Source organism: Pristis pectinata, chromosome 6 (genome assembly GCF_009764475.1).
Source record: "Pristis pectinata isolate sPriPec2 chromosome 6, sPriPec2.1.pri, whole genome shotgun sequence".
Taxonomy (NCBI): Eukaryota; Metazoa; Chordata; class Chondrichthyes; order Rhinopristiformes; family Pristidae; genus Pristis; species Pristis pectinata.
The window spans coordinates 59,095,461-59,383,818 of NC_067410.1; the positions used below are offsets into that span (position 1 = coordinate 59,095,461).

At 42.7% G+C, this 288,358-nt stretch overlaps 6 protein-coding genes across 8 annotated transcripts in view; 5 read left to right on the forward strand and 1 right to left on the reverse strand.

The window, feature by feature from the left end:
- Positions 1-24,974: 24,974 nt before the first annotated feature.
- On the forward strand, positions 24,975-48,440 carry rnf168 (ring finger protein 168). Its single transcript, XM_052018856.1, has 6 exons — positions 24,975-25,464; positions 27,415-27,491; positions 30,738-30,908; positions 35,925-36,058; positions 40,934-41,006; positions 46,921-48,440. The coding sequence occupies exons 1-6, from the start codon at positions 25,146-25,148 to the stop codon at positions 48,043-48,045; spliced, it is 1,899 nt and encodes a 632-aa protein (XP_051874816.1). The 5' UTR covers positions 24,975-25,145; the 3' UTR covers positions 48,046-48,440.
- An 11,345-nt stretch (positions 48,441-59,785) lies between these two features.
- ubxn7 (UBX domain protein 7) lies at positions 59,786-124,147 on the forward strand. The gene is made up of 11 exons (XM_052017945.1): positions 59,786-59,882; positions 69,838-69,982; positions 76,239-76,306; positions 76,914-76,979; positions 80,139-80,251; positions 86,202-86,348; positions 91,446-91,536; positions 102,671-102,798; positions 103,053-103,455; positions 113,432-113,511; positions 122,354-124,147. The coding sequence occupies exons 1-11, from the start codon at positions 59,804-59,806 to the stop codon at positions 122,513-122,515; spliced, it is 1,482 nt and encodes a 493-aa protein (XP_051873905.1). The 5' UTR covers positions 59,786-59,803; the 3' UTR covers positions 122,516-124,147.
- An 18,164-nt stretch (positions 124,148-142,311) lies between these two features.
- Positions 142,312-145,925, forward strand: neu4 (sialidase 4). The gene is made up of 2 exons (XM_052018179.1): positions 142,312-142,625; positions 144,716-145,925. Exons 1-2 carry the CDS (start codon positions 142,425-142,427, stop codon positions 145,841-145,843), a joined length of 1,329 nt encoding a protein of 442 aa, XP_051874139.1. The 5' UTR covers positions 142,312-142,424; the 3' UTR covers positions 145,844-145,925.
- Positions 145,926-155,950: 10,025 nt separating this feature from the next.
- stk25b (serine/threonine kinase 25b) lies at positions 155,951-204,076 on the reverse strand. Of its 2 annotated transcripts, XM_052018475.1 has the most exons (11): positions 203,807-204,076; positions 185,391-185,621; positions 179,197-179,253; positions 175,972-176,080; positions 175,154-175,311; positions 171,858-172,043; positions 167,022-167,167; positions 166,207-166,318; positions 164,548-164,619; positions 162,803-162,939; positions 155,951-158,858 (listed from the first exon to the last, which is right to left on the reverse strand). In XM_052018475.1, the coding sequence occupies exons 1-11, from the start codon at positions 203,840-203,842 to the stop codon at positions 158,819-158,821; spliced, it is 1,284 nt and encodes a 427-aa protein (XP_051874435.1). In that variant the 5' UTR covers positions 203,843-204,076; the 3' UTR covers positions 155,951-158,818. The 2 variants fall into 2 exon arrangements, with proteins under 2 accessions (XP_051874435.1, XP_051874436.1); XM_052018476.1 differs by lacking the exon at positions 155,951-158,858 and having other exon boundaries at positions 162,799-162,939; positions 203,807-203,991.
- A 48,093-nt stretch (positions 204,077-252,169) lies between these two features.
- Positions 252,170-288,358, forward strand: part of LOC127571475 (cilium assembly protein DZIP1L-like) — a 183,021-nt gene continuing 146,832 nt past the window's right edge. Inside the window, exon 1 of one of the 2 annotated variants that reach the window (XM_052017870.1) lies at positions 252,170-252,263. The gene's annotated coding sequence lies outside the window, so the exon portion shown is untranslated. Of the gene's footprint in view, positions 252,264-257,310; positions 257,407-288,358 lie in introns of those variants that run through there. The other variant, XM_052017872.1, reaches the window with a different exon arrangement.
- Positions 262,835-277,633, forward strand: LOC127571831 (cilium assembly protein DZIP1L-like). Its single transcript, XM_052018578.1, is given in 7 exon segments — positions 262,835-262,849; positions 265,034-265,556; positions 265,559-265,617; positions 269,837-269,921; positions 271,500-271,624; positions 273,819-273,960; positions 277,523-277,633. Coding segments are annotated over 6 exon segments (837 nt in total). The 3' UTR covers positions 273,849-273,960; positions 277,523-277,633.

The window sequence follows — 288,358 nt, forward strand, 5'->3', positions numbered from 1 at the left end:
CTGTTACTTAGTTCCACCAATACTTGAATGTACTTGATTGCTTGAACTAAGATCCTTTTTCTCCGTTACCTTTTTCCTGCCTTTTTCATTGGAGTTTGGCCTCCAAATGTAAATCAATGATTCACACTGGGGATGGTTGAGGATCTTGGTTCCCAAGTGGAGATGACAAAGATCTTCCATTCATGATGTGGATTAACTCCACTCCAATGGGGTACCTGTGGGAGGTGAGGTGCAGTTTTTCAGTGAACAAGATTGAGAAGAGGGTGTGTGCAGTAACAGAGTATTGTTGGGTCCATGGTGGACCCACTGGTTAGAATCATGGCTTGCACATCATCGTACAGCAGATGCGGAATGGCGATGAACTTTTCAAGAAAGCCAAGGCTGTGTGTGAGCAGTTCTTAGTCAACAGGCATACCTTTGTTCCCCAAGGCTGTGTGATGTGTGTCAGTCTACCTGACTCAACCTCACCAAAAATCCCTGTCCTCTCAGTCCAGACAAGACAAAGATTTCGACCAGTTAAGGGGAACTGAAGGAGTGGAGAGCTTGGAAATACTTCCACTGGTTTGGATGTCTAACACAAGAGGATATTATCTAAAATTAGAGCCAGACTTCAGAAATGGTTAGGGAACACCTCTACTTGCAAATAGTGATGGGAATTTGGAACTCCCTTCAGCAAATGGGAAGTGATGCCTGTCCATGTGTTAACCTGTACTAGATACATTTTTGTCAATCAAGAGCAGTAAGGGATTTGTGACGAAGGCATATATATGTGGAGATAGTTCCCAGATCAATCACAATGTCCTGAATGGTGCTAAGGGAGAATGAGCTCCTCCAGTTCATTACTCCCCCATTTGGAAACAAAGTCTGGGATCATGAATCCAGAAGGAGGAGAAACTGGGACAACTGTATAGGAATGTGCAGTAAGAAGGAAGGAGAGGTTATGCAGAGAGCCACAGACAAGTAAATTCATAGGTCAATAAGGAGAGGGGAAATGGGATTAAATGACTGCTCTTAGAGCTAGAACAGACTCAATGGGCTGAAAGTCTTCCTTCCATGCTACAAGTATTCTGTGATGGAAAAAGGAGCAAATACCAAGGTATGGAGGAGGAAGAAGGAACTCAAGGAAAAAATTCAAATGATGAATAAGAAATCTAAGATATTTGGTAAATTGGTTTATTATTGTCACATGTACCGAGGTACAGTGAAAAACTTTGTTTTGCATGCCATCCATACAGATCATTTTATTACAACAGTGCATTGAGGTAGTACAAGGTAAAACAATAACAGAATGCAGAATAAAGTGTTACTGTTACGGAGGAAGTGCAGTGCAGGCAGACAATAAAGTGCAAGGCCATGACAAGGTAGATTGTGAGGTCAAGAGTCCATCTTACCTTGGACCATACAATAGTCTTATAACGGTGGGATAGAAGCTGTCCTTGAGCCTGGTGGTACGTGCTTTCAGGCTTTTGTATCTTCTGCCTGATGGGAAGTGGGAGATGAGAAAATGTCTGGACAATCTCCAAAGAGGGTAAAATTTCAGAAAGAGATTGAGAGAGTCACCCAAGCTATAGTGCAACAAACACTGCTATGGGAAAAGATTCTGTGAAAACCTACTTGAAAAAATGCAAGATCCTCACTGAGCCCTGGGAACCTTCCCACGGCCACTCTCAAAATGGAGAAGGACAATTGGGGCAATACTGAGAACCTCAAGACCATGCTTCGGGAGCGCCCGCAGACCCTGTGTAAGTGGTGGAAGGAGCGCCCCACCTCACAGGCTACTCACCCACCCTCCCTTCCAAAAATATTCCCTGTAGGAATTTTAACTCCACCTGAGAGCATGGATGTAGAAGTGTCAGAGTCTGTGACTCCTATTTTGATCTCATTAGCAACCTCAGAACCCACAATACAGGAGTGGGGATGAGTTATCTTCAATTCCAAGGGACTGCCTCAGAAGAAGCAGCAACAAGTAGGATTACGTCCTACTTGTGGTAAAAGTATCAAAAGTAGTTAACCAGGTGAGCCTAATTTACCCTTGCAATGTGAGGCTGCTCCCTGCTGTACTCATTGCAATCAATCCCAAGGTCCCTCAGTGGGTTTCCAAAGGAGTGAGGCACATATCCTTAAGGAGAATTCCATTGGGAAGTCAATTATCAAGCTGAGCCCTGTTGGATCTGGAGATGATATTATCCAGAAGGTTCTTCGGAGGTCAAGAAGAAGCGTAAATCTTGTGATCACAGCTGTTTATTAGATGTTCATAACAAGGAAATAGCAGTAAAGAACTGCAAGCAAACAATAATAACTCTAACAAAGAAGTAACTCACACTAACGGTAACTGAACAAAGGACTAACTGACACTAACAGTAACTAACAAAAGACTAACTAACACTAACTGAACAAAGGACACGGGGTCCTTCGTTATACTGAAAACTAGTTCAAGCTGGATAGATAAGGAAGTCTTCCCCAATAAGAACAGCCTGTGAGACAACAAGGACAGTCTCGATTTATGCTGCCATGACATCTCAGGCTTACAGACAAAGAAACTACAGAAGTACAGAACCAACTATACTGCAAATTACTGAAAATCCACTGAACGTTTACAGACAAACAGGTGATTATATAGATATATAAGCAAGCATAAAGAAAAGTTAAACTACAAGAAAAGTAACAATTTAAATAATAATCCAACAGCCCTTAACATCATGAGACCCCTCTGGCTCTTCTGGAGACCTCTGGGATGGTTTAATAGTATGACATGTGTTAGGGACTCAGTGAATGTCCCTTTAAGATAGAGTGTGTGTGTGTGTGTGTGTGTGTGTGTGTGTGTGTGTGTGTGTGTGTGTGTGTGTGTGTGTGTGTGTGTGTGTGTGTGTGTGTGTGTGCAGCGTGCTTACGTCAACAGAAGATAAAGGACGTAATGACGTTGTTGAAGAAGTCAGTTGAAGTCAGTCAGAAGGGAGAGAGAGAGAAAAGGGAGAGAGACACCAGCCTGCTAGTTTCTCTATCGATGGATGAGAAACAATAACTGTGTCTGTCACTGAAATCCATGTATGGAAATTGGAAGTAATCCGGTGGAGTTCACTTTGTTGCTGACCTGTAGAAGGAAACAGGTATTTGTGTGGACGACCACGATTCGGATGCTTTTTGGGGTGAGGAAGTCACTATCGAGTCAACACTGAAGTGTCGTTTGGGTTCCATTGTGGAACATTTGGATTTCGTATGTACTCTCCCTATGTTCTCTACGTCTACGTCTTATCTTCAGACAACAGTGGTTGTTGAAGAAGCCTTTGCTCATGTTTCACCTTATGGCTTGCGGAAATGAACTTTAAGAACCATTCCTGAACTTGGAGTTTGGGACTTTGCCACACACACACACGAAGAGTTTAGTTTTTGGGGTTAATGTTCAAGGTTTAACATTTTTGAATTCTAACATACTAACATTTTTACTTTTATTTTTCGTATTATCATAAGTAGTGATTAATGAAATAGTTTTTAACACTGAATCATGACTCAGTGTGTTTCTTTTGTTGCTGGTTCGTGACACATGCATCTGCCAATCTCTGTATTTCTGTTTGTAACCATGCTGAGTGTGATTGGTAAATATCTAATCAACATTAAATTCACATTTTAAAAAGTGAATTAGCACATCTTTATATTAACATTGCAGCTTGGCAAATAAGGAGTTAATTTTGTCTTGCTGTGATGAGACCTTTGGAAGCAGAACTACTCACTACAATGGTGATATCATCAAATTAAATATTAAAAAAGAACATACTTAAAATGATCAAATATCCTGCAACTGTAGTTTGATTCTCCACAATTCCCTGTACTGTTGGAACTCCTAAGCTTAAAAAGAAGAAAAATTAAGAAAAGAGGTTTGGATTTAGAGTCACAGCATGGAAGTAGGTCCTTTGGCCCACTGAGTCTGCATCGACCATCAACCACCCATTTACGCTAATCCTACACCATTCACAATTAACTCTCCCCACGTTCTCATCAACTCTCCCCAACTTCTACCACTCAGCTACACACCCCTCCTCTAACTCTCCATCCTCCACATCCTTCTCTCTGGTGAATACCGATGAGAAGTATTCATTTAGGGCCCCACTCATATCCCACATATAGATGTCGCCATTGGTCCCTGAGGGGACCTACTCTTTCCCAAGTTACCTCTTGCTTCTAATATACCTATAAAAGGTTTCGCAATTCTCCTTCATCTTGTTTGCCAAGGCCAGCTCATGTCCTCTTTTTGCCCTCCTAATTTCTTTCATAAGTTCTCTCCTACATCCCCTGTAAGCCTCAAAGGACTCACTCAGGACCAAATACCCATACCTGACATATGATTCCTTCTTATTTCTCATCAAACCATCAATTTCCTTTTTACGCTGGGGTTCCCTAAACTTACCATTACTGTCTCTTCCACTTACAGGGACTTGCTGACTCTGAGCTCTTACTATCTCACTTTTAAATGCCTCCCACTTATCAGATGTTGTTTGTCCCTCTGGCAGTTGCTCCCAATCGACTTTCATGAGGTCCTTCTTATATTGTGGAAATCAGCCCTCCCCCAATTTATGACTCTGTCCAGGACCAATCTTAACTTTTTCCATGACTACCTTGAAACTTACCGAACCATGGTCTCTTGTTCCCAAAGGGTTCCTGCACCGACACTTCCACCACTTGCCCATCCTCATTCCCTAAGATGAGGTTGAGTACAGCCCCCGCCTCTCTACATACTTGCTTTAAAAATGCCTCTTGAATGCATTTTACATATTTCACTCCATCTAAGGCCCTTGAACAAAGGCAATCCCAAAAAAATATTGGGAAAGTTAAAACCCACTCTCTAATACAATCCTACTTACACCTCCTGCGATCTGTCTACTTATCTCTTCTTTTAGTTCCCTCTGACTTTTGGAAGGCCTACAGTATAACCCCATCATAGTGACCACCCCTTTCTTGTTGCTAAGTTCTACGCATAAAGCTTCGTTGGTGATCTGTCCAGGACACCCTCCCTGAGTACTGTCATATTTCTCTCCCTGATCAACAAGAGTACTTCCCTCTCAAGCTAGAAACTTCTATATGCTGGAAGATTGAGCTGCCAGTCCTTCCCTTCCTTAAACCATGTTTCCGTGATTGCAACAATATTGTAACCCCATGTGCTGACTGCTCAGTACCAGCAGTCAAGCCCTAAGCACTCGGATGCAGTGTGCATTAAGTTCAGTCAGGGCAAACAGGCAGCAATGTCAGTTTAGTGCATCTTCATATGGCTTATACCACCCATTGCACCATCAAAATCTTATGGAGCAACACACACAAATGCTGGAGGAACTCAGCAGGTCGGGCAGTATCTATGGAGAGAAATAAACAGTCAATGTTTCAGATCGAGGCACTTCATCAGAACTCAAGGTGAAATATTTTCTTTCAGTGGGTTGCGAGTCTTTGAAACTCTCTTCAAAGGGCAGTGGAAGCAGAGTCTTTGAATGGTTTTAAGGCAGAGATAGACAGATCGTTGAAAAGGAAGGGAGTAAAAGGTTACTACATGTAGACAAGAATACTAAAGTGAGGTTACAATCTGATCAGCCATGATCTTACTAAAGGGGAAAGCAGACTCCAGGGGCTGAATGTTCTCCTCATATCCCTGATTTGTATGTTCATATGTAAAAATTGTTTCATAATTTATTGTTGTCTCATGTCATCAATTGTGACCAGATACAATGAGCCAAAGGACATTTAGATTTGAAGCCCCATCCACATTCCTTATCTGACATATTATATCATGACATTTACATCCCATTTGAATACAGCTGGGTGAAAATGTTACCCACCTGATGCCACAGACAAAGGGTAATCCCAGAAATGGCATCAGTTGAATTCCATTTTCATTCTCCTTCCAGCAAGGATGCTTGTAGATAAAGTCATAGGATTATACAGCATGGAAACAGGACCTTTGACCCAACAAGTCCCTGCTAACCAAGGTGCCTACCTGAGCTAGTTCCATTTGCCTGCATTTGGCGCATATCCTCTAAACCTTTCCTATCCTTGATATTGTCAGGAGAAGTCACAAAATTATACACTAATAGCTCACATACGCACATGCTCTGCATTCTCACATGCACGTGACACGTAACACACAGTAACATGTGCGAACGCACACTCACATCACGTACCACAAGATAAAAACAGAAAATGCCAGAAATTTTCAAAAGGTTAGTCTGAGTGACCCTGTTTCTCGTTCCACTGATGTTGCCTGACCTGCTTAGTATTTCTTGAATTTTCTATCTTTAATTTTAGAATTATAGCACTTGCAGATTTTCTTTTTCACATACAGTCAAAGGCATGTTTGTTGCTGTTTGGTAATTGGTTTATTATTGTCATATGTACTGAGATACAGTGAAAAGCTTTGTTTTGCGTGCCATCCATACACATCAGTCCATACATAAGTATATCAAGGTAGTACAAAGGGAGAACAATAATAGGATGAGGAATTTGGTGTTACAGGTACAGAGAAAGTGCAGTGCAGGGAGACAATTAAAGTGCAAGAGCCATGACGAGGTAAGTTGAGAGAGAGAAAGAGCGGTTCATCTTTTTTGTACAAGAGGTCTATTCAAGATTCTTATTACAGCAGGATAGAAGCCATCCTTGAGCCTGGTGGTACATGTTCTCAAGCTTTTGTATCTTCTGCCTGATGGAAGGGAGGAGAAGAGAGAATGACCAGTGTGGGGGAGGGGGTCTTTAATTATGTTGGCTGCTTTCCCAAGGCAGTGGGAAGTGTAGACAGAATCAGTGGAGGGGTGGCTGGTTTTCATGATGGATTGGGCTGTGTTCACAACTCTCTGCAATTTCTTTTCGTCTTGGGCAGAGCTGTGGTACATCCAGATAGGATGCTTTCTATGGTGCATCTATAAAAACTGGTGAGGGTTAATGGGGACATGCTGAATTTCCTTAGTCTTCTGAGGAAGTAGAGGCACTGATGTAATTTTATTTGTCCATAGCATCTACGCGGTTGGACCAGGACAAGCCATTGGTGATATTTACATCTAGGAACTTGAAGTTCTCAACCATCTCCACCTCAGAACCATTGATACAGATAGAGGCATGTATTCCACCCCACTTCCTGAAGTCAATGACCAGCTCCTTTGCTGATGTTGAAGGAAAGGTTGTTGTCTTGACACCATGTCACTAGGTCTCCATTTCCTTCCTGTACTCTGTCTCATCGTTGCTTGAGATCCAGCCCACTAAAGTGGTGTCATCAACAAACTTGTAGATGGAGTTAGATCAGAATCTGCCACGCAGTCGTGAGTGTGTAGGGAGTAGAGTAGGGGGCTGAGGACACAGCCTTGTGGGGCACCTGTTTTGAGGATAATCGTGGCGGAGGTGTTGCTGCCTATCCTCACTGATTGCGGTCTGTTGGTCAGGAAGTCAAGGATCCAGTTGCAGAGGGAGGTGCTGAGTCCTAGGTCTAGGAGTTTGGCGATGAGTCTTTTTGGAATTATGGTATTGAAGGCGGAGCTATAGTCAATAGTAGGAGCCTGACTTAGGTGTCTTTGTTATCCAAATGTTCCAGTGATGTGTAGGGCCAGGGAGATGGCATCTGCCGTGGACCTGTTTCAATAGTTGGCGAATTGCAGTGGGTCAAGGTTGTCGGGGAGGCTGGAGTTGATGTGTTCCACGACCAGCGTCTCAGAGCACTTCCTGATGATGGGTGACAGAGTCACCGGGCAGTAGTCATTAAGGCATGTTACCTTGCTTTCAGAACCGGTTCATGGACAAGTACATGGATAGGATAGGTTTAGATGGATATGGGCCAAATGTAGGCATATGGGACTAGCTTGGGAAGGCACTGTGGTCGGCATGGGTTAATTGGGCTGAAGGGCCTTTTTCCGTGACTCTATAAATAGCAATGCAAGATCTCCCCTGAACAAATTACAAGACCAAGGTACTAGTCTGCATTTGTGCCCCTCTGTTTCTCAGGTCGGAGACAAATGCCTCCCTCTTTCCTCCCCCAGACAAACATTTCCAATGAAGCCCTTGCCAACCGTTACTCCCCTGGCAGCTCTCTATCAGAATTGCTGCTAGCAATGATTGAATTAGAGTGCAGAGGTAGGCCATTCATTACACTATGTCTGTATCATGGCAATTTCATTTGAACTTATCTGGAGATGGAAGGAGTTGCCTACAGACCGCCTACATGTTACACTTAATAAGCTGACTCTAAGGTAGGCCATTTAACAACTAAAGAGGGACCAGGTCTGAAGTCTGCATGAACTAAAGAGGGACCAGGTCTCAATTCTCTCCAGTGCGAACCGGACTGAGCTTTTAATCACTTCATTTTGTAAAGAAAATATTGTGTTTTGGAAATTGTGTCCTAGCTGTCCATTCAGAATCATAAATCTACAAATATTTATCACATTTCCTGCAGTTTCAGTATGCATACTCTACTTTGAACTTATGATCACACTGTCAAAAGCAAGATATTACAGATGCTGGAAATCTGAAATCTGATTTTCTAGTTTTATTTCACAATCACACTGTTCCCAGTGTTATAAGCGGGCCATACATTGCTACAAATAATCTTGCAAGTATCCTTAACCAATTTATAAACAGGACACATTCTATAATCGATCACGCTGTTGCCAGTCACTTGAATAGCGTTGCAGACTGTCTTCCTGTTCCTGCTAAGCTCACTATTCCCTTCAGTTGGAACAGCATTCTGAACAAATCGTACATTGCTGATAAAAATACTGCCCCGAGTTGTTGGAATAACACTATCAGCTGCCCTCGTGTTACTCAGGATCGCCCGACAGCCTGGTATCTCAGAACCATTATAAACACAGAATATGTTCTTGAAAATCATTCCAATTCTAGTTTTGTAATATAACACAAGCTTCAACTATCACAGTAATGTTATACACAGAATGAGGATCAGCACTAGTCCCAGTCACTGCTTGATATTCCAAACAGTTGTGTGGCATATAGTTGATCACACAGTCTCCTAGTCACTCTATTCACAGACGGTGCGTTGGTATATAGTTGATCACACTGCCTCCTGTCACTGTATTCACAGATGGTACGTTGGCGTATAGTTGATCACACTGCCTCCCGTCACTGTATTCACAGACTGTATGTTGGTATATAGTTGATCACACTGCCTCCCGTCACTGTATTCACAGACGGTGCGTTGGCGTATAGTTGATCACACTGCCTCCTGTCACTGTATTCACAGACGGTGCGTTGGCGTATAGTTGATCACACTGCCTCCTGTCACTGTATTCACAGACGGTGCGTTGGCGTATAGTTGATCACACTGCCTCCTGTCACTGTATTCACAGACGGTGCGTTGGCGTATAGTTGATCACACTGCCTCCTGTCACTGTATTCACAGATGGTACGTTGGCGTATAGTTGACCACACTGCCTCCTGTCACTGTATTCACAGACGGTACGTTGGCGTATAGTTGACCACACTGCCTCCTGTCACTGTAATCACAGACGGTGCGTTGATATATAGTTGATCACACTGCCTCCTGTCACTGTGCGAGTTGATAAATAGATTCTAGGACAGTGTGGAATCAATCTTCCTGCTCCCGGTCATTGTAATAAACAGACAGTACGATGGTGCATAGTTGATCACACTTGTCCTTATGACCGCAAGATGTTATAACCAGGCTATAAGTTGATATAGAAAAGCTAACACTGCTTCCAGTGACTGTGTGACACACGCAGCAGCTCAAAATCAGATGTAATCACTTTTATTTTTAGAATCATTTAAACTTGATAAACAACAGGCTCAGATTTCAAAGGTGGCCATCTTACTTAACAAGCCAACTTTAAAATTGCCTTCATTAATTACTTATTGGCAATTCATGAAATTATGCTCTCTAAATAAACCACCTCCAGCTCAAGGCTTTAATACGGAAGATGGTACATCGCAAGTCACTGATCATTATGCCCAATCTAAACTTTCTATTTTTTGCCGTGGTTTAAAATAGGTGCCACTGAGAGGCTGTCTTGGGACATGGCCAGCTTGTTCCCTGCACAGCTGTTTCACCTAGTCTGCTCACTCAACTGCCCGTGCATTGCATGGCCGCAGTTCGCTAGCAGACCTGCTTGAGGATGAGGAGATGGGCCATGAAGACAGAGATGAGGGGATTGAAGATGCAGAAGCAGGAGGGTGCAACCAAGAGCCAAGAGCCAAAGGCTTCCTCCGAGAGGGTGTCCATGGACCTTCTCCGCCACAGGATTGGCAGGTAAGGTACAAGTTGTAAAAGCTTTGTGAGGTAGATGCGATGAGTAGCTCATGGTTATGGTTCATTTCTTCTGAACCTACAGACCTTCTAGGCAATGAAGAGCCTTGTGAGTCAAAGCCCTGTGATTTAGCCAGAAGTCAATGCTGTCTTAACTAGGGGATGGGGAGGGGGGGAGGTGAAAATTGCACCAAATTAAAAGAAGCAGAAGGTCAGAGTCAGCAATCTGCAAGATTTTTAAGAAATCAGGACTCTTGAACACTTAAATCAGGGGTACCTGTATGACATACACCTGGGGGAGTTGATTGACAAGTAACTTTAGAAATTGTTTACTTGTAGTACTTACTCCCCAGAATTAGGAGAGGAATGAATTCTGACATAAGAAATAGAAGGAGGAGTAAACCATTCAGCCCAAACTGCTGCAAAAAAAAACTGCTGGAGGAACTCAGTAGGTTGAGCTGCTGAGTTCCTCTAGCAGTTTGTTTGTTGGTCCAGATTCCAGCATCTGCAGTCTCTGGGTTTCTAGCCCAGAATGCTTCACCTCTCACACTACAGAGCCACCAGGCCAGGAATCAATCTGGCTGACCTTAACAGGATGGTAAGTATGTCCTTTTTTGGGTAGGGAGATGAGTACACAATGTCCCAGATGCAGTCACATTAGGGCTATTTATAATTGCATTAAAACATCTCTGCTCTCAAATCCTCCTGCACTTCAAGGGCAATATCCATTTTCCTTCTTACGAGCTTGTTGCAGCTCTGATGATTTGTGCTCTGTGCTGTCCTGCCTCCAGTACCAGGCACAGACACTTCCAAATTACCATTATTCCCACCCAAATTGGACTGTCGGTGTTGGTGATGGGAGGAATAATAACATGTGATGGTGTTCCCTTTGGAGGGATATCCTCCTCCAAATTCTTCAGGAGCTTTTGTAGGAGTTTGTTGCTACTGAGAATGGCCTGGAGAAAAGGAAGAAGTATTGGGGTGGTTAAATGTTTGTACATGAAAAGCTTCACCACGCTGACTGAGGATTTGAAGATCTAAAACAAAACAGACAATGCAAACAACAGACAAAATACTCAGCAAATCAGGCCACATCTGTGGGAAAAGGAACAGAGTTAACATTTCCCAATTCTGACCCTTCGTCAGAATTGGGAAGGAGACCAAAGAAGCTTGTTAAACTGCAGGGAGAGTGGGAGAGGGGGGGATGTCCCTGATAGGGTAAAACTGGGGTTAGCCATGAGGATAAGCTGCAAGCAAGGTTATCTGGTCAATGAGTGAATGGGAGCAGTTAGAGAGTGAGAACGTAGACAAAAGAACAGAGACAAAAGCGTGTAGGAGTCGTGAAAGACAGAGCAGGAGGATGTGCCCGGCAGGTCGGTCTGGGCGTGTCCTCCACTCCCAGAAGGAAATCAAAAACAAGCTGAGCTAATATTACAAACTGAGAAATCAGGTTACTTTAAGTTGTAAATTGTTTGTGGTGTAAGAAGGGAAGTGATTAAAGAACATTCACCCTGTGGATGTCTCTGTCAGTTGTTCCATCTCCTACTTGAGGAGCATGATGTGAACTATTCTCCCCCTACTTACTGCTATTCTTCAGGTTGTGCACTGCTGCAGAAGCTTATAAGGTGTTTAATGAGAAGGCAAATGTATGAATCTTCTGCATGTATGTATTCCTTATTACTTATTTATTCACAGGTTGTGAACATTACTGGCATTTATTTGTCTATCCCCATCTGCCCCTGAACAGAAGAAGAAGTTATGAGCCAACTACATTGGTGGGTCTGGAGTCACATATAGGCCAGACGGGATAAGGAAGACAGATTATCTTCCCTGAAGGGCATTGTAAACCAGGTGGGATTTATGACAATCCAGTAGTTTCATGGTGACCATTATTGAGACCTGCATTTTTATTTTAATTCCAAGCTCTTACTTATTTGAATTTAAACTCACCAGCTGCCCATGTGGGGGAATCAAACTCATGTTTTTGGTTCATTGGTCCAGACTTTGACTGCTACTTGACCATAGTCCCTTACATAAGATCTAATCAAAATAGATTTGACTTTATTGAGCAATATGTAGACACAAGAGGGTGCAGATGCTGGAATCTGAAGCAACAGATGCTGCATCCTGATGTAACACTCTGCATTCATCAGAAAATGTCCCTACTTCAGACTTTATGAAAAAGAAGCTACTGACAAAACAGTCGAAGATGATTGGCCCTAGGACATTGCCCCGAGAACCTTCTGTATTATTCATTGTTCTGGCTGAGGTGATTGGTCTTCAACAGCCATAACCATCTTCCTTTGTACCTGGTATGACTTCAGCACTGCAGAGACTTACTAGGCTGCATGGTGCCGCATTATTGAATGCTCCCTTATTGTCACTTTCATCTCATTTCTAGTATTCACCTCTTTTGTTCACACTTGAACCAAAGCTGTAATTAGGTTTGCAAACTGTCCTCTGAGACCCAAAAACTGAGTATGGTCAGGTTGTTAATGAGATAATAATAACTAAACACTCTACAAATAACCTCTCCCATCACTTTTACTGTTGATTGAGAATAGGCCGATAAACTGGTATTCGGCTGAGTCCTTCACTTGCTGTGGTCCCACTTATGCCCCAGAGTCTGAAGTGCATGGTTTTAATAAGCTTGTCCAATTCTACCTCCTCTCTGTATACAGGTCTCCCTCATGCTACAATATAATTGGCACCTCGTGGGCTGACAAAATAGCAAGGCCCTCCAGTTCCATAAAATACAGTATGAGGGTCTCTCCCTTAAGTAGTCCTTTTAATAGTGATTGGCTTGTTGTACATAATAATTACACCAAGGTGTTAATAATTACCGCATTAATCCCTATCATTTGTTCCACAAATGTAACCAACAATGAACTCCTAATATCTGTTTAGTGCATTGAACTCCATCATCTTCCCCAAAGGACATTGGAAAGATCAAGAAATGAACAACTAGTGTGCATTAGATCACTGGATTGCTTCCACCGTACAAGACCATGCAATTTCTGTGTCTGAATCACTAACTAAAAATGAACACACCTTCTCAGTTTCTTGATTTCTGTAGTGACACTGTCACCATGATTGTCAATGGTGAAAATAATCTTCCTATCCAAGATCTTGGCCATATTAACCTTTAGTTGCTGAGGTTTCAGTTCAGTGTAGTATCGACCACTCCTAGCTTTTCAGTAAATTAGAGAATCTGTGTGGCAGGGCTTACAAATTGTAACATTTTAAATTAACCTCAATAAATTGTCACATCTTTAATGTTCTTCATGTGTGAAATAAGTCAAAGTACTTTCAAATACAGATCTAGATTAAACATAAAATGTCTGTGTAAACACAAACTGCAGGGTGGTTGATATCACACAAAAAAACTTATACAAGAGATCAACCCTCTTTATATCTTTATTCCAGATGAAAACCCACCAATCTTACTATGCCTATCACTAGCAATTAAAGGTGGGCAATTATCTGTTAGGAAGGACAGCACATGCCAGTGTCTTTGCCAGCTCTAGTTCTGAAACCATGGCTTCCTTTACAAGTTATTTTGACTGCTCAAACTATTTATCAGGGCAATTGTACACAAATCTGGGAGTGTGTTGTTAAGCCAAGTAAGTGATGTATTCCTCTCGATCAACAATTCTTAGCAGGGACCCATTATCTACTCTGAGGAGAGATAGCCACATTTTCTGTTTATGACATTCTGATCAGATTAAGCTAAACTTTAAATATAACCAGCACTTTTCACAATCTTTGTCTGTTTGTGGATGTGTGGATCTCGTCTGCTAATTTCCACAAGTTGACTTTCCACAGCTCAGCTAATTCTTCACATGGACAACTATCGACTACTAAAGACTTCACCTAAAGCAGCCCAGCACACTCACTGCTCACGTTCCAACAACAATTCATTGCCCGTCACTCGTGCTGCCTCTACACCCCTCATCAGGCTAATCATATGAGGAGGAGTATTGGGACGCTGGACGCTAAGGTTAAAGATTGTGGTGGAATACAGATGTGGCTGAAGGTCCATAGTGCCTTCAGTTTTGTGTTTCTATATATTTTCTTAATCTATTTTATCAATGTGATGGGAGTGCTTCACAGCATGACGGGAACATCCCTTGTGTGAATGTAGAACTCAGTCCCCGCAAAAACTGTGTCACCACTGATAGAGAGGTACAGCACAGGAACGGACCCTTTGGCCCACTGAATGTGCTAATCATGAACCCTATCCCTAACCCATTTACACTAATCCTACACTGATCCCATTTTTTATTCCCTCCACATTCCCATGAACTCCCCAGAATTCTACCACTCACCTACACATCAGGAGCAATTTACAGCGGCCAATTAACGTACCAACCATCATGTCTTTGGGATGTGGGTGGAAACCAGAGCATCCGGGGGAAGCCCATGTGGTTACAGAAAAAGTGTGCAAACTCCATATGGACAGGGCCCAAAATCAGGATCGAACCCGGGTCTCTGAGGCTGAGAGACAGTGGCTCTACTAGCTGCGCCACTGTGCCACCCTAGCTCTTACCAAAGCTGTTATGAATAGTTACATCTATAACAGGCATATTTGCATGGATAAGATCAAGAAGATTTTACCTATATGTTGGTCCTTACGTCACCAGTTCAGTCTGGCAACTGCTGACATCAAAAACCACACAAATCAGTCAGTGGCAGTATTGCAGAGCCACTCACTGTGGTGGTTCAGCCACTCAGAATTCACTCAGCACTTCTTCCATTACCAATGGCACTGAAATTCATTCAGTGATTGAACTTAGACCTGGTTCGTCCCACATTTCAATGCTACGTATACTTATTTAATAAATGAAGTTACAGCCAGTTACTACCCCAGCTTCCTGAAAAGGTAGATCTAGTTATTCCCCACCTGATGGGATTGCATCTATTGAGTGTCATACCCAAGGTCTGTGTGGTAAATAATGTCAGGTTGCTGAGGAGATGTCACAATCATTGAGTGATGTAATAGCTAAGTGAAATGTATACATTTCTAGCTAAAGGCTACTTTGTTGTGGCCAAACAGAGCATGCGGGATTGTTTGAAAGCTCCAACCACTGTTATGAGACTGTTTATTCCCATCAAGTCACACACAGATAAGATTCAGAACTCAGCACAGGTGGATGAAAATTACATAAACCATAAAGCTGTTAGCTTCATTTCGGCATTAGGACAGAGAGGTGGCAAACAATAGGTAAACCAGGATAACAACTGTAGTAGATGTATTATTGCAGTAACCAGCTAGAGCAAATGGTATACGATTGGTTAGATCAACATAGTAATGGGCTAGATCTATTGAGATACTTTTGGATTAGTTGGCTGAATCGGCTAGATCTACAGAGTTGTTTTACAATAACTGGGGTGCATCAGTGCGGTGGTTATGGTGCTACAGAGAATATGGTGCACAAATTCTCCCTCAATCCTTTGGGTTTACGGCACTCTGCATTGTTCTCTGTTGCTGAAGTTCAGTTTCATTGAGCTTTTGGAAGCAGGAGTGGAATAGAGTGCAACGTGCAGCCAGCAGTGTATTCCCTGCTTAGCACAAGCCACCAGGGATGTACCTCTAGCTGTGAGGTAATAATCCTTCCATGGCAGTAGGAGAAAGAGATATCTATTGCTCAGTAAATGTAAGTCTGTAAGATTGTTTTAAAAACCCATATGATTCACTAATGCCCTTGGGGAAGGAAAACCTCCTGCCCTCATTTGCTCTGGCTGATATATGACTCTTGTTCCCATCCACTTAGATAGACAGGTATTGCTCTCTTAAGTAAGTTATATATTTCTACCAAACCACTCCTCATAGCACAGGAAATAAAAGCAACACGTTCTCATCCAAGAGAATGAAATAGATAGAGGGCTTTTTCAAAACATGTTATGAAGATATTGTCTCACCGCTGGGAATCAGTTGAGTTATTGAGTGAGATCACTGAAGGTGAATGCCTGGGAACGTACCACTGAGAATGTGTCACTGAAATTTTGCAGAAGGTAAATTACGCAATTTTCACAATCAGCTGGGATATCAAGGCAGTAATGGGCTAGACAGTAGAATCCTTGGGATTATAAGCAACTTATTCTCATGGACTGTGATTACTGGGTCTCCTTGATCATAGAATATAGAACAGTACAGCAGGGGAACAGGCCTTTCAACCCACTTTGTCTGTGCCGACCATGATGCCAAATTAAACTAATCTGATCTGCCTGCACATGATATCTTTCCCTCCATTCCCTTCCTATTCATGTGTCTGTCTAAATGCCTCTTAAAAGCCACTATCGTGTCTGCTTCCACCACCATGCCTGGCGGTGCTTTCCATGCACCTACCACTTTCTGTATAAAAAGAGAGCTTGCCCCGCACATCTCACTTAAACTTTCTCCCTCTAACCTTAAAGCGAGAGCCTCTAGTATTTGACATTTCTACCCTGGGAAACAGACTCTGACTATCCACCCTATCTATGCCTCTCATGATTTTATAAACTTCTATTTGGTCTCCCGAATAGGCACGGTAGCATAGTGGTTAGCATAATGCTTTACAGCGCCAGCGACCCGGGTTCAAATCCGGCCACTATCTGTAAGGAGTTTGTACGTTCTCCCCGTGTCCGTGCGGGTTTCCTCCGGGTGCTCCAGTTTCCTCCCACATTCCAAAGATGTACAGGTTAGGAAGTTGTGGGCATGCTATGTTGGCGCCGGAAGCGTGGCAACACTTGCGGGCTGCCCCCCAAAAATCACTATGCAAAAGATGTATTTCACTGTGTGTTTCGATGTACATGTGACTAATAAAGATCTTGTCTTATCCTCTCCAAAGCCTCTACAACCTTCCTGTAATGGGGAGACCAGACCTGCACACAATACTCCAAATGTGAACTAATCAAAGTTTTCTACAGCTGCAACATGACTTCTTGATTCTTATACTCAATGCCCCAACTGATTAAGGCAAGCACGCCATAAGCCTTCTTTACCACCCTATCCATTTGTGTTGCCACTTTCAGGGAGCTATGGACTTAGACCCCACGATCAATTTGCCCATTGTGGACCCTGACAGATTTTATGGGAGGAATTTTCACTCCCTGTCACCTTGTAAACGGCAGATGTTAACTGGGCAAATTATGAACTGGGGAACTTGGAAGAAGCTGAGTCAGCAGGACCTTTGCCCATTTTCTACCTTCACTTGTTTCTGATGGAGCCAGAGCAGCTGGAAGGAAAAGATGTGTCTTCAATATAATATCTTAGTCATACAGTACTGGCCTATTGACATTCTTTTTTCTTAGCCTTGATGATTGGTTACAGCAATTTAACTCTTATCCAAAATGCATCCCCTATTGTCAGGCACTTAAGGTCTCAGTGAGAGGACTCGTTCGATGAGTTTTATCCTTTCTTCAATTCATTTTATTTAACTGCTGCCCCTTAGATTCTCATATCTATGTGGCAATTCCTGTATTTCTTTTTTGTCTCAGTGAAATTGTTGGGGATCAATAGCAGTCAGGTGTGTGTGCAGTAATTGTTCTGCTCCCACCCTTGATGTACCTGCACCATAAAATTTGCAGACAGAGGTGGACATGTCTCCCTTTGATAGATACCTGAGTTGAGAAGGGTTCAGCTTTCAAGGAAGATGACAGTATGTGTAACGGGAAAGGCATGTGTGAGGCATTGTGCTGTTATTCTGCTGGGTAGATCTTGGATGCATCCCAAGCACATCATGTCAATCTTTGTATGAAAGAAGGTGCAATACGATTATTACCATCCTGAAAAGCCAAACCAACAAAATATGGAAAGAGATCACCGATCTTGTTTACTTAGCAATTCTGTAGGAACTATCTTCAATGGTTTTGCAGAGGATGAGGATGTAAACCTGTTACAGCTGCTGTAAAGCAACTTCTGTTTACGTGCATTGGAGAGCTGCTGTCTCCTCTATCAGAACTGAGCAGTTATAGCCTCAATCTTCACTTCCAACTTCTTTCAAAGATGCTGCTATATTAACTGAGGTGATATCCTGGAGTGTCACAGATGATGACCTTCCTTGCAATAACCTTTTAAGGACCCACTGTTGCTTAAGCAGGGGTCAAATAAGAGTCAACACTGGTTTTCCATAGCTTGCCTTGCACATATATGCCTACCCTTTTGGGTTTCTTTCCAATTTTGTTTGCCATATCTTAAATATTCTAGTCCTTGGCAAAAGCTGCCAATATGTTGAAATGACTTGTTCTTCTCTGAAGGCTTTTAATTTAGATTTTTCACAATGATTAGTGTGATTTCAACAATCATCCAAATCCACAAAAATTATGCAGATGGATTGAATAATGACAGCCAGCATGGACCGGCAGTAGTTCATAATTAGGGGTTTTCACTAGTTTAATGGTGAATATGCGACCCAAAAATTGTGCACTTTTAAAATCACATTTCTTTTGTTTCAATTTCTAGGCTAGAGAAGAAAATAGAGGAACTGACAGCTCGGTACCAGGAACTGGACCAGAATGCAAAGAATCTCATGCAGTCCTTTGACCCCCACTGTGCAAACATTGCAGAACAAGCAGGACAGGATGAGATGTGGTCATTGCTCCTGGAAGACAGGTGATGCGAGAATAGTCAAAACTCATAAGAACTATGTGATCTTGGAGATCGGAAGATTTAAGAAGGAGCTTTGGATTTTGAGTGATTGTGAAGAAAGATTATTTTTAAAAATTGGCCAATGGATGTCAGAACATTAGGGAAAAAAATTATTTTATTACTAGTTCTTCAACTTGTTGGCTTGGTTCAACTGATGCCACATGAGAGTTTCATTCTAGCCTCTAGAGACATTAAATTTCAAGATTATTGAACTCATGCATACTTCCAAATAAGACACAGCATCTGTTATATTCTCAGGAAGAATACCCATCAAAAATCAAGAGCTTTGCCAATCTGGGATCAATTTTTGATAGGAAGTGTTCTCCTCAGACACATTGTATTCTATATTTATACTTTAGCTTTAATACATTTAATTTTGTCATGGGGTGTGACATTAGGACTTTAACTAACCCACCACATGTTATCCCTTTGCTTGTATCTAGTTTAAGCCCAGAGCAACTCACAAAACACTGGAGGAGCTCAACAGGTAAGGCAGCATCTATGGAGGGAAATGGACAGTCAACGTTTTGGGTCAAGACCTTTCATCTGGATTAGTCTAAACCCATCCTGCCTTGACATACAGTACATTAGATGTCTGATCTTTGGTATGAAACTGTTAGCAATTATATTAATCTCTTTCCTTGCCTTTAGCAGGTAATTCTCTCTATCTCTTTCTCTCTTTCTCTCTCTCTCTCTCCCCCCTATCCTTTGTAACTTATTATACTAGGTAGCTCACCTGTGCTAAATTTTTATTTATTACATCACACACCATCCAGCAATTGCTGGATGCTAGTCCAGTGATTTCTTGCAATAGGTGCAATTTAACTTACTCTCTTAATCTTTATCAAAGTCATAGAGAGGTACAGCACCGAAACAGGCCCTTCGACTCATTGAGTCCGCACCGACCATCGGGCACCCATTTACACTATTCCCATTTTATTCTCTCCATATTCCCATTAACCCCTCTAGTTTCTACCACTCACCTACACCAGCAGGGGCAATTTACAGGAGCAAAAGGCCCCAGCTCTACTACATGTGATGACCTATTCTGGGCTATCTCTCCAGTTGACCTGCTGCTGAACCCTACCATGTTGATGCTACCTGAGCCAGTAAAAAGATTTACGGCAGAATGAAGTATTCCTAGATTGGGGTTAAATTTGGGATTAGGGTTCAAATTGCATTTAATGTCAGAATTGGAATATTTGGATTGGACTGAAAATAAGGAGTAAGGATTAAGTTAAAGTCCATTAGGATTAGAGTTACCAGGCTTCCCTAGAGACCTTGGAACATTCATGAGAAATAAAAGATTGTACTTAATTGAAAATTCAAAAATATTCTCTTCATAATTATAAACATTTTGGAGCAAAAAAGCTGTTTTACTACCAGCCAATCAAGTAATGAGGAATTAACTAATTTTCCAATGACTAGGTGCACCCGAAGATGAGTATGTTGGGCACATTGTGGCAGGAGTGTGAGATGGGCATGTTGGAAGTGGAGGTTATTTGATGACACATCCAGGAATATGCCCAGCCTAAGATGGCAACCCTAGTTAACATTTAGGATTGGGATAAAATCAGAATAAAGAAATCAGCAAACACCAAACCTCAAAAGTCAAAATCGAGTTTATTGTCAGCTGTACAAGTACGCACAGGTGCAATGAAAAACTTACTTGCAGAGCCATCACAGGCACGTAGCACCTGATAAGCAGCATTCATAGAAAAACATAAAAATAAATTTTATAGAATTTTTACAAGAAAGAACACAATTAGAACAAAAAAAGACAAAGTCCATTGCAGTGCAAAGTGATCAAAGTGGTCATAGTGTTACTCTTCTGGGGTAGTGATTAGGATTGTGCAGGTTGGTTCAAGAAGCAAATGGTAAGAGAAGTAGCTGTTCTTGAACCTGATGGTGTGGGACCTCAGGCTTCTGTACCTCCTGCCCGATGGTAGCTGTGAAAAGATGGCATGGCCCTGTAGATACTACCGATGGTGGGGAGGGATGTGTCAGTGATGCATTGGCAGACTCCATTACTCTCTGCAGCATCTTATGTTCCTGCACATTGGAATTGCCCTACCAGACTATGACGCAACCAGTCAGGATACTTTCAACAGTACATCTGTAGAAGTTTGTTAGACTGTTCCATGACATGCCAAACCTCCTTAACCTTCTAAGAAAGTAAAGACATTGGCGTACCTTCCTTGTGATTGCATCTAGGTGCTGGGCCCAGGACAGGTCATCCAATATGTTAATACCCAGGAATTTAAAGTTGCTGACCCTCACCACCATCGATCCCCCAATGATGACTGGCATATGTTTACCTTCCTTCCCCTTCCTGAAGTCAACAATCAGCTCTTTTGTTTTACTGATGTTGAGCGAGATGTCGTTGTTGAGGCACTATTCAACCAGGTGTCCAATCTTGCTCCTGTACACTGACTCATCACCACCTGTGATTTGTCCAACAACAGTAGTGTTGTCAGCGAATTTGTATATGGCATTGGAGCTGTGCTTAACCACACAGTCATGTGTGTATAGAGAGTAGAGCAGGGGACTAAGCAGGCAGCCTTGAGGTGCACCTGTGTTGATGGTCAGCGAGGAGGAGATGTGGTTACCAATCCTCACCGATTGGATGGGATGATTGTGTTGAATGCTGAGCCGTAGTCAATGAACAGCAGTCTGACGTATGAGTTCTTGTCGTCCAGATGGTCCATAGCAGAGTGAAGAGCCAGAGGAATCGCATCTGCTGTTGACCTGTTGTGGCTGTAGGCAAATTGGAGTGGATCCAGTTCATCTCTAAGGCAGGAGTTGATTTGCGCCAAAACCAACCTCTCAAAACACTTCATTACGGTTGATGTAAGCGTCACCTGATGGTCATCATTGAGGCAGGTCACCATGCTCTTCTTGACCACCGGTACAATGGATGCCTTTTTGAAGCAGGTGGGAACCTCAGACCGCAGAAGCGAGAGGTTGTACATGTCAGTAAATATTCCAGCCAGTTGTTCCGCACAGATGTTTGGTACTCAGCCAGGTACACCATCTGGACTAGAGGCCTTTCGTGGGTTCACCCTCTTGAAGGATGTCTGGATGTCAGCCTCAGAGACTGAGATTACAGGGTCATTTGGAGGTGCCAGAGGAAGTGGTAGAGGCAGGTACAATAGTATCATTTAAGAAGCACATGGATAGGTACATGCAGGGGTGGGCCTTGGAGGGATATGGGCCGAATGCAGGAAATTGGGACTAGATGGGTGGGCACCATGGTCAGCATGGACTCGTTGGGCCAAAGGGCCCGTATCCATGCTGTATTGCTCTGTGACTCTATGACTATGTGGGGGCTCATGTGGGTGTGTCATAGTTCTCTCTATCAAAGCATGCATAAAAGGCATTGAGCTCATCTGGAAGTGATGGGTCATTGCCACTTATGCTAACCGATCTTGCCTAGTAGGAAGTAACATTGTGCAAGCCCTGCCACAGCTGTTGAGCATCCATCTGTGATACCAGTTTAGCCCCCAAAAAAACAAATATCATGTAATTAAAATTCTTAACTCATGAGCTAAGTTTGAACCTGGATGGCTGAAGATGTGGACTGATACTTTCAAACTAGTTTTTACGGCTGATTCAACAGTGCTCATTCCTGATATGCACCAATAGAGAACTCAACCTGTTCTTTGTTTTATACTTAATAGGTTCACACGTGTGGAAGTCAACCTGTTCTTCAGTTATGTTGTTGACATGCTTCAGTCTTTGCATTCTCGTGTGTTGGAGAAACTGCCAGGGTCTGCCAGCATTCTGCCCACTTTGTCTTCTGTCTTGAAGAGGAAGGTTTGGGATAGGGAACTCGAGGCCACCTGGACAAGTGTGCTTTCAGAACTTGGTCTCAATGACTCTGATGAAAAGGCTCTGTGCACTTTCTTTGTGACTTACTACAATGAGGCTGAGTATTACCCACCTCCTGCAAGAAAGAAGTACAATCAAAACATCCAAGGGGTGCTAAAGAAAGCTGTGTCAAGCCATATTCTACACCACTGTCTCCTCCATCTCGTGCAGTTGGCAGAAAAGGGAAACGATATGGTGGTAACTGAGAATCATCAAGCCACTAAGGCATATGCATCAAAGTGAGGAGCAGGGTACATGTACAACTCGAAACTACCTGTCACGGGAATGGGTTCATTGTTCACAGTGTAATGTCTACACTTTACATTAATAAAGTCAATTCATCGATCCTTTGCAAAACTGACAAGCTAGGAGAGTATAAAATAAGGAGTAGTGAAACTGCTGCTGGAAGCTCATAATGAGGATTGGGAAGCTAAATAAGTTATTTTGTTTGATTTGTACTGTAGATCAGCTGAAGGATTCTTTTAGTTTAATGAATCAAGTTTATGAAGCAGTAAACCTCTGGAAGTTCATCCCTCTCCATTGAGGTCTCTGCACGTTTCTCTCCTTTTTTCCTAACCATAGTCGTCCACTGTGACTCATTTGGTAGCATTCTTGAGTTAGAAGGTATTGGGTATTCCACTGGTTCCATGCCATACGTCCCCTTTTGACAACACCTTATTCCATGATGCTTTGATTTTATGCAAGTTTCCTCCCTCCAAATTATTATCATGTTTAATATATTGTGTATTGTACATGCATTCATTATGTGAACAGTTTAGACCATTTTTGGACTGCTCATGTCTCTTCTCTTTGAAACAGAATCCTTCCTTGCATACTTGCTCTTCCTGTGGCTCTGTGGAAATCAGTCACAAAGCTTTCCTGCCTCCCAAATGTGATGGAAGGTATTATGTTGAATTAAAGTTCAGAAATAAGCAAGCCCGACCAAAGTATCAAAGTGACTTCCTATAAGTGTGGTTATCCCAGGCAAATGCAGCATTCAAAATCTCTCACACTGTAGTGACACTGAACCATGGAAGATCCTGTTAGTTTCTCTTAAATTGGTAAATTGGTTTACTATTGTCACATGTGACAATAATAAACCGATTGTTGGTACAGTGAAAACTTTGTTTTGCATGCCATCCATACAGATCATTTCATCACATCAGTACATTGAGGTAGTACAAGGGAAAAGCAATAACAGAATTCAGAATATAGTTCCAGAGAAAGTGCAGTTCAGGTAGACAATAAGATGCAAGGCCATGATGAAGTAGATTGTGAGGTCAAGAGTCCATCTTATTGTACAAGGGGACCGTTCAGTAGTCTTATAACAGCCGGATAGAAGCTGTCCTTGAACCTGGTGGTACGTGCTTTCAGGCTTTTGTATCTTCCACTGGGAGGGGGGGAGAAGAGAGAATGTCCAGCATGGGTGGGGTCCTTGATTATGTCGGCTGCTTTACGGAGGGAGCGAGACATGCAGGCAGAGGGGAGGCTGGTTTTCGTGAAGTGCTGAGCTGTGTCCACAACTCTCCGCAGATAACTCGTAATTATGTAGTGCCTTTCATGAATTCAGAATCCCCAAAAGCACATCACAGAAAACGAACTATCTTCTCCTCTCAGATAGGTAATACTGTATAATACAGGTGCCACTTTGTCCAAGGAAGCTCATACAGCCATGAAATTAATGATTATAGTATCTGTTTTTGGATGTTAGGTGAGACCATTGGATAAACCCCTTGTTTTTCTTTAAAACAGTGCCAAGAGACTTTTTACATCCACTGGGAGGGCTGATGGTCTTTCAGTTAACGTCAGACCCAACAGTCCACACTTCTAATGGTGCTGCAATTCATCGGTGCAGTATTGGAGTGTAAGCTCGAATCCCTGGGCTGGGATCTGAACCCGTGCACTTTGGAAAACTTTGTTTGGAAACTTTTAAATGTAGAAATATATTTTGGCGAAACTTGATAGCGCGCAGCCTCAATGGGAATAGCTAAGGTGGGGCGTGGACTTCCAGTGCGCAGCCGCACTGCGAGGGGCTGTCGGAGGGGGAGGGGGGGGAGAGAGGGCGGACCGAGTGCGCAGCCGCAGTGCCGCCGAGTCGGGGCGCGGGTATCGGCAGTGCTGCGCAGCCGTCGTTGCGCACAGTAGAAGCGGGCTGCGGGCGGACGGTTTTTTAAAAAAAGTTGCGCGCGTGCGCAGAGCGCGGGGGGGGGGGGGCCGGGAGTCCTGCGCAGTCGCAGTGCCAAGTGGCGCTCGCAAGCGGGGTATTTCAAAGGGATGTGGGCGGCCACTGCCCGCCGTCCACCGTCGCCGTCCGGGGAAAAGAATCGCCTCACGGCCTCCAATAGACTCTGGCGTAACAGTCGCGGCGTGAATCTCACACCGGACTAAGCCGAAGCCCGACCGGACGCAATGAGGCACAATAAGCAGGGCGGCCTTGCGAAAGCTGGGTCCCGGGGCCCGCCACCGGCGCTCAGCCTGGCCGAGTGCATCTGCCCGATCTGTCAGGAGCTGCTGGCGGAGCCGGTCACGCCGCCGTGCGGGCACTCCTTGTGCCGGGGCTGCTTTCAGCAGACGGTAGAAATCAGCAACCTCAACTGCCCGCTGTGCCGCCGCCGCCTCTCCAACTGGGTGCGGGCCCAGGCCCGGTGCGGCGGCCTGGTCAACACCGAGCTGGAGCAGCGTATCCGCCAGCAGTTCCCGCGGGACGGCGTCCTGGAGCCGGCAGAAGGTGAGCCGCTGTCGAAAAGCTAAAACAACGGGGATGTGGGCGGCATAAACACGCTCCCCTCCCCCTCCTTCCTTCCCGCCACTTCATTGCTAATGATGCCGTCTGCGCTCCTAATAATAATTCTAGCCCTGTGCATCTGCTAAGAGTACAATGGTTGTTGGGGTTAACAATTATTTTAGACTTCTAGTGAAGTAAGTGAGCTGAAATCCTTAAATAGTTTCCTTTATCTACGGTCCTTTACCCTTTGTAGGCCTATAAGAACATTTTTTCTCGCTTTCCCAGTTCTGATGAAAGGCCTTCGACCTGAAACGCTATTTCTCTTTCCACGTACACTGCCCGACCTGTTTAATGTTTCCAACATTTACTGAATTCTGTTTCATTTCTTTATTTTTGACTGCTTCTAAATCACTGTAGCACTTGCCGTTTTGGTGAAAACAAAATTGGGCGTGGTGTACCATATTTGGGTTAGTGTGTGCCAAATTATGTCCTCATTTTGGTCTCCTTTCTCCTTCCTGGTTGCATCCATCTCTCGTCTCCCAGTCGGACCTCGTTGTGGCCCTTGCACCTGTTTACCTGCAATGTCGTTTCTCTGTAGCTGCAACAATTTTTTTACGACCTCGGTGTACCTGTGCGTGGCATGGAATGCAATTTTTCACTGTATTTTGGTACCTGTGACAATGACATATTCTCTGGATCCCCTCCACCTGGTTCCATCTGCCTACCTCTCCCCTAATGGTTCCCATTATCATCTTGTTAGATTACAGTTCTGGTAGCCTCTGTTCCCACTTATCACCTTCTAGCAGCTGTCTCCACCTTTGCCCTCCCCTGGCCCCATCTACCTTTTTCCTGCCTCTGTCTCCCAATTCTTGTGTTCTTTGAATTTAATATTGGATGGTTTTAAATGCAGCCCAATATACTCCTAGTTTCCCCAACTAGGATTGAACCTTTGTCTTGTGAACAATTACACCTAGAACTTGTGCACAAAACATTTCAGTACTTTTTTTAATGAAGAGCTTTTGAGGGCTATCCACCTCTTCCAAAAAACACATTGCAGTGTCTGCTGCAGGAAACAAAATGCTGGAGAAAGTCAGCAGGTTGGGCAGCATCTATGGAGGGAAATGAACAGTTGATATTTTAGGCAGAGACCCTTCAATGGTTCTTGATGCTGCCTGACCTGCTGAGTTCCTCCAGCATTTTTTGTTCCAGATTTCCAGCATCTGCAGTCTCTCGTCTTGCAGTATATTGACAATTTTGTATGAAGCATAAGTTATTTCTTATTTTAGTTGTCCTGATATGCAGTGAGGACAACCTGTATTTGTAAGTGAATTAATTTAAAGGCACATATGGGGTTGCCTACCACCCCCCCCCCCAAATGTTTTGCACTCTGACCTAATAAGAACAAAATAAACCAAGTAAAAAAAAAAGTGAAAAATGGTTTCTAATGATCCAAGTTATTTAGAATACTAAAAGGGTAACTTAGAACATTAAAAGGGTAACAGACTTTGTGTATGAAGGATAATACCTTTTAAAACAGTCTTAAATATTCTCTAGATAAAATAACAGTGGCACTCATCTGTTATAAAGTGACAAAATAATACTGGACATTGTTGAAATGAGCAAATTGTATGCACAGATATGCACACTACAAACTGTGACTGCGAAGCTGTTGATGTATCAAATAATGTGGCTTCATTGCATATTGCACCAAAGCTGAACAATATATTAAGTCAGGTCTGGTCTTAAGCTGGTGCTTGGACACTGGATAAGTAAGTTACTGATTTTTTTTTAGACAGGTTCTTGGATGATGCTGCTTGTTCATCTTTCAAACTTAAATGCCCAATAGCTCTTAAAGTATTCCTGTTCACCTCTGTAGTAAGGAATAAGAATTGTAGGCTGAAGTGAAATTGTTTGCATCAAAGTAGACAATTGACCTACCTGTTTTATTTTAAGTTGACAGATTCTGCCCACCACCTCAACTATGTAAACCTGGTGAGCTGAGGCAAGAATATGAAGAGCAGATCAGTAAGGTGAGAAGTAGATCATAGTAAGTTTCTATTCCATATAGCCTAAATCTAATTTTGTAGTTCTATGCCTGTGTAGCTGGAGGAAGTTCTGTTTCAAGACTAGAATGCTTCTCTGTAACCTGGCCACGCATCTTACTGTCCACTAGTGAATTAAAAACCTCAAACTTTGTGTCTGGGAACAGGAATAGATGTAAACTGGCAAATTGCTTCACTTTCCTTTGGTTGCATTCCAGATAAGTTCTATAATTAAAAAAGGATCATATTTAATTGTCTAATGTTAATCGTGAATATTTTCCTTCAGTGTCCTTTCCCAAATTTGAGGAAAGAAATCCTTTCTAGAAAGCTTCTAAATAATTGAGATGTCTTTTCAAAAAAAAATCCCCACCATCTTTTACCAGATTGCATCTGTCTGATTTTTGAATTGAACAAGTTATTTTTGTGATAGGCCAAGCTTCCTCCCCATAACTGTATCATGGTTGCACAGTTTCATATTTTTGCTTTGTTTACATGTGAGAGCTCCCTGAATTTTTCTGTTTAGTGATTCACCAGTAGACCTACAATTTGGCTACTTTGTCCTATCTACATCTTTTCTGTGGATGTCTTTAAAGTAACAATCTTCTGCTCTCAAACTGTAACCATCTAATTTGAGTCTATTAAATTTTATTCTCGGTTTGAAATGCACTGACCTATATTATTTTTATGTTAGCTTGTATAGGTTCAATGAAAATTAACAAATGTTCTTGTGCTATTAAACATATTTATTGAAATATCTTAAACTCTATGATAAATTTCACATAATTGGATGTAGAACAGTTGCTTTCCTACAGACTCATGATTTTGGGTACAGGAGTAGTTAAAATTTGGGGTTGCATTGTCAGAGCTGTGTGTAATCATTTTTTAATAATGCTGCATATTAGTAACAAAATTATTGGCTAGAGAAGGGATGATTGGGTAAATCCCCCTTATCAATCAAGTGATTTAATGGGTGTGTCACTTGGCACTGGGAATGCTGATGGAATTAGTACAGTTGCCAACAGATAAATAAACAATGTGGCCATCACTAGTAAGGAAGCAGTTATTGTTCACCCTCACTGCCTTTGACAAGATGATGACACCTACTTGAACTAATAATTTGGTGATAATACTTCAACAAAGCTGTTGTATAGGTACTTAAGGATTTTGACACAGCACTGACAATAGAACAGCAATATATTTGCAAGTTAGGATGACATTTTGTATGTAGATGAACCTGCAAGTGCTAGTGTTCCGATGTACTGGCTGTCCTTTTTAATGGAAGAAGTTTGGAAGGTGCTGTCAGTTTAGGCGAGTGATGTACACACAGCAGCTACAACATGGAGCAAATGAACATCTAGAGAAGCAAATGCAGTGTTTGTCATGTAGCTGTTTTGACCTTGACATTGTCAAGTTGCTGTATTATTAGAGCTATGAATAGAGAAAATTGCATTGTGGCCCTATGTGCCTTGTAGAATGTGGAAAGAACTTGGGATGTTAGGGCACGAAACCTCTAACCATCTCTTGTAGTCCCTTTATATGGCTGGTTAATTGTGATCCCCATGGTCAATGGGATGTTGATTATTTGGAGACTTGGAGAAGATAATGTTGCTGAATTGCAATCCTAACAAATGGAGTCTTTAAACATTTATTGCTGGAAGACTACCCTGAGGAACATTCAGCAATGCGCTGAGGAACATTCAGCAATATCCTGAGGTCAGCTTAGTTTCCCCTCTTGCTATCATTGCCAACTTTTGTGCAAAGTATGACCAGCTTTTGCAGTGTATTTCTCTTTTCTGCCCCTTCCCTTTTTTCTGGGACTTTTAAGCCACTTTTGGTAAAATTTTGCTTTGATGTCAAGGGCATTTGTTCTATTTGTGCCTCTGGAATTCTGTTTTTTTTCCCTTTGTATAATGATCAGTGCTGTGTGGTCTGGGCAAAACCTAATCTGAGCATAGGTGAGAATGTTCTATCACTTTAAAGATTTATACTTTCATAAAACAGTTCTATTTGGTCTTTTCCATCCAGTACCATGTTTCAAAGTATTTAAACACTGACATTTTGTGGATGGAAACAAAAATATCAAGCAAAGAAAGTGTTGCTGGCTTGGTTGCATGCTTGTGGTGAGAGGTGGCCATGTCCCCAAAGATGATCTGTATGAGGCAATGGTTGGAGTCAGACGACCAGTAGTGTCCACAAACTGCTCTTCAAAGGATGATGTAAAAGGAATACAAAAGCCTTTAATGTTGATTATGAAAAGTGGAGACCAGGTAATGAGAGAAGTGAATAACAATATTGGCTGTGGGAGGGATTGCTTTCAACAGGTCTATAAGCAAGTTTGTAGAATGTATGTCCTAGATCATTGTCCAGTGATGTTGAGAGAAAAACACAGTTGACACTTCAGTTAAATGAAGTTTACAAGCTGTTATATTGCAAGGAAGCATTAGTTCTATTCTGTGGCATAAGTATATAATATACTTAACTGCTTGGTTTGGTTCATTACTAGTGGCTTTTCACCATGCAAGATTGCACTATTTGGAATTTTGCACTTCTTTTGCTTGTGCACAAGTTCCTTAATTACAGAAGGTATGACCAAGGTTCGGCAAGCATTTTGGGTTAATTGCCTGTAAATTTAGCACCACTATAAAGAGGTACAATTACCCATCTGAATTTTCTGGCAATGTCAATATTTTATAAAGGGTTATTTTACCTACAGTAGGTACTAAATAAATTTTCACTTAACAGTTTTGGTCCTGCTTTAGTATGAAGCAGCACAATTTAAAAGACAAAAATGGATTATTTGTACCTACCTTAATCTTGGTGCTGTGTCTGTATCCTAACTGCTTCAATTGCTGTGTTTTTCCCAATATTGTTTCATTTTTTTTCACCTGTGTAAAAAGCTGCTCACTGAGTACATTGTACATTCAACACCAACAACTAATTCAGCCATGGAGAATCTCTGCCAGTGACTTCCTCACCTTTCCAATATTTCTTTGGGGATTCTTGAGCCCTATGGAGAATTCCTTTAGGAACACCTGTGGTATGTGTATGTGCCTTTTTAGTCTATGTAAAATTCATCAGGTGAATGAATTGGTGCAGGTGCATTGCAAGAAGAGTGTTAGGACTTTTTTGCTGACAGTGATGTGAAATGTATGCCAGTGTTCATAATTGATTGTGATTTGGTTTATAGTCTGTAGGCTTTCTTTATTGGTAAATGAGATAATTAAATGCTTACAGTTGAAGGAAGAGCGTCGTGCTCGTGAAGAAGAGGAACACAAAGCAAGTGAGGATTTTATTCAGAAGCTTTTGGCTGAGGAACAGCAAATGTATGTGGAACAGAAGAAGAAAGAAATGGATGAACAACTAAAGAGGGATGAACAACTAGCCAAGATGTTGAGTGAGGAAGTGGTAAGTAACTATCAGTGGAGAAGCCTGTATGTTTTTGTGGTTTGAACTGCTTGGTCTCTAAGTTTATTGCTTTTAAGGAAATGCAAACCTGCTTAAGAAGAGGCATCAATTTAATGCATGTGGTGTACTTGACTTTTCCAGCAGCCATTAATCTTGGAACAAATTGCTGGTTGCATGTATTTGGAAGAGAACTTGAGTTTGTGGTTATGGCAAATAATGGCGTCTATGAAGATTTTGGTAGACTTTTAAGTTGGAGAGACTGGTCCCAAAATATTTACCCTTATTGGGCCTAGATCCTCTGCTGTACTTGAACTGGGAGCTTAAACAATGTGTCTTTGGAACCAGGAGATGTTGATCATGGGCACACAGGATTGAATGGAACAGGTTTTTTGGGCTGGTCTTGCCAAGTTTGTAGGTGAGGCACTTGTTAAAATTGGGGAGGGGGGGGGGGGGGGGAACCAGAGGAAACTCTGTCCCAACATTGAGTTAGAATTAATTTGTGTGAATTTGGTATTGACCTTGATTAGTAAGATTCTGATTGAAATTATGCTTCAATGCCCACTTTGAGTTTTGATCTGGGTATTTTGACATTCATTCTTAGTTTTTCTTCATCTCTAATTTTTATCTCTGCAATTACTTTTCCTTTCACAGCAAAATGGCTCTATCTAAAGTCAAAAATTCTGGAAGGGTAGCTGTGTTACATATATTCAGCTCTTAACACCTAATTCAAGTATACCAGGTGATATTTGCCCATGACTTCCTTGCCTTTTTTGTTATCCTTTAGGAATTTTATGATGTTAAAATGTGACCCTGTTCTTGTCTGTGCTTTTGCTTGGTGGCATGGAGCCTATTTCCACACACCCTCCAACATCAAGCTTTGTCAACTTGCCATGTTTCTGGCACCCCTCCACTGTTTCTGTACTGTCAGATTGCTTGCCTAGTGTGGGAACACTGGGGTAATTGGTTATGACTGGACTTTTGGAGTCGTAGATTAATAATCTCTATGGATTGCTTAAGATTAGTCACTTTGCAAATTGTTTCTGCAAAATGAGTTTTTTAATCTGCATCTCCAACCAAAACCAGCATCTCTCATTTCTGCTGTAAACTTGGCACCTGTGCTTTGTCAGATTTCACAATAAACTGACTATCTGCCTTTGTATCCTCCCCACTGTTCCATACTAATGCATTGTAAACCACAATTCATTTTAAATTCTGTTGCCCATGTCCTAGGCTCTACTGAGCTCTATTCATATCACCTCTATTTGCACTTTTTATTTCACACTTGCCTTTGTCTTATGGCTTCTAGTTGCCACTTTTCACACTCATAATTATAAATCCTGTAGTGCAACTAACCTCCATAGACTTGTCCACTTTTATAATCCTCAGCTTCTGTTCTAGGTTTGTGTGTACTTGCCACTGGTTATTTCCTTCAGCTAGCTAAGCCTTTTTTTCCCCCATTTGAACTCTATCTCCTCGGGCAAGTTTTTGATTTCAACTCCTAATATTTGGTTTGCGGTAGTGTCTATTTATTCCTTGCTTCTGTTACACGTTGTTGGATACCATCCAAATTGGTGTATAAATGCACCATTGTCATCTTGCATAATTAGTTGTAAACTAAGCTGTAGAACTTCCCACTTGCTAGAATTGTTAGCATTGCTTCACTCCACCATATAAGAAATAACATTTTAAGAACATTCCCTCAGGAGCTTTATCTTAAATGGTGTTTCAGGGCTGGGGAAGTCACTGGCAAAGATTTTCCATGTAGCTAGAATAGAGATTAGGTAATTACTCTAATGGTAAAGATTGGTGACCACACTAATGGGTTGACTTTTTTTTAAATATAGTTTTTAAAGTCTTTGGTCTGCCAGGTAATTGAGTAACAGTTTAACTGAATCCTGATTTATAGTACTATTACCTGAGTATAAGCGGCCATGCCTAAAGAGTGCAATGTCTTGTGCACCATTGACTATGGACTTTTCAGTAAGGGACATGGTGAGAAGGGTGATAGTGACAGGATTGAATAAATATTTCAAGACTATTTTACAGATGTATTGCTGTTGTAATGTGTGGGAGCTGATGTAAACCTTTGGGATCCATATTTACCACAATTGCAGTAAATGTTTGCTCTTTATCTGAATACATGTAGTCATTGAAACAAGGTCAGTGAATTAATGGCACAAAGAGTGATAAATATGGTCTAATTGCCATTAGATGTGGTTTCAAAGTGACCAAGGTTAGAAATTGAACATTGCAGGATGCAAACTTTTACCATTATATTAAAGAATGAATAGGATCTTAGTCTGGAAATAACAGGATTACAGTAAGTAAGTTAGCAAACTGAAATGGTAGATTGGCAAAGTAGATTAAAGGAAAATGGGTAATATTTAAAGAATGAATACATAGTGTGCCACTGATACATATCCTTTTTTTTGTAATGGGAATATGTAGTCCAGCTGCAACTATTGAGGGAAGTTGGATGGTATTGAATGAAATGGCTTAAAGCTTGAGTTTGGGGGAAATTTCTGAATATGGCAAGAGGACAAAGGCACTGACTTTTTTTCTTAAAGCAGAATATGAAGATAGTCATGTAAGGAAATGTGAAAGCTTCTATAGATGTGAGAAAAGGATTATCTGAAGTTGATGTGGGTCCCTTGCAGATTAAGAATGAAGTTAATATTAGCAAATGAGGAAATGGTGGGGAAGTTTCATTTGGTTGCATAGAAGAAGGCACAACTCCCTGGAAATGGTGGAAGGTTGCAACCTGAATAAACAAGGAGCTCTAGAAATTGGCATGACTAACAAAACTATGGATAAATTGAAGGGACTGAATGTTGATAAATCCCCTGGACCCAGTAAAAATGATTGTGGAGATGGTGGATGACTTGGTTATCATTTTTCAAAATGCCATACATTCTTGAGTGGTTCTTGCAGATTGGAAAGTAGCAAATTTAACCCCCATTACTTAAAAGGGTGAGAAGTAGATAACTTGACCATTAAGCATGATAAAAGATACCATTATTCTCCCTACTAATATTAAGGAAGTGGTAATGGGGCATTTAGAAAAATAGTTTCAACATGGATTTATAAAAGGAAAATTTGTTTTGAGGATGTAACTAGCAAAATGAGGGTGAGCCTGTTGATGTGGTCTTTCAAAATGGTGGTGCACAAGGGTTTATTAAATGAGTCCATATTGTTATTTGTAATATACTGGTGTGACTTGAGTATTGATTAGTGGGGTCCCAGCTGTTCACAATTCCCTTCTTACAATTCATTGATACAGATTAAGTATGATGTATCCAGGTTTATACAAAGCTGAGTGTAGTGTGAGTGCTGAGGAGGTAGAGAACATTCAAGGAGAAATGGGGCAAGGGTATGACAGAATACAGGCAATACCCCCTCCAGTTTTACAGCAGTTCAGAAACTTGAAATTCCATTGAGGAATTCACAAATAACTACCCAAAAATCTGGTATCTGCAATGGAATTTGTGTCCATGTACACCATCAAAAGTTAACTTGCAGGTATAGTAAGAAATTAAGATAAAAGCTTTATTGGCAGAGGATTTGAGGCTCCAATTATGTAGGTCTCCGTGAGACAACATCTTGAATAGTGAGTACAGATGTAATGTCCCTACTGAAGTACAGGCCCTCTCCAGGTTAAGAATGCCTGACTTCTACTCTGACTCTATACAATGATGTATGAAGGTCCAGTGTACATGTGTTCATTCCCAGTGATACCAGAACTAGTTTCCTATCTTTCCTCCCTCCCTTTAATTGTTCTTTCTCATCAGCCTTTCTAGAAAGCCTTTAGATTCTGACAGTGCAGTGAAATACAAATTCATTTTTCTCCTATCCCAGCAGATTTGTCATGTCAACTATTGGTAATTTGGTGTAATTCGGGTGGAAATGTCAGGGTGCCTTGGACAAAAACCTCATTTTTGACTTTTTGCATACCGCCATTATGCATGCCTCCACATTGGTTTCCTAATTCATGTGAAGTAGGAGAAGCCTGTGTAATATGCAGTCAGCAATTAATATTGGCTTATCTGATGACCCCGGCATTCTTTGCTAAGGTTTATGTCACACTACCTTTTTTAAAATAAGGTTTGGTAAACCTTAAATAGAATTTTCTCATAAGAAGCTCCTTTATTCTGATCTATAGATTAAAATTGCAATTTGCAGTGATTAGAGGGTAAATTTGATGGCTTGTAAGGAAGCTGCTAGTGCACTCCCCTGACCACTGGTCATCTGCATATGGCCCTGAGATATGCAAAGTAGTTTTTAAGAATGTTGTTTTGCATTTGTCGATTTAATTTCTCCAAATACTCAAACCATCATGGTGTCCTCTGTTAGCTTGGGTTCTTCATCAGTTTGTTAGATTCCAAACATGCTTTGGTATTGTTTCATTGCCACTAAATGCTCTAAGAGCAGAAAAAATACAATTGCAAAATTATGCAGGGGTCCTAAAGCTTAAAAATTGCTTGAGATGGGAGCTGTGACTCTTGCACTATTAATATTGAAATAGCTTTTCTTTGGTATCTCTATGTATCTACTACAGTAAAACTCAATCAGTTGTTTAGCAGTCTTGCTAATTTGGCATCTGGTGCAACAGATGTTTGCCATGCTCTACATCCACCCATATGGTTCCCTGAGAAAATTTATTATTCTGTTGTGTAATATCTTTTAAAGTGAATTCAGAGTGAAGTATTCATTAAAACATCTGGTCAGCAAGATCTAGTTTAGCACCACCAAAGTTCCAGGCATGCTGGATTACTGGAATTTTGCTGTGCCAATTGTAGTTTGCATTGGCATATTGAATTTGTAAATTTCAGCAGAACAGCCCACATTGATTTATTTTCATGGTGAAATATTTTTAAATCTTTATGCAATGTCAGTAGCTCCATTGTTCATTCTACTTCTGTAACAGGACAATTCTTTATGGGCAGAAGTGCTATAATAAAAAATAATTGCCTTCAATTAATGTTCTTTGTTCTTTTATCTTCTAAACTTCCTCTGCAGAATTGGATACACAGGACATCTTCTGAAAGCTTGGGTGGGTGCTCAAAATCGATTTCTTCAAAGTTGAATTCATCCATCACCAAAGGAACTAAATTGACAGCACGTAGCCCAAATAATATGGAAAATATAGAAAGGCAAGTAGAGGTGCAATGGGATTCTTAACCCAATCACATGAATCATTTTTGTATCTTCCATTTTTAAATCAAGAGGAACATTGGGTTCTGAATTGGGCAGCTTGCTTGCTGTTGCCCATGTTGTGGATGCTTATTTTATTTTTAAATCTTCCTCAAGAGTTTACAGTAAGTTTAAATCTGTTGTACAAAATAGTAAAGGCAGATGCAGTGTGATGTTTTGCTTATCCTTTCTAATGGTCTTTTTAAATCTGACATGTCTTACAACAATTGTGACCAGAAGATGCATTGAATGGGAAGTCAATGTATACTATGGGATTATTTGTGAATAAGATGGGTAATGAATGCACAAAAATGTAATTATTTGGGTGCTATTTTATTTCAAAGTAGGCATTGGTTAACCTTGAGATTTACTGGTAGTTCTACAGTAATGCAATAGTTACATTCCTAAGAAAACGTCACATTATAGGAAGTTGTGTTAAAGTGGAACAGGTTGTAGTTGCCTTCAGAGCACCAATTTAAACAGATTTTTCTGATCATACCATAATTAGTGGTCCTTAATCCATCAATTGTGTTATAACCAATTTGCATTATGGAAATGTGTTTATATTAGAAATCTGTATTATTGAATGTAGAATCAACAGTGCTGATATTATGCTGTCAACATAGCAATTGCTATCTTACATTATTACAGTTTTTACTGGATATGCTCTGGACTATAGAAGGACCAATTGGGTAATACATTTTGGATGTGGATGGGTTTTTAATGAGAGTCTTAATATTTTAAGGGTGAATCCTAGATCTAGTCATCTACTGGACCAAGATACTGTTACTAGTAATACCTTAAAGTTGTACAAGAGGCCAAATTTGAAAGAAAGCAGATCTGTACAGCTGGTGAAGATTACTTCAAAAGGAATGTTTGAAGGTATCTAAACAAAAGGGTTGAGAATTCTAAAGTAAGCTCTGCCCTGTATCCATCTGCAGTGTGGATTCATTGAACAAAGGTCTCCTCAGAAGAGGATTCATGCTGCAGAGTTTTTGATGAATCAAAGCTTGTGTAGAATAGAAGGCTGACCAAGTGAATCATGGAAATTATGTATGGAGTTAACAAAAATATGGGCAGGGGTTTGGCAACATTTGTACTGAGATGGTCAGTGTTTTTGAGATGCTAGTGAGTAGTCTGAAGGTTTGAAGTCTTTGGAATCAAAGAAGACATTTATTTAAAATAGATTTCAATTAAAATCTAATGCCCTTGCCCTTACTAAGAACACCCCTCTCCTGTCACTTGTCCTTGCTGACCTAAGTTGGCTCTCAAGCCCCTCAAATACCAAACTTGTGATTATCATTGTATTTGTGTTCATTTCTCTTGCTGCTTTAATTACCACCTCAACAATTTTTGCATCTTTCAGTTCTAGTTTCTTGAGCAACCCAGAGTTTAATCACTACATTGTTAGTGCTAATGCCTCGGGTTGCCTACAATTAAGCTTGGGCATTCTCTCTTCAAATTTTGTCCTATTGCCTCGGCTAAAATGGTGATTGCCCTGCCAGGTTATTTCTTGTGTTCTTTGTGCCAAATCTTATGAATGCTCTTAAATCCTAGGTAGCTTCATGAATGCAAATTGAGCATCTACCAATCCCTTTTTATAAATCATTGTCTTCAGCTGTGGTCCTTGACTATGGAGTCTTTCCCTAAAAGTAATTCTCATTTCTGTCATTTGCAGATTGTGTTTTTTATAAACTGCTCTTATGATCTCTTTCCAGTATCTCATTCAGTTGTCATTGGTTTTTGACTCTGAATACTTCCCTGAATTGTCTTTATTTCTTGCATAAATGCTAAATGATTAGAAAATGCTTAATGAGACCTGGTGTACCTGTGCTGGATCCTTGTCAGCTATTCAATCTTGTACATGTGCTTTCTCCAGCCTATCTACTGATCCTTCTACAAATGGAATCAGTTTTCCATTTGCTGTTGTCAACTCTATTCATGTTTTGGGTTTTTTTGGTCTTGTTCTCAACAGAATAACAATCCCAGCTTCTCCCTCAAATGGTTCTACTAAAATATTTTCCTTGCTAGTTCTAAAGGCTTAAAACCTGTCTGTAATATCTAGAACTGAACATTGACTCCAGATAGTTTCAGGTCTGTTTTCTGCAACCCCTTGTAATGTGAATTGTAAATGTGGGTTGCTTGCATTTCATTTTTGTATAGAAGTAACATTTATAACTACATTTTGTATGAATTTGGTAAACTGTTTACAATATTGGGTTTATTTAATCATGGATCTTGTGTTGGAAGCAGTTTGGAGAGGGTTTACTAGACTGGTACCTGGGATGGGCAGGGCTTGTAATGAGGAAGGGTTGGTCAGTTGAGGCTTGTACTCACCAGAGCTCAGAATGAGAGGGGAATTGATTGAGACAAGATCCTGAGGGGTCTTGAGGGACAGTGAGAGGAGGTTTGCTGCAGTGGGAGAATCTAGAGCTGGCAACTTAAATGCCTACTACAGAACTTAAGAATCAAAATATTGGAGGAAGTGGATTGAAACTAGTTATCAGAGGAATAAATGGGTTGTTTTTAGGCTGGAAGAATGTAACTAATGGAGTGCCCCAAGGATTAGTCCTTGACTCAATTATAGTCACAATGTTAATGACTTGCACACTGAACCTGCCACAGGTTTGTCAATACCATGGAAAATAGGTGAGAGAGCATGCTGTGAAAAGCATATTTGTACTCTGCAGCAGGACATGGGTAGGTTGGGTGAATGGGAGAAAATATGGCAAATGGAGTTGAATATGGGAATTAAAAGGAAGATCTAAATGGAGGAGCTGCAAATGAGTGAAGTACAGAGGGTTCTGGTCTTTGTGCATGAATCACATTCTTGACGAGGAGGTGCAGCAAGCAGTTATTGAGTTGTGCAGCAGAGAAAAAGGCCCTTTGGCTCATACTTGTCCATGCTGACCAAGATGTATATTCAAGCTAATAGCATTTCCCAGCACTTGGCCCATATTCCTGTCCACATACTTAAGTGTATCTAATGTACCTGCCTCAACTACTTCCTCTGGTACCCGATTCCATATATCTACCACCTGCTATGTTTCAAAAAAAAATTTGCCCCTCAGGTTCTTATCACTTTACCTCTAACCTTTCACCTCTAGCCTTAAAGCTGTCTTCTAGATTTGATTTCCTCAACCCTGGAAAAAAGACTGCTCACCTTATCTATGTCCCTCAGGATTTTGTATACCTACGCTCCAAGGAGTAAAGGCCCAGCCTGTCTAAGTTGGGAATGTCATTCACCTTTATTGTAAAGGGGTTGGTGTTTATAAGTGGGGAATTATTGTAACCATTGCTGAGGCCACACCTGCAATAAATACTGTGTACAAATTTCCTCATTTAAGGAAAGATATATTAGCATTAGCTTACTGTGCCTCAGACTGCCTCTAATTTCCTGCAGTGAGGCTTGTCCTATCATGAACAGTTAAAGAAATTGGATCTGGTCATTTAAAAATAAAATGTATAAGAATTTCTTGCAGAGGGTGTTAGAAGTCTGGAATTCTCTACTCCGTAGTACTGTGGAGGTTAGATCACTGGTGATATTTGAAGGAGAGTTAGATAACTTTTTGAAATATTGTGAGCTATGGAGAACTAGTACTGGCAATTGAGGCCTGAAGCAAATCTGCTATGCTGAGAGCTTCAGGTTCCTAGGGGTGAGCATCACCAATAGCCTGTCTGATCCAGTCATGTAGAGTGCCAAGAAAGTGTACCAGTGCCTATACTTCCCGAGGAGCTGAGAAAATTTAGCACAATCCCCTTTGACCCCCACCAATTTTTATAAATGTGCCATAGAAAGCATCCTATCTGGATGCATCATGGCTTGGTATGGCAATTGCTCTGCCCAACACCACAAGGAACTAGAGTTGTGGACACAGCTTGGCACCTCCCAGAAACCAGCCTCCCCTCCATGGACTGTCTACACTTGCTGCTTCAGTAAAGCAGCCCAACATAGTCAAAGATCCCTGCACCTTAGACATTCTCTTTTCTCCCCCTCCTGTTGGGCAGAAGACACAAGCCTGAAAGCATGTACCACCAGGCTCATGGACAGCTTCTTTCTTGCTGTTATAAGACTATTGAATGGTCCCCAGTACAATAAGATGGACTCTTGACCTCACAGTCCACCTTGTTATGGCCTTGCACATTATCTGCCTGCACTGCACTTCCTCTGTAGTTATAACACTTGTGCATTCTGTTATTGTTTTCCCTTTGTACTACTTCAATGCACCAATGTAATGAAATGATCTCTATGGCTGGCATGCAAAAGTTTTTAAACTGTATCTCAGTACATAATACACCAATTTACCATGTCATGTTGAATCATGGGATGGGCTTGAGCAACCAGGTGGCCTCCTGTTCCTGTTTTCTTGCTCTAGTGGTCACTATGTTTTAAAATTAGGGGACACTAATTTAAGACAGATGAGGAAAAACCTTTTTCTGAATATTGTTTCTTTGGAATTCTCCCTCAAAGGATAGTGGAAGTGGGGGTTTTTGAATGTTTTATGATGGAGGTAGAATCAGTTTTGATAAGCATGTGGGTAAATGGTTATATGGGCAGTCAAGAATGCAAATTTGTGTTTATAATCAGATCAGGTTGATCTTATTAAATAGCAGAGCAAGCTTGAGTGCTGAGTGACCTAGTCCTAATTTATATGGCAATTTATATTGGTTTCATATTTAGCCCTGATTTATCTGTAACTGCATTAATTGGTCTTGATTCTGATGCAAATTAGTTTGCTTCCACTAGACTGACTAGCATCAGATAAGGTTGTAGAACAGTTATCTTTAACTCTCCCTCTTTCTCCTCTCCCCCCCCCCCCCCCCCCCCCCCAAAGGTATTTATCACCTACATTGCCAAAGTATCAAACAGCTGAGATGAGTCGACTGAGAAGCAATTTCTCTGGTCCAGTAAGTGTATGAAAATTGATTACTTAAGTTTTATATTGCATATGCCTTGTGTATATAATCTAATTTGATATTAAGTGGCCCCAAAATTGCATTAATTACTGAAATACATATTGGATCTGCTGCAAATGACCTCCCTTGTAGTCTGAAGGTAGTTGATGAGAATATGGGGGGGGGGAATTAATATAGGGTTAGTGAAAATGGGTGGTTGATGGTCAGTGTGGATTTTGTGGACTGAAGGGCCTGTTTCTATGCTGTAGCTCTGGCTCTGACAACCTCTTCCTTCCTGCAGTGTAATGCTCCAGTCATTTAAAGTGTTTTCTCCTTGCCATTAATTTTACCAGCACACTGATGCCACCCTTGGTCAAATGCTGCTTTGATGTTATAGCAAGTTGCTCTTGCCTTGTCTCTGGAATTTGGTTCTTTGGTCCTTGTTTGATACAGACTGTGGTGAGATGAGGCCAAATGGTCCCGGTGAAGACCAAACTGAACATCAGTTAGCAGATTTTGACACACTGTCAATGACCCCTTCATCACTTTGCTGGTAATTGAGTAGAAATGTTTGGATATTTACTGACTTAATTGGATTAGTCTTTTGTGAACAGGACATACCTGGGTGACTTCCCTTCCCCTGACATTATTGGGCAAGTGTCACTATTGTAATTATCTGCTTAGCAAGGGGTGCAGCTAGATCTGGCATGCAGGTCTTTGGTACCACTGTTGTCTGGCTCCATTTCCATTTCTTTGTGTCCTTGTCATTGTGTACAGTTTGAAAACAATTGGGTATGGATTGAATTGGCTGGAGATTCACTTCTGTGATAGTAGAGTTCTTGCGAAGAAGCTGATGTGGATCATCTATTCAGCACTTCTGGCTGAATTTGGTTGTAAATGCTTCATCCTCTTCCTTGGCATTCACATGCCATTGCTGTGAATGAGCGTATTCTTGGAGCTGCCTCTCCCCTTTTTAGCTGTTTAACTGAACTCTTTCAACTAAAGTGGAAGAGAAGCTGTCAAGGAAGATGGCTCTAGGGCAGGGGTTTAGAAAGTTTTTAATGAACATGTACAACAGAATGAGAGAAACTGAAATGGAGTCCCTGAAAATTGGTTAGAAGCAGTATAGTCAGGGTAGTAGAGATCTGTGGAGGTAATGGATATTGGATGCTGTAACTTATCCCCTGGTTTGACGATGTAAAAGTCAAGAAGGAAAGACTCTAGGATGGATCATGAAGTTTATTAGCAAGGTGATGAAGCTTTCAAATTCTACTTGAATGGCTGATGCAGCACTGATCAGTAATTAGTGAACTGAGTAGTTGGTGGGGAGGCTGAATTTAATTGAAGTAGGGGCTGTTTTTTATGTACCCCAAAAAATGGGCTTTGTTTGGACCCATGTGAATTCCCATTGGCTATACCTTTTCTGATTTGTAGAAATTGAGTGGTGTTCAGAGAAACTGTTCAAAGTAAGAATGATTTCACCTGGGTGGTGGCAGAAGGAGCTTGTGGGATACAGGTATAGAAGGATTGAATGTTCATTGGTATTACTTTTGAGGCGGGGGGAAGTTTTGTATCCAAGTTCAATCTAGTGAAGTGAGGGAAACAAAACCAACAGCTGATTTCACACTCCTTTCTCCCTGTGTAACTAACTAGCTGTTAAGCTGCATTCAGGTTAAGGCTTTTAGTTTCTCTCAAATCAGCCTGGAAAGTATCCTCTAAATTTTCTTTTTTGTAATTAATTAACTCTATAGCCCAGTAAAATTGGCCCCAAGTTATTTAAAGGTGCCACAAGTTGATTTTCTTGAAGGGGGGGGGGGTGTGGAGAGGAAGGGGGAGACATTTTTATAGACAATAGGAGCAGAAGTAGACCATTTGGCCCTTCGAGTCTGCACCGCCATTTTGAGATCATGGCTGATCCTCAATAATCAATATCCCGTTCCTGCCTTGTCCCCATATCCCTTGATTCCCCTATCTATAAGAAACCTATCTAGCTCCTTCTTGAAAGTGCCCAGAGAATTGGCCTCCACTGCCCTCTGAGGCAGTGCATTCCACAAATTCACAACCCTCTGGGAGAAGAAGTTTTTCCTCACCTCTGTCCTAAATGGCCTAGCCCTTATTCTTAAATCATGCCCCCTGGTTCTGGACTTCCCCAACATCTGGAACATATCTCCTGTCTCTATCTTGTCCAATCCCTTAATAATCCTGTATGTTTCAATCAGATCCCCTCTCAATCTTCTCAATTCCAGCGTGTACAATCCCAGTCTCTCCACTCTCTCAGCATAAGACAGTCCCGACATCCCCAGAATTAACCTCGTAAACCTATGCTGCATGCCCTCTATAGCCAGGATATCCTTTCTTAACCCTGGAGACCAAAACTGTACACAATACTCCAGGAGTGGTCTCACCAGGGCCCTGTACAAATGCAAAAGAATCTCTTTGCTTTTGTACTCAATTCCTCTTGTAATACAGGCCAACATTCCATTAGCCTTCATCACTGCCTGCTGCACTTGCTCATTCACTTTCAGTGACTGATGAACAAGGACTCCTAGATCCCTTTGTATTTCCCCCTTACCTAACTCCACACCATTCAGATAATAATCCGCCTTCCTGTTCCTGCTCCCAAAGTGGATAACCTCACACTTATCCACATTAAACTTCATCTGCCAAGTATCTGCCCACTTACCCAACCTATCCAAATCACCTTGAATTCTCCTAACTTCCTCTACACATGTCGCACTGCCACCCAACTTTGTATCCTCAGCAAACTTGCTAATGTTATTCACAATGCCTTCATCTAAATCATCAATATAGATCGTAAACAGCTGCAGTCCCAGCACCGAGCCCTGTGGCACCCCACTAGTCACGGCCTGCCAGTCTGAGAAACATCCATTCACCCCTACCCTTTGTTTCCTATCTGCCAACCAGTTTTCTATCCATGTTAATACCCACCCCCCAATTCCATGAGCCCTAATTTTACCTACCAACCTCCTGTGCGGCACTTTATCAAATGCCTTCTGAAAGTCAAGGTATACAACATCCACTGAATCTCCCTCGTCTATTTTCCTGGTTACATCCTCAAAAAAAAAACTCCAGTAGATTAGTCAAGCATGATTTGCCCTTGGTAAATCCATGTTGACTCGACCCAATCCTATCATTGCTATCCAAATATGCCGCTATTTCATCCTTAATGGACTCTAGCATCTTCCCCACCACAGATGTTAGGCTAACTGGATGATAGTTCCCCGTTTTCTCCCTCCCTCCTTTCTTAAAAAGTAGGATAACATTAGCCATTCTCCAATCCTCAGGAACTGTCCCCGAATCTAAGGAACATCAGAAAATGATCACCAATGCATCCACAATTTCTAGAGCCACCTCCTTTAGTACCCTGGGATGCAGACCATCTGGACCTGGGGATTTGTCAGTCTTCAGCCCCATTAGTCTACCCATCACCATTTCTTTCCTAATGTCAATCCACTTCAGTTCCTCTGTCACCCTCTGCCTTTTGTCCATCCTTACTTCTGGGAGATTTCTTACATCTTCCCCTGTGAAGACAGATCCAAAGTACTTATTAAATTCAACTGCCATCTCCCTGTTTCCCGTAATAATTTCACCCGATTTGGTCTTCAAGGGCCCAACATTGTTCCTAACTAACTTCTTTCCCTTCACATACCTAAAAACAGCTTTTGCTATCCTCAATATTCCTGGCTAGCTTGCCTTCGTACCTCATTTTTTCTTCCTGAATTACCTTTTTAGTTAAATTCTGCTGCACCTTAAAAAATTTCCCAATCTTCTATCTTCCCACTCAGCTTGGCTCTGCCATACTTCCTTTTTAACACAATGCTATCTCTGACTGCCTTTGTCAGCCACGGTGGCCCCTTACCCCTCTTTGAGTCTTCCCTTCTCTAGGAATAAACTGATCCTGCACCTTGTGCATTATTCCCAAGAATACCTGCCATTGCTTTTCCACTGACAATTCTGCTAGGATGCCCACCCAGTCAACTTTAGCCAGCTCCACCCTCATGGCTCCATAGTCTCCTTTGTTCAACTGCAAAATTGACCTTTTCCCTCTCCAATTGCAGATAAAAACTTGTTATGGTCACTACCTCCCAATAGCTCCTTTACTTTGAGTTCTCTTATCAAATCCTGCTCATTACACAGCACTAAATCCAGAATAGCCCTCTCCCTGGTCGGCTCTCGTACCAGCTGCTCCAAGAATGCATCCCGGAGGCACTCTATAAACTCCCTTTCCTGGGGTCCAGTACCAGCCTGATTTTCCCAGTCCACTTGCATATTGAAATCCCCCATAACTACTGTGACATTACCCTTGCCACATGCCAACATTAACTCACTATTCAGCTTGCACCCAATATCCATGCCACTGTTCAGAGGCCTGTAGATAACACCCATTAAGGTCTTTTTGCCCTTACAGTTCCTCAGTTCTATCCACACTGACTCTACTTCTCCTGATTCAATGTCCCCCCCCCCCCCCCCCTTTGCAAGGGACTGAATCTCATTCCTCACCAACAGGGCCACCCCACCCCCTCTGCCCACCTTCCTGTCCTTACGATAGCATGTATACCCTTGAAAATTCATTTCCCAGGTCTGATCTCCCTGCAGCCATGTCTCAGTTATCCCAACAACATCATACTTACCCATTCGTATCTGAGCTTCAAGCTCACCTACCTTATTCCTGACACTCCGTGCATTCAGATATAGGATTTTTAACCCATTTCTCCTCTCTCCATTTGTATTAATGTTCTGAAATTGTGTAGTTCCTACCTGTCCTCTACCCTCCATCTCACTGTCCTCTCTCTCATTCTGGATCCCCTCCCCCTGCAAATTTAGTTTAAACACACCCCCCCCCCCCCCCCCCCCCCCCCGAGCAGCATTAGCAAACCTTCTTGCAAGAATATCAGTACCCCTCCAGTTCAGGTGTAAACCATCCCATTGGAACAGATCCCATCTTCCCTGGAACAAATCCCAATTATCCATAAACCTGAAGCCCTCCCTCTCGCACCATCCCCTCAGCCACGTATTAATCTGCCTAATCTTCCTATTCCTCTCCTCACTCGCATGTGGCACAGGTAGCAATCCTGAGATTGTTACCCTGGATGTCCTGCCCCTCAACTTAGCACCTAACTCCCTGAACTCCTTACGCAGGACCTCCTCTCTTTTCCTGCCCATGTTGTTAGTCCCTACATGGAACACAACATCTGGGTTCACGCCCTCCCTCCTGAGAATAACCTGAACCCGATCTGAGATATCCCGGACTCTGGCACCAGGGAGGCAACAGACCATCCGGAATTCCCAATCATCCCCACAGAATATCCCATCTATCCCCCTGACTATAGAATCCCCTATCACTACCGCTCTCCTCTCTTCCTTCTTCCCCTTCTGAGTTGAGGGTCCACTCTTGGTGCCAGAGACCAGACCTCCGCAACTAGTTCCTGGTAGGTCATCCCCACCAACAGTATCCAAAGCGGTATACCTATTATTGATGGGGACAGCCACAGGGGTGCTCTGCTCTCTCTGCCTGCTCCCCTTCCCTCTCCTGACAGTTACCCAGTTACTCTCCTCCTGTTTTATCGGTGTGTCTATCTCCTGATAACTCTTATCTATCTCTGCCTCCCGAATGATCTGTAGTTCGTCCAGCTGCTGCTCCAATTCCTAACTTGGTCTGCTAGGAGCTGCAGCTGGACGCACCTTTTGCAGGTGTGATCATCAGGGAAAACTGTGCTGACCCTGACCTCCCACATACCGCATACGGAGTTCCCATTAACTCTAATCCCAGCAGCTACTAAGGATCACTGCTTTCATTTCCAAATTTTCTGTTTTATGGCGAATTTGAAGTCAGACATGAGATGGTAAACTCTTGTATGCAGTTGCTTTTTTTTAAGTTGTCATCCTTTTTTCCTTTTTGTTTCAGGAGAGCACATGTGAGGCAGATGAATCAATCTCAAGCAGTAGCTCAATTGCAAGTAATCATCTTTTTCTTTGTGATAAAGAAGAGGAGCCAGTCTCTAGTTCAAACCAATCGGAATCAATCCATTTTATTGAAGGAACTCCTAATGAAACAATCACAGATGGGCAAATAGAGTGTACCAGTGAAAACAGTCCAGAGCACAATGAAAACAAGGTGCTAAGAGCTTGCAGCAGTACAGAGAATGGTGGTGAAAAGTCAATGGAAGATGTACCACTTAAAGAATTGAAGATGAATTCAGTTAATTGTAATGATGATCTACTAGATTCCACATTTGTGCCAGTTTTCAATCATGAACTTGAGCATGCCTGCACTAGTGCAGGCTGTTGTAGTTCAGATAATATAGACTATGCAACTGTCCAAAATTTGACAGAAGGTGAAGTTGCAGAACATGAAATTTTGAGCCAAAGTCCCTGTAAAACAACAGTTATGAAAAGAAAAGCATGCAGTTCCTCAGATGATTCTACACCTACTTGTGTCAAAGTTAAAAAGAGAAGAATTTGTCCCAATGTCCATAACAAACCCAGTGAGAACAGTGAATCTTTCCATGAGGTATTCCATCATGAGCATCTTGCAGACTGGGAGAAACAACTTTTTGAAAAGCACAAAATGGAAGAGCAGGATCGATTGTTAGCCTTAAAAATACAGAAGGAACTTGATAAAGAGATGCGGATTGTTAATAGAACAAGGGGAACACCTGATGAATATTTGCTTCGGACCAAGAAATTGCCTACAAGTTGTGATAAAAAAGTGCTTGCAAAAAATAAAACTCCACTAGCAACACTAAAGGGCCATCAAACTTCCAGAAGCTCAGCTAGATCACAGTCTAGCACCTCAGAATGTGGTAATAAGCAAGCCATGCTCAAGAATATTTCCTCTAAAACATGCAGGCAGAGAAGTAGAATCTTGCAGGATCCAACAGGGCACCATGGTAATCAAAGGGCCCGATGCCAGAGGCCACTTGCCTCCATGGATGCTAACTCTGCTGCATTGATGCCCATCAGTGAACTGAGAAATGGTAAAAAACAACAGACTATTGATGATATGTTCCAGAAACACAATGCAAAATAATAGGCTTGTGCAAAGAATTCAACCACCATTTTGACTTGCAAACCCTTCATTGTTTTTTAATGTTGACTTCATATTTGCTATGCCCAGTTTAGAATTAACATTGATTTCTTGTTGATCAGCTGCTTGTCTGAATTCATTTTCCTGATGGTCTGCAGAATACATGCAGCACTTCAAATCCCCTATTTAAATTTATTGGAGCAGTTTTTAAAACTATTACAAATTTCTACAGTTCCATTCACTTTTATTACATTAGTTTCTCAACATGTGAGTAATTGTAAAAATCCTATTTCCTTCATGCTACAATTGCAAAAAAAACATGCAGTTTAACAGATGGCTTGGTTCTTGTAATAAATAAATTCTCATGTTTTTCATTAAACATAAACAGCATACATCAATATCATTTTTGCAGTACTTATTTTTAAACAGCTGAAATTTAACAGCTTTATCTCTGTAGACTACAGAAAAGGAATTAATGTTATTTAAAGAAACTGCAGGAAACATTTAACTTGGTGTTTGAAAGGGGAGTAATGGTATTCTGGAAATCTTAGATTGCTGTAATTGCATAGTAGCTTTAGTGAAGCAGACAATAACACTTCCAATATAGATTCTTATCTGAACTGTAAGATGCTGGAACTAAAAATGGAGGGGAAGGAGAAAAAGCTGCATACATTATTCAAGCAGTTTTCTTTTTCATTCTTGGGAAAACTGAAGATGAGTAGAAGAACTTTTTGCTTCAGTCAGGAAGTTGATTCTACTACCATTCCAGAGTCTTGAGCAGACAATTTCTGTACTGTTATTTCAGTGTTGAAAGATGGCATGTTAAGAATTCAAAAGTCTAGGCTCTGCTGTGTTCTAGTGACCAGGGTACATGAGGTAGGGAATGGTCTTATTGAGGGATAATTGAAGTTTGAATGCTTGGAGGCAGTTGGCAGCCAGGAGAATGAAAGGGCAAGGTGAGAGGCATGGGTGCTTAGAATCAAAATAGAATGCAAATGGTGAGGGATGCGAAGGATTGGGTACAGAGGGTAGGGAATTGAGAGCATCAGTTTGCTTTTGTAGGGGACCAATAGTTCAAATAGTTGGAAAATTTGGGAAAATGGTTACCAGTATTAGGAGCCTACTTTTTTTTTTAAAGTCGGTCAGTATGGGAGACCTTGAATCATGTTTTGGACAAATTGTATTACTATTACTTCATCCATTGAATTGTGGGGGAGAGGGGAGGAAACTTGCAGGATCTTGTTTTCAACCTTCTATTTGGGAATGTTTCCTGAATAGTGATGGATCTCTGCATTAAGAACTTCAGATATTTTGAGTTTGAAAGAGTGTTTTGCTTGTTATAATCTTTTGCATTACTCTGTATTGTTTCCTGTCACCCTTTGAAAGGCGCCTATAATTGCAGTAGGCAGCCAACTGGCACACTTTTGTTTGGAGAACTAGCAATATGATAAAGACCAGATAATCAATTTATTGTTGGGGGATTAATATTAATCAGTTGGGGCACTAGGGGAAAGGTATCACTGTACTGTTGGTGCTAAGAGTAGTTGGTCACAAAATAAAGCACAGAAACAGGCTCTTTCACCAGTGAGTCTGTGTGGACCATCAACAATGCACTTGCACTAATCCCACATTAATCCTTACAATTCTCCCTTCTTTCCTATCAACTGCCCTAGATTCTAACCCCCCCCCCCCCCCCCCCCCCTTACATTCTGGGGCAACTTGCATGGTCAGTAACTTGCCCATCCACGTGTCTTAGGGATGTTGGAGGAAACTGGAACATTTGTAGGAAACTCTCATGGTCAAAGGGTAAATATACAAACTCTATGCACAGACAGCAGCCAAGGTCAATTTGAACCTTGGTCACTGGTGCTCTGAAGCACCAGTGGCTCGACAATCTATGCCACTGTGCTGTATGAGTAGATCTTTGCTGGGTCCAAATCTTGACACTCCTTCCCCAAAATCACTGTGGGAGCACCTTCACCAGTAGGATGGAAGTGATTCAAGAAGGCAGCTCACCACCTTCTCAGGGGTAGTTAGGGATGGACAACAAGTGATGGTCTTGCCTATAGAAGAATTTGGAAAACTGGTTTAGAAATGTCAAATGGGAAAAAATGAGTGTTTTAATTAAACTCTTGGTATCAAAACATTGAGGAAATGTTTGTAAAGCCTCTGTCCTTGTTACTCAAATTACTACTGTTATTTACACACCAGGGTTTCTAACAACAATTCATTGAATAGATGTGGCGACCTACCTTCGCAAGTGAACTGGCTCTGAAGTCGGCGTGCGCGTCAACAGACAGGCCAGCCACAAAATGGTGCTGGGCTCTCTTCAACAGCGAGGGGAGAAAGCCCGCATGCGGGAAGAGGTTCGGTTGACGCACCTCTGACATCATCACTGCATGTCAAGCGCGGGAACTTAACTGCTTAAAAGCCAGCACGGCAAGATTTGAAATAAACCAGTCTCGAGTTCAACCCACAGACTACGTGTCATTATTCCTAGCTCAGCGCGTAGCCCATCGCTACATTGGTGACTCCGGTCCAAATGGGATTTGGACCGAAGATGATAAACTCTTCATCCTTTCACGCAATTTCACTGAAACTGCCACCCTTCTGGACGCTGTGACCATGCCTGTGGTTTGACCAAGCGGAGGCCCAGTTCCAGATTCAGCAGATATCTTCTGATTCCAAGCGTTACTATTACGTGGTGAGCTCCCTTGACCAGGAGACAGCTGCCCCCGGAGGAAGGCAAGTAAGCAGCATTCAAAGCACTGCTCATGCGGACCTTTGGCCTCTCACGACAGGAGCGTGATGCCTGCCTGCTGCACCTGGACGGTTTGGGGGACTGGCTGCTGTCAGCATTAATGAACGCGATGCTGGCCCTGGCTGACGGACACAAGCCCTGCCTCATGTTCGAGTAGGTGTTCCTAGAGCAACTGCTGGAGGACGTACATCTGCTACTGGCCGACGCAGATTTCAGTGACCCCTGGAAGGTAGCGGCCCAGGCAGATGTGCTGTGGAAGGCCAAGAAGGAAAGCGGGGTGTCTGTCGGCCAGATTACCAAGCTATGTGCCCAACGCCAGGACAGACCAGGCCTGGCAACAGAGCGCACACAACCCAGAGGCAGGAGTGAGGAGGCCACTGTACAGTGGTGTTTCTACCACCAGCGGTGGGGTGCAGAAGCCCGTTGGTGTTGCCCACCCTGAGTTCTTGGGAAACGCTAAGGCCAGCTGCGGCTAATGGCTATGGTGGCTGGCCACCAGGACAGCTTCTTGTATGTCTGGGACAAACAGTCAGGATGCTGCTTCTTGGTTGACACGGAAATCAGTGTCTTACCCACGATGGGGTACGACACCTGCAACAGGGAGCTGGGACCCACCCTGAGGGCTGCAAATGGCAGCACGATACGCACCTACGGCACCCGCACAGTGCAACTGTAGTTCGATGCCAGCTGGTTCATGTGGGACTTCACACTGGCTGCTGTGGCCCAACCACTCCTGGGAGCAGACTTCTTGCGAGATCACAGCCTACTGGTCGACTTGCACAGGAGAAGGCTGGTCCATGCCAAGACTTTCCAGACATTCTCTTTGGGTGAAGCCAAGCTGCTAGCCCCACACCTGGACTCCGCCATGCTGTTGGACAACAAATTCACCAGAATCCTGGCAGACTTCCCATCGGTTCTGGCACTGCAGTTCACGGCAGCCATACCCAGACACTGAGTACAGCACCACATTCCAACCAAGGGACCACCCCTCCATGCCCTCGCACAACAGCTTCCCCCAGACAAGCTCTGCCTAGCAAAGGAGTTCATGAGGATGGAGGAATTGGGGATCATACAGAGGTCAGACAGCCCCTGGGCTTCCCCCCGACACATGGTGCCCAAAGCAGTCGGGGGTTAGAGACCATGCAGCAACTACTGTTGACTGAATGAGGCTACAACCCCAGACCGCTACCCCATGCTGCATATACATGACCTTGCAGCAAACCTGCATGGGGCAAGCATCTTTTCCAAGGTGGACCTCATCCAGGGATACCATCGAATCCCAGTACACCCTGAAGACATCCCCAAGACAGCACTCATTACCCCATTCAGCCTGTTTGAGTTCCTCCAAATGCCATTCGGCCTGAAGAATGCCACACAGACGTTCCAGCAGCTAATGGATGCAGTGAGATGCAACCTGGACTTCACGTTCATCTATTTGGACAACATCCTCATAGCCAGCAGAAATCGTCAGGAGCATCTGTCTCACCTCCGCCAGCTCTACTCCCGCCTGAGTGATTTTGGCCTCACAATCAACCCAGCCAAATACCAGTTCGGACTAGACACCATTGACTTCCTGGGCCACAGGATTACCAAAGATGGGGCAACACCCCTGCCTGCCAAGGTAGATGCAATCTGCCATTTCGCCTGGCCCAACACAGTCAAAGGCTTGCAGGAGTTCATGGGTATAGTCAACTTCTACCGCCGTTTCCTCCCCTCAGTAGCCCATGTCGTGCACCTTTTGTACACCCTGATTGTCGGCTAAAGGCAAGCACATTACTTGGGATGAAGAGGCCGCGGCTGCTTTCGTCAAAGCCAAGGAAGCCTTGGCAGATGCCGCGATGCTGGTGCACCCCAGAACGGATGTTCCAACTGCCCTCACAGTGGAGGTGTCCAACACGGCAGTCGGTGGGGTGCTGGAGCAACTCATTGAGGGGTGCTGGCAACCCCTGGCATTCTTCAGCAGGCACCTGCAGCAATCCGAACTAGAGTACAGTGTTTTCGACTGGGAGCTGTTGGCACTATATCTGGCCATCTGACGTTTCAGGTACTAAGTGGGCAGGCCGTTCACCGCGTTCACGGACCACAAACTGTTGACCTTCACATTCACGAAGGTGTCAGATCCCTGGTCGGCCTGCCAGCAGCGACATCTGTCATACATCTCCGAGTACACAACAGACATCCAGCATGTCTTGAAAGGACAACATGGCGGATGCACTCTCCAGACCAGCTGTCCAGGCCCTCTCCCAGGGGGTGGACTATGCAGCATTCGCAGAGGTGCAGCAGGCAGACGACGAGTTGCCCAGCTATAGGACTGCAGTCTTGGGTTTGCAGCTGCAGGACTTCCTAGTAGGCCCAGGTGGGAGGACCCTCCTGTGTGATGTGGCTACCAGCCAGCCTTGCCCCATCATCCCGGCAGCCTGGCGGCAGCGAGTTTTCAACTCCATACACGGTTTGACGCACGCATCCATCAGGACAACCATCTGGATGGTCTCCAGCAGGTTCATGTGGCACGGCCTTTGCAGACAAGTCAGTGAATGGGCCAAAACGTGTGCAGTGTCGAGCAGCCAAGGTGCAGCGGCACACCAAAGCCCCGTCGCAGCAGTTCGAAGCCACCCACCAGAGGTTCAACCACATTCATGTGGATATCGTGGGGCTTCTGCCAGTGTCGAGAGGAGTGCAGTACCTCCTAACTGGTAGACTGGTTCACGAAATGGCCAGAGGCGGCCCCACTCACTGACACCTCCACCGATTCCTGTGCCTGAGTGCTGATTGCAACCTGGGTAGCATGCTTTGGGGTACCAGCCCACATTTACCTCCGACAGAGGCGCCCAGTTCACCTCCAGCCTGCGGTCGGCTGCAGCCAGCCTGTTGGGAGCACAGTTACACCACACTACTGCCTACCACCCCCAGTTGAATGGACTAGTAGAAACATTCCACTAGTCCATCATCACTTGAAATTGCCTCATGGCCTGCCTGAAAGGGCCTAACTGGGTGGACGAGTACCCCTGGGTCCTGCTTGGAATCCACACAGCACCCAAAGAGGACCTGCACACCTCGTCGGCCAAGCTAGTGTACGGTGCGCTCCTGGTCATCCCAGGAGAGTTCATACCTGCCCCAAGGGGGCAAGAGGAAGAACCTGCAGCAGTCCTAGACAGACTTCGTGAGAGGCTCGGCAACCTGGCCCCCGTACTGACTTCATGGCATGGCCAGACCGCCACCTGCATACCCAAAGACCTGCAGGACTGTAGGTTTGTATTTGTACAGAGGGGTGCATACTGGACACCACTACAGCGGCAGTACAAGGGGCTGTTCAAGGTGCTCAGGAACAACGGGTCCACGTATGTTCTAGACATTGAGGGGTGAAAGAGGAGGTTTTCATGGTGGACCAGCTCAAACTGGCCTATGTGGACTTGGTGCAGCTGGTTGAGGTTTAGCCTCTGCGGCGCAGAGGCAGACTGCCCAACCAGCGACTGATCCAGGCTGCGGACTTTGGGGTGGGTTTATCGCCGGTTCTGGGGGCAGTGGGGGGATTATGTGGCGACCCACCTTCGACGCAAGCGAACTGGCTCCGAAGTTGGCGTGCGGGTTGGCAGACAGGCTAGCCACAAAATGGTGCTGGGCTGCCTTCTTCAACAGCGAGGGGAGAAAGGCTGTGCGCGGGGAGAGGTTCGGTTGACGCACCTCTGATGTCATCACCGCGCATCGAGCACGGGAACCTAACTGCTTAAAAGCCAGTGCGGCAAGATTCGAAATAAACCAGTCTCGAGTTCAACCCACTGACTATGTGTCATTATTCCTAGCTCAGTGCGTAGTCCATTGCTACATCGACTTGTATTTACAAAGTACTTTCTGCAGACTTTAGAAGGGAGCACCTCTGGCACTGCAGAACTCACTCACTCTCCCAACTACTGAGAGAATCTACCAAAATTTTGTACTAGTGTTGATGTGGTCAAATTTGAACCTACACCATCAATCTCCCCTCATGACAGATCCAACATTTCAGGAACCAGTCTGCTGAATCTTCACTATATTTCCAGCAAGCATATCCCTTCTGTAGGTAGGATGGTTCTGAAATACCTTTTCCTGTGCCTGCAGTGAAAATTGATTCCTCAATATTCTAACTTGTGCAGGTATAACCAGCCAAACCATGCTAATGCTTCAGGACTTCATGTTCTCATTCTGTAAATTAATATTCAAGATTTGCTATTTCTATATGCCTCTCAAGTGCCTCCTTTAAAGCCTAAGTAACAGCATCAGATGGAAATGCCAGGATTGGTGGCTCCATAATGGGCATTACCTAGTGCCATTATAGTAGTTTAATCTTAAGACAGTGAGAATAGTTAATATTTTTTGTATTTATGTAGTTGACATGGGTTTTAAGAAGGCTTTTAACAAAGCCCCATATGGCAAACTAGTCAAAAGGTAGAACTCAGTGAGATCCAGATCCAAGGTGTAGTAGCAACTTGGATACAAAAGTGGTTGTGACTTGAAGCCAACTGATAAGGAGTGGGTGCTTCAGTGACCTGGAAGGCTGTCTGCGATGGCATTCTGCAGAGATGATAAAATTCCTAGCTTTTTGTTTTCCCCCTCCAAGCTTTTGATTTAAGTGTATCGACCACAATGAAATATATATTTTTAAAAAAAATTGGCTGCATGATTATTAATGAAGAAATTTCGTAGCATGCAGGGAAATGGGTGGATAGAGTAGAATTCAAGTGGTGGTAATCCATTCAGGGAGTGCAAACTAGCTAATAATAAATTCCAGGATATTGATGAAGCTTGGAATAGAAGTTCATAGAGACCTAAAGATAGGAGCATGGATAGGTAAAGAAGGCACCTGGATAGTTTCATTGATTGAATTACACAAGTTTGACCACATCAGGAGTGCTGCATGCAATTTTGGTCATATTACAGGTTATGGTAACGTTAAAATATATAGAACATTTGTGTGGTTATTTTTCAGGGCTAGAGAATTTTAAATATTAGAAAGGGCTGATTTTCCTGTTTAATATTTATTCTCATATTTGTATTCTCATATTTCCTGATGACAGGAGGACATTCAACTTCTCAAGTTTATGTTGGCTCTCTATGCAATTCCATTTAATTCCTATTCTCTCTCACATGCCCATTAACACCCTCACTTCCACCACCCATTTCTCCCTCCTCCCATCTAAAGTCAGGGCAATTTACAGTGGCTAATTCACCTAGTAACCAGAGTTTATTAGGTGGGAGGAAAGTGGGGCACCAGAGGAAACCTTTGCAGTCACGGGGAGAACATACAAACTCCATTAAGATGGCATCAAAGATAATCAAGCAGCATCACAAGTCATGTGACAGCTGTATTACCTGCAGTACCATTCTGCCTTTGTTTTATTTTAATAAAGGAATTAAGGCCCACGGGGGGAGGGAAATATCTTTAAACTGATGAAGCACTACTGGAAGTAAACATCGATCATGCAGATTTATTTTGCCCTCAATGCTGCATGTAACTTTCAAATGGTGCACCCTTCGGTTTGTGGAACTGTCTTGACGGTGGGATGATGATGGTGAAAATAAACATGGGTGAAGATATGGATGGAAAGTAAGGTGTGAATGATAATAAAGAATTATTTTGTGGAAGACATAATTAAAGGACAGCTTGAACTATTTTGTAACCATTTTGGAGTTGTAACCCAGCTATTGATTTCAGATCATGTATAGGTGCTTTGTAGTTAATATTAAAAAGGCCAGTCTCAATCTAAGGATAAGGCTGTCACTCATGAATTTGTTTGGGCAATAGTACTGGCAGGGAGCATGTTGACCTAAGAGCACAAATCCATTGATGAGCTGATTCACAAAAGAGCCCCTGCAGTGAGAATTCTGCTAAATGTGGGTTGACTTTACAGAGTATATGTCTGGTATTTGTAAATGATCCGTCACTCACTGCAACCAGGATGAGTAATAAAAACATAGCCATTATTCTTGATGAAAGCCCAGAGATACATGGCATGCAACTGTTTTTATCTGGAATGTGCTTTTTGTTATTTCCATTTGCTTTTGTTTATAAACCAAAAAAATTAAGTTTGTGATATCCTACTAAAAAAAAACTAAACCCCGCTCCCCACCGCGCGTGCCCCCCCCCCCCAAACGGAACTAAAACTAAATATGGCAGGTAATGGGAAGGTTGGGATCACTCTTGCAGTCATAATGCCCGTGCTTTGAATCACCTTGTGGCCCACCTGCATTCAGTCAACAGGAATGACCCAGAACTTAATTCTCCATCCCACTCACTCTGACCTATTTGTCTGTAGCCTCCTGCACTGTTACGATGATGCCTAATGCAAACTTGAACATCTCATCTTCCATTTGGACATGTTGCAGCTTTCAAACTCAATGTCAAATATTCCAACCTTAGGTAACTCGCTCTTCCTTTGTGTCTGTATTGGAAGTGGTTATTTCTGCCGATCATCCATCTGTGATGTTGACTTTTTTTTTACTGTATTGGAAGTGGTTATTTCTGCCGATCATCCATCTGTGATGTTGACTTTTTTTTTACTGTTAGACTTGCCTTTCATGAATTACAGCCCTGCTATTAGCAACACGTAAAAGAAAGAAGCCTCTCACCCTATAAGAGCTATTCCATTTGCCATATCTTGGAAGTCACCTCTCCTCCAATGTCGACCTTAATGATGAGATCCAACATCATCTTAAATGCGCTGGAACAGCTTTTGGCCATCTCCGAACAAGAGTCTTTCATGATCGTGACATCCCAACAGACACTAAAATGTTAGTGTACAAAGCAGTGGTGATCCCAAAACTTGGACAACATACTGACGACATCTGAAGGCACTTGAAAAGTTCTATCAACGCTGTCTTCGAAATATCTTAAATATCAGCTGGGAAGATAGAAGAACCAACGTCAGTGTGCTAAATGAGGCAAAAACAACAAGCATTGAAGCCTATGTTATCAAGAACCAACTAAGATGGAGTGGTCATGTTTGGATGAAAGACTAATGTCTGCCAAAACAAATCTTCTTCTCCCAGCTTAAAGTAGGCAAACGTAAAAGAGGCGGACAACAGAAGAGATTCAAAGATGTCTTAAAAGCCAACATGAAGAAACGTAACATCGACATCAACAATTGGGAAACCAATGCCAAGGATAGGAAATTCTGGCAAACCATCATCCGAGAAGGAACAGCAACTTTTGAAACCAACAGATGTGCAGAATTAGAGAAAAAGAGAAGAAGATGGAAAGAGAGGCGGCAGCAACCAAAGCCTGATCTGCCATCTGGAACTACCTGCCCTGAATGCGGAAGAACTTTCAGAGCCAAGATTGGACTCATAAGCCACTTGAGAGCCCATAAATAGATCAATGGAACGAAGACCATCATCCTTGACCTCGAGGGATAGCCATGACGACGACCCCCATCTTCTCTACAACTTAAAACTAATTTATTTTCTCTCCCAGTTCTGATGAGGGTTTAGGGACCTGAAACTTATTCTTTCTGCAGACGCTTCCTGACCTGTTGAAAGTTTCCAGCACTTTCTGTTTTATTGGCACCCTTTTGTTTTATTTATCAACCATCCTAAACATTTATTTCCTCTGCTGAAGGTGTACAATGGCAGTGTTGTGCACCATCTTGCCCAGGTGACTTCAAAAGCATCTCCCAAGTCTATGAAATTGACTGCCAAGAAGGGCAGTACACCATTACCATGCAGATTCCTAGCAGAGTCACAAACCATCCTGACTTTGAAAAACATCTTAGATGCTTTATGGTTATTTGGACTAAATCCTGGAACTCTCCACCCAACACCAGAAAGACTGCAGTGGTTCAAGTTGGCTGCTCATCACCATCTTCTCAAGGGCAATTATGGACAATGAGTGCTAGTCTTGTCAATGACACCAGACCTAAAATTATGATTTTTTTATTGTTAGGATTAGAAGAGAGTTAGGGAAATGGTTTTTGAACCCAGAGGCTAATGGAACTCAATGCGTGAAAAGATGCAGAGGCAAAACTCTCATCGTATTTAAATTGTACGTGGATGAGTACGCTACAGAATTACAGACCAAGAGCTGGGAAGTGGAACCACATTGGACAGAAGTTTTTTGGCTGGCATGGACTCAACGGGATAAACAATCTCTTGTGCTGTAAATTTATTAATCATTAAGTTATCACTGAATCCAATTTGCAATGCCACTCATTGCCAATAAAGAGTAAAATAACAGCAGGTCTGAGAAATAGCTCACAGATTTTTCATTGGATCAGACGTAAATGTTAAAATGGATCTAAATCGACCTATATATATTTAAATACTTGTAGTTTCTCTGAGGCCTTGGCTTTGGTGTTCTAACTTATCTGATTTTAACTTTTAGAAGTTGCAGCGTTTTATTTCACGAGTGAACTATATTCAATATACTTGTTTAGTGGACCAAACTTGGTCATGAAGACAGCATATACAGGACTTCCATCATGAAATCTTTAATAAAACCCAATATTTAAAATCCCAAATGTTTTTTTAAAAATGCCCAGTTATCGAGGATTTTAAATTATTTCTAACAGCAGCTGGGTGGGGAACCAAAGGGTCCAGCTTCTCCCTTGTCCAAAAGTGCTAACATTGACATGTGCACTGGGCTCGCCCTTTTCGCCTGATCCAACCTCTGTATTTGCATAGAGCATCCTGATTGGCTGTTAGTGTAAGGACGCTTAATATTAATTCTTACGTCGGGCTGAGAGCTGGTGCGTGTGATGTCATCGCGTCCACGCAGAGCCTCCAGGCGCCCGTCAATCTTTCCTGCCTTGAAGAAATATGTCGGCGGGACCAGCTCCAACCGGTGGCAGTTCCGTGTGCGCAGGCGCCGGACGATGGTTTCCCCCGAGGTGCAGTGCGCCCAGCTCACTCGCGCTCGACGGCGGCTGCCGCTCGCCGTTGTCCAATCGGATGCGAGCAACTGATGTCAAGGCGGAGGTGAGAGGTTGTGTTTGTTGGAGGGAGTGCGCCTGCGTGGGCGCTCGGTGTAAGATGGCGGCGGTTGGTGATGGAACGGGGTCAACTGGGTCGGCGCTGCAGGGGTTAATTCGGCAGTTTACAGCCATTACAGGTAAAGGGCTGAAGGGCCGCCCGTACCTGCGGGGACGGGGAGTGCGGCCACGTCCTGAGTGCCGCTGCCAGGGTAATCGAGCCTGGAGAGATTGGGGGCGGGGGGGGTTGGCGCCTGGGCCAGGGAGCGGGCCAGGTCGCTGATGCCGCAGCTCCGGGTGTTGCTGGTGCATGGGCGACGGTGTGGCAGCGCGGCATCCGAGCCCTCCAATGCATGCTCTCCATTGCACGTCGTCCCTTCACGGTTTGGTGCCCAAGACCTCTCCTCTCCCATCTCTTGGCCCTGTTTGTGTATGTGGGGGTGGGATTTGGTGACCACGCCCACACTGTCCAAACCCTGAGCCTGGTGTTGTGTTTGGCACCCCTGCCATGTAAGTCTAGTGGCTAGTGGATATCCCTATTAACTTCTATCCTTGTACCTCCATCACCCCAGCCCACGGACCCATTGCTTCTCGCACCATCCTGACCCCACTTTGTGGTCAATGCCAACCCTCTATTTCTCAGGAAGTAAAAGATGCTGCAGACCTGAAATAAAAACAGAAAATGCTTAAGTTACTGTGCTGCAGTTTGTGATGGTCTGCTGAATAACTTTGAACTTTGTTTGGACTTTGAACAAGTGGCCTTGCCCCTCCTCTTCCATTGATGGATGGATGCCCTCCTTTCTAGCCATGTGCAGAGTTAGCATTCACTCTCACCCTTGTGCCTTGATCCTGTGCAGAATTGATGTCCTCTTTACTTTCACTGGGCTCTACAAGCTTGGCCCCTGTTTCCTCTTTTATACCCCAAGGCCAGTGTTGGAATTGCCAACCACTGCCTACTTCTTGACCCGGTGCATGGTTGGTATGACAGTCCTTGCCTTCTCTGAGCTTTGTGTTGAGTTGGGATACTGCCATCTTCCAATTCCCTACCCCAGTGTGGTGAGGATGTCTCCCTCTATGGCTCATTTCTCCTGAAAGTCCATTGTGCCATTTTGTGCTGCTTCCCTTTCACTTTTTCCAGGTTCTTTACTTTTGTTCTTTCCCATTCTGTGTCCAGTGCAGAGTTGTGGATTGGCTCTCCCCACGTGCTTATTAAAGGGGCTTACGCCCTCTTATCTGTGTCTCAATCACCTCTTTCGATCAGTGTGGTGTTGGTTTCCCCACTTCCTGGTCCATTATGGAAGAGGTACTCCACTGTTCACCCACTACTCTACCCTAAGCACTGTTTGCTTGCTCCCAGCCCCTAGAGCCCTGAATGTGATCAAGCATAAATGTGATCTTAATTTAGCCTTCTGTCAGTGCCCATGACGTGTTAGCTTAGTTCTGCGTCTTTCTAGCTCAGACACCCAAGTTATTGCTTCTGTAAATCTCCTGCTTGTCACTGTAAATGTTTCATTTTGGGGTGCAGCAGACTTGTACTGTGTACAAGAGCTTGTCTTTTAACTCTCCACATATTATGGTCATGGTATTTCCTATACTACTGCAGTGTTAACATCTTGGGAGAGGCAAGCACCCAATTCCAATGAAGGTTGGGTGTTAGGGAAGGAAGTTTTAAGTACCAACGTTCTTATTAGATCACTCAGATGTAATATTATATTTAAAAGCACTTCTCTCTCAGCTAAGAATCAGTCCAGCTCCTTTTGGACTTACGGTTCATATTGGTTTTTTTCTATACAGAAGATTGTGCTCTTCTGTGGTTTTAAAAACAATGCTCATCTTAATATTGCCAGCATACCCTTCAAGTATTGCCTAAAGGCACTCCCTAGATGACTAATTTAAAAAGTGGAAGGATATTGGGTTTAATAATCTTCAGGAGACACTACTAGTAAATCTCTTTCCAAGGTGATGCATATTTCTTAGCTGTAACTTTGTGCCATCTAGATTAGCATCAAATCATAATCTAGTCTTATCAATTTACCATTGATAGCATAAGATTTTGGCTTTTGAATTGATGTCAAGATACTTTGTTTAAAGCTTTCTGAAAATCCAGCTAGACATTGTCAACAATTTACTCTTATCCATCAACATGGTAACAAGAAAATTCAAATCAAGGTTAAGAGACTGAGGCTTTCTATCTCTCATGAATTGCTGTGTCAGATTTATCATGTGTGAATGCAGGTCACTAGAACCACCACATTTCTCAGTTCTCAAGTTCAAGTTTATTTTCATGGGCATACATACCCTTAGTATAAATGCTATGAAAATTACCTTTTTTTCAGCAGCAGCACAGTACATTGCAAACGTGAACAAACATAAATTAACAAATTATGCATAACTTACACAACACAAATAAAACAAAATGTAACTATTTTAGTGCAAGTTGAGGGAAATATAGTCGGAGGTGGAATTAGGGTTTTTCAGGACTGTTTGGTAACCTGATTGCGGTGGGGATAAGAACTGTTGTTGAACTTTGAGGCGTGGGTCTTCCCTTCAGCTGTTTAAGTGGTAATAAGGCCTGGACTTTGCCTGTGCTGTCAAACTCAGAAGCATAGGAATTGCTCTTGGATTTGGTATTTTTCAGATTGCTTTATAGCTAGGCTCTGCAGTAGTCTAACAGTAGAGTCTGATCGCTGTCATTGTATGTGCAAATTAATTGACTAAAATCTTGCAGATCCATGGATTCAAAGCAAGATCCTAAAGGCCCAAGGTTTGTCCAAATTATCATGAGGAAAGGCAGAAGAACTATTTCGAGATTCTCATTCAATTTTTTTGTAGAACAGAGTTGAGTGAGAATCCTTGGTCCTGTGTTAAAATAACCAATGCAGATTATTGGTTGTGTATTATTGATTATATGCAGGTCTCTTTTTATAGGGAGATTCTTAACATAAAGGGGAGCTTTATGTTAAGCATCTCCCTATAGAGGTCAGCCAACCCTTTTGAAGCAGTGTCTATTTACCAGCAATAAATATTGATTTTTGTTTCTCGCATCCTATGAAGAAGACTGACATCCATCATACAAAAACATTTTAAAATGTATCATATTTAAATGAGTCTTTGTTTTGAAATGTAATATGTACTCAGTGTGCCTCTATACCTCAGTGTTTATATCTTGATACTTGTATGTAATGTGATTGTTAAATACATCAGTTGCATCATCTGTGTATGACTGGAGTAACTTGCACAGACTAGGTCGTATCCTTTGACAATCAACTGCAGACTGGTAAATTGGTAGAGTGCAGTGGTCATTTACTGAAATTTATGCTTTTGTCATTTGGTGAAGTACTTGTTTATGCTAGCTATATAGAATGCAACTTCTTTTGTGTGCTGTTTATGTGCACTGCACTGGACATGTTTGTGGCCTTTCTTCATAAAGTGTGTTTGAAATGAATATCATAGCTGGTGTGGGTGTAGTCCAACGTGTGGAGATTGACTGGTCTGGACTCATCCCTTTAGGGCAGGTTTGCTAGTCATGACAATGGCAATTTTTTAAAAGATGTTAGGTGATTCTCCACAATGCTGTGGAGGTGGGGGGAACCTTTGGCTGAATCTATGTAGCTAATTTCATGTCATATTTGACAGGAGTAAATGACATTTGATTTGAGATATGCTAGGAGACCATGGGTTGTAGAAGAAAGGACATGTGTTTTATTGAACAGTATAGTGGTGCCATTAGTGAATTTCTGGTTTATCAATAACAATGAAGTGGAAAGCATTTCTGTGTGTCACAGCTATAATGTGGGGAGATTTCTTCACAAAACTTAGCTCAAGTACATCTCTGAGGCTGTTTGTCACTTCTACAATAAAGTGCCCATATTCCTAAACTAATCTTATTAATGTGCTGCTTTTCTGCTAAACTTTAATGTCAGTCTCCTGCTATTTTTTTGACCTTGTGTTAGAGTAAGACCAAGAGAAGTAACAGTTGATTTCACAGTGCTGTGTAGTTTGTGAATTTAGACTCTCCAACACCATATAAAAAAATACTATTCGCAATTTTGCTCCATTGGTAGATTTAATGTGTTATGTAATTAGTTGTGTTGCAAAATGCATCATCGGAAGGACACTGTGTAATCTGCATTCCAATCTTGCATTGTGGCGTTTAAAAAGCTAACATTTGGTGTGGAGTCAGTAGAGTAGGAAGTGATTGCAACATTGTTGAGCCAGATTTTTGAATGCATCCATTTGTGTTCTACCTTCACCAAAAGTAAATAGCCAGGTGTACTATAATGTGGGTAAATGTGAAATTGTCCATTATGGCAGGAAAAATAATATAATATTCTTTTATTCTAGACGGTGAGACTGCAGAGTTGCGGGATACAGAAATCTGAGTGTCTTAGTGTATGATTTGCAACAGGCTGGTGTACAGGTATAGCAAGTATTTGGGAAAGCTAACTGTGTTATTATGTTTAGGGGTATAAAAACAGGTTATGATTCAGTTTTATAAAGCATTAGTGAGAGCACATCTGGAGTACTGTGCAGTATTTGGCCTCCTTATGTTAATCAAAGGATATTAATCTGTTGGAAGTGGTGCAGAGAAGTTTTACTGGACTGGCTACTGGAATAGGTGAATTGCCTGATAGGGAGTGGTAGAAGAATGAGAGGTGGCTTGATTAAAACATTGAGGAGTCTTGATGGGGTGGATGCAGAGAGGTTGGTTCCTGAGGGAGAATCTACAGCTAGTGGTTGCTCTTTTAAAATAAGGAGTTATCCATTTAAGATAGAGATGAAGTGAAAATTTTTTTTTTAACACATTCTTTTTGAAAGTAGAAGCAAACTCTGAATATCTTAAGGTAGAGGTAGATAGAATCTTGATAGGCAAGGGGGTGAAACACTACTGAGGGCAAGTGGGAACGTGTCATTGAGGTTACAGTCAAAGCGCTGTCCAAGTGGCTATCTCTCGCTCCTAATTAATTTGTTCGTTTGCATTGTATGATACAGAAATCGCATTATTGATCCAGAGTGGTGCATTTCACAGTTTCAGTAGACTCCAGAACCAGCTGATGTTTTTCCCCTCATACTTGTAGTTATAAAACACGTTTCTGGCTGAAAGAAACAGAATATCAGCAAAAAGTTCCAAGGCAAGGAAAAATGGTTTAAAAAGTCAAAATTAAAGATAATTTATATTAATGCAGTAAACATTTTTAACTTGTGTAAATTACTAATAAGAAATGCATTGAAATTAATAGCCGTTACAGACATTTCCTTTTCACCATCCTTCTACCTTCTCTAACTTAAAATGTGTTTAAGTTCAAATATTTCCCAATTCCGATGATGGCCCATTGACCTGAAGCATTAGCTCTGTTTCCCTCTCCACAGATGTTGGAATGGCTTACTGAGTATTTCCAACACCTTTGGTTTCAATTCGCTCTCTACTATTAGCTTTTTTTCGCTTTGCAACCACATCTCTGATAACAAAGAGGCCAAGATTGAGAACTAAATATTTCAAGGTATGGGCTGTTTTGAAAAGCTGGGAAGAATAGAAAAGTGGTGTGAGTGTTTTTCCCCAAAAGGCAATGGCATAAGGAAAGTAGTTAGGAATGTTTTAGGCTGAGTTTCGGAGAGTAGAGTAATTATGGGTAGAGATTTAAAAAAACTAGACACAAATAAGTTAAATAGTTTATAGGCCACCTTACATTGGTGATAGCATATTAATCCAGAAATACACAGGTTGCAATGATAATAACGTAGTAATTATGGAACTTCAATTTTTGTGGGGTTTTTTTTGGGCAGGAGGAAGGGAAGTTATCTAGGAGATGTTCAAAGAAAGTATTCAAGACAACTTTCAAAAGCAAGACATTGTGGAACTAACCAGAGGAAAAAAAAGGCTTTTTTGCATCTTGAGTTGTGTTTCAAAAGTGGCCAGTTAGTAATCTCATAGTAAACGATCACTTACAGAAGAGAAACTATAACAGAATTTCCTACTTAAGTTCAATAGTGTCATTGTGTTTGAAACTGAAGTCTTAAACTTGAAGCCAGTAGCCTCAGTATGAGGGACAAGCTGGTTAAACCAGACTGGAGAAGTTAAAGGTCATGCCAGTGGCTAACTAAAGTTATGTGGTATTATAGCAAAAGAAGGGATAATGCAGTTGTGAAGAAATGTGGCTAACTTGAGGTTTGGGAGGATCTTTATAAAAAGCAAAAAATTGATCAATAAACATAGTTATTAACTAGGGAACATAAAAAGTTTGACAATATGCAATATAAAAGGTGGTTACACAGGTTAAGTACTCGTGTAAGTATCAGGGGATTACTAGACCAATAAAACAGAATAAATGAATACAGCATGTTCAGAGAGATTTGTGTATTCTTGTCCATGAATTTACTATACAAGTCCAGGAAGCAATTTGAAGAAGTTGAAGTGCAAGAACAATCTTGTGACAACTTTATAGGGCTCTGGTGAGACCTGGTGGAGTATTGTGTGCAGTTTTAGTCATCTTATGTGAGGAAGGATGTATCTAGTTAGGAGGGAGTGGGGAGAGAAAAGTCTCGTAGGTTTATTTCTGATATGAAAGTCATCCTGTGAGGAAAGCGTGACTAACACGGGTGTATATTTGCAGGAATTTTGTTATTTATTTTTTGGATCTAGTCATAACTGTCTAGGTCAGCATTCATTACTTAACTGTAGTTTCCCATCAGAGGGCAGCAATGAGCTGCCACCTTGAACTGCTGTTGTCACTCCTAGTGAAGGAGCTGCCTCAATATTGTTGGATAATGACTTTCAGGATTTAGACCAGATTCATTGTACCTGCTGCCCTTGTCCTTGATGGTAGACATTTACTGTTTTAGTGCAAACTTTTTAGGCTACTTTTTAGTGCAAGATAAGTGCAATGTGGGCAGGCACGGTAGTGTAGCGGTTAGCGTAACGCTTTACAGTGCCAGCGACCCGGGCTCAATTCCCGCCACTGTCTGTAAGGAGTTTGTACGTTCTCCCCGTGTCTGTGTGGGTTTCCTCCGGGTGCTCCGGTTTCCTCCCACATTCCAAAGGTGTACAGGTTAGGAAGTTGTGGCGCCGGAAGCGTGGCGACACTTGAGGGCTGCCCCCCCCCCGAACACTAGCAAAATATGCATTTCACTGTGTGTTTCGATGTACATGTGACTAATAAGATCTCATCATCATCATCATCTTATGTGCTCATGGCAATGAAAATGTTTGGATGGTGGATGGGTTGTCGATCAAGCAAGCTTACTTTTTTCTGAATAATGTTGAGCCTTTTGTGTTGTTGGAGCTGTATTCATCCAGGCAAATGAAGAGTATTCCATCAAACTCCTGACTTATGCCATTTGGATGGTGGAAAGGTTTTATGGTATCAAGAAGCGAGTCACTTGTTCTGGGATACCAAGATTCTTTAGCTATAGCATTTACGTGGCTAGTCCTATTGAGTTTCTGGTCATTGCCAGGCACTTTTGTGGTGTGAATGTACTTCTTGAGGATCTTCAAATGGACTTGAAAAATGTGTGACCATCTTCACTTCTGACCTTTCTGTCATTGATGAAACTGCTGAAGATGTTTGTAGCTTGTACATTGCCCTGAAGAACTTCTGGAGCAAAGTACTTGGGCTGGTGTGTTTGACCTCCAGTACCCACAGCCATCTTCCTTTGTGTGAAATGCTCCAACCTTGGGACGTTTTCCTTTTTGTGCCTTTTGATTTTTGGTTTCAACACACTGCCTTGATGTCAAAGGCAGTCACTCTGAAACTTGGCTCTTTGGTTCATGTTTGGACCAAGGTTGTGATAAGATCTTCTGAATGGGCGTGGTAGGCATTGGTGAGCAGGTGCTGCTTGATAGCATTTTTGAAGACGACTTGCTGATGATTTGGAGTAGAGAGGGCAATAATTAGCTGGTTTGCATTTGTCCTGCATTTTGTGAACAGGACATACTTGAACATTCTTCCACTTTGTTTCCAGTATTGTTGCTGCTGGAACAATTTGGCAGCTAGTTAAGAAGCACAACAGGATATTGTTTGATTCCATTGCCTTTGCCATACTTATTACATTCAACTGTTTCTAAATGTAGTGTGCTGTAACTCCAGATCAAATTAACTTTTATGAGGGTGTCTAGGGAAAGCTCAGGTGGATCATCCATTTGCTGTTTTTGGCTGAATATGGTAACAAATACTCTCATGAATACAGGTTAGACCCCAGCATTGTTAGGGAGCAGGGTGTTTTTGGAGCTCAGTTGTGTAATTGTCCACTGTTCACAACACAATGTTGTTCAACTGTAGAGCTTGGATCTTTATCTGTTGATTATTTCCTGTTTTAACATGGAATAAGAACTCTAATGTCCTTCAGGGGAGGAAATCTAGTGAGCCAAATAGGTCTTTATGTGAATCTATTAGTTTCGTAGGCATCATACATAAAACCTGACAATTTCTTTCCTCCCACAGGTGCTGCTCGATCCACTGAGTTCCTCCAGCGGATTGTTTGTTGCTCCAGATTCCAGCATCTTCGGATAGAGAGGGCGGGGGAGGTCACCCATCTCTTTCCTTTTATTCCATAGTCCACTGTCTTCTCCTATCAGATTCCATTTTCTTCAACCCTTTGTCACTTCCACCTATCACCTCCCTTTCTTCTTGCGTCATTCCCACTCCTCCCACCCCCCCCCCCCCAAAACCTGGATTCACCTATCACCTGCCAGCTCTCGCTCCACCCCCTCCCCCTACCCTTTTATACTGGCTATCTCCCCCCTTTCCAGTCGTGAAGAAGGGTCTTGGCTTGAAATGTCAACTGTCCATTTCCCTCCGTAGCTGCTGCCTGACCTGCTGAGTTCCTCCAGCATTTTGTGTGTTGCTCCAGACTTCCAGTCTCTCTTGTGTGACAAAACAGACCTGTCCTGAACTGTGCATTAAGTGGCAGGGATATGCCTTTATCAATGTGTTAATACAGGAGAACGGCCACTTAATACCTTCCCTACTCTCATCCTGAGGTTTTCAATCACCACCAGTTAACATGAACATTCATCTATTGTCTTCCCTTGTGCAGTTTCAATGGGACAGAATCAGAATGTCCCACACCCAATGATTGGTTTCAATAGCCTTAAAGTATTAGCTGAAGTTAAATTATGAACAGGTTTATAAGATTGGTGAAGACTGGTTCTTATTATAACTTCTGCTATCCATAATTTCATAACTCCAGAATAATACCTAACAAGATGATGTACTTTGGTAATAAAACAAAATCATATGCACTTTGGCAAATAAAACAAAAACTGAGAGGGTTCTAGAGATAGGGGTGAACAAATCATTAAAGTTGCAGCACAGATCAGCAAAACAATTTAAAAATGGCTATAAAGGGATGGATTTCGTTTCTAGAGGTAAAGTATTCAAAAAATCAGTTATGTTAAACTTGTATATAGGATCCTGGTCAGGCCACGTATATAGGATTGTATGTTTGATCTTCCTAAGTATAAAAAGGAGAGTGAGCACTGAGGACGTTAAAAAACGTTACAAGAATGATATCTTAGTTGAGAGATTACTGCTATCTGGTTGAACAAGTTGGGCTTCATATAAAATGGAATAGCTGGAGGTCAACTGAGGCTTTTATATAATGAATAGTTTAGGCAGGCTAAATATGTGGGACTGTAAATACAAGATGGTTTATAATAAATCCAAAATGCAAATAGAAATATCTTAATCAGACAGTTGGAGTAGATATAACCTACAACAGAGTGACCGAGGCAAATGGCTCAAATACTTTCAAAATGCTGGACAAGTAGTTGAAAAAGAGAAGACTAGAAAGATGCTGAGATGACGTGGAATGGGAGGAGACGAGTGTAGAGTACAAACACCTGCAAGTTGTCCTGTGTATTCCATGCTGAGCTAAGTGCTTCAGGTCCCCACGTGGTAATTCCAGATGTGAAACTCTTAATATCACAGGAATGATATTTTGTACTTTTCCCATTTATTAGTGATAATTATGTCTTGGATGTACTGAATATTACTGTGGCTTATATTTGTATGGGGTAAATAGAAGGTTTGCATACTTTAAAAAGTTCAGTAGTATGTATTTCTTTTCATTTTGAATTGTCAATGTTTTGTGATTTAGGTGCCAGTGAAAGTGTGGGGAAACACATATTAGAAGCATGCAGCAACAATCTGGAGATGGCTGTCACAATGTACTTGGATGGAGGTGGAATAGCTGAAGAACCCAGTACCAGTACAGCAGGAACGTCGAGTAGACCGCCTCCACAGTATGTTCTGGTATTTTTTCATATGGTAAATCTGTTTAGTTGAATTATTTAGATCCTGGGTATCTGTTTTATGATATTACTTTAACCCCCTCACATGTCACATACACAACTGAGGCCTTAAAGAGAGAATAACATTCCACTTGTATAATGCTTTATCATATCCTTATGATTTGCTACAAATTACTTTTTTTTTTGCAGTGTAAGTTCAGTTGTGTGGGCAAATGTGACAGCCAACTTATGGTCAAAAATCCTATGAGCCATACGTTCAATTGTTTTTTTGTGGGTTTGGCTAAGAGGGGATTGTTGCCTGGGATATAGGAACTCCAAGGCTCTCAGCATACTGTTGGATTTTTTAATGTTGAGGTAACTTTTGGTATTGGTTTATTATTGTCACCTGTACCGAGGTACAGTGAAAAACTTGTCTTGCATACCGATTATACAGGTCAATTCATTACACAGTGCAGTTACATTGAGTTAGTACAAAGTGCATTAATGTAGTACAGGTAAAAACAATAACAGTACAGAGTAAAGTGTCACAGCTACAGAGAAAGTGCAGTGCAATAAGGTGCAAGGTAGATCATGAGGTCATAGTCCATCTCATTGTATAAGGGAACCGTTCAATCGTCTTATCACAGTGGGGTAGAAGCTGTCCTTAAGTCTGGTGGTATGTGCCTTCAGGCACCTGTATCTCCTACCTGATGGAAGAAGAGAGAATGTCCCGGGTGGGTAGGGTCTTTGATTATGCTGGCTGCTTCACCAAGACAATGAGAGGTAAAGACAGAGTCCAAGGAGGGGTGCGGTGGGCTGTGTCCACAACTCTCTGCAGCTTCTTGCGGTCCTGGGCAGAGCAGCTGCCGTACCAAGCCGTGATACATCCAGATAGGATGCTTTCTATGGTGCATGGGTAAAAGTTGGTGAGAGTCAAAGGGGACAAACCAAATTTCTTCAGCCTCCTGAGGGAGTCGAGGCGCTGGTGAGCTTTCTTGGCCGTGGCATCTACTGGGTCTCAATGTAATTCTTGAAAGACTGCACCTCCAACAATGGAGTAAAACACGTCAGCAGAGTATGACAGTTAATCTGTCATTACCCTGTGTACTGAAATATTTATTTATATACTTTATTGTGTAGTCAGTTTAAATGTATTTTAATTTATCTCATGCTTCAATATTCTAGCATTAGGGAGCTGTCTGTAGCTGTCATATTTAAATAATTATAAAAGGCGTTTAATCAGCTGTCCTCTTTTTTTTCTAGGGATGGTGGGCTTTCTTGCAGCTTAACTGAATCTGAAATGATGTGTAAAGCTAGGATTGTAAGGGATTTAACCTTTCCTAGAGTTCACTTGTATAGGAATCTCTCCCCACCCCTGTGCCAAAAAAAAACAAAGTTATTGGTACTTTTGTGAGGTATGTTAGAGGAAGACTTTGGTGCAAATGGAAGTTCTGGCCTATTCTGTCTTTTAAATTTAGTGGAAAGGATGGCAATACAGTGAACCCTTTTAATATGTATATAGAATATATGTGGATCATTACAGATTTTTGATGCGTTTTAAGGAAGTCCATTTGTTACTAGGTCATAACATCAGAGCAGTATTTCATTATGCTAGGGGAACAATTGTTCTTATTCTGCAGTATCAGAGAGGTCAGTTAGTGGTAATACTAAACAGTTCAGGACAAAGTGATAATATTGGGAAGAGAAGTGGTTGGACATTTATACCCATTATTAATGTCTCCCATTGGATATGGAACTGTTTTTAAATTCATATTGGTTTGTCCGAAGCCACATTATCGCATTTTGAAGTAATTAATCACCCAAAGCTTAGCAGGTTATACTAGTGGAATAGGAAAGGGATTGAATTGGGCCCTTAGCAGGATATTTTCTACTGTGGCGACTCACCGTCTAGTCGGGCGAACCGGCTCGGCAGTCGGGTCGCGCGGCGTCGGAGTGACGAGGCCCAAGATAGCGGCGGGCCTCGTCTTTCCGAGCGACGGGGAGAACCCGCGCGCGGGAAAGTCCTGATGACGTAGGACTTGCGTCATTGCCGGTTTTTTTGGGCGGGAGTTTTTCTCCCTTAAAGGGCCCGCACAAGGCGGGAAAATAAACCAGTTCTGTTTGGCAATCCTCCGAGTAGAGTCTTGTTTTATTCTGCGGTAGCAACCGCTACATTGGTGACCCCGACGGTCCAAACGGCTTTTGGACCCGCGAAATGGACGACAGCGCAGCAGCCAACGCAGTGGCCCTCAAGCTGCCCACCTTTTGGACACTTCGGCCCAGCGTCTGGTTTGACCAGGCCGAAGCGCAATTCCACCTTCGGCAGATCACCTCCGACTCCACGAAGTACTACCATGTGGTTAGCTCTCTGGACCAGGAGACAGCTGCCCAGGTTGGAGACTTCATCCAGTTGCCTCCGGAGGAAGATAAGTACCCGGCTTTCAAAGATCTTTTGATCCGGACCTTCGGCCTCTCCCGTCGTGAGCGTGCCGCCCGCCTGCTTCATCTGGATGGCCTGGGGGACAGATCCCCATCCGCCCTAATGAATGAGATGCTGGCATTGGCCGAGGGACACAAGCCATGCCTGATGTTCGAACAGGCCTTCCTCGAACAGCTCCCCGATGACATCCACTTGTTGTTAGCTGATGCCAACTTCAGCAACCCCCGTGAGGTGGCTGCCCGGGCAGATGTCCTGTGGAGGGCCAAGCGCGAGAGCGGTTCGTCCGTCAGTCAAATCACCAGGCCGCGAGCCCAACGCCTGCCTCGCCCGGCCCCAGCAACCGAGCAGCCACGCCCCAGGAACGCAGATGACGACACGGGTGACCAGCTGTGCTTCTACCATCAGAGGTGGGGTGCGGAGGCCCGTTGATGCCGCCCACCCTGCAAGTTTCAGGGAAACGCCAGGGCCAGCCGCCGCTGATGGCTACGGTGGCTGGCCGCCGACAGAGCCTCCTCTTCGTTCAGGACAAGAAATCTGGACGGCATTTCCTCGTTGATACTGGAGCAGAGGTCAGTATTTTGCCCCCGACAGGCCGCGACACTTGTGACAGGCCACCAGGTCCTCTACTCAATGCCGCCAACGGTACAACGATACGGTCTTTCGGCACCCGTATGCTTCAATTACACTTTGGCGGCAGCCGTTTTACCTGGACCTTTACCCTTGCCACCGTCGCCCGACCACTCCTAGGCGCCGATTTCCTTCGGGCCCGCAACCTGTTAGTCGACCTGCGAAGGAAGCGGTTAGTCCACTCTAGCACTCTCCGGACCTATCCCCTGGGAGAAATCAGCCCACTAGCCCCGCGCCTGGACTCCCATTACCCTTTCTGGCGACGATTTCGCCAAGCTCCTAGCCGAATTCCCATCGATTTTGGCACCTTCGTTTACAAATTCTCGGCCCACACATGGGGTACGACACCACATCATTACCACAGGGCCACCCCTTCGTGCCCGAGCACAACGATTACCTCCAGACAAGCTCCGCCTGGCAAAGGAAGAGTTCCGTCACATGGAGGAGCTGGGGATTGTTCGCAGGTCAGACAGCCCCTGGGCCTCCCCCCTGCACATGGTCCCCAAAGCCACCGGAGGGTGGAGGCCCTGCGGCGACTACCGCAGGCTGAATGACGCCACCACCCCGGACCGCTATCCCATCCCTCACATCCAGGACTTCGCAGCGAACTTACACGGGGCCCGCATCTTTTCCAAAGTGGACCTCGTTAGGGGATACCACCAAATCCCGGTCCATCCGGATGACGTCCCCAAAACTGCGATTATCACCCCATTCGGCCTGTTGGAATTCCTTCGGATGCCATTCGGCCTTAAGAACGCCGCGCAGACCTTCCAGCGGCTGATGGACGCGGTAGGCCGAGACCTGGACTTCGTGTTCATTTACTTGGACGACATACTGATCGCCAGCCGTAACCGCCAGGAACACCTTTCCCACCTCCGCCAGCTGTATTCCCGCCTCCGCGATTTCGGCCTCACGATTAACCCGTCGAAGTGCCAATTCGGACTTGACTCTATCGATTTCCTCGGCCACAAAATCACCAGCGACGGGGCAACACCCCTACCCGCCAAGGTGGATGCTATCCGCCATTTTGCCCGCCCCGACACAGTCAAAGGCCTACAGGAATTCCTTGGGATGGTCAACTTTTACCATCGTTTCATCCCTGCAGCAGCCCGTATCATGCGCCCTCTGTTCTCGCTGCTGGCTGGTAAGGGCAAGGACATCACCTGGACTGACGAGGCTGCGGCTGCTTTCGTTAAGGCCAAAGACGCCCTGGCAGACGCCACGATGCTGGTACACCCTAGGACTGACGTCCCGACTGCCCTCACGGTAGACGCGTCCAACACCGCGGTGGGTGGGGTACTGGAACAGCTACTCGAAGGCCGCTGGCAACCCTTGGCATTTTTCAGCAAACACCTTAGACCGCCCGAACTGAAGTACAGCGCTTTTGATCGGGAACTTCTAGCGCTGTATCTGGCGGTCCGGCATTTCCGATACTTTCTAGAAGGCAGGCCTTTCACCGCTTTCACCGATCATAAGCCTCTGTCCTTTGCCTTCTCCAAAGTCTCCGATCCCTGGTCAGCTCGTCAGCAGAGACATTTATCCTACATTTCCGAGTTCACAACTGACATCCAACATGTCTCCGGAAAGGATAATGTTGTTGCTGATGCACTTTCCAGACCAACCATCCACAACCTATCCTTGGGTGTCGACTACACGGCCCTGGCTGACGCACAGCAAGCCGATGACGAACTGCCCAGCTACAGAACCGCAGTCTCGGGTCTGCAGCTCCGAGATTTCTTGGTTGGTCCAGGTCAGCGGACCCTACTTTGCGACGTTGCGACTGGTCAGCCCCACCCTATAGTCCCTGCAGCCTGGCGGAGACGCGTTTTTGACTTGGTACATGGGTTGGCGCACCCGTCCATCAGATCTACTGTCCGACTGGTCGCCAGCAAGTTTGTCTGGCATGGCCTGCGCAAACAGGTCAGTGAGTGGGCCAGGACTTGTCTGCACTGCCAGACGTCAAAAATCCAGCGACACACCAAGGTCCCACCACAGCAGTTCGAGCCTACCCGTAGGAGGTTCGACCACATACACGTCGACCTCGTGGGCGGAGGAGGAGTAGGATGTGGTTATAGTTAAAAATATTTGGGATAAGAAACTTCACGATCATGCGCACTCGGTGCCCTGATAATTGTGGTAACTATGTAATAGACCATGATTTATTTGAATGTTTCTCTACTTTGAATGGAGATGCAGTTGGGAGTTCCATGAATGACATCTACCAGTGTTTGTTTTATACTGTGGATCCTCATTTGTTGAAAACACACGTTCTACTGTATTGTCCAAGCCCAGATAATTTGTGTTTACTTATATGCCTTTGTCGCTGGTGCTGGCACCCAGCTTTCTGTTTTACCTGTTTAGAAGGGACAGGATATACACTAAAATGCTTTGTTCCCATCACTGGTCACCATGATTCTGAACTATTAACTCTGTTCCTCTTTCAAAGTTGCTGCTTGACGTGTGTATTTCCAGCAATTTTTGTTTTCAGATTTCCAACATGCCGTATTTTGTTGTAGTAATCATTTTTCTCGAGGCTGTTTGATTGAATCCTTTTATCATGGGCCTGTAATCCATCTTATTATGAATGCTTCATGAAGTGTGATAAAACATCTTTATTTTTATCAATATTTTTTCCATACTTTTATGCTTGCTGTCACCTCCTTTACAGTCATAACTTTTCTCTTTAAATTTAAACTTCACATTTGAATCCACTTCAACCCCTTTTCAGTGGAATTTACATTAGGATCTGCCAGAAATCTTCCCCAATGGACCATGTGCCACTTGCTCCACTTAATTCCCCCAAACTAGCACTCCATCATTCCTGGTCAGGTGGAAAATTGCTGATCAAGGCAGTATTGCAGGAAAATTTGTTCCTTCTAGTGCTTAAAATGAGATCAGGCAGATATCAAAATATCATTGCTGTGCTGTGTCAAAAAAAACAGAACTGCAGTATAATAGAACTTGATGCTGCACAATTCACTCTGCATCTACTATTGATGCTATATATGCTTCTAAGATCTGGTCTAGAAACCCATACAGTACAACAGCTAGCACATTTTGATGGTCAGTAACTATTTAATAGCATTACAGTTGCAATCTTTAGCTAAGTATACCAGTACTGAGCACTTAAGCTTGTGTCTTGAGAGATGACAATGCAATTTCATTCTCAGGCTAAGGTCCATTCACTTTGTATAATTTCAGGGATGAAGTACGAGCTCCAATTCCACAAAAGCAAGAAATCCTGGTGGAACCTGAACCATTATTTGGTGGTATGGTGTCTCAAATGAACACTTTTGTTAAAATTGTTTATATGTTTAATAGTTGTAGTCATGTGTTGCAGGCTTCCTGGTTTTTTGAGGGATTGAGGAAGGTTTGATGATGCAGGACAGGGTATATGTCTCTGTCCTAAGTCCTGCTGAATCCTGATATTTGGCCACATTGGAACTTGTCCAAAAGCATTACATGCATTCTCTTGTATTAGATAAAATTTGTATTTATCTCATGATTTATTAACTCCTAGATGCCTAAATCCCAATCTCAAGCAGCCAAGGGATATCCACCATTCTTTCTCCTAGCCCTCGCCACTTGTTGGATGCCAAACCTACCACCCATGCCCCTGCCCTTATCCTTGGTATCCTCCTCCACCTGCTTCCTTCCTCCTCCTTGCCCTATGCACCCACTCCCCTTGTGCTTCTGTTAGAAGTAACTTCCATGTTAATTTAAGCATGTGTTGTTCATAGTAAGTTATGCACATTACGAAGGCAAAGTTGACCCAATTTACTGCAATAGCTTTAAACTCCATAATTTTATTAAAATTGATTTGCTATTTGCGAACTGGTTTTTAATCTATTTTGATCATATTTATGCTTTTCACAGCTCCCAAACGGCGGAGGCCTGCGCGCTCCATATTTGATGGGTTCAGAGACTTTCAGACTGAAACGAGTGAGTTCAGTGTATCTTATTTTTGAGTTTGGAGAACTGTAAAAGTGGGAAGTATCTTTAGCTCTTCCATGCATTATTGATGTCTGGGAGTTTGCAAGGGAGAAATGTGTGATGATCTCAGGTAAACTTTAAAAGATGCACTTCAGAAATTTAAATGCCTATTGCTCATTACTATTTGTTTTTTGAGTCAATTAACTTAAAGGCAAGCATATTTAAAGCTGAAACATTGCGTGCTGTGCATTTTGTGTAGTGTCCTTAATTTGGAACTTTTTCTTTAAATTGGCTGTTCAGTACAGTCCGGAGGCCACACAGGTCCTTTACTCTGGTGTGCTGTTGCTCCAAATGCTTCTGCATAATCTTAGTTTATGGGGTCAAAATCTATTGTCCAGTGCCCCAAACAATTGTTCCTAAATTCATGCAGAGATTGTGATCTCCCTAGCATTTTTATCACTTGAGATTTGGTTGATGAGTTGCTGACCAGACCACTGTGTGTAGTTTGGATTCAGACTTCTATTTAATTTTTCATGATAGTACTTGATTTGTTAGTTTGACATTTATCCACCAACTAAGGGAAATGCTGGTCTCAGCACCAGACTGGACTGCTTGTACAGGAAATTTGATGGCTAAACCAATCAGTGAAAATAATCTCTAATGTGACACAGATGCCTGGACCTTTTGACCTGATTGCCATGGATGGGACCTGTATTAAAGTAATATAACCTTGAACAAAATCCAGATGATTCTTCCCATTCTGTCCACTAGCTCTATGATCTTGCAATGTGTCAATACTACGGATCAGCAAGAGATAAATAACTGATAAATTCACTGGTAAATAACCCCTAAATCTGGTGGATTTGGCTTAGGTGGGATATTAATTTGCAGATAGATCACAGCCCACCCAATTGGATTCCAATTCAAGAAGACAGTTTGGCAATGTTATAATGAGGTTTCATCCTCGTATTACCTACTATTGCACACTAAAACTTGGGCAGCTGAGTTTGGAGGCTTGGGGAACCAAATTGCAAAAGCGAGCCTGTATGCCTTTCTACATAGCTAATCTGGATCCAACAGTTTTGCCCAACAACCAGGGATGTGACATCCTTCTCTTTCCCACCACCAACACCCTGGTTTTCCAACCTTCCATCTGCCCCAGCTTTTCTTCCTTCCTACCAATTCCCAAACAAAACTCTGCTCTTCCAATCCTAAATTCTAGCTTGATGTCTAAGACCCACCAGCCTGGCAAGTAATAATTGCTACCTGCTGAATCTAGGAAATGGAGACAAAAACAGCTTGATAAGAAACCTCCTCTGGCTCCCTGCCTCTGAATTAACATCCAGCCTCTACATCATGTTAGTGCACAGATTTGCTGTGTTTGAATCTGGGAGTACTGCCAAATGTTCCTGTGTTTTCTTTATTGCCATTTTGAACCTGAAATTTGGTGACCAGATGAGAAGGCAAACTTGCTTTCACTTGCTGTAATCGGCCTTAGAAGATTAACTCTTGTCTCTTTTAGCACTGCAAATTTATTAACCATATCATGGTAAAATCATGGTAGACCTTCTAGCTGAGCTTTGATATCTCTGGGCTTGCCTGTTCTTGCTATCTGTAAGCTCATTCTCATTGTTCACGAGTCCTGCAGTCATTTCTCTTTACACTGAGACATGCTGCTAGATTCTTTTTTTGAACAGAAAATTGCTCTTCCAAATTTTTAGCAGAATCAAGCTGTGATTTGTGATTTGGATTTGACTTCACAATTGCTGAAATGCCTGAATTCTATAATAGGGATAAGGTAGAATTTATTGGCCCTTTCTGCTGTTTAAAAATTAAACTAGATACCATTTGTATGTGTGTAATTGAACACTGACATCAAGTTGTTGCTGTTGGAGTCACTGGTCCAATGTCAAAAGATTCAAATACATGCAGTGGTGTGGTTTTGTATTTATCCAATAGGTCCTCACTAAATGCGCCAGAAAAAGTTAGAACATTCAAGTTTTTCTATATTGATCTAAATATTCTAAAGCACTGGCTGTGCTAGTCCCACTGGGGTTGATAATTAGCCTTGGTCACATGCTCCAAGTGTATGTGTTAAATTCTACTTCCAGAATTTGCTTCATTAAATTTAAATGAACAGAATTTCATCAAATAAGTTTAACACACGGACTCTGCTATATAGCATGTGAGCATTGATGAATTTCTGCTCGTGTCTCAATGAGGATTCTTCAGTCTGGTTGCAGAATTGGTATTGCTTGGTTTGCACAGGAGCCAGATTGCCTATAGATGGCGACAGGCTGCTTCCCCCATTTTGCAAGCTGCAGTGTACCTACTGAACTTAGTACGCAAGTGTAAAGGCGGTATACAGCAATCTGCGAGATCAAAATCCAGGCCATAGTTTACCATACAGAAATTAGCCAAGTAAGTAAATGGCCTCTAATCTAAACATCTGCAGGAACACCCTTACAATCTTCTTTTCCCCTTCATTCCCTGCACTGTATTGTGCTTCAACGTTCCCATTTTCCTACAGCCATTTACCCTTCTGTCCATAACTCTGCCTAGTTAAATATAGATTGGGGGTTTTCTTCTTCAATTGCTATTTTCTGAAATTGACTCATCAGTAACAAGGAAGGCCTTCTGTTGTATGATCTGACAGCAGGAAAGTTGAATTAATGGTTTGTATTTCAATGCAGAAAGAGAGGCATTTCCTGATAAGCCGACAGAAAGTGGTGGCTTAGTTTAATGGGATAAGAAATTAGCTAATGTGTAAAGCTAATACGCATGTGTATTCTATATTCTCACTGCAAAGTACTGGAGTAATGATCTGGTTTTAAGTCATTGACCTCTTTGCACACCCTAATTTTTAAAAAAAATTTAACTATAAAGTAACTTGTTATGATGAAATGGCAAGAAGAAACTAGAAGTGATTCTTTAATGGGCTTAACTCCAAAGTTTAGTAAAATTCTGGAAAATTATACCTCATGGAAAAAGTGTTCACAGCTTTTAGAAACAAAAGGGTGTGACTATGTCGAACTGTAATATTGAACCCTTTGTGGCAAAACAAAATCTCTTTTTGTTACAGCTTTATGACATCAAGGTAACCATTCTGGATGTCAAAAGACAGTCCATTAATGTGTGTACTAACGCTGTGTGGTGATATGTTTACAGTCAGACAGGAGCAAGAGCTGCGGAATGGTGGTCCGGTGGACAAGAAGCTGACCACTCTGGCAGACCTCTTCAGGCCACCTATAGACCTAATGCACAAAGGCAGCTTTGAAACGGTGAGGGTTAGCATGAAATTGTAATCATGAGCAAGAATGGAATAGTGTTATTAGAGAGTTGCAGACATAATATTGGCCCAAACTTTGTAGTGGCAAATTATGATGTGGCTATCAATGCTCATTCTATAAAGGAAGAAACCTGTCAGCAATTTCTTGAGTACACGACATGTAGAAGTCAAAGTTGCTGTCAGTTAATTCCTCCTTCTCCCAGAATGTGGTTTTGAATCGTCTCCATTGGAATCTGCCAAAGTAAGTAGTTTAGTGAGCATTTCAAGTATTTATGAACTATTTTTAACCATATATTTAAAAAAAACTTACTAAAAATGTTGCATAAGCTGTATATAAACCAAAATTGCTGTTTGTAAAAGGATGTATATGTTGCTTGAAATTCCCCTAAATATTTCGAAACTTCACTTTAATTTTTTTTATTTTTTAAGCATCTGCCTTCATTTTGTACATATTCCAATATCTTTTGCACTCAGTAAAATACTTAAAATGATTTAAAAATTATGCTTTTTGTTTGGCTTGTTCTCTTTGTGTTGGGGGGGGGGGGGGGGGGGAGGAAAGCTTCAAGCTGATTGATAGCGCAGTTGACGGATGTTTGAGATCCTGCTAGATTTGATGTCTATCTGGAGCCAACATTGGGAAAGATCATATCCTTGCCATGATGATCAGTAAATTTATGGCATCTTTCTTCAGAATGCTGCTTCTTATCTGATTGCAAACTCAGGACAATTATTTTCGTTTGTAGAGTTTTCTTTTCCAATGTAGTCACAAAACTAATCATCCAAATGCTAAATGTTTGCTTAAATTGGGTGTAGTAGTCTTGAATTTTTGACTCTTGGGGGGCCTCCATTATGCACTGTTTTAAATGCAAAAGTATATGTTGGTAACTTATTCCTATTGCTTTGAAGAAATTGTCCATTTCTGGCTGGGGGTGATTTATGTGGCCTCAACAAATGTCTAAAATATGAAACCTTTCTGCTTTTTAACAGGGATAAGATGGTACTAACATTGTTGTATTTGAGTGATGGAATACTGCATAATGGAACGTTTTAATTTTTGTAGTCAATATAGTCTGTGTGTAATTATTTTCCTACATTTCAGGGACATAAGTAAAAGCAGTTGATTTTGGTAACAATTGTGGCAATGTATAGGAACATATAGAATCGGATGTTAAAATTTGAAAAATACTATGTGTTTTGTCTCTCTTGATTCCAATGCCTCGTCTGTCCACAGTTTTTATTGTCCACATTATTCTAAATATGCATTGAACTCCATAAAGTGGTTTAATGGGTAAATTCCTTTGCATATTCTGGCTTCTGAATTTGAATCTATTCCTTCTTTTAATCAAATCCATCAAATTTGCAGTTTTCAATTTTAATTTAATTCTTTCACATATTGTCAATTACATTAACTATATTTAATTGAAAATTATAGTTCAATGACTGCATAATGAAATGTGTAGTTGTTGAAAATTAGTTCAATGACTGCAAATTTCATTATGCAGTCATTGAACTATAATTTTCAATGACTACACATTTCATTATGAAGTATTTGTATGCCATTGTTTAACTGCATCACAATCTTGGTATCGCTCAGGATGCATCACCAGGAAGAGAATACTAAAGGAATTGGTGCTAAAAGGGGTCCATACAGCTTTATATATAGCATTTACGTATATATATAGTGAGATGCATTACTGATAGAACTGCTGAACTGGGAACCTGGTGCAAATAAATGGTTGTGTGGGGAGGCTGCCTGTGAGGACCAATGTTGGATGGGCTGATGCCAGTAGTGTGGCTGCTTAGTGGTTATATGCGTGGCTCGGGGCTGCACCTCAGCCAGCACGGTGAGCAGAGGTCATAACTGGGGACTGGAAGTGGTTGCTCCGTGTGTTGATAGGCCACCTGGATCCTCCGGCCTTTCATATTACCTGCTGTTGGACATGATGGAAGCTGCTGTCTACCCCTTGTTTAGCTACACAGATTTCCTCAGCCCAGAGATTTCTCTATGATAACAAACTCAATGGCCTGTCTGTCAACACATGGACCATGTGCTGCCAAGCCCCAGCAATGGCTTGCACTATCTGTGCATGCCGGGATGTAGCCCTGAGGCCCACATCTCGACTGAATGGCCCAGTGTCGACAGCCTTTCCATGCCAAGCCATGGGGCGACTCATTGCTGGGAGGGCATAGCAGAAGGCAGGGAATTGCATCAGGTTCCCAGCATGGCAGAGTACAGCAGCAGGAAGCATGAGTTTGTGCCTCGTTCTCAGTGCAGAACACACAGATGTCTTTTTTTAAAATATAACGTTCTAAGTATCTGTGAGTGCTCTAATAAATCGGCTGTCTGTGGGGTAGTGCTAAGCAGGGTACCAGTGTACTGGCGAACCTCATCCAGTTTCTTGATCTACCTTACTCAAGCCTGCATAGTTGGCTTTACTTATGTTCACACCTAGTTTCTGACTTGATGGTGTGGCTCTTGAATCAAATGTAGAATTCCATCATACTTTAGTAATTTTTCATCAGAGATTCCCTAACTATGAGATTATTAAGAAATCTATTTCATTACCCAATATTAGTTACAAACTAGTGTGCATTTCATTTGGTTCAATGACATCTAGCTGGAACTTGGAACAACTGTATGGATGGAATTGTATTTGCATGTTGATAAGACCTAGTCATTATCTACACACTTTTTCTCCCAAAATCATTCAGCCATGTCCCCAATCTCTGAAACACCCTTGAGAAACTATTTGCTGCTTACCTCTTAAGTGTGGTCCCAACTGGTTACTCAAGTTTGCAGAATTTTGCTGAAACTGGATGTTCTTCAACTAGTGTAGAAGGACCTTATGCTTCTCCCTGAGATGGGTTTCAATTCAGTTCCTCATCCAAGAGACAGCTGAGCAATCCTTCAGCAGCTGCACTGGAATGTCAGCTTCAAATTCGCATTCAAGCCTCTAGAGTGGAACTTCTACATTGTAATCCACAGATGAGAATACGTTGGGTCATAATTTGAGATTGGAATCGATTCAAAAATGCTAAAATCTACAAAGGGAATGAAATGTCTGGTAACAAAAATGTACCAGTATTTGTGGATTTAGAGGAATTAGACTTGTGATGGCATGACAACTACCATTTATGTATCTTCAGAGTCCTGACGACAAAAGAAAACTCAAGACTTGATGGATTTTTTTTGTTACCTTTGAGATGAGACTAGATAATCTTGCAATGTACAAAATTTCAGAGCTAGGTTCAAATGAGGTACACAAACACCATTGGAAATTCAGAGAAACTTCTTCAAAAGGTGGAACAATGGCCTGTACAATTAATTTGGAAGGAAGCTAAAGTCTTATGAAGGAAACAGACAAGGTGTCTGGTACTGGAAGAAATGATTGCATATAAAGGTGTGTAGTGATACCTACTAGAAGAGGGGAGATGACAGACTAGACAGACTGTCTCCAGAAATGAATTGCTCTGCTCGTAATGCTGAAGGGGAGCCATTTGGATGTTAGAGGTAACATGAAAAGTTGGGGTGTTAAAATTATTTTGTATGTTTAGTGGTTTCAGTGTTTTCTCCTAATTTGATGTTGAAAGTGGGGGACTGCATGTAATTTTTTAAAAATTACATTTGGTACAGTCTCCTTTCTATTTGCTGGATGTTGCAACAGGTTCTTTTGTGCCATTATGTGACTGAAAGGAGATTGTTATGCGTTTTAAATCTATGTCTCCTGGCTTGAACCATCCACAAGTAGGTATGCCTTCCTTCTATTTAAACCAGTCATGACCTTGTACATGTCTTATCACATTTCCACTCAACCTCCTTTGCTTAAAGGAAAACACCATCTCCAATCTCCAATCCAACCTCGTAGATGAATCAAGATTTTACTCTGTTTAATTTCTTCTTTGTTTTTTGTCTGTATCATCTTGAATGCTATTGCATTGTCCATATCAAAGATTCCTTCCAAGATGCTTTTGGGTGTCCCAACAATCTGAAAGCATTAGTATTTATTATATAGGTCATCCTCTCAACTTGTTTCCTTTTTTCTTCTGTTTTCTCCTTGCTACATCCTCTTACATTGATTTGAAGGAGAAAACATTGTTTTACAGACTCAGACCTTTTGTACATCCTTGCATCGCACAGTTTTTTTTCCATCCAGTCTTCCGTAACCCAGATTTGTTAATGCCCTATCTCCATTTCTTTAATGCTATCCACTAGTTTCAAACCACAATTGCTTTGCATCCTGTACTTCGGTCCCTCCAGTTTCTCTTTTTTTAAAAGAAAAACACAAGGTATAGGACCAATGTAATTCTTGCTAGATTGATAAAATTATTAATATACAGGGTATAATTTGCAATGCATGCTTGAGTACTAAAATGGATAAATAAATTATCCATTGAAAGCATGCAGTCATTTTGTGCGCATTTACTTGTTAGCAAAAAGGGAAGAAAACACATTGAGGGTGGATATTCCCTGATGTCGAGATTTTCCAAAGCAGATGCTGACCATGTGACTAGAAACTGCAGATTTGTTTTCTGCAAAAGGATAAAGACTCCACTGCATGAAAATGATACAACACATCATCAAATAAAGTTACAATAAGGGTCCTGGTTTTGGATTCTAAATGTCAGCTAACATGTAATGTTAACCTGATTAAGTAATTTAAGGAAGGCACCATTTTGTAAGTCGGTACATGAGAGAAGTCTGGACAAAGGAACTTAAGGGTGTTCTGTCCTTGTGCAAATTCCAACAGTTACTCACTCCTCTGCAGAACATGAAGAGACATTTCAGTGGGACGATATGGCATTCAAAGAAAACGTTAGTTTTATTTTATCTCTGCGATTTACTGTGCAAATCCATTGAGGAGCAGGTTCCAAGTGACATACACAAATACAGGCAGCATCTATGGAGAGAAATAAACAGTGGGTGTTTTGCGTTGAGACCCTTCAGGACAGGAAAGGAAGAGGGCAAAAGCCAGAACAAGTGACATACCTTGTGGGTAAGGGTAGCTTTATTTTACTGAACAGTGTTGGCAATTGCCAAAGGGTGAGCAATGAAGAGTAGTGCCTTGGCAGCAGCAAGACTTTGTGTAGCAATACAGTTATAGCTACAGCCAAAGCTGGCACTTGTTTATTGGGTTCTTTTGTCTAAGGTTTGTTCTAATTAGAGCTTTATAAACACTTGGGTCAACGAGATTGCCTCCCACAGGTTTGCTTGTATTTCCAATGAACTGAAGTTAAATACTTATCCAAATTAATTGATATTTTCTGGTTTCCACATAAAATTATCAGAAGTCCAGGTTATTTCAGAGGATCATTTATATGTCATGTTTGTAGGAGTCTAGTTTGTCCATGAATAAACCTCATTTGGTAGTTGTTTATGGAAGGAAGCAGCAATTAGAAGACACTTGACCCAATAATATTTGGATTACATTTACAATGTTGGAATGTGCACAACCAAAAGGGAAGAAGTTCAAGTGGTTGCTAGAATAGTTTAGGAGTACTTTTTGCCAAATTTGCATTGAATGTATCATTGACTATTGCACAGTATTTAACTAATTTGTGTAAGCTTTACAAAATATTTAGTGGCATGCTCTCGTGCATGTGGGTTTTTTTTCCCTAGTGTGTGTGCTCACACTTTTGCTCATTGGTCTGTCTCAGCTTAGAGGGATTGTGACAGTACAGCCTCTGTTGTTCCCCTATCAGGATATCACAACAATTCTGGGCTGGTTTTTTTCTCTTAGTGGGTATGGATCAGTGATCATTGAAAGGTACCAGAGGCAGATGTACTGGAGATTCTGTGGGTGTCTGTTTCTTTACCAGCTTGTGTAATAATTCTATAGATTGCATTTGTTTGAGCGTGAGTTCCAATGCAATTTATGACGGTGCTTAATATTTATTATGAAATTACAACATTCCAATATATTCTCCCTTTCCTCTTTGGACAGGCGAAAGAGTCAGGACAGCTGCAGAACAAGTGGTTGATGGTAAATATTCAGAACGTACAAGACTTTGCCTGTCAGTGCTTGAACCGTGATGTTTGGAGCAATGAGGCAGTGAAAACCATCATTCGAGAACACTTCATCTTTTGGCAGGTACAGGGAAGTGGGGCTAAGGGGTGGGGGAGTGAAGGTATTACAAGCTTCAGTGAATACATACAGTACATTCTATTGAAATGAAAATAACTGTTCTATCATGGTACTTCAAAATTTGTTCCAGTGAAATGAATGCACAGTTAATTTTTGTTTTCTATTGCTGTTACTGCCATGGCAGATTTTGCTGATATTACACTTGCCTGCATGCAGAACTAGAGTAGGTTGTGAAAGCTTACCTTCCATCTGTTACAGTTAGAAAATTAGGCATGCTCTGTTTCTTCACTTGTGCTCCTCATTGCCCAGTTCTTCTATATGCAGCTCACCCGGCTAAGTCTTTACATGCAAAATCAGTTATGAATCCTAAATTTAAAAGTAAATGTTACTATAAAGTTACATCTTCAGAAGAAGAGTTGAAAGAGCATCTGATTAAGAACAGTTCCAAGCAGGATCCCTTGGATAATTAAATCTGAAAATCAACTTTGTAGGACCTTTTTGAGGCATAACGGCACTTCAGAACACACCACTTTGAAATTCAATATGTTTCCTTAACATTAAGATACTTTTGAGATGTATTTTGATACATAATTAGTCATGCATTTTTAACTTCAATTTATTTTAAGTGCAGTTAGTAATCTGCCCAAATTTTCATAGCTTTTCCATTTTTGACAAGCTATAAACAATTGACAGCCTTTTGTCACATTTAATGTACAGAATCTTACATTAAAATCCAGTTTTCTGTGAAATTGAATTAAATTACTTTGAGTTATCTTCTACTCATTACCTGCCAATGTAAGGGAATTCCTTGAATGCATGCAAGAAAGAATAATACAAGGGAAAAAAGAAGGGTAATGGGATTCCGCTGAGAACTATTATGGACTTGTTAGGCTGAATGGCCTCCTTCTCTATTACAAGTAAATAAACAAAAGAACAAGCATACTGTGTCATTCATAACATCAGGATTCCCCCAAACACTTTACAGCCATGAAATACTTTGTGGTGTAGTCACTGTAGGAAGCAAGCAACCAATTTTTCCTGCAAACATTGATGTCATATGACCAGATTATCAACTTTAATGATTGGGTGATAAATAGTAGTGAGGATTCAAGGGATAAGAACTGTGCACTTCAGAATAACTTCAGGAGATCCATTAAGCTCACTTGAGAGCAGTTGGCATCTCCAAACAATGCAGCGCTTCCTTTGCCATACTGGAACGTCAGCCTATGTTTCTGTGCTTGGATCTCTGGAGTGGAATTTGAACCCAAAGTTTTCTAACTGCGCACCAAGGATCTTCTGAGTTGAGTGTTGCCTTCTGTTGATTTTGTGAATTCTTCCTTGGACATTTTTGTTGGTTGATTGATCATTTCCACCTGCACTTTATTGCCAAGTACTTTATAGCTCATTGAAACAATGATAAATTAGCTAAATGGTCTTCAAGTCTTTGTTAAAATGATTGTCCGTAAGAAATAGGAGCAGGAGTAGGCCATCTGGCCTGTCGAGTCTGCTCCGCCATTCAATAATATCATGGCTGATCTGGCCGTGGACTCAGCTCCACCTACCTGCCTTTTCCCCGTAATCCTTAATTCCCCTACTATGCAAAAATCTATCTAACTGTGTCTTAAATACATTTTATGAGGTAGCCCCTACTGTTTCCCTGGGCAGAGAATTCCACAGATTCACTACTCTCTGGGTAAAACAGTTTCTTCTAATCTCCGTCCTAAATCTATTCCCCCAAATATAGTCCCAGGCGACTCAATCCCTCCTCATAGGCTGACCCCCACATCTCCAGAATCAACCTGGTGAACCCCCTCTGCGTGGCCTGCAAAGTCAGTATATCTTTCCTCAAGTAAGGAGACCAGAACTGCACGCAGTACTCCAGGTGCGGCCTCACCGGTACCCTGTACCATTGCAGCATAACCTTCCTGCTCTTAAGTTCAATCGCTCCAGCAATGAAGACCAACATTCCATTTGCCTTCTTGATAACCTGTTGCACCTGCAAACCAACCTTTTGCGATTCATACACAAGCATTCCCAAGTCCCTCTGCACAACAGCATGCTGCAATCTTTCACCATTTAAATCATAATCTGAAATGCTATTTTCCTTCCAAAGTGGATGACCTCACATTTACCAACGTTGTACTCCATCTGTCAGATCCTTGCCCACTCATTTAACCTATCTATATATCTCTCTGCAGACTCTCTGCATCCTCTCCACAATTTGCTTTTCCACTCAATTTAGTGCCATCAGCAGACTTAGATACACTATACTCGGTCCCCTCTTCCAAATCATTAATGTACATCATGAACAGTTGCGGGCTCAGCACCAACCCCTGCTTCACTCTGCTCTCCACTGATTGCCAACAAGAGAAACACCCATTTATCCCAACTCTCTGCCTTCTATTGGTTATCCAATCCTCTATCCATACTAATACATAACCCCCAACTCCATGCATCCGTATCTTATGCATTAGTCTTTTATGTGGCACCTTATCGAACACCTTCTGGAAATCCAAGTACACAACATCCACCTGTTTCCCTCTATCCACTGTGCTCACTATATCCTCAAAGAACTCCAGTAAGTTTTTCAAACAGGACCTGTCCTTCCTGAATCCATGCTGTGTCTGCCTGATGGAACCATTCCTATCCAGATGTCTCACTATTTCTTCCTTAATGGTAGCTTCAAGCATTTTCCTGACTACAGACGTTAAGCTAACTGGCCTATAGTTACCTGCCTTTTGCCTACATCCTTTTTCAAATAGGGGTGTGACATTCGCTGTCTTCCAATCTGCTGGGACCTGCCCAGAGTCCAGAGAATTTTAGTAAATTATCACAGATGCCTCTACTATAACTTCTGCCATTTATTTCAGTACCCTGGGATGCATCCCATCAGGACCAGGGGACTTGTCAACCTTTAGACCCACTAGATTGCTCATCACTACCTCTTTAGTGACATTGATTATCTTGAGGTCCTCACTTCCCATCACATCCATAACATATCTCTTTGGCACGTTAGACATGTCCTCCACAGCGAAGACAGACACAAAGTAGTCATTCAAGGCCTCGGCCATGTCTGCATTACCCAATATTAATTCCCCCTTCTCATCTTCCAAGGGACCTACGTTCACTTTAGCCACCCTTTTCTGTTTTATATAATTATAAAATCTTTTATTATCTTTTTTTATATTTTGTGCTAGTTTACTTTCATACTCTATCTTCCCTTTCCTTATTGCTTGCTTACGGGTTCTTTGTTGCTTTTTAAAGTTTTTGCAATCTTCCAGTTTCCCACTACTCTTGGTGACATTGTATGCATGAGCTTTTAGCTTGATGCCTTCTTTTATTTCCTTAGTTATCCAAGACTGGCTCTTCTCACCCTTACTGTCCTTGCTTTTAACTGGAATATACTTTTGTTGAGCACCATGAAAAATGTCTTTGAAAGTTTTCCACTGTTCCTCAACTCCCACCATCTAGCCTGTGTTCCCAGTCTACGCTAGCCAGCTCCTCCTCCATCCTGTTGTAGTCTCCCTTGTTTAGGCATAATACACTGGTTTTAGATTGAACTATTGACCCTCCATTTGTATGAGAAATTCAATTGTACTGTGATCACTCTTTCCAAGAGGGCCCCTAACTACAAGATCATTAATTTTACCTGTCTCATTGCACAGGACCAGATCTAAGATAGCATTTTCCCTGGTAGGTTCACTGGCATGCTGTTCAAGAAAGCTATCACTGATACATTCTCTGAAGCCCTCCTCAAGATTGTGTCAACCACATAGATTAGGCGAATCAAGTTGGAAGTTAAAGTCCCCCATGACAACTGCTGTTCCATTTTTACATGCATCAAATATTTCTTGGTTTACTGTCTATGCCACTGTAATGTTATTATTTGGTGGCTTATAGACAACACTCACCAGTGATTTTTTTTTCCCCTTTACTATTCCTAATCTCTATCCAGATGGACTCAACATTCGTATCCTTAGATCATATATCGTCTCTCACTGTTGCCCTGATCTCATTAAGAGCACTACCCCACCTCCCTTAACTTCCTGCCTATCCTTCCATATTACCTGATACCCTTGGATATTTAATTCCGAATCATCTCAACCCTGCAAGCACGTTTCTGTAATGGCCACTAAATCATACCCCATTGCACTGATTTGTGCCACAAGTTCACTGACCTTGTTTTGAATACCACTGACATTCATATAAAGTGCCCTTACACTCATTGTCCTTGTAGAATCTAGTAACCTTTGTGTCCTTTGCATTTGACTTTTCTGTACTCCACTCTTACTTTTCTCTTTTCTAACTTTTGCTTTGGTCTCTGCATTGCTTCCCTTCGTCTTTCTGCATGGATTCCCATCCCCCTGCTGTATTAGATTAAACCCTCCCCAACAGCACTAGCAAACAATCCCCCAAGGTCATTGATCCAAGTCCTGTCCAGGTGTAGACTGTCCAGTTTGTCTAGAGCTTAAGCAAATGCCTGCTGAAAACCAAGTTCTTAAAGCTTTGCATTTGCGATGGCTTAATACTTTCCATGTATTTTTACTCTTGAAACGAAATACCAAGTGTGTGGTATTGTTTAAAGGGGAACTGAGGACAAGGTTCAAGTTTTAAATTGAGAGAACTTCTCTTTTAGAGGTATCTCAAAGCTTCAAATTGTTTTGAAAGGATAGATTTCAAGTGCACCATGAAGGTTCATACTTCCACTTGAAGCAATCTACGAATGTTGCAATTCTCATTCATCAACAAAAGATCAGCATTCAGCTGGATTTTAATTTCACATTTCATTCTTGGCAAAGGAGTGAAAGTGGAAAAATTTAATCACCAATTTTGATATTTAAACACATGGTTATTTTCAAGGTGAAGTTGTCCTTTTACACTGAAACTCCTTGAGAGATTTCATTAACACAGGCTGCTGTGAGCACATCACAAAGAGGTGAAATGGAAGCCAGCAGGTGCTCAAATTTTCCGTGCTTGATTATTATCTGGGTGCTTTTCAGTTTGACAACATATTCATTTACCATTTGTTTTCATTAATAGTATCTTTGCATATATTTCAAGAGTGCAATCTACAAGAAGGCCATGTTTTCCTCTTCTTCCCAGGTATACCATGACAGTGAAGAAGGACAGCGATATGTTCAATTTTATCAACTCTCAGATTTCCCTTATGTGTCCATACTAGACCCCCGCACTGGTAAGCATCTTTTCAGATTTAATATTCTAAAACTCTCTTTAAAAGAGAAATTAGTTTTCTGTTTGGTAACCCAGACTGCTTACAGTTGTGCTTGCTTCATGAATGGAAGCACTTTGCTATTTACGAAGAAAAAGATGGTTTTTGTATCTTTTGCAAGATTTCAATCATGTCTGTGTTGCGCTGTTCGATTGCTTGATACATTGAGTGAACTGTTTAAAAGGGAATCTCTTCGACAGAGCTCCTTTAAAAGCTCATGTTGTAGCCTCTTATTTTAACTAACTATTCTTTAAATTCAGTCACAGCTGTCATTTCAACCTGATCCCCTTGATGCAGGGATGATATTTTGTATTAAAATGGATCAATGCTGCTGAATAGAAATAAATAGGCGATTTAGCAGAATTGTTAGCTACTTAGAACGAAGGTTCCCATGGATCAAAATCTCGAGATGGGCTTTCAATATACCTGGCTGATTGTGTGTCTGAATTCAGCACGTGCTTTGGAAGCTGATTTTGGAATCCAATAATTTTGGAAATGTGTGCTTACACCACTTGTCCATTGATGTAGCACTGCTTCAAAATTGTTTAAGATATATCTGGCTGGTTCACAGCACTAAAACAGAAAAGATTAAAAGTGGCGAATCAGGCATAATATCTTTAGTCAGTCTTTAGCACAATGTTAAACCAAGCCTGTGAATGAAAATTAGTGTTGAACATGTTTAATGACTGTGGAGCTCTGGTCTTCAGGTTAGGAGATGTATTGATATTTTTACTTCTCATTGACCATTTGGTTTGGAAACCACTTTCTCATCAGTAACTGTTACTAGCTCATTTTGCCACCAAGCATTGCTCTTCAGTGTTTTTTCCAGACACCAATGAAAGGTCACTAAGATTTGACAGTTGGACTTCTTTAAGGTGCCTTTAGATCAGAAGAGAGCTTCAGTGGTAGATCTAAATGTATGTTATTTTTACAGGGAACCAAACTTTGGGTATGATGGCAGTGGGAATGTGAAGGTAACATTAATAGAAAAGTCTGCTTTGAACCTAAAATTATTGGATGTGCCAAAAAGCTCTTTTTAATAAATTTTATCTAAAGGACCTTGGAAGTGCTCCATTCTAGGTTTTGAACATATGTTGCTATTCTGACCAACAGTTGTCATTACTGTGACATGGTTCTATTGAAAGATGATACTTGGTGATGGATTTCCTTACTCCATATTTTTGGGCTGTGTGTTGCTGGTGACTTGTGTATTTATTGCTTGTATGTAATTACCTTGACAAAGGTGATAGTGACCCAGCTTCTTGAAGCACTGCAGGTCTTGGGTGCTCCTACAAGGTGTTAGGTAGGGAGTTCCAGGACTGACCCAGCTATGATAAATGACTGATACCAATATATTTGCTCTTAAGGATGGCTTGTGAACGGGAGAGTATCTGCTGATATTGTCTTTTCCATACCCTTGTCGAGCTGTGTTTGTCCTGGATGACATCAAGGTTCTTGAATCTGCACTCATTATATAAGTGAAGTCTATTCCATAACACTCCTGATGTGTGTCTTGTGGATGGTGGAAAGACTTGGGGAGTCATTTGGCAGGATGTCCAGTATCTGACCTGCTTTTGTAGACAGTATTTCTGTGGATGTTCCAGGTACGATTTAGTCAGTGTTGAACAACCCTTGCCTTCCTCAAACCAGATACTGATGTAGGGATCTGAGATGCTTATACCATTGAATGTCTTGCTGTCCTGTCCTCTTTTGGAAAAATATTGGAAAGATATTCTTAACATTATTTCAAATGTATTGAAGACTGATTTACAACCTCATCCTATCACTGCAATTTTTGGATTACCAAGGATAGAGTCTGGCCATCTATCTGCCTCCGCTAACCGTATGATTGCCTTTGTTACATTAATGGCCAAACGATCTATTTTGCTTAAATGGAAGGATCCAATACCCTCTACTACTTTTCAATGGTTCTCTCAAACTATATCATGTTTAAACTTGGAAAAAATTAGGAGTGGTACTATTGATCCTTCGCTTAAATTTGAGGAAGTTTGGAGTCCATTTATTCAATATTTTCACATGATATAGATCCCCTTGTAATAACCTTTCAACTTCGAGGAATGGAGTCAATGACATAATATTGCTCTGTTTCTACTGAGAAATTTTAGTCCATTTTTTTTGTTTAGCTTAGTTTGGTTTGATATTGCTTTTATTCTTATTGTTTTTCTTATTGTTTTGGGGATTTTTTTTGCTTTCTTTTATATCTATATAATAAATCTTTTTCTTTCCTTTCTTTTATATTATATTTATTCACTAAGAGATCGTTGGATTTACAGATTTTTTTAATACTTTATTGTTCTTTATGATTATCCATGCCATGATTGTTCTCCTGACCTCTTTGTATTACATGTACAAATATTGATGTTATATATTAATCTGTATTAATTTGAAAACTAATAAAAAAGATTGAAAAAGAAAAAATAATGTCTTGCTGAGGATGGTCATTGTCCAGTATTTGTGTGATGTGACTTCCTATTTCAGTCTCTGCCTGAATGCTGAATATTAGGTGTGGACTTCTTCATTTTGTTAGATGCTGCAAATGAAATTAAACGTAATGGAGTCATTACTGAATAGCCCTAACTCTGACCATAAGAAGATCATTGATGAAGCAGGTGAAGATGGTTGAGCCTGGAACATAGACCTGAGGAACTCCTGCTGCAGGGTACTGGGTCTTTAACAATCACAGGCATCTGAGTATTTTCCCCTTGATGCCATTGACTTCAGTTTTACCAGGGTTCCTTGATTGCCTGGATATCAAGGGCAGTCTTTGCCACCTCACCTCTGGAATTCAGCTTTAGATCAAGGCAGTGATGAGGCTTGGAGGTTGTGGCCCTGGCAAATCCCAAACTTGGCATGGTGATCTCGAACATGCTATGGTACTTAAGTGTCAATAACATTGTTCCCTGACTTTCATGATTAAGGTTAGACTGGCAGGTGGTAAGTAACTGAATTGGATTTGGGAGCTCGGGAATTGGAATTGATTTATAATTGTCACATGTACTGAGGTACAGTGGAAAAACTTGTCTTGCAATATGGTTCATATGGTCCATTCATTACACAGTGCATCAGGGTAGTACAAGGTAAACCAATAACAGAATGTAGAATAAAGTGTAACAACTACAGAGAAAGTGCAGTGCAGGTAGACAATAAGGTCCAAGGTCACAACGAGGTAGATTGAGAGGTCAAGAGTCCATTTTTGTCATACTAGGTAACCGTTCAATAGTCTTATAACAGTGGGATAGTTGTCCTTGAGCCTGGTGGTGCGTGCTTTCAGGCTTTTGTATCTTCTGCCCATTGGGAGAGGGAAGAAAAGAGAATATCTGGGGTGGGTGGGGTCTTTGATTATGCTGGCTGCTTCACCGAGGCAGCAAGAGGAAAAGACAGAGACCCTGGAGGGGAGGCTGGTTTCCATAATGTGCTGAGCTATGTCCACAACTCTTCACAGTTTCTTCCGGTTCTGGGCAGAGCAGTTGCCATACCAAGCGGTGATGCATCTGGATAAAATGCTTTCTATGGTGTATAAATTAAAAATGGGTGGGGCTCGACGGGGGCATGCCAAATTTCTTTAGCCTCCTGAGGAATCAGAGGTGCTGGTGAGCTTTCTTGGCCATGGTGTCTACCTGATTAGACCAGGGCATACTATTGGTGATGTTCACTCCTAGGAGCTTGAATCTCTCAACCCTCTCGACCTCAGTAGCATTGATGTAGATAGGAGCATGTGCGCTGCCCTGCATTCCTGAAGTCAATGACCAGCTCTTTATTTTGCTGACATTGAGGGAAAGGTTGTTGTCATGACACATGTCACTAAGTGGAATCAGTGCTAAAAGTGGTCATTGTAGCACTGTATAAATGAGATGCATTACCAACATTACTGGGAAGCTGGTTGGGGGCCTCGACTGTCTGTTGGCACTCTGGCAGCAATGAAATTAAAGTGATCTCATTGCCACATGGCTTGGTGTGGAATAAGCCATTGAGGCAGTATATAGTGCCTGTCAGTTTGGGCTGGTGTTGGATGCACTGGAGAAAGTGTTATGGCTGCTTGGTGCTGAGATGTGGGGGCCAAGGATACACTCTGGCTGACATGGTGAGTGTGGGTCATTGCTGAGGAACAGCAGCATCTGCTCCATGTGTTTGATTGTCTAGACCCAACAGTCTGTCACATCGCCTCCTGTTGAATGTGATGGAAGCTGTAGTCTCCCCCTCTCTGTTTGGCTGCACTATTGCCATAGATTTTTCTATGATGAATCCCGCATCTCAGCAGTGAGCGGGCACACCCTTCACCCCATGTCATCCAACACTAGCCTTCACAGGCAGCCCCTGCACATTGCCTCAGTGGTTGACTCCATGAGGCAGTGTAAGATTGTTTCATTGCTGTGGGAACACTAGTCTGTGGCAGGGGTTTGTGCCGGGTTCCTTTGCAAGCACAAAGAGGAATTGGTGTTCAGTGGTGTAGTGTTAATGGGGCACTGGTATACTGGGACAGCTTGGCTTTTTCTGGGATGCGAGTCTTCAGAGGTGCTTTTGGTTCATTAGCCTTTGCTGTATCCATTGCTATCGGTCATTTCTTGCTTATCACGTGGTGAATCAACTCTGCTGACAGTGGGCATCTGTGATGATGGAAGTATGTGGCAAGTGCTTCAGATATTTTGTTGGACTTGTATGTTGGGCCTCATCTTTGTATGTTCTTACAGCTGCCTTCCAATAGCTGTTTCTTCCCTCCATTTTTGACTAGATGTGGCAAACTACAGATCTTTCTGTATGATCTGTTTGTGGGACTGCTTAGTTCTGGTTTTTGTAGGCTGTTGAACACTCATACTTCATCTGGTCACAACTTCATCTGGTTAGCACTTCATTTGTAGGTCCAGTTGATGTAGTTTCTGCACTCATTGAACCAAGGTTGATCCTCTGCGTCGAGCTTAACTGTGAAGCGAGGATAATGCAGGCCCATGAGATTACTGATTGTGGTGGAGTATATTTCTGTGGCTGATATCCTACAGGAACTCATGGTTGTCCAGTTATCAGCTGCTAGATCTGCTCTATTCCAGTGCTAATGCCACACAACACTATGGAGGGTGTCCTCAGTTTGGACAAGTCTCCACAAAAACTGTGGGATTACTCAGAGTGTTCCTGCCATGGCTGAAGGTGTCTGCAATAAGTAAATTGAGGGCAAGATCAAATCGGTTTACCTCTTCCTCAGATTTGCTCAGCACTAGTTGTAGACCCAGTGTGTGGCTGGCTGTCCTTTAGGATGCCACCAGCTTTGTGTAATCTGCAAAGCCCACCATGGTGATGGACATTTGAAGCCCCCCATTCAACCCAAGGATATTATGTATTTGTTCTGTGACTCTTTCAAAGGTTGTTTTCAGAGGTTAATTGAGAGTCAACCACAGGCTGTCATACATAGGGGCAAGTTAGCAGATTTCTTCCCCGATGGACATTGGTGAACCAAATGTTTTCCTCCAATCTGATAATTTCATGGTCACCATTCCATAACCTTACTCTTTTACTTATTTCCAGGTTACTCAGTTAACTGAAATTAGAATCCACCATTGCTTTGGTGGGATTTGAGCTAATATCTCTAGATTACTGGTTCAGTAATTTAAACCCAACACCACAGTTCCCCCATTCTGCTGTGAATGCATTTATTATTAAATCGTGAGTGATTCTTGAAAATTAACATGTCAGGATTATCAAGTGTTACATTGCTGATATTAAGCAGCCATTGTTCATGCGCAAGCCTGAACAGTGAATATTATGACCATACCAGATTAACTTTCCCAATAAAAATATTCCAAGGAAATCAGACAAAGTCCTTCACCACATCATTGGGGAAATTTGCATCCCTCTGTCAAGTTTAGGAGTAAAAGTTGCTCAAGTAAGAATTACTGAATCTCCTTGTAATTGCATGGAATTTGAGAGGTATTTGAGTTATGGAAACATCAAGGTCATGCAGTATGAACTACTGGTTGTACAATTTTGATTTGGATATACAAGCACAATAGTTTTGAATAGATATTATCATGGATATGCACCAGTTTGCACAGCATATAATTAATGGGTGGAGTTATTTAACAAAAGTGTAGCAGAGGTTGCACAGGCAATTCAAAGTGTATTGCTAAATCAATGCTAATTTGTAATACGTATTAATTATAGTAACCATCAGCGTTTGGAATTACAATTATTGAGATCTTAGTTAAATTCCTAAATGATGTTGATTTGATTAGAGTTTTTCTGTTGAATACTTTAGATTCTGTGTGAGTGCAGCAATGTTACAGAATTTTTTATCAATAGCTAAGAATAATTTTCCTTCACTGGGGCATGGGGTAAATTCCTAGAACATCAAGAATATCCCTCTCAGTGGCAACATTAGTCTTCTGATTGGATGATGGAGTATGTCAGGTGTTTTGAGACATATGACGTACTCCAGTGAATAACTTGGATCTTTGATTTCTAGATTATGAATGAGTAATGAAATGCTTGTTGGCTCCCTAAATCTCAGATATTTATACAGACAAGCACACTCATTACCTGTTATGGTTTGTGCACAATTACAAAATAGCAATACAAGGACTGTCATCGATAAAGATTTCTTTCATATCTTACTTGTAATGGTTACTTACAGAAAAATAAAATAAGTACCTTAACTATGAAGTATATTTGGTTTGCATGCAATTCACCATTCTCAATATTTACTCACTTCACTCCTGCCCCACAACTAAAGTATGTAGCATCTACAAAAGTCAATGAAGTGACATGCAAAAGCTTTGTCTGTAAAACCCGCTCCCCCCACCAAAACCTGTAACCTCACCAAGGATGATAAACACATGGGAATGCAAGTTCCCTCCAAGTTGCATGTGATCGTACCTTGCTGTTATAATGCTGTTTCTTCATGGTAGCTAGTCTGACTACTGGAGCTCCCTCTCCAAGAGAGAGCTATGGAAGTGTTTTCCCCATGTGACAACAGCAGTCAAGGAATGTGGCTCAGAAGAGCAATTAGAGATGACCAATAAATACCATCTTGCCAGCATTGCCTACATCCTGTAAATGAAATTTTTTTAAAAAAAGCAGTGAATCTAACAGAGAAGCTACATTTGCTGTTGTGTTGTCTTTGGACTGCTATAACCTAAAATTGTTGCCCAGTGTCAAAGATGAGTGGCTTGCATTCACTTGACCAATCTCAGTGCATATCAAAGGGATTTCCTCATCTATTAAGTACCCTGAAAGACTTTTGAGTTGTAGAAGAATCCATTTCTCGTCAGGCTGCTGAATTTGTAACCTTAATCTTGCTTTCCACTTCCTCTCGCCTCAACCCTCCAATTTAACCTATCCAATCGTGAACCTGAACAAAGAACCCCATGCAGAGCTGTGAAATGTTTGTCACCTCCAAGTGGCTCTTGTGATTTGAGTCTCCCCACCAGGTTTAAACATTACTTTAAGGGTAATTAGTTCAATAACTTAGGCCATCTTACAGGTTTAAATTGACCAGCCACCACCCTCCATGTAGTTCAGCATATGAGCTTATTACATGGATGACTTTCAAGTGGATGACTTTCAAGCTGATGCCATTTACAATATATTTTGTGAATTTGTAGGGCATTTTCCCCTACAATCTCTTGAGTGACTTTGCAATTTAAGAGGCACTATTTCTAAGTGTAGGCAAACAGTGCAACTGAAGGTTGTATCTTGATTCTGTCTTCATAGAATTGCTCATATGTTCTCACTAAATTAATAACTGAAAGCCCAGCTAATTCCTCACACCAAGCCTTGGGATATGGATGCCAGTAATGATCCCTGACACTGCTGAATGCAGGTAACACAATATATAATTGTTCATTATTTATTTCTGGTGTATCTGCATTAGTTTGTTTATTGATGGATTATAAGCTGCACAAGATCCACACAATCATCACATTTAATTAAATGGCCTTGACTTGTAAGACCACTTGATGTTCTCTGGCGGGTGTCAATATGCAGTCTCTCCCTTGCATTTGGTTGGCAATTGCTGGTGTATGTAAAACCGTCAATATTATTTCTGCTTTGGGAAGTTCTCTTTCAGTTCTCACTTTGGGCTTGATGTCCAAAATAAACAACCCTGTGGGCTAACTTTAGCTGCATTTTGCCACTCCTGGTAATCAGGGCTTAGTCTTAAGATGTATAACATTTGCCTTCATCTAACAATGAGGGCTCATTGGCTGAAGTTCTATTATCTAACATAGAGGGTCAAACTGCATCTCCAGAATACTGTGGCACTGATACTCGCCAGGATTGCTGCACAACTGCAGAAGTGTGCTGACCCAATACTCAAAAACAAGCAGTTTCAGAAATTAAAAGCAACTTCTTTGTTGCTTAGTTCTCGTTGTGAGCTGCTTCCTTGTTGCTTGCCCATAATTATTAGCTTTGTTTTATTTATTTATTTTTTGGATTGTGGATGTTCCGGGAAGTTCAGACTTTTAATATCTACCTTAATTGCCCCTGAGAAGCTGATGGTGAGCTGCCATCTTCAACTGCTACTGTTCTTGTGGAAGTACTTGCACAATTCTGGTGGATAGGGAGTTTCAGGATTTGGACCCGGTGGTCGTGAAGAAGCAGCACTATATATTCTGTTTCTGAATTTGCAGCTTTAGGTGATTGTCATGGTTTATCCTTTATTTTGTTTTATCATAGCCCTTATGATGCAACTGGCTTGCAAGGCCAGTGAGTCTGGAGTCTCTCAGAAACTGGGCAGATTTCTTCCCTTGAAGAACCAGATGGGCTTTTGCAATAATCCAGTGGTTTCATTGTCTCCATTACACAAGCTGTCTTCTTTTAATTTAGTTCTAGGTTATTTATTATCTGAGTTTAGAATCCACATCTGCTCTGGTGGGACTTGAGCTAATGTCCCTGGATTGATAGTCTGCTAATGTAACACACTTAGTTTGTGCCATCATCTCAAGCTGTTTGCTTCGTGTTAATGTTCCTGGCACAGGCACTTCAAGAGTCTTGATAGTTGACATGCTGTTCAAAAGAAACAACATAATTTCCATTAATTCATTACTCATTGTATACAAGGGGAATGAGTTATTTGCAATAAAGAGAACACAATGGCTGCTAAATTTAGACGGAAGCGGGAAGCTAATTTGGGTTAGGGAAGGCACAATGAAAGTTTTTAAAGGGAGGCAAGTGGTAAGGCAGATAAAGAACTGCAGTGTACAGAAATGTATTGACACGTGAGGATCTGCTGAAAGTGAGAGGAAAGAAGAATCTGGCAATGTGGGTGAGGATATAAGATAGAAGGTTGCAAACATGGGAAGCAATCCATGCATAAAATTGAGCTGAACTTCAAATCTTTTCATCTGTTGTTTAGATATTGATTAATGCAATCAAAAGAACTGCCAGGAAAATGAGTGGTGGGGTGAGGGATGCAACAGGAATCAATGCTAGGACTGCAGCTATTCACAATTTGCATCAATGATTTGGGTGAGGGGACCAAGTGTTATATATCCAAGTTTGTAATAACATAGAACAGTACAGCACTGCAACAGGCCCTTCGGCCCACTATGTCTGTGCTGAACCCATTGCCAAGTTCGTTGATGATTCAAACTTTACGTCAGTGTAGGGGTTGTGAGGAATTTGGGGATAGACAGGCTAAATGAATGGGCAAGATCATGACAGATGGGAAAATGAAGTTTTAAAAAAACCCACAAAGCTGGTGTATTTTTAAAAGGGGAGAGGTTGGAAAGGCATTGGTGCTCAGGGGGACCTGTTGTTTTTTTATATATGAATCACTGAAGTTAATGTTCAAGTACAGCAAGCAATTGGTATGTTGACTATTGTAATTATTTGTATGTTGACTATTACTGAATTATATAATTAAGTTCAGGTCTAGTCTCCCTACCCAAGGAAGGATATGCTGGCTGTACGAGTGCATTGAAGGTTCAGCAGAATAATTTATGCAATGGCTGATTTGTTGCATGAGGAGAGATTGAGCAGGTTAGGCCTGTACCTGAGTTTAGAAAAGTGAGAAGTGATTTCATTGAGATGCGTAAAATTCTTAAGTTGTTTGACAGGAAAGGTTAAGGCATGGTGATTCCGCAGCTGGGCTGTATAGAACCCAGGGTCACTGCCTCAAAATAAGGGGTCAGCTATTGTGAGAGATGAGATGATATTTCTTCAGCAGACGATAGTGAACCTTTGGAACTTTAGCCTCATGAGCTGTGAAAGTTCAATCACAGAGTATATTCAAAAAAGAAATCAATTGATACTTGGATGTAAAGGGAACCGACTGACATGGTGTTATTGCAGGGAAATAGTGCTGAGGTACGAGATCAGCTGTGATTCTGTTCCATGGCTGAGCAGGTGTGAGGGGCTGAATGGCCTTCTGCTTCTATTTTATGTTCTTAAATGCTGCTTAATATTTATTAAGCAATAAAGTATCCCTCTTAAAGGGTAATTTAAGTGGGTGCCTAAAATTTGAGAGGCTGGTCTGTTAAATTTATGGACAACTTTTGTCTGCAGGAGGTATGTGAAGAATGAAGAGTACCCTAACTATAAGTATATTCATTGTGAAAATTTAGCATTTTCAATCATTGACAGGATACATATTTTAAAAACATAAGTTTCTATTGCCCAGCAACGAACCACCCTGCCCCCCCATTCCCAATCTATGGTTTAATATTATTGGAGTCCAAGAGAGATACAGCACCAAAACAGGCCCTTTGGTGCACTTGGCCTGTGCCTGACCATCAACCACCCGTTTCCTATTTTATTCTCCCTGTATTTCCATCAACTTCCCCCAGATTCTACCACTCATCTGTGCACTAGGGGCAATTTACAGCAGCCAATTAATCTACCAACATACATGTCTTCAGGATGTGGGAGGAAACCAGAGCAACTGGGGAAACCCACGTGGTCGCAGGGAGAATGTGCAAACTCCACACATAAGGCAACCGAGGTCAGGATTGAACCTGAGTCTCTGGCACTGTGAGGCAGTAGCTCGACCAACTGCGCCACTGTTTGTAAAGTTTGGGAAATAAAACTTTGTGACTCTTTGAATTTGCTTTTCACCAATTTCTTTCCCCTCCCCACCCTAAATCCTCTTTAGGTCAAAAATTAGTTGAATGGCGTAACTTGGACGTGAATTCATTCCTGGAGCAGGTGACGGGATTTTTAACGGAGCACGGGCTACTAGATGGACTCTCCTGTAGCCCACCAAAGAAACGTCTGCGATCGGTAAGTGTGAAAAAGTGCAGGTATTAGCTGGGTATCTGTGTACCAAAGGCAATGCATTCAATGAGCATCCTGATGTTGGACTTGTGGGGCATGGAAGAGCCAATAGAGACATCTTTCAAAGAGAATGAGAAAGCCAACATGTGTGGGATGGGAAAAGAAACACAGTGTCAGAACTTTGGGGAGATGATATCCTTAAACATTTTTTGATCCTTTAGGTGATAGTCATCTTCCTTTTCCTGTGTCCCATCTTTTAGGAGAGCTTAATTGATGCCAGCGAAGATAGCCAGCTAGAAGCAGCAATTAAGGCTTCTTTACAAGAAACGCACTATGAGTCGTCAAGTCCTGAGAATGAGGATCAGTCGGATGAGGAGTCAGAGGCAGAAGCTTTCTCAGACAGTGAAGGATTCATCTCCATCAATGGATCAGATGAAGAAAGGGAAGAGGAAAGTACCACAAAAAAGAAACAAACTCCACGCAAGGATCTAAGCAGTAAACAAACACGTGTAGAATTAACTGAAAGAACTGAGGCAGGGAAAGACACTAGTTTGGAATTTTCCTGCAAAGACAGATCTGAGAAAAATCGGTCAGGGGCAGATGCAGAAACCTCAACAAAGCAGCAAGAAATAGAAGATCCAGCAGTCTATTTTGATAATAGTGGTAAGAAACATTTTCTGATTTCCTTTAAGTTTATGCATAAATACTAAGGAGCAGTTTAGACCAACAATTTATTTTATGCCATTGAATATTATTGTAGAATTTATTACTGAGCTGTCTCCTTGAACTACTGCAGTTCTTCTGAAGATGGTATTCTCTGCATTCTTGGGTAGAGAATTCTCCTCCCCTCTCCTCCCCCCCACTCCTCCTCCTCCTCCCAAGACCAATGGGAAGAGGTGACAATGAGCATGCATGAATGTTAAGTAAATATTTGAAGAGAAAAGGTCCATTGAAATGAATAAATACATTGCAGTTGGAACAAAATAGGTTGGTGCTGATGAGTATTCCTACTTGGATAGATACATATATATATATTACCAAGAGAAATGTAGTTGGCACAATCAGAATTGCTGAAAAGCACATTTCATAGACAATAGCTAGACTTGTCTAACAGATAGTGATGGAAGTGCAAATGCAGGTATTGAAGGGGAGATCAGTCTTCACAGAAAGATGGGCTGAGTAGCCTCCATTTATGTATTGTTCACTTTGATGCCGAATTACAGATTGGCCATCCTGCCTGCTAAATTTTGTTGGTGCCCACATCCAGAGGTACATGAATGCATCTGAAATACTGACCAAATGTGTAAAATTGTTATTTCTGGCTTCACCAGTCTATGTTGGCTCTTGTAGCTCTTTTTTTTTGAAGAAGAGAGGGAAGTTATTTACTGTGTTCTTGACAACATGTATCCCTTGAAATTTATGTTAAAGCAGATTATTTGGTCATTTAATATTACTGTTTATGGGAGCTTAGTCAAAAATTGGTCGTCACATTTCCTGCGATGGTTGATTGTCAAAGTATCACAACATTAGCTATAAAGTGCTCTGGAACAGCCTGAAGCTATTAAAGCACCATATAAATGGCAACTTCAGTTTTTAATATGGGTAAGGATGGTACAGAAAATGGCAGAACAGAGTGTTTATCATCAATATAAAATGCCCTTCTTCCCCTGTATTCCTGTGAATGTTTCTGTAACATGTCTTCTTCAGGCAACCTCTGGCATTATTTTTCAATTGCAAGATATGTGACTCTGCAAAAAGTTATGCATTTCACTTAAAATTCAAAGCCAAGTTTTTTAAAATGAAAATGGAAACATTTTAAGTCTGTGATACTTGGCTATCAGTTTATCTGTTAGTTGTTGATGTTTTTGAACTTGTGATGTATTGCATCCACTTGGTGTATGATGTACAGATGTGGGTGACATTGCTTCATGATGTGACGAATGTGGCTGACTCTACCAATTCTCCGGTTATTTTTAATAGCTCAGTTTTGCATAAGACTTGTCTTTCCTTTGCCCATAATTGGAAATGCACAGACCATGCCTTTGAGAATGCAGTTTTGCTCATTCACATTCTTGAAGCACATGACTTGTAATGATCTGCAAACCACCTGCAAAATAGATACTGGCGCAATAACTTGTGATGAGGAGAAGACTCCATTTAATGAGCAATGGCCAGCCATTAGAACACCTCACTTTAAAATAGACTATCTTAATCTCTTGAAAAATAGCTGTTTAAAAAGTCTCATGGAAAACATAGCTTTCACTTGTTTCTTCTTCATGTTATTGGTAAACTTGTGTTCTGATTCCAAGAAAGAAGGCCTTGTTCATTATAAGACTTTAAAAAAAATGCCAAATACAGTTATGCTGTTGAGTATGTCACTGCAGAGTTCAAAATATTTTATTTGTAAAATAAATCTGACCAGGTAGTTTATATTAATCTGGAACATTTCCTGCTTCTAGGAGATCAGTTCCATCAGTGCTCCAGAGTTAAGAGTCAATTGTATATTTTGACACTCAAACCCATCTGTGAGAATCTAGGTTAGAGTTGCTTGAAGACAATCTCTTGCATTTGGAAATTAATGATAGTTATGAATATAGGACAGAAGAACTTGGAGAGGGCTAGAGGTGGTGGAGGTCACCCCTGAACCCATAATGAGATGTTCCAATTTTCCACTGGATTATTTTGTTTAGTAAACTGACATTGAAGGAACTCTTCGGGCATTTTGTGTCTGATGTAGTCTTCATTGCATTGTTTCAAAATAAGGTGGTCAGACAAACTTTTTGATCTGCAATTTGATTGTGGTTTTCAGAAGCCTATTGCTCTTTGAGTTGTATTTGCCACAATAAAACTAGCTGAGACATTAAGCAATACATTCCATTTGGTGTTGGTTCTTGTCATCCTGCAAATTGCACTCTTTTAGGTACAATTCTCGACTCTCAAAACAGTGGAAGTGAGGTTTGTTCTGCTTAATACCTTGTATAAAGTTTGTAGCTATATGAATAATATGTCTAAATAAAATTGAGAGTAGATTGGTTGCAGCAAAACCACAACTTATGTTATAGACTAATTCTAGCATCAACAATTTTTCATCTCCATCCCACTAAATTTATGTTTTAACTACATTTTAGGAAGTCCTTAAACCAAGGGTGAATATTGGCAAGTTTCCTCTTTCAAATGATGATGAATCATGCATGTTTTAGCAACAGTTCAATAGTAGCATCCATTTTTGACCTAAAAAGGAAAGAATTATATGTTTTATTTTACTTAAATTCTGGATTTGTTTAATTAATTGGATGAAAATTTCAGGCCTCTGGGTTGCTGTTGCACCCCCTAATCTGTCCTGGTATACTGAAGGTCTTTGTTTCATAAACTGTCCCATGGCACAAACCTGTCAGCAGTTGGATAAAATATTTTGCATTTTGACAGTTAGCTTCTAACTTTATCACTATTTTATTGGTAAGACTAATAATGAACTCAAGAATTCTTGAACGAAAACAGAAAATACTGGGGAAAAGCTCAACAAGTCGGGCAGCGTCTGTGGAAAGAGATCAATGTTTTGGGTCTGACATCTTTCAGAATTGGGCAAAGAATTCTTAACCTGCTAATGTTTAATGAGGTTGTGCCTTTCTATGATCTTACGTATATATATATATATATATATATATCTTTATCCCTAATTGCAAAATATTGCCAGAACTGTTCTCAGTACTCCAGATGTGGTCTAACCAGAACTTTATATAGCTGTAGCTTGACTTTTATCATTTTTTACTCTAATCCTCCAGATATAAAAAGCCTCTTTGACAGTCTATGTACTTGGACTCCCATCCTTCTATGGCCCTCCACTATGTCTGGCTTTTCACCATTTAGAACGTAGTTCTATCCATTTTAAGTCTAACGTTTGTTTGCCTACATTGAAATCTATATGCCACAGCTTAGTCCCATTCACATAATGTATTTTAAGGTGTAATCTATGATGATTACATTATGGCCCACCATTGTGTTAGTAGCAAGCTTTGCTATGTGGCTTTTTAGTTCTTCAAATCCATGATGTGTCCATGCTATTTGTCTGTCATTTAGAGAGACCAGCTTTTACCTGATATCCCAAGTTTGGAATTGGTTTATTATTGTCACATGTAGTGAGGTACAGTGAAAAGCTTGTCTTGCATACTGTTCATACAGATCAATTCATTACACATTGCATTGTGGTAGTACAAGGTAAAACAATAACAAAGTGCAGAATAAAGTGTAACAGCTCCAGAGAAAGTGAGTGCAGGTAGACTATAAGGTGCAAGGTCATAATGAGGTAGATTGTGAGATCAAGACTCCTTCTTATCGTACTGTTCAATAGTCTTTATCACAGCAGGATAGAAACTGTCCTTGAGTCTGGTAGTACGTGTTTTCAGGCTTTTGTATCTTCTGCCCGATGGGAGAAGGAAGAAGAGAAAATGTCTGGGGTGGGTGGGATCTTTGATTATTGCTGGCCGCTTTACTTAGGCAGCGAGAAGTATAGGCAGAGTCCATGGAGGGGAGGCTGGTTTCTGTGATGCGCTGAACTGTGTCCACAACTCTACAGTTTCTTGCGGTCACGGGCAAAGCAGTTGCCATACCAAACTGTGATGCATCCAGATAGGATGCTTCCTATGGTGCATCAATAAAAATTGGTGAGGTTCGACGGGGATATGCCAAATTTCTTTAGCCTCCTGAGGAAGTAGAGGTGCTGGTGAGCTTCCTTGGCTGTTGCGCCTATGTGATTGGACCAGGACAGGCTATTGGCAATGTTCACTCCTAGGAACTTGAAGCTCTCAACCTTCTCGACCTCAGCACCGTTGATGCAGAGATGAGCATGTGCACTGCCTGTCTTCCTGAAGTCAATGACCAGCTCTTTTGTTTTGCTTACATTGAGGAAAAGGTGGTTGTCATAACACCATGTCGCTAAGCTCTCTATCTTCTTCCTGTACTCCGACTCATTGTTATTTGAGATACAGCCCACTACGGTGGTATCTTCTGCAAACTTGTAGATGGCGTTTAAAGCAAAATCTGGTCACAGAGTCATGAGTGTACAGGGAGTAGAGTAATGGTCTGAGAATGCAGCCTTGTGGGTCACAGTGTTGAGAATAGTCATGGTGGGGTGTTGCTGCTGTCCTTACTGATTGCGGTCTGTTGGTCAGGAAGTCAAGGATCCAGTTGCAAAAGGAGATGTTGAGTCCCAGGTCTCCCATGAGTTTGGTGCTGAGCTTGTTTGGAATTATAATATTTAAGGCAGAGCTGTAGTCAATAAACAATAGTCTAACGTAGGTGTTCCTCAGTGCATTGGGACTGGTGTTACGGTTCTTGCATATCAGCAGCTGGTCAGGCTGTTGGGCATGAGAAAATACTTTGTGACCATGAATCACAAAGAATATATTTGACTTATCCCATGTGTTTCCGAGTAACTCTTGATAAACCTAGCTTCCTTTTTAAAGTTGTTTTTCTTCTGAATCTACTTCCATTTCTTGTAATCTTCTGCCACACTTTTTCGGACATATCCCTACTTGTAATAGCAGAAGCCAAAAGTGTTGAAACACCAATGTTTTACGACCCTATTTAGCAATCCTAATTGGTTCATTTATAGCCCAGCTATTCCTAGTGCCATGTCGCCAATTGGGCAATGCATTTGGAAGGTACTCCACAACATTGCAATTAATTATTAGGTAGAAGGGAAAGAACTTCTTTATGTGTCATCTTTCACGTCCTTAGGACTTGTTTAAAAGCCAATGATTTTATTGTCAAACTACAGGTGCTGCTTTGTGCCAATCATAGTGAAATACTGAGAAGGGAAATGACCCATTAATCTGTAGCAGTGGTGCTGGAACATGGATAAAATATCCTTGCAGGCAGGTTTGCTAGTGTGGTTCAGGAGGGTTTAAACTAGTTTGCGAGGGGGATGGGAACCAGAGGGGTAGGTCAGTGGAAGAAGTAAAGTCAGATCTAACATATAGAGAGGCTTTGAGGAAGGAGAAGCAGAGTACAGGGTATAAAAATAGAAAGGCGGATGGGCTAAAGTGCATTTACTTAAATGCAAGAAGTATCAGGAATAAGGGTGATGAACCAAGAGCTTGGATAAATAATGTGGGACTATGATATTGTGGCTATTGCAGAGACTTGGCTGTCACCAGGGCAGGAATGGATACTGAATATTCCTGGATTTCAGTGTTTTAAAAGGGATGGGTGGGGGGGTGGGGGAGAAGAGGAGGAGGGGTGGCGATACTGGTCAGGGATACTATTACAGCTGCAGAAAGGGTGGATAATGTAGAAAGATCCTCTTTAGAGTCAGTATGGGTGGAAGTTAGGAACAAGAAAGGAGCAGTTACTCTACTGGGAGTATTCTATAGACCCCCCCTGGTAGCAGCAAGGATACTGAGGAGCAGACTGGGAGGCAGATTTTGGAAAGGTGCAAGAATAACAGGGTTGTTATCATGGGAGGCTTCAATTTCCCAAATATTGATTGGCACCTGCTTAGTACCAAAGGTTTAGATGGGGCAGAGTTTGTGAAATGTGTTCAGGACAGATTCCTGTCACAGTATGTTGACAGGCCGACTTGAGGGAATGCCATATTATTCTAGTATTAGGTAATGAACCGGGTTAGGTGACAGATCTCTCAGTGGGTGAGCATTTGGGAGACAGTGACCACCACTCCCTAACCTTTAGCATTGTCATGGACAAGGACAGGAACAAAGAGGACAGGAAGATATTTAATTGGGGAAGGGCAAATTACCAGGCTATAAGGCTATAACTTGCGAGTGTGAATTGAGATGACATTTTTGAAGGGAGATGTACTATGGAGATGTGGTCATTGTTCAGGGATCTCTTGGAGGATGTTAGGGATAAATTTGTCCAGGTGAGGGAGAGAAGGAATGGCAGGGTGAAGGAACCATGGGTGACGAGAAGTGGAACAACTAGTTAAGAGGAAGAAGGGAGCATACATAAGCTTTAGGAAGCAAGGATCAGATAGGTCTCTTGAGGAATATAGGGTAGCAAGGAAGGAAGGAACTTAAGATGAGGCTGAGGAGAGCAAGAAGGGGACATGAAAAGGCCTTGGCGAGTAGGGTTAAGGAAAATCCCAAGGCTTTTCTCACTTATGTGAAGAGCAGAAGGATGACGGGAGTAAAGGTAGGACTGATTAGAGACAAAGGTGGGAGGATGTGCCTGGAAGCTGTGGAAGTGGGTGAGGTCCTCAATGAATACTTCTCCTCAATATTCACTAAGGAGAGGGGCCTCGATGACGCTGAGGACAGTGTTGGTAAGGGTAATGTTCTAGAGTATGTAGATATCAAGAGAGAGGATGTGTTGGAGCTGTTAGAAAATATTAGGACAGGTAAGTCCCCGGGGCCTGACGGAATATTCCCCAGGCTGCTCCGCAAGGAGGAGATTGCTGAACCGTTGGCTAGGATCTTTGAGTCCTCGTTGTCCACAGGAATGGTACCGGATGATTGGAGAGTGGCCAGTGTTGGTCCCCTTATTCAAAAAAGGAAGTAGGGAGAGTCCAGGGAATTATAGACCAGTGAGCCTTACGTCTGTGGTGGGCAAGCTGTTGGAAAAGATTCTTAGAGATAGGATCTATGATCATTTAGAGAATCATGGTCTGATCAGGGACAGCCAGCATGGCTTTGTGAAGGGCAGATCATGTCTCACAAGCCTGATAGTGTTCTTTGAGGACGTGATCAGGCAGATTGATGAGGGTAGTGTAGTAGATGTAGTCTACGTGGATTTTAGTAAGGCGTTTGACAAGGTTCCACATGGTAGGCTTCTTTAGAAGGTCAGAGGGCATGGGATCCAGGGAAGCTTGGCCATGTGAATTCAGAATTGGCTTGCCTGTAAAAAGCAGAGGGTTGTGGTGGAGGGAGTGCATTCAGATTGGAGGGCTGTGACTAGTGGTGTCCCACAAGGATCGGTTCTGGGACCTCTACTTTTTGTGATTTTTATTAATGACTTGGATGAGGAGGTAGAAGGGTGGGTTGGCAAGTTTGCAGATGACACAAAGGTTGGTGGTGGTGTGGATGGTGTGGAAGACTGTCAAAGGTTGCAGAGGGACATTGATAGGACGCGGAGCTGGGCTGAGAATTGGCAAGATGGAGTTCAATCCAGAGAAGTGTGAGGTGGTACACTTTGGAAGGACAAACTCCACCTTGGTGGAGTACAAAGTTAATGGCAGGATTCTGGGTAGTGTGGAGGAGCAGAGGGATCTCTGTGCCAAAGTGGGCCAAAGGGCCTGTATTGTGTTGTACTGTTCTATGATTCTATGAAATGTTGCTCAAAGTATCCTCCTCTTATTCCATGAATAAACAGATACAGCCTGGGCTAAACCTCTGAAACTGAGCTTCTCAACAGTAATCGTCAGATCTATTTTGTTGAGTACGATTCATTCATGACGTGAATCGCATGTATTTTTTTATTAAATCTGAATATCATGGGTCTTAAGAAGGTTAAACAATCCAATGTACTTTTTGAAATATGACATGGCAAGAGTGTATTTATTGACATAACTTACCAGTTAAGTTTAGGCATAAGTGGTTCTACGATGCTGATCTGTTTCTTGGGTTAGATAATCGAACCGTAGAATGATAGAATACGACATAGGAGGAGGCCATTTGACCCAGGAAGCATGTTCTGACTCGATGGAAAAAGCTATCCAAAGGAAGGAAGTGATCTTGTAAGAAGGTCATCGTGTTAGGCAAGTTGTAGTGTCTTTTGGAATGATTTGCAGGATTCCTTCCCCACAACCCCCACCATTTCAAGCAACACCTGCTAACTTGAATATATGTATTGGTTGTAATGTGTGATTCTTGATAAAAGATTGAACTACGTGCTGTGATTTTATTCAGTCTTTGTTTCTATCATAGGTAAAGAGGAACCCAGGAGATCATCAACTCTATCTCAACTAGTCCAGATTAACTGGACCTGTGCTAGCCTCCTAACAGCATCATGTTGACCCCAGTTGTGATGATCTATATTAACTATTCTGCTACATGAATTAATCCTTATGCCAGAGGAGTTTAAGTGTCTTAAATTCTGCTACAGTTTCACTGACTTAAGATCTTCATTTTCTGCAAGGTTACAGAGGTCTTGAAGGATTCACCAGATTTGGAAGGAAAGGGTCAACAGGTCATCATTGATGACAAGGTTGCATGTTATGTTGTATGTGTTCCCCAAGTTCATTTTGTCAAAGTTGAGTTTATTGCCATATGCACAAGTACGTGTATGCACAGGTGCAATGAAAAACTTACCTTGCAGCAGCATCACAGGCACATAGCATCATATAAGCAGCATTCACAAGAAAAAGATAAGTTATACACATTTTTTACAAGAAAGGAAACACAATTAGAACAAAAAAACAGTCCATTTTAATGCAAAGTGATCAGAGTGGTCAATGTTGCTGAAATGTAGTGGTAATTAGGATTTTGCCAGTTGGTTCTGTCAAAGTCGACCCGCGCTCTGTAATAAATCAGACAACAGCAAAACCAAAGAACTTATGATTAATGCTTTATTAGGTTTATGCTAGTGGGAGTGAGGGATACAGAGAAAGAGTAAACTGTGTAACTTGAGCTCTGAATTAGGCTCACTCAAAAAAGCCTGGGTTACTGTGTATCTTTATATCCACTTTCATGGGAAACTAAGGCAGTTGTTTACATAAAGCTTTTAGCACAACAAGGTATGTCCAAAAAAACTAATTGCTTTCCCACTCACACCTTGCCTTAAATCTAGTCAAAGCTATATCACCCCATGGCTGAGGTAATTCTTTTACTCTGGGAAGCTGCTGACAATGAGAAGCATACCATTACCCCTTACATTGCCAGTCATTAACCCTTGCAGGTCAAGAACCAAATGGTTGAAGGGAAGTAGCTTTTCTTGAAACTGGTGGTGTGGGACTTCAGACTTCTGTACCTCCTGCCCGTTGATAGTTGTGAAAAGATGGCATGGCCTGGATGGTGGGGATCTTTGATGGATGTTGCCGCCTTGATACTACTGATGGTGGGAGGGATGTGCCCATGTAGCTGCTTGAGTTCCTGCACATTCGAATTGCCGTACCAGACCATGATGCAACCAGTCAGGATACCTTCAACCGTACATCTGTAGAAGTTTATTAGAGTGTTTGGTGACAAGCTTAACCTCCTAAGAAAGCAAAGACACTGGCGTACTTTTCTTATGATTGCATCTATGTGCTGGGCCCAGGACAGGACATCTGATATGTTAATGCCCAGGAATTTAAAGCTGCTGACTCTCCATAGTCAATCCCCCAATGTGGACTGGCCATGTTCACCCTCCTTCCGCTTCCTGAAGCCAACAATCAGCTCTTTAGTTTTACTGACATTAAACGAGAGGTTGTTTTTGCTGCACCACTTAACTAGGTGACCTATCTTACTCCAGTAAGTGGACTCATCGCCACCTGTGATTAGTCCAACAATAGTAGTGTTGTCGGCGAATTTGAAGCTGGCATTGGAGCTGTGCTTAGCCACACAGTCGTATGTGTATAGAGAGTAGAAAGTGGCTAACGTAACTTGACACTGGCCAAGTGAATCACAGTGTGGACTGAGGAGCAATGTACTGACTGGCATGGAGTAATGAATATAATGTTGTCTTGTATGTTATTATCTTCAAATAGGACCAAAAGCAAGTCTGATGCTGCGATATCCGAATGGACAAAGGGAACAGATTGCACTTCCAGCTCAAGCAAAACTACTGGTCTGTATTTTATTTTATCTAGTTGTTACAGTTGAAGAGAAGTAGAAGCACAATGTAGAATATTTATACTAGCTGAACTCTAAGACATTTTAAAATGATTTTGGTCCCTGCTCTGATGATTTGGGGAGATGCAATGTCTGGGTTTGAAAGTGGCTTGCTCTGATCAGAAGGGCACCCTGCCATCTCGTTCACAGACATGAATATGCAAAGCAACTATTGCTTTCAGCTTTAACCTCATCCATTTGGACCTGTCTGCTGCTGAGGGGTTACATTGGATTTAAACTGCCAAAATTATAGCCTAAATTAGGACCAGCAGACTGATTGAGAGGAGCAATAAATTTTGAGAATGCGCTCACAAGGAACAAAGGTGGACTATAAAAGCTTCTACAAATATGTAAAAAGAACGAAATTAATGAAGCTAAACATGGGTTACTTAGTCAAAAATGGCAGAATTTACAATGGGGAACAAGGAAATGGCAGAGCATTTAAATTAATATTTTGTTCTGTTTTCGAGGAAGAGGTTGCAACATTTTATTGAGATATTAAGAAACTGAGATTCTAATGAAAAAGTAAAGTTAAAGGAAATTAGTTTTTTTAAAAAGTGCTCAAGAAATTTATGGAACTAAAAGCTGATAATTGCCTTGAGCCTGATGATCTGCATCTTAGATTAAAGCAGGTACCCATGGAAATAATGGATGCATTGGTTGTCATTATCCAAGATTCTCTAGCTTGTGGGACAGTTCCTGCAGATTGGAGCGTGACAAAAGTAACCCCATTGTTTACGAATGGAGAGAGAAAAAGACTGGGGAACCACAGACCAGTTAGGCTAATGTCACTAGTGGGGAAAATACTCCTTTATAGTAAAGGATATGATAGCAGGACACTTGGAAGATATCAACAGAATTAGAAAAAGTCAATATGGATTTAAAGAAGAGACAAACCTATTGGGAGATTTTTGAGGATATAATTGGTTGAAGAGAGAGCCAAGGGATGTGTTGTATTTGGATTTTTAGAACACTTTTGAAGTTCCATTTAAGTGCACAAAATTAAAGCAGTTGGAATTGGGGGTAAAATATTTAGATAGGAATAATTGGGACTCTCTTGGGCTAATAGGGTATCATAGAGATCAGTGCTTGTGCCTCAGCAATTCAGAGTGTACATGAATGATTTGGTTGAGTGAATAAAATGTAATGTTTCTAAGTTTTCTGACAGCACCAATGGCTGGAGTTATGAGAAGGATACAGGTGGGTTCCAAGGTGAATTGGACATTGAGTGGGCAAGTACACGGCAGATACAATTTAATGTGGATAAGTGTGAGTTATCCACTTCAGTAGGAAAAACAAAGGCAGTGTTAATTAAATGGTAATGAATTTGGAAATTATTGACATACAGAGTGTCCCAAATGTCCTTGTGCATCAGGCTTTGAAAACAAACATGTAGGTGAAACAGGCAGGTAAGAAGGCAAATAGTATGTTAGCCTTCATTGCATTGAGGTTTTGAGTACAGGAGCAAGGATGTCTTACTAAAATTATACAGGGCCTTGGTGAGAAAGCACCTGCAAATTTTGGTCTCCATGCACAAGGATGTACATTAAAATTCCAATAATCTGTTATCCTGTTGTTTGGAAATCTCAATTCATCATCTGGCTCACTGGATAATGTTTCCAACACTCCTTTCAAACTCACCAGCATGGAGTTTCCCCACACTCCCTTAAGACTTGCCTGGTTTGCTGAAAAACTTGTAACATCATTAAAAAAAAAATTAAAAGTGATTCGGGTAATAATAGGAGTAACAACCAATGGTCCCTGATTCCTGGGATATTGGACTGTCGTACAAGGAGAGAGTGGGTTGATTAGACCTATCCTCAATGGAGTTTAGAAGAATGACAGGATCTCATTGGAATGTACAAAATTCTGACAGACTGGATGTGGGGAGGATGTTTCACCCCAGCTGGGGTGTCTACAAAGATGGTTCACAATCTCAGCCTGTGGAGTGGGACATTTACAACTGTGCTTCCTCTCAATGAAGCAGTTTCTCATCTGTTAAATTCTCTAGCATAGAATGTATGAATGCCAAGTCATTGAATATGTTGAAGGAGTTGGATATCTAGACACAGAAGGCATCAAAGAAAGTGTGGGGATATGGAAGTGAGGTAGATCAGCCATGATCCAATGATTGGCCAAGCAGGCCTGAAGAACAGAATGGCCATCTTCTACTTTCTATGTTTATGAGCAGTTACTTGTTTTTCTTCAATCCTACATATAAAATGAATGGGCCAATGTTTAAACCCGGAAAACCACTTCAGCACTGATACTAAGATTTCAGTATAGAATGATGAGCACATACAATATTCATGACATGCCCAATTCAAGCCTGGAAGAACACCCAGCAGTACAATGACAGAAATTTGGTTATGTTTGAAGAGACCATTTGGAGATGCATAAGACTTGACCTTCATCAGTTAAAGTTCTGTTACTGGAAGTAGAATAGTTTGTGTTGAGCTAAGATTACTGAATAAAATCAAACTGACAAAACATTGAGTATTGACAGAAGCATAAAGTTTTCATACATTGGCTTGAGAGGTTAGGTGGAGTTTGTTTTATGTGCAGTCAATGATTCAGCAAATTGTGTGAAGTTAATACTATTTTATCAAATGATTTTCCTTCCCCCTCCACGCCCTAGTTTCTACTCCAACTCACTTGCATAATGTTGCACGGAAATTCTATCATGGGGCAGTGCATTTGCTTTAAATGTAAGCTTTTATTGGGAATATATTCAAAAGGATTTCCTTGAGAAATTTGTGTGATAATGATGTAAAGTTTGATTTCTGCAGTGAAAATGGAGGTCACAACAAAGTAAGAATTTTAAATCTCAAAGTCATTCCACCAGCTGAATAATTATTAAATTACTTTCAAAAAATAAAGAAACCATCTTCTCGTTTTGTAGTGCATTTGTTGCAAATATGAAATTATTCCAACTTTTTTGATGATTAGCAGGGTGACCCTTGCATTCAAATATCCAGCTTAATTTTGAAGCCTCAAAGGCCTATGAGCAACCATTTCGGTATTTTCTCGTGAGGCTGGCTTTTGTGGTGTATTTAAAACAGAAGCAGAAAGTCATAGAAACTAGAGTTGCACTGAATCCAGTTTACTTAAAATTCTGCAGTGTTTTGCACTGGTTACAGTATTGGACAACAAATGTCAGAATAAAAAGCAATTTGAGTAGAAATCCTGGCCAGGGTGCTGGTATCACTGTCTCTACTGATCACATTGTAGAAGGACATGATCCCTGAGGCTGTTTATGGAAACGTACCTCCAACATGTTGGAAGAAGTCTCCTCATAACAAATGGGCAGTTTTACATCATTAGCCCATGATCTATCAGAATTAGTTGAACTTCCTTGCTCTTTGATATCTTGGACTTTTGCGACCAGCAGAAAGGAATAATGTCCTTCCTCACACAAACTGGAATAAAGATCTACAAACATATGCTTTGAGCTTTGTATTTTTATGTGGTCTTTGAAAGTCTGTCCAGTTCTGGGAACTGGATAACTAATTGAATGTAGCACAGACTCCATGCTTAAATAAAAGCTAGTCGTGTAGTTGTCAACTTGATGAAGTATATCCTAAGTGCACTTCAATTCCTTTTGTCAATTCTGCAGTATTTTTTTGAAGTGGGGAAATGAGATTTGTGGGGGTTGGCATAAACTCGATGGGCTGAATGGCCTCGTACATCATTGAGGAAACATGAAATCTCCAGCAGCCGTGTAGAAGGAATAGAACATGTGATCAGTATGACTGTTTACACAGCGTCAATTTGAAAGTATGTCATTTCCTCACTTAGTTTAGACATATCATTTTCAAAAGAATGATAGTCTATCTGTAAGAGCACAAGGAACAGCAGTACTTCGGCCTGCTTTGTCATTTCACAGCATTGTGGCCATCTTCCATCCAACCCTTTTTTCCCCACCTGGTCTCCAAATCCTTGGAATCCAAAAGCTATCATTCCCAGGCTTGAACATACAAATTAGGAATTCATGCCTGTTTTGCCATTTAATAAGACTATAGGTGATCTGAATATAATCTCAACTCTGCACTTTGTTTACCTGTGGTACTTCCCCCCCCACCCCCATCCCCCACGTCAAGAATGTGTCTACCTCTGCCTTAAAAATATTCAAAGATTCACAATCGTCTGAGGGAATTTTGCCTCATCTCTCTTAAAAGAGCAACCAATTATTTTTAAACAATGCCTTCTCATTCTTGATTCACCCACATCCACCCTGTCAAAATTCCTGTAATCTTGGTTACTTCAATCAAGTCCACTTACTCTTCTAACCTTCAGGGGATACAAGCTTTATAAAGCAGCCTGCCCAGTGTAGTAAACAGTCTCTATCTAATGTACCAGCATATTTTGTTAAATGATCAGTACTGTACTCTGGACTTCAGGTGTGATCTCACTGGTAAGCTATATAACTAAAACATAACCACATTCTATTAGCTTTCCTAACTGCCTAAGCTGCCAGAGGACATGGTCGAGGAAGGTACAATAATAACATTTAAAAGACATTTGGACAGGTACTTGGATAGGAATGGTTTAGAAGGAAATGGGCCAAAAGTGGGCAAATGGGACTAGCTTAGATGGGCATCTTGGTTGGCATTGACGAGTTGGGCCAAAGGGCCTGTTTCCGTGCTGTATTGCTCTGACTCTGTAACAACTTGAAGTACCTCCCATACTAACTTCTTGCAAGTTGTACACTAGGACACCCAGATCCCTCTGCATCTCACAACTCTACAGCTGGGTGCCCTACTACATAATTAGATAATATGCTTTTTTACTGCCAAAATGGACAATTCCACATTTTCCCAGATCTTTGTCCAATCATATAACCTATCTATATTCCTTTGCATAACTAACTTTCCTATCTATCCTTGTGTCATCAGCAAATTTAGCAACCATAGCTTTGATGCTTTCATCCTTTCATCCAAATCGTTTATGATTTTAAATCAAAATATGGTAGAAGTTGAGGCCCCAGCACTGATCCTTCTGCCCATACCACTCATTACATCTTAATAAGCAGAAAAAGATGAATTTATACCTACTCCAATTTCTGTTAGCCAGCCATTCTTCCATCCAATATGTTAATTCCTATATAGTGAGCTTCTATTTTTCATCATCATGCTTGACTCGAGACCTTGTTAAGTGCTCTCTAGAAATCGATTGGTTCTCCACTATATGTTACATCTTCAAAGGACTCCAACTATTTGTCATCTATGATTTCCCTCTTACAAAACCATGTTGCCTTTATTACATTGAATATTTCTAAGTGCCCTGCTAAAAGGTCTTTGAATAATAGTTTTGAACATTCTCCTCATGATTGATGTTAAGCTGACTGCTTTCTGTCACACCTTTTTGAATAAGGGAGCTATATTGCTGTTTTCCAATTTAATGGAACTTTCCCCAAATATAGGAAATTTTGGAAAATTAAAACCATCCTATTGACTATCTCGCAATCCACTTTTAAGACCTGAGAATGAAGACCTTCAGGACACAGACTTGTCAGCCTGCAGATGCAACAATTTGTTCAAGACTGATTTGCTAGTGGTTGTATTTTTCCCGAGGTCCTTCCTACCTTCCAATTCCTAATTTACAGGTATATCTGGGATGTGGTGAAAATTCGGTCAGAATACCTGTTTAATTCATCGGCATCTCCCTGTTCTCCTTTATTAATTCTCCAGACTCACTCGGACCAATGCTTTCTTTGTTGACTTTGTGCTTTTTTTTTAATATCATTTTAGACCAAGGGTTCATAAACCTATAAGTGTGGAAATTCCTCACTGATGTGCCCTTAAAACCAACCCTTTTTCCTGAGATTATTACCCCTAGTCCTAGACTCTCCATGTCACTGAAACAGCATCTCAGCATCAACCCTATGAAGCCCCTTTAGGATCTTCCACATTTCAATGTGATCGCCTCTCATACTTCTAAACTTCAGCAAATATAGAACCATTCTACTTGATCTAATCATAGGATAGCCCACTCATCTCAGGAATCCTAGTAAACTGTGATTGCACGACCATCAGAGCACAACTATGTTTTGTGAGATAGACCAAAATTTTAGGAAGTATTTGGAGGTAGCAACATTTCCTTACTCATGTATCCGATCCTATTCCAATGAAGGCCAGTGTGCCCCGGTCTTCCTAATTGTTTGCTAACTTTCTATGTGTCACATGTGAGGACACCTCTCTGAACATCATTCAATAGTTTTCCCCTATTTAAAAAAAATTGCATTGAAATTGAACACACTACAGATCTGCAAACCACTTTTATTTCCTTCCTCTTTCCACCTTTGTGGATGTAAGTAGGGTATGACAGCAAATATTTCCTGGGGGAATCACACCATTCTAATATTCCACTGGCATTTCCAATCATGAGTCACACACTTCCACATTCGCAGCATTGTGAGGGGAAATTAGTATGCATTGTTCTGAAGAGTGTCCTTCAATGCCACGTTGTTCCAAGGAGTACTCTTCATTGGGAACAACTGGATTTCAGAAGCATTTGTCCAAGCTGGGATCCCACTCCAGAATATCCAGTTACTCCCTTCCAGTCTTCTAAACTTCCTGATTTTAGGTCCTAATTCCTTTTTACCTCCCCAACTCACCAATGCCTTAATTGAGCCCAGTCCTCACCTCAGATGCTAAATGCACCTTGGGCCTACGGTGCTCCTTTTAGGGCACACATCCCATTTTTTTCCCTACCTCACAATTGCTCATATCATTACTCCAGCTGCCACCTTGCCCATTCACAATCTGTTTGTGGTCCTTTGCAAACCTCTCTGTGGTATCCTTGTAACTTACCTACCCACTCAGATTTGTCAGCACACATGGAGAAGCTGTACTGGCTTTTAGTCTATGTCATAGAATGTATCTTAAGCCTTGATCCTTGCCATATTCCCAATAGTTATAGCCTGCTAATCTGAATATAGTGTCTTTACTTCCACTGTTTTCTGTTCATTAAACGACCTTCAAATCCATCCTAATGTATTATCCCTGTCCTCATCTCCTGTGAGTAACATCCTATCGTGTAGTTTCAAAATCTAAACTTATTTCTTCTAGTTCCTCTATCCCCTGTTAGTCAAATCCTTCAGAAAATACAAATGAATTTGTCAAACTACATTCTTTTTTAAAACCATGCCGACTCTGATCCATCATGCTATGATTTTCTTATTTTCCAGTTATTACCTTGTCAATAATGAACTCCACTGTTATCTAGGAAGAGCTAACGTCGGGCTAAATGGGAGATAGTTTCCATTTTACCCTCTCGCACCTGGCTTGAACTTTCTGTTTCTCAGTCTGCTGTGAACGTTCCAGTATAAAGGGTACATTGGCAGATCACAGCCAATGTGTCCATAATGTCTGCAGTCATATATTTTAGAATCCCAGAATATAGGCCACCAGGTCCATGTCCTCTATAATTTTTCTTTATTCTTGGTTACTGTTAAGTTCCTTATTCTTACTATTTGGTTGCCTGCTACTCTTAGAATGCTTCCTGTCTTGTACAGAGCGACAGACTAAAATTCTAGTTTAATATTTCAGCTTATAACAACCTTTGTTTATGTTTCATGCACTCTAAGTCAAAGTCAAGCAGAAGAATAATATTAGATCGCCTTCCATAGTAATCTGATGGTAGAGTACCTTCTGGGGAAAGTGATCATAAAGCAATAGATGTTCTTGTTGAATTCAGCAGTGACTTTCTCATCCAACACCAAGTCTGCAACAATACAAACTTAACTTTATCCTTATTTCTTTTATTAACCATTGTTGGATCACTTTTCCCATAGAGCTTTTATTTCTCAAAGGGATGTAACTTTTGAGAATTTGAATACTTCTTGATCCTTTACCATCACATCTTTTATTATAATGTCCACAGTCATGTTGTCTGGTTCACCCTTATGTTGATGTAATTGGCCTTATTTTAGTTTATGACTATTTACAGACTTAAGATTATTGCTGTGTACTGATAAAAGAAAAATCTTCCACAGATTGACAATTATCTAATGTTACATAATATCACTCTTCATGCATACATAAAATTCTTAAGGAATTTGTAAAGTTATATTCTGGCAGAATATGTCCTCTGGTTAGGAAATCTACACACTCAAGGAACACAATCTTGCCATTGGGACATAGCTATTCAGGACACTGAATAAGAGACATTTCTTTGCTCAAAGAGCTATAATTTCTTTTTGTGAAGCTTTGACCTAATGGCAGTAAATAGTCAGTTGTGTAAATTCCTGTTGGAAAAAGGGATTGGAGGAACTGGGCATAGTGCAGGACAGTTGAGTTATGTGGCCAATGAACACTGATCACATGGAACGATAGGCATGAAGACTGCTGCTACTCCTTGTCATTGAAAACTTGGGATTGAGTTGGAATGAGAATTAGAGGCCTGTGGGTCAACATTTTCCCAAGCAATAAATATGATTGTAGCTGCAATCAAAGGTTGCACCATTATCTTTTCATTAAAAAAGTTGAAGGTTGCAAAGTTGCCATGTCGATTGCAGAGTTCATACAGCGACAAGTACATTGGTTGTTCAGTTGGTGAACAGTAGACACGAGTACATGTATCCTCCACTGACATGGAGGAGGAGATATACTAGATGTCCAACTACTATGAATTTTGGTTTGCTCTGGAGTAGAAATCGGGGTTAACCTTGGCCCAAAGCTGTTTTGAATGAGATTTAAATGCACATCATCGAACTGCATAATGGAGATAGCTATAGCTCTGAGCAAACTTCTCTCCTGTCCCACTGTTTAATCCCTTTTGCCTTGTGTTTCTCTCAGGCACTGGTGAAGCACATCCAGTCAAAGGGATATCCAAATGAGCGGTTTGAGCTGGTCACCAACTTTCCACGCAGGAAGCTTTCCCACTTGGACTATGAAATTACGCTGCAGGAAGCTGGACTGTGCCCTCAGGAAACTGTCTTTGTTCAGGAGCGAAATTAACTTGGGAGAGTGCAAAAAGATTTTATACAAATGTTGCAAGATCTGGTTGGTTGGTGATAACCTGGCTTCAGCCTGAACAAAGAGGACTATGTATTTTCATCTTTTTACTGGACCTACTGAGGCCACTGACGTGAAGAAATTTTGAGATCTACACTCAATTCTTAATACTTTTTGATTCCCAAAAGAAGAACCCTTTTTACTGGACCAGAGAACACTGGATGTGTTTTTTTTGTTTGTTTGTCATTACGTATCCATCATTCTATGCTTGACCCATTACATTTGGGCAGTGCCGGGCATCAGTATCGTTTGCATTTTTCTCTCCCTACAACTGCTGGTCTTGGCAATGCTCCAAGTTGCCCTAACCAAAATCTACAAGAGCCTCATTTTTTGACTACTAGGAGGAAGCTTTCCCTCGCCAAGACCAGTTGACAAAAGGAAATGCTGGGGAATCAGGATGGGAAATGACGGATTGGCATCTGAAAAGATTTGACTTTGTCTCTTGGTAGTGTTACTTATTTAGGCAAGTGCGTGTTAGGAATTTGATGTTGTTCACTATGATGCATCTTCAGTTGCCCTGATGTCTTCAAACAACCCAACTCAAGCCTGTGCTGGAATTCATGACCTTGTATTATGGGCGGAGAGATTTGCAGCATAGCCTGGTAATAATCTGATGGATCTGGCATGCCAGGTCTAAAGTCACCAACTTTACTTCAGTCTGCACTTTTGAGGCATGAGTTGCTGTGGAATAATTATTTTAACGGGTTCAGTGCACCATTCCAAGAAGGTCAACATAGTTCCTGAACCTCTATAGGGACCCAAGGCAATCTAGACCACGTGGCTAAAGCAGTGAGTCCTGTGAATACACGTTGGATCCCTGACATTAAACTATAAGAGTGAGATTTCTTAAGTTCTGTGAAGCAAGGTTAATTCTGAGGGATTCTACACAGTTCATTATTCCACGTAGAGTCGAGAATTGAGTGATTGTGTTCATTTCTGCCATCATCAAACTTCAAGGTTTGTACCCTGTTCCTGACATGAATTTCTTGGCGATCCTGCTTATGGTTCAGGTGTCTGTGATGTTACAAACTTGAAGGATTATACGAAGCATCCCATGATGAGTTTCAGGCACTAAGATCCAATGAGGGGTTTGACTGGCAGATCCAGGATCCTTCATGGGAAACTTTGGAGATGAGCGGCCTGCCCATTGAGAAAGGTTTGAGATGTAGTCAAGCCCCAGACTGTAATGGGCATGGGTTGGGTTAGGGATGTGGTGATGATGGTAATGTGTGACTGATGCACAGGTTTTGGGAAGAACAACAAAGAAGAACAACAAAGAACTATGTATATCTCTACCACAGAGCTGGTACCACAGAAGGAGTGAGCAATGTTAATGTATCCTGCTGGGAATAATCAGTGTTTTGTGGCTGTTTTCAGGCCTGGTCCTTGATACTTGGAGGAGGGGAGGAGTTTGAGAGAGTAGACTGATAATAGTGTCTTTGGCAAACTTGTACGAACACCGTGAGCAGATCTTATATGGTTCTGCAGGTATGTACACAGTAAGGGCATGAAGCACATTGGAAACTTGTGTGTGCTGGGGGTGGGGTGGTTGGTGTTGGATTATTGTTTGGAGCAGTTGGTACCCATTGGGCGGGAGGGCGAGGGTGGGCAGAGGAGGAGACCAAACCCAACAGGGCATAGGGGTGGGGAGGGGTGGGGGTCATTTAAGGGAAGGTGGACACCAATGAGAACAGTTGAGTGTGTCTTGGGTCAGGTAACTGTAAAATAAGAGTGTGTGTGACTGACCAAGAAAAAATAACTGGGAGGAGCTCTACGTCTCTTTGGGAAAGAGCCATATTGGAAATGGACTGTTACCATGTGTGATTGAGTATGGTGAGCATTGTTTCATAGCAGAATAAGTCCCTTATCCATTTTTTCTGACAATTAAGGTGATCCCTGTAATTATCAACCAATAATTTTTGCCAGCAGAGGCTATGGACATTCCATGTTCTGTGAAAGAAGTAATTGTTGGCAATTAAACAAGATATTAATTGATGAAGTAACATTCAAAAATACCCACTTTCAAGTCCACAGATAAGGAAATTGTTGGGCTACATTATAAACATGCTGGTGACATGGTGAGTGGACAAGAGAGATCAGAAATTTGTTTAGTTGAAAAAAAGTTGATCAATAATATTTGGATTTTGCCCACTGACTCTGCATTTAATTTATATCAGTTATATGATCTGATCCATGATCTCCATCCTGATCAATCCTGTGGGAATGTGGGGATAAAGGGTTAGAATGGGGAAATTAGTGTGGAATGGGATTGCTCTGTGAGCTGGCATGGACTTGATGGGCCGAAATGGCCCACTCCTGGATTCTAAGGGAGTGTGGTAAATGGCTTAACAATGTAGATCAATGAATGCTATGAAACATTGCAGCACCCAGGTTCTGCAATCAATTCTTCAACCAAATCTCCATGAACTATTAAATCATGTCAGATTACTACTTGTTTTTAATACTACTTCAGTTATTCAGTTTTTGAAACGTGAGTTTATACTTCCAAATGGATTCTGTAGACTGCCTGGATAAGATCTCTGAAGATTAGGCAGTTCCCACACATCTGACCAAGTGAATCAGTAAACTGAATAATTTGAACATTGCAGGATTGCGTCAACCAGTGTCACATTTTGTAAACCTCAATCAATAAAATTTATAGTTTGCTTTTTAAGAGCTGCATAGGTGTACTTTTTTACCGCTGTTTTCAAAGGTCATCTGGTCCTTGGGTTAATGGGGGCAGTTAAAGCGCGACAAAAGAAATAGGAACAAAAGCTTTGAGATGAGGACAACTAAAGAGTAAGAATACAAACAAAGGAATATGGAAAGGTGTGAAGTGTGGGGCTGTGGGACACGCACTGCAGGTCAGGCTGTGCTAACGAAGAGAGAATAACCGAGGCAATGTTCCCGATACGTAGATAATTTGTAGCAGAACTTTGTCCTATCCGTCTGTCCCCCACCTTCACTGCAGCTCAAAGCGAATTTGTTCTCTTTTTTTCTCAGTTCCTTCAGAGGGTCTTCAGCTTGAAACATTAACCGTTTCTCTCTCCGCAGCAGCTCCTGGGTGTTTCCAACATTTTCGTTATTTATTTCAGACTCCGATTATTATCTGCAGTTTTTCAAAATTTTCAGGTAAGGAGAAATTGGGACAGATAACCAAAAGCTTAATCAAAATGTTTTTATGGAACGCCTTGGAAGAGGAGGGCGGGAGGTTGAGGGGATTTGGAAGGAAATATCATAATTTTCTTATCAGCTGATGACATGATTACTATTGCCGTAGAAATTACAATGAGGGATCCTCAAGAGGTCAGATCTTGAGGGTTGTGCGTCTGGAAGAGATTACAGAAATAACTTGCAGAAATACAGGAATAGGCCATGGAAGGTTTGGGAAATAAAGAATATTAAAATAAAAATTTTAACTTGGGTGAGCACAGACAATAGGTGTTCAAGAAAGTGCAAGTTATGACACAGAACAGTTCGGCTGACACCTCTCTGGACAGTTGGACACCGCAAACTAGCTAGGAATATATTGGACTAAAGTCTAGATGTAGCAAAGGCACAGACAGCGTTCCAGCAACGGCTGGGATGAGCAAGTGTGATGTAGGTAGAAATAAATAATTTTAGTTGTGATAAGGATGTGTGCAAACTCACTTTTACGCATCGAACAGATTGCAAGCAGTTGGTTTCGGCTGCAGGTGAAGTCGGTGGCCAGTGAATAGTTTGTGGCAGGGATCAATGGCTTCAGCCTTCCCAGTATGTAGTGGAAGGTTTCTGTACTGGCTATCAGAAATTAATTCAGCATCCTAAGTGCGTCGAAGAGATTGAGAGGGCTAGAGTTGGGTATCATGAGCACAGGCATGGAGGGTGATTTTTCTTTTGTATGCTTTTGCTGAGGGATAGCATGTAGAAGACAATAGAAAGCACAGGAACCTTTGTAGCTGATTCTCGAGGACAACTGGATAGATTAAATTGGATTTGGGTAAATGCGTTCCCACCCAGTCAGACACGGATGAGAAAGAGGATATAGTGTCAACGGCTGCAGGCAGGTTGAGGTGGATGAAGGGTGAGGGGATAAATGACTTCTTTCAGTATCTTAATTAGCCAATAAAAGTTGTACCAGTGTTGTGGACAGTTGGAAACCTTAGGGAGGAACACGTGCATAGAGTTCCAAGAATGATAGAATGAAATTGTAGTGAATTTGAGAAACTTTGAGGGTTGGGGAGAATGCGATAAGGGTGTTTTGCATTATTAAAGTTCCGATTAACCAACATCTGGATTGGTTAACATACAAATGTATCCCGATGCAAGAAAATCTGATAAGGATGGATTTAACCAAGGAGGAGCTAGGGAGAAATGACCTTAAGTTAAGAGAGATATCTTAAGAGAACTGGAGGTAGTGAACAGCTGGTGTGCCCGATTATTCCGTGCGAGGTTTTCACCGTGAATTATAGGAACGTAGTTAATTTGAAAGAGAGACATGATTTTGCTGCCTTGTGTCAAGAATTAGTCTTGATACATTTGAAAGTGATAGCCCCAGTCGTGACGTCATACCCTTTCGTTCTGAATGCTTCGTGCCTCGGATTAAACAAAAGGTAGTTCCCTCTACCAATTAATTGTAAATACCTAATTGGTGAATCATCCATTGCAGAGAATACAAAGTGAATCTTTTAGAACCTGTCCCCATTGAAAATTGTGCCCAGTTTCTGCCAGTTGATAACATTCCTGTTTTCCCCCACTAACGTCCTTCTATATGAACTTTATGAAGTCCATAGCATACTGACGCGCGTCTATCACTTGAGTGACCCCCTGAAAAATCTACAAAACGTAGCTTAACTCTTAAATCCATGCCGGTTTTCCTTCTCGGTGACCCTGTCCCGAGTGATACCACAGGTACCCTGGGTTGTACTCCAATCCTGTTTGAAATGGGAAGGCATGGATTATCTTCCAGACCAAGAATAGAATACAATCAGATTTATTATCACTGATTTAGGGACAGTTTCTGAATTTTTGAAGGATGGTCGTCAGTCTCGGAAATGTCATCATCTGTTTAATACCTTGGAGTGGAGTTTGTGAGATTTGTTAATCTTCAATCATAGTTTTCTTCAACGTTCTTTTTTTAATTACTGAGTCAAAAGCTCTTCAGTTTGATTTATTTTGGTATTTAGATTTATTAACCACTGGATCCATTTTGCTTAGATCTAGTGGTTAATCTCCTTCCTGTACTAGGAAGACGAATCATGAAGCCGCTATCTCATTTCTCACCTACAGTATTACATCTGGTTAATAACAAAACCGCATTTGCTTAGGACACGGTGTCAGATTCTGCTAAACGTCACTGATGACATGGTCCCAGTAGGTTGTTGCTGTCAGCTGATTAACTTGTTGTTGATTGGCAAGTCTCAAAGGCGGCAGATGAGTGTTCGGTTCAGAGAGGAGAATCACCAGTGGTTCAGTCACTGTCCCGTCCCTGGACTGCCAGCAGTGAATCCAGCAGAAGGTATAGAGGGGTGTTTGGAGCAGGAGAACTTCCCGGCGACATCTCCTATCGAACAAGAGATACCTTTGGCCTGGGACTGACGGACGGGATGGTTGCTGGCAGCTGCGCTCGGTGTATCGCCCTATCCCTCATTCCCCTGGCTCTCGTCTCCATGGTGGCCAGTCTCGCTTTGCTCTTCCCAAATGGAGAAACGAGCTACTTAATGGACAAGCACATCACCCTGCAAGCCATGGTTCAAGCCGGACTATGGGGGAGCGGATTGCTGGTAAGACCATCGCCCCGCTTTAATTAGACAGTGGGGTCAAGTTCAAGGAATGGAGGGAGATGATACGCGGCCTTAAACGTGTAGCGAAGAGTTCGTGCCCGCGGTAGGGAACCAATGTACGCACTGATATGCTCGATCAGGACCCAGTAATGTTACTTTGGAAAGTTACTTTTATGACAGTGTAACCCAGAAACAGGGACATAGAATCCTCCTAATACTTGATTAAATCAACCCATTTGTTGAGATAATCTGCATAGGCGACTCTACGCTTCAAACAGTGTAAAGATATTAAGGGACACTATCCCAGCCCAGAGGGAACTTGGATGCAAGCAAATGGACTTCTAACAATTTCTGTCATTTCTATGAAATCTAAGTTCTCACAAACTTATTTGTAAACAAACCTTCCGATTTCCGAAGGCTTTTTTCTGTCTTGTTCCCTTCCACTGTTCTGATTTGGAAAGTTACAACATTTTGTTTTGTGTTCAATCCTGTCATCCGGTGCTGAAAACCCAGCAACGTTTCAAAGCATTAATGTTGGTGTTAGCAAAACACACACACAATGCCGGAGGAACTCGGCAGGTCAGGCAGCATATTTCTCTGTGGTAATAAGCTCGGCGGCACAAGTGCTGTAGTTACTGCTGGTCTCTGGCCATGACCCACACTCCATGCCGACCAGGGTGCGGCCTCGAGTCCCAAATCTCAGCAGTGAGCGGGCACACCCTTCACCCCAGGCCATCCAACACCAGCCTCACGGGCAGCCCCCGCACATTGCCTCAGTGGTTGACTCCACATTGAGCCATGTGGCAGTGAGATTGTTTCATGGCTGTGGGAAAACTAGTCTGTGGCAGGGGTTTGTGCCGGGTTCCTTTGCAAGCACAAAGAGGAATTGGTGTTCAGTGGCGTAGTGTTAATGGGGCACTGGTATACTGGAACAGCTTGGCGAGAGCTGTGCTTTTTTTGGGATGCGAGTCTTCAGTACACCTGAGGTGTTGTTTGATCCAATGGCCTTTGCTGAGTCCAATTCACTCTACGGGATTTGGTGACACCAGTAAAGAAACAGTGATCTGTACAGCATATGGGGAGCAGAACATTTAGGAAGGTGGGACCGGAGACACATTGAAGGATATTTTGTGCCCATTTCTGTACCTTACCTTGGGCGTTGGCCCATGGTTATACCGTGATAACTGCACCTGTTCTAGCCAAGTGAACCCACCTAAGTCCATCTGTCTGACTTCGTTGGATGAGCACTCTAGTTAGGTGCTGGAACGGGCAACAGATCCAAGTCACTGACCAGCTGGCGAACAAAAAAAAAATCCCATGCCAACCGCACAGGTACAGGAGAAGAGGGTTGGGTCTCACCGCTATATAGAGACAATGGAGGGATGAGGGAGAGAGCTAGGTCAAAGAGCAGGAGAACTGGGGGGAGATGAGTCTGCAAAGTGGAAATGCAACAGTGGGGAGAGAGAAAAGCATTTTGGAAAAGAGTATAGTCCCAAGACTAGAGGGATACAGCAGGGGTGGGAAAGATTAGAGAACAGTGCTGTGGGCGATCAGAGAAGAAGGGAGCGGGAGGACATCAGGTGGGGACCAACAGAGAACGTGAGTTTAACTCAGGAAATCTGGACAAACTCAGCAGGTCAGGCAGCATCTGTGGGGAAAGAAATAGCGTTCTGAGCCCCTTCGTCAGAACTGGGAGAGAACAAACAAGTTAGTTTGTCCTCCCCACCCTTCCCCCAATTTAAAAATAAACTACATCTTTCCCAAATTTGATGTAGGTTCTCTGATCTGAAACGAAAGCGTTTCTCGCTCCGCAGATATACCGGAACCGCGGAGTACCTCTGGCATTTCTCATGTTCATTTCAAATTCCCTGCAGTTTCGTAAGTGATTTGGGTGAATATTTCCTCCACAAGACGTTGTTTTTCATGTCGCCTATACAGTACGGAAACTCTAAATAAAATTACTGATCACGACTGTTTTGCAATTGTTCACCACCAGAACCAACAACTGATGACACTGTGCAGGACAAGGCAAGGGTATCCCCGCCACTGGTCTGGGGCAGTGTATACTGGTGTTTCCAATCCATGTTGGAACGCATTTTATGCTTTACATTGTACTGATAGGTCTGGCTGATGTGGGCCGGTTGATTTTTCATAAATATAATCTCGCAACAACTACACGACCTTATTATATTTCCTGAAATTAACGCTGCTTCTATTTCGTCTGATGACATGAGTATATCCAGTAATTAACGAGGCTCAAAGGTTGTGATGATACACAGTTGTGAAGCTGGGTTTGACGTTGAATGAGTTGGATGAAAAACAATGGTTTGTCTAGGGAATGTTCTCTTTAATCGCCGAATCCAGAGTGGTAGAGTTGAAAGGCATAGAACATGGTACAGTACAACACAGGACAGGCCCTTCGGCCCACCATGTCTGTGCTGACCATGATGCCAAATTAAACTAATCCCACCTGCCTGCACATATCCCTCCATTCCCTGCATGTTCATCTGCCTGTCTCAATGCCTCTCCAACGGTACCATCGTATCTGCTTCCACCGTTCCTGGCACCCACCACTCTCTGTGTAAAACGAAAACTTACCCCGCACGTCTCTTTTAAACTTTCCCCCTCTCACCTGTAGTCTTACCCTCTAGTATTTGACATCTTCACCATGGGAAACGGACTCTGATTATCTCCCCTATCTATGTATGCCTTTTCATAACGTTATAAACTTCTGTCAGGTCGCCCCTCAAGCCTCCGACGCTCCACAGAAACATTGTCCAACCTCTCTCCTGGTGGGCCCTTGATCCTACCACGTCTACGTCAATCTTTTTGCCCACAATTATACTTATACCTAACATTTATACGGGTAATGCAGGCAATATTAGGCATTGCCAGGGGGCTGTGTGTGGACACGGGTTTACCCACCTATCCACCGATGGCAGTTTGTGGAGGCGCCGGTTAAATACACTTTGGACCTTCGTGTTGATGGTCCTGTGTAGCGAACGGCCGGCTGGTTACGGTGCGTGTGTCAAATGCGTTGCGAGTCTTTGCGTTGCAAGTGGAGGTCCGCCATGTACCGCGGGTCTGGTAGCAACTCTTTTGCCCTGTGAGAGCCTCTATTTATTATTTTTAAACGTCACAATTCCGAATGTGCAAACGGGACGAAACCAGGAACTACGTTGTATGTAGAATAAACAAGAGACCGCAGATGCTGGAATCTGGAGCGTGAAACTAACTGCTGGAGGAACTCGGCGGTTCAGGCAGTCTACGTGGAGGGAGATGGACAGTCGACGTTTCGTTGTTGAATACTCTGGGAATTTGGAATGCAGATGTGGGGAAAAAATAAAAATTTCGGTTTAATAATCGGAAATGTGCAACTCTCTCCCTGGGTGTGACGCTGCGCTGTTGATGTCCGCAGCCCAAGTGTGCAAGAGAAAGGTAAGTTTACTCAAAGACTGAGCGTGGAGAAAGGAATCTCAAAGTCACAACACCCTTGTCCCGGGATATCGGGGAACGGTAATCTTTGGAAGGTAGAAACAGAACAGCTAAAACATAATCCTGACGCTGGCATGTTGCATTGGTCTGATTGTGGGAGCAAGGCGAGTGGTTGCCAGAAATGTTCTGGAGGAAACGTTCCCTCGCCACACAGTAAGTCCCGGACCTACTGAGCGAGCCCCACGTCTGTCATTCCGCTGAATGCCGGGACACTTCCAAACGGAGTCCGGGGGCAGAGCGCAGACTTACTGGGATCCCCGCAGCGTTAATTGAAGCACCAGCCTCTTCCCGTGCCGGGAGAGGACTCGCCTGAGACTGGACACACATTCACTTCAATCTCGGCCTGGAGAATGGGAAGGCTTTGTTTATATAAAAAATATGTTACCATGGTGTAAAACGTGCGTGTAGTTGTTCCAAAGGGGCAGAGGGATCTGGATAATGGATGCACAAATTATTCAGTGTTTCATAAGGCATACACAGTACAATTGTCAGCTTTATTGATAAAGGCACAGAGTCTAAAAGCAGGGAAGTCATGCTAAACCTTTATAAAACACTGGTCCAGCGTCAACTGTGTTGTGTTGAATTCTGGTCGCCGCATTATTGAAAGGATATGAGGGCGTTCGAGAGAGTCCAGGAAAGATTTACGAGAACGGTTCCTGAGATAAGGGACTACAGTTACAGGGATGGATTAGCAGAGTTTGGCCTGTCCCCAACTCCTCTGCCTCGGTAATCACCCGGGACGTCTTCCAGTTTGTCTGGGGATCCAAGATGGAATGAGTTCGAAGGGTCATGATGCACAAGTCCCCAGAGAATGGGGGCAAGAGTGTACCCAATGTTGCCCTCATCCTGATGACCACCTTTGTGTGTGTGGCTGCATTGGGTGGTGTGTGGATCCAATGTATGTGGGCACCAAGTGTCACTATGTGCTGAAGTTCTACCTGTCCCCGGTGTTGCAGAAGATGGGTCTGGCCCTATTGCCCAGCAACATCCCAGTCAGTTGACCCACTACCTGTCCTTTGTGGAAGAGCTCTTCCAGGTAAATACCTTTGAGCATAAGTCCATCAGGCAATGGTCAGCGTGGAATGTGCTGCAGACACTGTGGGACAGAAACTCGGTGGATAACATGGGGTGGTTCCCTGAGCAAACTATCTAAACAATCTGGCAGAATGCCTCATTGCCATACCTCACCAACAAGCACCAAGACCTTGCTTGGCTGGCAGTGAGAGGGGCCCTCCCAGTTGGATCCTTCCTGTACAGACAACATATCCCCAACGCATGCCGCCCTTAGGACGGCTTCAGTGGGGAAGAAATGGTCACCCACATCTCTGCAGACTGTGGATTTGCTCAGAGGGTGTGGAGACAGATGCAAGGGTCTGTGTCCCGGTTCATCCACAGCAGAGGACTCCCTGATCTACAGGCTGCTCCCAGGGACGCACACCTAGACAGACATCAAATGCTGCTGGTAGGTCATCAACTCGGTGAAGGACGTCATTGGGTCTTCCTGAAACTTCCAGCACAGTGAGATGTTTGTAAAGGAACGGTGCTGACTGGCACGGCCCAAGCTGCGGGAGTACGTGCTGAGGGACCCACTGAAGCTCGGTGCAGCCATGGGAAAGCCTCTGTGGGGAAGGACCACAGAGTAGGCTCCTTCCGTTACCGCACATGGAGGGGCAGAGTTGGGTTGGGGAAGCCCCTTAAACAATGAAAGGGTGTATCACCCCAGGTGGCCACATAAGTGGTTATGTTGCTATGGTTTTTTTGCTTTTAAAGTTTACACTACTGAATGTAACGACCATGAATGTAAAAGTTTTGCACAGTTTCTTCCTTTTTATATATTTTCATTATGACAGTCAGTCATAGTAATGTCATGTCAGTCTATTTTTGAAATTAAAAGAAGATAAGTTAGAGGGCTGGGACTGTATGGAGAAGAAAAGGTTGAGGGGTGATTTGATGGGGGTATATACAATGCCGAGGGGTCTGGACAGAGTTGACAGCCGGAGGCTGTGCCTTTTGCTGGAGGGATTGAGGACGTGGTAACGGGGGAGGGAATCCATGAGGACAAACTTTACACAGAGTGTGGTTGCAATCTGGAATGCACTCCTATACTGGGAACAGGTTCCAGTCCGGCCGTTAGGGAGGAACTGGATAAATAAATGGTGAAAAAAAAAACTCTGCAAAGCTGTGGTGAAAGGGCTGGGGTGGAGCGGGAGAGGAGCTCCAGCGGCAAGCCGCTCAGGCACACCAAGTTCAATCGTTGATAATTTGAAATTTACATCCTCATTTAAAATCTCCACATCACTTTCAATAGATTTTGGACATCAGAAATGTCTCAGGACCACAGAAAAAGTCCCGATGCAGAGTCTTCACCAGAGGCCTTCACCATCCCTTTGCTTGACCCGCTGCAGATTCCAGCGTCCGCTGTCTCTTGTGTCTCCACATAAAGACTGCTCCCCGGCCTTTAAGGGACGTGAGCCTCCCTCCCCAGCTTTGCTCAGACTCGTCTGGGTCTGGCGAGGAGGGGGGGGGGGGGGGGGACCTTGCTCGGACTCACTGCTCAGCTGGAGGGTATGGCGGTTGTCGGGCTCGGGGACTGGTGTGTAGCCAGCGGGTACGGAGCGGATCAGCCATCCGATTCAATACTAAATGCATCCCTTGTGTTCATTGCCTTTTGTATTCGCAGGTCATTGTCGCTGCTCTTTCCATCAACGCCGCGGCTGTCAGCAGCGGCTCCTGCTGTTTCTGCAGAAGCTCCAGGCTTAAGGTAAGTCTGCCCTGACAATGTCAGAATGAATTACCTTTCTTTTGGCTCCTTTCGAAATGAACCACTGACCCGACACAGGTTGCAGTTCTGTGGAAAGTTTCAAACATTTGCTTCCATGTTCTCCACAGTAAAAACTGATGAGAAATATCATCAAAAATCTCAACCATCTCCTGTGGCTCCACAAATAGACAGCCATGCTGGTCTTTAAGGAGACCTAATCTCTCCCTAGGCACCCTTTTACTGTAGATACCTGCAGAAGTTTCCTTGACCTTGTCTGTGAGACCCATCTCATGCCCTCTTTTTGCTCTCCTGCTTTCCCTCATAAATGTACTCCTACACATACTCATGGAGGGACTCGCTTGATCTCGCCTGCCCAAACCTGATGTGTGCCTCCTTTTCCCTGACCAGAGCCTCAATATTGCTCATCAAGCAAGGTTCCCTTGCCAGCCTTACCCTTCACCCTAACAGGAACATGCTATCCCTGAAGTCTTGACGTCACACTTTTAAAAGCCTCCCACTTGCTAGATGTCCTTTTACCTGCAGTCTCATCCAATCGACCTCTGCAAGTTCCTGCCTAGTGCCTCAAAAATTGGTCATTCCCCAACTCATGGACCAGTCCTATCATTCTCCATAACCATTTTAAAACTAATAGAATTATGGTCACTAGTCCCAAAGTGCTCCCCCACTGACACCTCAGTCACTTGCCCTACCTCGTTCCCTAAGAAGAGGTACAGTATTGCACCCTCTCTAGTACGATCCTCTATATATTGATCAAGAACATCGAACTCTACAGTACAGTACAAGCCCTTCGGCCCACAATATTGTGCCAACATTTTATCCTGCTCTAAGATCTATCTAACCCTTCCCTCCCACATCGCCCCCCATTTCTCTGTCATTCATCTGTCTATCTAAGAGTCCCTTAAATGTCCCTAATGTATCTGCCCCCACAACCTCTGCTGGCAGTGCATTCCACGCACCCACTGCTCTCTGTGTAAAAAAAACTTAGCCCTGACATCCCCCTTATACCTTCCTTCAATCACCTTAAAATTATGTCCCCTCATGTTAGCCATTGTCACACTGGGAAAAAGTCTCTGACTGTCCACTTGATCTATGCCTCTTATCATCTTGTACACCTTCTTAGACACATTTAACAAATTTCACCCCATCCAAGCCTGTTGAATTATGGGTGACCCAGTCAATATTAGGGAAGTTGAAATCTCCCACTAAATCTACCTTATTTTATTTACAGCTATCTGTGATCTCTTAATACATCTGCTCCTCTAATTCCTGCTGACTATTGGGGGACCTATAATAAAGTCCCACAGAGTGACCACCTCTTCTTGTTTCTAAGTTCTACCCACATAGCCTCACTGGACAATCCCCCAATATGCTCTCTAAGCACTGTTGTTATGTCCTCCCTCATCAAAAAGGCAAATCCCCCCTCTCTTACCTGTACCTCTATCACACCTGTAGCAACTGTACCCTGGAACATTGAGCTGCCAGTCCTGCTCTTCTCTCAGCCATGTAGTTATGGCTATAATGCCTCAGTCACCTGATCCAATCCATACCCTGAGTTCGTCCGCATTACCTGTTAACCTTTTTGAAATAAATGCAGTTTAAATCAGCGTTCTTTCCTCTCTCTTTGCCATGCTTCTGGTTACATTGTCTACTAAACTTGCTGTCGTTAACTACAGTTTTTGCCCCCAATTTCTAAACTGCCTAATTTCTGCTCAGGGACCACCCCTGCCACTCTAGTTTAAACCTTCCTGAGTAGAACTAGCAAATTTTCCACCCAAGATATTGGTCCCCCTCAAGTTCAGGTCCAATGATCCGAGAACATGAACCCCTGCCCCCTGCACCAGCTTCTCAGCCACGAATTACTAAAGGTGAAGTATTGGCGGTCCTAAAACACATTAAAGTGGACAAATCCCCTGACCAAATGCATTTTTGGTCCTTGTCTCCTGTGTATGTATGCCTCTGACAACAATAAACTTGAATTTGAAACCTTTCTCAATGGAGTAAAACTCCAGTAATCCGTTATCTGACCATTTGGGAATCCTGATGGTTCAGCACCTAGCTCACTGGGTGTTGATCCTTGTGCTCCCTTTAACACACTCCCCACATTCCCTTTAAACTTATCGGGTTCTCTGGAAAATTTATTATTCTACCGTGTAACATATATTAAAAAAACTTGAAATAAAAGTTTGTTGGAGTATTAATAGACAACATTCAATAATCTGGCAAATCTGCTAATCTCACACCACCAAAGCCCTGAGCATGCTGGATTATTGGCGTTCTGTATCTATCCTTAGAGTTTGCCTGAACATCTTGAAAACTTCAACCAAATTAAGGTCCTAAGTTCTACAAAGCACAATCCTAAGCTCTATAATAAAAACAGAAAATGTTGGAAACACAGCAGGTCAGGAGAAGTCAGAAAACAAGTTGGTTGTAAATTTTCTCACTTTTCTGATAAAGGATGATGGACCAAATGTTAATTCAGTTTCTCTCTCCACAGATTCTGCCTGACCTGATGAGTGTTTCCAACATTTTCTGTTTTTTTTCAGATTTCCAGCATCTGCACTTTTTTTCCTAGATTGTGTAATCTTTCCTCATAATTTGACCCTTGGAAACCAAATATGATTCTTTGCTGCATTCCCTCCAATATGTTACTCCCAAGATGCACTGCCTGGAACTGCTCACAGTAGGGTCTACGTAGGACTCACTTTTATTTGTGGGGTTCACTGAAGTGACCACACTGGTTGTGAATGTGGAAGGCACTACGTTCGTCACGCGATGAGCCATTCTTCTCCAAAACTGCGACCATTTATCTTCAACTTGTTTGTGTCTTCTTACCCCCTTGAACTCAACGCTTTGCTGATTCCTTCCAGACAGTGATCTGAGATTCTATTTAGGGAGCATCAACCCCTGAAAAAGCATCAGCAGACCATTCAAATTTAGGTGTATCACAACCCACCCCATCTGGTCCTGCTTCCATCTGCCCGTCACCTCTCCCCTAATGGTTCCCATTATCACCTTCCCTACTTATCAGATTCCAGCGCCGTCATAAATCAGATTCCTTTCTGTTGCAGTTTATCACCGTCCAACAGCCGTTTCCACCTTCACCCTTCCCTCATCCCTCCTGGCTCCATCTTCTTCTTCTCTTTTGTTCTGCCTCCATCTATCATCCACCTGCTTCTGTCTCCCAACTTCACCCCTTCCCCTCCCTTACCTGCCTATCATCCAACCCCACCAGCCCTCAGTCCACTGGCCCCTGTCTCACCCCTCCTCTATACTGGCCACCTCCCCTCTTCATTGTCAGCCCTGATGCAGGGTTTCAACCTGAAATGTCGACAATTCCTTGCCTCCCACAGATGCTGCTCAACCCACTGATTTCCTCCAGCCGATTGTTTGCTGCTCCAGATTCCAGCATCTGCAGTCTCTTGTGTCTTCACAACCCACCCTCATACAATATCTTCACAAACGAGCAAGACTATGCAAAGCAGATAAAGATACCACATCTTCCTCTGCGTGATCTAAGGGTTCTTAGGCCAACTTTAGCCCTCCAAATATTGTCACAGCCTGGATAGTCACCTCAATGCAGGTTGGCATTAGAGCCATGGGCTTAGGGTTTAAAGTGACTGAGTCTCCAGGTAAACCATTCCGGTTATGTTTAGGCACCCAGCAGATTAGGAGGCAATGGAGCAAATTAAAACAGACCTTAAGGACAACCTTAAGGGAAGTGGAAGGCATATTATGGGTTGAGTAACTGTCTTTGTTTTCTGTCTACAGATGCTTGTCTCCATCTTTTACTCCTTATTAGCGATTAGTGGCACAGTGGTCTGTTTCTGTATATCTGCTCTTGGACTTGCAAGTGGACCTCTTTGCTTATTTAATGCCACCGATTCCAACAAGAGCCATGTTCAGCTGTGGGATTACCCGTTCCAGAAAGGGAATATCAGGTAACAATTGGTATTTTAGCTATAAATACGTCTGCCTCCAATCAGTGAGACTTCTCCGTAATGCATAGTTCAAAGAAAACTTTATTTTCTTTTACTGAAAATTTATTCCAAAAGTGTTGAAACATCTCCCTTCTGGTCAACGCAAAGGATTAGTGCTGGGGTTAGACCGCTCTCAATCAGAGAGTTCAGAACTGACTATGTTCTAATCTCCCCTGATGAGTTTCTGATCTCCTATGTGTGTGACATGAGATCTAACTGTGTGGTGTGCTTTGTCTCTTTTACCTGCAGTACTGTACATTACCTACATGACTGTTCACGCTGGGAAACTTGTGAGGAACCCAAGAACATTGTGCTCTGGAACACAATATTCTTCTCCACCCTCCTTGCAATCAGTGGCCTGGAAGCTCTTCTATGTACCTTTCAGATCATAAATGGATTTTTGGGTTGTATTTTTGGCAGATAGCAGCTTGTCGATGACATACTGACCACCTGAGTATCACAGGCTTGTTTCATGGATGGAATTGTCATACAATTGAAACTGATCAGGAGAAGTTTGTCTCACAAGCCCACAGATTAACGTAGCCTCTTCAACCCTCCACTAGACCAATTTAACCCTACATTAGACCCAGAAACTATGCTCTTTCTCTAAAAGTTAATGTTCTTCTAATGTTTCAATCTTGTGCTGACCCCACAACTAACAACGCCTTTATCGGAACCCAAAGTATGAATGCTAATACTGGTAAATTGTTTAAAAAAAGCTAGTCTCCCTAGTTGACCTGTAACTTTGGTAATCTCTTTCATTGAATACAAGTATTCCATCATTGCACAGAGTACAATGAAACTCAGAAGCTGGATCACTATTGTCAGCAGTACTGTTTACAGATGAACCTGATGCTGCAATGTTACACTGTGCTTCACCTAATCCATCACCACAATAAACGTCCTTTCAGTTCTCTGGGGGAAACCCAGACCGACCATAACATTTCCAAGCTTTGAAAATGTGGGAAGGATGGTGCAATATTGGATTGTTTAATTACTACCTTGATGTACTGATGTGATGAAATGATCTGTATGGATGGCATGCAAAACAAAACTTTTCACTGTACTTCGGCACATGTGACACTAATAAACCAATTAGCAATTTTCCAATGTTGTCATAACACTGTCAACTCAGATGATTTTTGCATCTTAATTAATTCCTGGGGCATGGGTGATGGTTGCAAGGCTGGCATTTTGTGCCTATCCCTTTCCGCTCTCGGTGGTGAGATAACTTTTCCAATAGGAGTGGTCTGTGCACAGCTTTGGACAGCACAGTGGCCCAGCTGGTAAATCCGCTGCCTCGCTGCTCCAGAGAACCGGGTTCGATCTTGACCTCTGGCGCCATCTGTGTGAACTTTGCACTTCCTTCATGTGACCAGGTGTGTTTTCCCCCAGGTGCTCCTGCTTCCTCCCACATCCCAAAGATGTGTGGGTTGGTAGGTTAGTTGACTGCTGTAAGTTACTCCTTAGCGTAGGCGGGTGGATGGAGAATGGGAGAGGGGTTAGAACTTAATGGGCATATGTGAGAGAATAGGTTAGGGGAAAATAGTGAGGGAATGGGATTGATGGGATTGCTTTGACATAACCTCAATGGGCTGAATGGCCTTCTATTCATAATCCAACATGAAAAACAATTGAAGTGAATAGTCTGCTGGGCAGTCCTGGGAAGGAAGGGTGAAGGGCGAAGGGGGAAAGGATAATATGTAGCTGGGTTTATTGTAGAGCCCTTCGTGGCCGATTAATTATCTGGAAAATAATTTTTGATCTGGATCTCCATTCCCCAGTACTTCATCATCTCAGCCCTCCCTACCAATTCGACACCTCCCCATTTCTGGCCATTTGTTCAACCCTATTTAAACTCACTTTGTCACCGGTGATCAGCTGTTCAGGCCCTGAATTCCAGAATCCCTAACTATTTCTGTCCTCCATTAAAACTCTTTAAAAGATTTTGCTATCTGTCCCAATATTAGCTCATGTTCTATTTTAAATGTTAACTAGCAAATAGTCGTAGCTCTTTGATCTTTTGACCACTGCCTATTGGACATTTCCTGTACCATTGATCCTACTGTAAGCAATAGAAGTGTTTATGTTACAAAGGCTGGTGTGTTGTCATTGAGGATTCTCAACCAAACGTTTGGCCCAGGAATTGAGTTGCACCAGAATCCCGGACCTGGTTCAGGAAGGTAAACTGCTGACCCCTGTCTAATTGCCCGACGTCAGGATAGTTCTTCCGAGTATTCAGGGCGTAGCTTGCATGATCCCAGTGGGTCTGGCAGCTGAGCAATCTCAAGACCTTTACACAGTGTGATCACTCAGGACCCAGGGTTGTCACTCGCAGACCAGTGTGGTCACTGATGGGCTAATATAATCACTCAGGACCCAGTGTAGTCACCCAGGACCCAGTTTTGTCACTCACAGACCAGTGTGGTCACTGACGGACCGGTGTGGTCACTCAGGACCCAGTTTTGTCACTCACAGACCAGTGTGGTCACTGACGGACCGGTGTGGTCACTCAGGACCCAGTGTCGTCACTCACAGACCAGTGTGGTCACTGATGGACCAGTGTGGTCACTCATGGACTAGTTTCACAATGAGCCTCAAAGAGTACCAGAAGTTTGATTTTCACATGCAGGGGGTCTAACTCCTGCTTCAGACAAGTACCCAGGACACCTATAAAGGGGACCCATCGATGATACACCTCCAGCTTAGTCTGACTCATCTTCTGGCCATTGGTACCAACCTGGTTCCAAAATCAATGTGGAACTACAGGACACCATTTGGCCCATTGGGTTTCTGCTAGCTCCCTGGGAAGGAGTCTCATTAGTGCCATTCCCCATTTCCCAGTCTCCCTTCAACTCATACTCTTTCACATGTGCCCACCATCTTCCCTGCTCACCCAAACACGAGGGGCAACTTACAGCGGCCAATTAACATACAAAACCCACATATCTTCGAGATGTGGGAGGAAACCGGAGCACGCGGAGGAAACCCACGCGGTCACAGGGGAACGAGTGACACAGAAGCTCTGTCACTGTATCACAATAAGACATTTGGTTTGTCTTCTGTAGCACAGGAAGAGTGCCAGTAGTTCCAAACATATGGGAGCCTTTTCACTTCCCTTCCTTCCCCATCACCCTCCCATCCCTCTCTCCCTTCTCAACCCTTCCCTTGCTCTCCCCCTCCCCTGCCCCACCCTCTTCACTTCCCCTCCCTCTTCACCTCCTCTCCCCTTCCCCCACCCTCCCCTACCCTTCCTTCCCCTCCCCATCCCCTTCCTCTCCCCTCCCGTCTCCTCTCCCCTCCCCCCCTCATCCTCCCCCTCCCCTCTCCCCCTCCCTTTCCCCCTCATCCTCCCCCTCCCCTTCATCCTCCCCCCCTCCCCTTCATCCTCCCCCCTGCCCCTCATCCTCCCCCTCCCCTTCCCCCATCCCTTCCCTCATCCTCCCACTCCTCCCCCACACCCTCTCCCCTTCCCCCTCTCCCTTTCCCCCTTCCCCCTCTCCCTTTCCCCCTTCCCCCGTCATCCTCCCCCACCCCCATCCCCTCTCCCCCTCCTCCCCGCAGTTAGTAACGCGGAGGAGGGACACGGAGGGTTAAACACCGCCCCTCTCCGAGTGGACACCCCATGATGTGGTGAAACCTTGCGCTGGAAGCCTGCGGTGAGGAGGGGGTTAAACCGGTGGGAGCGGAGGTTTGCTCCGTCCCGTGACTGACCTCCGCCTCCTACATAAGCGCCCCGCCCCGTCCCAGAGCGATTCCCGGTCACTTTCCACTCCTGCGGACACCTCTCTCTTCCCCCCCGCACCCCGGCTGTTCCCACCCCGGGCTCGCTGACAATGAGCTCCCGCTACCTCCCGGCCAGGACCATCCTGTTCGAGCAGAAGGCGGGCGGGGCGACCTACCGGATCCCGGCTCTGCTCCACCTGCCCGCCTCTGGGACCCTCCTCGCCTTCGCCGAGAAAAGGCGCAGTCAAGCCGATGTGGACGCCGACGTGTTGGTGGTGCGGCGGGGGGAGGTGTCCAGGAACAGCGTGGAGGTGAGTGGGTGTAGGTGGCTCCCCTCTCCCCTCTCCCCTCCCTCCTCTCCCCTCTCCCCTCTCCCCTCCCTCCTCTCCCCTCACCCCTCCCTCCTCTCCCCTCATGGGTTAAAAGGGGGCGTTAAAATTCTGACTGTAACGCAGGGTGGGAGTGGGGTGGGAGGCGCTCGGTGCTCAGGTTTGCGGTGCTAAAGGATGAAGGTTTATCGAGGGTGGTGAGGAATGTTCTTGTGCACGCATAACGAAAAGTTAGCAGCCAGGTCCAGCTGTGGTAAATAAAGGTAAACGACATGTTGGCATTCATTGCAAAGGGTTTGGAGTTTAGAAATGGGGAGGTTTTGTTACAATTGTACAAGGTATTGGTGAGGCTACATCTGGAGTAATGTGCACAGGTTTAGTCCCTTACTTAAGAAAGGACAGTAAAACAACAATAACTTGCTGTTGGACGTCGAAAAAGCCTGATGGTTCACCAAGTAATGTTGAGTGGGAGTACAGTAAACTCGCCTGACTGCAGTTCCTGTGGTCTTTCAACTTGCTGGGTTTACTAGGAAACTTTTATAATGCTGTGTAATACTCTGGGGCATCAGTAATATGATAACACCATCCAGTAGTTGGAGAATTTGCTGATCTGGCATCACGGAAGTCCTGAATGTGCCCATGTATTGGAATTTACAGTAGTGGCATCGGAGGTAGTCCAACAGTCATTGGCTCATGCTTGGGGTGGGAGGGCTGTCCTAGCACAAGTAGCTAATGAAGTTTGGAGCTCAGAAGGATGAGGGGTGATCTTGTGTTGTGGAGACATGACAGGCTAGATGTTGGGATGTTTATACTAGTGGCATAATCTTGACAAAGGCACTTGGATACAAAACTGGGGGATAGTTATTGAAACCTGAGGTGTGTAGGAACTTCTCATAGGGGAGGTGGGCAGTGAACCTCTGGTATTCTCTACTGCAAAGGGTTGTGGGGGTTGGATCATTGGTGGTATTTAAAGAGAAGGTAGATGCATTTTATTTGAAACATCAGGGAATTGAGGGTATGAGGATCTGAAAGAGATGATGCCTGGGGTTGATCAGCCATATTCATATAGAATGGAGAGGCAGATGAGGGGCAGAGTGGCCTACTCCTTTAATGTTCTTGTGTTCAGTTCACTTTGCCTTGTTGCAAGATAAGTGTGAGGTATTGCGTTATGGAAAGTCAAATCAGGGTAGGACTTTCACAGTAAATGGTAGGGCCCTGAGGAGTGCTATAGAACAGAGGGACCTTGGAGTTCAGGTACATGGTTTCCTGAAAGTGGCATCAAAAGTAGACAAGGTGGTGAAGAAGGCTTTTGGCACACTGGCCCTCATCAGTCAGGGCACTGAGTATAGAAGTTGGGAGGTTATGTTGCAAGATGCTGGTGGGGTCACACTTGAAGTGCTGTGTTCAGTTTTGGTCACACTGCTGTAGGAAAAATGTTATTAGACTGGAAAGGGTACAGAAATGATTTTGCCAGGACTTGAGGGGCTGAGTTATAGGGAGAGGCTGGACAGGCTTGGACTTTGTTCCTTGGAGCATAGGAGACTGAGAGGTGATCTTATAGAAGTATAATCACGAGGGGCATAGATAGACTGAGTGCATTCACCCTTTTTCCCAGGTTTGGAGAATAGAGAACTAGAGGGTCTAGGTTTAAGGTGAGAGGGGAAAGATTTAATAGGAACCTGAAGGGCAACTTTTTACACAGGGTGGTACATGTATGGAATGAGCTACCAGAGGAAATAGTTGAGGCAGGTACAATAACAACTCCTAAAGATGTTAGGACAGGTACATGGATAGGAAAGGTTTAGAGGGATATGGGCCAAATGTGGGCAAATGGGACTAGCTTAGATGGACATCTTGGTCAGTATGCACAAGTTGAGCCAAAGGGTCTGTCTCCATGCTGCATAATTCTATTGAGTTTCCCTAAAACTTGGAGGTGGTGTTTCTGCGAGGTAGATGTTTGTTCTGTCAGTCCCGGTGGGGAATTATTAACACTCCGGGTTTGCAGTGGTTGGTGATGTCGTTGGGGTCACTGTCATTCCAATCATGCTAACCTGTGCTTGTCTTTGTTCTAGTGGTGGGACATGGAGGTGCTGTCCTTAGCCCAGCTACGGGACCACAGATCCATGAACCCATGCCCCGTGTACGACAGCACCAGCCACACCCTCTTTCTCTTCTTCATTGCCATCCCCGGCAGGACCTCAGAGGTGCACCAGCTGTACACCGGAGTCAATGTGACCCGCCTCTGCTACGTGAGTAGTTCCGACCAGGGTCGCAGTTGGAGGGGCCCCACTGACCTCACTGATTCCACCCTGGGCTGCTCCGTCAGGGACTGGGCCACTTTTGGACTGGGTCCTGGTCATGGCATCCAATTGCAGTGCGGGCGCCTCCTCATCCCGGCCTATGCCTACCGCATCGACTCCATGGAGTGCTTTGGAAGGTGGTGCAAGAGCAGCCCACACTCCTTCGCCTTCTACAGTGACGATCAGGGCAAACACTGGAGCTTTGGAGAGTTCATCAGCGACCTGGAGACAGTTGAGTGCCAGCTGGTGGCACTGGATGAGGGTCAGGGGCATGGTGCCCTGTATTGCAACGCCAGGACCCCCGGTGACTGCCGGGCTCAGGCGCTGAGCTTGGACCGAGGGGCTGCCTTCCAGGAGGGGACCCTCGTCCCCAAGCTGGTGGAACCAGGCAACGGGTGCCACGGCAGTGTGGTTGGCTTCCCGGCTCCTGTTCTGGGATTGGCTGAGGACTCCGGGGCCAGTGATGGGTCCTCTTCCCCAGACCTCCCCTCCACACCTCAGCACAAGTGCTGGAAAATTGCCACTGACCTGCCTCCACCTACCTGGGTGGTTTACTGCCACCCCACCAGCCCCACGTCCCGGCTGCACCTGGGGGTCTACCTCAACACCTCTCCACGGGACCCACACAGCTGGTCAGAGCCCTGGGTGATCTACCGGGGTCCCAGCGCTTACTCGGACCTGGCCTTTGTCCAGCTGAGCTCCGCGAAACACCAGGAGACCCACCCCACCACCCCTGCGTTTGGCTGCCTCTACGAATGTGGATCCAGGACGCCATATGAGACTATAGCCTTCAGCCTGTTCACAGTGCGGGAGCTGCTGCACAATGTCCCCCACTTCCCTGGGGAGACCCAGGAGGAACTCAGTGTCACAACTGGAGGTGTCTGTTGCTGCATCACCTGAACTGTGTGTGTGAATTTCATGGGAGTAATGTCAGTAGCAAATTGGTGATGTACAGTTGGCTAAATAGTTTGTATAACCTGCAAAATAAACACTTTATTGCAAACCTGGTGACTTTACTACCTGAAGGTCTGTGTGGATAAGGGAAGTCTTCAATATCCACTGAATCTTGTTAAGTAGTTTGTAATGAATTTGGGCAAACAGATGAAATGCAAAATGTTTGAAATACTTGAGTCAGCCAGTGTCTGAAGGGAGAGTTCCCATTTGAGGTCAAAGATTTCTTATACTAAAGTAGGAACTAGCTCAGATGAGATGTCTTCAACCTGAAATGTTAATAGTTTTTCCCCTCTATAGATCCTGTGTTTCCAATATTCTTGTTTTTGTTTCAGATTTCCAGCAACTGTGGGGTTTTCTGTCATCACTGGATCATTGATCATGGTCTATCGTCTACCTGTCTTCAGCCACTGTTCCTGGAATAGTCATGACATCTTGGGTCATTGAACTGGAACATTAACCCTGTTTCTTTTGTTTTGATTTCCTATTTTCAGCATCAGTGATCTTTTTGATTCTGATGAGATGTTTTGACATTGTGCACATCATGCAGAGATAAATTGGAATCTCCTTAAAATTTGGCCTGAATTTGGAAAAACCCTGAGCAAATAGCCAGTGCCAGTATTCTCTGTGGACAGGGTGGAGTAGTTGCAGAGGGGAGAGCAGGGTCCAGTTTGCAATAGATTTGTGATTGAGGACAGTGCCTTTGGGTGTAGCTGCCTTTAAGGGTTAATAAAGAAACACCTGTGGTTGAGCTCATGGCCAACATTTACCATTCCCTTTAGTTCTAATGCAGAGAGATTGCGTAGTTCTAACAATTTTAGCAGTCATGAAACCATCCAGTAAACTGTCTTCCCTCAGCATTTACATTGCACATGCTCTCGCCCTCTAAATGCCCTCATTGACCAAATGACCTAATTTACAACTTATCCCCAGGGCAGCCCTGGTCTTGCCCTATCAGAGATATTTCCCCCTTCCCCTCCATGCATCCCCCAACCCTCTGTGCAACTTGGTTTCTCTTTTCAAGTGTTTGACCTGAAATGTTGACTGTTCCCCTCTTCACAGGCCTGAGCCTTTCCAGCACTTCCAGTTTTTGTTTGCTTTCTAGCATGTGACATTTTCATTCTTGTAATGCATGTTTCCTTGTGATCTGCCTGTGGTGGCAGTGACCATGAGGTTCTCTAGATTGGAAGCTTTGTCTGGAGAATCAAAACTTTTCTACTATCAGGAAGTATTTTGTAGGGTAGTATTTTAATTGCCTCAGAAATCCTTAACTTTTATGCAGCTTCCTCTAATGTTCTTGGCACCAGCGTCCATTGCCTGCAGTTGGGCACTTCAGGCATGAGGAGAATTGCCTTTAACAGAAGTTGCAGCATCTAAGATGTGAAAAAATGATTTTATAAATGCCCCTGAGTAGTTCAATGAAAATCAAAAGGTGAGACTGGATTTGTGATTGAGTCAAATTGGATAGCAATCAGTCTTGATGCCTTTCAATATCCACTTGAATCGTTAGATATTGTTAAACAACATTTGTCACTTCAAAGAAATTCTTACGAGCTGAAAATAGTATGAAAATATCTTTGAGGAAAAAATTCTTCTAGCAAACAGCTAAACTACCTGGATGAAGAGTAAGGTAAGATTTCTTTATTAGTCACATGTACATCGAAACACAGTGAAATGCATCTTTTGCATAGAATGTTCTGGGGGCAGCCCGCAAGTGTCGCCACACTTCTGGCACCAACATAGCACGCCCACAACTTCCTAACCCGTACATCTTTGGAATGTGGGAGGAAACCGGAGCACCCAGAGGAAACCCAATTTGTAGGTAAGCGGGAAGGAACTGATCACTCGGCTTCATGTCATGAAGCACAGGAAGTAACAATGGCTCCTGGTTCTAGACACTCCAGCTCGGGGAAACATCCTTTCCACTTTGTCTAATTACAATCAGATCCCCTTGTTTTCTAAGCTCTAGTGAATGTGAACCTGGTTGACTTGAGCTCTCCTTGTATGGCAGTCCCACCATCACAGCTGTACTTCTTTGGCAAGCATGTTCTTTTCAGGCAAGGAAACCAAAAACTGCAGTGCTCCAGGTGTGGCCTCACCAAGGCTCTCTATAATTATAGCAAGACATCCTTGCTCCTGTATTCAAGGCCAATGTGCCATCAGCTGGCTTACTGTTAACAGCACCTGTATGTTTGCTTTCAGTGTACAGGTCTTTGTAGATTTCCACGTTTTACACCATATAAATAATGTACCATCTTTGCTTTTCCTACTGAAGTGGCTGTTTATCCACATTAAACTGCAACTGCCATGTCTTTGCCCACTCACTCAATCTGTTCAAGTTGCCTTGAAGCCTCTTTGCATCTACCCAATTTAGTGCTGTTGGCGAACTTAGAAATATTTCATCTGATTTCCCACACCCATCTAGATCATTGATGTATATTGTAACTAGCTGGGGCCCCAAGCACTGATCCTGCCATCCTAAAAAAGGCCATTGATTTCTCCTCTATTCCCTGCTGCTGATCAGTTTTCAATACATCCATCCCAATATCATGCACTGTAAGTTTACACACAAATATTTTATGTAGGACTTTATTTTAAAAATTCTGAAAATCCAGGTTCACCACACCTACTGGTTTTACCTTGTCTATTCTACCAATTTTGGGGGAAAAAAAAGCTTTGTGCAACACTTTCCCTTTCAGAAATCTATATTGACTTTGTCTAACTCCTCCCCCCCCATGTGTCCTGTTTTCTCATGCTTCCTGATGGCCTTTAGCATTTTCCGTCATTGTTGTTGGACTTAACCAGTCTGTGGTTTCTGGTTTCTCACCCCATTATGAAATAGCAAGTTTACATTTACTACCTCCCAATTTGCAAGAACTGTTATTTTGACATCTGTAGAATTTAAAATGGCAACCAATGCATTCACTATTCTCACAGCTACCTCCTTCACTTTTCTGGGAAGCAAATAATCAGGTCTAGTGGATTTCAGAGCCATTAATTTCTTTAGGACAATTTTCTTACTAACATTAACTTCCTTTTAGTTCCTCGCCTTCAGTAGGTGACTTTCCAGTTGGTACCAGAACTGGCTGGTTCTGGCGAACAGTCATCAACTTGTAACATCAAGTGTTTCCCACTCCCCAGATTCTTACTAATGTGCTGTGTACCTGCATGTTTTGTATCTCTGTTCTGGTGTTTTGTTCTCTCCTGTCCTTAGTCATCTATTTGACCTATCACCTCTTTCCAATATGTCAGCTGGGATTAACCAGCCTTCCCCACACTCTGTCAGCCAGCACCACCACCACTCAGGGTCTCATGGCCCCCACCCTATCACAGACACTCCCCTTGTTTCCTCCTCCATCCTTTTTCTGTGCAACTTAAAAGTTTGATCCCCACCTTTTCTCAGTTCTTAGAGGCTGAGGTCTAACAAGATGCTTCTGACTTGGAGGCTTTGTAACAAGGGGAGACTGGGATTGCTTTCCCTGGTGGATGAGGGGTGACCTTGGAGAGGTTTATAAAATTGAGGTGAATTGTCAGTATTTTTCCTAGGGTAGTGGAGTCTGAAACTAAAAGGCATAGGTTTAAGGTGAGAGGGGAAAGATTTAAAGTGAACCTGAGGGGTGACTTTTCGCACAGTGGTGGGTGTATGGAACAAGCTGCCAGAGGAAATGGTAGCACTGGCTACAATTACAATGCTTAGAAGATGTATAGACATACATGGGTAGGAAAGGTTTGGCAGGATATAGGCCAAATGCAGGCAAATGGGACCAGCTCAAGTAGACAACTTTCTTGGCATGGACAAGTTGGGCTGAAGTTCCTGTTACCATGCTGTATAACTGACTCTAACCTACAATGGTAACCAATTCATCCTATGTTCCCACAGCATCATCCTGTATTCTGGGATGCAAATCATTTCCTGGGGATTTATTGGCTTTTGGTGCTATTAATCTCTTCAGCACCTTTTCCTCATTAATGAAGGCAATGAACTAAAAGTTAGATGACTTTGCAGTTTGTATCTGAACTAGTCAGTTCTGGGGAAAGTTGATCAACTTTTAACATCTACTCTTTCTAACCACCAGAGAGTTGAAGGGATCCATAAAATGTTGGGATTCTTTGAGATTGTTAACAATCCAACCAGTGAAGAACATTGGTGCTTTGAGGCAGCAGCTGTGCCAAACTGCTGCCCAGAGACCTGGGTTCAATCCTGACCTCTGGTGCTGTCTGTCTGGAGTTTGCACATTCTCCCTGTGACTCCATGGGTTTCCTCTGGGTGCTCCCTGTTTCCTCCCACATTGCGAGGATGTACTGGCTGGTAGGTTAATTGGCTGTTGTAATCTGCCCCTAGTGTGTAGGTGAGTGGTAGAATCTGGCGGAGGTGGGAATTGATGGGAATTTGGGGAGAATTAAAATACAATGGGATTGATGTAGGATTAGTGTAAGTGGGTAGTTAATAGTTGGTGGGCTGAAGGGCCTGTTTCCATTGCTATATCTCTGGATGTCTCTAACCTGTGGTAAGAGCCAAGAACAATGAGTTATCAAGTACATTGAGGTGATCACTTATCAGATGATCTCAAGCCAAGTCTGCTGTTTGATTCATGTCCTTGACTCCATCCTGCTGCACACCATCAGGTACAACCCTGGTGCCACCTCAGCCTGGCCAGAGGTTGAACAGACCAACTAACAGCTGTAGACCGACCTGGTCTTTGAAGTAGAGAAAATCCTTGGCTCATACTTGCCATCTGATCCCCTTCTGGGAAAGGGAGTAAGTGCCAGGGATTTAGAGATGCTGCAGTTGTGAAAGGTGACTGGTCTGATTTGTGGTGATTATAGCAGGATCTGCCTGAGGTTGGCCAGAGGGAAAGTTATTGTGAGAATCCTCTTCAACCACCCCCTGTTAGACCTTCCCCAGATTTGCAATGAAGATTCCACACAACATGAGGTACAATGGGCACAATCTTTGTCATGTTGCAAATCCAAGATAAATACAGAGAAGAGCAACAACCAATTTCTCAATGCTACTAAAGCCTTGGGCACTCAACTTTGGCTAAACTTGGATTCATTACTATTCTACATCTGCTGCATAATGACAAGTGGGCTGAGGTTGAGGGAGTGTGTGTCATTGCACCAGCCCTCTTCCTGATCTTTCTCACTCGATCAAGTGTCCTGTAGGAGTGGAGTTAATCTAGAAGACAGATTGTTCAAGGAAAGGAAAATCAAACACTGTGGATGCTGGATGTCCGAAATAAAAACAGAAAATGCCTAGCAGGTCAGGCAGCAGCTGTGGGGAGAGAACCTGTTGATGTTTCAGACTGGAGATGTTTTGTTGGACTGCTCAATTCTAGTTTCTACATACAACCAAGTTCACCACGATAGTCCAATTTGCGGCATGCGGCTGATACTCGTACATGTGCAGACTTGGGATGGAGCTTCAAGTCATTGTTGATTCCTTCACTAAAGGATAGACCTTATAATCAATACCCAGAAGTTAAAGGCCATACACTAATAGAATGAACTCATCCCAAATTGCTCATTCACCAAGCATGATCTGAGCTGGACTCTGGAGATCCTGCTGAGAACTCTGGACTAACCTGGAACCCTCAAATCCCCCTCACCCCCCCCCCCCCAAGAAGAATACAATAATATAAAAGTGCCATCGAGTAGTGTACCCATGGGTTGCCCACCTTTTCAGCCCAGTCCTATATAGAGGTGCCATCTAGCAGTTGTACTACATACCATACGAATTTTCTGCCTGAAATTGTTGAATGCATTTTATTTTTTGTTGTGTGTGGCCAAAAGCACTGGCGATTAGAGTCATAGCGAGAGAGACAGCATAGAAACAGTCTTCAGTCCACTGAGTCCACCCTAACCATCAACCACCCATTTACACTAATCCAACATTAATTCCATATTTTTTATTCTCCCCACCTTCTCATCAACACATCACCTACACATCAGGGGTAATTTACAGCTAGTTGACCTACCAATCCTCACGTCTTTGCTTTTTGGGAGGGAACTGGAGCACTGGGAGGGGGCGGGGGGGGAACCCATGCAGTGGGAACGCCACACTGGAAGCACCAGAGGTCAAGATTGAACCTGGGTCCCTGGAGCTGTGAGGCAGCAGCTCTACCTAATGCGCCGCTGTGTTATCCTATAATGCAACCATTACAAGTGGTATTCAGCCATTTGAATTGAAATTGGCTCCAGGGCTGCTTGTGTGGGTAAAAGGGATACAGAAACCACAATGTGACATTTCACTGCAGATCTCGGAGTACAGCAGTCTTACACTGTGGGCTTTGGTGGAGTGAACGGCTAGTGAGCAGCAATGAGTTTCTTTACTGCTTTAATTCTCCGAGTAGAAGTAAAGAAGGTTGGAACTTCAGATTGTTGTAGGTTGTACTTAGAGGGAATAAACTCCCCAGTGCAGTTAGCTATTCCCTTAATGGAGAGCACTAAGGTAATTCAAGGGTCTTCCATGGAGGAGAACGCCGGTGAAATGCTTCTCCTGAAATAGGAAGGAGATCAGGGAGTGTGTGGGATTTATTCAGCTGCAGCTCCTGACTGACTGTGTTGCACAGCTGGGAGTGGGGGAATGGATTCATGTGGAGGACGTTGTGGATGGCACATGAATGCTCATCCCACAGATTTTGGCTACAGGTGGTAAAACAGTCGATGAACACCAGGTGGAGCAGTGGGTACAGGCAGGTAGAGTAGGAAGCCCGTGTCTGTCTCCCTCTCAGACACGTTTAATATTGTGGGTGGGTTAGGTGGATGGGATGTGGGTGTGGCCTCTCAGAGGAAAGCAGCAATAGCCGAGTTTGTGGCACCACAACTGGGAGGAAACACACCAGGAGAGTGACAGTGATGGTAAGGGGAGCAGACAGATGTTCCTGTGGCTGTGAACAAGGCTCCCAAATGGTAAGTTACCTTCCTGGTGCCAGAGACAAGGTTGTCTCAGAGTGACTAATTCTCAACAATTAGTCTTGAGAATTTTGCTAATTATTTACAATCATGGTAAATTGTTACTTTTCCAGTTGTAAGAAGTTATATATAACTCCTTACACATCCTTGCCTGGGATGGAGCGTTTCAGTTACGAGGAGACTGGGTTTGTTTTCCTTGAAGAGGAGGCTGAGGGATGATCTGATGGAGGTACACAGAATTATGAGGGGCATAGATAGGGAGGACAGTGAGAAACTTTTCCCCATGATGGAGATGTCTAAAACCAGAGCAAATAGATTTAAGCTGAGGATTTAGAAGTTCTGAGGGGAATTTTTTTTATCCAGAGGGTGGTTGCAATCTGGAATACACTTCCTGAGAAGGTGGTGAAGACAGGCAGTCTCATATTTAAGAAGTATCTGGACGAGCACTTGAAGTGCCAAAGGTGTGGTCAGCTAGGGACCAAGTGCTGGTAAGTGGGATTAGTATTGATTGGTACTTGATGGTTGGTATGGGTCTGTTCTGTACTGTATGACTCCATGCCTCACTGATGGACTTGTGGACAGCTGATGGACTCCACACAAAAGTCCAATGGTGGGACCTAGTCTTATATTGGGGAAAATAAGCACAGACTCTACATCCATCAGAATTAACAGTGTCCTGAAATCCTGTTGATTTCAATGGGGAAGGCATGATCACAGATAAGGTTAGAAGCAAAAAATGCAGGCAAGTTAGTTTTCATGTTTTTAAATTACTCCCATGTTTTAATTATTTTTTTAGTTGCCTGCTTCAAAGTCTTTCTCCCTGCCTGCATTTTGCTGGCCATAGTAGACATACTGGAGGCAGGACCTCTGCACCACAATGCCCAAAACTTTTGACTTTATTCTGTCATGATCTTGAAGCCACAACACAGGCACTCTCTCACTTACCATCACTCAGGTCCAATATTACAGAAGAGCACATCAGGTGCAGGACTGGATGTGCTAAAACAAAAGTGATGTCTTAGGTCAAGCTACATGGCAATGTCCTACAGCTGAGGCTTGGTGCTCCCACTGACAACAGATCAAATCCCTGCCCTGCTGTTCCACTTCTTAACCCAGATGTGGATGGTGGTGGAAAGTTAAACAGCAGGAAGGTAATGGTCACAGCCACATAGGATACCATCATGCTTAAGCTTTCATCCTCAAATTTACACTGACATAGGAGGCTGCTCAGCCCATTGGGATCATGCTATCCAGGGTGCCAATCTCATTCGTCCTATTTAGCTTCTCCTTTGTTCCTTGTCTCCCTCATACACATCTATCAACTCATTTTTGCCATTAACCTGCACTTGTTAGAGCAAACAAGTGACCCACCAACACATCTTTGGGATGTGGGAGGAAACCAGGGCATCCAGAGGAAACCCATGCAGTCATGGGGAGAGCGTGCAAACTCTGCACCAACAGCATCTGGGCTCAGGTTGAAACCCAGGCTGCTGGAACCATGAGACAGCTGCACTGTGCCATAGGTTAAAATCCTAAAATTCTATGGTTCCAAAAGGCGACTCAACAAGGGATGCAATTTGCTAGATTTAATGCATTAAAAATGCTAATGGTGAAGTAAAGATATTGAAGATTGGCAAATCCCTATCATTTGATGGTTTCCACCCAAGAGTGTCAGAAGATCAGGATGTTGTACATGCTGCAGTCACATTGCCAAAGGACTTGGACTCAAGAAATGTCCACTCAGTTTAGCCTAAACAGTCTGTTCCAACTTTCAGTTACTCTGATCACACTTTGTCATGGGTCCTGTAACAATGCCATCCAGTAGCACTTCCCATTTAAAATATCCAACAACCTTTTGGAATAAGTGACACCCAGAGTTGGGGAAAGTAGTTTGAGTATTTCCTCTTGCAGATCTTAAAGTCCATGTGTAAGGGTAGTCTATACACACTATGACTGAGTGGATAGATTTGAGCTTTGTTAGTGCGTGGAATGGATGGACAAAATGACCACCTCTTATCAAATGAAAAGGACTGCAATGGGCAGAATATCAATGTAAGAGTTGTTGCATCTTTTAACAAAAAACTTTTGTCTTGTAGTTTTGGAAGTACAATCAGGTAGAAGCAAACAGCTGTGCAGCCCAGCACCACTGGATTTCATTGCTTACCTAGGGTCAGAGTGAAACCACCAATTCCATGCCATCAAACACCCATTTACACTAATCCCATTTTATTCCCCCCACATTCCCATCAACTGCCCCCCAAAACCCCAAGATTCTACCACTCACCTGCTCATGTGGGACAATTTACAGCAGCCAATTAACCCATCAACCTTTCCACACCCCCCACCCCTAAAATTGAACACTTCTGCTCAACAATTTCCTCATTTCCAACTCCCCTCCAGTGAAAACCTCCCCCCACACCCAGGATTTCAATGATTACAGACCTGAACAATTATGGCAGATAACAAACAGAGCTGTTTATTGCCAGACTGAGCTGGAACACATCAAATTGTGTCCTCCAAGCCAAAGGCAAAACTTTGCCGATGATACTGGAGCAGTAACCACAGGAGGAGCATCAAATACCAAGAAGATCATTCCGAATGGCTAAAATAAACTTAGGTGCCTCTGACGCATCAAAATAAAGTACATCCTAGCTCAGTTGGTAGTTGTGGTTAAAAGGCTTGAAGATACTTCCAGTTTCGTTCTGATGCCTTCCTTTGAATACAGCTCCTCCCCCAGTTACAAACACCTGATTTACTTACAGCCCATACATACGAATGAATGCTTGGGAGACCAGCAGGATGGATTTACCAGCTGATGCATCTTCTGCCAGGTGGGAACTTGGTTCACGACATTTCTGAGTTGCGTACTGTTTTGGTGACGAACAGTTCACAGAATGAAACCCAGCTGTAACTTGGGGAGGACCTGGAAAATGTTAAGGCCCTCCCTGCTGTCTCTCAGCTGATGTTGAAGGCGGCACAGCCTTCTTCGTGTTGTAGCAAGCTCTCTGGGTAGACATAATTCCTACTCACCAAAAACAAGTTAGCTGACCAGTCATGTCAAATTTTCTTTCTCAAAGATGCATGGGAGGAAACAGACCCACCTTGAAAGTGTTGCTGTAAATAAAGCCAGAAACAGCAGGTGGCCCATTCTTGTATTTTATTGTCCATTACACTGTATATAAAACACAATCCACTGCTCCGAGAGCATGGATATGCTCCTTCACCATAAATAACTACAACCAAACCTAAACTGGATTTTAAGATAGGTAACAATTGGGTTTGCAGACCTAGTGTGCACTTGTACACTGTTAATGCACGCAGTATACAAATACAAGACAGACAGGAACACAATCCCGAGCTTCACTGACAAGGTTGCAGAGTTACTGCTCGTCTTCCTCAATGGGATGCAGGTATCTGGAGCTTGGAACTGATTACAGCTGTGTGTCAGACCTGGAATCACCATGGGAATAGGCCCTTGATGAAAAGCAGAGTCAGTAATTTGAAAAGAAAAGTCAGATTACGTGTAGGCGCCAGCAAACCATGATCCAGCGAAACATTCAGGGTGGGTTTCTCCAGATCTCCAGCCACAACACTGGGTAAACCCAACAAAATGAATCAACCAGTCCCCCCTGGGTATCTTGCAAAAGTCACAGCTGAAACTCCTGGCAGATTGCTACCCTCACACATTTTGAGACTGATCAGTCCTTTGCCTGGATGTTACCAACAGTATTTTTAGAACAACCTCTTTTGCACATCTCATTTCCCTTTATGTCATGCTGCAGTTTCTTTGCGACTTCCCAGTCTTACTACCAACTGTCCATTCTTAAGTCATACTATTTGAAGTCTTTCAGGTCAGGAACACTGCAGTCCTAAACACACGCTTCCACTCCCACAGAAATCTTATTTGGTTCACTTTGCTCTTTCACTCTCCCCTAATTATATCATGGCATTTCTACCAGATTTGGGTCAAATGTTTTTATTGTAGGAGCAGGACAATGTGGCTGGGCACATTTTATAGCAGTATTGTCACTCATTTTGTTCATCTTCCTAATGCATAGAGTAAAAGCAAAATAATCCAATCAGCCTGCCATCCCCTTTAAGGCCATACAGAGGATCCATTCAAAATTATCACTGATTCCAACTTACATAATAGAACCTAGAAGGAATGTGATCGTACTTACACAATGGAACATTTATGTACTTACAGAAGAAAACACAAACTTAATTTGGACACGATATTATGGTAATTTTTTTTTGTGCTACATCAAGTGAGATAAAGAAACTTCCTTTGAAAGTAGATGAAATAAAAACTGCATCGCAAAACTCATTTGTTACATGTCCTGCTAACACCAGGGTTTCCCCAGTTTGTTCAGTAGGAAAGTCCATGTCAATGCCATTAAAGACATTGGCCAGCAGCGTTTCAGTTCAAGGACTGAACACAGTTCCACAGATCTCCAATGACCTGGTGATCCTTTGGCAACAGCAACTCAATTGCTGTACAATGGTAACAGTAATACTTCTTCGATGTGCCTACAAATTTTTGTTCTCTGGAATACTAACAGTGCAAAATCAGTGTTGGGGGTGAGGGCGCAGTCATGGTTAAAACATTTGAGTCATCTACCTTTTGAATCTGTCCTTAAAACAAGAGAGAATGTTCTTTTCCAGCTGCCCACAGATCACTCATTGTCACCCATTTAGATATGAAAAGTTTGGAGTGTTAACCTGAAGAAAGACTGTTCCAGATGTGGCCAGCCTTCGATTTAAGACATGCAGTCTTAAATTTCTCCACCATCTGATCCAAGTAACATTCTGCTTTGCTTGTTTCATGCTCGTGTCGCAACCCAGGCTGGAGCGCTTACAGAAATTGAGATCCCACCTGGGAAGGCAGTATGTTTCTCTCTCTCCTCCATCAAGATGTTTGCAGGGAAACAAGGTGGTGTGATTCCCAACAGGTGTGACTTGCACCCTTTCAATCAACCCCACGATTCAGCACTGTGGAACTGTCCTACAAAGAGACAGAATCACTTTTGCAGGTCGTGGTAAAAATAAAAATATGGGGTTATGTCACTGTAATTTGCGGTGTTTGGAGGGGTGGGAGAAAAGGGAGCTTTGTGCTGTCTAAGATGAGGGATTATAATATACTCAGGAGTAACATTCATGTCTCTACAACTTCACGTTTAAGTGTTTTTTTTAAATAAAACTGTTTTCACTCCTTAATCTTATCCTTCACAAATTCTCCCTTCCAGTTGCTGAGCTGGTCTTTTCAATGGCCAACCTCGATCTCCCCCTGCAACATGCAGGGGTCCATCTTGAAGGCTGTTAAGAAGACTCCCTTGATCAGACCAGCAGATTGGACTGACTGAAAACGCAGCCTTCGCAGTCGAGAGACACTTTGCCTATGCCATCGGACTACTCCAAGAGTAGTCTGGAATGATTTGACTGATCCAAGGTCTGGATAAGCACCACCAACTCCCACATCCAACTAACATCTTTTGTAAGCAGCAGAATGTAGCCCCCTCTTAAAAGAGTTCAGTGAAAGTTGTACACCATCTTGGAGTCTCTACCCCGAATGTATATAATCCATGCTTGCGCACCCTTATAAATGGCATTATTTAATTTTAAAACCATTTTAAAAAATTGAAATCTGAAACAGAACCTAGACAGGCAAGCAAGAGATGCTGTCTCTCACACAGTACATTTCTACTAATACAGATTGATATACACCATCAATTAACCTTCTCTGCATAAAAAGAAACTGTAAAAATATTGTAACTTCTAATTAAAACAACAAAAAAAAATCAACCCCTCATATTTGGTGCCACCCCTCATGGCATCAGTGTTAAAAGTAAAACATCTTCAGTTCTGATCCAACAGTGTGATCGAGTCTCAGCGGCTTGGCCATGAAGCAGTGGCATCAGCAGTCACAGACTTTCCTAACTGCAGCAGGAAGGGTGTTGTTGGGTGCTGGGTCACGGGGCACATAGGAAGCCCCTGAAGGTGCCGAGATCCTCACCGCGCAGAGTTCTTGCTAGAACCGCTTAATGAAAACCTGCAGGAGGGGTAGAGAAAAGACAAACAAATCAAAAGCAGCAGCTTTAACCCACTGGTTCTACTGCACCCACTCAATTCAGCCCTGTCCTGCCACACACACATTAGGTGTCTTGCTGTATATCAACTGCCTCAAGAGCACTTAACTTGGGAACTGATTTGGGCATTGACTGCAGGAGAAAGGTCTCATTTGTTCTTTGAAGATATTAAGTGAGCAACAGCACAGATTAACAGGCTTTTGAGGCAGACTCTCTAACTGAGATCTGCAAGGAAGGAGCATTTCTGCTGAACGTTGAGACTGAAGGATATGTTTCAAAGGTAGATAACTCAGATGGAGATTTATTAAAAGGGAGGCTTCTGGTTCTATGAATGATCTCAGTTTCTAACATTTTTTCCATAAAGCACCAGAGCAGAGATTGTTAGCTGCCACTGGAAATGCTGGATGTCAGCAGGATGGTTTTCATTCAGTGGGCTATTGGCTATGGAAAGAATCAGGATCATTCAAAAGTTAGATGAATTATAAAGAAAATTTTTTGCACGTACAAGGAGACAAGAAGCAAATGCAATTATTGTAGGCAACCTCAGATGAACAGTCTGCAGAGAACATTTGTCTAAATGGGTTCCTTTAGTCGAGACTTAGTATATTCTGAAAAGTGATTCCACATTTAATGATTTATTGTCAAGAAGGCAGGGCATCTAAATTAATCTAAGCTTCCATCAATACAACTCTTCACCACCACAGACAATGGGGACCGAAACTAAAAAAAGTCCAAGGTACCCAGTACCACCATTTACATAATGCAGTTATGCAAAAGCAGGACTGTTTGATATAATTCTTATTGCCAAAGGTCAATGAGTTAGTGCAATTTCCTATACATGAACTATAAGAGTAGAGTAAACGTGTCCCTGGGTCACATAGCCTCATGAGAATGAGCGAGGGGACAATCACGGGTTTGTGAACTGCTACCATTCACAAGCCTTATGGTCAGTGGACCACAGTGAGGGTACCCTGCATTTTGGAGAACACCCATTTAGAGAAGCAATAAAGAAAAAGTCATTTGGCAGGATTTCAGGATTAGAGGTGCAGCTAAACCGAGCCCTAATAATATCTGACAAGATAGCATGGACTGAAACAACAAACTATTCACCTTTATTCTAATAGCTTTCAGCAAGCATTGGTACAAATTGGCCAAGGTATGAACAGTCAAAGTTCAAGGAGGAACTAGGTAGATTTTTTTTTGGTGGAAGAGGTGTAAATATCTACTTTTTACACAGAAAATATACTGCAGAAGCAGATCATTAGACATAATTAGGTGGTTACTTTGACTCTGCCTTTCAGCATCTCTTTCTATTCCTTTCTTACTCAGGTATCCACTCATTTCTTGGAACATAGAACAATACAACACAGGAACAGGCCCTTCTGCCCACCATGATGCCAAACTAACTAATCATCTGCCTGCACGTGGTCCATATCCCTCTATTCCCTGCCTGTTAATATATCTGTCCAAATGCCTCTTAAACGTTGCTGCTTCGACCACCTCCCCTGGCAGCATATTCCAGGCACCTACTGTGTAAACAGAAACTTGCCTTGCACACCTCCTTTACACTTTCCCCCTCTCACCTTAAACCTATGCCCTCTAGGATTTGACTGTTCCACCCTGATCTGATTCTGGTCCTGGCAAAAAGACTAACTATCTACCCTACCTATGCTTCTCTCAATTTTATACACTTCTATCAGGCCCGTCAGCCTGACCCTCCAGAGAAGACAATCCAAGTTTGTCCAATCTCCAATCCAGGCAATACGCCGGTAAACCACTTCTTCACCCTCCCCAAAGCCTCCACATCTTGTAGTGTGGGCACTAGAACTGCACACAACTTTAGAAGGTATCAATGAAATTTGCCTCACCCACACCCTTCGGCTACAACATGCATATCCTAACCTTAGAGTAATTTTTTTCCCTTATTTCTCTATTGAATAATTAGTACCAATCATGTATTAGGTTTTCTCACAACCTATTAATAATAATTTTAAAGACTGCTTTCAGGTCTCTTCTAATTTTCTTTTCTTTTCTAAAAAGTAACCCAACCTGTTCAAATCTTCTTGCAACAGTGCAAGATCCCATTTTAAGAGGTTATTTGCACAAATTATAATTAATGTTTTTTCCAAAATTTCTAAGTACCTTCTTTTTGCATGAAGACCAGAACTGTATAGTGTAGTTTAATTAGGACCCAAACCCTTAGAGTTTAAAGAAACCACAACTTTTGAATTCAACAACTGTAAAAATGAACCACAGTGTTTTGTTATTATTTTAATTGCTTTTCTGACCTATGGTGGTACTTTTAATATTTGGCTCACCAGTATGAGACTTGATGCATTATCAGATGAGATGTTAAATCAAGTCTCTGTTAATTCCAAAGTAGATGTAATAGATAAATTTAAATGGCAGATGAGTTTTAGCTATTCCTTGGCCAATATTAATCCCTCAATTTGTGTGACCGGGACAGATTCTCACAGTAGCTTTTGTGAGAGCTTCCCATGTATAAATTGGTTGCTATGTTCCTTAAATTGCATCTATGATTCCAAGACTATTAATTCATCTGCACAACACTTTGGGACATCTGGATGTTCTAAAAGTTGATACACAGATTTCTTCCATTCTTTTACTCATTTTCCATGGTGTAGATAGTATTTGTTAAAACTTCAATTTCCTCTTTTCCCACTTATCAATTTAAAATTTGAGCTTAGGTTTGGGATGAATGGGCCAAAACAATCCTTTCAAAACATTCTCATTTTATCATATTTTTAAAAATCTTTCACTATATACGAAGTGTGCAATACCATCAATAGGAGCCAAACATCAGTTTTAATTTTGGAAAAGAAGAGAGATCCTATATGCGACTAATCAACATTTTAACAATTAAGGATGGCACAGTAGTGCAGCTGGAGCCACTGGTACACAGCGCCAGAGACCGGGTTCAATCCTGACCTTTGCTGCTGTGTGGAGTTTGTATGTTCTCTGTGACCAGGTGGGTTTTCTCCAGGTGCTGTGGCTCCCTCTCACATCCCAAAGGCATGCAGGTTGGTAGGTTAATTGGCCCTGGTGTGGTAATGTGGGGAGAATAAACAATGGGATTAATGTAGGGTTAGTGTAAATGGGTGGTTGACGGTGGGCCAAAGGGCCTGCTTCTGAGCTGTATCCCTCTGTGACTAATTGAAACTTTTCAATATGCAAGAAAGGAAACTAGAGGAAGGTGGGTGTGACAAAGGGAAGGAACATGTTGTACAGGGATACAGTAAACACAGCAAGCAAGAAAGAGGATCAGCGTGGAGTGTAATGCACTGCCTGATGTTCTGCAACTACGAGGAATGTAACTATAAGGAATATAACTATAAGGAATATAAAGGAAGATAAAATAGGGACTCAACGTGCATGCATGACTGCTCAAATATTCAAAGACATTTAATAAGGATTCCTCTGTATGTGTGGAACTGCTCAGTTGAACACAGAATACATCAGAAGTTTGATTTAATTTCTACTGCAATGCAAATAAAAGCAGTTTGTTTTTAAAAAGTAAATTTGGTTCACAGAAACAGCACCTTTGGCAATTCAGCACTCTTTCAGTATGGTGCTAGCCTAGTTAGTGTATTTCTTAATATTATCCAAATACTACCATAGTATTTCTTAATCAAGAGCCAAGGTCGTTATCAACTGAGCCAAAGCAACATTTAGGATTTATCAGGAATCTGTTCCTGCTTGAATGACCTGGAAGTTGAAATTGCATTTGAAAGTTTCATGGACAGATCAGCCCTCAGGTTTAATGTCTGCTTAATCTAAAGGTATTACCATGTTCCAAAGTATAAAAGGTAATGAAGATACACTAGGAAACCCACTAAATTCTGTGACTACATTGCTGCACAATGCTTCATTTCAGTGGTTCACTCACCTTTGTACCCGCTCCACCATGTGTGCTACCAGTTTATCTGAAATGCCCGGACAGGATTCCTCTGCCAGATTAAAAGCATTCTCCAGCTCTTCAATGGCACCCAGATTCCCACCACTGACTTTGTGCTTCTCTTGTAGCTTCACCAAAACAAAACATTTTGAACAACATGCCAACATCAGACAAAAGCAACTAACTTCAAGTAGGTAAAGGATGGGACTTCCGCCAAGGATCAAAACTAAAACAGGTGATCAGGGCAGGGAAAATAAAACTTCTTGCTATTTCTATGGAGCGTATTACCTTGATATAAAAAAATTTACTATACCACTAAGCTGACTTGACAAATCTAGTTTAACACAAGTTTCATTATAACTGAAGTTATCAACAGGTATCTTACAATGTTAACGGCACCTCAAAAAAATACACCAGTATTTTAACAAATGCAGATAGTTAGAATAAAACGTTTCAAATAATGAAGGAAAATATATGTCAGATCTATGACATCTGAAAAACAGAAGAGAATTGGGGTGATATTCTGGGTGCTATGTCAATAGACTAGATTTATGAGGGTGCTGCCAGGACTTGAGGATCTGAGTTACAGGAAGAGGTTGGGCAGGTAAGGACTTTATTCCTTGGAGTGTAGGAGATTGAGGGGTGACCTTATCGGGGTGCATAAAATTAGGAGGGGTATTGATAGTGTGAATGCACATAGTCTTTCTCCCCAGGGAAGGGGAACTAAAAACTAGACAGAAGAGGTTTAAAGTGAGAGGTGAAAGATCTAAAAAGGGACCCAAGGGGCAACTTCTTCACACACAGGTGGCGTGTGTATATGGAATAAGCTGCCAGAGAAAATCAATAAGGCAGGTATAACAACAACATTTAAAAGACATTTGGATAAGTACATGGATAGGAGGGGTTTGGAGGGATAAGGGACAAATCCAGGCAACTGGGACTAGCTTGGTGGGCACCATGGGTGGCATGGATGAGTTGGGCTGAAGGCCCCATTTCCATGCTGTATTACTCTATGACTAATGGCCTTCCACTTGTGTAAGGAGTCCGTACAATTCCCTTCCCAATCAGCTTCATTCGGGTATCTCACCCAATCGATAGTCTCCATTTATAAATGAGCTTAATACAAGAAGTCAGACGTCCCAGTCCAGACAAGGCTATGGAATTGGTTTTCTGATCTATGTGCCTCAGCACCTTCTATGTAGTGTTTTTACGCAGATAGAGCATTCTTTGAATGCAGTGAGGATTAATACACTAGTGTTTCTCCTCAGACATCTGGGTATATACCTAGACCATGGACGGAACCAAGAGGATATGGTTGGTTAAATTTTTATTTATTCAGCTTGGGTATGAATGCAGCTTGCTTTGTGGAGAGAGGAGTGAAAGCAAGTTGTCTCTCTGCTGAGTGCAACAGTCCTTGATAAAATGAGTTCTTTGATCTCAGCTCTACGTAACACATACATAACTTGCATAAGAATACAAGCCGGCTTTTGAATGATTAGATTTGCTCTAGTAACTCTGAAGGTTCTCCATGTATAAATATCTGCAATGGAAGCTGGGGGATATCACAGACTTAGTGAAGACAGGAAAGTTGGGCATTTTACCAACTCATTCTTGCACTTACCTTCTGTTGGTATTAATCAATGGTGAAAGAACTTGTGATCTAAAGCTAGTGGTGTAAGCACTAGTGTATCCAAAAGCACCACATAAACACATTGTCACATACAGTACTACATTACCTCTCTGAACATGGGATTGACCAGGGTCGTCAAGCACTTTGACTTTGGCAGTCGCTTCATAGGTTCCGAGGGCTTTATTTAAAAATAACACAAAAGAACAGTGAGCAAACTGAAAGGCAAAATTCCTCACAACTGATCTCAGCCACACTAGTCTCTACTTTGTGCCATGGTCAATGCTTTTGAACTTTCCTCAGAGCTCTAATCTTCCCTCCCTTACCAATGGAACCCAATAAAATTTCCTACCTCTGGTTTGTTCCTTGTACAATATACAGGCTGAGAACCCCAGTTGATGCCACATACTGCTGTGACTTTCAGACCTCATACCCTTGACACCTGTAAATCCATGTTTCCATCTTGGTAACATCACCATACTCTGCCTTGCCTTGGCTGATTGGTTGTTGCAACCCTTTTCTCTCACTAGATGAACTTTCCTCAGATACAGCTGGCTTACCTCCACCCTCAACCTACAATTCAAAACACTACTGCCTGTGTCCTAACTTGCACTGACTTTCATTCACACACGTGCTCACTGATCTATGCTTTCACCTAGTTAAAACAAGCCTTTTTGCATTTTCAAATCCCTTCATGGCCTTAGCTTTCTGCTGTGTGTCTAACTGTCTACAGCTCCACACCAATATATTTCTTGCTCCAATCTAGCCTGGTTTTAATTGCCTGCCACTGGTGTCTGTGCCTTCTGCTATTGAAGCCCTAACCTATTGTTTTCCTTTCCTAAACTTGTCCAATTTGCCACCTCAGATGCTGTACATGTCTTCATTTATAACTGTGCTTAATGGAAGTCAGTCATGCCAATGTAGACAAGGCTATGGAATTGGCTTTCTGATCTGTGTGTCTCAGTACCTTCTACGTAGTGTTTTTATGCAGATGGAGCATTCTTTGAATGCAATGAAGATTCAGTACACAAAGCATTAAAACACTAGTATTTCTCCTCAGACATACTTAGCAGGTCAGGCAGCACTTGTGTTAAGAGAAACAGTTAACATTTCAGGTTCAGGATCCTTTGTCAAAACTTTGAATACAAATATGATGAAGGGTCCCAGACCTGAAACATTAACTACTTCACTTTCCACAGGTGCTGCCTGACCTGCTGAGTGTTTCAAGCAGTTTCTGTTTTTATTTCATATTTCTAGCAAATGCAGTTTTTTTGATTTTCAGCAGAAAAAGTTAGTTTCCAGTAGCCAGCTTCGCTGCTATTGAAAACAAACTTGTTTACTTTCTCAATTCTGTCAAAGGGTCTTGGACCAATAACATTAATGATGTTTCTTTCCACAGAGGCTGCCTGACCTGCTGAATGGTTCCAGCAATTTCTTTTTTGTTTTTAGTTCAATTACGCATTTTGGTGCACATATAGGGATAGAATTTTGATAATCCCACTTGAGTACAAAGCATGGCTTGGAAAGGCATGGGAAGAGAAGTAGGAAGGCCATAACAGTCTCTCCAACTAAAACTCCCTGCTTTGCCTAGGGACGAGAAAAATAAATCCATATCTTTCCAGCAACAGAGTTAAAGGAGTGCTCTAAGTTTAAAAAAAATATCCATTAGATTCTACCATGCAAGTTCTCAGAGTATTACTGTGGATACTGCCTAACTCACTTATTGCTGTAATGCTAGTGAGAAGGTGCTAGATGTATACAGACCTACCTTCTGAGAACTCTGTACAGGCATTCCGTTTTGCAACTTGCTTAAGGTGCTGGGACGTACGGTGGGGAAAGTCCAAACTGGACACTGATCTCTTTCCTCTGCATCAGCTTCACTGTAGACAGATAGCAAGTTCCTGTGAAAATGCTTGTCCTCAAACCCACACAGAGATCTTTGGTTCATCTTTATTAAATAACTTCAATATTTCTAGTCATTCACACACCAGAGGCATGCAGGTTTATGACAGCACCAACAGGGACTTGAGGTATTACATCACCTCACCAACCACAAATACCAGCAAACTTCCAGATTCAACTGCAGGTCTTCCTTCTGTACTCTTCCTCATGAAATGAATCCCAGTGTTTTGCTTTCATTTTCATGTTAACCTACATTGCTACTTATGACGATTTCTGTATCTGCTCTTTTCCTCTGTCAAAAGGTGCCATCTCACACTTACCTATATTTAAATTCATTTCACATTTACACATCCATTCCATAACTTTATAAACTGTGCTCACATTAACAGGAATACACTTGAGATCAAATATACAGAAATAATTGAAGAGAAAAGAACCAGATATTTAACAATTCTAAACCAATAGTGAAACAGAGGAAACTGATTATTTGATTGCGCAGAATATTTCTGACAAACTAATGAACAGAAAGGGGCATTAAGCTTAAGCAAAGTGCACCTTGAAATAACATGGTGTTTCTTTAAATCTACCACACCTTCAGGTTAGACTGAATGCAGGAACACCATTCAGTTGTAGTGTACCCCTCCTTCCCCACCCATCATGCCCAAATATGGGGATACTTACAGATCGGAGTCTTCGGAACTGGACTCCTCACCGTGACCTTCCGATTTCCAGCGCTTGTAGCGGTCGATTAGTTCTGTTAGGTAGGAGGTTTTCTTTGTGTATCGCTGGATGTACTTGTGTTTCAGAAGCTCTTTTGCTGTTGGTCTCTAGGATTTGAAACCAGACGTTTATAGTCCTAGGACTTCATCTCCAGCACCACTTGCAATGTTTTTTGTTTCTCACTTTCCAGTCACATGGTTTTTAGCCTCCCTCTCAGTTTAGTGCTCAGAGCATTCTTTTGGCTTAATCTCTTCAATTAACCTTCACACTCCAACTCAATGCTACTGATGATCTATGACTCCCTTAAAACCTTGTATTATATTCTCAAATATTCCTGTTGATAACACTATGACTAAAATTATTCCATACATCCAATTAAGGTTAATAGATACAGTCAGACAAAACACAAAAAACACACTTCCTAACTTTATGCAAAGTTACCAAAGCTAGCCTGAATCTTCAACAAATAAGGTGAAGCCACTTTTAGTATGGCTTGCCACTTTAACAGATATCATTCTGCAGAGCAAGGATAACTTACATTTACATAACACCTTTAATGTAGCAAGATATCCCACAATACCTCCCAGGAGCATTATCAAAAACTAATAATAAGCCACAGAAGGAAATATTAATCAGATGACTGAAAGTTTGGTCAAATATGTTTTAAAAAGCATCTATAGAGGAAAGAGAAGCAGATGCCCATGGAAGTTTCGGGAGGTAATTCCAGCTTGGTAAATTTTTCTTTAAGTGCGTTACTGACACGGCCAACATTTGGGCAGCCCTAATTGCCCCTGAGAAGGTGCTGAGAACTATTGTCTTGAACTACAGTAGTCAATGTGACATTCCCACAGTGCTGTTAGAGGAGTTCCAGAATAGTATACACTAGTCACTTTGTGCCTCAAGGAAGTGATCAAGTTTTTGAGGGGTAGATGGTGTATTAGTCAAGAAGATTGATTTGGCTTGATTGGTGTCAAGCTTCACTAGCTGTTCTTGGAACAGCACACCTAGAAAGTATTCCATCACACTCCTGAATTGTGCTGGGAAAGGCTTTGAAGAGACATTTCCCGACTCCGATTTTTGTTTCTTCCAACCCCCAGCACCCCCATGCACTGTATTTGTCTGGCTAGTTCCATTATGTTTCTGGTCATTGGTGACTCCCAGGATATTGATGATGGGGATTTGATATTTGTAATTAAGGGGAGGTGGTTGTGTGGCTTGGATGAAGCTCACCACTTTTGAGCTCAAGCCTGAAGGATGTCCAGGTCTTGCTGCATGTGAGCATCAGTACCTGAGGAGTTCTGAATATTACTTAATCATCAGCTAACATTTTAAACGCTTATCTTAAAATGGTGGGGGGGGGGGGGGGGGTCACTGATGAAGCAGCTTAATTGGGTGGACCTCAAACACTCTCCCTTGGGACAGATGTAGCAACGTCTTGGGGCCAAGGTGATTTGCCTCCTCAAATCCCTAAGTAGCTTCTATTCTGCAACACATTAACCTAGACAATGGAAAATTTCCCTGGTTCCCGTTTACTTCCATTTTACTTGGGTTTCTTGTTGCTACACAATTATATTCTGCCTTGATGTCAAAAGCCATCAGTCTCTGCCCTTTTCTACATGCTTCGGGCAAGGATGTGCTGAGGTATGCAGTTATCTGATCCTCGCAAAACCTAATATCAGAAGACATGAGGTTAATGGTGAGTAAATGCATCCAACACCTTGAGAGCAGATTAATGGAGTGGTTAAGTGGCTAGGTAAGACTTATCTTTTACATCTTCCCCTAGACATAACCATACAATTTCTCTCCACATTGGATAGATGCCAACGTTACAGGTGTATTGAAACAGCTTGACTAGAGACACAGCTTATTCTAAAGGATAGATCTTCTGCACTACTGTCAAAATATTGTTGAAGTCCATAAGCTTCATTGTACTTAGTGTGCTCAATACTTGATGTCATTTGCAAATTGGCTGAAAATTGGGTTTGTGAAGGAGATAATAAGAGGGATAGTCTATATGGCACCTCTGGCTGAAAATGGTAGCCAACAATTTAAACAGTCTTTAGCACTTTTGATTATTTTGGCTAAGTACACAAGGCTTTTAACCGAACATCAAAAACCTTTTGCTCTTCCAGATCTGAAAATATTCTGGTTTGATTCAGCCAAATTTGACGTTTTCATACATTCTCATATTGACTGTTTGAGACTCCTTGTCTTTCTAGCTTTATAATTTTTGCAGAAACACAAACACAACTTACTTCACCTCCGAACTTAGTGTCATCTGTAAAGAGACACACAACTGTCCTTATGCAAGTAGTGAAAAGCTGAAAAGTACTTCACGTTGCCTCTGTACATGAATGCTCTGAAGGGTCCAGCCATTCACTGTACACTTTCATTTACAGTTGACATCCCAAAGTGCAACACCTCACACTCATCTGGATTAAACTCCATCTGCCATTTCTCTGCCCATATTTCCACTTGTTCTATATCCTGCTGTATCCTCTGACAACCTTTCTCACTCTCCACAACTCCACCATTTTTGTGTCTTCTGAGAACTTACTAATCAGTCCACCTAAATTTTCATCCAAATCATTTGTGTATATATACACATATACACATACCTCTCTCTCTCTCTCACACACACACAATCAGAGGTCCCAGCACTGATCCCTGTAGAACACCAGTGGTCACAGATCTCCAGTCAGAATAATACCTGTCTACCACTACCCTGTTTTCTATGGTCAAGCCAATTTTGAATTCAATCTACCAAGTCTCTGTGGATCCTAGGTGCCTCAATCTTCTGGATCAGCCTCCATGAGTTACCTTGTTGAATGCTTCATTTAAAGCCCCGGTATACAATGTCCACTGCCCTATCCTCATTGATCATCTTCGTCATCTCCTCAAAAAACTCAATCAAGTTTGTAAAACTATGACCTCCCCCACACAAAGCCATGCTGAATATCCCTAATAAAACCATGCACTTCCAGATATGAGAAAATCCTAACCCAAAAATCCTTTCCAATAATTTCCCTACCACTGATATAAGGCTCATGGCCCTATAATTTCCTGGCTTGTCCCAACTGCCTTTCTTAAACAAGGGAACACTGGTTATTGTCCAGTCCTCCAGAATGTCACCCGTGGTCCTGAAGGTCTGTTTATCCATTTTTCTTTTTGCATTTTCATTACTTTAAAATTTACTGCCTCTATTTAGTTCCTCCACTTGACATTTTTAAGTTCCTTCTACTAGTGGTATATCATTCTCTTCCTCCATTTAAAAATACATAAAACACTTAACTATTTTTCCATTTCCTTATTACCAATTATGGTTATGCCTATATTTCTGTTTAATGGGCCCTCATTCTTCTATCACTCAATTCATTTAATTTACATTCTGATAGCTTTAAAGGTTCTTGCAATATTTTCTTCATACGGCTTCTTGTACATTTTTTTGTTTCCTTTGATGCTTATTACAGCTTTCCATGTGTCCTCTTTTTCTTTTACCTCTAAAGCTTTTCTTAGCGTTATACTGCTTTCTACTTCATTTTATGGATCACTATTGTCCAACTACACAAATTCAGCTATGTAAAAATATTGGCGCAGACTAGCTTACTGTCATTAGCTGAAGGAAGTTGTTCACAATAAGAAATTGGATAATAAACCATTTAGTCAAAGGGACCCAAATAGATAGAATATCTATTCCACTATTCTGTCCCTGCATCACACACTACCTTCACAATCTCCATATGAACCCTCGGAGGTCCAACATATGAAGACAATACTTGGTGCACTACAAGCAAAACTGGCTGAAACAACTGGTGCATTAGAACATTTTATGTGATAGGAAGGGGGAGGGTGGGACACAGATGGATTTCTGCTCCCCACTGCCATCCAGTAACATCTGTTGGAAAGTACTGTATATGGGCACATGAAGAAACTAGAATCATCATACTCGATCTGTGATAATTTCCTGGAAAGGAAATGGGAAGCAGGCAGTACATACAGAACCAAAGTGGAGAAATTCTGAACACCAAGCATATGTATAATTACTTTTGAACTATTGCCCCACCCCAATTTTTCTAATACAATGCACATCAACTTTAACATTATTTGTTCGTTTAACAAACTGGTTTTTCTACATTCATGTACTGGACTGCACAACCTCACACTTATAATCTTTACACTATTGCAGATCTTAGATCTTTATTTCATCATTCTCTCATCTTGGTAACAACAGAGCAACAGCTCAAGCACTTCTCTATTTAAGGCCTTTGCTTAACACGTCTTGGCTTGATGGTAGACCTGATGCCTCAAAGTAAAAAGACTGTAAATTCAAACCTCACTCACCACACATAACTTCAGCCTTTATTTAATGCAGTGTTTGGGCTACACATTCAGATGCACCGTCCTCAGATAAGAAGTAAACTTTGTTTCTGCTCAGGTGAATAAAGGATTTCACAGCACAACCTGAAGTGGATTGGTCTCCATGTCCTAGCCAACATTTATCAATGAATTCTGCCAAAACATGTTATCTGGCATCTACCACACTACATCAGAGCTTGGAATGTATAAACTGGCTGCTATATTTCTTTACAATATTGACCACACTTCAAAGTAATTTGTGGGATATAAAGTGCTCGATGTCCTTTGAAAACATCAGATGCTTTGTAATTACAAACTTTTTTCCATTTAATTTTTCATAAACACAGTCATTGGACACACACCTCTGCACGTGACAGCATAAACTACACAAATTCTGGACCATTCAGATTACTTCCTTCAAAACAAACCAGCCCTACTTACAAATTTGGGGTCCTTGTTGAGGCAAGCCTCTACAAATTCTTTGAAGGGCTTGCTGTAATTCCCTTCCAGAGTTGGGGGGTTGTTCTTTGGAATGAGGAATAGAACTCGCATAGGATGTAAATCCGAGTTCGGCGGCTCCCCCTTCGCTAATTCAATTGCAGTTATTCCAAGGGACCAGATGTCTGCCTGAAAATTAACGTCAGAGAATGAGAAACTCTATTAAAAAAAAGACTAGTTTCCTACATCAGTTTACATTTGGCAACTTTTCTACTTACAAGGATAGATACTGGAGGAACAGACTAAAAAACTGCACACGAAAATATTGTTATTTTAAAAACTGGTACTGTCTCAGCTTTTAAATGAGACATTGCCGTGGAAGTCATTCAGTAGAGCTTACCAAAGCATGGATTTCAAAATTAACTAATCTTGCACACTGCCCTGGCTTGCCTCTGTGGTCACTACATCTCTCAGTTGGGTGTAGATTTGCCAGGTGTCAATCTCTAAACCACAGAACCATTCCTAATTCACCTGCTATTTCTAGTCTAGCAGAGCAGAGACGGGACTTCGTTCATTGTTGAATCTGTTAATTCTAAAGAACACTCTGGGTTCATTAGACGGCAATGTATGAAAGAGAGCCAAACTCTGCCAGAAATGTTCACAAATTGGGAGCTCATTTTGCTCAAGTCTCATCCTTCGGTTTACTTCATTTACAAGAATAATCAAGTTTAATCTGTTTACTCGTGAGGTGGGAAGTTTTGCTTTGTATATTTTCCCCCTTCAGGTTTCCCTGCTCCTATGATCTTTGTGGCATGAAGTTATCTTGATACTTATCAGTTATTAAAACTTATGTTAATTGGGCCTTCAACCAACTTGATAGCAAGGCAGAATGAAGTAACTTCTAGAGTGATCCAGTTATCTAACTGCGACACTGATGAATAACAGATTCAATTAAAAAAAGGGAAACAAAGAAACAAAAAAAAAGGTACAAGAATGTAAGCCAGATACAGAAAGTGATGCGGGAGAGAGAAAAGGAACGTCCACTCAAAAGGGAACCACATGCACAAATGGGAGGAAAGGACAAAAAAGAAATGTGCATTAACAGCACATGCATTTTTTAATGATGGTAGGTGTGTCCTGTAAATAAATGTAGTTCACTGAATAATAAGATGAACTGATTTTGCTTCAGACCACAAGGATTTTATCTAGCTGAACTGGTTTAAAATCCATGAATTATGGCTGAAAGACCCAAGATCTACTAAGATTTTCCCAAAGCCATACTTCATTGCAGTTACATCTTTCATTTGTTGCTGCTTAAATAACCTCTGAATTTACTTTTCAAGGATTGACTGCTGAATGAGCAAAATCAAGAACACAAATATCAAACACATACAGGAAGGAATAAAAAGGAAATGCTGGAAATAGCAGACAGGCAGCATCTCTGGAGACAATAGAGTAGTTCTGTAATGTCAGGTTAGAGCACGTGCTCGTTAGCTGACAGTTTCACGATAAAAACAAAAACTCTATGCAGCTTTTTCAGGTAAGATTCAGAGTTGATGTTTCCCTGACTGGGGTGTCAAGAAAGAGAAGTCAGAGTCTGAAAGCAAGGGATGGGATATTCAGGACAGAAATGAGGAGATATCTTCACTCAGAGAATGGTGAATCCTTGGAACTCAACACGAAAGGGCTGTGAAGGTTCAGTTGTTGAGTTTGTTCAAGTAAATGTAATTGATTTGCTTAAATAACCATTTATAAACTGTTTAGCTTTTAAGGGAATCAAGGTTATCGGTTAGTGCAGGAAAGGTCAGCCATGATCTTACTGAATGGCATGACATGATGGGCCAAGTGGCTACTCCTGTTACTATTTCTTATAAGATTTGCTAGGTAGCTGCAGTTTTCTGACTTCTGTGCCTACACCTTGCAAAGCAGAAGTCAGGAATGAGCTGGATAATGGCACACCTCATCTTCTGTTCTGCAGATGACCTGAGCCAAGGAGTTAGACGCACATCTAACCCTTCAGTTCTTCGTCAGAGATGACTGGCTCATGTATTGTGGGACTCAGACTTTGTATGAAAAGATCCGTGCAGTAAATTGTAATGTTTTTATTAATTTCTCTCTCATTTTAAGTAAATTTATGATAAAAAAATTAAATCCTTTTGAACAGATTTAAGTATCTCTGATCCATTACCCAAGGCCTAGTCAACACTCAATAACCACTCCACATCATGGTAGCGAGGCCAGGAGCTCAACTGGACCACAAAAGTAGCAGCTGTGGAATGTAATAGGGAATCAGTAATAGGTAGCAGGCTAAATCTGAACTGTTTTTCTCTCTCCATGGATGCTGACTGACTTGCTGAATATTTCTAGCATTTTCCGCTTTATTGTACTTTTCCAGTAACATCTGGGGAATAGACGTTTGCCTTGACGTGGGGGAGAGAGAGAGAGATGCACATACACTCGAAGAGAGAGTGTACTTAAGTACTTTTGTGAGATTGGGGAAGCAACTTAAATAGCAGAAATGTAAATGTTCAGCAGTGATACAAGGCATAACACATGAAAATGGGAACATTGGAAGAGAATACTGAAACCATAAACAACAGTAAAGAAACCAGAAGATGATTTTTGAGCTGTAGTCAAAGGGATAGGATGTACTCCTTAAGTGGCTTTGAAATTTTTGCTAAATGAAAAGTATTATTGAAATGTTGCTAATGGATACATGTTATAAAGGGACATCACAGTGCAAAAGAAAACAAAGTTTAGATTTGAATTCATTACATTCTGTATAATGCAACAGTATAATGAACTACTCTTAAGGCACAAGAGGTAATAGCTGACAAGGATTTCTAAAGCAATACTCAGTATGGAATGGCTCTCATGGATAAAATTTAAACTGAGTTTCTGTAAACTGGATCTGATGACCAATCTTACCTTTTCAAGCAGGTACTGCCTTAGATGCAAATTTCTCATTTCCACATAAGACTAATCAAGTAAAATCACTTAAGCAAGTTGGAGTAATTGGTCACAGCTCGAAACTTGGAATGGATGAGCCTAATATAATCCTTTTCCCCTCCTTCCCATTACAATTTAGCTGCGGGAAGTCACTCTCCCAGACAACTTGAGCAATGGAAGCACACTCACTACTAGTCAAATGTTGCTCCTGGAATGGTACTTAGTCTTAATCAGAATTTTCTTCCCTGTTCCACCTGTGCTAAAGGTGTTTGTTGACAGCAACAGGAACAAATCTGGAGGAGATATAGAACACAAACCCACAGACCAAACTCATGCACTTGCTTACTCACTTTGAAGTCGTATGCAGACTGTTTGATGACTTCTGGTGCCATCCAGAAGGGCGTGCCCACAAAAGTGTTCCTCTTTATTTGGGTATCTGTTAGTTGGCCTGCAACCCCAAAGTCTGCGAGCTTGACGTCACCTTGTTCTGACAGTAACACATTAGCAGCTGTGGAGAGGTGATAAAACAGAACATTAAAACTAATTGTGGGTCTGCCTTGGTTCATTAAGTCCCCAGAATCTGAAGGCTGTGGGTTCAAATCCAACTCTAGAGACCTGAGCACCAACATTTAAGCTGACACTCAAATATAAAATTGGATTAGAGCTGTGCATGACAACCTGGAAATGGGAATGGGGAGGCAAAGTCAGCTAATCCCAAACAGGTGTCTTTCTCCTCGTGTCATTCCCCAATGGCCAGGTCTCCCCCTTATTCCCAACTCCATTTATACAATTGCATTCTCTTTCTCCTAGCTCAATTGCACTGCTGTCATTGCAGTTCAGCGGCTCGAGTTCACACCTAGTTTCAGAACTAGAACACGTTTGAGGTCAACATTGATGTGCAGTGCTCGTGGAGTACTGTGACACACTAAGATCCCATCTCCAATGGGCTTTTGAGGTGTGTCATGGCACTAATTCAGCATGCATCATATAGTGTTTCTCGATGGCAGAAATTCCCTGCTTTCAGAAGGGTCCTGGTGGTCCTCCTTGCTTTTTCCTCCTCACCAGCTTTTGAGTCAGGAAATAGAAATCAAAGGATAGCAATTATAATTATTTTAAAGCAGTCGCTGCTTTTGTTTACTGCATAATACCATCCATCAGATACTCTTACCTTTAATATCCCGATGAATTTTCCGTTCCGAGTGCAGATAGTCTAATCCTTTAAGGATTTCCCGAAGAATTGTGGCAATGTACGTCTCCTCCAGAGGGCCTGGTTTCAGCTGCAAAGACCATAGCAGTGCATTAGCCATGCTGATGGACCAGGAAGCACATTTGATGAATAAGTGAACTACACTGTGGAAAGACCACTAGTTCAATTGCCAACCTGCAATGATTTAAACAATTTTAACTGGCCATAGGTTACAGAAGTTAAGAATTAGCTTGGGTACCTTGGTCATCTGAGATTACAGACCAGTAACCTTCCCATGAGAACATGTAGATAGTATTGCTAGGGGAAGCCTCCACTGAGTGAATACTACAAAGAAACAAAGCATTCCAATCTTGTTCCTCGAGCTTATGCTGGGCTCTGTAGGGACAGTACAAAAGTCAAAGACAGAGGTCAGCTGGGAGTGGAATGGAAATTAAAGTGATCGGCAACTTGAAGCCCAGGATTGCCCTTGCAAATTGAACAGTGATCCGCAAAGCATCCACCCAATCTGCCTTTTGTGGTTGCCAATGTAGAGGAGTGCACACTGTAAGCTAAACACTAAATCTACAAGTGAATCACTGCATCACCTGGAGTGAGTGTTTGGGTCCCTGGATGATGGGAAGGTAAAGAGGTTAAAGGGCAGGTGTTGCATCCCCAGCAATTGCATGAGAAAGCACTGTGAAAACTGATGTGAGTGTTCATAGAGATGAAAGCATGAACCAGGGAATCACTGAGAGAACAGTTCTTTTGGAACACTGGGGGGCGTGGTGGGGGGGTGGGTGTAGAGGGGTGATGAGAAATTACGTCGAATTGAAGACGGCAGAAATTATAGAAAATGATGCATGAATGTGGAGGTTGGTGGAAGACTAGGACAAGGGTAGCCTTTCCTTGTTCTAGGTGGGAGGACTGTGGATGAGTGCAGGAACTGGGACAGGTCAGAGCCCTGCTGGAAATACCAAGTAGGTCAGGCAGCATCTGTGGAGGGAAAAACAATGGCAGTGGGGAAACCACTGTTAGGAAGGAAAGCATCACATAAACACTGGTGTGGGAAGTGTCATCATTAGAACAGACGCAAGAGTCAGAAAAACTAGGAGAATCGAAGGGAATCCTTAGAGGAAGCAGGTTGGGAGGAGGTATTGCCAAAATAGCTATGGGAGCCTGCAGGCTTATAATAGATTAAAATAGAAAATACTGGAAATACTCAGCCAGTCAAGCAGCATCTCTGGAAACAGAAACAGAGTTAACGTTTCAGGTCAAATACCCTTCTTCAGAACCAAAGGGCTCGTAATGGACATCAGTTGCTAACCCATACCCTGAGATAGAGATGGTGAAATTGAGAAAGGGAAGAGTCAAAGGTGGACCATGAATGCAGGGTGGAAATTGACAGAAAAAAGATAATCAAATTGTACTGGAGCAGGCCATGTTTTCTGTCTTTTTTAAAATCATCAGTGCTATTTATTCTTTGGATGGCTTATGAATATTTCTTGAATCTTATTATATCAGGAGACTTCCCCTCCAAAGCCTCCAATCTTATAGTCCCCAACCCCACACCATCCACTTCTATCTCTTACCCAAGATCCACAATCAGGACTGCCCTGGTAGACCCATTGTTTCTGACTGCTCTTGCTCCACCGAACTTCTCCCTTCATACCTTGACTCCAACTTGAATTCTCTCATTCAGTCCCTTCCCACCTACACCTAGGACACATCTCATGCCCCCCCACCATTTTGACAACTTTCAATTCCCTGACCCCAACTGCCTCATCTTTACAATGAACGTCTCTATACACCCCCATCAGGAACGTCTTAAGGCCCTCCATTTCTTTCTTTAACAAAGACCCAACCCGTTCCCCTTCACTAACACTCATCTGCCTGGCGGAACTTGTTCTTGCCCTTAACAACTTCTCTTTCAATTCCCCCCACTTTCTCGAAAATCAAAGGCACTTGCATAGGCCCCAGCTATGCTTGTCTTTTCGGTGGTTATATGGAATAGTCCTAGTTCCAAATGTACTCTGACACATTCCCCAACTCTTTCTCCTCTACATGAATAACTGCATTGGTGCTACTTCCTGCAGTTGTGTGGAACTTGTCAATTTTGTCACCTTTGCCACCAACTTTCACCCTGCCCTTAAATTCACCTGGACTATCTTTGACTCTTCCTTTTCTGAATCTCTCTTGATCTCAGGAAACAAGCTATCCACCAATATCTACTATAAACCTATGGACTCGCATGGCTACCATACCACACCTTCTCCCATCCCGTCTCCTGCATGGACGGCACACCTTTCTCTGTCTCGCGTCTCCACCACATCTGCTCTCACGATGAGGCTTTCCGCTTCAGGACTTCTGAAATGTCCTCCTTCTGAAGGAAACGTAGATTCCCCTTTGTCATAGTTGATGAAGCTTTCACAACTATTCATTTCCTGCATGTCTGCTCTCACCCTCCCTTCTCCCCTAGTAGAATAGAGACCCAATTACCCTCCTCTACACTGGTTCCATCTGCCCATCACCCACGTACCTATCTATCAGAGTTTTTTCTCTCTTGGCTCACCTTTCCTATTCCTTCCCCCACCTGGGTCCATCTGCCTATTTTGTTTTCCTTATCTGTTTCCATCCATCACCTACCAGGCACTGTCTCACCCGTCCCTCACTTCTACATACTGGCCATCTTCCCTCTATACTCTCAGTCCTGATGTGGGTCTCGACCTGAAACATTGATCATCCTTCGCCTCCACAGACGCTGCTTGACCCGGAGTTCTTCCTGAAGTTTGCATTTTGCTCCTGATTCCAGCATCTGCACTGTCATGTCTCTTTCCTTGAATCTGTTTTATTGTGTCCTCCAAATTCAACCTAATAGCTCAAAACCATTGCCACAGAGCATAAACTATTTCTTAACCAGGCCCAAAAATACTTGAAATTAATAACTAGCATCAGTATGGGCTTGGATAGTGTGTATAAAAATTGTCACAAAAACAGAAATATTAAAACATGCATCGCGGAGGTTAATCTAATTTAGGATTGGAGTTTAAACACATTTTTTCAATGAAACTCCAGCATCACTGAAGCATCATTTCAAAACCATCCTGAAACTGGGATTGAACTCGTTATCCTTCTATAGTGATACTCATTTCCCGAATTAGGCCATACTTAGACAAAGTGCAGTGGCATCACATTTGAAACTGTACTCACCAAGTCTAATGCAGAGCCTCCACCCAGATACTCCATGATTATCCATAATTTTGTGCCCTAGGGATCAAACAATTTCTAAGATCAGCAACAAGTAGTTTCCTATATACAACTCAAGACTTTCCCCAAAATGCAAAACATAGATAAACTGCAATGATAATCAGTTTAAAGATAAACAACTTCATCTTTTTAATTCAATGCAGCACAAATTGACAGAATCTTGTTTATGACCAATGTTATTTTTTAGTTTCTGCTTCCTAAAATGCTCATTTTCCATTCAAATTCTTCTCGTCATTTTTTGTTTTTTTTTAAAAAGGAAACCACCATCCATTTTTCTCTGGATGGCTTACAAACATTTTTTCATCATTACTCACTTGCACTCATTCGGTCACCTCTTCCTTTGTTCTCTTTTCTCCCATTTATTTTCAATGCTTCTTTGTATTTAATTTGGAAGGAGCGCATGCAGTATTTTTCAATATCCTACCATTTATTTTGTATATATGTTGACATCCTAAATGCATTACACCTTACACTGCTCAGGACTTAATTCTTCTTCTGCTAATCTGACCAGTCCACTGATTTCGATCCTTTCTGCCAACTATAGAGGCAAATTTATTATCTCCAAACTTTTAAATTATGCCCCATACAGTCATTTAAATTTTTGATATTTCTAAGGGATCTGGCCGGTGCTGAGCCCTCTAGAACCACTCTAAATAGCATTCTAGTATCTAAAAACACCTGTAAGCATTACCCTTTGTTTCTTGCCAGAGTCAATGTTGAATCCAACTTGCCACTGGACATTGGATCTCATGGACTTCTTTTTAAATCAGTTTTCTATGTAGAACTTTATCAAAGGCCTTGCTAGACCTCATTGTCTGCATAATTTGTCACTGAAGGTGACACATTCAATATTACTTCAAAAAAAAATGCAGTATCATCAGTCTTACATGACCCCCTCTTAACAAATCCACACTGACTATCCTTGATTAATCTGTGATTTATAAATGACTTATTGCTTTCATTTTTTTTCCTGATTTCTTCCCCACCACTGATGTTAGACTGATTGAGCTTCAGTTACTTGGTCCATCCTTTTGTACCATTTTTGTTTTAAAACAACAGTACTTCACTGGCAGCTTTCCAATCCCTGCCACACACACCTGTAATCGGAGTGGATAGAAAATACAGAACAGAGGGTCCATTATTTCCTCCCTTGCTCTCTTAGCAGCCTTATCCTTATCCATACCAGGCAACGTATCTAACTTAAGGATGTTTAGCTCTTTAATATTTTGTCCGACCTCCTGTAGGCGAACTAATTGAAAACTCAGGACTGAATTCCATTTGCTACTTTTCCCAAATACACTGGTTCTCCCTTTCTATTAATTCTATACTGCTAATCATATTCTTTTTGCCCTCAAGTTTTCCTTTATTTCATTTGCCAATTTTTTTTTATACACCCACTTAATTTCTGAGGTTCATCCTGAATTATGCCCTTGTATTCTGTCCAGCAGCTTTTAGTATTTTTAAAAGTGCGTAAGAAACTCTTAACCGTGCAACATGACTAAATACAATTATTGTTATTCAGCCAATTTCTTTGAAAAATGACAAGGTGGAAAGGCTGCAGAATAACATTTTCTTTTCCATATGGAATCAACTACGTAAAATTTCAGGTGCCACAAAAATGTCAAAGCACCTTGGCCAAAATAAATACAAACCACACCAAATCCCACTCACCCATCTTTGTTGGCCTACATTGGTTTCTGAACCCATATCTCAAATTTAAAATAGTGTTTAAATTACCATGTGCTGTCCCTGTAACATCTCCGGTCTTACTTATTCCCTCCCTATTTCTTCATTCCTTTGACTAACATGTATTTGTTTTCCTCATCCCTTCACTGTTTAATCCCCATCAATCCCCACCTGCTTCAGGACTCTCCATTTGATTGACGTAGGTACATTCAGGTAAAGCAGCTTTAAACCTTAACATTCTACTGACAATTCTTTCCAAGTTTCCTTGTTAAAGTGATATATTCAAAATACTCCAGTTTATAAATTGCATTCAAGTTTGTAAATATTTTCTAGAGGGCGACCAGAGTTCTGGATATAACAGATAGATTTAGCTTGTAAATCTTAAACTTAAGAATGTCAGTGAAAATATAAATCAAAGGTTACTTTTCTTTGGCAATAATTCACATAACTAAAATTTGGCTAGCTAATCAAAATTCAGAATCTTCAATAATTATGAATACTTCCTGCTAAATTTTTTTTTAAAGATAATTAAATCACTTCCCATCTATTATTCGCGCTTTAAAAAGGCAAATTTCTGAGTTAAAATTATAAGTGTAACACAATCTAGATTTCTTTCAATTGATTAGCTTATGTGTTTGTTATTATTATTCAAATATATTAGTTCAGTCATACAAACATTCCTTAGGAAGGAAAAAATGTTTTCAAGGACCTTGTTGAAACTGACATCATTTTGTGCATCAGTCGGGTAAGTATGGGTTAATTGCAAGGCATCCGAGATAATGAGAGCTGTGAAGCCAAAAGATACTTCAGAATTAATACAAACCAAGTTTGTGTTTAAGCACTATAACCAATGTTGATGCTTCAAGGCCTCTCTCTCGAGCTTGGATTTAGCCTTGAATCTCCACTTCACCCAAGGTATTCAAATTTAAAAATCAGCTGAATATTTTATTAAAAGATATTAAATCAGGGTGAAATTTAATGGTTTAATGTGATTAGTAATACAGACTGGATAATCTATGAATGTTTGGGACCTTTAGAAATATATGTTGAAAATCAATATTAGCTGAATGGTTGGCTAATATGATAAGAGTTGCTTTTTGCAAATCCCATCCTTCATAGTCAACCAGAAAAATGGCTCAAAATGCTTGCAGCTAACATTTGCTTTTGTGAGTATTATGGTTTAAATGGAAAATCCTTTCCAATTGTTATAAAAATAAATATCTTTAAGTTGCATAATGTCACAACTTACAAAGACAACAAATCTCAGGAACAAGTAGAAAAAGTTATTTCAGTGCATTCAAAAGATCTCCGATATCAGACCCTGTCCCTCCTCTCCAATGTTACCACCTCAAAAGCTACTCAGCTTACCCACTCATGCCTCACCTGGGTAAGGCGGTCACTGGTAGCACACATTTAGAAAGGGCTTTAATCACCCAAAAAAAATCTCTCACAGCAAAAAAAGACCAACTTTGGTACAGATTTCTTCATTGCAGAGGTGAACTACTACTGCTTTGGCTGACCCTTGGGATCAAGGATGACTTCCAGATCAGCTTTATGTGACTGATGGTGCCAATGTTGAAACCATAGGCCCTTCCACCAATGTGGCAGACAGGCAAGTAGCTTGCGAGGTGGCGCACAGAGCTTTTGTATAGTTCCAATGCATGGATTCAAAGTTCTTAATACCATCCTGAGTGCTCCTTCTGCACTGTGGTCAGGGACACGTTTCCCAGAGAACTTTTAACTTGAGGATGTTGAGCACAAGGCCCATCCTCTCCTATGCTTCAGTGAATGAGTCACCAAGGCTTGCAGTTCTGCCTCAAAGCATTCGCAAATGCAAGTGTTATTAACATACTGCAGCTGGATTAATGAAGTTCAGGTGACCTTCGTTCTGGAATTTAGTCACTGCAGGTTGAACAGTTTTTCATTAGTTCTCAAGATTAGCTTCACTCCCACAAGAAATTTGTGAGAGGCAAGATGCAGTATTGTGAGAAACATTGAAAGTGTCAGGGCAATGGTGCAACCTTTTCTGACACCAGTTTTTCGCTCATATTGACTCTGTTGCTGATCCATTATTCAGGATCATGGCTTGCACTGCCTCATAAAATTAAACACAAGATGGAAAAAAATTCCTGTGGTGCCGCTGGATCCGAATAGGCTGCTCGACATTTCATCCAAGTTGAAGGAGTCAAAGGCTTTAGATAAGTCAAAAAGGTCCGTATGTAATAATTAGTGCTGCTCCCTGCATATCTCTATGCTGTTGTTGCACAGTGGAGGTCATATACACTTTCAGCTTTCTGGCCACTGGACAACCACACTAGCGATGACTTTCCCTGTGGCTGACAGCATGCAGACTCAGTGTAGTTATCACAGTCACAATTGCATCTTTTCTTGAAAATGGCCACAACTCCAGCAACTCTCCCCTGGGATATTCTCCCATTTCCAGATGTGAGACTCAAACTTATCATTGAAGCTTTTCATCGCCAGTTTTAGAACTATAGCAGGGATATCTTCTTGGGAGATGGCCCTTTCAACTTCTATAGGTCAGAAGTGATAACATGGGGCTGTGTCAAACAGTATGCTGTGGGATGGAATCAAGAGTGATCATGTCAAAGGCAATCACGGTTGAGTTAATAGTTAAGAGGTCCTTTCAACTGCCTCTGTCCTTGATAAGTTCACCTCTGTTCTTGGCCGCCAGCTGAGTGGGGCCTTGGGTGTGACCTTGAGTGTTTGGGCCATAGATAGTCTCAACAGCACTGAAGAATGTCTGCATGACATAGGGGTCAGTGAATTGCTGAGCCTCCTGCACTCTTTCCATCCACCATCACTCCAGACTTCTGCCTTGGTGGATGTAGAGCTATTTCATTTCATTTCATTAAGGAATAATGGAGCTTCCAAACCAGGAACACCTTACTTTTGTAGTTGATTAGTTCTTTGATCTCCTGGTAATTCTCATCAAATAAGTCCTGGTTCTTCTTGGTAGGGAAGTCAAGAATCGCTTCACAAATGTCAATTATGCCAGACTTCAGAAAAGCCATCTGCTGTGGACACTCTGTAGCTCCTGGTCAGTCAATGGGTTGACTGTGAGGCACTGACTGAGCACAGCTACCATGATAGGGTCCTTGAGTTTTCATAGTGATATTCTTGTGTCAAGGTTTCCGTTGAAGCTGATGATCTGGAAGGTTAACCCAGCAGTCACTGGCATTGCCAAGGTATAGGTGATGTGGAAATCTTCGCAGTTCACAGCTTCAACCAACTACCCAAAATACCCACCAACTTATAGAACATAGAACTGTACAACACAGGGACAGGACTGTCAGCCCATGGTGGCTACAGTGAAAACGATGCAAATTAAACTAAATCTCTTCTGCCTGTAAATGATCCATATCCCTCCATTCCCTGCATATTCACATATCTAACAGCCTCTTAAACGCCACGATCATAGCTGCTTACATTAACATTCTCCCTTCTCTGGGTCAAGATAACTTTCTTGAAAAAAAAGGAAAATTGGGAGGATTATATGGAGCAGACTGAACTGATATGCATCATAGGCAATCAAAAAACTTAAATGTGAGTCTTAGTTTCAGCCCTCTGAACAATTGACGAATTCTACATAGCTTTATATACTCTGATCTTGTTATATCAAAAATACATGCTAAAGATAAGATTTTGTGACACAAGGTCCTGATTCCTCTGGTAAGTAAATTTATATAGTTGATTACTTCAAACATTTTTTTAACATCCCAGAAAAGAGTTAACTTGCAATAATTGTGTGCCAACTTTGGTCCAGATGTAGAACTCTTGCTCAAATCAAAAACTATAGACCTTCTCCAGAAATCTGAGCACAAAATGCAGACTGATGTTTCAGTACTGAGGGAATACAGTACTGTCAGAGGTGCCATATTCTGGGGAGGTCAAAATGAGGCCCCTTCTAAGAGTCAAAGTATTAGATTTATTTTGAAGAGAATTCTTCCACTGTCTTACAGCATTATTCCTCAACTAACACCAATTTTGCTGTTCCTCTCATTGCTGTTTATAGGTTTTTGTGGAGCAGGATGTGATTGCCATGTTCCCCTAGAACTGAACAATGACATTTACAAATGTACTTTTTAGTGTTGTGCAAGAGATTTTATGGGTCCACGGAAAAAATGCTTCAAATCTTGGGCGATCATTAGGCATTTCCTATTTTTCATATTATTTTCCTGTTAATATAGGTCTGTTGGTCTAGTTTCCCAGAGTTCAGCAAGTTTATGCTGATACCAGATTCTTCATGTTAACACACATATGACTGCATTTGTCAGGAAGAGAATAGCGGATCAGTTAAAACTGCTTTTAAACCAAAAACAAATAGTGGCAATAAATTAAGAAGCTCTACTTTGGAAACTATGAATACAGATGTACAAGTTTAAATGGCATGTGTCTGCTTTAATGATTACTTCAATTCCCTTACTTACCTTTAAGTAAGAGCCATAGTACTTGGTGACATATGGGCTATCACATTGGCTGAGCACTGTAATCTCCTGTTGGATGTCTTCTATCTCGTCCTCTGCCTCCTCTAGGTCAATGATTTTGATTGCCACAACTTCCTTACTGCGGTTCTCTATTCCTTTGTATACTTCACCAAAAGAGCCTTTCCCAATCCGTTCCTGCTTCGTAAAGAGCTCCTCAGGGTCCATGCGTGCATTCTATGGGAAAACCACATTACAGTTATTAAATCTAAAGAGAATATAAAGTGTTGTTATGGTATGATACATCATTGGCATTCAATTCCATAATTGTTTTTGTTCTAAATTCAGAATGTTATACAGGATGCAAAGTGGAGTTAAAAAAAAAATATCAGGTATTATTTCACAAAGAACTCCTGATGCAGGACAAGAGATTGAATGGCACCCCTTAAGTGCAATATAATCTTCTAGGCTCTATGAAACACAAAAACCGAGGACATTCAACCTCGAGACTGTTCCAGCATTCAAGAACATTATTAAACTGTAACATAATCAACTTCCAGATCCCTTGCTACTCTTACTTAACAGAAAGCTGAAAATTTGATCCAGCATCCACAATCTTTTGGGGGAACAAATTCCAGACTTGCCCTACATAAATGAGGTACAAACCAAAAGCATAGATTCCTGCAGAAAGCCATCTGTCATACCCTGTAAGAAATTAAACTGCTTATCCTTTATCTGTCTTACCTTCTGAACCATGTCACAATCTTGTATCCCATTTAATGCTTTTTCCTAACAATCTCTTACAAGACATGAAAAATATCATTGCAGGAGGCCTATCGAGTCTACTCACCAGTTCAATGTGAACCTGACTGTACTTCTACATCAAATTACTTTCCTGTCTTAAACCCACATCCCTTGCCCCTGAAGCAATTGTGCCACATGGCATAACATCAATTTGTATTAACCTATTAGAGTCTAATTCTGAAACCCAACTGGTTAAGCTATAGTGGTTTTAGAATCCATACAAGAAAGAAAAGTAAATGGTGAGGAAGATCAGTGTAGTGATATGATGCATTGTGTTATGTACCAGCAACAAAAGAAACACACTGAGTCATGTATAAGTGTTAGAAACTATTAATAACTACTTATGATAATAAGAAAAATAAAAGTAAAAATGTTAGATATTAAACATTAACCCCCAAAACTGAACCCAAAGTGTGTGTGTGGCAAATTCCCAAACTCCAAGTCCAGGAATAGTTCTCAAAGTTCAGTTCAGCAAGCCATAAGGTGAAACGTGAGCAAAGGCTTTTGCAAAACCACCGTTGACTGAAGAGAAAATGTAGAGAGAGAATAGAGAGAAATTACAAAATCCAAATGTTCCACGATGGAACCCATACGACACCTCAGTCACTGATGATCTCCACCGCTTTGTTCCAAAGTATCTGCCACCCCGACAGGCCTTCGAGACATGGCCGTCCACAGAAATACCTGCTTCCCTCTACAGGTTAACGACAAAGTGGACTCCACTGGATTATTCCAAAAATCCATATGTGGATTGTAGTGACAGACTCAGTTATTGTTTTTCATCCATCGATACAGAGACCAGCAGGCAGTGTCTCTCTTTTCTGACTGAACCAAAACGTCAGCACGTCGTTACCTTGCTGTTGTCGTAATGACGCCCCCCACACACACAACTGTACTATGTCTTAAAGGGACATTCACCAAATAGCAACCTAATCCGTAACAATTGGTCCCTATTTGGAAAGGAAATGCAAGTTCAGATACCTAAAAATAAAAAGTTAATAACGAGAGTTTGTTGAAGCTCAAGAACACACAAAATAGATTTCTAGCAGGTACTTATAAGGCTTATCTCTACTTATTTCATAGCTCTTATTCTCTTTCATTGGTTGAATTCATCTACTTTGAGTTTTATGTATTTTCAGTAATCAATATCCTCTGTTAACGCCAAATTTACTTTGAAATTCACAGGTAGGAAAGGGTTTCCAATATCATCACTTCTGCTTCCTGAAATACAATATTTAGATACGGCATTACAATTCATAGGGAAATGGAGAAGCCTATAGAAGTGATTTGGAGTCACCCAACTAGGATCAGATACCAGAGAAATGGCTCACATGTGCTAGATGTGTGACAAATGTCATCACTGGTCAAGATGGTCAGGTCAAACAGAATCATGCATATGTACAGATAGGTTCACAGAATCTCATTCAATAAGACATACTAAATGCCAGACCAGTAGATATTCTCTGACTGTGACAATTATACAACAACTGTAGCACAGGATTCTATTAGAATCAGCAAATATTCATTTGGTGCCGAGGAGATGGGAAATACTGTCCACTGCACCACAAGGAATTCAGGCAAGCATGATAATGTACTTAATGGTACTTAATGTTACCGTGAATAGTTATTTGTGCACCTCCAACTATAACTGCTGATGATAATATGATAATCAAATTTTGGTATCATAATTCAGCCCTAATGGGGACTTGCATAAAGCACCACCCATTTCACATAGTACCAACATATTCTCCAGCACAACAGATGATGACGATTAAACGTTCTAACAAGAAATTTCTTACTATGGTGTAATACTGTTAACACAAGTACATAATACTGCCTTTTACATACTTTACCACAGGAACATACACAGAGTGGGGCCAGCATCCCCCAGCATAGTTATCGAAACCAAAATGTATAGTTATGATGTGGAAACGTGTGACTCATAACATTAATGGTTTACTGTGTCACACTTCCCTACCCCATCAAAAAAGCCTGCAAATTTAAATTCCTCCACCAGTTCCTGCTTTACCAGTAAGTTGACCATTCTGACCTGGGTTACTCACAACAAATACTGGCCATTACAGACTACACTACCTTGAAGGCAGTGCATTCTGGCTATTGTACACTGCAATTCTGGACTTCTCCATAAACCAATACACTGAAAATGTAGTTGGTGCAGGGTGAAGGGGAGGGTCTGGGTGAGATCAAAAATTTTAACTGTATATACAAGTAATTTATATATCCAACAGAAGACTCAAGAGAAATTTGTTTACCCAATGAGTATTTACAAGGTGGAATAGCTTAGATATATTTAAGGCAAAACTATATAAAAATGCATAGAGGAAACAGATAGATTACAGTGATACAATTAAATGGTGAAGGAACAAATCTGGAACAAATTCTGGCCTAGGGTCACTTGGGACAAATTGTCAATTTCTGTGCTGCTAATTTAATGTACTACAAAAGTCAGATAACTGGTAACCACGCAGGTGTCCTCTCCACTTTGTTCACAAGTACACGTTCAGCACTTTGTCATTGATGTCAAACGCTGCAATGACTAAACCTCCAAGGCAGAACAATATGCCAAGCTCAACTACTTGCTGACACATGTTCATAAAGTGCATTCCACCAATGCAACTGACAAGAGCATAGCAACAATTGAAATTAATTTTGCTAGATTCAAAATAATTTCAGGATTATTGCTTATCCAACTGTATTTGTACCAGTGGTTCTAAAGCTGTTCAAAATCATGCATTCAGTTCACTCATAAACCTTTGCTGGAAAAACAGCGAATTATTATGAACCTCATCCAATGGCTCCAACTAATGTAATGATACAGATTTACTGAGTTCGTCTACTACACTAGTTCAAGTTTTTACATTCCTCATACTTTTGCAGTTCAGATTTTAAGAGAATCAAATGTTCCAAGTAATACTTGGAAAATTTATTCAGAAGCAAGGTTTCACAGATAGAAGTTTAATTTGAATTATTCTTAAAACGATTTGCTGATAGGCCAGAAAGTGTCTGGGAATTGAAGTCGAATGTTCAGTATCACCAAGTACACATTTTATATTGTACTGTGTGAGCAAAATCAAATTGAACCTGGATTATGCTACGGGTGGACTGTAATGCTTTCGGACATGAAAGGTAACAGAATTTTAAAGACTATGCAAGTTGTAATTGATCAAAGAAGACAATGAGGTTAAAGGTCTGAAGACAAAGCTTGAGGTTGGAAGTCTAGTTCAAGGAATAAAAATCTAGGGAATGAGAAGCTGGCAAGAAGGTGAATGGAGAATGTGGTTTAGCGAGATGGAATGATTATGTTTGAGATAGTTTCCCCAATCTTCTCATAATTGTTCAGATTTCATACATTCCATTAGGTTTATAAACCTGGAGGGAGGAGAGGGAATTTTGAGAATTTGTATAACCTATAACACTCTCCATCAATGCTCAGACATGACAAATGGCCATTTGGGTACAGGTCAGGAAGGTTGGAAGGTTGCCAGGGACCTGTGGAATAGTTATCTTAGAGTCAATACCTATAGGAGAGAAAGACGATTGCTACATACAACAAAACAACAATACTTGAAGAACAGGCTGCAGAAAGTACAAGGGAGCTTTCAATTTATGTAGTTTATATTTTGGGGATGAGGATGCTAAAAAATGTATGAGAATAGAAGCACTTGTCACTCAGAAAAGATAAAAGGAAGAGATATTAATAACCAAGCTGCATTTTTTATGACAGCTTTCTTGTTGTCAGCCCTTATAATGGCAGTTTTTTTTAAATTCCACTGACTTTTTGACTTCTCATGACTTCGAGGTTGCTAATCCAGAACCATTACTAGCATCTGAGATTAGGTATTTAACCACAATGAGGGGATTTGGTTAAGTAGTTTAAGACATGGGCATTTGGTGCTTTGACCACTGTTTATCATTTACACAAGTAAGTTGCAGTCAGGCTTTAAATGACCAGTAACAAACTTTTATGAGAAACGGTGGTAGGGTGAAGTTCATGTGAGGGTATTGTACATATCAAAGACTGAGAAAATATGAACTTGCGGAATGTGCCTGTAAATGGTACATTAATTTGAACAGACATATAAGATAATGCATTTTGCTATGATAATTAAGAGCATGTATTTCTAGGATAATAACTGTATAAATGGTGTAGAGGTACAAAGTGATCTAGAGTACAGAAAGCAATTCATTAAAAATAGCAAAGCATGTTAACTCAGAAAATGTAAATTATCAACTGGATAATATTGCACTTAGATTTACATTTATGTGAATCACATTCAGAACAAATCAGTACAGAAGGTAAAATGTTTTATCAGTGAGATTAATAATTAAATTGTCAGAGGAACTAGGTACTGCAGCACTGCCTGTAAAGAAATATTCACCATGAGGCTTAATTATCAGACCAAACTCTAATCCAGACCAAATCGGTGCAGATATTAAGGAATGTTCCAGTTTGTTAGGGCTGCAGTCTACTTACAGAAATTGCTGCCCAGTCATTTCATAGTAACTGCCCCTCTTTCCACTTATCTTTGATTGTTCCACCGATACCTCTGGTTACATGCACCCCTAAGTAACCTTCCATCCCTATTTCTCTTTCCATCAGTTCCTCATGTTCAGTTCCTGATACAACAAATCTAATGGGTATGCCTCTACCTGAATTTTAATTTTGTGGAAATTGTGGATTCCACAACATTAAGCTCCTACCCTAATTTTGTTGTTCTGGGACACTGGAGCCAAATGCCATATCATTCACTTCCTCACACAGTGGCACTCTCTCCCCCTCTCACATAATCTCTCCTGATGTGTGATCCAGAAAATGGAGAGACAGCTGAGGGCGGCTTTGGCACATGAGATTTACAACTCCGGCCCAATGGAGGGTGCAATTGACCACCTGCAAAGATTTCAGGGAGTTGGGACCTGCTCCTAGGATTGGATCTGGTGATGTTGGGTCTGCACTCCCCATCTTGTGTGATAGGAGAAGCAGCATCCCTCATCATCCTCCAGTCCATCAGTGCTGAGTGCTGCCTGCCATATTTTCTGATCCTGACAGCAACTGATTCTTAACAGCAGCCACAAGTCAATATTATTAGCAGGTATAAAAGGTCATTTCTCCACCACCCACCCCCCCCCACCCCCAAAAAAAGTATTTTTGTAACTCTTGTTCTGCTATTGATTACAATTTAGTTATTACTTTTCTATAATTTTGTCTTGTTCACAATTTCAGATGCAATTTTTTTTTTGAAGTTCATCCAGCAATTTAGGTTATGCCTTAAGATTTATTTTTTAATATACTGTTACTACCAATCACAGCAACATAATTGCATTTAAAATTTTAAGGACTAACTGGACAAACATGTTCAAAGACATCCACATCGCTACAGTACTCATGCCGAGTGAAATACTGCCTTAAATCCAGTCAATTTTAAGCTGTTTTTGTCTACATGTAGTAATCCCTCAAGATTAAGCGGATTGCTCCATTCTACATGATGTCAGATTTTTGAATATTATTGCAATGCAACATTTGAACCTAGAAAAATTGTTGAGATGGACCAGCATGCTCAACTATTCAAAACTATATTTTCCACCAATAGTCAAATACCTAAAATTTCAATTTGTTTTAGAAATACTCAATGTTGAATAAAAACATTTCATTGATAGTTCAGTGAGATTATACACAACCTTGTATGGAAGCCATACAGAGGCTAGTGACTTCCAATTTCATCTCCTGATAAAACAGGGAAGATTGTCTTATGACAGTTGTTTGGAGTGGAGAAAAGGATTCAGGGGTTAACTCTGCATTACATGATAATACAGAAAAATGTACAGCTACAGCTGACAGTAGTGACAAGATGGATTAGTGCTTTATGCAGTCAAGCCAGACACAGCAAGGAATAACCAAACTAGTTGTCCACCATATTGGTTGGCATGGACTTGGTAGGCCAAAGGGCTTGTTTCCATGCTGTATGACATGTTTCTAACTATACTATCTAGTCTGCTCTCTCTACAGTTTTTCTCCCTTTCCCATGTCTACCAAACCAGCCTTCCAAGTTCATGCTATGCTCCAGCCCTGTACTTTCTGTCCACAATTTATCTTGCATTTCCAATGGCCTCTCCAAGTTCACTTGCTCCATGAGACCCACCTCCTATTCCTTTGGTTCTATTCCCATGAACCAACTGACCACCTAATCTCACTCTTGGCTCCCATGGAGTCTGATATAGTTAATTGTTCTTAGTATTCATATATTGTCCCCTTTTTGAACTTATCATCACGAGTCTCTCAAAAGCACTACCCTTCATCTCTCTTATCCTTGCAAACTACAGGCCCCAACTGTAACCTACTTTTCCTTTCCCAAGTGCTGGGATCTTCCAAGTTTGTACTCAACTTTCCCCAAAACTCCTTGGTTAAATCCATCAAATCAGATTTCTTCTCCTGTCACATTACCAAGATAACTCTCAAGGTCATTAATGGCATCCAAAGTTAACTTTTTCCTCATTGTTTGAGTTGAAGTATCTATAGCCTTTGACACCGTTGACTACACTATCTCCTCCATCATTGCCCAGCTGGGTGGGACTGCACTCATTTTCTTCTGGTCTATTGGATGATTACAATGGAATTAGCAGCAATATCTCCTTTCCCACACCATTACATCTTGCCTCTACCAAAAGCTCCTACTTGGTGACAACATATTTCTAGTTTTAACAGGTATCTACCTCATTAACTCCTTTCTTGACCCCTCCACGTCTTGAAATTAACTTTGATGGACTGGAGGAATAAAATTTTCTTCCAACTAAATATTGGGAAGACCAAAATCATAGCCTTCACTTCCTGCCTCAAAGCCGCACTCTAACAACCAGCTTCATTCTCTTGCGTGGCAGATGTCTGAATCTGAACTAGATAGCTAGCAGCAAAAACAAACCACTGGAGGAACTCAGTGGGTCAGGCAGCATCTATGGAGGCAGATGGATAGTCAATGTTTTAGGTCAAGACTCTGCATAAGTCCTGATGCAGGGTCTCGACCCGAAACGTTAATTATCCCATTGCCTCCACAGATGCCACCTGACTTACTGTTCCTCCAGCAGCTTGTTTTTTTTTCAGATTCCAGCATCTGCAGTCTCATGTCTCTTTTAAACAGTTAGCACCCTTACTGACACATCCAACTCCAGACAAGTTTCAGATCACATTATGGTTGCTCTTGCTGGCCATCTATTTCCACCTCCATCATCCAACTCTGACACCACCTCAAGCTCCTGCTGAAGCTTTTAATATGCCTTTGTTGCTTTGACAATTCCTACACACTTTGCCAGCCATCTCAGTAATCTAGAGATCATCTTAAACTCTGGTACCCATTTCCTACCTTGTACCACCTGTTCATCCACCAATGGTAATCCTTAAGACTTTACTTAGCCAGTGCAAGCCAATTTTCAATTCTTTGCTTTCTGTGGTTTTCCCATCTCTATAATCCCTCCAGCCCTAAAAGCCTTTGAAATAGTCACTCCAGAATTCTGGCCTCAAGATTATCCACAAATGTTTATCTTGCACTACTGAGGGCCATGTTTTTGACAGCCATGGCCCTAAGGTTTGGAATTCCCTTCCCACATTTCTCCCCTACTTCTCCTTCCTCCTTTTGGATGCACTTTCAAACTTAATCCTTTGACCAAGCTTTTGGTTATCTTCCCCAATATTACTTACATGGCTCAGTATCAAATTTTATCTGACAATGCTCACCTAAAGCTTCTTCAGGGTGTTTTGATACCTTAAAGGATTAATGCAAATCATAGACGCAGAATGACCACTTGAGTCACTATGAGACTGCCACTGCCAGTGGAACTGCACCCCAGCACACAGTTACCTTGACGGTGACAGAACAGAATATTTTACCAAAAATGGGCAGCTTGTTATTTTCAATGGGCACTGGACTACTGACAAAATGAAATCAGATTCTCAAACAATTAACCCTCACAAAAGTTTCCAAATCTCCCTACTACGGAATGATTTAAAACAGCTGAAAATACGACATCAGCTAGCCCAAGAACAGTTGATTTTCAAGTTTAACATGTGAAAATCAAAGCATTTCATGCCAGCCTGAAGCTGTGCTGCTCTTGATAAAATCAATGCTGCACTCCTCTTGATCCATAGCTTTTTATAAACATACATAATAAAAAATGTCAATGACAGGTGGAGCTGATTACAAACCAAAAAGATATCTTGAGGACACAGAGCATAGATATGGTAATAATTAGTACCTTGCATCTAACTTCAACAGGGAAGAGGATGTTGCCAATCCAGCTGTAAAGGAGGAGATGGCTACATCATAGAGAATAAAAATTTAGGAGAACGTACATAAGCCATCCAAGTAGAAATGCCATACAGTCCAGATGAAGCTGCTGAGGAAGCAAGGACAAAAATTGTGGATGTCCTGGCCACAATATTCCAATTCTCCTTCAAATTAATAGATAACACAAAAGAACTGGAGGATATTAAACCCACTAAAAAAAACAGTAGAGAATTGAGCCCAACAATTAAAGGACGCCTAAATTAGTGGCGGAGAAACCATTAGAAACAATAATTTTGGGTCAAATCTAACTGACATTTGGAAAATTAAATGAAAGTTAAAGACAAATAGTGTTTGACCAACTTGAGCAAGTTCTTTGACGGAGGCACTAGAAAGCATTAAAGGTTGTATGATTACTAACTTTCAAAAGGCATGTGATATGCTACAATATACAGAACTTTATTGAAAAAAGGGTGACTGCATGAATGAAAAATTGACTAAAGAACAAAATTGGCTGAGAACTCTAGATAATAAAATAGTTAAGAAAGCCTTGCATTTCTAATTGTGCATATTATGTTTTCAGATCATTCTGAAGCATTTTATAACCAACAAGGTTCTTTATATATTTTCTAATTTATGGAACATGAACTTTATTAGCAAGGCTAGCACTTACTGACCACCCCTGAACTACCGTCATCCTTCTGATATCTCAGTGCTGTTAGGTAAGGAGCTTTGGGATTCGAGCAGAGAGAGAGTAAAGAAACGGTGATATATTTCATGTCCAGATGGTATGTGGGAGTGGAACATGGTAATGTGCTTCCATACACCTGCTGCCCCAGTTCAGGATACTTGAAAACACTGTCCATGACACCTTTGATCATTTTGCGGATGACAGTAAAAGGATAGAGAGACAGAGCATAGAAATAGGCCCTTTACCTCACTGAACAACATCAACCACCCATTTATACTAATTCTAAATTAATCCCAATTGTTTTAAATTCTCCCCATATTCTTATTAGCAGCCCCAGATTCCACTACAGGAAGTCCCTGGGTTACGAACAGGTTCCGTTTTTGAGACTGTTCGTAACCCGATTTTGTATGTAACTTGGAACAGTGTCCGCGCATGTGCACTTGGCCCGGGGATCGAGGCCGTGCATGGCCCCAACTGCACATACGCACTTGGCCGGGGGGGCCGAAAAGGCTTACCACCACCGTGGTAGGATCGGGGGCCAGGCCCGCTTACAAACCGACCACAAAGGTCGGTTTGTAAGTACGGGCGTTCGTAAGTCGGGGACTTCCTGTACTCACCTACAGGGGCAATTTACAGTGGCCAATTAACCCACCAATCTGCACATCTTTGGCACGTGGGAGGAAACTGGAGCACCCAGACACTAGAATGAACCAGGGTCACTGGTGATGTGAGGCAGCGGTTCTACTAGTTATTTCATGAGAGTGTGGCAGCTAAGTAGACTGGATTTGTCCTGCTTTATGAGGGATACTTTCCACATTGTTGTTTGGCTGCTTGGGTAGTAACAGTCCTGCAACAGCTTGGCTAATAGTATGTATTGTTCTGGAGCAAGTCTTCAACATTACAACCAAGATGTTGTTTTGCTTGAAGTGTATTCACTGTTGTAATGCAAGAGAGTGTTGTTCAAAATCATGAATGACTTGGAGTAAATATGGAAAAACTGGTTTCCAGAGGAAGTATTAACCACAGCACAAGTTTGAATGTTTACCAACAGAACCAGAGGCAATATTAGGAAACATTTTTAAAAACAAGGCAAATTGCTGTGACTTGGAAGGCATACCTGAAGGGGTAATGAAGTAGATTTGACAGTTTGGAACTGGATAAATACTTCAAGAAGAAAAACAAATTACAGAGTTAATAGGAAATGTGGTTGAATTGGATTAGTTGTCTGCCTCAGCTCATCTGTCCTGCTGTAGCTTCGTGTCAAATATCTTGAAATATTTTACATTTTAAAAGTGCTATATAAATGAAGTGGTTGTTACGATCAGTCACAAGCTCCCTCTCAAGTTTGAAGTTGATCATACTCAACCTTCACTACAAAAGTGACCATTCTTCTAAAATACTTAACTGGATTTAGGCATTGAGGTTGAGAAGTGTGCTATAGAAATACAAGTCTTGCGACTTATTTCCTGAACTGAACTTACACACACTTTGTCTCTAGAGATCAAGGATAGCAAGTAGGTTATAATACCCAGGGGTTGTGGGAACAGCAATTATTTTGCATAAAGAGGGGATCACTGACTTCCTACAGGGAATAGTGTCAGCAACAAAATGAACAATGCACAATATTGTCATGTCCAGTAGGAAATAGTGTACTTCATGGAGTAGGGACAATTATGAGCTGTTACTGCCCTTCTGAGTCCATCAATGTATTAAAGAAATGAAATTAACCCTCAGTTAACAGTTTTACTGCATAATAGTATTAAGATTTCAAGGCTTGCAGGAGAAAGAATCACACCAATCTCACAGGAATTAACAAAAGAACAAATGTACTAAGAAACCACAGCAACCATGACATCAAAACAACAAATAACTTTGCAAATCTGAGGAAGCTGCTTTGTATAGTCTAGGAAGGCAATGACTTAACCAAATGAACAGTGTAATGCATCCAAAATGTACTGAGAAACAGCCGAAATTGTATTCGTGTGTGCACAGAATAATACATATTTTATATCTACAAGACTGAATTTACTAATTTTACCTTGATTCTCTGTCAGACTTCATATCCTAGTAACATTTTCTATAACAGTCAACCACGTTATCTACATTGGCAAACCTGTTCAGTTGGTTACTTTTGAAATTATTAATATTCTGGTGACTACAATTAAAAACATAACTTGCTTTTATACTGGGTTGGGAGGAATGTTAGTAAAGCTGAAGGTTTCCTTGACATTGGGAGCCGGTAGCAATTTATTGCTTCTAAACCCAAATAGTTTTGTGAATAATTTCTTATTAACCTGCTGAATCACATCAAGCTCCCTTAGAAGAACATAATCTACTTAGAAAACTAGTTAATTGTAAAACAGGTCAGGTCAGTAATTCTAACTCCGCATACTTCCCCTAGGTAAAATGGGTCACTTACAAGAACATAGCTGGGATTGAGCTTTTCCTTTTAAGCAGAACATTTTCTGGGCTTGAATTTTTTTTGGGTTGAACTGATTAAAAACTGATTCTTTCAAGCAAGACAAAGGGAATTATTTTTGCTGATGTAACTCCTTGCTAGCAATAAATATCAACCACCTCCTAAACAAAAACTAGCCCCCTTTCCATCATCTTTGCCTTAATAATTCCTCCAATTTAACATTTTGACCATAACTTTCTGCAATGGATTCAGTGCCTATGACCACAACTATCCACTGCTGTTGCTCAATAAAAATGAAATTTCTCAAGATCACGCCATTGAACAGAGGCAGCTTCCAATACACTTTGGCTTACTGGAATTTGTCACAAACACTCCAATAATCCTTTTCTCTTTAGCAGGTGAAAATAATACAGTTTGCCAGATGAGGTTTGGGGTATAAACCAAAAAGTGCAATTTAAGTCAATGGCAGATATATGTGCAGAACTGGAAAAAGTAAACATATGGAGTAAAAGGAACATATTGAAATAACTGCAAGTGCAAATTTAACTTGGATGGTATGACATTATTTTTCTACTGAGACATGGAAACTTGGTCAATATTGGAAACTAAATAAACTAAGCCTACAGAAAAGATTGAGATGATGGCAGAAGTGGAGGAACCTTTATGATTGAGAATGAAGACATTTGAATAACAGGAGGTAAGCAGGCAGTGGAAGTTTTGTGAGTAGAAAATAAAAAACATGTAACGTTGTGCTGGTAGAATACACAAATTAGACAAAGATGTGGCAAAGGCAGATTTGTTTTAATGGGGTTTTTAATTTTCCATACTGGTTGAAATCAACAGACTAGCTCGTGCTTGAAATGTAGGAAATTTCTTGTATGCGTAAAAAATAGGCTTCTGCAACATTATGTCCCACAATCAACAAGTTGGCGGAGTGGAAGGCTACAATTGATTTAGTTGATTCCAGACATAGTTAATAACCTAACAATTCATTAGCATTTATCTAATAATGACTACAGCACGACCAAATTCAACATGGTGTTTGAAATCAAGGAAATCAATTATGAAGATAGTTTTAGGCGAGGCTGACTTCAATGGAATGAAACAGACATTGCCTGTATTAAACTGGAGAAAGGTGTAAATGGGTAAAACAACAGAATATCAAAGGAAGGTATTCAGAAAGGAAATTGATGTAATCTCTTTATTTTCCTGAGGAAGACAAAACACTAAAATAATAATGATGCATCACTAAAACACAAAAAGGGATAACAAAACTAAAACAAAAACCATATGAAAATGCAAAATTTCATACAGATCTCTGCTTCTGGGACAGAGACAAATGGGTCAAGGTAGATAGCAAGAGCTACAGGAGTAGGGAAAGAAATTTCCAATGGATATCAAAATCAATATACTGGAAGTAAAACTAGAAACAATTGGAAATACTCTGCAGGTCAGGCAACATCTGTGTAAAGACAAACAGAATATTTCATCAGAATTGGGAAAACTTAGTAGTATGATTTTACAGTTTGAAAAATGTCAAGGAGAGGCAGAGAGAACAAAAAGATAAGGTCTGTGATAGAGTGGAGTACAAGAGAATTGTAGAAATGTTACAACACAGCAGTCCATTCAGCCATCACGGCTGTGTCAGTCTAAACAGAGCTGGCCAACCTATTCTCAATTTCCATCACAAGTCTTCAGTAATGCAGGTCACTATTTTTCAAATACCATTTTAATGCCCTGAGAATTTCTACCCTTCCACGTAGTAGGTTTCAGCCTGTACTTCTTTTTGGGCGTTTTTTTTTTCACCCTTCAGAATCTCTCTAATCAATCTTTCAATTAACATAAATCAATGCCTTCTCATTTTTAACCCACTACTATTTAAACTGGAATCAGGCAGCTCCTACTTACTCCATCTAAGCCCTCCTAATTTTATACACCCAAGTCTTTTCTCAGCCTTCTCTGTTCCAAACAAAACAAACGCAGCCAATGCAACCTGCAAATCTGTTCCACATCTTGTCCAGTGCATGCATTTATTTCCCATAGCTTGGTGACCAGATCTATAAATGGGCCTGATGTAGCATTTCTAGTGTTGCATACAGAGAGATTGAATAACCCAAGTGGTGGAGATGCCAGCTGAAAGAGGGTGGTAAAAGTGTGACTGGAAGAGGTGCAGGTAGATAATAAATGAAATCTAAAATACCAGAAAGGGAGAGGATAAAGAAGAGACATGATGGAAATGCAACAAGAGTGATCATCTGAAATTGCCAAATCCAATATTTAGCCCCGAAAGCTGTATTGTGCCAAATAATACACCTATAGGTGGTGCTATTCCTTGGGACTGAACTTCATTGCACCAGTGTTGGACCCCAAACAAAGTGGCAGCCACTTGGAAGCTTATCCTTGCAGACTGAAAAGAGGTGTTCTGTGAAATCTGTGTGATTTTTATCCATTTGGGCGGCCAGGAGCAATGAACATATACCTGTGATACTATAAACAAAAATAGAGAAATGGCAGACATGTTGAATAATTACTTTACATCAGTAGGTTATATTGAGGAATAGGATCAGCATGCCTGAAATCTCAAAATTAACATTAGCAACAATGAAGAAAATAGTGACATTGGAGAGTGTCAAATTCCAGGACCCATCTCAAAAGTTTGAAAGAAACTAAGTGAGAACATTGGACAATTATAGTTAAGCCATCTATAATATGCTCTCAATTGAGCAAGCATTCCCTCAGATTACAAAACTGACTGGATATCCATGTCACATTTGGACAATCATGTCATACTATCCAAGTTGAATTTGCACTTGTGTTATTTCAATTTATTCCATATGCGCAAATGTTTGTCTTTTTCTCATTCTACTTGTCACTAGACTATTTTAAAACAGCGAGGAAGAAACCAGGGAATTAGAGATCAATTATCCCAACTTCAATTATAATAAAATTACTAGAGTCTATAATTAAGGATAAAGTGACTGAATAACATGACATTTTTCGGCTAATCAAACAGAGAAAACATGGATTTACAGGGTTTATCATTCCTTTATAGTTCAGTGATTAACATAATGGCAGGAAAATCATTTATTTGGATGTCTAAAAATTATTCCATTTATTAATAAAGAAACCATTAGCTAAAGTTGAAGCTCATGCAATTGAGGGCAAATTATTGACCTGATTAAGGAAGTGGCTGATTGGAGGAGACAGAGCAGGAATAATGGCCAGATACTCTAATAGGCTGGATGTGAACAGTGGCATTCTTCAGAAATGTGTTAGCACCATATATGTTCACAACATGTACACATGGCTTTCTAGTCCAGTTTACTTTTGTGAATGGCAGAAGGTTCAGTGGAATGGTAAGGGGTATGGATGAAAGTACTTAATTTACAAAGACACATAAATAGATAAAACAAATGGACAAAGTTTCAATATAAGCAAATGTGAGAACTAAAAAGAGAGAATGGATAGCTTTCTAAATGGCAAAAAAAGCTAAGGAACCAAAGAGGCATATTATTAAAACAATCAAAAAGTCACATGGAATCCTGGCAATTCTATCTGAAGAACTGCAGCAACATAAAGTGCTAGTTCAACTGCACCTGATATAATGCAAGCAGTTCTGATCCCAAATCGTTGGAAGGATACACTGCCTGGAAACCAAAAATTAAATTCCAAGGATATTACAAATCAAGGTTAAGGATAAAGGCAATAGAGAGAAACTATTTCTGTTAGTTAAGAAGCTTGTACTAAAGAGCATAACTATTTGTTAGTTAAGGAGTATTGGACTCCTTAACTAACAAATAGTTATGCTCTTTAGTACAAGCTTTTTAACAGAGCATTATCCGAACTAAAAATGGAGGATTGGATCTTTCAAGATTGAAGTTAGGAGTCACATATACACGCAATGAGTGGTAAAAGTTTTGAATTGCAAATGATAAATGATGCTGAGTCAATGGTTCATTTTAAATCAATTGATCAATCTTTGTTAAGCAACATTCACTTTGTTGAATTTAACATATTGAATGAAATCGCTGGACTAAAACCTGGAAGTTACATTAATTTATGGCATCTGATAAATGCATAACAGAATTTCAAACTCTGATGAAAACCTGAGGTTTTGCACTGAAGGATTTTAAGAATATATACATTTACTTAAATTACATGCAAGACATTTTTTTGCATTGACTACAATGATATTGCCATGGCCACACTCATGGTTAGTCAACAATTTTAACTGGACAATAATGTTCTAAAGAAAACAACAATAATTAATAGAAAATTTTCACTGATGGATCTTCCTAATTAAATACCTATTATATCTTGTAAAAACAATTTCTAGGATTAATCATCTGTAACAGTCAAAGACTCTTTCCACGTATCTGTAAAACAAAACAGGCAGTTTGCGCCAATAGAAAAAACAGATAATTTTGGAAATACAGAGCAGCATCTGTAGAGAGAGACAAATAAAGTTAACAATTTGAAATGTTAACCTTGGCTTGTTTCCCTCTCCATGGATGCTGCTTGATCTGTTGATTATTCCCAACAATTTGCTTTTATTTCAGATTTCCAGCAACTGTATTTTTTTGAACCAAGTCTGCTGACTCAGCTTCAACTTTTCCTTCCCCATTCACCCACTAGGGTAGCAGATACGGTTAACATAGAAGAGGCTGCAGATATATTCAATGACTATTGTAATCATTTTTGCCAGTTAATGTATGATGTGGTAATGCAGGGAGAATAAAATGGGATCAGTGTCGGATGAGTGTAAATGGTTTCTTGATGATTGGTGTGTACTAGGTAGGTCAAAGGGCGTGTTTCCATGCCATGTGGCCCTGAAAGTTCCAGAAGACCCATCTTGCACACGTTCTCAGACCCGCTTCCACAAAACCCAGCCGTTTTAACTCCAGGATTTAGTTATACCAATTACATCACTAATTGCTGTTTCTTGACTGATTGCATCTCTTAATCTTGATGATTCCTCACCATCATTAATAAGGACTAAAAGACTCAGTAGTATTGGTTACAGTGGAGCCAACACTGATGGGATCTGAGATGACTTACATGTCTACACTCAGACTGATTAGGGTAATTCTCGGTAATTCACTCACACTCTTGCTATCTTTCAGCCACATGAACACTTTAAGTCCCTTCAGCAGATCACATGGAATGACAAATTTTTTTTTAAAAGCAAATTTCTTCTAAGTGAATGCTGCTGCTCTTCATAGTGGCATCCTTGGTATCTTTGACATATTTGAAACAAGCTTTCAAATGGCGCAAAAACAACCACAGGCATACATCTTCAACCAATCTAATTAAATGTCCATCCTGATTGGACTTCCACGATTGTGGTTTCCATTTTATGTTTAAGTCCTGGACAGAATTTCTGTAATCAACACTGCTTCTTACCAGCCGATTTATGGGATCAAACAGAAAGTGCTTGAAGTTCACAGACTGCAATAAACTGTCTTGTATAATGACTCCTTATCAAATAATGAGGAAATTTAGACAGCACAAGTACAGAACTGATCATATTCAAACTAGTGTGGAAGAAACTGCCATCATAGATCCTGTACACAAGCATGAGAAAAATTGTTACCAGCTGCTGATACATTTTCACAATTCAATTGGTTGCACACCCATCCAGTGAACTTCTCCACTCGAATGATTCAACACAGTGGTCAGCTGAAATCATTAGAACTCAAGCAAACATGGGTAGGCAGGTGAAACAGGGGTGCAGGTATGTTAAAGTTGATACAGTGCCAATATTTGTAAAACATATCACAAAGAAGAATCTACAGGGTGGATACCTCAAGTACTAGAATGGATTTTCAACTATTTATCAAATTAGGGTGCTAATTAAAAAAAATTCTCAGTTCTTGACACTCTAAAGACACAAAGGAAAGCTTCAATCAGTAAATAAAAAGTTTTTCGACACACTACTGGGGGCTTTTACTATAAGGTGCGAGGGGGGTCCATCTGGGCACTGCCAACTCACATCAGGGTCCCCCCTGGTGGGCGCCAATCGGCCGGTTCACGCCGGGAGCCCCTGCCCACACGTGGCAGCCGGCTCGGGACGTGTCGCCGGCTTGACTTGAACTTGACCAAAATGGGAGCTCCAAGCCCTCTACTTGCGAGGCAGGAGGGCAGGGAACGGGAGAGGAAAAAAATACCCAGGAGCAGCCACAGCCAATAAAACGCCAGCAGCTGTCTCTGCTCCTACCTGTAAACTGAAGTCTCGAATGTGAGCCATTTCCATGAGGGCCAACACTGGTGGTCTCGGAGGGCGAGGGCTGCAGCACAACCTCCACGCACAGGCTCAGGGAGACATCACCACCTCCGAAGGCCGCCTCCAGCCTCCGCAAAGCCCGTCAGCTCCTCAGTGTTTGGGTCTCCAGCCCTCCTGCTGCCCACCGACTGCGCAGGCGCAGGCGCGCATGCCGCAGAGCAGGCCGGGAGTCGGAGTTCTCCGACGGGCCGGCCACCGCTCCCCACTCGCCGATGACGAAAGGAGGAGGACTACATCTTCCGGCATGCACCGCAGTGGCGCGGAGGTTCCGGTCTGGGTAGGCCGCCTCGGCTGGCGTCACCACCCTCCTTCCCTCCCCGGATCTCCCCGGAGCGGCCTCTCATCACACCGACAGTGATGCCGCGGGGTGTCGGCAGCTGGCAACGACCTTTGACGTTCCTTCAACGTCGTGAATGGCTTCGTCAAAGGAAATTTGACGCCTAAACCCAACCCCAGCGAGGAACCCAGCGGGGATTTACAACACCAACTGTGACGGCCAACCGAGAGGGATTCCAGAGCCAAGGAATGCCACAGGCTGCCCAAACCCTCTAGGGAGAAGAAACCCAGCAGGGATAAAGTTTCCAGCTGAGATTTTTGGAGGGGAAAGTGTGTGGCGTTTGGAACCAATTAGGAAACCCAATCTAGTAGCCCGGCTGGGATAAGAAACAAAGTAGGATCCCAGAATCCATGGGACGATGCTGGAATAACTACCTGGGAGGAAGTTGAAGCCTAGCTTGGATAAGACAGTCAGCAAAAATACAAAACCCACTTAACATAGAGTTCCTGCTGGGGATATAAAAGAAGCCAGAGATTCAAATCCACATGAGAAGGGTGTGTGAGTGCCAGTGGTAATACCAAATCCAGCATTGGCACAGTCACGTAAGCAACAAGTAAGTGTGCTGGGATAAGTAAACCAGCAACAATAAGGATTCCAAAAGAAAGGAACAGTGAGAGCTCAACATAGATGGGTAAATGGCAGCTCTGTAAGGGTGTAGAACCTAGAAAAAAAAATATAATTGAGGAAATTTTCCATGAAAAATCAGCAGGAATCCAAAACTCAAGAGGGGTATGGAACCCAGCCAAATTAGTGTATGTGAATCCTACAGGGATAATGAAGTCAGGAAATGAACCAGGTGGATATATGAGAACCAAACAGGGACAAGGCCAGGAGGATGGACTGAGAATCCTGCAGTTCCTATGTGAGAACGTAAGATCAGGCTCTATGTGAGAAACCAGGGAACAAGAGATTCTGTGCGAAGCACTGTGTAAGAATCCAGCAGTTAGGAACTGTTGAAATCCAATAGCAACAGGCTCCTTTTGAGAAAACAATAAAGACAAAAGAGTATATTAGACAATTTGTCTACTGTCTGGTAGGTAGTTTAGTGAATTGTCCATTACCTGGCCAAATACACCTCTCATTAAAGATACTGGTTCAGATATTGCTGGAATGGGATTTGCACATACATTGTTCAGTTTTATATACAAAATTTCTGGAAATGTGAGACGATGGTGTAGTTAAGACAAGTGGGAAATATCGAGAAGAAGGGTGATTTGGAATAATTGAATTGAATCCCAATTTAACTGCAGAGAATGTAATAAAGGGAATGAAAGATTGGATGGAGAGAGAGAAATAGCAGAAAGAAAAGGAAGAAAAAAAAGTTCTGTTTGACTTTTAAGATCTAAAATGATTCACAACTTGATGGAATGGGATTACACTTTTAAATGTTCACTTTCTGGCCAGGTATGCTGATTGGGAGTCACTAACAATTACTGCATCTTTGCAAGGGAACTTGTGCTATTAATTTCTTGGCAGTTTTCATGCAGCACAGAAAGTGGCCCTTTGACCCACAGGGTCCATGCCAACTACCAGTCACACATTTACACTGATCTCATTTTCTTCTTCCCACATTTTCACTAACTTCCCTCAGGATGTAAGGTCAGTCTTCCGGATAGTGAACTCATGGAAAGCATCTGGGCCAGATGCTGTCCCTGGCCGTGTCTTCAGATCCTGTGCAGATCAGCTGGCGGGGGTATTTGCAGACATTTTTAACCTCTCCCTGCTTCAATCTCGTCCTGGTACCTAAGAAAAACAAGGTAACGTGCCTTTATGACTTCTGCCCGGTGGCTCTGACATCCACTATTATGAAGTGCTTGGAGAGGCTGGTCATGACACACATCGACTCCAGCCTCCCATAAAACCTCGACCCACTGCAATTTACCTACCGTCGAGACAGATCCATGGCAAGGCTGTGTCCTCAGCCCCCTTCTGTACTCCCTATACATTCATGACTCTGTGGCCAGATTCTGTTCTAACTCCATCTACAAGTTTGCAGATGATACCACAGTAGTGGGCTGTTTCTCAAATAACAATGAGTTGGAATATAGGAAGGAGATAGCTTAGTGACATGGTGTCATGACAACAACCTTTCCCTCAATGTCAGTAAAACAAAAGAGCAGGTCATTGACTTCAGGAAGGGGGACGGTGCACATGCTCCTGTCTACATCAACGGTGCTGAGGTCAAGAGGGTTGAGAGCTTGAAGTTCCTAGGAGTGAACATCACCAATAGCCTGTCCTGGTCCAACTATGCAGTACCACAGACAAAAAAGCGTACCAGTGCCTCTACTTCCTCAGGAGGCTAAAGAAATTCGGCATGTCCCTGCTGACCCTCACCAATTATTATTGATGCACCATAGAAAGCATCCTACCTGGATGCATGACGGCTTGGTATGGGCAACTGCTCTGCCCAGGACTGCAAGAAACTGGAGAGGGTTGTTGACACAGCTCAGCACATCACAGAAACCAGCCTCCCCTCCATGGACTCTGTCTATACTTGCTGCCTCGGTGAAGCAGCCAGCATAATCAAAGACCCCACCCACCCGGATATTCTCTCTTCTCCCCTTTTCCATCAGGCAGAAGATACAAAGGCCTGAAAGCAAGTATCACCAGGCTCAAGGACAGCTTCTATCCCACTGTTATAAGACTATTGAATGGTTCCCTAGTATGATAAGATGGACTCTTGACCTCACAATCTACCTCATTATGACCTTGCAGCTTATTGTCAATGTACACTGCACTTTCTCTGTAACTGTGACACTTTACTCTGCGTTCTGTATTTTACCTTGTACTATCTCAATGCACTGTCTAATGAATTGATCTGTATGAATGGTATGTGAGACAAGTTTTTCGCTGTACCTCGGTACAAGTGATATTAATAACCCAATTCTAATTTCATCCCCCACCTCCAAGATTCGACCACTCAACTACACACTAGGGGAAATTTACAGTGGGCAATTAACAACATGCACATCTTTGGGATCTAGGAAGGAACAGGAGCATGTGGAGGAAACCCATGCAGTAACAAGGAGAGAATGTGTAAACTCCCCTAAATTCAGCACTGCAGGTCAGGATTAAACCCAGGTCACAAGAGCTCTGAGACAGCAGCTTTACCATCTGTGTGCCCCTGTGCCACCCTGTATGTTTACTAGTTCATTAATTTCCAAAAACAGAATTATCATTAAAATTATGGGCAGGTTAAGGTGGCAGAATTCTGTTTTTGTGAAGCTTCTCACAGCACAATGCAAATCATCCAACAACTGAAGGTACTTGAAACTAGCAGGATATCTGTTCCTTTAATCTGCAGTCCAGTTTGTTTAGTAATAATCATGTTGATTATTCACACACCATTGTTATTCCAGTGACATTGGGGGTCTTTATTACAATATGGACAGTTCATTGTATCGATACACAATGTCTGTGAGTCTTTATTGCCTACTACGATATTTATTATTAATTGATGTACTAATTACTTTAATATCTGATTTTACAAATCAACTGTTTACTATGCTACTTAGCAAAAGCTTGCATTTATTTATGTTCTCAGGGTGCTCATGTTTTACAGCATAAAACTTCATCTTCATTAAGACACAAGAGACTGCAGATGCTGGAATCTGGAGCGACACTCAAAACACTGGAGGAGCTCAGCAGGTCAGGCAGCGTCCATGGAGAGAAATGGACAATCGACCTCTCGGGCCAAGACCCTCCAGCATTTTGTGTGTTGCTCCATCTTCATTAACTCCATCATAGGCAGCTTAACTGTCAGTTCAGATACACTCACATAGGACATCACAGACTGTCAGAAATATTTTTATAGGGTGAAACTCTGAGTATGAGGACCTGAAAGAAGATAATAGTAGGAATGTTGTTCCTCCATGGAAAGTAGAGAAATTAACACCCTCAACTGTGGAGACATGAGCCTTTGATCTTAAGTCAACAGAAGCTCAATTTAATTGGAACATTGAACTTGTGGTCAGAAGGTAGAGATAGCTTCTTTACACCTGCTCTTTAGGAAGATTTTGGCAACACATGGAACATGTTGGACAGCATAATGGTTGTGATAGCACAGGAGTTGTCCATTTAGCCACAAGTCTTTTCAATCATCTGATTAGATCATGGCTGACCTGAATGTCACCTCTATGTACCTACCATGTACCTTCCATATCCCTTACCTACCAAACTGTAGTGTGAAAGATCATGGCTGTCATGTGACTGTGACACCATTGTCAATCAAGGTCTGGCTCCACCCCACCCATTAGGTAAACACCTTTGTCCTTGCTGGACCACCTGGATTGGTCCTTGCGAGCACTTTTGTTCCTGGGCACACCTACCATTGGCCCATTTAAACACGTTTGTCCTTGCTGGATCACCCAGCCCTCCAGCAGTATAAAAGTCCTGCATGTTTGGTTCTCCCTCTCTCTGTCTCTCCGAGAATGTTGAGGTATGCTGTGCACTACTTCAGGGCAGTTAGTTAAGGACTCCCGAGACCAAAGAGCCGATGTTTGTCCAGAATCAGGGTGTTCAAACATTGTATTTATTCCTTGATCATTTGTAACCAGTTATTGTGTGTGTGTGTGCACCTCACCCCGTTGCGATTCCCTTCACGTTCGCGATCTCCTGCTTGAGAGTGTGCGAGTGTGCATCCGTTCTCATCCATTCTGTCCCCGCATTTGTCTTTGTAAATAAAATTCTCCTTTTTAAAGTACAAAGACTTGTGTCTGAAGCCCTCTGCCCTTAAGACCTGGAAGAACCTTTTCTCACAACACAAACACTTATGAATATTGAACCATAGAACCATAGAACCATACAGCACAAAACAGGCCCTGCGGCCCACCATGTTGTGCTGTCCATCAAACCACCCTCTCACTACCTAACCCCTTCCTCCCGCATATCCCCCCATCCCACACTCTTCCATATGCTTATCCAACAAGCTGTTGAACCTGTTCAATGTATCTGCCTCCACCACCACCCCAGGCAGTGCATTCCATGCACCAACCACTCTCTGGGTGAAAAACCTCCCCCTGACATCTCCCCTGAACCTCCCACCCATAACCTTAAAGCCATGCCCTCTCGTCTTGAGCATTGGTGCCCTGGGAAGGAGGCGCTGACTATTCCTCTCAGTATTTTATATACCTCTATCATGTCTCCTCTCATCCTCCTCCTTTCCAGTGAATAAAGCCCTAGCACCTTAAGCCTCTCCTAATATTCAATACTCTCTAATCCAGGCAGCATCCTGGTAAATCTCCTCTGCACCCTCTCCAACTCCTCCACATCCTTCCTATAATGAGGCGACCAGAACTGAACACAGTACTCTAAGTGTGGCCTAACTAGAGTTTTGTAAAGCTGCATCATCACCTCACGGCTCTTAAACTCAATCCCGCGATTTATGAAAGCCAACATCCCATTGGCCTTCTTAACTGCTCTTTCCACCTGTGAGGCAACTTTCAATGAACTGTGAATATGAACCCCCAGATCCCTTTGCTCCTCCACACTGCCAAGTACCTTGCCATTTACCCAGTACTCTGCCCTGGAGTTTGTCCTTTCAAAGTGTACCACCTCACACTTCTCCGGATTGAACTCCATCTGCCACTTGTCAGCCCAGCTCTGCATCCTATCAATATTCCTCTGTAAGCTCCGACAGCCCTCCACACTATCCACAACACTGCCTATCTTAGTGTCGTCCGCAAACTTACTAACCCAGCCCTCCCACCCCCTCATCTAAGTCATCTATAAATATCACAAAAAGTAGAGGTCCCAGAACCGATCCCTGCAGGACACCACTAGTCACTGCCTTCCAATCCGAGGACACTCCTTCCACCACAACCCTCTGCTTTCTACATGCAAGCCAATTCCTAATCCACACAGCTAAGCTTCCTTGGATCCCTTGGCCTCTGACCTTCTAAAGAAGCCTACCATGAGGAACCTTATCAAACGCCTTACTAAAATCCATGTAAACCACATCCACCGCACTGCCCTCATCAATCGTCCTGGTCACCTCCTCAAAGAACTCTATCAGGCTTGTGAGGCAAGATCTTCCCTTCACAAAGCCATGCTAGCTGTCCCTAATCAGTCCATGATTCTCTAGGTGTTCATAAATCCTATCCCTTAGAATCTTCTAACAGCTTACCCACCACAGACGTGAGACTCACTGGTCTATAATTCCCTGGCCTATCCCTATTACCTTTTTTGAACAAGGGGACAACATTCGCAACCCTCCAATCCTCCGGCACCATCCCCGTGGACAACGAGGACTCAAAGATCCTTACCAGCGGTTCAACGATCTCCTCCCTAGCCTCTCGAAGCAGCCTGGGGAAAATCCCATCAGGCCCCGGAGATTTATCTGTTTTAATATTATTTAACAACTTCAACACATCCTCTCTCTTGATATCTACAACCTCGAGAACATTACCCCTACCAGCACTCCCTTCCGCGTCATCAAGACCCCTCTCCCTGGTGAATACCGAAGAGAAGTACTCATTGAGAACTTCTCCCACTTCCGCCGCCTCCAGGCAAATTCTCCTACCTTCGTCCTTAATCGGACCTACCTTCACCCTAGCCATCCTCCTACCCTTCACGTACTTGAAAAAGGCCTTGGGATTTTCCCTAACCCTACTAGCCAAAGCCTTTTCATGTCCCCTTCTAGCTCTCCTCAGCCCTTTCTTAAGTTCCTTCCTCGCTACCCTATATTCCTCACGGGCCCTGTCTGAACCTTGCTGCTTATACCTCACGTACGCTACCTTCTTCTCCCTAACAAGTCGTTCCACCTCTCTTGTCACCCACAGTTCCTTCACCCTGCCATTCCTTCTCTGCCTCACCGGGACATATTTATCCCTAACATCCTGCATAAGATCCCTGAACACAGACCACATCTCCATGGTACATTTTCCTTCAAGAAGGACATCCCAATTTACACTCCCAAGTTCTCTCCTTATAGCCTCATAGTTCACCCTTCCCCAGTTGAAAATCCTCTTGTCCTCTCTGCACCTGTCCCTGTCCATGACAATTTTAAAGGTTATGGAGCAATGGTCACTGTCCCCCAAATGCTCACCCACCAATAGATCCTTCACCTGTCCCGGTTCATTTCCTAAAACTAGATCTAACATGGCATTCCCTCTAGTCGGCCTGTCAACATACTGCTTCAGGAATCCCTCCTGGACACATTTAACAAATTCCGTCCCATCTAAACCTTTGGCACTAAGCAGGTTCCAGTCTATATTTGGGAAGTTGAAGTCTCCCATTATAACAACTCTGTTATTTTTGCTTCTCTCCAAACACTGCCTGCCAATCTGCTCCTCTATATTTCTACTGCTACCGGGGGGCCTATAGAATACTCCTAGTAGAGTAACTGCTCCTTTCTTGTTCCTTAATTCCACCCATACAGACTCTAGAGATGATCCTTCTACAACATCCATCTTTTCCACAGCCGTAACAGTGTCCCTGACCAGTATCGCCACCCGTCCTCCTCTTCTCCCCCCTTCCCTATCCCTCTTAAAACACCGAAAACCAGGAATATTCAATATCCACTCCTCTCCTGACGTCAGCCACGTCTCAGTAATAGCCACGATATCATAGTCCCCCATACTTATCCAAGCCCTCAGTTCATCCCCCTTATTCCTGACGCTTCTTGCATTTAAGTAAACACACTTCAGTCCATCTACCTTACTACTTTCATAGCCTGTATTCTGCTTCTCCTTCCCCAAAGCCTCTCTACCTGTTTGTTTGAACGATGAAATTGGTCCAGTCCAGGATCAGGTTTGTGGCAGAATGCTTTGGTTTGAATCAAAATAATCCAGCAACCTACCCTAATTATCTGCCACTTATTATAATCCATACCTATTATGCAATACCAGTTAAGTCTAAAGGTGGTGTTTTAAGCCATATTGTGCCACAGCCTAATTCCTTGTTTGTGCAGAAATGAATAAATTTTGCCCTTTTGAGCTGACTAGGGTTGTAGCCCATCTAGAAAAACAAATACAGTCAAACTCCGATAATCCACTATCTCAGATGCTGATGGTTCGGCATCTAGCTCTGGCAAAAGAAAGGAATGAGGCAAATGGACTGGTGCAATTTGTGATGTCCAAGTAAAGTTTGCTGCGCTCCTGGACACTCATGGGGGACCAGTCCACACCCCCTTTCCCAGCCACTCGCCAGAGTCCTGGTTCCCGAGCTCTCTTTTTAAATTCTAAACTGTTCACTGCACTTCCTCGAAACCTACCTGGTTCTGTTTCCCATGCTCCCTTTAAACTTACTGGGGTCTTATTATCCGCACTCCCTTTAAACCTAGGATTCACTATCTACAGTATTATTCTACAGTGTACACTTAAAGAAAATGTTAATTATATATGTGAAGGAGCATTAATGGAATAACATCTGATGGTCTGGAAAATCTGCTAGTTTGGTACAACCAAAGTCCCGAATGTGCTGGATTAAGGGAGTTTTGGTCTATCTGGAAAAATGGCACTTCCTGAATATAATCAAACTGGGTTTACAGGGATAGCATAAAACAAAGAAGAACTGTGTCCTTTTCTTCACCTATCCTGTCTTGCTGTTTCAGCAGATGGTGGAATAGCCTGTGGAGTAAAGAGTTGAATTACCTGAGGGGGGACCTTTTTCATCCAGAGAGTGGTGAGTACCTGGACTACACCGCCTGAGAGAGCAATGGAAGCAGAATTACTGACAGCATTTAACAAGTGTCTAGATGAGCACTTGAATCTCCAAGGTAGAGAAGGCTATAGGCCAAGTGCTAGAAGGTAGGATTAATATGGATGAGTGCCCACTGTGCAGGTAATTTACAGGTTGAAAGTAAACTCCAAGATGATAGTATTTGGAGAATTGGCAAAAGGAATGCTGTTAAATATCTAGGTGAAATGGTGACACTTCCTCTTAATACAAAGGGTTATTGTTAGGAACTAGTGTGATATGTGAGAACATAAAAAATAAAGGCTGGAGAAGACCATTCAACCTCACAGCTACTCTGCCTGTCAGTAACATCACAGATGACTTTCTACATCAGTGCCACTTTCCTGTACACCTTGACTCCCATATCCCATGATATTCTTAACATCCAAACATCCATAAGTCTCTAATATACTCAGAGATTGACCCTCCACAGCTCCCTTGGGAATTCTAAAGGTTCTTTACCTATTGGGTGAAGTAATTTCTTCACATATCAGTCCTGAATGACTGACTCTTTATTTTGAGCCCGTGACTCCTAGTTCTAGGCAGGGAAATATAATCCCAGCATCTACTCTATCAAGCCCTGTGAGAATTATGTGTGTTTCAATGAGATCATCTCTCATTCTTCTAAACTCGTGAAAGTACAGTAGAAATCCATTTTGCTTAATCATTCCTCATAGGACAATGCCCCCCCTTCCATTCCAGAAATAAACCCAGTGAATCCATTTTGCACTCCTATTATAAGTATAATCCTTCCTTAGAAAGGGAGAATAAACCAGCACAATATTTCCAGTCAAAGTCATGTTTATTGTCATATGTACATGTATGTGCAGGTGCAATGTAAAACTTATTTGCAGCTGCATCACAATTTTTACAAGAAAGAACACAATTAGAACAAAAACAAGTCCATTTTAATGCAAAGTGATCAAAGTGGTCATAGTGTTGTTATACTGTAGTGATTAGGGTTGTGCTGGTTGGTTCAAGAACCGAATGGTTGAAGGGAAGTAGCTGATCCTGAACCTGGTGGTGTGGGACTTGAAGCTTCTGTACCTCCTGCCCAATTGTGCCTGCGAGATGGCATGGCTCAGATGGTGAGATCTTTGATGATGGATGATGGATGTTGCCTTCTTGAGTTACTACCGATGGTGGGGAGGGACTTGTCAGTGATGTATTGAGCTGAGTCCACTACTCTCTGGAGCTTCTTACATTCCTGCACATTCAAATTGCTGTACCAGACCATGATGCAATCAGTCAGGATACTTTCAACAGTACATCTGTAGAAGTTTGTTAGAGTGTTCAGTGACAAGCTGAACCCCTTAACCTCCTTAGAAAGTAAAGTCGCTAGTGCGCCTTCCTTGTGACTGCATCTTATGTGCTGGGCCCAGGACTGGTGATCTGATATGTTAACGATCAGAAATTTAAAGCTGCTGACTCTCCCCACTGCCAGTGCCCCATGTCGATTTGGTGCATGTTCACCCTCCTTCCCCTTCCTGAAGTCAACAATCAGCTCTTTAGTTTTACTGATGTTGAGTGAGAGGTTGTTGCTGTGGCACCACTCAACCAGGTGTCCTATCTCACTCTTGTGCGCAGACTGATCACCACATATGTTGTTGACGAATTTGTATATGGCATTGGAGCTGTGCTTAACCACGCAGTCATGTGTGTATAGAGAGTAGAGCAGGGGGCTAAGCACACAGCCTTGAGGTGCACCATTGTTGATGGTCAGTGAGGAGACAATGTTTTTACCAATCCTCACTGATTGAGCATTAATTCCAGATATGATCTCAATAATGCCCTGTATAATTTCTACATGTACCCAAATCCTCTCTAATAAAGTCATCATACTGTTTGTATTTCTTTGTTAGTTTTCAGTGATTCATGTGCAAGACCACCAGGGTCTCCCTGAACACCAACACTTTCCAATCTCTCACTATTTACAAAATACTCTGCCTTTTTATGTATCTACCAGTGGGTGATTTCACATTTTTCACATTATGTTCTGTTATGACCTTGTCCCTTCACTCAGCCTGTATGTGTTGCTCTGAAGCCTCTGTGTTCTCACAACTCACCCTACCAGCCAGCTTTTGATTATCAAACTTGGATATACTATCAGCAAATTTGGATATTATACACTAGGTCGTCCTATCCAGTTCATTGTTATAGGTAGTGTAGCTTTGGAGCAGAACAGTGGCAGAGCTAGTAGAGCTGCTGCCTCACAGCTCCAGCGAGCCATGTACAATCCTGACCACTGGCGCTATCTGTGTGGAGTTTAGACATTCTCCCTGAGAACATTTGGGTTTCCTCCCGTATCCCAAAGACATGTGTGTTGATGGATTAACTGGTCCCTATATATTGCCCCTGGTGTGTAGTCAGTGGTAGAATCTGGTGGGAGTTGATGGGAAAGTGGTGTAAATAGGTGCTTGATGTTCAGTGTGGTCTGAAGGTTCTGTTTCCATGGTGTATGACTCCATGACTCCATGTATAAAGTTGAGGCCCCAATACTGGTCCCTGTGGCACCCCACTGGTTTACACCTCCCAACCTAAAAATGATCCATTTAATCCTACTCTTTGTTCTCTGTCTACCTATCAATGCCCTGTATATTATCTCCAATCCCATTTGCTCTAATATAAAAATAGAAGTCTGCTTGTTTCTCTACCCATGGATGTGGCCTGACCTTCTGAATGTTTCCAGAATTTTCTGTTTTTATTTCAGATTTTCAGCATCAGCAGTTTTATTTTTGATTTTTCATCACTTGTGCGCTGTAGTTTTGTTTAATGATCTCTTGTGTGGCATCTTATCAAAGCTCTGGTCACAGTCTAAATACTTTCCACATCCATTGGCTTCCCTCTTACCATTAAACTAGTTACAACATCAAAAAACTTGATCAGGTTTGTCAAACACGATTTCCCTTTCATTAATCCATTCCAACTCTACCCAATCCTAAATTATTTTTAAGTAATAATAGATCTTGTGTCTCCAGTGCTTTTTTTGTTGCTCCAGATTAAAGCATCTGCAGTCTTTTGTGTCTCCATAGATGCTGCCTGACCTGCAGTGTTCCTCCAGTGCTTTTTGTGTTGTAATACTAGATCTATTGTTTTCACTGCTACTGATGTCAGGCTAACTAGCCCATAGTTCCCTGTTTTCTCTCTTTCTTTTCTTAACTAATAACTTCCACTTTAAACTTCCAAGTCCATATAGTTGCAAAGTCTTGAGACATTGGAGCAAGGATTACTTCTCTGTTTGGGCTCTGGAATAGAGGAGCATGAAAAAGGCACGTCCTCTCAGCATGTCCAGAATTACTTTCTGCCACCTTCTTTCTCTTTCTCCTGATGCAAAGTGGATAAAGGCCATGCCCTCATGATGTCCAGATCGTGGAGGATACAACTAGTGATGACAAAGCATGAGACCCTGACTGCTGACTAGTGCAGGGCAATGAGCAGTGCAAGCTGTGGACTCCCATCTTGAGAATGTAGGTGGCACTGAGCATGGGCTTGTAGTTGTGATTTTAACTGTGTTGTCCATCATAATGTTGGATTCGACTGTTTTAAGTAGTTTTTTTTAACATGTATAGTGTTTAATACACCTCAAGTGGCTGTACAAAGTATAACCACTTTTTAGCTTATTGGTTTGTCCATCAGGTGAATACGTGTCTTCTCATTGGTTGGTTTTGCCACAGGTATTTTATAGGTTTTCCAATTGGACTATTGTTAGCTAAGGAGTACCTCTTATCTCAGGTATAAAAGGTGTCGTTTTTTGTTAATCACTCTCTTGCTTATCTCTCTCTTGCCTCTATCTCTCTCTTGCTCTCTCTCCTCTCTTGCTCTCTCTCCTCTCTTGCTCTCTTCCCCCTGGCCGTAGCTCATTTTAGTTCCTTTGTCTTGGCTCATCTCCTAGTAGTAAAGCTAGTGCCATGTGCTCTGTGACTGTTTTTTTGTTTTAAACTTTTGCAATAAAACTTTGTGAATCACCAAGTTGTTTTTCAACTCATTCTTGGACTTCTGAAAAGAACCCGCAGATTTGAAAACAACCAGATCCAAACAATAGCAAGGATCCTGGTTGAGAGTAAGGAGACAAGCATTAGGGGATAGTCTTTTAGCTCCCAGTGGGCATCCATCTTTATGGGTCAGCGGCTGCAATGTAGCAGACACAGTAGACTGCCTCATGGGTAACACATAGCTTCCTAGAAGAATGGTGTTGACCATGAGGATTTTTTTGTTAGGTTGGGAGCGGTGTCATGCATAATCTGCATGCTCAGTTCATGAGGAGCTCTGCTTCACACATTTATCACTCCTTGGATCTTCAGGAAGTCCACAATCCTGGTAAATCCTGCTGCCTATGACACTTGCTGCTCTCCACTTAAAGAGTAGGAGCTGAATTCCCCTTTTCCTGAGTCTCCATAATGCCCCATATGTGTAATGAACAGCAAAGTCTGATAAATGACTTACATGAATCTCTGGCATGACATGAAAAGAGACTACAAAGTTCAGGGTGACAATGGTTTTAATATTTACAGGCAGAGTGCTTCGCCTGGAGAAGGTGACTGATGTCTTTCACCACTGACTAAGAAAACCTTAGTCTCCTGATGCATTGTTCTTTGGAAAGTTGCAGATAGGAGTGTGGCTCCTGGAAGATTTGGGAAACTCTACTGAGGACTTCCCAGCCAGAGCCCTTTTCCCCCTCCTATGAGGTGGTGAGGATCTGATGGGCTGAATGGTTTCATTCTGGGTCATGATATGTAAGTAAACAGTAAGGAGGCCTTCCTGCCAGGTGGATTTGTTTTTCTCCTTCAGCCATAGGGCAAATCAGTGTGCCTACACTGCCCAAGGAGAAGAAATCTCCTCTTCTTGTTATGACACCCTGCGTGAAATGCAGTGATGGGCTGCAAACCAGGACAAGTGACAAGCGCCATCAACAGATACCTGAAATGAGCCAGCGGGCATGAGGTTGAGAGTGATCACTAACTTTCCTGTTGCCGCAGAGTGTTTCAAGCATGGCTCTGTGACTGGAGCTTTGCCTGTAACCTGGCTGATCTCAGTAACTACCAGCTTGGAGAATCAACACATTACTCCTCTGTAATTTGGAAGTACAGTCATTGATCCGAAAATACTTTGGGGAACAGGCCCTCCTCCAGATCCTTCCACTCCTAGTTCCTTTAATATCCTCCTCTAAAGAGGTCTAGCCTTCAGACCCTTTCATCCCGCTCGTAATCATGCTGGAAAAACAGTGGAACCACAATCAAATCATCTATTTTTGGGACAAAATGTGCCATCACCTCAGATTTCCAAAATCATTGAAGAAAATTCTCAAAAAAGGATGCACTGCCTACCCAAGACCTAACAAGCCTATAAGTAACTGAGGAATTATTGAAAATCCACATGAAGGATCATCCATCATGCTGCCTGATCTGTTGAACGTCTTCATCATTTTTTGTTATTACTATTTAAGTAACTGAGAATTCTTTAAATGGAATATGTGGTGGAGGCTCTTTATGCTGTTCAGATTAGCTTTCCAGAATGCAGCTAACAGCATATGTTGGCTCTGCTAACAGGACTCAAGTTGGCAGAACAAGCATCAAGTTACCATCATAGGAGCATAAACAATACCAACTGTCCACTTTGCATAATTCTAACTTGTGTGGATTTGACACGTGGTATGAGGCATACCACAATTGCGCAATTGCGATTCATGGTTGAAACTCCAGCCAAATTGGCTTCCACAATGCCTAAAATTGGCACTGAACAATCCAGTTTTACAGCTTGATTTTTCTTCAAACATTGTTATGCACCTTTGTCCCAGTTGAGCTTCTGTCTCTTCTTTCAATACCTTGATTTACTTTGTATCCAAGGGCCAGCTGGGACCATGTGCTTTTTCTCCTTGTCTAAGTAAGTTTTCTCTGGGTTTACTTTTACCCAGTTCTACTTAAGTTAAAAAAATCTTCTTGTTATGAGGTCTCCTATGAGAGTGAAGGATTACTCTCTCTCTAGCCTATTAACCATCCCCACAACTGTAAACATCTCAGCTGGATCAGATGGCCTTTGCATCTTAAAGAAAAAATACCCATTCACCAAGTATCTCATCATAATTCTATTCTTTAATTTAAAGGTTTTCCTAAATTTTTATACTCAAGTGTGATTTTCATAATTGCAGTATAGTTTCCTCATTTTAATTCTCAAAATGTTATGCAATGAAGTCCAGTTCCTGATTTCTTTTCATCAACAAGCTAACTTGCTATTACTTCTGTATCTGGAGTCCTAAAATGTGTATTTCAAAGTCTCCCCATTACACCTAAAGTACATGCATTATGTCATGCCTTAAAACTGCACCTTTTACTTTCATTTAACCTATAGATATAACCATTTGCAACATTATACTTCTGCATCAATTAAAGCCATGGCATCATACAGTTTGATGATTTTAATTCTGATAAGTTTTGAGATGAAGAGAAGGGTGATTCAGGGCTATGTTTTGGCCTCTTCTCATTTTGGTGCATCTTTTTCCCTGAGCTCCTGACTACGCTTTCCCTACGGACATGGGTGGAGCCTATCTTTATATATGGTCATTGGGAAAGCTTTTCACTCTGATCAGACTCAGAGCTGATACATAAATGCAGCAAATCCTGACAAAAGAACTTCTCCATGCCGATGATGTTGCACAGGATAGAAGATTAGGTTCAGTGGTTAATGTACTGTCTTTATCATGCTGCACTGCCTTCTCCCCTACTATTACTGTCATTGAAACTATAATTATGTGACAAGGCTTGTGATCAGACTCAACAACATTCTACTGGAAACAGTCAACAAATTTTGCTACCTTGCATCCATTGTGACTGACAACATTTCTCTCAATGATCAACAGAGTATGTACAGTGGAAAGACAGCTACCAACTTTGGCTAATTAACAAAACGGGCATACAGCATTAGGATTCTTCTCTGTAAAGTTTGGATTCTTAGCATATTTCTGTATGTCTGTGTAAAAATCCCCTTTAAGCTTAATTATTTGATTCACTGGGGTTCAGACTCCAGTGTGTAGTCCAAGTGAAAATTTATTACTCACACACCAAAAATATAGAAACTATCATGGTTATGCAATTCACTCATGCCACCTGGTTTCTTGCAGACCTCAGATGATGAGGCACAGCTTATGCAGGTGTTGAAGTCTTGATTCTTCCATCATGAGTTATTCTTCTGAAGGCTGAGAACTATTTTAGGGCATCCCTCTTTGTTCCTCCTTCTGGTCCAGAACCTTTCCCTCTTTCATTGTCAAGCCAGATAATGTTCAGATATATGTCCTCTGACTAGACCTACAGGCTTTGATGTGATATATTTCAGAAATACAGGAGAAATGTATTGTTACAGTCAGAATCTGATATTCTACATCCACAAGATTGCAAGATCTAAACATCTCTAAATAGGAGACTGGACTCATTGTGAATCTTTTAAGTATGAAGTATAGCAATAGTGGATTCTAACAGGCATTAGAGCTTAGACTTTATGCAGCTACCTGAAAAGAACATCAGAAACTTCCATCTTTAAAATCAATGGCATATTCTTGATAACTCATGGAAGGAAACGTTTTCCAACACAATCATCCTCTCAGAAATAAAAATACCAAGCATCCCAGGATTTGACAAGCAAGGAAGACTTCAATGGATAGGACATGTGGACAGATTGAAAGAGGGTTGCATCCTCAAGTTTGCACTTGAATATGGAGGTAGTTCGACCCAAAAGACTGGTAGCTCAAGGTGCAAAGATTATTAGTAAAAGGAAAATGAAAGCCTACGACATAGATTATGACAAGGGAAACTGTGGCTGATGACAGAAACAAATGACAATGAAGGCTTTGGACCAGACAGTCATTGGTTTCAACAGCTCTGTATCTGGTAGACACTGGCACAGTAATCTAGAACACAGAGTCATTGGTCATCCAGCATCATCACAAAAGTACACTTTCAGCTGTGGTACTTGTGGCAGACTCTCTTTTCAGAATTGGTTTACTTATTAATCAGTAGAAGTGATGTCTCACCAAAGTTTGAAAGTTGATTATCCATCATCTCACATAGATGGACGAATGTGAGCAAACCACAGCTGGGCCTACTTTATTCACTCAATCATTTAGGTAAAGAAAGAAGAGTTACAGCCTTAGTTTCAACCCCAGTGCTCATGCTCACCAATCTCAGAATGTCACTTTTATCCCAAGTTTTTGCCTCCATTGTTCAGCCAGTTTCCTATCCATTCTATGAGGCATCTTTTTTTTAATTATACATTCAAGAGATGTGAGTTTCGCAGGTTGAGCCAACATTTAATTGTCCATCCCTAAATACCTTGAAAAGGTGGTGGTGATCTGCCTTCTTGAACTTCTGCAGTCCTTAAGGTGTGGGTGTACCAACTATGTCATTAGAGAGAGGGTTCCAGGATTTTGACCCAGTGACAGTGAAGGAATGGCGATATACAGTATTTCCAAGTCAGGATGATGTGTGTCTTGGAGGGCAACTTCCAGGTGGTGGTGTTCCAATATTTTTGTTGCCTTTGTCCTTCCAGCTGGTAGGGGTCATGGGTTTGGAAGGTGCTGTCTAGGGAATCTTGGTGAGTTGCTGCACTGGATCCTATAAATGATACAAACTGCTGCTTCTGTGTGTCAGTGGTGGAGTGACTGAATGGTTGTGAATGGGGTGCATATCAGCAGGCTGCTGTGTCCTGTAGAGTGTTGAACTTCTTGAGTGTTGTGAAGTTGCACTCATCCAGGCAAGTGGAGAGTATTCCTTCACACTCCTGACTTGAGCCTTGTAGATGGTGGACAGACTTTGGGGAGTTAGAAGGTGAGTTACTTGCCGCAGGATTGCTAACTGACCTGCTCTTGTAGCCACATTGTACATATGGCTACTCCAGTTCAGTTTCTGGTCGATGTTAACCCTCAGGATATTGACAGTGAGAGAATTCAGTGATGGTGTTGTACACATCTCCATGTTAGCTAGCAATCTCTTGCAGAAAATATATTTACAATGTCAATCAGTCCATCACTACCTAACACCTCAGCTGACTTTATCAAAGGAACCTATTTGGTTTGTTAAGAAATACCTATTTAACTACTTATCAAAACAATGACGGTTTTATATTTACAAATGTTCAATTGTACATTCTCTTGATAATGGGTGGTTACTCTTTTCTTCCCCCTTCTGACATTAGACCCACTGATTGGCATTATTTTGTTACAGCTTTAGTATTCTTCCAGACCTCCTTAAACTACCTCCAAAGCTAATGAGGTTTGGAACATTAACATTGACATCTCTCCAATTTTCTTATTTATTAGTACCTCAGGTGGAAACAACATGGACCTGGAGGAATTTGTGGTTGGAATTCTAGTATTTCTTTATATCAATTCCTTTAGATTTCCTGTGGTCATCAGCCTCTAGTTTTCCCTGTCCTTCTGGAGTATGTTACTTAACATGTACTTACTTATACAATAAGAAGAAACCATTTGGCCCATCGAGTCCATATCAGCTCCCAGCAGAGGAATTTCATCAGTCCTGTACCCCCTCTCCTTATTCCCATGTACCTCTGTAACTTAGTTTCTCTTCAACTCCTCTTTGATTCTTTTACGACTAATCTACCCAAAGGGGTAATTTACAGTAGCAGGTTAATCTACCCACATGTCTTAGGGACATGAGAGGCAACTGGAGCACCCAGAGGAAACAGGAAAAATGCACATAAGTAAGCAAAACAGAAGGTTGGACTTAATCTCACTACCCAAGATAAAAAAAATGAAAGTTCTTGGACAATATTCACAGAAAAAAGATTCTAATATCCATGCCTCAAGAAGGTGGCATCCATCACTAGGGACCCTCACCATCTGGGACATGTCCCCTTCTTTTTATCACCATTGGGGAGGAGGTACAGGAGCCTGAAGACCCACACTCAATGATTTAGGAATGCCTTCGTCCCCTCTGCTCAGATTTCTGAACAGCCCATAAACACTACCACGTTATTCCTTTTTTTTGCACTATTTATTTACTTTGTAATTTATAGTAATTTTATGTCTTTGCACTGTACTGATGCTGCAAAACAACAAATTTCACAACATATAAGTCAGTGATAATAAACCTGATTCTGATTCTGATCTTGGTTTTCAGAGCTTAAAAAATTCCAGTGTGTGCTTTGTATGTACCTGAGAAAAAGGCTGTGATGATGTCCAATGTCAAAATAGCTTTCCCACTTCATTATATGCAACTGAATAGAAAAACCTTGAAGGAAAGTAGGAGATATCTTTACATTTTGTATGAATAAATTTGTCCAAGTCATCTGTTTCACACTAGCGTCTCAAAATATAACTCATTAATGACCATGGTGACCCAAATTTCACCCTGATAATTCTTGATGTAATCTTTCATGCAGTCACATGTGAGGTTGTCTTACCAGCTAAATCCAGACCTGCACCACTGGTTATGTTTACTTGTTGAGCACCAAGAGAAAATGAATCCAGTAGATTTCTGAAGAAGGTTGTTCCTGCATAACATAGTGAACTGTGGGATTAGAAGTTCCCTTCTGTATTGCTCAACACCACCTAATGACATGTTAACTCTCTGTCTGTCTGCTCGTGTCTCTACAGTGTCTCTATCTATTGATGAAGGGGCTTGACCAGAAACATTGACTGTTTATTTCCCTCCATAGATGCTGCCTGACCTGCTGAGTTCCTTTAGCACTTTTTGTGTGTGTCTCTACTAATGGGACTAGTTCAGGTAGACAACTTTGTTGGTATGGATGAGTTGGGCTGAAGGGCCTGTTTCCATGCTGCATAAGTCTATGACTCTAAAATGATGCCTGACCTGCTGGGTCATAGACAGAAAGAGATACAGCATGGAAACAGGCCCTTTGGCTCACCGAGTTGATAATGACCATTGACCACTTATTTTCACTAAGCCTGTATCTCATTTTTTATTCTCCCCACATGCTCATCAACTTTCCCCAGATTCTACCATTCATTTGCAACACTAGGGATAATTTACAGTGGCCAGTTAACCTACCAACCCACACATCTTTGTGATGTGGGAGGAAACTAGTGCACCTGGAGGAAACCCATGTGGTCACAAGGGAGAACCTGCAAGCTCCACAGAGACAGTATCCGAGGTCAGGATTGAACTGAGTGTCAGGTGCTGTGAGGCAACAAAATCTAATAGCCATCCCACTGTGCTGCAGTTCACATATTTCACATATTTTCTGTTTACACCACCTAACATTTTCTTGAACATCTAAATACCTTCTTTAAAACAGTGATCACCAGGCCAGTTAGCCTAACACCAATTGCCATGGAAATACTGGATTCAATATTAAGGAAGTAATAACAGAACATTTAGAACATAATTAGTAAAATCAGTATGGTAATATGAAAGAGCAATTGTGTCCAGCAAGTGTATTAAAGTTCTCTGAGGATGGAACTAGCAGTACAGATAAATGGGAGCCAATTTGGATGAAAGATGATGGATGGTGTATAAGGTGGGAAAATATGAAGTCATCTTCTTTGGCAGGAAGACAGAAAAGCAGGATATCGTTTAAATGGTGTGAGATGATTAAATGTTGGTGTTCAGAGAGATCTGAGTGACCTCTTACAAGAAATTAAGGAAGTTAGAATCTAAGTACAGCAAGTAATTAAGAAGACAAATGGAATGTTGGCTTTTATTGCTGGGGGTATGAAGCAAGTAAGGACATATTGCTACAACTGTACTGGGCTTTGGTGTGAACAAACCTGGAGTGCTGCATGCAGTTTTGATCTCTTTATTTGCCTTAAGTATGGTGCAGTGAATGTTCACAGGATGGATTCATGAGCTGAGTGGGTTGATTTCTGAAGAGATTGAACAGAACGGGTCAAAGCTCTCTGGAAAAGAAGAAGTGATGTTATTAAACAGAAGACTCAGGAGAATTGACAGGTTAGATGTTGTGAGGATGTTTCCATTGGTGGAGGAGCTTAGAAAGAGAAAGGTAACAGGTCAGCACTTAAAGGTGACATGAGGAGGAATTTCTTCTTTTCTAGGATTGAAAATCTTTGCAATTCTCCACCCTGGAGAGCTGTGAATACTGAACCATTAAGTATATTGAAGGATGAGACATTTTGGACTGCAGGGAAAATCAAGCTTATGGGGATCAGGCTTTAAAATGGAGTTGAGGCCAAAGATCAGATCAGCCATGACTTTACTGAATAATGGAGCAGGCTCGAGGGGCCATTTGGCCTCTGCTCCTATTTCTTCTCTTCTTGTGTTCATATCTTTAACTGTCCAGTCCTTTACAATCAGAACCAAGCAGTCAGACCATATTCCATATGAATGATTTATTTACAACATAAGGACATTGCTGAATGCATTGTTTCTCCCTACTAAAATAATATTTTGATGTAAAACTGTTTAATTTGTTTTCTGTAGAATTTTAAATTTAGAATTACTGGCCCCTTGAGCCTGCTCCACCAATCATAGCTAATCTTACGCCTTTTTGTCTGATGCTCTGACTTTCCACTGACTTCAGCCTAAAGTGCACAGAATGACGTGTGTGTGAGTTTGCTTCAATCATCTTTCACTTGACAGTTGAAGGGAAGGGACGGGGAATTGACTGCTCAAGCTTGTTCTCTAGTCAGCCAACACGAGATTTTTGATTGCATTCTGGTTGGGTTGGGTTTGGAATTAGGCTGGACCTATTGCAGTATTCCCCCTTGTTTTTATGGAAAATGTTTCAGAGTTTGTTGAATACCTCCTATAAATTCTACTATATTGTGATGAATCTCCAATAGAAATCAAGGTCTTCTGGGCTCTGGCCTCAAGCCCATAATCTCATGTGTTTTCTTTTTGTACGACGAGGTTATAAGAAAGGACACTAACCCAGTATCCATTGTGTTAGTGGAAATAGATTGTTATCATTAAACCACAGTTGACAGCTCTCCTCGACCCTGCTGAGGTTTCGCTGTTTGGAATCCAGTTTATCAGCTCCTTGTCCATGATGTTGATGTACCAGTTCATGCTTTCGAAAAAGAACAGTTTTGCATTATTAATATGTTTAGTTTCTCTCCTTGTTTATTAAACAGTAAAACTCCAATAATCTGGCACCCGTGGGACTTTGGTGGTGCCAGACTGATAAGATTTTCCAGACTATTGCACTTTACTGCTATTAATACCCGAACACACTTTATCACCTGAACTCACCTATCACCTGCGGTGTGTGCTCCTCCCCCTCCCCCACCTTCTTATTCTGGCTTCTGCCCTCTTCCTTTCCAGTCCTGATAAAGGGTCTCGACCCGAAACGTTGACTGTTTATTGCCCTCCACAGATGCTGTCTGACCTGCTGAGTTCCTCCAGCACTTTTTGTGTATTGCTCCAGATTCCAGCATCAGCAGAATTTCTTGTGTCTCAAACTTTTATTTCACACTTTTTTACACGTTATACAGTGGTACAATAAATTTTCCAGTGAATGCAGTGATTTCAAAGGGAGTGGGAAATATACAAGCACTCTGGACTCTGGCTCCGGCTGCAAATCCACCCATGTTCCTGACCCCTGGTGTTCCGGATCCCAACCCCAGCTCCGGTCACACACCCAGCCCAGACATCCAGTCACACATCCAGTCTAGATCCCAGTCCCAGGCTCACTCCAGGCCCCATATTCTGGTGCACACCCTGCTTGCATTCTGGACCCCCAGCTCACCCTCCAGACCAATGAATGAGCTAGATGCCAAACCATCAGGATTTCCACAGAGGCCGGATTATCAGTACTTAACTGTACTACTGTAAAAGACTTTTAATTTATTTTTGTTTTAGATGTTATGCAATAATATAAAACATTTTCCAGTGAACCCGGTGTGTTTAATGGGATCACAAGAAACTGGGCCCTGGTATGTTTAAATGGAGCATGGGAATCAAAATCAGGTGAGTTTCAAAGGACCTTGCCAAACAAGGCCCCAGTGAGTTTAAAGGGATATGGAAAAACAGCCCTAGTGAGTTTTAAGGAAATGTGTGAAATGGGCCCTGGTGACTTTCACGGGTGTGTGGGAACCTGGGCCCCAGTGTGCTGAAAGGAGTGCAGGAACCAGGGCCCTGGTGTGTTAAAGAGAGTACAGCAATTAGGGCCCTGATGAGCCAGATATCGTACCATCGAGATTTCCAAACAATTGGATAGTGGATTGTTTTTAGAATTATACCACTAAATTATTTTAATAGTCCAGCAATAGAGTTGGTTAAGAAAGAAAAATATATTACCCATTAATATTGGTATTTCTAGAAACAGTATAATTTTTGACAGTGTTCTGCAGGACTTTGAAGAAGCACCAAAATAGGGAAATTGATTTTAGTTTCATCAGCAGCAACTGGTACACACAGGATGGGCTGAATGGGCTTCTGTAAACAGATTCTGTGACTGAGTATTTTTCTGAAGCCATTCCACCATCTTAATTCCTGGAGCGGTGAAATGAAAGTATGAAATATAGAGAGAGAAAGAAGAGGCAGATGTATAGCAAGCAAACAACGTGAAAAAGGATTATGATAGAGACGTACAATGATGGAATTTGCAGGAGAGGCATACCAAGGAAGTAGCAATTCACAAGCAACAGGACTTAAGATTTTAACAATCCTACTGCTAGGAATGGGAACTGTTTGGATTGGAAGTCCAATTCACATGTTACCCAAGTTGTCCATTGACTTCAGTAATGTGTTAAATCAGATGATGTACATATCAAACATTTTGTCAGTTCCTGTTCTATTCCTGTCAGAAATCTAGTTAAAATTGAGGTTAGATCAAGAAAAGGACACACAGGAAAGTGGAATCAGAATTGACACAAGCTCAGGGATATAAGGGTGTTAGGGGAGACTAGTGGAGGCAAAGGGAAGGAGAAAAGGTGCATGAAAAACAAAAAAAAAGGTCAGGGGAGAATGAGGAAAAATAATGTAAGATGATCAGAGGCAAAGGTAACAGGACATTTTTACTCTATATCTGTTGACATGGAAGAGTAATTAGATTATACAATACAATTTCTAAGTGCTGGGTTTAAAAAACTGCAACCAATTTTTGTTGAACAATCCCACAGGTACTTGTCATGTAATTCCTACAGAATAAAATACTAACCAAAATTCATTTGTTGTAAACATCACTAATAGTAGAGGTCCCTTGAATATGGTGTGCAATCGATAAGTTAAGGAGAATGAAGAATAACAAGTTTCTTGGATCACATGATATAAACTTCGGGAATTTAAAGGAGATAAGGAAAAGAATTTTCAGGTTGTTGTCTGAACAAAATGATTGAAGACTGATGAGGTTTAAAACATGACCACTGTATTTAAAGAGGATAATAACTTAGACTGTGTTGACTAAGTTGACTAACTATCTATCTCACCCCAAAATTTGAAGCTTATTATACTCTTTACAATTTTAGAGGAAGCCATAAATTGCACATTGTTTTTTTAATGACACTAAGTTCCCTGGAAGAACGAGTAGCCTCATAGAAGAAGAGAAAATTGCAACTCTCCCAAATGCAAGTTTCAGCCGTCCTTGCATACAAATGCCCCTCCAACTATTTCTTCTCCATCCCTTCCCTCTGATCTCACCTTTCCTTCCAATCACATTCCTTGTCATGCTTTTACTATCCCTTATGATCTTTCACACTCAGATCTAAATCACATTGCGGTGAAAGACTCAAGTCCATCTCCCTACATCCCCACTTTAATGAATTTTGAACTTATGTGATGATATATTCTTCTGCCTTCTTTACCTCCATGTCCAGGTCATTGGCCAGAGGTCATCACCCCTGCAGGGAACTCTTTCACTCATTGTCACAATTGCTGATTGCCTGGGCCTCTCTCCCTGACCTCTGATCTGCACCCCCTCCCACCGACTGCTAATTGCAAAATGCCAGCATGACATCCACTTTCTCAGTTTTTCTATTCCATTCCCTGCCCCCTCTAACCTTCCCCCATTCTGAACTCACTGCACTGTTCATTAAGGATCAACACAAACTTTGTCATTTAAGCAAACAATCATGGGCAATGGCATTGTTGTTTGGTAAACTGATTTGCACCTTCTGGGGGCTGGACATCAACTTTCTGATACCTCCTCGTTTGTTCCTCAGGATCCTCACCCCACCACTGAACATCAGACCGTCATTCTTTCGACAATAACTGACCTTATCTTCAGCAGAACTGCTGAGTTCTATGCAGCTACGGATTTCCTCAGACTCGGACATCATCCAGCCAAACACAGGTTGCTTCTACCTCCTCTCCAAGATCCACAGACAGAATTGCCCTGGTACACCCATCATATCAACCTTTTCTTGGCCTAATGACTTTTATTTTTTTCTCTCTTCAGAAACTCTCTTCCCACCTACATCTCTAATGACCTCGGCCAGTTACACGGTCACATCAGTTTCACCATGGATGTCCAATCCCTCTACACCTCCATATCCTGCCGGAGATCTCCATCTTCCTTAACCAGAAGCCATTCATCCCTCGCTAAGTCTCCTACCACCAACTTCCTCCAGCTATCTGAACGTTGAATTATAGAAAACTTATGACACAGACGGAGACCATTCAGACCATCTTGTTAAAAAGAGATACCCAGTTTAATCCCACTTTCCAGTACAATTCCATAACCCTGCCGACTGGGGCTCTTCAAGTATTGTTTAGATGCATTGACTATTTCTGCCTCTGTCATCCTTTCAGGCAGTGAGTTGCAGACCCCTACCACTCTCTGGGTGAAATGATTTTTCCTTATCTCCCCTGTAATACTTCTGCCAATTAATTTAAATCTATATCTCCTGGTTTTTGAACCCTCTACAAAATTAAGTATGTACTTTATGTTTACCCTATCTTGACTGCTCATAATTTTATATACCTCAATTAAAACTCCATCTTTCCATATTATTCCATATTTCCTTATAACATACCAGGAGACCATTTGACCCATTGAGTCAATGCCAGCTCTTAGAACAATCCCCATAATCCCATTCCCCATTTATTTCCTTGAAACCAGTATGGACCACTTTACTTGCTTAGAATTGTAAAAGCAAATGATCATCCTCACTTGTGATAGAAGGAAGTTCATTGATGAAGGCAGCTGAATACGTTTGGAGCTTGGACAAGCCCGAGGATCTCCTGCGGTATTGTACTGGGGCTAGGATGATTGACCTCCAACCACCACAATTATCCTCCTTTGTATGAGATATGAATTCCTCCATTGGATCTCTTCCTCTTGAATCTTATGACTTCAATTTTACCAGGGTTCTTTAATGGCAAGGGCAGTCACTCTCAATTTTACTGTTGAAATTTAGTGTTTTTGTCCATGGTTGGACCAAGGCTTTGACAAGATCAGGTCCCATGAACCTAAACTAGGTAGGTGCCACTTGATAACGTTGTAACACCTTTCTTACTTTGCTGATGATTGAGAATGGGCTGATTTGGGCAGTAATTAGTTGGATTTGATTTATTCTGCTGTTTGTGTGCAACTTTCTGCATTGTCAGCCAGATATCTAGATTGTTACTCTGTAGGATCAGGCTTGGAGTGGAGGTGTGGCTTGTTCTAGAGCACAGGTCTGGGATGTTTCTGGTCCCCTAGCGTTTGTTGTATCCATTGCTTTCACCAGTTTCTTGATATGCAAAGTAAATCAAATTGGGCTAAAAACTGTCTTTTGTGATGGTGGGGAACTCCAGAGGGAGCTGTGATGGATCATCCACTCTGCACTTCTGCCTAAGAATAGTTGCAATTGTAGTAGCCTTGAGATTGGGATGTTCCTGGAGCCGCTGCCTCTCCTGAGCTGTTCAATTGGATCTGACAGGACTGTGAAGCTTTGCTACGATCTGTTGGTTGTGGAATGCTTAGCTCCGTTTACTGCATGCTGTTCTTGTTGTTTAGTACACATGTAGTCCTGTGTCACAGTTCTGTTATGTTGGGACCTCATTTTTCAGCACACCTGGTACTACTCCCAGCATGTCCTTCATACTTGCCACTTGACTTCATGGTTCTGTTGTCAATTTTTAAGACTACTTCATCCTGCCTGTACACCACTGTACCACTACCTCTGGTGAGTCTGTCCTGCTGGTGGGACTGGACATACTCAGGGATTGTGATGAAGGAATTTGGTGTAAGATATAGAACGAATTAGGCATTTGGCCCATCGAGTCTGCTCCACCATTCAATCATGACTGATTTTGTTTTTCCAATCTCATTCTCCTGCCTTCTTCCCGTAACCCTTAACCCCCTTTACCAATCGAAAACTTATCAATCTCTGTCTTAAATACACCCAATGACTTTGCCACCACATCTCTCTGTGGCAACAGATTCCACAGATTCCCCATCCTCTGGCTGAAGAAGTTCCTCCTCATCTCAGTTTTAAAGGGACGTCCCTTTATTCTGAGGCTGTGTCCTCGGATTCTAGACCCTCTTACTAATGGAAACATTGACTCTATCGAGGCCCTTCAGTATTTGGTAGGTTTCATGAGATCCCCCCTATCCTTCTGAACTCCATTGAGTTCAGGCCCAAAGACATCAAATGCTCCTCACATGTTAAGCACGTTAGGCATGTTGTTCGTAAGGTAGCATTCTGTGAGTATGACTTTTGTTTGAGTTGTCTGTGTTACAACTGTCCAAATTTAGTCACCTGTATGCTCATGAGGAGGACCTTGCAAGATTGACTGGACAGGAAATGGCTTTGCCTTATCTGAATTCTGTGCTTAGATTGATAACAGGTGGTCTATTCAGTTTTATCCTTATTCTGTCTTAACATAATGTTTAAGGTACAAGTAAATATCTTGCTGGGATATTTCAGAGGGCAGTTAGAAATCAACCACTTCACTGTGGATGAATCACATTTAGGCACTGGGTATGGGTTTGGGGGGGAGTGTGGGGGTGGAAGGGGGCAGATTTCCTTCTCTGAAGCTTCTCTGAAGAGAAGGTCCATCTCTGAACCAGATAGGGTTTTACAATAATCTGGCAGTGTCAGGGTCAAAATTATGAGACTAACTTTTTTAAAGAAAAAATTATGGTTATTTAGTTAACTGAATTTAAATTCCACAGTTGCAGTGCAGCCTCTGGATTATTTGTAATTTAACAACTAGGTCATCTAGTAAGTTAATGCATTAGACAACCAAGCAGAACATAAAAAATGCAGAGAAGAGCTGAAACAAAACAATAGGAGCAGAGAGATTGGTGAGTAGGCAACGAAAAGGAATACTAAAGTATTTTGTAAGCATAGTGAAAGAATAATCGAAGCAAGGGTGTTGCTAATCAGGGATCAAGCTACCTGATCCCATTCTAAGTGTAAAAGTCACACAGTTCAAATGGAATGTTTCCTGGGAGAATTAAGGGTGGAAATAACAAAGGCCTTAGCCATCAGTCCCCAGTCCTCCTTGGATGTGGCCATAGGCCAGGTGGCTGAAGGACTGCAGATGTTGCAATGCTATTGGAAAAAAAAGAGCAATGCAGGTCAGTAGCTGAACAGGTCAGTAGAAACTTATAGAGCTTAATCCAGGACAAAAGTATTTATCACTTGCAGAACCATGGGGATCTCCATACATAACAACAGCCAGCACAGATTTACGAAAAAGCCTGAGACTTGTATTCACTGGAGTTTAGAAAAGTGAGGGGTTGACATAATTGACCCATGTAAAATCCTGAGGGGTCTTGACTGATGGGATGTGGAGAGCACGTGGGAAAATCTGGAACTTGGGGGGGGGGGGGTGGGGGTGGTTACTATTTAAAAACGAAAGTTCAATTCCTTAAGAGGTGAATTCTTTCTCTCAGAAAGTTTGGGTCTTTAGAGTTCTTTTCCTCCATGCATGGTACAAGCAGACTCTTGGAATATTTTAAAGGCAGAGGCACATTGAATCTTGGTAAGAAAGGGGGGTAGGTGGGAATACAGAGTTAAAGTTGCAGTCAGTCATGATCTTACTGAATGGCAGAGCAACTTGGGAAGCTATGTGCCCCCCCTCCTGCTCCTGATTTGTATGTTTGTACATTTGCATAATACAGGTTCTCTCATAATTAAAGCTCTTCAGTCCTTACAACATCTTCATATAATCTCCTCTGCACTCTCTCCACTACTATCACATCCTCTCCTTAATGTGGCGACTAGGACTGTGGACTATAGTTTAGCTATGGCTCAATGAGGCATTTATACAGTGTAAACTTTAAACTACTTGCTATAATTTCAAAGGAGATAATGAGGATGTGGGGGATTAAATAAGGTTATGAAAAAACATCAAGGTTAATCCTTGGCTTTATAAATGGAGGCATTGTGGGCAAAATTCATTGGGGCCCCAAACAATAGTGTCCCTCATCTATTGGGCATTGTCTCGTTTTTGGGCATCACCCTTTCAGAAGCATGCTAAGACCTTGGAGAGGAGATAAACTGGAATGCTACCAGGGCTGAGAGATGTGAAAAGCTGGATTGTTCTCTTTAGAACAAAGAAAGTTAAGGAAAATTTAATGGCAGCTTTTATAAATTGCGATGTTTTGATGAATTCAATGATGGAAATGTTTTTGCAGAAGGGGCAGGCACCAGAGATCCCAGACTGAGGTGATTGGCAAAATAACCAGAGGGTAGGAGACATATCATTAGTTGCTGTGACCTAGAATGAGCTGCCCACAGGGTGGCGGATGCAAATTCAATAATAACTTTCAAAAGGGGAATTGGATTCATTCATGGGGAATAAATCTGGTGCCAAAAGGAAAGAATGGATGAGTGAGACTACTAGATACTTTATAGCAGAGCCAGAACAGGCAAGAATGGGTGAGTGGCCTCCTTCTGTGCTTATTATTTACATCATGGAAAATCAGGAATGGAATTAATTCTTCTTAACATAGGCGATCAATAGGCAATGCACAGAGATGTGTTCTTAATACAGAGGATTACAATGTAGATTGTGGATATGTATTGGGACCCCTGATGAATTTAAAGGGAGCACGAGAATTGCTGGGGAATGTAGGGAGGATAGAGGGACATGCAGACATGCAGGGAAGATTAGTGAGGGGAATAGGGTTGCTCTATGAGCCAGCATAGATCTGATGGGCCAAAATGTCTTCTGTGTGGTGACGAAATATGACATTAATTACACTATGGATGGTTGCGAAGCTTTTGGTTTAATCAATCTGAGCAGAGATTGGTACTGACAATAGAAGTGGTCATATAGGCTCTCATACAAAAGTAACATTCTAACTTCTTAACCTTTCATAGCCAACACATTCACACACACTTTCAACCAATGAAATTGCCACAGATTTACTTGCTCCATGATTTTTCTTGTCTTTTATTTTTCCCTGCCACAGGTCTTGGCTGCATTGATGCTGGTTTCAATTTGAAGATTCTTTTCTGTTGCCTTTCAATATGAGACTCCGTCTGCACTGAGTGTGGAAGCTGACAGACATGATTTATCATGCTTCTCGTCTATGGCATGCTCAACCTCAGTACGGTCTGCCGTTTGTGACACTGGTTGTTTCGTTGACCATTCTAATGGGCCTCTGGGATGACAGAGAGGTGGTGGAAAGGGGGTGGGGGGAAGATCGGGAATGGCAGGAGGTGAAGAGGTGGCTTCACGACTCTTATGTGTTCAGGGAACAGCAGCCATAAACCCAACCTTCTAAGTAATAATGCAGGTGGAGACTGAGGTTCTGGCAAATACATCTACTTCCTACTGCAGAACGGAACTGCAGTTGGATGGCGCAGGAGAGAGTGCAGAGGAGATTCACCAGGATGTTGCCTGGACTGGAGGACTTTAGTTAGGAGGATAAATTGGATAGGATGAGCTTGTTTTCCCTGGAGCAAAGGAGACTGAGGGGTGACCTTATAGAAGTATATAAGATTTTGAGAAACATAGGGGAGGATTAGTCATTTTCCCCATAGCTGGGGTATCAAAAACATTGGGGCAGAGGTTTAAGGTAAGAGGAAGGAGTTTTAAAGGGGATCTGAGGGTTTTTTACAGAAAGAATGGTTGATATCTGGAATGCACTGCCAGAGGAGGTGATGGATCAGCTATGTTTCAGAGGCATTTAGACAGAGACTATCACTTTTACAAGAGCCAAGATGTAGAAGATATGGTTCTAATGTGGGCAAGTGGGAGATGGGTAAAAAAGGGAGCCAGACAAAAGAGATATTGAGGAGACCACCATTGTGATGTTGAAGCGTTTGTTTGCTTATAGTGGCCTGAAGACGTATTACAATAAACTTCACAGAGGATCTCTCACTTTGTTGCAAATTTCCAGCATCTGCAGTCTCTCTTGTGTCTCCCACTTTGTTGTGACTTTCAATTCTCTGTACAACTTAGCAGTTATGTGAGAAAAACCCTGGCCTATGGCTGCCAGGCAGGGAGTTGATGGAACATAGGTTGAAGAAAAAGAGGGGGTTAGGGCATGGGCAATGTGACAGGAAGTCCTCTCTGGATATCCTGTAAGCACTAATTAAACGCTCTTTGATCTAATAAAGAGTCCTGAGCAGCATCAACAAGATTCAAAGAATGAATCAATGTCAAAATGTAGCAAAACCTAGATAACATATATTTGGATCGATAACTGGAAAGTATTATTTGCACTGCACACATATGTGGGAACAATGATCTCCAACAAGAGGGAGCCTAACCATTTTCACTTGATATACTGTACATTAGCTTAGCTACCACACAGAACCTTCCCATCTATACCTTAGAGTCATCATTCACCCAAAACTTAACTTGACCAGTGGCAAAATTACTGAGTTCATGGGTGCTGAGAAATTTGCAACAAGTGCCTTGTTTTCTGACTAAAAGTTTCAACTTCCATTAGTCCCAAGTCAGGAGGCGTATAGTTGGAATACTCTCCTGTTGCTTGGATGAGTGCAGTGCCAATAACACTCAAAAGTTTGACATCATCCAGGGCAAAGCATTCCCATCCATTACCCTGATCATTTCCCTTCTCTACTGTCACCACACTATTGGTGACACGTATACCATCCACAAAAAGCATTACTCAATTGACCAAGGGTTATTTGAAAGCATCTTACAAACCTGTACTATCTACTGCTCAGGAGCACAATAGAAGCTATTGTATAATTTGATCACCATCTATAAATGCACCTCCAAGTTACACTCTCTCCTGTTGGAAATAGATCTTTGACTTCCCCTTGCCACTGGTCAAACAACCAGACCATACTGTGAGATTATCCTCACCATAAGTACTGCAGTGGATCTAAAACTAATTCATCACCACTTTTGCAAGCCCAGTTAAGAATGATCATTAAATGCTGACCTGGAGCCCCAAATGAATAAGAAAAATTCTCCTATCTCCACATCTTTCATTCTCTGTTTTTGGTTATCTCTGCATCTTCTTCACAACTCATGAATACAAAACACAACCAAGTCATAATTCCAAACCACATTTATACATCTGGTCAAGACCAAATAATAGTCAATAGTCCAAGTAGTGAGTCTGCATCAAAGATACCGAGAGGTTTCTCTCTTACAGTGGAGTTGGCTGCAGATGGTCCTGATGGACATATGTCTTTACAATGCAAGGATGAGGTACTCTTAATATTTAATGATGCACGCAGTCTTATTCTTCAAAGGTATCACCTGTCCTTCTCCCATTTATACATTTCAATGGAGATGGGTTGACCTTACTTACCCTTTTATTTGACCAATATATTTGGCTTTTGATTAAATTGTTTTTGCACTTCATTTTCTTTTTTTTTCTTCCTTCACTGGGGTCTTTTGCATAACGTACTGCAAGAGGCAGAATTGTGAGATCTTACTGTGTAGAAGTTGACTGCCACCTTAGGTTTCAATCAGGCAGTGTTAAGCTACATCAATACAATAGCCATATACATATTTTATGTTGGAAAGGATTCTCCGCTAGCCAACAATTATTACACATGTTATTGGGTCAGTTTTTACTTAAGCAACCCATTGGAATAGAGAATTGGGTATGATGCTTGCCTCACACAAGTTTTACTTTCCATATCAACATAGACCAATATCAGATGATGTATAAAAACTAGAGTTCCATACAACTGTATTATTTTTCTACCAGTGAACTAGGTTAAAATTATTACCTAAATCTGAATCCCAGCCATTGATATGAATACAACTTCTTGGTCTTTATAACAAAGAACATACAAAGGAAGGAAATACTGATATTTCTATAGCAACAGACATAACCACAGTATATCCCGATCATTTTACAGTCATTGAAGTACCTTTGAATCTAAGGTGGCAGATAATTTATACACAGCAAGATCCCACAAACAGAAATGTAGTAAATGTCTCTGCTTTCAATGTTGCCTGATCTACTGAGTATGTTACGGCATTTTCTGATTGTATTCTGTTACGGACTAGGTTACTATTGGTGAATGTCCCTTTAAGATAGGGCATTGTGTGTGTGTGTGTGTGTGTGTGTGTGTGTGTGTGTGTGTGTGTGTGTGTGTGTGTGTGTGTGGCGTGCTTACATCAACAGAAGATAAAGGATGTTGTTGGAGAAGTCAGTTGGAGTCAGTCAGAGAAGAGAGAGAAGAGAGAGAGAGACACCAATCTGCTAGTTTTTCTATCGATGGATGAGAAACAATAAATGTGTCTGTCTCTACAATCCATGTATGGATTATTTGGAGTAATCTGGTGGAGTCCACTTTGTTGTTAACCTGTGAAAGGAAACAGGTATTTGTGTGGACGGCCATGTTTCGGATGCTTTTCAGGGTGAGGAAGTCACTACCGAGTAAACACTGAGGTGTCGTTTGGGTTCCATCGTGGAACATTTGGATTTCTTAATTACTCTCTATTTTCTCTCTACATCTACGTTTTGTCTTCAGTCAATGGTGGTCGTTGAAGAAGCCTTTGCTCATGTTTCACCTTATGGCTTGCTGAACTGAACTTTAAGAACCATTCCTGGACTTGGAGTTTGGGACTTTGCCACACACACACACACACACACACACACACACACACACACACACACACACATGACGAGTTTAGTTTTGGGGTTAATGTTCAAGGTTTAACATTTTTACTTCTAACATTCTAACATTTTTACTTTTATTTTTCTTATTATCATAAGTAGTTATTAATAAAGTAGTTTTTAATACTGAATCATGACTCAGTGTGTTTCTTTTGTTGCTGGTTCATAACAATTCACACCCATTGTATTTTATTTCTGTGGTAAGTTTTGGGCAATGGGTTGATGGATAACTCCACCTCTCTTTGAATAATGTTATGGGATCCTTGCACCTCACCTTGGGGAGAAAGATGGAGTCTTGCTTTAATTTCTCAATTTTAGCATAAATGCAGGGGCTTGAAATTAACTGCATGGCCACATAATGAAAGCCCGCCCGAACCTCTCTTGAAAGCTTCAGAAATTTCCAGGGTGATGGTGACTTGCTAGAACTGTTTAAGAGCAAAAAATCCATTGGACCAAACATAGACAAGAAGATTATGGTGGGACAATCATTCAGAAAGCCATTCTTCCAGTGCAGGTTTCCAGCATTGTGATTAGACCACCCAAAGGAAAGCTGGGATGTGCAAATATCACCAAAGGCAATGCTGGAATAATTATCCATCCTCATTTCTTCTTTATTCACCCTAGCTATTTGCTGTTTGCCAACAAACATTGTAATTACATCGCCACATGGGAAACATGCACTCCTGTGAACCAAACTACATGAACCGGCTCATCATCTTCTGAGTTAGCTCCAGCTGGAGAGGTGATGCTTGCACTGGGGCACATGTTCAGGTATCTTTTCTCTTGACGGAGTAAGCTGACAGGAAGCGTATGACCCTGCAGATGCTTTAACATTTTCCTGACCGCTAAAAAATTTGTTCCTGCACCTTGTATCTCTGTGGTATCAGACTCTGGAGGTATCTCTGGAGCTCATTAAATCACAGTTCAGACATTAACCTTTAGGAATGCTACTAGTCATAATTTTACTTCTTTCCTGTCTTCCTTCAATTTTTTTTTTGCCTCGCCTTTCCTAAATTTTTCAGCTGCCCTCTGATAACTCCAATGAGTGAACTGAGTCAATCTGTGACTGTTACTTGTTTGGCCTTGAAAGTGTAAAATGCTGAGCTTAGTTCTCTCAACCAATGTGTTGCAGGCAATGAATAAAGATCAGAAATGAAACTTCCTGTTTTGTTCCCATCTCCAGCTCAGGGCATTGAAAAATAGCTCTATTCTCTCAAATTATACTTTAGCTAAGGTCAACTAATGGGGCAGATTAAAGAGCTTCTTATGGATCCACTGCTCTCAATGACGAGACATTGATCATCCATTAATGATCTCGGGAGTGCTCAGGGGTATGTTCAGAACAGCAGAACCATGCAACAAACTTAGAAATAGCTTGTCTTCCTGTCTTTGATCACTTTTTAGGTCATTCTTGAGCAACATAGTAGTTGAAACCTTGAAGAAATAAAATTGCTTCTTTCCTAATTAAAACTTGCCTTAAGTAGAGACAAACTATTATTTAATTTATTTGCAATGGCTATCTGTGAAAGAAGCATTGCAAATCAATCAAGTCTATGTAATCAGATCCAATTTCACATTGAGTGTTGAACTGAAATATGGGTTAAGTTTCAAAAGTCCCAGTTGAACAGTGATCTGTTCTAAACTGACCCATGTTCAGTTACCAATTAGAACTAATCACAGTATGTGGGACAATGTGAGTAAACAAGGAAGAAATCATTCACAATGCCCATATTTTTCTTTTGTAATATTAAATATGTTAGTGAAACATTTTTAAAACATCTATTAAATATTACCATAACCATGTTTATCCAGTTACAGCTGTCAATTATTAGCCAGACATTAAAGCATTTTAAGCCAGGAATGTGAAAGATTTCTAACTCTTGACTAATTCCACAAAAGGTTGATTGAGTACTTCTGATACATATAATCTTGACTCTTTCCTTCATTCTGATAAATTTAATAGTTTCTGATTTTCCAAAGGCATTGATTACTGAATGAGAACTTGGAATGATAAAGCCCATTATTATTGTGAAATCTTAAATACCATAAATTAATTTCTAAATGGATAAAAATAAAATTATAAATGATGGCTAATGTAAGCTCATGAGGTGGCAGGTCTTGCCGAATTATCTTTCTGGTTTTCTCTGAGGGTGTTACAAAGGAGCTTGTTGGCAATAAAGCTGTGTGTGTGGAGTTCTTATTTTCTAGGAAAGACTTTGAGATGCATTGCTCTGGAAAATTAAGTCAAAGGATGTTGATCTCAGTAGAAATATTTTGCAGTTGAGATGTAATTGGTCAGTGGATAGAACAGCGAAGATGGCAATATGGAGTCAATTTAGGACTAATAGGATCATATGGGATTTTGTTTTGGGTTTTCTTGATTTATATCATTATAAACTATCCAGAGCTCTAAATCACAACCTCAGTGGCTTCCCTGGAAGACCAATCAGTCAGCTATGGTGAGCGACCTCATGCCTTTGAGAACCCAGCTGCAGAATGGTACAAACTTGCTGCAGGGTATTCTGGCCCAGTGAGTTGAGTAGCACCAACCATGTTACTGACGGAGTAGGCTTGATGCCTACCCTGAGGGAAGGCAGTAGTATCTCTCCTTTGGAGTGGATGTGTCTGTCCTGGAATGGAGATTTGCAAACCACCTTTTGTTTAATTTGAACCTGTCTTTAAAAGGTATTTTTTGTAATCAGAATGGGGGGTATTCAAGAGTCAATGCCTTATTTAAGCATGTTTTTACCCTACTACACCTGTTTGTGAAACTGACTGTATAAGTTTCAATTGCAATAAAACTTGGTTAATCCAACATGTCTGGGACTTTGACGGTAATGGATCAACAGATTTTCTGGATAATTGGATCTTATTCTACTTACATGCCAACATGCTATTAATTCAGTCTTTTTTAACGTTACATTTTCCAGTGAACCAGGTAAGTTTAAAGGGATTTGGGGAAATAAGGCCCCAGTAGGTTTCAAAGGAGTGTGGGAAACAGAACCAGGTGAGTTTCAGGGGACTGAGGGAACCAAGGCCTTGGTGAGTGGGTGGGAGTGCAGGAATAGGCACCTGGTGAGCCTGATGCTGAACCATGGGGATTTCTGAATAGTTGGAAAGCAGATTATCAGAATTTTACTGCAATAAAAATAAACAAGTCATTATTTGAGGCATGAGGCTTTGTGAACGATGAAATTGATCACCCAATCCAAATAGAAGGCTGTTAAGAAGCATTCCATAATGATTCAGCCTTGACCTAAGTTTGGAAGTTAATTACTCTAACAGTGACCATCACCATCAGAGACAGAAGTCTGGACGCTGGGCACTCGGCCCTTCAACAATCAATATTAAAGGAATTACCCCAAGTTAGCACCTTAATGCAACAACTGGAGTGTCTAATTGTGCTAATGACACCACGATGAATGATTAACAATTGCAAAGCCATGGCCATCCACTTCTCCCAATTTCAGGGGAACAGATGCCACATAATGAAGAAGAGCATCCGTGAAACCAGCAGTGAGGTTCTGACATCGCTCTAGGAAATGTCCTGTTTTCTCCTGTCATTGTTAATCAAGGCCAAAAACTGAATGTGTTAATTAGAATGGTGTTTAGGGTTATTGATTCCCTGTAAATTATGAGTTAATCTTGAACAATGGAATCATTTCTTTAACAGCTTTCAAGGGTCATACACTTGAAATTAAGGTAGCGGATTTTGACTAAAATAAGATAATTCTGGACTATCTTGCAGTAACCTAAAATAAAAAAAAATATGAAGGTATTTAGGGTTCCACTTTCCACGAGCATTGTGTTATGATTATTGATTTGGTTCTACGTGGTGTATTTTGGTTTCATCAAGAGGTCAGTTCTGAACTTCCTGTGCCCAAGTGTTTGCTACTGAGAAACTGACCCATCTTCCTCAGCTTCACCTGCAGACCAGGATTACAAATGTTGTTGCCACACTATGGAGCAGAACCCTAATTACTACAGTATAGCAACAGTATGACTACTTTCATTACTTTGCACTAAGATAGACTTTGTTTTTCTTTGTTCTAATTGTGTTCCTTCTTGTAAAAATTGCTTTCAATTTATGGTTAACATGTTTTTCTTGTGAATGGTGCTTATATGATGCCATGTGCCTGTGATGCTGCTACAAGTAAGTTTTCATTGCACCTAGGCATACATGTACTTGTACATATGACAATAACTAAACTTTGACTTTGACAGACAAACATGACTGTGGGCAAGTGAAGAGAGAGAGAAAGAAGTTAGTAGGCAGACATACACTTAAGTTAAGCAATACCAATTGCCTGCAGGCAATTGGAAGAGAGGCTTTGAAAAGATGGTGATATATGGCAGGGCACTTCCATAACCAAGGTACTCATTTCCCTGTTTGAGAGCTGGAAGTTGAATTTAGTGACTCAGCCTACTCTTGAGTGGTGAGAATCAGACTCCAAATTATCATCCCAAGTATCCAAAGAGGATTGATATACAATGCATTCTGGATTTTTACCGCAAGGTGGGAAGAACTTTATAAATTTGCTTTTAATTTGTGGAATTATCACCATGTTATGGTGGCTTCTTAATCCTCTCACCATTTTTCACAGAAATATGGAGCCCAGTAAATTTTCATATCCAATTTCTTTATTCGTATATCAATGACTTGATTCCCTCCACCAGCACCCGGGGCTGAGGTTTGAAAATTCTTCTGGAGATCTAATAGTGCCAAAAAAATACTGATAATAAAATTAACCCTTCAAAGGGCAAATCTCCTGCAAATTGAAATTACTTCCATCAGCGTTAATGTGCAGGAGAACACAGACCACGATGTCAATGTGTCTGAGAGATTGCCCTTCATCTGGCAACTTTTGCTGGGCTTTCTGCATTCCTTTACTCTGTAATTTGTTGATTGTGTCAGCCCACAGTCTGAATCATTGACGCTTCAAGGTAAAGAAGCGACTTGCCTTATCTCACCCGGTCCAGATAAGCCATTGCACTTGCATTGTGAAGCCACTAATCAAAACATGGCTGCAGTTTAATGCCAAGAGACTCAGAACAGATTTCTTCCTGTTGCTTTTGCCTCGAGGATTCTGTCAAGGAAAGAGAAGAGATATGATGCCTGAGAGAGACATTTATCAGCTTTGTTTTGGCATTTTACCTTTATCTGTGGTCTACAGTTGCTGATTTTTTTGCTCTTTTTGTACACTCTTGAATACTCTAACCTGACACTCGGTACCTCTGGCAAGCTGGGCTGTTGGACATTGTTCCTGGTGACATGATTCTTACCTGACTCCAAGTAAAACAACCTTTCTATCACCAATTTTATGTTATCCAGTGGGGTGGAGGTGGGGAGGGGTGAGGGGGTGGGTGGGTGGTATATCATGCCTCCACTGAACTAAAGAAACCACTGCAGTGTGGTAAAGATGGTTGTCACTGTGAAATGGATCACAGGATTTGCTGTCTGAACTCCCAGCCATGGTAGTTAGTCCCATCCTCAGCTCAATGATACTGAAACCACTTATTTTTGACCGCCCTCTTTAACTGCTCAATAAAATTTGGTCAGGCGATACTGTTACTGTGAGTTAACACCAGTCTCCCTTTCTCTCAGTCAGTTTAGCACGAGGATTGGCCTTACAATGAAACTGCAGATGTCAAAAATCTGAAACAAAAATGGAGAATGCTGGAAAGACTCAGCAGTTCAGGCAGCATCTGTGGAGAGGGAAGCAAAGTTAACGCATCCCCTTCCCCTTGTTTGCAGAGGATCCCTTCCACAAGTTTCATTCTTGTCCTACACTGGACCTTCATTCAACAAACGTCAAAACGTTATGCTCAGGTGGCATATTGGTATACATTATCAATATACTTTAACTGTCTGTAACATTATCCTTCTCTGTACACTGTCTTTCTCAGATCATCTACACCCATAAGGTTATGGAGTCATCTGTTACGGACTCAGTGAAAGTCCCTTTAAGATAGAGAGTGTGTGTGTATGTGTGTGTGGGGCATGCTTACGTCAATAGAAGATAAAGGACGTAATGACGTTGTTGAAGAAGTAAGAAGAAGAAGGAGAGAGAGAGCGAGAAGGGAGAGAGACACCAGCCTGCTTGTTTTCTCTATCGATGGATGAGAAACTATAACTGTGTCTGCCACTGAAATCCATGTATGGAAGTTGGAAGTAATCCGGTGGAGTTCACTTTGTTGCTGACCTGTAGAAGGAAACAGGTATTTGTGTGTGGACGACCACGATTCGGATGCTTTTCGGGGTGAGGAAGTCACTACCGAGTAAACACTGAAGTATCGTTTGGGTTCCATTGTGGAACATTTGGATTTCGTATTTACTCTCTCTATGTTTCTCTACGTCTACGTCTTATCTTCAGACAACGGTGGTTGTTGAAGAAGCCCTTGCTCATGTTTCACCTTATGGCTTGCGGAACTGAACTTTAAGAACCATTCCGGAACTGGGAGTTTTGGACTTTGCCACACACACACGAAGAGTTTAGTTTTGGGGTTAACGTTCGAGGTTTAACATTTTTGAATTCTAACATACTAACATTTTTACTTTTATTTTACGTATTATCATAAGTAGTGATTAATAAAATAGTTTTTAACACTGAATCATGCTCAGTGTGTTTCTTTTGTTGCTGGTTCGTGACACATCTTACAAATGATTTTAAATGGATCCTGTGGCCAAATCTGGGTTGCCAGTATTGTCGACAGATTTAGCAGTGGATCGAGGGATTTCAACACTGAGCTAACCCAGTGCTGGCTGCAGTGTGGTTGCCACTGAAGCCAAGTGATTTGCAGCTGAGGTCAATCATGCCAGTTTGTAATCGAGGCTTTTATAATAGAAGGGACAATCCTACAGCATAAAAGGGAACATTGGAATTAAATAAAACAGTAGCTGTGAAGTTGGACTCAGTGATGCCTGATTTTTAGGTATGACAGGTGGTTCCACTCTCCTGTGTGGAACACATGGTTATAGTTTTAGAACGGCAAGCATGCCTTGGACAGTGTAGTAAAATGTGTGCCATTTGCAGATGTAAGATGTATGGATGGTACAGTAGTCTTATAAAAATACAGAAGGGGACCATTTGGCTCATTGGTCCCACTCCCTCTCTTAGTTCCCCATCGACCTGCATCTAGTTTCTTACATACTCATCAACTCCCCTGTAACTCATTTTACCAATTAAGCTACCAGCATGTCTTTGGGATGTGGGAGAAAACTGGAACACCTGAGGGGAATTCAAGGAACATGTAAACTCCACACAGTCTGCATTGGAGGTCAGGACTGACCCCGGGTCCCTGGAGTGTTAGCCAGCAACCACTGTGCCACTCCATTTGGTAACATCAGTCCTTAGAGTCATAGCGCCACACAGCATGGAAACAGGCTCTTCGGCGCAGTTCGTCCACACCAACCAAGATGCCCATCTAAGCTAGTCCCATTTGCCCATGTTTGACCCATATCCCTGCAAACCTTTCACATCCATGTACCTGTTCAAATGTTTTTTTAAATGTTGTTATTTTACCTGCCTCAACCACTTCCTCTCACAGCTTGTTCCATATATGTGAAAAAGTTGCCCCTCAAGTTCCTATTAAATCTCTCTCCTCACACCCTACACCTATGCCCTCTAGTTCTTGATTCCCCAACCCTGGGAAACAGATTGAGTGCATTCACCCTATCTATGCCCCTCATAATTTCATATACCTCAATAAGATCACCCCTCAGCCTGCTCAACATCTCCCTTGTACAAAACTGATTTGGTAGGAGCACCGCCAAATTGAACTGGAACAATCCAGATAATAGTAGGTATCAATCAGGCATGAGGAACCGTACATTTAGCAGCATGAAGAATCACCCACTTCCTCCACTATTGATGCAGTGGTATTGGTATTGGTATTGGTTTATTATTTTCACTTGTACTGAGGTACAGTGAAAAACTTGTCTTGCATACCGATCGTACAGGTCAATTTATTACACAGTGCAGTTACATTGAGTTAGTACAGAGTGCATTGATGTATTACAGGTAAAAACAATAACATTATTAAGTGTCACAGCTACAGAGAAAGTGCAGTGCAATAAGGTGCAAGGTCACAACAAGGTAGATCGTGAGGTCAGAGTCCATCTCATCATATAAGGAAACTGTTCAATAGTCTTATCACAGTGGGGTAGAAGCTGTCCTTAAGTCAGGTGGTACGTGCCCTCAGGCTCCTGTATCTTCTACCTGATGGAAGGGGAGAGAATGATCTGGGTGGCCGCCCCCTTTCCTGAAGTCAATGACCAGCTCTTTTGTTTTGTTGACATTGAGGGAAAGGTTGTTTCATGACACCATGCCACTAAGCTCTCTATCTCCTTCCTGTACTCCGACTCATCGCTGCCTGAGATACGGCTTACAACGGTGGTATCATCTGCAAGCTTGTAGGTGGAGTTAGAGCATAATCTGGCCACACAGTCATGAGTGTTTAGGGAGTGGAGTAGAGTAGGGGGCTGAGGACGCAGCCTTGTGGGGCACCAGTGTTGAGAATAATTGTGCTGGAGGTACTGCTGCCTATCCTCACTGATTGCGGTCTGTTGGTTGGAAAGTCACGGATCCAGTTACAGAGGGAGGTGTTGAGTCCTAGGTCTTGGAGTTTGGTGACAAGTTTGCCTGGGATTATAGTATTGAAGGCAGAGCTGTAGTCAATAAACAATAGTCTAACGTATGTGTCTTTACTGTCCAGATGATCCAGAGCTGAGTGTAGGGCCAGGGAGATGGCATCCGCTGTAGACCTGTTTTGGCAATAGGCGAATTGCAGTGGGTCGAGGTTGTCTGGGAGGCTGGAGTTGATGGGTGCCATGACTAACCTCTCAAAGAACTTCATGATGGTGGATTCATTGGAATCATAGGGTGGTTCATTGGAAGGAGAGCTGGTTGGGGAGAAATGGTTCTCTATGGTTTATGAATAATAATGAAGTTTCAGAAGTCTTGAGGGAGTGCTATAAATTGGGAGAAAACTTCACATGACCTGAGACCAGTGCCATTTTGGTCTGGACGATTTTATGAACAGTATGAAGTGGGAGAGGGCCTGCAGGGCAGGGAACCATGTTAAATCAGGGAGGAGGAGGAGGAGGAGAGGAAGAAGGGCCCTGAGCCAGAGGTATCTGGGAGCAGTCCTATATTACCCTGACAATACTGATGCCTGAGGAGACTGCTTCTCCAGGGAGGTCCTCTGAGCTCTGTAGGGCTAGTGGCAGTGAAAATAACAGGTGCACTGAATGTCTAAGCCTCTGGCTCTTTCCAAGCCGGGACTGGAAACATGTATACAACATCTCCCAATATGCAGCACAATACTGCCTTAGGGAGACTACTGAGGCTCTCTACTCAGAGAGAGCCAAGTTCATTTCTTCCCTGTTTCAGGAGCAATCAACTGAGTCAGCAAAAAGATTTTCCAATAAAGCAAGATTCCCATTGTGCAACGAGTCAATGAGTGCACCCATATTACTCAGGGGAAATCCTGAAATGAACAGGACCAAAAGGGATAGCCTCATCAATGGCTCTTTTGTGACCGAGGCCAGGAGATAGTGCCAAATACCAGGGAAGAACTATAACAGCTCTGAAATGCAGCAGTCTGTACAGCTACATCAGACTAAAGGGTGCTAGAGGAGGTGATGGAGTCAGATAGAATCACTATATTTGAGGCATTTAGACAGGCAATTAAATAGGCAAGGCTCAGAAGGCTACAGACCTGGTGCAGGCAAATGGGATTAGCGTAGATGGCAAAACTGGTGGGATGGATGCATGCGATGGTTCAAAGACCCCATTTCTGTGCTGTATATATCTATGTCATCAAGTTGAGTTTATTGTCATTTGCACAAATACGGTGAGGTACAGGTGCAATGGAAAACTTGCTTATAGCAGCATCATGGGCATGTAGGTACAGACAACACATTCCAGAACTCCAGAAATGTTTTAGTCTAGGACTCTACAACATTAGGACACTCCAACTCTAGGACTCTAAAAGTCTATGAGTCTCAGACTATGACTCTGGGACTCTATGAGCCGTGTTTGAGATGCTGGTGTGAAACAGAAGACCAGGATACAAGGTGCAAAAGGGTTTCCCACTTTCCTTCAAAGTTTTCTGTTCAGTTTCATACATTGGTCATTGAACAACAAACATTTTTTCTCAGCTATGTACAAAGCTGATATAAGGAATTTTAAAGCTCTGAAAATCAGGATATTAGAATATTCTTTCCATGAATATCATTCAAGAACACACAAGATCTTTTTGGACAGAGCAGCAATGAAGTTCAACTTTGTTTATTTGTCTGTAATGTTAACATTTTTGGTGGAAAAAATCAGTAGCTCCCTCAACAGGCCAATTTGCAACTGCACTGCCTGGTTTGATATTGACTCACAGAGTTTTTGCCTTACGTTTTTCAGTTAGTAGGCTTAACTGGTGGAAATTGGATCACTGGAATTAGCTGAAGGACTCCTGGGCCAAGAGAGGAAGAGAAGTAACCAAGGTTTGTACTCTTGCTCCTGGTATACGAGTTTTGTGAGAAATGTTTGTTTGTACATGCTACATGCAGGCAGGTTCTGACTTGGCTATGATTCATTCCTTGGCAGAAGAATGTACAGCAATTGAGATTTGGCTGCTTTTCGAGCGACACGTTAAATCGATGCATACTGCAGATATATGTGCCTATTTGAAATCTTGTTGTGTTTAATGGTTATTTAGCTGGGAAGGGAATGGGCAGAGTTCCGACTCACCCAAACTGCACCCCCCCCCCCACCCCTCTCCACCCAGGCAAATGGCTGCTCCTTGATTGGGTTGGCTGCTGACTTGCTCTCCATCACTCCCTCTACTATCTTGATCACCTCTTTCCAAACCTTCCTCACTTTATCCCACCCTTCACTCTTCACCCTTCTTACTTACTCAATACCTCTCTCCATCCCTCTCATATCTCTATCCCTCCCTCACTCCGCCCCATACCCTCACATGCTCTCCATCCCCAGTACCTCTCCTCATAACACCCTTTCCCAATAGCTCCCTTCATTCACCTCTCTCCATAATCCTATTCTTGCCCTCTTTCCGTCCATTTCTCATCCCTTTTGCTTTGCACGATCTCTCCCTAACTCCATAACTCTCTTTTCAACTCTCTCGCTCACTCTCTCTTTTCTCTCTATCTTTCATTCTTCTTCTCACTACACTGTCTATCCCCTTTTCTCTCTCCACCCCGTCACTCTCCCCATCCCGTCACTCTCCCCATCCCTCTCCTCTTCTGTCTCTCATTCCATCCCACTCTCCCCCATTCCCCTTTCTCCATCCTCAGTGTAATTCTCTCCAACCCATTTTGTATCCTCCTCTCTCCACACCCTCCATTACCCACTCTGTGTATCCACTCTATCTACATTCACATCCATTAACCCCTCACCAGCCACTATCAGCCTCTCTTCAGCCGACTCTGTATCTCTCCATCCATCCTCTCTTCACCTTCATCGTCTTCTCGCTTGCTCCAGCCCCCCTCCATCTCTGCTTTCCATCCACTCCCTCTCTCCTTCCCTCCCCTCCCTCCTTCACACCCTCCCACCTCATCTCCCTCCCCTCCCTCCTCATCCTGCCCACCCACCCCTCCCTCTCCTCGTCGCTCCCCCCTCCCCTCCTACCCCTCCCTCCCTCCCTCCCTCTCACTCGCTCTTGACCCTCTCCCTCCCTCTCCACTTCCCATCTCTCCTCCCTCTCCCCCTCCCTCACCCACTCTCTCCCCCCCTTTCTCCCACACCCCTCCCCCTCCATCCCATATCCTCCCCTCCTTTCATACCTTTCCCTTCCCCTGTGCCCTCCCCCTCCCTCCCCACTCTTCCTCTCCCTCTCCTTCCCTTCTCACTCTACCTCCTCTCCCTCCCTCCTCACTCTCCCTCCCCTCCATTCTTCTCCCACTCAATCCCCTCTCCCTCCCTCACACTCTCTCTCCCTCCACCCTCTTACCCTCTCCCTCGATCCCGTCCCTCCTTCTCCTCCAATAACTCCTCCCTCCCCTCACTCCCTCCCTCTTCTCCTTCCCTCCCAACCCCTCCTCTCTCCTCCCCTCCCTAACTCCTCTCCCCACTCCCTCACCCCACGCCCTTTCATCCCCTCCCACACTCCTCCCCTACTTCCCCTCCCCTCTGCCCTCTCTTCCTCTGCCTCTCCTCCTCCCCATCCTCCACTCACTCTTGATCCCCTCCCTCCCTCTCTCTTTCCCACCCTCACACCCCTCCCTCTCCTCTTCCCACCTTCCCTCACCTCCCCACCCTCCCACTCCTCCCTTCTCACACTCTGGCCCCGCCTCCGCACCCACACTCTCCCCCCATTCCCCTGCTTCCTCTTTCTCTCTTCCCTCCCTCTCCTCCTTCCTTTCCCCTCAACCTCTATCCCACCCCCTCACCCTATATCCCTCCCCCATCCCTCCCCCCTCCTTCCAATTCTCTCTCCCCCTCCCTCCCACCCCCTCCCTCCCCCTCTCTCCCTCCCACCCCCCCGCCGCCTCCCCCGTCTCTCTCCCCCCTGCTGCCTCCCCGTCTCTCTCTCCCTGTCTCTCCCCCGCCGCCTCCCCCTCCCCCCCTCGCCTCCCCCCTTCCCCTCCTCCCCCTCCCCTCCCCCTCCCCCCTTCCCTCCTCCCCCTCCCCTCCCCCCTCCCTCGCCTCCCCCCTTCCCCTCCCCCTTCCCCCCTCCCTCGCCTCCCCCCTTCCCCTTCCCCTCCTCCCCCTCCCTCGCCTCCCCCCTTCCCCCTCCCCCCTTCCCCTCCTCCCCCCCTTCCCCCTCCCCTCCCCCCCTCCCTCGCCTCCCCCCTCCCCTTCCCCTCCCCCCCTTCCCTTCCCCTCCTCCCCTCCCCTTCCCCTCCTCCCCTCCCCCCTTCCCGTCCTCCCCTCCCCTCCCCCCTTCCCCTCCCCCTCGCCCCCTCCCTCCTTCACCTCCCCCCTCGCCCCCTCCCTCCTTCCCTTCCCCCTCCCTCCTTCCCTTCCCCTCCCTCTTCCCCCTCCCCCCCTCCCCTTCCCCCTCCCCCCCTCCCCTTCCCCCCCCCTCCCTCCCTCCCCTTCCCCCCTTCCCCCCCCTCCCTCCCTCCCCTTCCCCCCCCTCCCTCCCTCCCCTTCCCCCCCTCCCTCCCCTTCCCCCCTCCCCTTCCCCCCTCCCCTTCCCCTTCCCCCTTCCCCTTCCCCCCTCCCCTTCCCCCCTCCCCTTCCCCTTCCCCCCTCCCCTTCCCCTTCTCCCCTTCCCCCCCTCCCTCCCCTTCCCCCCTTCCCCTTCCCCCCCCTCCCTCCCCTTCCCCTTCCCCCCCTCCCTCCCCTTCCCCTTCCCCCCCTCCCCTTCCCCTTCCCCCCCCTCCCTCCCCTTCCCCCCCCTCCCTCCCCTTCCCCCCCTCCCTCCCCTTCCCCCCCTCCCTCCCCTTCCCCCCTCCCTCCCCTTCCCCTTCCCCCCCTCCCTCCCCTTCCCCCTCCCTCCCCTTCCCCTTCCCCCCCTCCCTCCCCTTCCCCTTCCCCCCTCCCTCCCCTTCCCCTTCCCCCCCTCCCCCCCTTCCCCTTCCCCCCCCCCCTTCCCCTTCCCCCCCCCTTCCCCTTCCCCCCCCCCTCCCTCCCCTTCCCCTTCCCCCCCTCCCCTTCCCCTTCCCCCCCTCCCTCCCCTTCCCCTTCCCCCCCCCCTCCCTCCCCTTCCCCTTCCCCCCCCCCTCCCTCCCCTTCCCCTTCCCCTTCCCCCCCCCCTCCCTCCCCTTCCCCCCCCTCCCCCCCCTCCCCTTCCCCCCCCTCCCTCCCCTTCCCCCCCCTCCCCTTCCCCTCCCCCCCTCCCTCCCTCCCCTTCCCCTTCCCCCCCCCCTCCCTCCCCTTCCCCCCCCCCTCCCTCCCCTTCCCCCCCCCCCTCCCTCCCCTTCCCCTTCCCCCCCCCCCTCCCTCCCCTTCCCCCCCCCCCTCCCTCCCCTTCCCCCCCCCCTCCCCTTCCCCCCCCCTCCCTCCCCTTCCCCCCCCCCTCCCTCCCCTTCCCCCCCCCCTCCCTCCCCTTCCCCCCCCCCTCCCTCCCCTTCCCCCCCCCTCCCTCCCCCCCTCCCTCCCCTTCCCCCCCTCCCTCCCCTTCCCCCCCTCCCTCCCCTTCCCCCCCCCTCCCTCCCCTTCCCCCCCCCTCCCTCCCCTTCCCCCCCTCTTTCCCCTTCCCCTTCCCTCTTTCCCCTTCCCCTTCCCTCTTTCCCCTTCCCTCTTTCCCTTCCCCCCTTCCCCTCCCCTTCCCTCTTTCCCTTCCCCTCCCCGTTCCCCTCCCCCTTTCCCTTCCCCCCCCGTTCCCTTCCCCCGTCCCTTTCCCCCCTCTCTCCCTCCCTTTCCTTTCCCGCTCCTCTCTCCCCCTCTCCCATCTCTTCTCCATCTCCTTCTGCTTCCCTCCCGCTCTCCGCCTCGGTGTCTGCGCTTTCCCAGTTGCTGAGCTCACTTCCTGTCGCTCGGACCGAGAAAGCGCCGGGTGAGTGAGCGGCACCGGGATGGGGATCGGGATGGGACGGGATGGGACGGGACGGGACGGGACGGGACGGGATGGGACGGGTAGGGTAGGGTAGGGTAGGGGAGGGCTGTCCCTGCTGTCGTCGTGGCTGCAGCAGCGGCGGCGGGAGCTCCCGGGGCTCGGTTGCTGGTCGCAGAGGCGCCTCAGTGGGTTCACTGCCAAATCTCCCTCGCCCTCCCTCCACAACACCCCTTCTCCCTCCAAACACTCCCCCCTCTCCCAACCCCCGTCTCCCCCCCCCCCCGCCGCCTCCCCGCCTCTCTCCCCCCACCGCCTCTCTCCCCCCACCGCCTCTCTCCCCCCCCCGCCTCTCTCCCCCCCGACCCTCTCCCCCCCCGACCCTCTCCCCCCCGCCTCCCTTCCCCCCCCGCCTCCCCGTCTCTCTTCCCCCCCCGCCTCCCCGTCTCTCTTCCCCCCCCCGCCTCCCCGTCTCTCTTCCCCCCCGCCTCCCCGTCTCTCTTCCCCCCCGCCTCCCCGTCTCTCTTCCCCCCCCGCCTCCCCGTCTCTCTTCCCCCCCCGCCTCCCCGTCTCTCTTCCCCCCCCGCCTCCCCGTCTCTCTTCCCCCCCCGCCTCCCCGTCTCTCTTCCCCCCCCGCCTCCCCGTCTCTCTTCCCCCCCCGCCTCCCCGTCTCTCTTCCCCCCCGCCTCCCCGTCTCTCTTCCCCCCCGCCTCCCCGTCTCTCTTCCCCCCCGCCTCCCCGTCTCTCTTCCCCCCCGCCTCCCCGTCTCTCTTCCCCCCCGCCTCCCCGTCTCTCTTCCCCCCGCCTCCCCGTCTCTCTTCCCCCCCGCCTCCCCGTCTCTCTTCCCCCCCGCCTCCCCGTCTCTCTTCCCCCCCCGCCTCCCCGTCTCTCTTCCCCCCCCGCCTCCCCGTCTCTCTTCCCCCCCGCCTCCCCGTCTCTCTTCCCCCCCCGCCTCCCCGTCTCTCTTCCCCCCCCCGCCTCCCCGTCTCTCTTCCCCCCCCGTCTCTCTTCCCCCCCCGCCTCCCCGTCTCTCTTCCCCCCCCGCCTCCCCGTCTCTCTTCCCCCCCCGCCTCCCCGTCTCTCTTCCCCCCCGCCTCCCCGTCTCTCTTCCCCCCCGCCTCCCCGTCTCTCTTCCCCCCCGCCTCCCCGTCTCTCTTCCCCCCCGCCTCCCCGTCTCTCTTCCCCCCCGCCTCCCGTCTCTCTTCCCCCCCGCCTCCCCGTCTCTCTTCCCCCCCCGCCTCCCCGTCTCTCTTCCCCCCCCGCCTCCCCGTCTCTCTTCCCCCCCCGCCGCCCCGTCTCTCTTCCCCCCCGCCTCCCCGTCTCTCTTCCCCCCCCCGCCTCCCCGTCTCTCTTCCCCCCCCGCCTCCCCGTCTCTCTTCCCCCCCGCCTCCCCGTCTCTCTCCCCTCCCCATCCCCCTCCCCATCCCCCTCCCCATCCCCCTCCCCAACTCTCCCGCCAACTCTCCCCCCTCTGCCCCTCCTCTCTCCCTCTCCCCTCTCCCCTCCCCCCCTCTCCCCTCCCCCCTCTCCCCTCCCCCCCTCTCCCCTCCCCCCTCTCCCCTCCCCCCTCCCCCCCCTCCCCACTCCCCCCTCCCCCCCACTCCCCCTCCCCTCCCTCCCCCTCCCCCCTCCCCCCTCCCCCTCCCCCCTCCCCCTCCCCCCCTCCCCCTCCCCCCTCCCCCTCCCCCTCCCCCCTCCCCCTCCCCCCTCCCCCCTCCCCCCCCCCCTCCCCCTCCCCCGTCCCCCCTCCCCGTCCCCCTCTCCCCTCCCCGTCCCCCTCTCCCCTCCCCGTCCCCCTCTCCCCTCCCCCCCCCTCTCCCCTCCCCCCTCCCCCCCTCCCCCCTCCCCCCTCCCCTCTCCCCCCTCTCCCCCTCTCCCCCTCTCCCCCTCTCCCCCTCCCCCTCTCCCCCTTCCCCCCCTCCCCCCTTCCCCCCTCCCCCCCTCCCCCCTCCACCCCTCCACCCCTCCACCCCTCCCCCTCCCTCCACCCCTCCCCCTCCCCTCCCCCTCCCTGCCTTCTCCCCGCCTCTTTCCCGTTCTCTCCTCGTCTCTCTCCCCCCCACCTCCCGTCTATCGCCTCCCCGTCTCTCTCCCCTACCTCCACAGTCTCTCCCCTGCCTCCCTGTCTATCGCCCCGTCTCTCTCACCCCCGTCGCTCTCACCCCATGCCTCCCCTCTCTCCATACCCCTCTCCCCCAGAATGAATACAGCAAATGCTGGAAATGCACAGTAGGTCTGGCAGCATCTGTGGCAAGGCTCAGTCAACGTTTCAGGTCTGACACCATTAGAAACCTCCCCAAATCTCTTCAAAAACAATTCCCCAATGATCATTCCTGGTGTGAGTTGTGTCACAGACTGCCATTTGCAGTGGTCACAATCTTTTTTTGATTGATTCTTTACAATATTTTTATTAAATCCATGAAAAAAATGCGGAGTACCTGCATCAAAAAAGAAAGTAAAAATACTAAATACATTGTATTAAGTCGTACTTAGGATTACAATACTCTAAATCAATAATCACATATAGTAGTTAGGTAATAAGGAAAGAAAAAAATTGAAATATTTTATTACAAAAAAAATCTACCCTCACTACCAAAACCCGAAGCGGTTAGATAGAAGAAACAGCAAGGAAAAACCTTAAAAATGTAACAGTGTCAGCTAATATCTGCATTTTAGTCCCCAACTCAGAGATTTTGAAAGTAATTCAAAAAGGGTCCCCACAGGGTATGAAAGTCTAGGTTAGATTAAAAAACTGAACAGCGAATCTTCTCTAGATTCAAGTATGACATAACATCCCGTAACCATTGAACATGCGTAGGTGGAGTAGCTTCCTTCCATTTAAGCAGTACTGCTCTCCTGGCTATAAGAGAAATAAAAGCCAGAATATGTAAATCAGAAGCCTTCAAAGTTGTATCGTTTTCTCCAACAATCCCAAATAGTGCAGTCAAAGAATTAAGTTTAAAATTTATTTTAAAAAGTACAGAAAAAGTATGAAAGACCTCTGTCCAATATTTAAGATTCTGACAAGTCCAAACATGTGAATTAAGGAAGCCACTCTGTTATTGCATTTATCACAGTAAGGAGATATATCAGAATAAAAACGGGATAGTTTATCTTTCGACAAGTGAGCTCTATGGACCACTTTAAATTGAAGGAGAGAGTGACGAGCACATAATGATGAAGTATTAACCAACTTGAAAATTTCATTCCAAGTTTCCTCGGAAATTGACATCTGCGAATCTTGTTCCCAAGCGTTTTTAATTTTATCTAGTGGCACCTTACTCATTCCTAGTAATCTGTAATAAATATTAGATATTGAGCCATCCTGAAAGGGTTCCAATTTAAAAATTACATCTAATAAATTCTTATCGGGCTATAAAGGAAAAGAATGTAATTGAGATTGAAGAAAATCTCTAATTTGTAAATATCTAAAAAAAATGAGTTTTTGGTAAATTATACTTGGTAGACAATTGTTCAAACGAAGAAAGATTTCCTCCAACAGACAGATCTTGAAAACAAATAATACCTAATTTGTCCCACTCTTTAAGAACTACATCAGTCATAGAAGGTTTACAGTGGTCACAATCTTTGAGCTGGGATTTGTTCTGAGGTGTATGACTAGTGGATATAATTATATGGCTGTTGCTTTGAAACATTTCCATTTGCTATCTAGCCAGGATCTGAAGCTGGTAGGTAAGGCTGTGGTGACTGATTAGTTGGAAGTGCTGAGTAACTATAGTGATTGGTGTAAACAACATCTGGTGTTGTACTGTTTGTCCAGCCCTGCGTCTTGTACTGAGCCTCTTCTTGCATTCACGGATTAGTGACAGGTTTGTGGCTGCTTTACATCTTCTCTAGATGTTTTATCTCCATTAACATTTTCTGGTCTCTCTCCCAACTTTCATATTCTGCCTCCTAATCTAAGTGTCAGTTTCCAGTGTTGCTATGACAATGGAAATTGAAACTGTCCCAGAGTGTGAGAGAAAGCCTGATCAAGTTTGGCAGCTTTTCTAAAGTACTGGCTCTTCGTTGTAAATCCAAGCAGAATGGCAATAAATTGATACATTGCAAGGACCTGACCTGCCCTCTCAAGGTTGCCCCAGAGATGCCTTTTGCAGATGCTGTTTTGCAAATGGGATGAAATTGTTTGCATGTATCCCCTAATTTTCAGAAAGAAATGACTGTGATAGACTGTGGAGAGGCAGGCCTGCCTTTGATGTCGTGGTTCTGGCTGCTATATTGCCCACTCATTGATCAGCAAGTCCCCCACTTGATGGGTTGGATGAGGGAGGCTGTTTTGATCTCTGGATCCACGATAGTTTCTGTATTACAGCCTATAGTCACGGCTATGTGAGCTTATTCTCTTTTCCTGCCAGTTCATTGTAGCTGTTGATTACTTCCTGTATACTCTGAAATACATTGACCTCTGCTCGCTTATCCTGCCCTGTCTGTAAGGATTTATCTGGAATTGGCTCCATAGACCCCTTTGGCCCACTGAATCTGCTCTGACTATTAACCACCCATTTACACTAATTCCATTACATCCTTTTCACATTCCTACCAACTCCCCCCAGATTCTGCCACTCACCAGCACACTAAGGGCAATTTACAGTGGCCAATTAACCCACCAGCTTGTGCATCTTTGGGATGTGGGAGGAAACTGGAGGAAATGCATGTGTCACAGGGAGAACGCGCAAACTCCACATGGTCAGCGCCCGAGGTCAGATTTGAACCCTGGTCACTAGAGCTGTGAGGTAGCAACTGTACCAGCTGCGCCACTGTGCTTTCTTACTGATTTGTGTAGAAATTTATAAGTAAATCTGAACTAGCCAGCCCCTGACATCTGGTGCTCCTGCTCTCCATCACGTTAGGATGTATATGGTCAAAGCCTTCTTTCAGTTAGTAGATGAGGCAGCATGTGCGGAGAGAGGAACAGAGTCAACATTTCAGATTGATGACTTTTATCAGAGTCATTGACTATTCCTCTCTCTATTGATGCTGCCTGACCTGCTGTGTGTTTCCAGCACTCCCTGTTTTTGTTTCAGATTTCCAGCATCTGCAGCTTTCCAGCCCAAGTTATGGACGTGCTCAGAGTTTTGAGAACGTGTTGGATGAACAGTTGCTGGAACGGGAGTGTTTGCTTGAGGTGATTCTTATCTTGTGGCAGTGGTGTCAACAATCAGGTGCCGGAAATGAATGAAACCACCGCACCCTCCTCTTTCCTGCGACCTTTTCCATTAGGGTCACTGGGTAGGGTTGGGGCTGGAGTCCCCTCAGATTCCACCAGCTGTCCTTGTCTGTTGTCTGTGAGTTCTGCTAGAAAACGGGAGGAATGCTGTAGGTTGAATGACTGCCATCGAAGATGTTCCCTACCCTTGCCTGCAAATCAACATTTGAACAGACCTTGGAGGAGAATTCTACCTGGAAAGATTAAGATCAGGAATCGGCCACTTAAACATTCAAACCTGTCTTAGGGTCACAGGCTCTTTGGCCCACCATGTCCCTGCTGCCCATTGTACCCATCCATACTTATCTCATTTACCTGTGTAGCCTTCTATGCCTTGGTGATTCAAGTACTTGTCTTGATGCTTCTTAAATGTGAGAATCTCTGTCTCCACCGTCTCTTCAAACAGCACATATCAGATTCCAACCACACTCTGTGTGGAAAAGATGCCTCCTCAGGTATCCTCTAAACCCCCTACTTCCCACCTTGCACATATGCCCCCTTGATTTAGACACCATGCGAAAAAGTCAGTTACTGTCTACACTATCAATCCCCCACATAACTCTGTAAGCCTCTATCGGGTCACCACTCAGAGTCTTCCGCTCCAAAGAAAACAAACTGAGTCTATCCTTATAATTGAAACATCCCAATCCAGGCAACACCCTGATGAATCTCCTCTACTTCCTCTCCAGCACAATCACAGCTTTCCTACAGTGTGCCTTGCCAACAGCTGACCTAATATAAACAACACATACCTCCCTCTGGCACTACCTGCCTGTCATCATGCACCCCTCCTCAGTCGACCAATCGCCTCGGAATCCTTCCTTGCCATGCCCCTTCTCCCTATACCGGCCATTTTGCCTCCCCAGTCTCAGTCCTAATGCAGGGTTTCGACCAGAAACGTCAACAATTTCTTTCCTCCCGCAGACACTGCTCGACCCACTGAGTTCCTCCAGCAGATTGTTTGTTGCTCCAGATTCCAGCATCTGCAGTCTCGTGTCTTCATTATACCTGCCTTTTATCTATAATAGGGCTCTGGAGAGTGTTGTAGAACAGAGAGACCTAGGGGTGCAGGTACATAGTTCCTTGAAAGTGGTGACACAGGTAGACATGGTGGTGGAGAAGGAGTTTTGCACACTTGCTTTCATTGGTCGGGATATTGAGTACAGGAGTTGGGATGTCATGTTACAGCTGTACAAGACATTGGTGAGGCCACATTTGGAATACTGTGTACAGTTCTGGTCACCCTGCTATAGGAAGGATGTCATTAAACTGCAAAGGGTACAAAAAAGATTGATGAGGATGTTACCGGGACTGGAGAGTTTAAGTTATAATGGATAGGCTAGGACTTTTTTCCCTGGAGCATAGGAACTTGTAGAGGTTTATAAAATCATGAGGGGCATTGATAAGGTGAATAACCACAGTCTTTTCCCCAGGGTAGGGGAGTTCAAAACCAAAGATCATGGAATTCTCCTCTTCCTTCTTCTTTCCTCCTCCTTCAGCCCTTTGCCTCTTCTACCAATCACCCCTCAGCTTCTTGCAACACTCCCTTTCATCCCTCCTCCCCACCCACCTACCTTCCCTCTCTCACCTGGATTCACCTATCACTTGCCAGCCTGTGCTCCTCCCCCATCTTCTTATTCTGGCTTCCAATCCTGATGAAGGGTCTGGGCCCGAAATGTCAACTGTTTATTTCTCTCCATAGATGCTGCCTGACCTGCTGAGTTCCTCCAGCATTTTGGTTGTGTTGCTCCAGATTCCAGCATCTGCAGAATCTCTTGTGTCTCCATTTAATAGTGTCACTCTCTCTAAAACCACCTTTTAGTTTAAGTTTTGCATGTTGTTAGGTGCTTTTGCTGTGTGGTTGTTCTGAACCTGAGATAAAAGATTTGGGTGTGTCCAAGCACGTTGTTAGCTCCCTTGTTTCCAAGCACTCGGTAACTGATACAATAAAGCCACACTGACGAGAGAGTAGCTGCTGCTTGCTGCATTTGGGAGCTTTAGGCTTTTGATCACTGTGTGTGGCAGACATGGTAAGCGCTGGATAGTGGACTGTGTGTGTCTGTATAGTTTGACTACTGGTCATTATGCACAGGTCAAAAAGACACCATGCAAACCACTTGCATACATCGGTTTCTCATTCTCAGCATGCTTAGAGTAGAGAGTTTCCTTTCAATTGTCCTTGGATTTCTTGGTGATTGTTCTATATGGACAGCCTCTAGTTTTTCTCTTTCCCAGAAATGGAATCATCCTCTCTGTATTCACTGTATGAAAGCCAGCCATCATTTTAAGGACCTCCATTGTCACTCCTCAGCCACTGCTCTCAGGGATAAAAGAGTTGGTCTGTTTGTCCTTTCCTAATATGTGTACCCTTGCATTCTTTCTCTGCAAATGTTGTCGCTTCAAGAGAGGCTAGACAGTTTGGGTCTGTATTCCTTGGAGTTTGGAAGAATGAGAGTGACATTCAAACATGTAAGATCCTAAAGGAGCCTGACAGTGTAGATGTTTAGATGTTTTCACCAGTGGGAGAGTCACAAGGGCACATAATTACAAGATGAAGGGCCAGTCATTTAAAAATGAGTTGTGTAGAAATTTTTTCTCTCAGAGGGCAGATCATTAGATATATTTAAGGCAGAGATATGTAATTATTTGAAAGATTGGGAGATTGAGGGCTATGGGGATCTGGCACAGAAGAGTTGAGGCCAGCATAGATTAGCTATGGTCATATTGAATGGTGGGGTAGGCTTGAGGGGCCTGGTGGCCTTCTCCTGCTCCTCTTATGTTCTTATGTAAACCAGGAGCAGTCTCATGAATTTAGACAACTGAAGATAACTGTTGAAGTTTTGCACCCTCTTTTGTAGCTCTTAAGTGTGGTGTAATCAAGGTTCAATAAGGTATAGCCTAACTTCCTAACTTTTCAATTCTGTCCCTCCAGAAATAAAGTCCAGTGCTTAGTTTATTTATTTTTATGGCCTTGGAAGCATTTATTGATTGGTATATTTGTGCTCTGATCCTTCTGCTACTTGACTCCACCTAGACTCTCACCTTTCAAGTTAGTTATTATAACATTAATAGTCCAAACTTACATAAAGCCAGCTAATCTCCTGTGCAGTTGCAAGCAGACCAGGTGAAGTGCGACTGTGATAGGGCTACAGCACACGGTGAGTTATGAATAATGGTCTTAAACCCTGAGAGAAGAATGGGCTCTGCTGTTTGAATGTGTGGTGATCTGTGATTCCCAGTTGGATGACTGGGATATGACCTGTCATTTGCTTAAAATAGTAGAAATTTTTAAGTGATTGTTGACAACAGAGTGAGGTTTGACTTCCTGTTTGTGAGTTCTTTCCCAACTGTTGGATGGAGGGGGAAAACAGCCTGTGTATTCTCACCCATTGACTCATCCATGGCCACTGAAGTACATACTTGGTTAAACCTCTCGGATTGTTAAAAAATGAGGTGCAAGCTTCGAGCATGCGTGTAGATCTTTACAGGAAAAATAAAAACAAATCAAAATGAGATATTGGCTGAAAGGACTTCTGAGATTTTATCTCTTAACCCCTGATGCTCAAAGTAAATTTCTCTTTTCAATCTGAATTTTCTTGATTTGGATTGGTACATTTATTTTTTCTTTGACAGTGATTTACATTTTTCTGATTGGGAAATTTAAGCCAACCAGGTTAAATATCATGTGGAATTTTTCAGGTGTGGCACTTAGTATGTGGTAAAGACAAAGATTTGTATTTATATTCTCAGTCTCAATTGTCCTTTTAAAAAGCTTCCTCCTAATTAGGTTCTAGGTAGCAAGGAAAATATTCACAGATAAAATGATGATAAGTATTAATAATGTAGAAGCCCAGGAATCATCTTGGGATTATTGACAGTTATTTGGGAGTGAGAGAGAAGCCAGACCCTGCAGTGGATTTATTGATAACTTGTACCTTCTCCAACATCTCTACCCCAAACAGTTTAACACAGTATGTGCACGACAAATCGTTATAAAAGAATTGTCATTAAACTGGAAAGAGTGCAGAGGAGATTTATGAAGATGTGGCCAGGACTCGAGGGACTGAGTTATGGAGAGAGGTTGAGACTTTTTTCATTAGAGTGTAGGGGAATGAGGGGTGATCTTACAGAGGTGTATAAAACATAAGGGGCATAGATAGGGTGAATGAATCCTTGATTGGGGAATCAAGAACTAGAGGACATAGGTTTAAGGTGAGAGGGGAGAGATTAAACAGGAACTTGAGGGCAACTTTTTCACCTAGAGGGTGGTCAGTATATGGAATGAACTGCCAGAGGAAGTGGTTGAGGCAGGTACGTTAACTATGTTTAAAAGTCACTTGGACTGGTACATGGCTAGGAAAGGTTTAAAGGGAAATGGGCCAAGTGCAGGCAAATGGGATTAGTTTAGATGGGAATATTGGTCAGCATGGATCATTTGGGCCAAAGGGCCCGTTTCCATGCTGTATGACTCTATGAAATACTAATCTGACATATTGTTGGACTTGCATGAATATGAATGCTCCTCTGCAACTCCAAGCTGAATATACTTTCTGATAAAGGGTAAGAAGCTGGCCAAGTATAGATTTGTTGTTTACCTTGAATAAAATAAATGACATTGTAAAAGTTTTTATGAGTTCCTGTCTATTTTTCTGCCAATTAATATGGGTGATGTCCACTGCTAGCAGTAAATTCTTGCGGCACAAAGTGCACTGTATGATGGATCACACCGTTCCCTGGCAGTCCAATGCTGCCTAATTCTTGAAATGCTAATTGAATGATACGTGATGATCCGATAGCCAGTTTGCTGTTTGCATGTTGCCAAATGTATTCATGCTCCTTGCGTCCTTTAGTAATGTATGCTCGCCACATTGAAATTGCAACTCTATACCATCTTCTCAAAATTCATGTTTGTGGGAAAATCTGTCCATTACCTTTACTTTTGGAGTTTGTTTTTTTTACAGTGGTTTATGAAATTTAACAACAGTATTAAATAAGCTTTATTGCATTTTGACGTTATTTGTGTTTTTATGCCTCTAAAAGTGAGCAAATTGCCTGTCTGCTCCAAACTGCATTTTCCCCTTTTAAACCTTGCGGAGACGGTGAGCCTCTTGTGTTTCAGTAGAATAAAATTGCCCAAAACAATTCACAGAGTCTGAACTGGACTTAGAGCAAAGAGTAGAAAAATTGGGGAAGGTAAGTGAATTATGGTCAAAGGTGCAGATTTTGAGCAGCTTTATATCAGAGTGAAATAAGGAAGTAGAGTTTGGTGCTTGTTACGGATGGATCCAACATGTGCAGCAAATCTGAATGAAGTCTGATAACTGATGGGTGAGTGGTATGGGGGATCATGGGGCAGAGGAAGGTAGGCCATATATGGTATGTGCAGCCATGCCTATAAGGTTGTAAAGATAGGGAGGGGGTTAAGACATGGAGGGGATTGTAAGTATAGGGAGTGGGGTCAAACCATGGAGGAGGTTGTAAGGATAGGGAGGGGGGTTAGCCTTTGTATGAGAGTTGAGATAATGGAGAAGAATTTGAATTTGACATTTTGTGCCAATTAGAGATGACAAGGTGTAGGATCAAAGGGGAATATGCCTTAATTCAGGATTGGTGCAGGTGAGGGAATCCGTATATTGCATTTGGTTGAACTTGGCAGGTTGACCCAAGAGTGGTGGTGGAGGAGAGGCTGAGGGTTTTGTGGTACTGCTGTTGGGCTAAGTGTACGGTTGGGGTTGTTAAGATGTTGAGTTTGAAGGTTCACCCAGTCAAAAAGATTGTTGACAGTTGGGATGCAGGAGGAGGAACCAATGTGGTATGGGGAGTTTTATTGGGAGTTGAGAAGGATGGTTGGTCAACTTGGAGACCTTTGTTTCCTCATTCATAGCAATATCAAACCTGCAACTGGGCAGAACCTGACTGTGGTGGAGAAGTAGAGCTATTGTCTAATGTATGTTGAAGCTTGCGGAGGGAGCAGAACGTGGACAAGGACCATCCTTGAGACAAAAAAATATATTGGCACTCTATGCTTGATGGGCACAAGACAGAGGAAGGTTGGTTGAAGGAGATGACTTGTCATTGAGATGAAGAGTTTGAGATCATCCTTACTTCCTGGGAGGTATCCTGAGCAGAAGCATGACTTGTCTGTAAAAAAAACCAGAGAAAATGGTTAACGTTTTGGGTCAGGGACCGTTCTTAAGGATTTTTTATTTGTTTTCGATTATAGTTTGTCTGTGGCATGGGGTTACATCACTATATATGATCCAACTGGATATTGCCATGAACAAGTAGACCATCTATGCGTCATTAAGTTTATAGTCTTCACAACACTTCGTGGAATCCATACCCTTTTAGAATATGTACATTCTGCAGCTGTATGAAGAGACTGTTACTATGAGTATAAACGTGCTCAACGAGGGTGAAAACTGCTTCCTTGCCAATGAGCCATTGTCACCTGCTTCAACCAACAGAATTCAGCATTGACCATCCCCTCACCAGCGCCAAGACAGGAAGTGGAGCAATGTGATCACTTACCCCACCACTGGTTGCAGTCTGACTGAATTATCCCTTCCCCTTCTGCATGAACCTACCGCCCCTCCGCAAAGGAGGAGTGCCTTTTGGCATTTGTTTTCTGGGAAATATCCACTGTCCATTATTTACTGCCCTCCTAAGCAGCGTCCTAAGTGGAAGCAACTCCTCCGTCCCTCCATTTGTTCCTACATCAAGCAGTTTACTTCTGGTGATTTCTCTCTTAACCTTGCTTCTTTGGCCCCTTTATACTCCTGTGCTGACTCAGTATCTTCTCTCCCCCTCCCACCCCATCTCCATGCCCCAAACTCGCTTCCTTGCAATACTTTGCCTCGAGACAGTAACTGGGCAAGAACCCAGTTGCACCTCTGACTTGTGGTGCCAAATATGGAATTGTCATGGAGTCACAGAGAGATGCAGCACGGAAACAGGCCCTTTAGCCAATTGAGTCTGTGCCGACCATTAAGCATCCATTTACAGTAATCCTACATTGATTGCATTTTTTATTCTCCCCACATTCCCATCAAAAATCTCCCCCAAATTTTACCCCTCACCTAGAGACAACTTACTCACCTACACACAAGGGAAAACTCATAGCAGTCAATTAACCTACCAACCCGCATGCCTTTGGGATGTGGGAGGAAATCTGACTGCCTGGAGGAAGCCCACGTGGTGACGGGGAGAACGTGCAAACTCTGCACAGAGAACACTGGAGGTCGGGATTGAACCGGCAGTGGCTCTATTAGCTGCGCCACAGTGCCACCCACAAGTGTTGTGGGTGCAGGTTGTTCAAGAATTGTGCAGTGCAGGCTTAAGATTAAACCAAAAGAAATTCTTGTGTGCAGCCTCCTTTATGGATGACGATGAGGAGGAAGTATTGTCGAATGCTGAACATTTCTCTGATTGGGCAAGTAAATGGTTAGGTAGCTTGTGAGTTGGGGTGTGTGCTACAGGGTCTGTGGAGGCAGTAGTCTTGAAACAGGAGGGTTCAATGTTGATGTTTCCTTTTGTCCTTCTGCAGCCTTTCCTCAACGATGTCTATTACCCCCCTCAGTTCCGCCGGCTGACACCACAGCGTTATCGCCAAGCAGAGTTCATGATATCATCGCAGAACCAGTACACGGGATTCGGGATGGGCTTCGGTACCTTGTCACTGAGCACTGGCGGGCTGCCTGCCTTCAAGTTCCGTTCAAGACACGAAAGCATAGACTGGAGGCGGTTCAGTGCTCTCGACGTGGAGCGAGTGGCCAGAGAACTGGATGTTTCCACCCTCCAGGAGAACATCATGAGCGTGACCTTCTGTAACTTGGACTCTGAGAGGTGTCCCTGTTGCCAGAACTTGGTTGACCCAGTTTTATTGAAGGTATTCAAGCTAGCCCAACTTAATACAGAGTACCTCCTTCACTCCCAGGAATTCTTCACAAGCAACATACAGGCACTGGAGGAGCAGCTGCAGTTGGCTTTGGAAGAGCTGGAGAACAGCAGGCAGGAAATAGTTAAGAAGACGGAGGAGCTGAAGGCAGCGAAAGAGGAGAGCCGACGCCGCAGAAGATGATCGCAACTCTTCAGCTGCTCGTACAGGCAGGAGCCAATAACTATCATAAGGTAGTTTGTGCCTTCAACCTTGGTCCTATTTGAAAAGGTTTGGTTATTTATTCTGCATGAAAACATAGAATAAATGGAGCAGGAGAAGGCCAGTCGGCCCCTCAAGCCTGTCCCCACTGTTCAATATGATCTTGGCTGATCTGACCCAGGCCTCATCTGTTCTGTGTCAGTTCCCCAGAGCTCTCATTCCCTGGTCTTTCAACAATTTATTTCCTCTCTAAATACCACCCCCCCCCCCAGTGATCCAGCCTCCATAACCCTCCAGGACAGAGAATTTCAGAGATTCATAGATGAGATAAAATACCTTTATTAGTCACATGTACATCGAAACACACAGTAAAATGCATCTTTTGCGTAGAGCATTCTGGGGCAGCCCGCAAGTGTTGCCACACTTTCGGTTCCAACATAGCATGCCCATAACTTCCTAACCCGTACGTTTTTGGAATGTAGGAGGAAACCGGAGCACCATAGGAAACCCACATGTGTACAAGCCCTTACAGACAGCGGCGGGAATTGAACCCGGATCGCTGGCGCTATAATAGCGTTATGCTAACCGCTACACTACTGTGCTGCCCCTTCTGTGAGAAGAAATTCCTACAGAACTCAGTTTTAAATCACCATCCTGCAGTCTTGTAACCATGTGCCCGCATTCAATATTCTCCCACTAGTGGAAACATCTCCACATCTATCCTGCCTGCCCCTAAGGATAAGATCACTCTCATTCTTCTAAATTCAAAAGATTACACATCTAATTTCTTTAGCCCCTCATGATTGGGCAGGCCCCGTCATCCAGGAATTAGCGGAGTGAATCTCTTTTGGATTGCTTCCAATGCCAGTATATCCTTTCTTAAATAAAGGGAACAAAACTGTGACCAGTACCCTGTACAATTGTATCAATAATCCTATTTCGAAACTCCAATCCTTTTGCAATAAAGGCCATTATTTCGCTTCCTAACCACTTGCTGCGCCTGCTTGTTAACTTTTTGCAATTTATGAACAAGAACACCTAGGTCCCTCTTTACTTCCCTCATCTGCAATATTTCTCCAGTTAGATAATATGAAAGTTTATTATAAATATGGTTGAAGCCATTCAGATGGAACCTTGGCAGGAATGGTTTCATTCTGATGAAGATGTTGCTCGTGCCTAACATGAGTCTGTGTGAAGGCGGCGTCTGTGGAAGGAGAAGCAGGTTAATGTTTTAGGTCCGAGACCCTTCATCAGAACTTGGTCTTGGACCTGAAACGTTAACTCTTTCTCTTTTTCCCCAAGTGCTGCCTGATGATGAGTGTTTCCAGCATTCTTTGTATCTATTCCAAATTTCCAGCATCTGTAGCTTTATTTTGCCTTACAGAAGTGTTATGTGAATTTGTTGCCTGCTGTGTTTTGTGTCAGAACAGTAAAACAAAGGTGAGCAAGTGCTTAGAGAAGAGTGCAACAGTCTTGTTCTGTAATCTTCCTTGATTTGTATTCCAAACTAGCAGCCAGCTTTTATGCTTCTATTTCAGACAGCCTTTCCTCATGAGGCATTCACTTAAAAGTACTATTTCAGAGGGATTGATTAAAACAAAACCTTGCAATTCCATAGCATGTTTGTAGCTTCAGTGTGCCCCAAGCTTATGTTATATTCTACTCACACATGTAATTGGGTCACCTAGCAGCCAAACTGCACACTGCAAACTCTCATTAGCAGGGATTTTAATTACCTGACTTTGTGTTGCTTGGAACACAGGTATTGGCTGGGTGACTTGGGAAACTTGCCTCTATAGATAGAGTCACATCTACCCAAGAGGGCATCTTGGTTTAACATCTCATCTGACAGGCAGCACCTTGGCAATACAGCACTCCCTCAGTACTGCTCTGGGGTTTTATCTTGGATTATGTTCTCACGTTTCTAGTTTAAGACATGATGCCGCAAACAGGTGCTTGGTAAAACAGTGCTGAAGCATGAAATATGGAAGGACACTTTTGTGGAACCATTGCTGTTTACTAGATTAGGGGTTAGAATCTGCAAGTGCCAAAGTTAAATAAGAACTGAGAGAAACTGGACCCAGCAAACTTGCTTCATGTGGTATATCTTTAAATGTTTAAAGCTACAACTGTGGCTGCAGAAACTTCAGGATGAAGTGGGGGGAGAAAAACTGAAGCTAATTTGGAAAAGCCTCACAAATTTTATTTCTTGCTCCTGAGTACTGGGAGACTGCACAAATGTAATTGCCTGAGCCTCAGCTGTTCTGAAATTTAGACCTTAAGATGCCCACCTTTGATATCTCAGATCCTCATTAGTTTAGGCATACATGCAGGAAAGTACAATAGACAGTTCTGTAACTGCTTTACACTGTGAGCCCTGCACAGCTCCCTGCTGGCTAGGGTGCAGCTTCTGGGATGTACTAACAATGGTTTGCTAGGCTTTCTGGTGACTGGTATCAGTCAGTAATTTTTGAACAGCAACTGGATAAGTGAGATCAATGAGTCTGTAGCCAATGATGGAATCATGTATCTTGTGTTGGATCCGGTTATTTTCAAATCCACTGGTTCTTTCAGGAGTCCAAGAATGAGTTGGAAACAACTTGGTGCTTCACAAAGTTTTATTGGAAGTTTAAAACAAAGAAACAGTCACAGAGCACATGGCACTGGCTTTACTACTAGGAGATGAGCCGAGACAAAGGAACTAAAGATGAGCTTGTGGGAGGGGGAAGAGAGCAAGATAGGCAAGAGAGAGATAGAGGCAAGGGAGAGAGATAATCAAGAGAGTGATTAACAAACAAAAACGACATCTTTTATTCCTGAGATATGGGGTACTCCTTGATAACAATAATCCAATCAGAAAACTTATTAGGTACCTGTGGCAAAATCAACCAGTGAGAAAACATGTATTCACCTGATGGACGAACCAATAAGCTAAAAAGTGGTTATACTTTGTACAGCCTCTTGAGGTGTATTAAACACTATACATGTTAAAAAATACTACTTAAAACAGTCAAAATCCAACACTTAGTTTAAAAAAAAGGAGCTTTCAACACAATCAGTCCCAAAACTTTTTATTATAACTCTTCCTGAGAAGAGAATGTGGTCATTGATACATGATTGAAGATCCGTATTAGTCATGCAGTTGTATCAATTTAGAAGGGATGAAGGGAAGCCCTTTTCAAGTAATTTTTGAAACAAATGATATAACCAAATTAAAACTTGATTGGGTATAAATTTTTAAATAAATGACACAGTTTACTCAATTTTGGACATAAGTGTCTTGTGTGATATAAATCCAGTCTAAAATGCAATCCATAACAAGTGGAAGGGGCATTAGTTAATTATGTTAATCTGGAAGTAATGAAGTGAAGCTCTTGGAATTAAAGACGTGAAACAAAGCAGTTGACCAAATTAATCTTTGAATGGATGTGGATATTTTTAACAATATACCAAATACATAGTTCTCAATTCTGACACAAAGGCCTTGCTTAGAATGAGTTTGAACAGATCTTAATCCAACAATTATTTTGCGTAGACTTGCAGCTATTAATTCTGTCTTATCAGTGACAAAATTGGCATTTGCATTGGGGAGTTTTCAGGATGGTTAGTGTGAGAGTAAGTGACAGTTGGGAGTGTTTTGCTGAAGCCCCATCGGGATGAATAAGGAGCCGGATTTGCATTTAAACCATGTTACATCTGAACTGGAGATACCTGATGTTCACACTGTATTCCTTAAATTGGGTAACACAGTTAGCAGAGCTGCTGCCTCATGGTGCCAGTAATCCTGGTTCAATCTTGACATTGGGTCCCTATCTCAGTGGAGTTTGCACGTTCTTCCCGTGACCACCATGTGTTTTCTCTAGGTGCTCTGGTTTCATCCCACATCCTAAAGAACGTGAGGGTTGGTAGGTTTAGTGGCCGCAGTAATTTGCCCCTAGCGGTGTAGGTGAGTGGTAGAATCTGCAGGGTGGGGGGAGGGTGGAAATCGATGGGAGTGCAGTGAGAATAAATATCAGGGAAATTAATGGGCATATGGATTGCTCTGTGAACTGACACGAGACTTGATGGGCTGAATAGCCTCCTTCTATGTTGTAAGGCAATATAAAGATATGAAATTGGTTCCATTCTTGACCTTAGCTTGATGAACATAAAGATACATGTGTAGATAGGACTTGCTTCATAAATCCCAATTGTTTTATTTGCCTGGGATCCCTCAGTTCCTGAGATATTGATTTTGTTTCTTCTTTTCAGTGTCAACTCTGCGACAAGGCATTTGTGAACTATTCCTTTCTTCAAGGACATGTCGAGCGGCGCCACCCAGAGATCACGCAGGCTGGTGAGAAGTCTTTCTTAGCTTTCCAATCAGGATCGAAAACCAGTATCAAATGTGCTGGAATTGTTTAGCGTATGACCCATCACTCTAACATGCCAAGGGATGACTCTTACTTGGGATTCCTTTTGTTTTACATTCACTTTAGGATTTATTTCTTTGCTTATTGTTTCCATTTGGAATTCAGTTGGATGAACTGTCTTGTTGTTCACACTTAAATAACTTCTTGAAAATTGGTTCCAGAGATGTTGGTGAGAATGGAAAAATTAATTTAGTTATAGAATCATAGAATAATACAGCATGAAAACGGGCCCTTTGGCCCAACCTGTTCATGCTGACCAAGATGCCCATCTAAGCTAGTCCCATTTGCCCGTTATTGGCCCATATTTCTCTGAACCTTTACTATCCATGTACCTGTCCAAGTGTCTTTTAAATGTTGTTATTTTACCTGCCTCAACCATTTACTCTGGCAGCTCGTCCCATATACGCACTATTCTCTGTGAGAAGAAGTTGCCCCTCAGGTCCCTTTTTCAACCTTTCCCCTCTCACTTTAAACCTATGCCCTCTAGTTTCCCTGGGGGGAAAAAAAAGACAGCATGCATTCACCCTGTCTATGCCCCTCATAATTTTATACACTGCTATAAGGTCATCCCTCAAGTCTCCTGTGCTCCAATGTGCTAGGCTGCCCAACTGCTCCCTATAACTCAGGCCCTCGAGTCCTAGCAACATTCTCATAAATATTCTTTGCACTCTTTCTGACTTAATGTCTAATTGTACACAATACTCTGGGTGGGCCTGGAGGGTATGAGTTAACCACACAGCCTAGGATGCAAAGAGAGGTCTATGGAAAACTGGACAAATCTACTGATGTACAGAACAATGAGAGGGCAGTCATATGGCATGGAAACAGGCCCTTTGGCCTATCGAGTCTGCATTGACCATCAAGTACCCATTTACACTAACAAATACAGAAAATGCTGGAAACATTCAACAGGTCAGGCATCATGTCCATTCCAGTCATTTTATCTATCTATACTAATCCCATTTACCCATGTTAGGTCTGTAGCCTTCTATGCTTTGGTGATTCAAGTACTTGTCTAGATGCTTCTTAAATGTTATTACAGTATCTGCCTCTACCACCTCCTTAGGCAGCACATTCCAGACTCCAACCACCCTTTGTGTGAAGAATCTTCCCCCCAGCTCCCCTCTAAACCCCTTACCGTAAACCTATGCCTTCTTATCTTAGACACCATCATGGGAAATAGATTTTTACTATCCACCACCCTCATAATGTTATATACTTCTTTCATGTCACCCGTCAGCCTTTTCTGCTCCAGGAAAAACAAAGTCAGCTCATCTAGTTCCTCCTCATAACTGAAATGGTCATTACCAGGCAACACCCTGGTCAACCTCCTTTGCACCCTCTCCAGGGCAATCACATCCCTCCATAGTGTGGCGACCAGAACTGCCTATTTTGCTTAGCCTGTTTTTAACAAAGTGGATGTGGCTAATACAATGTCTGTTGGCAGGATTTTGCTTTTTGCCTCTTGCTTTCGATTCACCCTTGCTGTGATTTCCTCTCAGAGAGAAAGACGAAGCAACAGACCGAACAGATCGTGGATGAGATCGAGGAGCTCAGGGAACGGCTGCGCATCAGCCAGTCACAGCTGGAAGTCGAACGCGAGGCTGATTCCCTCAGACGAGGCCAGGTCAGTGCCTGTCAAATGAATATAGAGGGTGAGATCTCATTATGCTGGGCTAAGATTACAATAATAGTGAGTTATTTCTAAAGTATCATGGACATCTCAACATGCTCTACAGGGGCATAATCAGATTCAGCTGGAGGAGAGGACTTTATGATAAGAACTAGCTTGGGTGAAGGGAAAATTAACTGAACAAATCATGGAGTCATATGGCCCACCATGTCCATGCCAACATCAAGTACCGATCTATACTAATCCCATTTACCAGCATTTGGTCTGTAGCCTACTATGTGTTATCTATTCAAGTGCTCGCAGAGATCCTGCTTAAATGTTGCGAGATATCTGCCTTCTCCACCTTCCCAGGCACTGTGTTCCAGATTGCAACCACCCTCTGAGTGAAAAAAATTCCCCCTCAGATTCTCTCTGAACCATTAACTCCTGGCCCTAAACCCATACCCTCTGGTCTTAGTTTCCCACCGTCTACCTTGTCTACGCCTCTCATAATTTTGTACACCTCTGTCAGGTCCCCTCTCAGAATGGGAGGTGATCTCAATGAAATACACAAAATTCTAGTGGACATGACTGGGTTGATGTTTCCTCTGGCTAGTGTGCCTATAATCAGTGGTTGGCCATTCAGAGATGAGAAAGGGGGTGGTGGATCTTTGGAATTCTTTATTCCAAAGATGATTGTGGCAGGTCTGAGAGTATGAAGACAGAGGTCAATAGAGTTTTAGATATGAAAGGATGTGGAGTTAATACAAGAAAGTGGAGCCAGGTAACAGATCAGCCAGGATCGTATTGACTGGCTTCAGGTGTTGGAAGTTTTTCTGTGTTGTGGTCTGGAATGGCATGTTAAGCTGGGAAGAGTTTTGTATGATTGGTCCTATTTCATAATGTGGAAAATAGCAGATCTCTGCTGCAGCAGTACCAAATGATGGAGCAACTGGGCTACCAGGAACAGTCTCTAGGGATGGTTTTCTTGAGTATTTCTAGGTATTGCTGGCAGGAGAAGCTTTGATCGTTGTTCTTTCAAACAAGTAGACTGATTTACATGCTTGTACAGGTGAGTACGCAGGTTCCTCATTCAAGGCAGTGTTGGAAAATAGTGGTTGATATTTGACACTTCAGTGGAGGCCTGCATTGAGATCCTTTGGTTCAAATGCTCCTATCTCCTGCCATGTGAAAGTTAAAAATTTGAGCTAAGGCAAATGACTATTTTAATATGTTACAGAGGACGTAATTACAAGGCGAGGAAACTGTTCCTCATGGAGCTAGTTGGTAGTTGAAGGATTGGTGTTGTGACTAGTGCAAAAGACAAATGAGAAATGCATATGTTATGTAGTTGGGCAATGGTAACTGGAGCATTTTCATTCCAGGAGTATTATAAGCGATACCCTTATGAGATGCTTATTGTATTTCTTTTAAAAAAAAATATTACCCACTTGTATTTGCCAATCTGAAGCAGGACAAGATGTTAAATGAAAGACTTCCCAAGATGTGTTTTGCATCTCAGTTTGGATTGATTCTGTTTATTTAACGTTTCCTACTCTCTAAAAATGTTTGTTTTGCTGCTTCCCTGTCCTAGGGACTGGTCATGGTGGTGACCCCTGACCCTGGTGCTGGTCACAGTGGCTGCTGACCCAGGGACTGGTCGTGGCGGTGACCATTAGGGACTGGCTGTGGAGTCCCCTGACCTGGGCCTACCTGTGGTGCTGACCTGATCCAGGGAATAGCCGTGACTTTTGCCCTGTCTCAGGTGGCCTGCAGTATCAATCTTATTAGTGGATGCTTGTCTAGTGATCATGTGATCAGCAGGTGTGGGCAGCTTGGTCAGGGAGGTGGCTTCCAGCTCAGGGACTTGACTGAAGCAGTGCACAAGATTGTTGAAACTTGAATTGCGCATGACGTGGTTTATCCTTGAAGCTCTGGGAGGGTTTGGTTATTAATCCCAGTGCTGTAACTGTTCTGTCCCTCTATGCCAGCAATGTGGTGGTCTGGGACCTTGGCCTGGCGCATGTCATAACTTGTTACAGCTCCACATTGCACATTGGTGCTGGTGGAGTCATGGGCTCTCCAGCTCATCAGCCCCAGGGTGGCGATCCTTGCATTGGAGTTACCAATTATAGTTGACTTTATATGAATGAAGCCATTCGAGTCTGATCTCCGTGTGTCTCAACCAGGAATTGGAAAATACCCGCAGGAGAGAGGAAGAACTGAGGAAGGAATTTGAAACTTGGAAAGAGGAAGAAAGGAAAAAGATCTTTCGAGAAATGGAGAGTCTGCGACAGCAACTTCTAACGGAGTTCCAGGATATGGCATCAAAGAACTTGTCTATTGAAGCTGTAAGTGAAATGTCTTTGCAATAGTTTGGCAAATTTGGCGCAATACTACATGAACGTGTTGGCTACGTTATTGCAGATGTATTGGAGGTACATGATTTACAGCACAGAAAATGGCTATTTGACCCAAGTGGTCCATGCCAGACGTGCTTTATATGAGAACATAAGAAAGAGAAAAAGAAATAGGGGTAGGCCATTTGGCTCCTCGTTCTTGCTCTGCCATTCATTAAGATCATGGTAGATCTTTTGCCTAAGTGCCACTTTTCTGCACCAGCCTTCACAACCCTTAATTTCCTTGTATCCAAAAGTCATTGATCAATCTCCATCTTGAATATGTTCAGCTACTGAGCCTTCAGAGGTGACTCGGGTCAAGAATTACAAAGATTCATTACCCTCTGGGTAAAGAAGTTTCTTCTCATCTCTGTCCTGAATAACCAATCCCTTGTTTTGAGTCTGTGAACCCTGCTCTAGACATCCCAGCCAGAGGAACTGTCATCCCTGCATTCACGCTGTCAAGCACAGTGACGTAGCTGGTAGAGCCGCTGCCTCTCAGCTCCAGCGACCAAGCCTCAATCCTGACCTCCGGTGTCATCTGTTGTAAGTTCTCTCTGTGACTATGTGGGTTTCCTCTGGGTGCTTTGGTTTCCTCCCACATCCCAAAGATATGGCTCGATGGGCTAATTGGCTGTTCTAAATTGCCCCTAGTGTGTAGTTAAGTGGTAGGGTCTGACAGAAATGTGGGGAGAATAAAATGGGATTAGTGTAGGATTAATGTAACTGGGTACTTGGTGATCAATGTGGACAGTGGGTCGAAGGGCTCGCTGTATGAATCTTTGATTCTGTCTGTGATTCTAATTCTTTCAATGAGATTGAATCTCACGCTTCTAAACTCTGAAGAGTATAGGTCCACACTGCTTAACCTCTCCTCACAGGACTCTCCACCCACCTGAGGAATGACTCTCTCTTAATGCATCAGCTTTGTTTAACATTCCTGTCTCACCGGAGTTTATCCAGTTTCCCTTTAGATGGTTCTCTGCTGGTTAGTTCCAACTGCTCCCAGTGGTAGTAACTTCTATCTTCTGAGTAGAATCTTCATTTCTCATCCATTGACTGGAGGTGATCACCCAGCTGGAGATTCTGAGGCTTTTATAACCTGTACGATATCTGTAAAGATCTCTGGAGAGAACCTGTGGTCAATGGAGGTAGAAGGGCTTTGATTGATTGAGAATTGATCATGAGTGGCTAAAGAAATTAGATCTGTATTCTTTTCCATTTACAAGATTAACGGGTGATCTTATTGAAACATATTAGATCCTGTGGGAGCCTCACAGGGTGGATGTTTTCCACAAGTGGGAGAATCTCGAATGAGAGGATAGTTACAAGATAAGGTGGTAGTCATTTAAAACTGCGGTGGAGAGGGTGATGGGTTTTCTATCCCAGGGAGTTGTGGAGGCCAGATCATAGGGGTAATTTAAAGAGGAGGTAGATAGATTTCCGAAAGATCAGGAAATTGAGGGCTCTGGGAAAACGGCACAGAAGAGGAGATGAGGCCTCGGACAGATCAGCCATGATCATATTGAATGGTGGGGCAGGCGTAATGGGCCGAGTGGCCCACTCCTGCTCCCATTTTCTTCTATTCTTGTATAGTGGCTGACCCAAGAGCAGACTTATCATCTGATCATCTTGCCACCTCCCTGTTCATCCCACCTAAGCATTCCGTGTGTTGTTAAAGAATCCCTCAAGATATTGGACTTGATACAGGTGTACTTCCCTTCAGGGAGTATAAATGGACAACATTATAGTTGAAAGTGTATTAGTACCAATGTAGGTGCGCTGTAATTCCAGAGGAAGCCCTGGATCTAATGCTATCATTGAATGGTATATTTACTACATCAGTCATTCTATCAATGGCAGGGTGCTGTGCAGTTAATCAGTGGCAACCGAAGGCTTGGTGTTTGACCCCTGCGCACTTGACCCACCTTTTGTTGAGAGACAGACTTACCATGTAGATCAATTATATGCTTTCCATTCTGATCTGTGACCACTGTTTGTTGTTTAAAGCAACGAAAGGTAAATTTTTATCACCTGCAGGTCCCCAATCATGCTGGACCTGGCCCATGACTAGTGTTCACTCTGTACACAGTTTCTGTGGCTGCACTGACTGTCAGGGGCACAACCCTCCCCACCATTGAGGACATCCTTAAAAGGCGGTGCCTCAAGAAGGCAGCGTCCATCACTAAGGACCCTCACCACCCGGGACATTCCCTCTTCTCGTTACTACCTTTGGGGAGGAGGTACAGGAGCCTGAAGACCCACACTCAATGACTTAGGAACAGCTTCTTCCCCTCTGCCATCAGATTTCTGAATGATCCATGAACACTACTTCATATTCCTTTTTGTGCACTTTTTATTTATTTTGTAATTTATAGTAATTTTTATGTCTTGCACTGTACTGCTGCTGTAGAACAACACATTTCACGACGTATGTCAGTGATAATAAACCTGATTCTGATTCTGAACCATTTGTAGCAGCCTTCTGGTGCAGTCAAGATGCAGTGGTCCATGAGTGGTGACTAGGCTTTAGGTGGTGGATCCTGCTGCCTCTTCCTTAAGATGCCCTTTCAGCCTCTTGACAGTCATGTTGTTAAAAGCCTTTTGAACTGCTTCTCAATGTACCTTTAAAAACAATTGAAGTATATTTATATATTTATACTAAAAAAAATCTATTTGACAAAAACATTTAATTGATATAAATTAATTAGAAACATTAATATTAATTACAGAAACAAGCCCAGACTTAGCTTTTCCATCCAGTTTGGCGATCCCAATTCAAAGGTCCTACCGGACATGCTAGGCTTAAAGCTGAGGGGTCGGTTGTGAAGTGTACCCGATCCCTAAAGCTGAGGGGTCGGTTGTGAAGTGTGCCTGGTCCCTAAAGCTGAGGGGTCGGTTGTGAAGTGTACCCGATCCCTAAAGCTGAGGGGTCTGATGTGACGTATACCCGATCCCTAAAGCTGAGGGGTCTGATGTGAAGTGCCCGATCCCTAAAGCTGAGGGGTCTGATATGAAGTGTGCCTGGTCCCCAAAGCTGAGGGGTCGGTTGTGAAGTGTACCCGATCCCTAAAGCTGAGGGGTCTGATGTGAGGTGTACCCGATCCCTAAAGTTGAGGTGCCTGATGTGAAGTGTACCTGGTCCCTAAAGCTGAGGGGTCTGATGTGAAGTGTGCCTGGTCGTTAAAGCTGAGGGGTCGGTTGTGAAGATTGCTTGGTCCCCAAAGCTCAGGAGTCAGGTGTGAAATGTGTCTGGTCCCTAATGTCAGTATGATCAGGAGCTGCCCCAGACTTGAAGCTGATTTCAATGGTAGAGCAGAAGGTCCAGTGTGGTAACATCAGACCTTCAGCTTGCTTGCTTCTGAATTGCTGGCTGAAGGTCAGTAAGTTTCAGATCTGTGCCATTTACTCTGTTGCTGTGTGTCACTTGCCTTTACCATGCCAAAATGGCACCTCAATAAACAATGTAACAATGAGACAATTCGTGCTTAAAGTCAGAGTTTTCTATTGTTAGAAACTGCAGGAGATTCAATCAAGAAGTCCAGTTATTTCCAAAGTGGAGACATTTCATGAGAAGGATCAAACAGAAGAACTGAGAAACTTGAGGGAGAAATTTGAGAAATTGGTAAGTGGGAACAACTGAAATGTTCACTGGGCAGCTGTACTGCCCCTGAGAGCCTGTGAATGTGCTGCCATTGGGAAGATGTACCACTGGGTAGCTATGGTACCATTGGAAAGATGAACCACTGGGTGACTAGTACCATTGGGAAGATGTACCACTGGGTGACTGTAGTACCATTGGGAAGATGTACCACTGGGTGACTGTGGTCCCACTGTGAAGAGGTACCATCGGGAGTATGCATCATTGGGTGCCTGTGGTACCACTGTGAAGATGTACCATGGGGTGACTGTGCTACCATTGGGAATATGTACCTCTGGGTGACTGTGGTACCATTGGGTGACAGTGAACTTACAGCACGACCGACTCATTCATTCAGATCACAAAATCAGTTTGAAAAGGCTGGGATTTCAATTTTTTTTTTCACTTCCAGAAAAAGGAATCCAAAAAAAAGCTTAAAGAACTTCAAGCTGAGCATGTGACTGAACAGGAAGAGGTATGTGTAAAATTTGTACTTGAAATTTATTTGCCAAATAAACATTATCATTGTATCCACCAAATGGTACCATGTGGCTACAAGATGATCTTTGGGTAGTTGGACCTTCACCTTGTGTTGATGGCAAAGCTGTCACCTGAAGTAAATGTGGGGTATAATTAAAGCTGCAGTCCAAAACCATCACATGCTCAATCCCTTGGAAGATCTTCAAAGCTATAAGAGAGCTACCTTGACTTTTTAAATTGGATTCCAGAACCACTTTTACATTTTGTTCCCACTCAGCACTGCCTTTCCAGTGTGGCATGATTTATAACACACCACATTTTGGGAGGATTTGTTCAGCATGAGGTTTTGATATCCACGTCTTGTGGGTCTATAACAAATCAGCAAGGAAGACAAATCTAATTAATCTATAATATAACTCTGCTAATCTGTTGTTCAGATGGTTCGGCATCTGCCTCACTGGATTCTTTTTCCTGTGCTCCCTTTAAACTCACTGAGCTTACTGGAAACTATTATACCACTGTATAAAATTAATTTATTATACTAATGCATAACATGTAAAAAAAAGTCAATTAGAGTGTGTTAGGTATTAATAGAAGTATTATCCACTCATCCAGAAAATCTGTCAGTCCAGAAGTACTAAAATCCTGAGGATGCTGGATTATTGGAGATTTACTGTATTTATCAAAGCAAGGCAATTGTTTTGCTGTACTTTTTGTGTTGAAATGTTATTGTGTGTTACACTATTGTATAGATAGAATGTACTGCAAAATAGCAGATAAAAGATAGCACTGGATATCAGAGAGAAGAAGCTACTGGGACTATAATTGTTTATTATTGCTGGTCTGTGGGTAAAGGGCAGGGAATGGGATTAATGGATGGCTCTTTCAAAGAGCTGACACCAACACTTTAGGTTGTTTATTCTTCTCTGCTGCAAAGAAGTTTAAAGGGTGTTAGAGTGACCCAGAAGTACTCTCCTTTTTGGAAAAGTCTTCAGGTGAGAACTGATGTGTGTCAGTCAGCAGTAAGGATCATAACCCCCAAGAACATAGGTTATAGAACAGTACAGCATAGGAGCAGGCTCTTCAGCCCACAATGTTGTGCCGAACTAATTAAGCTAGCAATTAAACACCTAAGTAGACTAATGCCTTCTGCCAACACAATGTCCATATCTGTACATTCTAGGAGTCTCTTAAATGCCACTATTGTATTTGCCTTCACCACCACCCCTGGCAGCATATTCCAGGCACCCACCACCCTCTGTGTAAAAAAAAGCTTGCTTCACATATCTCCTTAGAATTTACCCCCTCTCACCTGAAATGCATCACCTTTGGTATTAGACATTTCGACCCCGGGCGAAAGATACCGGCTGTTACTCTATCTATGCCTCTCATAATCTTATAAACTTCTTTCAGGTCTCTCCTCAGTCTCTGCCACTCTAGAGAAAGCGTCCCCAAGTTTGTCCAACCTCTCCTGAGAGCACATGCCCTCTAATCCAGGCAGCATCCTGGTAAACCTCTTCTGTACCTCTCCGTCCATATCCTGCTGTATCCTTTGGCAACCTTTAGCTATCCACCACGCCACCAATCTTTCTACCATCTGCGAACTTACTAACCCACCCATCCATGTTTTCATCCAAATCATTTATACAGTATATATTACAAACAACAGAGGTCCCAGTATGGATCCCCGTGGGACACCACTAGTCACGGACCTCCAGCCAGAATAAATCCTGTCGACCGTTATGCTCTGTCTTCTATGGGCAAGCAAATACAAACGGCCAAATAAACTGTGGACCGTAATCTTCTGGATCAGCCTTATTAAAATCCATGTAGACAACAGCCACAGCTCTATCTTCATCAATCACTTTCATCACCTCCTTGAAAAACTTAAATCAAGTTAGTAAGGCAGGACTTGCTCCTCACAAAGCTTTGTTGACTGTCCCTAATTAAGCTATGGTTTTCCAAATGCTCATAAATCCTATCCCTAAGAATTCCCTCTAATAGTTTCCTTACCGCTGACGTGAAATTCACTGGTGTATAGTTACCAGGATTATCCCTATTTCCCTGCTTGAATATCGGAATGTTGGAATGACTTTAGCTACTCATCGGAACAACATTAGCTTCTTGCCAGTCCTCCGGGATCTCACTTGTGGCTAGAGAGAACACAAAGATCTTGGTCAAAGCCCAGCAACCTCATCTCTTGTCTCTTTCAATAACCTCGGGTATATCCCATCAGGCTCTGGGACTTATCTATCTAAATGTTCTTCAAGAGACCCAACACTACCTCTTTCTTTATCTCAAAATGCCCTAGCATATTAGAATGCTCCACACTGCTCTCACTAACCTCCACATCCTTCTCCTTGGAAAATACTGACGCAAAGTACTGATTTAGGACCTCACCCACATCCTTTGCCTTCAAGCACATGTCCTCTCCTTTATCCTTGAGTGGTCCTACCGTCTCCCCAGTTATCCACTTGCTCTTGATGTATGTATAGTATGCCTTGGATTCTCTTTAATCCTACTTGCCAAGGATTTCTCATTTCCCCTCCTGGCTCTTCTAATTTCCTTCTTGAGTTTTTTTTGAGCTTCTTTATATCCTCAAGGCTCTGTTTGATTTTAGCTTCCTCAACCTTACATGCGTTTCCTTTTTCTTGATTAAATTCACCACTTCTCTCGTAATCCAAGGTTCCCTTACCTTGCCATCCTTCCTTCTTACTGGAAACATACCCAACCTCTACTCTGTGCAGTGGTCTTTAAACACCCTCCACATGTCAGATGTAGACTTGCCCAAAAACAGTTGTTCCCAATTAGCTCTCCCTAGTTCCTGCCTAATACTCTCGTAATTTGTCCTGCCTCCAATTTAATACTCTCCCAGAAGGTCCGTACTTATCCTTCTTCATAGCTATCTAAAGAGTCGTGATCACTGTGTGATCAATGTTTCTCCCACTGAAAGGTCAGTCATGCATTTCCCAATACCAGGTCCAGAATGGCCTCTCCTTTAGTTGGACTATCTACATACGATTTAAGAAACTTGGATGCATCTAACAAATTCTGCCCATCTAAACTTCTTACACTAAGGAGGTCCCAGTCTATCTTGGGGAAGTTGAAGTCACCCACAACAATAGCCCTGTTGATTTTGCACCTTTCTCTAATCTGCCTGTATATCTGTTCCTCAATGTCCCAGTGGCTGCTGGGGGGGGATCTCTAGTATTATCCCATCAGAGTGATTGCATCTTTCTTATTTTTGAGTTTTACCCTTATAGACTGAGCCCTCCATTGTCTCCTCTGAGTGATATTGTCCCTGATTAATAGTGCAACTGTCCACACCACTCCCTGCCTCGTTCTTTTATCTCCCTCTCTATCTTTTCTAAAATATCGAAACCCTGGAACATTAAGCATCCAGTCCTGTCCCTCCCTCAACTAAGTCTCTGTAATGGCCACAACATCATAGTTCCATGTACAGATCCATGCTCCAAGTTCATCATCCTTACCCTTACTCCTAGCATTAGAATAAACACACTTCAATCCTTCTGTCCCATCATGTCTATTACCTTGCTCCTGCCCATCCTTCCTTTCAGACTTACTGGTCATGTCGTCTACCTTCCTCTCACTCCCTCCACTTTCTGACCTGGTGGCTCAGTTCCCACCCCCCTGCCAAACTAGTTTAGACCCCCCTGAGTAGCACCAGCAAACCTCCTCACCAGGATATTGGTTCCCCTGCAGTGAAGGTGCAACCTGTCCCTCTTATACAGGTCGCCCCTGCCCCAGAAGAGGTTCCAGTGATCCAAAACCTGAAACCCTGCCTCCTGCACCAGTTTCTCGGCCACGCATTCATCTGTTCTGTCTTTCTGTTCCTGCTCTGACAAGCACGTGGCACCAGGAGTAATCCAGAAATTACTACCTTCGAGGTCCTGCTTTTCAGCCTCTTTCCTAACTCCCTATACTCACCGCGCAAGACCTGATCCCCCTTTCTACCTATGTTGTTGGAACCAATATGCACCAGGACCTCTGGCTGCTCACCATCCCCCTTGAGAATGTTCTGCAGCCACACCGTGACATCCTTGACCCTGGCACCTGGGAGGCAACACACAGTCCTGGCATCTCTTTTGTGGCCAAAAAATCTCTTGTCTGTCTCCCAAGCTATCGAGTCTCCTATCACTGTTGCTCTGCCTGACTTTACCCTTCCCTGCTGAGTCTCAGAGTTGACCACAGTGCCAGTGACCTGGCTGCTGAACTGTTCCCTAGATGTCATACCCCTACCCCCAGCCGTATCCAAAGAGGTATACTTGTTGCTGAGGGGAATGGCCACGGGACTCCTGCACTGCCTGACTGCTCGCTCTACCTTTCCAGGTGGTCACCCAACTATCTGCTGCCTGCAGGTGTGACCACCTCACTAAAACTCAAACATGGCACTTACAGCTCAAACATGACCACTCCCAAAAATGGCTGCTCCAATAGAGCTGCCTCCCTTTTATACCAGCAAACAACTTTCAAAACACTGCTGGCTCCTTCTCTCTGCTGCTGGGACTGAAAAACATAAGTCCTTACCTGCAAAAAAAACTTTTAAAATGTTCTGTGAAGAGGCTGGGGATATTTCCTTCAACAGTTATTACTGAATGGAACATGCCGCATGTAGATAGTGGAACAAGGGCCTTTGATGTGTGTCAGGGAACTAAAGTGGCACATTGGTGCAAAGGTAGTACAGCTGTCTCACAACTCCAGCGATCTGGGTTCAATCCTGACCTCTGCTGCTGTCTGACCAGGGTTTGTATGTTCTCCCTGAGACAGTGTGGGTTTTCTCCCACATCCCAAAGACATGGTGGTTGTTGGGTCAATTGGCCACTGTAAATTGTCCCTGATATAGGGAGGCTGGAGGGAGAATTGGTGGGGAGCTAAGGGTCATGCATGAATGAATGGGTTGTGGGGAAATAAATTAGGAGAAGGGGATTGCTCTGATAGTTGGCCTAGACTGGATGGACCAAATGGTCATCATGTCGATGATCATCAACAAGAGAACTACTTGAAAAGGAAGAGATGCTGAAGATTAGCAGGAACTGTACAAGGAAAGGGAATGCTCTAGTCTTCTTGAGACTTCTATAATCTGCACCAGAAGCATGTTCAAATCAAAAGGCGTGTTTGCATTCATCTGTTTATTTCCTCAATGTTGTCCTCTTTTTGTTTCCTTTCTCCTCATTGTCTGTGGTTCCTAATTTCCCTGTGTCTTTTGACTTAACTTCCTGTTACTTTAGCATTGTAGGCTATTGAGATTTTGGACAATTGGTTTCATATTATCCACTCCAATAAGACAGCTGTATATAAGGAGTGAATTGATCATACTATATTGATAACAATATTGCAGAATCTCCAATACATCTGGTTTGGAAAAAAAATAGACATGCATTGCAAATTTCATTCTACTCATTTTATTTGGATAGATATCATACAAATTAATATAAATATGTGATTGGAAAGTTAAACTTCAATTTTCTTTCTTCTGACTTAATTTGCATTCATTGTTTCAAATGCTTTTGGTATTCTTAGAGCACCTACTTTGGAAACATTGCAAATTTATCTGGTACTTGGCTTGATGTCCTTTGCCTGATCGTGAGTACAGTAGTTAGTTAGCATCAAGCAGATAACAGGATTAATAAACAGAACATTGCCCAGATTTTGTTGGACATGTTGCATTTATACAAGTGTTGGTTTGTAATAGCTGTAGGATAGTTGTTTTACCCCTTATGGTGATGGGGAGAGCAGGTGGAGAAAGACACGGTACAAGCTGAGCAGCAATTGTAGAAAGCTTTGGTTGTAATACATCTGGGTGACTGCATTTAGTTTTGGGCTCCACACCTCAAGAAGAAAAATACTAGCCTTGGAGGCTGTGCTGCACATGGATAAACAAGCTCAGTTTGCAAAGGCCAATTTTCTATTCCCTTGAAAACAGCAGAAACGGGTGTACTGTATGTGCAGGTATTTTGGACGATTGGAGAATGCGATTGGGTTGATATTGCATAGAATCCAGAACAACAGGGGACCGTTAAAGCTGGACTTCCAGGGGGCAATATCAGAAAACAGTTCTTTATACAAAGTTTGTTGTAAATGTGGAGTTTTATCATAAATGCATTCATAAAAATGTACAGGATGGTAATTTTTGAGCCAGGAGAAGGTACTCAGGGATATGGAACTGGGGGATTATATGGATATAGAGATTAACAGTAATCAAATTAAATGATGAAAGCCTGACTGGATGATTGCTTACTGTGTGGTGCTCTCTGCTCTTTAAAATGATCCTCAAAACAACCTACTCGAACAGTTTTTGTAATGTATGCCACTTTGCTCACCCCGGTGATATATCCCATGAAGACAACCATTGCAACAAGGATTGTGTAGAGAAAACAGGTAACACTTGGTGTCAGGTGTTTTAGAATGAATGGATAGCATCAGAGGCAATGTGGAGTGTGGATGGTGTCTGGGACAGTGTGGTGTGAGTGGAAAATGCCCAGAGCAGTATTGGGAGAGTGGATGGTCCCAGGGTGGTGTGGGGAGAGTGCGTGGTGCCCAGGGTGGTGTGGGGAGAGTGCGCAGTGCCCAGGGCAGTGTGGGGAGAGTGGATGGTGCCCAGGGCAGTGTGGGGAGAGTGTGTGGTGCCTAGGGCGGTGTGAGGAGAGTGGACGGCGCCCAGGGCGGTGTGGGGAGAGTGGATGTTGACCAGGCAGAATGGATGGTTCCCAGACTTTGAAGTGCTGGATGATTCTATGATACTGCATGTAAAAGAGCAGTTAGAGAGTTGTTGCAGGTTTGTGAAAAGGGAGTAGTGAAAGTTAATGTCTATCTTTTCATGTAGAGACAGAGAACTAGAAATTCATTCACACAAGTGCAAACAAAAATTGTATGTTGGTGTTGAAAATTGGATTAGCCTGGAACAGAGTAATCTTGTCTATGCTTCTGACTGCCTTAGTGTCTGTTTGGAAACTTGACCCTTCATTTTTCAGTTGGACTTTTTTTTTCCTGTGTAAAACTTTCCCAAGTGAAGTCAACACCCAAAACCCTAGTGGTCTGAATATTGGCAGTTCTAGTTTACTCAGCATTTACTAGCACTGATCGGGAGATTGACTCAAACATAGAGGATAAATTAAGCAAGTCCAGTGGGCAGAGCAGATAGAGGCAGGTTGCGGAGCATGGGAGGGCTGGTATTTACTTTAATACAAGGCACCTCACAGTTAAGTCAGATGAGCTTAGAGTGTGGATTCGCACAAGCAGTTATGATATTGCAGTCACGGAAATGTGGTTGAGGGAAGGGCAGGACTGGCAGCACAGTGTTCTGGGGTATAGAAGTTTCAGAAGTGATGGGGGGGATGTTAAAGTGGAGCAGGAGTCACATTACTGATTGGGGTGAACATCACAGCAGCACTTGGAGAGGAAGTTGGCTATCTGTGTAGAATTTAGGAATGAGAAAGGGGTGATCACTTTGCTGTGGTTATGCTATAGGGCCTCCCTGTGGGAATTGGAAGAATGGATATGTAAGCAAATCGCAAAATGTGTAAGAGCAATAAGGTTATAGTGGTGGGGGATTTTAACTGGGATTGACTCAGTGCAAGGGGCTTAGGTGGGGCAGAATTCACTTAGTTTGTCCAAGGGAACATAGAGATAGTTCTATAAGAGACAGGGCTGTACTCGATCTTACCTCAGGAAGTGAAAATGGATGGGAGGTGGGAGTGTCGGTGTTGGATCACTTAGGGAACAGAGATCATAATTTTGTAAGATTCGTAGTAGTTATGGGAAGGGATACGGTTGGTCCTTAAGTTGAGAACCTAAATTGGGGGAAGGTTGATTTTAATAGCATAAGAGAGGACCTGGTGAAAGCAGATGCTTACAGGTAAAATGACCACTGATAGATGGGAGTCATCAGGTCCTTCCAGCCCTGTGGGGGCACTTCCCTCCCCCCCCCCCCCCCCCCACCACACCATTGCTGTTGCCATTGATTCATAAGCAACACTCCCACTATAACCTTAGGAGCAGGAGTAGGCCACTCAGCCCCTGCCATTCAATATGATCATGGCTGATCTACCCCAGGCCTTGTCTCCTCTTCTGTGCCAGTTCACCATTGCTCTCAATTCCCTGATATTTCAAAATAATATCTACTCCCTCTTTAATTTCCCTCAGAGATCCAGCCTCTACAACCCTCTGGGGTCAAAAGTTCCAGAGCTTTACCACCTGCACAGAGAAGGTCTGATGCACCATAGTCTTAAATGACCCCCCCTCCCACCCCAATCTTGTATCTATAATTCTCCTTCAAGATTCTCCCACTAATGGAAGCATCTTGACAACTCCTCTGTCCTGCCCCTCTGAGGATCTTATAAATCAATAAAATCATTCTGTGTTCCTCTAAACAGAAAAGAATATTGATCTAATTTGTTTAGCCACTGGTGACAGAGCAACCTCTCATCCCAGGAATCGGCCAAGTGAATCTCATGTAGCTGCAAGTTTTACTTGTATCGTGAAATCACTCTTTATGAGCTGGCTGCATAGATTGCATCTGCTGCGCTGCATTGTAATAACTGTGAGAACTTGCAACACATCAATAAGGAACAGAATGTCGGCATCGCCTGGAAAACCTGACAACATTGTTCTATGAACTTCATAATTGAATCTTCCACGGAATTTTTGAGGTGCTGTTGGAATGTGCTGGGCATTTTGTAGATGGTGTACACTGCAGTCACTGTAGGTGGATGGTGGAGGAATTGAATGGATGGGGTGCCGATTGAGCGGGCTGCTTTGACCTGTGTGGTGTTGGGCTTCCTGAGTGTTGTTGGGGTTGCACTCATTCATTCAAATGACTTGCATCTTGGAAAGCCTTTGGGGTGTCAGGAGATAAGCCGCTTGCCACAGGATATCCAGCCACTGACTTGCTCCTGTAGCCATGTATTGTGTGGTTGGTCTGGTTGAACTTCTGATCAGTTGTGGATGCTCCTCCCCACCCCCCCCCCCCCACCCCCCCAACATGTTGATGGTGGATGACTCAGTGATGGTACAGGCATTGATTGTCAAAGATCATCTACAAGAACAGGGCTATGAATGTTTCTGCCTTTACTTTCACACTCCCATACTGGGCCCCACCATCACTGAGAGCGGGAATATTCTTGAAGTATCCTCCTACCATTGGCTGTTTAATTGTCCACCACTATCCCGGATTAGATGAGGCAGGACTGCAGAACGTTGGTCTAATTCATTGGTTGTGCGATTGCTTACACCCATCCATGGATGCATGCTGTTTTTGTTGTTTAGCGCACGTATAGTTTCACCAGGTTGGACCTCATTTTTAGGAATAGCTGATACTGTTCCAGGCATGCCTTCTGGACTCCTCATTGAATTGGGGTTGACAGTAATGGTGGAGTGAGGGATGTGCCAGGCTATGAGGTTACAGATTGTGGTGGTGTTGATGGTCTGTGGCACCTTATCTGTACCAACTTTTGACCTGTCAGATCTCTTCTAAATCTGTGAAGGTGTCCGTAATGTGAAGAAGAGACTTTGCTTCCTTAAGGACTTCTGCCTCTGCTGTCATGGACTGACACATCTGCAACAGGTAGATTGATGAGGATGAGGTCAAGTTTCATTCACTACCTGCTGTAACCTGGTCTGACAACTGTGACCAACATGACCAGCTCAGTGATGTAGAGTCTTACAGCACAGAAACAGGCCTATTCGGCCCAACAGGTCCATGCCGACCAAGATTCCCATCTAAGCTAGTCCCATTCGCCCGCATTTGGCTCATATCCCTCTAAACATTTCCTATCCATGTACCTGTTCAAGTGCCTTTTAAATGTTGTTAATATACCTGCCTCAACCACTTTCTCTGGCATCTCGTTCCATATACTGATCTGAGTGAAAAGGTTGCCCCTCAGGTTCCTATTAAATCTCTCCCTTATCACCTTGATTCCCCAACCCTTGGAAGAAGAGTGCTCATTGACCCTATCTATGCCCGTCATGATTTTACACACCTCTATGAGATCACCGCTCATTCTCTTAAACTTCATTGAAAAACTGTCCCCACCTGCTCACCCTCTCTCCATAACTCAGTCCCTTGAGTCCCAGCAATCTCCTCTGCACTCTTTCCAGCTTAATGGCAGCTTTCCTGTAGTATGGTGACCAAAACTGAACACAATATTCCAAATGTGGCCTCACTGACGTTGTGTACAACTGCAATATAACATCCCAACTTCTATACTCAGT

Bases quoted from the DNA above. Each gene is read 5' to 3' on its own strand.
- rnf168 (XM_052018856.1), top strand. From the start codon at position 25,146: ATGAGGCACAATAAGCAGGGCGGCCTTGCGAAAGCTGGGTCCCGGGGC. The intron at 30,909-35,924 runs GTAAGTAACTAT...CTTCCTCTGCAG, and splicing joins AGATGTTGAGTGAGGAAGTG to AATTGGATACACAGGACATC. The intron at 36,059-40,933 runs GCAAGTAGAGGT...CCCCCCCCAAAG, and splicing joins AATATGGAAAATATAGAAAG to GTATTTATCACCTACATTGC.
- ubxn7 (XM_052017945.1), top strand. From the start codon at position 59,804: ATGGCGGCGGTTGGTGATGGAACGGGGTCAACTGGGTCGGCGCTGCAG. The intron at 76,980-80,138 runs GTGAGTTCAGTG...ATATGTTTACAG, and splicing joins AGACTTTCAGACTGAAACGA to TCAGACAGGAGCAAGAGCTG. The intron at 91,537-102,670 runs GTAAGCATCTTT...AATCCTCTTTAG, and splicing joins CATACTAGACCCCCGCACTG to GTCAAAAATTAGTTGAATGG.
- neu4 (XM_052018179.1), top strand. From the start codon at position 142,425: ATGAGCTCCCGCTACCTCCCGGCCAGGACCATCCTGTTCGAGCAGAAG. The intron at 142,626-144,715 runs GTGAGTGGGTGT...TCTTTGTTCTAG, and splicing joins TGTCCAGGAACAGCGTGGAG to TGGTGGGACATGGAGGTGCT.
- stk25b (XM_052018475.1), bottom strand. From the start codon at position 203,842: ATGGAAATGGCTCACATTCGAGACTTCAGTTTACAG. The intron at 176,081-179,196 runs GTGAGTACAGTT...TGGTCTTTGCAG, and splicing joins GAGGCTCTGCATTAGACTTG to CTGAAACCAGGCCCTCTGGA. The intron at 172,044-175,153 runs GTGAGTAAGCAA...GTTAATTTTCAG, and splicing joins AGTCTGCATACGACTTCAAA to GCAGACATCTGGTCCCTTGG.